Source organism: Anser anser (genome assembly GCF_964211835.1).
Source record: "Anser anser genome assembly, chromosome: 26".
Taxonomy (NCBI): Eukaryota; Metazoa; Chordata; class Aves; order Anseriformes; family Anatidae; genus Anser; species Anser anser.
The window spans coordinates 2,701,293-2,942,505 of record NC_139747.1 but is presented as its reverse complement, the minus strand read 5'-3'; the positions used below and the strand labels follow the sequence as shown (position 1 = coordinate 2,942,505).

General features: G+C 44.0%; 3 protein-coding genes and 5 long non-coding RNA genes across 26 annotated transcripts; 5 read left to right on the top strand and 3 right to left on the bottom strand.

The window, feature by feature from the left end:
* The first annotated feature begins 18,143 nt into the window (after positions 1 to 18,143).
* On the top strand, positions 18,144 to 24,949 carry LOC310886738. 7 transcript variants are annotated; one of them, XR_014575457.1, is made up of 6 exons: positions 18,248 to 18,353; positions 18,726 to 18,791; positions 19,178 to 19,308; positions 22,277 to 22,355; positions 22,845 to 22,972; positions 23,292 to 24,949. It is a non-coding gene; the product is annotated as an uncharacterized lncRNA (long non-coding RNA). The 7 variants fall into 7 exon arrangements; XR_014575458.1 differs by having other exon boundaries at positions 19,174 to 19,308; XR_014575453.1 differs by lacking the exons at positions 18,248 to 18,353; positions 18,726 to 18,791 and adding an exon at positions 18,144 to 18,197 and having other exon boundaries at positions 19,174 to 19,308.
* Positions 24,950 to 29,720: 4,771 nt separating this feature from the next.
* Positions 29,721 to 200,218, top strand: LOC310886737. 11 transcript variants are annotated; one of them, XR_014575442.1, is made up of 6 exons: positions 29,721 to 30,827; positions 30,926 to 31,063; positions 170,951 to 171,065; positions 178,241 to 178,411; positions 183,372 to 183,527; positions 199,617 to 200,218. It is a non-coding gene; the product is annotated as an uncharacterized lncRNA (long non-coding RNA). The 11 variants fall into 11 exon arrangements; XR_014575445.1 differs by lacking the exons at positions 170,951 to 171,065; positions 178,241 to 178,411; positions 183,372 to 183,527; positions 199,617 to 200,218 and adding an exon at positions 66,712 to 67,349 and having other exon boundaries at positions 29,783 to 30,827; XR_014575446.1 differs by lacking the exons at positions 170,951 to 171,065; positions 178,241 to 178,411; positions 183,372 to 183,527; positions 199,617 to 200,218 and adding an exon at positions 66,605 to 66,642 and having other exon boundaries at positions 29,783 to 30,827.
* ADAM28 (ADAM metallopeptidase domain 28) lies at positions 94,763 to 116,233 on the bottom strand. 2 transcript variants are annotated; one of them, XM_083811631.1, is made up of 24 exons: positions 116,036 to 116,233; positions 113,182 to 113,282; positions 112,425 to 112,501; positions 110,811 to 110,889; positions 109,730 to 109,806; positions 108,755 to 108,953; positions 108,299 to 108,361; positions 107,629 to 107,700; positions 106,884 to 107,053; positions 106,037 to 106,121; positions 104,689 to 104,819; positions 103,782 to 103,959; positions 103,178 to 103,267; positions 102,568 to 102,763; positions 101,822 to 101,924; positions 101,080 to 101,236; positions 100,358 to 100,438; positions 99,704 to 99,782; positions 98,699 to 98,789; positions 98,195 to 98,285; positions 97,851 to 97,916; positions 97,449 to 97,526; positions 96,949 to 97,017; positions 94,763 to 96,856 (listed from the first exon to the last, which is right to left on the bottom strand). In XM_083811631.1, exons 1-24 carry the CDS (start codon positions 116,085 to 116,087, stop codon positions 96,824 to 96,826), a joined length of 2,418 nt encoding a protein of 805 aa, XP_083667757.1. In that variant the 5' UTR covers positions 116,088 to 116,233; the 3' UTR covers positions 94,763 to 96,823. The 2 variants fall into 2 exon arrangements, with proteins under 2 accessions (XP_083667757.1, XP_083667756.1); XM_083811630.1 differs by having other exon boundaries at positions 98,195 to 98,288; positions 116,036 to 116,232.
* LOC310886739 lies at positions 186,002 to 198,229 on the top strand. The gene is made up of 3 exons (XR_014575460.1): positions 186,002 to 186,254; positions 186,451 to 186,565; positions 197,283 to 198,229. It is a non-coding gene; the product is annotated as an uncharacterized lncRNA (long non-coding RNA).
* Positions 200,219 to 203,636: 3,418 nt separating the features above from the next.
* STC1 (stanniocalcin 1) lies at positions 203,637 to 214,756 on the top strand. Of its 2 annotated transcripts, XM_083811727.1 has the most exons (5): positions 203,637 to 204,123; positions 206,363 to 206,505; positions 207,508 to 207,719; positions 211,039 to 211,256; positions 212,787 to 214,756. In XM_083811727.1, exons 1-5 carry the CDS (start codon positions 204,006 to 204,008, stop codon positions 212,858 to 212,860), a joined length of 765 nt encoding a protein of 254 aa, XP_083667853.1. In that variant the 5' UTR covers positions 203,637 to 204,005; the 3' UTR covers positions 212,861 to 214,756. The 2 variants fall into 2 exon arrangements, with proteins under 2 accessions (XP_083667853.1, XP_083667854.1); XM_083811728.1 differs by having other exon boundaries at positions 203,639 to 204,123; positions 211,039 to 214,756.
* Positions 214,480 to 218,029, bottom strand: LOC310886742. The gene is made up of 2 exons (XR_014575463.1): positions 215,094 to 218,029; positions 214,480 to 214,869 (listed from the first exon to the last, which is right to left on the bottom strand). It is a non-coding gene; the product is annotated as an uncharacterized lncRNA (long non-coding RNA).
* Positions 218,030 to 225,173: 7,144 nt separating this feature from the next.
* On the bottom strand, positions 225,174 to 227,762 carry LOC310886740. Its single transcript, XR_014575461.1, has 2 exons — positions 227,694 to 227,762; positions 225,174 to 226,472 (listed from the first exon to the last, which is right to left on the bottom strand). It is a non-coding gene; the product is annotated as an uncharacterized lncRNA (long non-coding RNA).
* Positions 227,763 to 232,677: 4,915 nt separating this feature from the next.
* On the top strand, positions 232,678 to 237,132 carry NKX3-1 (NK3 homeobox 1). Its single transcript, XM_083811737.1, has 2 exons — positions 232,678 to 233,076; positions 234,730 to 237,132. Exons 1-2 carry the CDS (start codon positions 232,809 to 232,811, stop codon positions 235,131 to 235,133), a joined length of 672 nt encoding a protein of 223 aa, XP_083667863.1. The 5' UTR covers positions 232,678 to 232,808; the 3' UTR covers positions 235,134 to 237,132.
* The last annotated feature ends 4,081 nt before the right edge of the window (positions 237,133 to 241,213 follow it).

The window sequence follows — 241,213 nt, the reverse complement described above, 5'->3', positions numbered from 1 at the left end:
TGAAGGGCTCTAGCTCAGTGACGACTCTACATAACTGCAGTGACTCCTTTTTCTCTTTAATTAGCACTAAACGAGGAGTCCACCTTGCGGATGGCTACTGAGATCTCCAAGGGACCCATTTTTATTTAGATGCTGTATATAACAATAGTTTAGTTTTCTGATGCAGACCACTACAGTAAACGTTGAACAGAAATGAAGAGGTTTTTAGGTAAGAACATTTTACAGCAAAATTAAGAAACAAGGGAGCATGAAAGCAGCCCTGCTTGGCGGGCTTACCATGTGCAAAGCCTTTTTGGGTGAAAAATCTGAGAATTTCATGGTATGAATTAGCTTATGAGTTTGGCCAAGGATCTCAGAGGAGCCTGTGCAATCTAGTCATTTTATGTTTCTTCGAATTACAACAGCATGGTGGCAATTTTGTCCCTTAGGACTCTTTGCAGTGGCCTGCTGCAGCTTTCTGGCCTAACCAAATGCCAGGTTCAGATTTTCCTCCAGCCACGCAGTAAACTGCAAATGTAAAATTGCACGAGAGCCTCAGTCAAATACAGGTGTCACCCGTATCAACCAGACCTACTTTCTTGCTCGTGGTCACAAAAATGCGACAACAGAGCCTGCGTTTTACTGCGTCATCTTTTGAAACCGCTCCTCACGTGCCCATGGTCTGAGAAGACTGCCCAGTGCCTTTTGTGATATAAATGTGAGCTGTGCATATCAAGTTCTTGTTCTCTGTTTGCATTTAATAAGGAATTATGGGGATGGACATGCTTTGTAAGATATTCCTTACGTTTTTAAGACTGCATACAGAAATCTGAGCTGCTTTTTGGCCAGAAAGTCAGTTCAATTTCTCTGGCCTTATAACATCTAAAGAATATTCTTAGTAGAAATACCTATAAGCTGATTAGGAGGGAAGCAATAAATACAAATCAAATCGAATCATGCAGACGCTCACAGTAGGAAGATCAATAATTTTAGTAATACATTTTGCAAACTCATTTTATTGTAAAAAGAAATATATATAGCTCCTTAGACAACTTGATGAAGCAGGAGCTGCAAGTCGTCCTTTTTGTCTCAAGGTCCTCAGCTGCAGTAAGGCTCAAAAGTTTTTAAACAAGTTTAAAAGCCATGGTGCCAATTATACCAAGTGAAAGCTGGCATGTGCAGAACGTGCACAAAGGACAGACTAGCAAGGCCATCCATCCTGAAGGGATAGAGCGGAAGAGAGACATTTATAGGGAGCTGCCTGTGGCAGTTCTGAAATGATTCCATAATGTGATTTAAACGTGGAAAAAACAAAGGTAATTTTTAGTGCTTTTTTTTAAATCAGTGACTGTTCTGGACAACCATGCATTTGATTATATCAGTGACTGCATAAATCTGTGGTAAGACAGGAGCTTGTTTTCCATTTGGGATGGAAGGAAAGGTCATCAAAAATGTGTTTTTTTTTTTTTTTTCCTAAATTTGACTGTATAAAATGTAATTGTATATTCCTTGGGAGAATTATATTAATTTGAGCCCTTTAGGCATTTCATTGCTTTAAGGCTCCAACATTTCTGCTTTGTGTGTATTTGTCTAGTTGATCTATCAGCATGTCTACCACTTAAACTTATTTTCTTTCTCTTCCCCCATTATAGATGAGTGTGAGAAGGACCTGCGGCGACAGAGAAGATATCTGCATACAGAAATTCAAATGATCTTCAGCAATGCCGTGGTCACAGTGATGCTGCAAGACCATGACATGCAAATGTGGTGGAATTTGCTGCATTGCTTTTTTTTCACTTTTCTATTTCCAAGCTTAAGATTAGCATTAGGTCTTCACTAACTGGCTCCATGCCAATGAAATGCATCTAGAAAACACTTTGAGAAAAGAATTTAAAGGCTATCACCTGTAAATTTCAAGGTCAGAATATTCATCACCGTCCTTTGAAATGCTCCCTGTGTTGGTATTGCAGGTTATGTCTGAAATTTTGCCAGGTTTGAAGTCTGTATGTTTTAGAATTACAAAATAAAGCAAACAAAACTCCCCCAACTGATCTCTTAACCTGATTTTCTTAAACAGCCAGCTGGAATTATTCAATATTTGTGGAGAATGAGAGGAAGCTTTATCTAATAACCTCATCTCTTCTGATACGCCATAGTCTGCTCGCTGTACATCAATGCATCCATTTCCCCCGTGTCACTGCCTTGAAGTGACCTCTCAATCATTATGCCAGCGGTCACGATTTCAACAAACATGTTCCAGTGACTTACAGTGTTTTTTCTACTGATTTTTTCCATTTCAAAGCAGCATCCCCTCCTACTGATAGCAGAGGCAACATTCATTCTGTAGATGCTGCTGTTCCCTTTTAGTGCCTCATTAAGTATAATCATGTCCTGTTATTTTAGCTGTGTCCAATACTTATAATTTCATAATCTGAAATAGAGATCACGCTGTGGTCTCAATTTATAGCAAATTCTGCCTTCCTGCAAAAAAGATTCTAAGGAGAAATGGCAAATTTGCAAGAAATGGCAGATTTGCAGGCTGCCCGTGATAAAGTTTCTCACCTCTTCTCCTCCTGAGCCACCACCAGCTCCTCTGTTTTGTCCTCAGAGCGGAGCTGATTGCTGAAGCCAACCAGGGCAGGCACTGTCCAGGCAGCAGTACTCAGGTTGTCCTTTTGAAAGGAATTCAATGGGGGCTTCCCTGAGGTCAGGCTCGGGCAGCTGGCGAGGTTTTGCTGGGATTTCAGTGATAATTTCCAAGGTAGAAACCGATTGACAAAACTCACCTCTGGTACGACAGAGCTTGCACTGCCATAAATCATTCTCCTTAACTAGCTTCCTCCTATTCAAAAGCTTTTTCTAAACGAAACGGTCTATTCTTATATCTCTGCCATTCGGGGAATGCAACCTTTGTTTGCCATTTCACATTCGTAGAACATCCCAGAGCTATGCCATGCCCCTCAGGAGGGGCTGCAGTACATCACATCTCACCAAAGCACAACCATCGACGGACTTTGACTTTCCTCGTGTCTCCGTCGGCATCGGGGACCAGCACAGCTCCTCCTGCTCATCCCAGGGAAAGTCAGGAGCAGATGTAACGCCCTTGCCAGCAGTGACACGCTGCGGAGCCGCAGTGTCCCAGGGGTGAGCTGCTAACGTCAGTGGCACCGGTGCAAATGAGAGCAGACATGGGCCAGGCCGGCGTGCCCCGGTTAGCCCTGCGAGGAGAAGGGGAGGAGAACAGCTTTCCTTTGAACCGGGCGTGGAGGAGGACCTCACCTTGCACAAACCACGTAGCTGACCCTTGCCATCTCTCTTCCCATTTTTTTCCACTAAAGCACGTTTCTCCCCATCAGAGAATTATTTTCACCCCATAATCCCAGCACTTCCTTTACTTTCCTGCTCATTGCTACTTGGGCACTGAGAAGACCTGTTGAATGCAAACCCTTGCTGATCATGTGTGCTCAGACACATCACCCTCATCTGCCACCGATTTTGTTTTCTGTCTGTTAGGGAGAAGTGGAACCTGCATGCTGCAACTCCTTGATTGCAGCACCCACCCTGGGCTGTAATTTGGCCTAATTGTTCATGTCCTTCATTGGTTCTATGAGCATTGTTTGTGTAACATGGGTGCAGTCCATGGTGTACTTCTTATGTGCATGGTGCAGAGTAACTGAGCCTGCCTGTTTTCATCTCATCTCGATCCCCTACAACAAAGTAAGTTTTACTTGCCATGGGAAGGGTTTGCAGAACCAGCTGCCATGACGCTGTTCATCCTGATGATTAAACGCCTTTCAATAAACCAAGGATAACTCCATGTGGCGTTATTAAAATAGAGTTTTATGGGCCGTAACCTACCATCATTTCGTATGCACAGCTCCTGCTGAGTTTGTCAGGACATCCATGCTCGGAGTGATGGCGTGGGGGAAATAGGAATGGCCTTCTGGTTCCCTCTGCTCACTCCCAGACCTTCCTCTGGGATCTGAATTGTCACAGAGAAAAGCAACCACATGGTCTGACTGCTACACGTACTAGAAAGGAGCATGTAACTAAGCCGTTCTGCTAAAGGTGCTATACGTCATGCCAAAAAATAAAACAGTTAAAATCTGTTAGTGGGTTTATTAGACACATTCCTTGCAATTTGCCTTGGGAAAAGATGTCTCTATCGTCTCTCTGATTGCCCTCTGACACCAACTGGGATGTGAATCAGAGAAGCTGCCTATCGCATAACGTGCTTGTAGAACCACGTGAACACGGTTCTGAGCACAGGCTGATGTTCTCAGCGCTCCTCACCTTAGGAAAAAAAAAAGTTTTCTAAGGATCCATTGGCTGTGTAAAATAAAGTTGGTATTTAAGAAGCGCTGTCTCCTCTCCTGAATATTTAGGTAAAATTATTACATCATCAACCCTGTTCCCATAACTTCATACAGAAAAATGTGGGCATAGAAAATCCATACGTAAAGTGCCGATGATCTAGCTGCAAGCCAGCCCAAAGAAATTGCTGCTGTGCTGTTCTGTGTTCCTGGCAGTGCATCGCTGCCCCTGGGGCTGCCGAGCTAATAACTCCGCCGCGCAGCATCCAACAAAATAATTTGTTTACTCTTGTGTGGTGCATTTATTAGATTTTAATGTTCTCCACCTCTTTGCTGATCCTAATTATAGCAATATTTAAAATGTCGCCATGAGTTTAGTGGTTTTGGAAACTTTTGTAAGGAGAGGATAAACCCTTTTATTGGATTGAGTTTTTGGTGCATTTCCATCTTCATCCAAAAACACCTTTTCTGGTCCCCAGTTTTAATTATTTCAACTAATTGTTCAAATGGGTCTGTAAATCAAAAGATGCAATATGAAAATTTCTGTCAGGATGAAAGGCTCTAATGAAAAGTTAGCGATTCTCATCAGCCGTCTGGCTTCTCTGATGCTTTGTCCTGATGCAGACTGGTCACAAGGAGAAGTAACTCTGGGATTCATGCCAAACCATTTACCTTTTTGCAAAAGAAGCCTTAGGAGCATTGTCAGTTGGTCAGCTCGCTTGGTTTCCCACCCAAAGCATGTGCCTGCTGTTCCTGGTTTGCAACCGACCCTTGTACAACTTCTTTTCCACACTGAATCCTCTTTATAAAAATGAAAAAATCCTATGTTCATTGACACAGGCATAGCAGCCTAGAAAAAATGACCTAGCTTTAAAAAGAGGAGTGCCAACAGCCTTTTGCTGTTGTTTGCTTTCTGAAAAAATGTTGGATTCTTTTTGGATTGTCATTTTTCACCCGCAAGAACTGCATTGCCTCCTCTGAATATACAAAAGAAACACAGAATCATAGAATTGTCTGGGTTGACCTTCAAGATCATCAAGTCTAATCATCAAAATCCTTCATGCCAGACCTTATCTTCATTTGGATGCAGGATCTGAATGGTTCCTTAAAAAACAGGACGATAGATGGAAGTCACTGCAGATAAGGGACCTGAGCAAGTCCATGCAGAACGCCAGGATCCATGGCCCGGCACTGGCTGGGGATGCTGTTGTTCACCCCGCTTGTCCCAAGGCTTTGCTCGTCCCTGCCTCTTCTCCAGAAACCAGGGGCTCATTGCTTCTTCCCTGTTTATTACCCTTCCTCAATACAGCTCCCCTTTCAAAGCAATTTGCTCTTGCAGAGTCATTTCCATTGCCACAGATAATTGTGCTACCTCAGCAGAGTGGCCCGGCATGGTTTATTGCCTTCTGCTCAGGCCAGGCGATTTTGGAGCAAATAGGGTGCTTAAACATGGCTGGTTGAAAAGCAGGATTAAAATGTGCTGGCAGAGAGATCGTTCTAAATAAAGCCACGAAGTCAGAGAAGATCGTGGAAAAGAAATGCATGCTGGCAGGGAGGACGGCATCCTGCAGGAGCTGGCAGGAAAAACGTGCTCAGCCTTGTCCTGTGTTTGGTGGTTATAGAAGGGTTAGAAAAAGAAACGGATTTTTTAGCATGGCTCAGGGCAGGGGATAACCCCAAATGCAGAAGAACCGTGGGGAGAGATGCTGTGGGTGGATGTGGGGTGCTCGTCTCCCTCCTCCTGCTGGGGCTCTGCAGGTGTGAGCCCGCCTTGCATGAATCAGCAGGGCAGCCTGTGCTGGAGCTGCTCCTTCCAAAAAACGTCAGCAACCTCTTGATGAATTAAACATGTCCAAGGATTCCTTTCATCAGGGCGCTCGCCACTATATTGCTTTCTAGGCTTTTTTTTTTTTTTTCTCCCTGTTGTTGCTCCATCTGCTAAAACTAGACAGAAACTGGGAAAGCCTTGATGTGTAGTTTGTGAACATGCAAGTTCTGATTTCAGAAGAGAGGCGGCTGAGCGCAGAGGTGTGCGTGGGGGGATGCACATGTTCCTACATTCCCGGTTACGGGAGGGAATTTTATATATTTTATCCTTAAGAATTGAGGAAAAACTCCCGAGCTGAACAGCTGAGTGGTGCTGCTGCGCATCGTACAGACAAGTGTGAATCAGACATCAGCGAGAAGAGAGGTGTGGGGGATGTTCTGGAGGATAATGGATGTGTCTAAGTGATAATGGGCTCAAAGCATAATTAATGTTAATGGATAGCATTTATATGGAATGCAAAGAACATGTTCTGAAAGATAGAAAAACAGCTTTTTTTTTTTTAAGATATGAAGTTTTAAGCTCTGAGGGAGCTACTATGCTGTTATTTCATGCATTTTATCTATGGAAAGCCTTTGCTGTTTAGAAACTTGTGAGGACTTGGAAATATGTGGCTGATTTTATTCACACTGTGACAAATGCGACATACTCTGTCCGCCTGACAGTGCCATGATATGGTGAAATAACAACTTTTCGATTTTTTTTGGTGCATTGAAATCCACCAACAAAGACGATCAGAGCCAGAATAACAAAAATAAAAATGAAGGGGAGCTCTGCAGAGGGTATGAATCCTCAGGGAGGGGTCGTAACTCGCAGCTGTGAGGAGGTAACCAGTAAAAAGAGCTTTCATGACTGTGAGTACTCATGGGCTCGTGCCCCTCTGGCAGCGCTGGTGATGCTGATTTCTCTAGGACCAGCCCACGGAGGATTGAGCCTATTGACGGACGCAGGAAGAGAAGCCCTTCCTCTGGCTCTGGTGGCAGATGGGGATGCTCTTGGGGCTGGAAATCTCTGATGCAGCACTAGCCAGGATTCATTATGGCAGTCGTCAGACTGGAAACATAATTTTCCCATGCACAGTGGTGTTACAGTTCTTCAGAGCGGTTGTGTTGTAGTACATCTGCAATATTGCTGCCCTTGCTGGCTCTGTATCTCCAGGTATTTATAGAAATGGAACTATATGTCTTGTTACTTCTCTGGTAACAAGACGTGGAGGGAAAGGTCTGTGTGTCTGCATCACGAAATACTTCCAGCTAGACTGCTCCTGCTCGAACACTTATTTCTTGCCTTGATTTGTGTTCCTTGGGTATAAATTTATTAATGCTCATTGTGTATTTCCCACCAAATATTTCCTGGCTAGCAATTTGCCATGAATATTCCCCATCTGTATCCTGGACTATTTCCCTTCTATGGCAAATATTTCATTATTTTAAATTTGGCTGTCTAATGTGTAAGGCTAATGGTCTTTTTTTCAAATGAAAAATGGGCAAAGAGCTTTATGAGAATATTATGAGAAAAAAGGTACTTTTTGTTGTTGAATTCAGTTCTTCAGAACTTTGATTTCATATAATTGTGGAGAAAAACAAGCTCAGCTGCTAATGATTTGTACCAGCACTCGAGGGACTGCACGCTAACAACCCAGATTCCCTATTTATTTGTGGAAGGGCTGCACAAGTAGGGCTGAAAAGAGTTTTTGTTTTGTTTTGTTTTGTTTTAATTAAAAATACAGGTACTGAGTGCTGGTCCTTCACACATGCAATGTGCCTGGAAGAGCTTTTATTACCCTAATATTGCATCGCAGAGTCCTACAAATACAGGGGAAGATCATTGCATTGGTGAGCTGCTATTAATATGCAGGGAAATTAATATGTGAGACAAATAATTAAAGGCTAAAGCCATCCAGGCAAATCAAGCAATATGAATAACAATCCAGGTCTTTTTCTTCTGGTGGCTGTTCCTGACTCTGCAGACCTTTTGCCTCTGTATGGATGGTTCCCGTTAGGTTTCTGACCATTACCATTTCACGGTCCCCTTCTGCATTGACCCTAAAGACCACAGCTCGAGGTGAGATTAATAATAATAGTTCAGATCTGGCACCAGCTGCCTTAGATGACTTCAGTTTTGCCGAGCAAATGCTAATGAGGTCCTTGGACCTGGCAGCACTAATGGCATAGCTTCCTTGATGTACGCAGAATTAGCTCGAGCATTAGAGTGGGTGACAGATCCCTAAAGGATGGATTGTGGAAAGTCTCTGGGGAGCTGTCAAGGCACATGCCAAAGCCGCAAGGTTTGCAGCAGAGCCCGTCTCCAGCAGAAGCAGGTGCTGGAAGCGGGTGGCCCCACGCACACGAGATGCTACCAAAGGGGAGGTTTTTGTCCGAGCATCTGCCTCCCGGCTCCTGTTTGGTGCATGCTTTCTGGTAAGGGGCAGACCCTTCTGTTTTACCTCTCTGAAAACAGGGATGCTCCTCGCAGGGGACATTGCTTGCTCATGCAGAGACCTTTTCTTTTCCTTCTGCTTTTAGTCTATATTGCCCTGGTGCATCAGCACTGCAATTTCTCCCTTTCCTGCCTGCCTCCTTGTAAGAAACTCCTCTCTGTTGATCACTGCTGTTTGTGCTAACCCTGTATGCTGACTTTCCCTTACAGCACTGCTCAAAGCTCAGCGGACCTTCGTGCTATTACTGCAAAAAGCATCACGCTCACAGAGCAGGGGCAAAGCACACACACTTATATACTATGTGAATGAAAAAATCACTGAGAGCAGGCACTGCAAGCCCCAAACTCCCAGTAAGGTTCCCGTAACCCACTGCATCACCCAGTCTGCAGATACGGCGTTTGGAGGTGTAGTGGGACCCCACCGTGCCCAATTCAGCTCAGGCAGGGATGAGAAACCCTGATCCCCAGCATTTTCATTAAATTTAAAAGGGGGGGGTGTCACTGTATTTCATCCCCTTCCATGGACAGAAAATCGAGCTAAGAGAAGAATTAGAAAAATGAGCGTTATGAACCTCGTGCCCTGCCCATTAGGAAACATTTCCATCTGTCTTACAGGGAGTCAGCCACAGATATTCAGCCAGATAAGCTGTTCTGATCTCTTTTGTCAGTGCTGGCATATTTACAATACTTTGCTGGCATGTTACTTGGGAATTACAGGCAGATCCTCCTCGACATAGTGGGAACAGGCGCATCACATGCTACATACTCCTGTCTAGATGCTGTTGGCAAACCTCAACTTGGAGTCAATCAAGGCAGGATTTTATAACCACTTCTACCCCCACCCCCTTCTCACATCCCTTATTTCCATCCTTGCTCTTCAAAGCAGGATGATTCACATGTTATAGTAACCTACATTTGGCTTGGCACCACTTATGGGCTATATTTAGCGGACAGAGTCACCCTGCTCTTCCTCGTTCATTCATCGTGCTTTTTTTCCAGGTTCAGAGGGGAGCCGGGAGGTTAAAAGAGCTGCCCAACATCAGCTTGGATTTGGGTCTGGGCCAGGGCTGGGTGCCTTTCGTGGCATCCGAGTCCGGACTACGAAAGACTTCTGCACTTCAGAAAGCCCCGAGTGCTTCCTTCCAGCAGTCGTCTCTCCCCGAGCTGTTTCAGATTGAGAGCCTAAAAATAAAGCCAAGCGGCACCGCTCGCTCCGCGGTAGATAGCGGGCGGTCTGTTCCCATCGGCGGATGTTGGTGGCTTGCGTACTTCTGCGTGGGCGTAATGGCTCGGCTGTTATCTTTTGCACCTCTACCACCAGACTATCCACAAAAGCATGTCTTTTTTTTTCCTTTTTTTTTCCTTTTTTTTTTTTTTTTAAAGCAAGCAGGCTCGCTTCCTCCTTTCATCTGAGCCGCAGGAGCCTCCTTTGTTTCAGCGGCTGCCCACTGGGAAATGCTTCCCTGACAGAAAACAGCCCACCGGCAGCACCGCGGAGGGAAAGCCCAGCTGATCTCCCCCTTTGTCCCCTCCTAAACCCGGCCTCACTGCTCCGTGGTCACCGTCTGGGGGACGGCAGCTGTGCTGCTGAAACAGCTTTATCGACAGCCCCGCCTGGCTCTCGGACACCGCTTGCAGCATCCTCTGCTCACGTCCCGATAAAAGCGATCGATAAAGCACGGCAGGGGCGTCTCGGTGAGGAGGCTGTCGGGGAGAGCTGTGTTTCACTAATGGCCAGCACGGTGCTTCAAGGGGAATTCAGCCTCTGCCTTTTAGCTGGGTGGTGTTCATGTCAGACAAGGGACAAAGACGGGGTGAGACGTGTATGTACGAGCAGCATCTATTGGGTTTTCCATATTTCTGACGAGGACTTTGGAGCAGTCAGATACAATGGCACGTATAAAAAGACATAACTGGGCATGAGGATCAGACCCAGAGGACTCTGAGCCCCTGCACACCCCAAGGCTGTTGGTGGCCCTGCTCACCACGAGACACATTTGCTGTATCAGAGCCTGGGACTGGGAGGGCATCGCGATGCACTGTGCATGATTCAGAGGTGAAGGACCAAAAGAGCAGGAGGAAAGGATGCAAAGGGTGCTCACAGCCTGCTCGCCTTCTGCTTTCTCTGCAGGAACCTGCTGAAAGATGGATGGCTCAGTCTTAGGACACCACGCTCTGGTTAGGGAGGCTGAGTTTCATTCTCTCTTCTGCTCAACGTGTTCTTACCTAAATTCTGTATCTGCAAAATGTGGGTAGCAGTAACTCTCTCCTCCGGGAGTTACCAGAGGAGAAATGCATTAGGCAGTGCTGGACCCAGGCACCCTGGAAGGAGCTGAGCCCTGCTCGGTTCATAACGAGCTCCCTGCGTAGCCCAGCACAGGTTTATGTATATCTCATTCCTGTAGGACTGAAATAATACGGTGTGTGTCAGGCCAAAGCTTGCTTTCCTGGCCGAAGTGGTTTATTGCCTTCTGGAGCAGACGCTCCCCCCTCCCATCCATCCGAAATGTCTCAGTCATCCGCAGCCTGCTGACCACAACGAAAAACCCGGCAGCGAGAGGGCTCCAGGGCTGGCACCAGCGCTGAGAAACCTTGTCTGCGAGTGCACGGCGGGGGGGGAGAGCCCTTTGCACAGCACAGATCAATGGCCGGGAAGTTAGGAGAGGGGATGAAACAGGATGAAGTCAAAGGAACAGCTTCTGTCTCGTTTTTGCAGCCCAGCTTGTCCTGTACCGTCTGCATCTCCACCACGTGGAGTTTTCCTTTTTTTATTTTTTTCAAACTTTATGGCTTTTTTTCCATCAGATTTTCTCCAGCTTTACTGCCAGGGCTTCATCTTTCCCTGGATAATCGGCACTGAGAGGGTCTGTGAGGGTCATTCTTCCTGACTTGGGCTCCTGGGTGCCTCCTGCCCAGCACTGCTGAGGCTGTGCCCCGTCAGGATGCGGCCCCCTGGGAGGTGCCCTGGCTGCTCACGTTATAGCAGCAGCTGCGTGGCAGGGAGCAGCCGGTGCTTTGGGGCCATCGCTGACACCCCCGGGTGCTGCAACAGACAGGGGGTGAGGAATAAGCAATCCTACCAACTTCTTGATTGACTTCACGTTTTTACGGGGAAATGTCAACGCAGTTCACTGACGATATTGATTTTGGTGCCTGGAGCAGATGGGCACAGCAGGTAAGGTTTGTGGATGAATGCAGGACACAGATTGGTGATACCGGGAAAACCCCCACGAGTTCAGGGTCAGGCTCCCTGAGAGCACACATTTGTCTGCTTCTTCTGCAGGCAGAGCTGCTGCGGGGAGCAGATGCTGAGCTGCTGCGTATCAGCGTTGGGTCGCAGATATGTCGCGGGCTCAGTCAATTCCCAGGTTTACTGGGGGAAAATCAAGCCCTCATGGGCCACTTTCAGTGAGCTGCCACTCTCGGTGAAATTTCGGGTTTGGACCAGGCTCTGCACCCATCAACTCCCCAGGGAGAGCAGCAGCCAAGCCGCAGCTCGGCGGCTGCTGCCCAGCCTGGTGGCCGGTCCCCAGACTGCTGCCTGCTGCCGCCAGCATCCTTCATCCCCCGTCAGACCTCACCCAGGGACAACTCCCCCCCGGCTGTCACGAGCACAAAGCCTCCCGCACAGGCAAACATTTCTGTTATTAAAGGTCTCGCCTGCGCTTCAGGCATGCTGCCCTTTCCGAGCACTGCTGCTGAGTTGATGTATTATTCTCATCCTCCCTCCTGCCCCGACATGGCTCTGGCAGGGAGTTTTCTTTATTGGGCACCGCTCGGTGAGAAAGTGGGGCTTGGATGCGCATCAGTGCTCATTAATCACAAGAGTTCAGCCTCCTTTGCGCTGCAGCCCGGTAGCTGGTTGCCTTTGGCTTTTTCTTGCATTTTGCCAAGAGGCAGAGCTGGACGGAGCTGCAGGGATGCCCCGGGCTGGGGACAGAGCCCCCCGGCGATGGGGACAGAGGCCGTGCCACCACCAAGGACGCTGCAGAGAGAGCAAAGGCACCTGCCAGGAGCACAGGAGCTTGGAGGAAGGGAGGGGTTTCCTTTTAAATGCACTTGGTTGTGGGGCAGATTTTTTCCCTCTTTAAAGGGACAAACCCAAGCAAATAAATAAAGAAACGCACCTTTCCTTTTCTGCAAGATTAAACGCTGTCGTGCGATCGTGCATTAACCTTTGGTCCTGCATTAGGCTGCTGCTGCTTCGCACCCTTGATGCTTTTAAGCCGGGATTGCAATTAGCCAAAGAGGTTCTTGACAGCCATCCAGGCAACCCCATACCGGGGCCCTGCTCCCTCGAGGGGGGACGGATCACTGCTCACCGAGGCACCCGGCCCGCAGGAGGCTGCAAAAGGAGGCTCCTTCCCTGTGGGCTGAGGCTAAATGGAGGCTTTTTTGTTTGGAGGGGATGGTTCGAGGTGGCTTTCAGGCTGAAAAGCTTCCTGCTCAGATGCATTTCTTTGCTGCACTCCCACTCCCACAAATTAGATTACGGGAGTGCAGGGACGCTCCCCTGGGTCTTGCTGTACAGTAGGGATATTTATAGGAAAAGCTTTTTAATAGCCTGAGTCGAAAAATCTGCTTTAAAGCAAGCCCATCCCCAGATAATTAAATAACCCAGCAATGATTAAGAGTATTGATCAGGCACTCGAGCCCCCTCCCACTTCAGCAGGAGGCAGAAGCCACCAGAAGCGGCTGAATTTGGGAACCGTTGTTAATTCCCATCAGGAAGACGAGGTCCAGGGATTGTCCTGGGGAGCCGGCAGTGGGTCCCTCCCCCGCTAATTTTAAGTATTGGTCCAGTGCCACAGGCAGTACGAACCACATCTGCTGGGGGATGATGCGAACTGCAAAGAGCTGCCCACTCGTGTCTTTCATGGCCCCGAGGAAATTTGCGTGGGAGAGGTTTTCCTGCCGCCCCCGAGAGCTGCAGCGTGGATGCAGCACTGCACCAGGAGCCTTTGGTTGTGACAGGTTTCATACAATGGCTTTTAAAGCACTTTTGACTTAAACCTCACATTTCCTGCTTAATACATTCATTCATTTTTTTTGTTTTAAATCACACAGGGATTTTTATGGGATGTTTTCTTCTCAGGCACCATCTCCGTATTTGCTGATTATTCTGGAGACTGCCAGAAAACTTATTTTCTCTGAAAGACCATACAGGTAAAGATAAGTGAATAAAAGTAAAACATTCAAGGTGAAACATTCCAAAATCTCTGTTCAAAATGTATTTTCCTTCTTTATTATTGTTATAAACTCGGTTTACAATAAAGCATTAAAGTTGCTCCCAAATGGCTTCTCTCTTTGAAAATTTTGCTTCATAGATTGATGCCTAGTAAGAAAAAAAATAAAAAAAGTCAAGGTAAAAATTGCAAATACCAGTTTCAGTTCCATGCAGCTATTTTCCAAGTTAAATTACCTGTCAGCGTTACACATTAGGCTCCATATCCTTTGGTAATCTCAATTTTCATTTGGTAATAAATGTTAATCACCAGAATTGATATTCACAGTTTAATTATATAGGCTCATGTAGGTGCAGTTGCATGGAGGAATCATATTTCTCTCAGTGTATAATGTGGCCTAAACACTATAATGTATTTCATATTATTTAGGTCACACATTTGCAAAGGATAACACAAAAATGCAAACCTCTTCTGTCAAGAAACCCTGTGCCCGGCCCAGGTACTTCTGACACCAGTGAGAGATTTTTTTCATAAATATTAATGCAAGTTGGATTCAGTTTTCAGCATGGGGAGCATAACAAGCACGAGAAAATAAATGTGTTTGGAAAATGTGCAGCCTAATTTTGACTTTGGTTGCGGAAGATATAAGATTACAGCCAGGGACAGCAAGCGAGTGTAAGTGCTGTGAGTGTAAGTTCCTACCTAGCATGAAAATATACGGTCTGAGCTTTGGAGCCTGCATCTGCTGCTCCGTATCCCCCACAGACACACACAGAAAATGCCCCAAACCTGCCTGCCTGCAGCTCGGGGGTTCAGGCTGCCAGCAGAGAGGAGCCTCTTGCCGGTCTCTTTCCTACCGCCAATGGATTCTGACTGGTATAATAAGGGAGATTAGAAAGGGTTTGTGCCAGGTTTTATGTTCCGTGCTTTTCTTTTGTGTGCAAAAATCTCTCTGACTTTCTAAGTACGAAGGCTGGGTCAGAGGCACCTTGAACTCTACCGAAAAGAATTGCTTAGTCCACACGCACCTCGCTCGGGCAATCTAAAGGAGAAGACTGACGTGCAGTCAAGAAATCATTTACCAGCCACAGTAAGATCTTGAAGGTCAAACTGCAGCTTATTGCCCTGCTTTTTTCCTTTGTACGGCCAGAGAAGGAGCAGATCAGGGAGGAACCAGGCTTCCCTGCGCTGCAGGCAGCGGATGACACTGGAGGGGATGTTGCCGAAGGCAGCACAGGTTTCCCAGTTGTCTCCCGTTGTTGTCTGATCCCCCAGTATCCAAACTGGAGTTGCACAAACTGGGAGCATTTCTGGTTCTGCATTCGGCTCATGGCCAATAGAGAACTGTTCAGAATAACTAAAATGGGGGGCGAAGAGCAAATACCATCAAGGCGACCTGAGCTCAAAGGTAGCAATTTCACCAAAACCAGACAAAAATGACACAGGGATCCATTGCGAACCAAGTGGAAGACCTCTCCCTGCAACATCCCAGAACCCCTGCATGGTTGTACGTATTCTGCTCGTTATGCAAGAGAAAAGAAATCAGATATTCAGCGCAGGTAGCCGGGGTAATTCAGCGCGTGTCCTGAAGTAATGAAAAGTCCTAACGGCGCTTGGCATCTGCTGCTGCTGCCTGGGCATCATCTGCTTTGTTTCCAGCTTATTATGTGACCTTGGGGAAGCACATCACCTCCTTGTGCATCAGCTGCTCTCTTTGCCAGCACTCGATCATATTTGTATGACGTTTTGGGATCAAGAGCTGCAAAAGCCCCCGCCAGCAGTGCTGGAAGCCGAGGCCGGGAAGCAGGAGGCCGTGATTTCCTCACCAGACCCCTCACCCCATCGGCCTCCTCCCGGATTTCTATTTCTTAATCCCTCAGTTCGAATCCTTTGCTGCTAAAAATCAGCTTTGTTAACAATGTGACTTTGAGACGGAATTAAAGTTTTAATTGACTGACAGCCACTTAGTGGTTTCCACTATTTGGTAAACCTCTCAATTAGCCGTTTGTCCCCTGATGTTTCAGTGATTATAAGACAGAGAAATGTTGGCTCTCACGACGCCGAACCATCGCACTAGTGATTAATGGAGCATCAGCCTTGCTTTTCAACGGAGCCTTGATGGGAATAGGAGAGTATTTATTGTCTTCCTGAAATGAAGTCGGAGGTAAAACTGTTGCAGCGTTCAATCTGCAAGATGTTTTGGCAATTTACTCTTGCCTCGTCTGACGTGTTGAATTCAGGAGACAAACAAAAAGCATCTGGAAGTATTTTGGTACACTCAATACGTTTTGGAAATTGAGCTGCAAGTTGAAGCATCAAGGGTTAGACCCTGAAGTCTTGATCCTGCTCAGGGGACATAACTTCAAGCTGTTATTTCTTGCTAAAGCGTCTGCAGAATCATCCCTGAGTCATGCTACAATGATCCGTATGCTGACCCATGCTGCCACCTAATTTCCATGTGGCCTTTCCCTGAGTCTGCCGGCATCTCAGACTGCATTTAGGGGATGTAACTGCCCACCGAGGGCCTTTTCCTGAAGGCAACCTGGGGGATTAAAGCAGAAAAGAGAAGCAAATTACTCTGTTTTAGTGCAAGGCACTGCAGGGTAATAAAACCCAGGTGATGACTTTGGCCAGAGGCTGATATTTGCTTGCAGAGCACCCAGCACAACCCAGTGAGCCCAGTAACAACCGGTGCCATTGAACAGTGGGCGATCATGAGCCGAAAGAGTGAGTCCCTGAGAAGCCTCGGGTTAAGGACTGCGCACTACAAAACCTCACGCAAGCCCTGTGTTGAGAGGTGCTGGTCTGGGAGCATCAATTTCATCCTCTGTGAGCAAACCTATCGAGGGAAAAGGGTTCATTTCTAGTCGCTTTCCCAGCTGTAACCGCGCTCTGACTGCTATGGAAATTAGCTCTACGGGTTAGATTTACAGCACTTTTTGAGGCTTGTAAAATCATTTGCTTCTATTAATACCGTTCTTTGCCCCACTGCCATTTTTATGATGGACAAATCTGCAAGTCACAGATGGAGAAAGACCAGAAAGAAGGAAATTAGGATAATATGAGGAGACCGATTTCAGGCCACACAAATTCAACTGGAAAGCTGGAATGTGAGCCCAGGGACTTTCTAAGAAATGCATTAACCTCTCACAATTTGGGGCCATAGAAAAATCACCACTGAAAAGGGGGATGAGGCTCATTACTTTCTGGAGCTGAAACGGAGAAATGACCAGGAGGTGAAAAGCAGAAGAGATGCTGGGAGTTTGGGGCTGGGTCTGTAGATGCACTTCCTCAGTTGCCACCCCCCCCAGAAAAACCAAATCTAGTCCCTGGTGGGCTTCTAATGTACTTCTGGGTCAGCACAAGGCCAGATCTGCCACCCCATGAACAGTAACACGAAGTTTACCAGAAAGTCTTAAGTGAGCCTTGCACTTAATTTATTATTCTGGGTGACTTTTTGTTACGTTTTAGTGTCTTTAAATACTCAGCTTCTTCCTAATTCTATGGGGAAGCCTTGGATGTCTCTTCCACGGTGAATTAACTCTGTACAACTGTATTCATCAGCTGGAAAATGCAAACATTTGTGTCAGGACTGTGGAAATGCAAATGAGGATAAAGACACATTTGCTCCTATGCTGTCCGTCCTGCTTTATATCCAGAGAGCCCAAATCCTTTATTTTAATATTAGCCTGATCTTTGCCATCTGCCAAGATTCAGCTTTCGGTTCTGGTGGATTTGTTTGTTTTATCTAAGTTATAATTCCGTGAGAAAGCAGTATCATAAAGGAAAACGTGACACACTTCAGTACAACACCAAAATGAAAAGAGGTTTACAAATCCTGTATTGCTTTGTATATCTCCATATATTTTGTTTTCTAAACTAGTCAAAAGGAAATAAAACAGAGTCAGCTTCAGTCTCCAGTCTTTATTTATTTGTATGAATGCCACTTGAATTTATTTGTATGAATTTATTTGTATGAATACCACTTTCCCAATGTAACTTTTTCTATCCCCTCTCTTGTTTGGTCTGGCTTAAAATACAATGCATTTTGACTGAACCATGAAAGCTTATAACAAAGTGATTAGAGACAGAGAAGGGAACAAAGCTCACTTTTGAGAAGGTTCAGATCACAAATGATCTTCTGACCTTGAAAATAAACCTGCTTCAGGAACAAAATTCAAATTGTAACTCTAACTAGGCAGCACCAAGGACATTTGCATCTTAAAGCAATTTAGAAGAGCTCATATAAAGTGCCTGATATTCTTTATGGTTTACTTTCCGTGATCTTTTCAGCATAAAAACTGTAATCCCTTCTTCAGCTGAACAACACCCATTTTTAGCAGCAGGGGCAGGTATTTCTAACCCATCCTGTGTTAACACCTGCATTTATTCTTGCCCAATCCCACCTGGCCAGTGCCTTCCTCCTGGCCAATCTTGCTCATCCACGCTCTGCTTGTGGGTATTTAATCCCTCTTATGGCCATGAACCCATTGAGTTCTGTAGTCTAAGGAGTTTTGTGTGTGTTTATTTATTTATTATTTTTTTAATATATGTGTTTTATGTATATAAAGGATGCTATGTAACTAGTGAGCGTGGTCAGGTTTTTCCAAGGTGATTCTCTGTTTGCAGCTGAGAATAGATGTCATAATAGATGTCATACCTTAAAGCATCCTGGATTTTTAGGCAGTGCTGTGTAATTTGGGAAGCAGCTAATTATGGAGCTTCCCTGAGGGCTCTGGTGGCAAGGAAGGAGTTGCTCGTGTGCTTTGGGGTGTCTGGGTGAGCTAGTGTCTCTGGGCAATCTCTAGCTGACTTCATAGTGTAATTTTTGAAGTCTACCTTGTAATGTTTTACCTGATGTCTAGCTTGGTGAGATTTGTAACCTTGTGAGTTATTTTCTAGGGCAAATGCTTAGAAACAAGCAGCAGCTGCATCTGCTGTACCTAGGTAGTGGCTAATGATGGGCTCTGATGGTTTCTCTAGTGATAGGCTGGGGGATAACAAAGTATGGGCTTATGATCTTGGAATAATTCACACTGAACATTGCAGGTATGGGCTTCTTAAAGGCCCCCAAAATTGATCAAGACCACCTCTGACTTCACAGCAGGACCCCGAGACTTCTGCCTTTGTTTGTCATTCCTGCCCCAAGACTCTTGATTTACTTGCACCCACCCTAGTAAATGTGCTTACAGTGGCAGCTTGGTTACAAGGGAGATGAGGCTGCTGTTATTAACAAACACATTAGTAGCACTTGAAGCTGTAACAATTCACAAGCCTGTGTTTAAGGCAGCTGGGAGCAGCAGCCTATCCACAAGTGCTGAGCAATTCTGAGATGCCAGGGATTTCTGAGTGTTAATTAAGCTTTCTCCCCCAGGTCACTGGGGAAATGCTTGCTGTCTGTTTTAACTTGGCCTTTTCTCCCTTTACAAAGACAGAAATCAAACATTAAGAAATGAGAAGATGGTGCAAGAATGATACAACAATCTATCAAATGCTTGCCAAAGCAGGAGTGGCTGACTCTAAGTGACACTGAGAAAACAGAAGCAACTTCCTTCCTAGATTAAAGGTGAAGTTAGAAGATCTCGTTAGCATATTTTAATGAGTTACTGCCCTTTTGGCTGACAGACAGTGACTTCCATGTGTGCATGGTACAGCTTGTAGAAGAGGTTGGCTTAACTCCTTTGTATGACTGTGGGCTCTCAGGCTGCAGATGGAGACTTGCTGTGCCCCAATGGTGGGAGCTGCAAGCCTCTGAAAATGTGCTAATGTAGTCACAGCAGGCCTCAGTGAAGGACGACGAACGTGGCAAGGTCTGTGTAAGCATAAAGTCAGTGGATTTGAGATGGGATCCCACTTTCCTAGCGCTCTGTCTTGCTACTGCCCCGAAAGAGCAGCTGTGAGGTTTAAGATGATATGAGGCATCCTAAAGGGTGAATAAAGTCGCTTTCATTTATCAGATAATGCTTTCTTCTTACTTACTTTTTTTTTTTTTTTCAATAACTCTTTGCAGAAGTACTTGGCACGGCTTCCTGCTCAATATCCTAGAGATATTAGAAAGTAGGCACAGGAGATAAGGGGTGGTTATTCACAGTGGGAGCTTAATCATAAATGGGTCCTGCTACAAATAAACATCTCTAAACAGATGCCTGGCACACAAGCAATGTCTCTATCCAGAGATTTATTCTATTTCATCAGTTTAAGATAATTGACAGGATTTTGTTTCATAAGTCTGTTTCAAGTTTGGGGGGGGGAGGAGGTGATCTTTTTTTCTGGAAGCTGGGAGCTTGCAAGGATAACTTGCAGCAACTTCAGCTTTTAAACATGTTTAACAGTAGTTCAAAATAAAAGCCACAACAATGATCACAACTGATGGATAGGGTCCTTCAGCGAGGCAAACTAGGGGGATTTGGCAACCCAGCCCTTCTCAGCAAGGATATCATGCAGTGCTTGGGGATGTTGGCCCTCCAGAACAGACAGCTTTACTGCTGGCACTGCAAATTAGGGCTTTCTGTTGTCTAAGCACTTGATCAAAAGCTTCTTGTCAGGAAGAATTAGTAGCTAAGAAAAAAAAACAACTAAAAATCTTAGGCTTGAAGCAAGCTGATAAATGATGTTTTTCCTTCTGGACCATCCATCATATTTTTTTTTCTGATCATAGTGATGCAAAGGATGGATGAGTTGTTTTTTCAGCTTGCTCTGACTTGCCATATGCAAAATATTTGTGTATGGGTGCTAATCCTCGCTCTCAGATGAGTTCCTCAATCTGTCTAACAAAGTTTTACACCCAACTGAATTTTCTTTTCAAGCTGGAACTCCATTCAGTCTCTGAGGTGTACTGGCAAGGCGTTTTTCCAAGATGCTTTCTTCATGCTCTACTGGATCACAAGAATGTTAAGTAGCTGTCAATACCATACAGAGTAATAGAAAGTGTAGTAGGCAGTCTTATACATATATTTAACCTCTAATGGGGATTCACTGGCTTCAGTTGGGTTCCTCTACAGTCAGGAACTCTCCAAAGTGCCCTTGCAGTGGCCAGACTCTGCCCAACTCTGACTGTGCAGTGGTGAAAAAGCATTTCCTTTTCCTGCTTCTCCCCTCCCTTAGTAAAAAGTACAGTCAAGATGATCTGCTATAGGTCTGATCCTTCATTCAGGTAGTAATTTAATGCTATGGATCCTCAAAGGAATTTAGCAGAATTCAGGTGTGGGTGTTTTGTAGGGCACTGACCCGCCCTAGCTTGGACATCAGGTGTAGATTTAGGGACGTGGCTTGAGGCACATTGCTCAAAATGTGAATATCAAGGTGGATTTTTTTCTCACTCACTACTTGAAGGGCTCAACCATTCATTAGCCAATAAAAATATATATACATTGCTGCAATATTACTCAAAACAGTGAATGAAATAGCAGTCCTGTTTTTCTTCTAGTGAAAGAAAGTCCATGTAAAATTTGGCACCTGCAGTAAGAGCTGAACAATGAAATAAACGTACCCATGAGTGAAGCAGAGCATTTTTAGCTCATGGCTTGCTTCGGCTGACATACAGTTGATGTCTCTATTTGACATGGCCTTCAGGAAGGATTTCTTTAATTCATTTATAGACCTTGAAGTGTAAAATTGATCTCTTCTGGCTGTTTCTGATACTTCTTAGCAAACAAATGCTCCTTCCCCCAGGAAAGGCCTTTATATACTTAGATTAATGATATGTAGAGTAACGGGAGCTCTTCAGTCAGCAGTCTAAAGGATAAGGCTTGAGCTATGACTGTTTCCTTGCTTATTAGGTAAGTGATGCATTAATTCTGTTGTGATGTTTATCTCAAGTAGCGCTATGTGTCTGGATGCTGTTAAGTGACTTAATTATCTTTTTCTGTCCTCTACTTGCAAAGAGGTCAAATGCAGTACAAGGTAGCAAATCCCCAGTAATTTGATATTGAACTATTTTCAAAGGTTATTTGTGGTACGGAAGCTTTTCTCCTTGTCAGATAGGAAGCACTCCAGTTTTGAGAATTCTGGAGTCCTGGAGCACAAAATACTTATTTCTGGATAATTTCAGGAGATGCGTAGTCCCTGATATCTGCATGAGACTCAGCAATGTCTGTTCTTTTGGTAGAAAGCTGTTAACACTGAAGACAGATCCATTAATGAACTGTGTTACCTTTAATAATTGTATTTTTTTTGAGCTGCAGTGTATTTCTGATTACAAAATGTAATTAGAACATGAAGCCCTTTAAGCTAAGGTACAGGTGCTAAGGTGTAGGTGGAGTTCTCGAAGTCCCAGACACTCTAGTGTCACTATTTAGTGACTGCTTAGTGCTTCCTTACACATTATGGCACTCAGTTTTCTAGTGCAAAGCTCAATCTTGTCCATCAGAAACTTCAAATATGGCCAAGCTGCCCTGGATGACCCAGATTGAAGCAGGATCCCACGTGGGCTTGAGTGTTGACATAGAAATAAGTATTTGATAGAATAAATCCATGCTGCCAGATTGCAATATGGGATTTTTGTTTCTGGATGGACTTGATCTCTTGTTTTGCAGGAACAGTGTGATTGGCATGTCTAAGCAGCAGGAAAACACTAGACAGCAGGATAATTCCACAAGGAAAGAGGAGAAAAGGGTAAGTTAACTCATGTATTTTAATTGCAGTTCTGTAAGAGGCTTCACCATAGCAAACAGATAGCATGTCAATAACAAAACAGAAATAAACCTGGCAGAGCAAATAACCTTTCCCCTTGCTAATTAATGAACCTGCTAGAAAATGCCAGGCAGGAAGCGTTCAAGGGACTTTGTGATGCTGTCACCCAGAGATGTCAGCAAGTCAATGTGGAGTTGAACATGAGCTGTGTAGATAAAGCAGGACTGACAGATTACTTCTGTGGACATTATTATAACTTCTGGAGATGACAATGAAAACTAGAGAGTTCTAAGCTACTCTATTCGACTTCTTCCTTTAATTCCTTTTAGCTGTCAGTTTAATCAGGGGCTGTGTGAACTTGGTTGTGAATTAAATCATACAGGGGAGTGGTTTGCTTAAGCTTCTGTATAGGGACCTGGGGTTTGGTGTGGTCCATATAACAGGCTGTCATTTGTTCTGTGGCCTCTGTAGACAGCCTCTCAACGTGGCAGCAATAGCACCAAAAGCCATCACAACGTGTCTGAGCAGCAGGCAACTGCAAATACTTTCACAAAAGCACACGCAGAAACAACGAGCCTCTGAAAGCCCTCAGATGGAAGGTAAACTGGAACATGACTGGCCTTGGATGTGGCATTTTTAATATTTACTGTTTTTTCTTGAGGAAAAACTATAATGTATGGAATTCAGTTTTTAATGAGATCCTCAGAAGGCTCCCACTACAGGAAAAACCCTTCCTAAAGCCTGGTGCCTGTTCTCAGTCTGTTGTGCAAAACCAGGCTCTCTGATGTGATCAGGCACTTGGCAGGCAAAATTCTTCTGCAAAATGTGTGAATTGCAAACACTCTATGTTACCAGATCCTGATGTCTTAAGTGTTACTAAAAGCTCCAGAGCTTTCAATAACCAGTCCTTTATTTCAGATTCTCCCACCCATCTAATGCAAGAACAAAGGGATAAGATTTACTGGGGAGACTTCAAGTGAAAGCGCTTCTGTGTCCTGCATTTCATCCTCCACTGAGCTTCAGCTACCAAGGAAATACATAGATGACGACACATCTGTTAAGAACACAGCAAGAACAATCTTTCTGCTTTCTCATCTCAACCACTTCAACAGAGCTAAATCCTCTCATCTTGCTTCATTACATGTTTACTTGCATGCTGTAATCAAATGTAACAAACTGATGTCCAAGATAACCTCTTGAGTGTACAATGCACACAGATTCTCAGAGCTGGAAATGCTTTTTGTTATGTCTGACAAGTGGTCTTTGACAAGCCGTGTGTGCAGCGAGTGATGCAAGGCACTGGCATAGTCACTGAATAACGTGGAAGCAGCCATGGGGTTGTGCTCTTTGAGTTGAGGGTTCAAGATCCCCTTGGCTTCCAAGTTAAGCTCATGGAGAGCTTCAGTCTGGAAATCTGATTTAAAGTGACTGGGCTGATAGTGCTCAACAGAACTGCAGCAAAATAGATAATGTAGCAAGTGTAGGGGTGAAGTCTCTGAAGCCAAGTCTGTATTAAGCTATTTTAAAAAATAATGAAAAATCAATACTACTTCCTGTCTTCATTTGCTATCAGGTGAGAATTTGGTGTTGCTTGTAATTTTTTCTCAGTGGCTTAGAAGCTTAACTTCTATCTCAAAGATGAGCTTGAATATTTGGGGAATGAAGTGATATTTATGGGGCCTAGTAGTTCTCTGCCTGTATGATTCTTCCATAGGATTCAACAAGGGACTGTTCAATGTGCTTCTTGGTTAAATAAAATCTTCTGGAGCAGTGTTCTGCATTTCATGTGCAAAGCTAGAGCTGGCTACCTAAAACCTTTCATTCTGGAGAATTTGGGGGCATTGACAGGTCCCCTAGGTCCTGAGGACAAGGGTAGGCCCGTGGGACCATAGAGGCCCGTAGAGGTAGGCCCGTAGAGGCCCATATACCTGTGGAAGGGTTGGTGGCTTACTCAGATCTCAGGCTGAGCGGATCCTGCTGTTTGGTGTCAGGTCCCTGCTGATTCTCCAGTCGCAGCAAAGCCCAGAAGAGGTCTGAACAAAGCCCTGGCTGCAAAATAAACCTGGTATGTGCAAACCGGGAGTGGTCGGGAGACAAAGGGAAGGGACGTGGCCGAATTGCATTCCCCTGTAGTGAAGAAGGAAAGATGTATTATCAAAAATGGTTTTTCTTTGTCTCGCATAGCTACAATAAAAATGTTCAGGCTGCAGAACCATGAAAAGAAATTCATTTACTTGGACTACGCAAGGAATTATGATGAGATTTCTAGCTAATGGCCTTTGACAGATAGAAGGGGTAATAGAAATGCAACTTTATTCTCAATCAAAGAAGCAATGAAATGAGGTTTTGAAATGATAAACCTTGTCACACTGAAGCCATCTATTTGTTTTGTGAAAGAAGCAGTTTCTGACTGAGCAGGAAAGGGAACTGGGGAGGTCAGTGGGACAAGCCTCAAAGAGCAAAGCAATCGGGGGACACCAACCTCAATTTAGTGTAGCTATGATTACTGCCCTTCCCCAAAGCAATCAGTGGCTGTGTAAAGATGCAGTTTACTAGTGTCTTGTGCTGTCCCAGTGTAGCTGAACTTCTGGTTAGCACTCCATGCTTAAAAATCACACCCTTAACCACCAGCTATGGCAGGGCAAACCCTCACGCTACCATGCTGCTATGATATAAGTAGGGGTGCAAACTGACTTGGAGTGTTTGCAGTAGGAAAACACCAGCATGGAGCTGTTGTCTGGATTAGAAGGTTGAGTGCTGGTCAGCAAGAAACAAGAGAAAGTACACGGTGCTTTTTACAGATCACTTCAAGGCTTTCAATATCAGAGTTTCCTATAACCAGACACTAGCTGCCACGAGATTGATCTGTCTGATACAGGGGAAATAAAAGCCCTGGAAAGGCATACAGAGGGGCAAAAAAAATTATTTAATGTGATAGAAGCAAATGGTGCTTCTGGGAAATAGCTCTCAAGAAATGCCAGAAATGCTAATTCTAAATACATGAGCTTTTCCAGCCTCAGCAATAAGAGATTAGCAACAAAGGCTATTATTTTATCAGGTAAAATTAAGAAGATAAAAAGGCGCTAAATAGTTAACGTTAATGAAGGACCCAATTTTGTGCCTCTGTGAAGCGAGAAGTAATTTCACAACTGTTTTCCAGTGGATGCTGACTGGAACACGAATATTCTGCTGCTTGAAGAGCTATCACCAAAGCTACGCATGGGGTGGACCACTTTTATTCTGAGTGTTTTTGCAGAGAGCACAGCAATGTAATAAGTGTGTTATGGGTGACTCAGGCCTGATAAATCTTCAGGCTCAGGCTACGATTTACAGGAAGGAAAAATAAACCTTTTGAACCACGAGATGAAAAACAACCCTGGGTCTGTTGCTAAATATAGCTCTGGTTGTGAAAGCAGAATTTGATTTGCAGAAATTTACCGAGGTAGGGAATGGCAAGACTGAATATAAAGTAATGTAACGGGGTAAGAATCAGCAGCATGCATACAGAGTGGCAGAAAAGGAGGGTGAAGACAGAAACCAGACAGTTGCAGGTTTTAAACAAGCAGGATTAGGCTGTGCTTTCAGCTGGAGCTTGAAGCCTGAGCATCTGCTTCAGCAAGATGGCAGTGGCCATGGGAGACATTTGGGTTTCACAGATTTTCACCTGTAGAAAACATCCATTACTTCTTCCTTACCCTCGGTTATAACATTTTTTTACTGCCTGAGAGTCTAATACCGTATGTTTCATTGGAGCTGTACTTAATTCATATCTGTTTAAGTCATATGCTTATAAATGACCCAAGGGACAGATCCAGAGCTCATGGACTTGCGTGCAGTGCCAGTGGTCAGGGATGCTGTACAAGCCGAATGAGCTTAATATATACCACTATAGCTTAATATATACCACTGTATACCACTTTTTGCAAAGCCACTGCAGCATTTGCCAATGCTGGTCCTAAACACCCTATTAACTAAATGTTTTGAAGCTGTTACAGCATACTAATAATGATGAATACTTTTTGTGGGTGCCATGGAGTGCTGTAGGGAAAATCAATGGTCTGCGTGGGAATAAATCTTGCTTTTTTGTCTTTGCAGCAAAATATATCTTTTGAAAGTACAGAGAAGACAATGACTAAAATTGGCCAGAAAAAGGTATCAACATCAGTCGAGAATAACTACAATAAAAACATGTATTACAGACACTAATGATAACATGAGTAACTGTGAGCCTTAAATTTTAAAAGGAATACAACTTGACAATGTATCACTTTTGGACAGAATAATTTTTTTATTAATTTTCTTTTGCTCAGTAGTGGAGTCTATCCTAAGACTTTTTTAGTTCTGTGAATCTGGAAGATTTAGTGCTAGAAATCCCATTGCCCTCCATCCCCATGCAGAGTTTTGGTGTGTGGATATTAAACGCATAACCGTGCTAATATGCCAGATATCTGCCAAATAATTTCTGCTGGATCTGGAAACATAATTGCTGCTGAGACAAAAATGATTGAAAACCACTTGAAGTGTTCAAAGTCCAGCTGAGGCAGAAATACGTATTCTGCCTCTTTATTCTTCCAGTGACTGCATATCCATTGAAGTCAGATAAAACACCCAGCATTACTCAACACTTGAAAGACCGAATGGCATTTGTGCTGCAGTTGAATTGTTCTTAAGAAACTACTAGAATTTCAAACCCTCAGCCATTTTTACTGCAAACTGATACTGTCCCAACTTGTGCAGGCTTAATGAAAACTGGCGTCCTTTTAACCAAAAAAGAAAGTGAGAAGAATCAGGTGTCCTCATTGTATAAAGAAATAAAGCTGATATTCCAGAGATTTTACACGGACTATATTTTTCACAGATACAGTTCCCCAGATAATGGAGCATACCTCTATGTACTGTTCAAAGAGTCTTAAAGAAAAGATGTACATAAAGGTTGGTTTTGACCTAGATTTTTCTTTGATAGCTTTCCACTTAGCTGCTAGTGGACAGGCAGAAAGCCATCAACCCTCTTAGCAGTATTAATGCCTGCAAAAGGGATATGAGAAATGACTGATAACTGACTTTTTCCCTTGTCCTTACAGATGGTAACTCCTGTGTCCTAATACCTGGTTTGAACACTTACAGTCTGAGGAAAGAAGCTGGGCATTGAGGGACTGATGCTCAGATTAGGGAAGCTCTGCCGAGGTACACTGATTTATGCTACTTGCAGCTGCTGGAAATCCAGCAGCGCTGAAATCAGCACCACAGAGATTTATGCCAGTTTGGAAATCTACTTCCCCCCCCCCCCACTTCTTTTCAGAATTGGGCTCTCTGAAGTCAGTGGTGTTATACAGATTTATATGAATGACTTTTCTAAGAAATCCCTACACACCACCCAAAATCACTGTAGTACTTAGGAGCATCTTCATCTGACAGATGCTATCATCCTCTTTTCTGCATGCTGCTTATCTAATCACGTGGAATTGGATGCTTATATTGCACACAATTGAGTCTGTTAGTGGGATCCTGATCTGATTGGGGGGTCCCAGAGCTGTATGAGGGATTATGAGGATAAAAGGCATGGAAACACAGAACACAGATCTAGAAAAATGTGATTTTAGATTGCATTAAAAGGCCTGAAGATGCTTTTGTTATGCCTAACCTGAAAGAATAACCAAAACATAAACAAATTATATCATAATCCCATAAACAGGCCGTTTTAAAACGCAGCTATTGAAAGGCGTTTTTTTTCTGTGTAGAATTTGGTGTAAAGATTTTAATAATTTTAATCTTCTTTATAAAAAGGTAATGTAAGTTTCCAGTGCACAGCAGTCCCAGAAACCTAGACTTTCTTATTAGAGCCATAAAACCTCACCCACCTAAATGCAATTGCTGATCGGAAGCAGCTGAAATATTTCAACCTTAAGGCAAATTATTTCCCAATGTTATACTTTTACTGCAGCATTTTGTTATAAAAGACTGGGTGGTATCTATCCCCAGCCATGCCCTAGTGCCTTTATCTTATGTGTTCCTCCCTCCTCTACCTTTTATTCTGAGTGCAATTGAAGGATTTGAAGATTGCCATTAAATGGAACCATTTTTCTTTTTTCTTTAACATCTTCCTTTGTTTTTTGTTTTTTCTTCTTCTCTCCTGGATTACCTGTGTAAGAGTGTCTATAAATGTCAGAGCAAGTCAGGCGTGCAACAGCCGGAGACTAAATATAGAGTCTAATAAAAACATACAGGCATAGGAGAATGCCACAGGAAGGAGAACACCTCCAGTTCTTGTGACAGATGCTCCACTTATTCACAGCAGGGGTTTGTTAACTTCTCCACCACGGGCCAGGTCTTGGTCTCACCAAAGCGTTGAATGCTTCAGTAAGAGTTATATCATCCAGAAAGAGACAAATCTGTTTGCAAACACTCTCTGCTGGGGCCGGATTTCTTTTGAAGACTTGAGCCCCATCAGACACCGCAATGGCAAAGAACTCAGCACTAATGTTCAAATTAAGCATTGTAAGAAGCAATGGGAGGAGATTCAGGGCTTATTTCAATTTTCAGCTGGAGATGGGACAGAACCTGCAGTGCCTGAGAGCTGGGAGAAGGGCTAAAATGAGGTGAGCCACCCCACTCCCAAGGTTCAAAAATCCACTGCAGCTGGTGATGTAATTGCTGTTGTTTTTAAGACCATTAGGTAAAACTCATATTAGAAATAAATATTTTAGTGAGGCCTTTATTTGTATGCCCAGTGTTGGTGCTAAAAATATGAGAAAATAAAGAGATAATTATCCAATTCCTGTTGATCATGGAATGCCTAAGAGTTTTTTAATAACAGAAATAAAACAGATTGATATGCATTCCACCACCTACTAAATTCACTGGGTTTGTTCTTATCTGGGATAAATCAGCACATGCCTCGTGTAAACAAGGTATTGGATCTGGCAGTTCGCAAAAAATCTATGATACAAGAGGATTAATGTGCTTTTAAATTTGTTTTTGAAAATGACATGGACATTAAACTGATCAGCTCAGCTGCAATGTGCTTGCCCAAAGAGTTTTGCAATCCAATAATCACATAACAGACTTTCCTAGAGATCTCAACTAATGCCAGATGGAAAAAGGTGAACAAAGAGAACGGCAAGATATGAGAAGGAGGGTTGATGCAGTCCTACCCTCACCTCTGAGAATTGCTTATCAGTTGTCCCGTTGATCCGGGCCTCTCTTCTGTAGGATGCTTGCCAGTGGATATACCTTTGGGCCAGCCTTAAAAAAGGGTCCACGAGTCTCCTATCTTACATGTATACGTGTAGATGATTGAAGATATACGTGGGCCTTAGCTGTCCACAGCTTGTTCTGTGCAGAGGGAGTTGTTTTTTTTTCTAGTGGCATTGTTTTAGATTGATCTTGCCTGGCCACCAGACACCACCCAGCTGCCTTCTCACCCCCACCCCTCTGCAGGATGGGGCAGGGAGGAAAAAAAGGGTGAGAAAGGCCTCGTGTGTTGAGACCAAGACAGCAAGATTACTTCCCAACCACCACCATGGGCAAAACAGACTCAGTTTAGGAAAAATGTATTTATTGTCAATAAAAATAGATTTGGACAGTGAGAAGCAGTGGCAATAAAATACTTTCCCCTCTAACCCCACCTTTCTCCTAGACTCAACATCACTCCTTCATTCCCTACTCCTCTTCCTCCTTGCCTACTCTTGGAGTCCAGCACCTTTGTTTTCTGTAATAAAATAGCATCATCGTGGGTATAATCCCAGGCAAGATGATAGCTGAGGAGAACCTCTCATCAGACCCCTGGGCTCTGTTATGCACCCTGACACTGCTGCTCTCTTTATAACTGGTAAGGCATGCCTCCCTTTGGAAGGCATTCCTTACTAGAGCTATCAAAAATTACTTTTGACTAGCTTACAAAATACACCATGCTTTTAATTAATCAGGTAGAAAGACAAACGTATTTAAGATACAGGTTGGTAATTTATTCAAAGACAGCTGCAGTCAGATAAACTGCCTAAGATGCTATTGTTTTGCCAAAAAAAAAAAATATTCTGCTCATTGATCTCCCTGGATTGCTTTTATTTTGTGGGTAAATGTGTTTGTAGTTTTGAAGACAAGTTATAATACAACCAGATTGTGTGTTTTCAGCATTTTAGAAACACCCAAACTGAGGCCAGAGCCTCAGTTGCCATAAATTAACTCACCTGCATTAGGGTCCAGTGATTTCAACAACCCCCTCCTAACCACCTGGGAATAATAAAGAGCATTTTTAAGGCTTTAATTGCCCCTCAATCTATTGAACAAGGAAATAAGACAGGGGAGTAGTACTGATCTCATTTTTTTTTGACCTGCCTGCCTTTTAGTCATACCTCGGGTCAGAACTGGCTTTTTCCCCTAAGCGTTCCTCTGTGTGAGGGGGTGGACAGAGAAGACTAAAAGATGGATGGCAGCACCTATCCGTACTGCTTAGATGTAATTACTTTGATTACGTTACTTTTTGCTGGAAACAGAAGAGTAAGCTCTTCTCCCCCCAAGGATTCAACCTTACTGAGTTTCTGTTTGTTCCCCAGTACCTTCAGAGCACTTCACACCTGCAGGTGCTGCTGAAAAAATGCTGACTTGCAAGTGGACTGGATACAGGAACATGAGATGGAGGAGAACACTAAAATGCTCTTCCAGCCTTCCCACAGCCTGTCTGCAGCTGGAATGTAAGTGCATGCTCTTTTCTTGCGTTTTGTGAACTGCAGCTCGATGATGTTCGTGGGGACGCTGTGGTACAAGGTGCTACTTCTCTCCCTGCCTGCTGAGTTTATTTACTCTTACTGCTACAGCTAACCCCTGGAGGGGTTTCTGAGACGTTCACTTGTTAGGAGCATCCTGGTCCTGGAGGGATACGTATCAGTTGTCTGAAAAAGTAATGAAATAATTCTGCGGGAGACGTCTTCCGCAGAACAGTGTTGAGCAGGTGTCTGGCCCGAGGGGTACCTGGAGAAGGGCAGCGATGCAGGCACCGCGGGTTTTGCTTTGGTGCTGTAATTAGGTACAGGAAGGAAGACGAGTGAAAGCCCATTGTTATTCCGCTCAGAGCTTGGTTTTGCTAACGCAGCACAGCCTACGCTTCTGACTCACTGGTCTCTGCCAAGCAGAGGACTTCTTCCAAGCAGAGCTGCTTGACTCAAAGTCAGATCAGAGCAAGCAGGAGCATTTCCAGGGCTTCTCTACAGGCAGCTGCCATCTCATCTTCCTTACCTCTTGCTTTGCCTCTAGACAGCTTGTCGTGTAATTTTATGGAGCAGGTGGTAAGGGAGAGAGGTCATCAGCCAGTACAGATATCTTTTCATTAATCTCTTGACTCTTTCAAAGGCATCTGAAATAGGAACATCAAAATTAGAAGGTCCTAGGTCATATAACACATATAAATCAGCCAAGCTGGCAATGCTTTAGCTCCATGCGCTGTTTGATTCAGCAAGAGGTATTTTTACAACATTGCAAAGGTATCTTTCTGCCATCTTGAGCTGGCTGCCTGCCTGCGTGCGTGGCTGTTGGGAGCCTGTCTGTCAGGAGAGCAGGAGCAGGTTACTCCAACACAGGAGGGCGAAGCTATGAAAGGGAACAGCTGTGCCCCCGTGAGCATATGGTATCCCTGACTCCAAATCCCTTTTGTGCAGAGGACAGTTCCAATATGGGCATGTCTAGCAGGTTAGTGTATCATCTCCTTTGTTAGGAAGGAAGCTTACAACGTGAGGCTTCTTGCAGTGTCATTCTGGCCTTTCTGTGCTTTCAAAATAGCTGTCTTGATGCTAGGAACTAGTCTGCAACTGGTTTAATTGGTCTGCTGACATATGGAGCAATACCAACTGGTGTCAGCTGGATATCTGTCTGAGAGCTCCTATGGTCTTGTTGGCTAGTTCAGATAACATTTAAAAAAAAAAAAAAGGTGAAGATTACCTCTAAGAAGTCATCAGAAGGACTAACAGGAGGATTGGGATGCTAATGTATTTTCCTAGAGGGATTTTTCCTCCTGATTTCTGTGGCAGAAATTCTTATCTGTACATTGTGAACAGCAAAACAGAGCAGCTTGCTCAGACTCTAGTGTGGAATTTGCTTAGTCTTATCATTAGCTATATTTGCAGGGTTGATTCTTTTCACACCTACTGTGGAAACTAGGAGTCACTCTGCTGGGCTGCAGCAATTTAAATGTGATCAGAAACCCTCACATTTCAGCACAATGGTGTGGGTAAGCTGAGCTGAACGTCAAGCGTCTGATTTGAAGCTGTTAAATCAGAGAGGCCATGCTGAAGGAAATGTGCCATTCCCTAGAGAGCTGGACAAGGCTTTATTAGGTTGGTTATTGGAATGATTTGAAATTCCATCTTTGCTCCCGGGAATTACAGAACTAATTATAATATGGCAATAATATCTTTTTGACAGAGATCTGAGAGCCCTCGATGAATGTTCCTTATGTCTCTTGTGTGGTAGGTGAGAAGGATCACATTGTCCACAGGTTTGCCCATTTTGAAAAATGATGATGACAGGCAAGAGGTGGGTCTCCTTTAATGAGCTCTGATCCTTTGATGTAGTTCCTTTGTTCTGAAGGACTTTTGTCTCCTTGGGGCACACCTTACACTGCATTGATATGAATTTCATAGGCTATTTTGCAGGATCATTGTTACTATATTTATGGCTGGCTTTTTATGAGTATACTTTGTGAGAAGGTTTGGTCTAAATCAGAAATGAGAGGAGAATTGGGATGGTTATTTCTTGTGGTTATTACGCTGAAAGCGAAATTGAATTTCATATATTTTAAGATTCTGTGCTGTAATTTGGTCTCCTTTTTGCCTTGGCATTGTATCTTGGGTGGCTAAGGAATTTCATTTAGGATAATTTTCTTGCTAGTGTACAGGAAGTTTTTTCTGCCAGAGAAAATTACATTGAACTTGGTGTCAAATATTTCTTTGCATGGGCAGGATGATTTCAGCTGTCTGCATATGCAGTATTGAAGAGGGGATGTGAAACGTGGTTATCTAACCATCAGGGTGTTTTAAGATTTACAACACGCTTTCAGTCTCTTAAAAAGAAAACAATGTATTATCATGTGATCGTAGATCTACATGCATAAATATTTCCAGGGAGACCTGTTTCCTTAAGGCATTAGTCAGGCTGAGCAGGTGGAATTAAGCTAAATGGTTTTGGACAGCTTTATTGACATCTAACAATAATCAATATATTATGTTTGCATGTGGTGTCCTGTAATTTTAAGGTTATGAGTAACCTTTGGCCTCTGACCTTCCAAAGGAACGGAGAGAGAATGGTATAAGTTGGCAGTTGTTGCGGCCCTGCTGAATTTTCTGCTTTTGCTTGATTGTGGGGAGGCTTCTTTTTTAGAAGAGAAATAAAGACTCTTGCTCATTTTTCTCTTGCAAAATGATGGTGGAAGTATTCTGCAGTAAGATTTCTACAGGTCCTGTCCTCCCTTTCCTGTAGGAGCTGGAAGGACACGAGGTAGCAACGTATTTTTTTAAAACTGATTCGGTCTTGCTGGCAAAAGAAGGTGATGAAATAACCTGAAGTATATAATTCCAAATCAGATTCTCCTGACTTGTGTTTTTTTTCTGGAGTGATAAAGACAACCAGAAACTTGTCCATCATAGACTTTTTTTTTTGCAGACAAGAATACAAGAATTGCGTAGGGATGACAAAGTGACCACAATACCATTTTTTCTCTTCAATATATCTAATGCAGAGAGTAAAGAAATGCTTTAGTTGTTGGCTTCCAAGACCCTGAAGAGTACTGGATACCCAATTGACTACTTTATTTTTTCTCTAATTTTCTGTTGCCAGGAAAAATCATGGAATGGTTTGGGTTGGAAGGGACCTTTTAAAGATCATCCAGTTCCAAACATCCTGGCAGGGACCATCCTGCCATGGGCAGGGACACTTTCCATCAGACCAGGCTGCCCCCAGCCCCATCCAACCTGGCCTTGGGCACCCCCAGGGATGGGGCATCCACAGCTTCTCTGGGCAGCCTGTGCCAGTGCCTCACCACCGTCACAGTGAGGAATTTCTTCCTAATATCTAACCTAAATCTCCCCTCTTCTAGTTCTATTCCTTGTCCTATTGCTATGTTCCCTGGCAGAGTTTCTCCCCAACTTTCCTGTAGGCCCCCTTTAGGGAAGGGAAGGGGGCGATGGTGGTGGGAGATGAGTTTTAAGAGGAAAAAATATTTTTTTTGGAGCTGGAAGTAATGTATTAACACAAAAATTTGGTTCTTATTCTGCACTGCACGCTCCTTCACTGATAAGGAAGAGTCTGAGTCAAGCCAAAACTATTGTTATTGACTATGTATATTTTATATACTTATTTCCTGGAGAGTTAATAGGCACAGGTATATAACAGCTACTCCCAACCAGCGTGTGCCCTTAGGGAAAACATTCAGTTGGTGCAAAATAAGAGCCATCTCCTCCAAGGAACCCATGCTATATTTGAATGGCTTATAACTAGTGAACCTGTTCCTGCGTGGCCCTCAAAAATTGGGTGTATCTCATCATCAGTGTCATCACAGCTTTTTCTCTGCTCTTGCAGGGGAGTGGAAATTTAATACTGATTAATACTAACAATAGACTGCAGCTGTCTCACTTACTGTGAGTTTCTGTGCTGGCCAGCAAATATTGTACGAGATATGAAGGTGTCTGTCCCCTGCCCTTCTTTCACCTGCTCCTTGTCACAAATGAGCCCTCGGCACAGAAGCGCAGTCAGGAACTGTGTTACTCTTCATTCTGCTCATTCATCTCCAGGGGCAGGAGGTTAATTTGGGTAGCCAAGAGAATAAATACAGACTCTGTATGTGTTTGAAGAACTGTTCTGGCACTGGAAATACCCTAGCTGCTGCCAGCACGGTTTCTTGCCATCCCTTTCATTGTGTTCCCAGTATGCAGGGCACAAAATTCAGCAGGTAGGAGATGCTGTTATTAGTGCGTGGGGGGTGATGTTCGTGGAGCAGGCAGGAAGCTGAGCACCCACAACCCTCGTGACACACAGCATCTCCCTCCAGCTGAATTGGCTCGTGGGCCATATGCTTGTCCTTGGCTATGGTACAAAATGGCTGAAAGGCAGTCATAGAAGAGATAACAAGCCTGTAGAGATATGGAGAGGAGGACAGGGACACATCAGAACTAATAAATCCTTCTGAAATGTTGATTAAACTCCTTGCATACCGTCTTTGTTTCTCTAACTCTTTGTAAAGTATCAATTTTCAAGCAGTACCTCATGTCATCTCATTACCTGGGGTAAATGCCAAACTTCCCTAAAGTGCGCTGTGTGTTGAGCGGCTCGAGTCTTTGTATGGAATTGAGGAGGACTAGACTTTTCATCCTTTTTTTCCCAGGCACCTGAGATTTTCAGGAATAGGGATTGGAGGCTCTGAAGCAAATGTTTGAAGAACATCAAATCCCTAAACCAGGCAACACGTGAATTAAGCATCAGTTATCTGCTCTGCTAGAGACTTCCATTGTGATCCGGAGTAACTTAAATCCAGATCTATAAAACTTGCAGAGAAGTTCACCTTCCATGGCTTTCAATGAGATTGTGGTGCCTATAGCTCTGTATTTTGGGGTGCAGACTCTTTGGTAATCAGACTCCTGAGATCGGTGGCATTTCAGAGCCAAGGTTGTTCTGTAGCTGTGAGCTTTAGTCTCTCTATCATTACCTATGAAATGGAGTTTATAATCTTCTGTTCTTCTCATCTGTAATTTTCTGGCCTGTTTAGCCTGTCTTCTCTTTAGGAGAGCAGTTGTTTCTGGTAATGGTTGTTTCTCAGCGGTTTAGCAGTGGAAAAGGCTTTTTTTATTTTGAGAAAGTTCAGTTCTATACAGTGCCCAGTGCAACAGAGTGCAGATACTGACTGTCCCTGGGTGCAACAGGAGCATCTGAAGGCTTGGGCACTAAAATATCCTCAGGTAGAGAAGCTTGTCAGACCAGTGCAGTTAGGAGGTAGTTTTTTCATGCCAAGGAGAGAAACAATCTTTGGGTAAAAGAGTTTCTAAAGAGAAGCCGTGTTAGATCGGGCTATCTCTATTATGTAACTTAATGTATTGCAGCTGCATGACTCTACAGTTCTGTTACAGCTCTCTGCTGGTTACAACATTTTATTACCCTCTGGATGCCAGGATTTGGAGATGGGGTTTTATTGATTGCCGTTAGAGCAAGCTGATGTTCAGCCAGTTGAAAATGGTTTTAAAGAACTCATTTTGCTGATGTGTAGTTTTTTGCTTTTTAATTTTTCTTCCCTTAAATCTGATCTCAGTCTGGTGCTCACACTAGGTTTGAACGTCACAAGAGAGCTTTGTCTCAAGTGGGCTGGTGTCAGGGAATTCAGAGAAATATTTTTTTTATAACCGTAGATAAAGGAATCTGTCATGAAATATTGCACAGACTACTGGAGAAGGCAGACAGAAAGGTTGACAGTGAGATTTTTAAATTTTCAAAGTGAACTTGGGTTAGAACATTATACAAATAGAATCAAATCCATGGAGCGTGGCATTCGTGGCAGGATGGGGAAGGAGCTGGAGCTGAATCCTGAATCTTTTAATGAGTCGAGGATACCACTGAGCTCATGAGAGTATGATAGCAGAATGGGTCAATTGCTCCAAGTCCTCTGCATGCCAAACAGTTCAGAATTTTAACAAATAAAAGTCCTATTGAACACGTCTGTTCTCATAATTAATTTGTGAGAATGAGACTTAAACACAAGGCAAAAAAACTCGGCACCATCACACGCTGCCAAATTCAGAACTTGCCAGGCTTTCCCGTTAGTTGAATTCCAGATTGCTGTTGACTGTCTTTAGTTATCTGAGTCTGCAGATCGTATGAAACAATAGCTCATATGAGTATCAGAAAATGGAAGAGATTCTTCAGGCTGTGTCTTTCTCATTTGGTTTCATGAGGAAGGGAAGCAAGTACAAAGTGAGGAAGGAATATTTTTTTCCTCTCTAATGAAACATTTCTGTCTGCAAATTAAAAGCGTATCTATTTTCAGATTGTCAGTTTTGTTTTAGCACGTTGTGGTGTGACATGTGAAATGCGGAGTTCGCTGCTAGGTGTGGCTCTGGAGTCAGAATTTCACTGCATTCGTTGGAGAACACCAGGGAACATCAAGTTCAAGGAAAATTAATTTTTCACCAGAAAACATTGAAGTTTTGCAAAACTACTGAGGTTTCACTTTTTTTTTCTGATTAACAAAAGAAAGAAAAACCACATAGGAAGCAACAAGGCTTGAAGAGATGCTAGAATGTGTCTTCATCTCAAGTCAAGAAACAGTAGAGAACCTAAATCTATGCCTACTTTCTTATTAAGAGGCTTCACTCTAGCTAAGAGAGGCAGTGTGATCCGGGGACAATGTGAAAAAGCTGGTGGGAGTCATTACCTGTTTCCTATGGTCTTCTTCCTAGTATTATCAGAAAATTTTGGCTTAATTCAGTGACAGCAAGCTCAGGCTCTGTTCGACCTGGGATCCTGGAAGAGACCGTAGTGTTGCTTTGTCTTGGTTTCCCTGTGTGTGCACTAGGGCTAAAGATACTTCCATGCTGTTTCCTGAAGTCTACAATTAGCTGCTATATAAGTGGCAAAATGGACAATTCATATAATTATGTAGGAGTATTGCCTAATTAAATGATTATCTCTTCTAAAGATGAAGTATTTGCATAATTATAAAAGGAAAGCTGGATTGAATATCAGAGTCTGGGCTCTGTGAAACAGCTATAGGATACTTGCGCACCTGTACGTCCTAAAGCTAATCTGGTGTTGAAAATAGTATTGGGCACGTTGGATAAAGGGAGAAGCAGGAACATGTGTGTTTCCACCCCAGAGGCAGAATTCCTGCTCTCCACTCCAACAGGCTTGCTGCCAAAACAGCCCGGCTGCTCTACATTTTATCTGCAATGCATCAGTAGCTTGTGCAGCCCCTTTTTGGCACTGTTCTGATTGCCTGTGCATAGATGCAACCTCACCAGCCTGCCCCCAGTGAAATGCTGCATTCAGCTGTAACTCTTGGCTTGCTGTGCATTAGCCAACTGATGCTTTCCTGCACTGAAACTGCTGTGTTCTAGAAAAAAACAAACAGCAGGCATCTTTACCTGAAGGAGGACTTTTCTTGTTGAGGATATCTGAAAGCTACCATAGCTATGAGGAGATACTGGTCATCTGTAGAAACATTTTTGAGACTTAACACACAAAGGGGAATACAGGAGGCTACCCAAGGTATTGATGAGTCCTTGAATCGCTGTCAGAACAGCACATTTTACATGGTTTGTAGGGATAAGTGTAAATCCCTGGTTGCTTGCTTCCATGCACATCAAATCTGTTGCATTTTGAGTATATTGTTCTCATGTTTCTCATGAGATGTCTGCATTGCTGCTGGGAGATGGGTCCACGCACTGTTGCAGTCCCACTTGAATAACCTTGATTTTTAGGGTAGGTTGGCTCTGGAAATCAATGAAACCGTAACATAAGGGTGTAGAGTAAGAGCTGGAGGCACAAAACTATAAGTCAGGATTGTCCACCATCCTGCATTTTGTATTATCTTTTACACTGGTGCAGATACAACGTGGCTGTGGTTTACATGCCTTTACACCAATACATTTGTGTGATAAAGGTGACAAAAAGTTTCTGTCCGTGAATAGATCTTCAGAGCTTGCAGTGGGGACAAGGCAGAGCTCAGTGCAAATGCTGTGGGCTTCTGCATAACTTTTTTCCAAATCTCCAAGGGATGCAACAGGCTTGGATTTTTGTTTCAACTATATACTGATATGGAGAAACAGTTTGGAGGGAGGTTGATACCGGAGCTGGAGTGAGATCGGGAAGTCTTTGCCCACTGGGTCATTGGGGTTAAATTTTACTAATGGATGCTAATACATAATTACAATGTCTTGCTCAAACTAGAAAGCAAATACATGTTTAGTTGTCCTCCAGTGGGGTCAGATGAGGTATAAAACAATAAGGGGTTGGTCCCTGATAGGTTTTCAGTCAATTTACTACAGCAGTGGCCAAACTCTTTGCTTGGTCTGAGAGGCTTTAGCTGAGTTTTCATCGTGAAGAGCCTGGAAATTGGTGAACTCTGTTTAGATATTTATTTTTTTTGAGGGATCTGGGCTTTGGCCTGCTTCTTTCCACCCCACCAAGGTGTTTAATGAGGATATGGGAAGCTGAGAGTTCCTTGTGAGCACTTGGGGTGTGTTGTGAGAAAATCAGATTGCCTTTGGAGCAGCTCTGTGTGGCACTACAGACATGACATGGCATCTGGGGAATTTGAGAAGCTTAGTGAGATATTAAGATATTAAACTGCTTATAAATAGCTGACAGGATGTGCTCGGAGGTGTTGAATTTGGCTGTTAAAAGGGGTTGTGGCCCCAAACATGAAGCAGGAGCAGCAGTTGCATCTTGGTCCCCTCACTGACCTGTTGAGGGAGTTAAGATGAGAGAGGGACTAAACTAACGTGGAAATCTTGGGGGAAGATGGCATTGCTTGTAAGATGATAGAACTTGTGGGTCTGGTGATGGAGAAGGGCAAATTCTTTCTCCCCCTCTATCACAGTTAACCTCGAAAGGACTAAGGGAGAGACACTTCACCTCTGCGGTATGGGTGCCTGAATACAAAATGGGCCAGATATCTGGGGACTGTTTTTTTAGTAAGAAATCAGATAAATTCTTTGGGACACATCAGTGGCACTGCTGCACCCCACTGCCCTCCTCTTTTATTAGCAGTGACGTGACAGGTCGCCAGCTGGGAAGGGGACAGAAGAGGCTGGTGCCGTGCCAGGAGGAATGATCACGGCGTGGAACCTGCTGAATGCCAGGAGCAAGCATTCAGTCAGTCAGAGCTGGTCTTTTCTTTGAAGCTATCCAAGTGAGCTCATGAATATGAACTATTTTGAAAATAGCTGTGGTTTTCGTCAGCCCAGAAAAGGTGCACTGCTGGGCTGAGGAGCGCACAGACTGATTGGTATTTTTCCTGGCCTCCCAGGTAATGTTTATCATAAGGGATGTGGCTGTGATCAGTAGTTGCTGTCAAAATGGGTGAAGAGAGAACTGGCAGGTTTTTGCTAATGTATTGCATGCTAATTCTGTGCCCTTCTTTTGGATCCATTTCTGTAAAGAAGTGAATTATTTCATGGGCATTCATGAGCCCATAGAGCACTTTCTCAACTCCAGGTGAGGAAATCAAGGCAGAGTGAGTCCTGTTTTCAAAGGTACTAGATCATAAATGTAGTAAGACTTAGCAGAAAGGGTTGCGGCAATCAACTGCCTTACGTGGTTTTGTAAATTCAGCTAAGTATCTAACAATATACCTAGATGCAAATACGAGCTCTTGGGCCGAAATGTGTCACAGGCCTTTGCTATTCAACAGAAACTTGAACTAGAACAAAAAAAAATTTTCAGCTGAGAGCACCAATCCAACCACTACACCTCTTCTGCCTCTTGCAAAATTCAGCATCTTTCCAGAAAATTCACCACCTTTGGTGTAAAGGCAGCTTCGTTTGAAACAAACTGGCAGAAATCCTACCTCAGGCTGTAGTGGTAGGAAAGACTAATATCAAAGAGAGGTCCTAACCAATATTGTTTCCCCTTGCCAAAGGCAGAGTAATTTGCAGTTAGAATAATCTGTAATGCATTATGCTCGTTTAATAAAAACTGCAGGAAGTACAGAATTTAAATGGTGTGCTTAATATCTAGGATGACCTGGAAACAATTACATAAATTTCTATCTAGTATACTAGGGGCATGTCCTAAGGTGGTGTAAGTCAGTCATGTTGTAGATAGTTTTCTACTTTGTACCGTGAAGAATTTAAAACTTTTTTTTTGGATTTGGAGTCTGAATATTTTCCTTTTGAGTGCATTGGTGATCAGTCATGACAGTGTTATTTCCAAAATGCTTCTTGAGAAATAAGCGATCCATTCACTTACCACCTCCCCATGAAAACATCCCATGGCTTCCTTGCTGGTACAGCACTTTGATCTTCACAACTCCTGAGTGTTTCAAACCCAAGCTGAAATTAATGGCAGAGGTCCCTGCAGATCAGCAACATTTAAGGCTATTAATCATGATATTACAACGTTAAAACACACAACACCGTGATTTTTGCACAGTTAACTTCTTTTCTAACTGAAAGACTTAATGACAGACTTGAAGCTAGTTCATCAGGTATCTCTGGAGATGGAAGAAACAGTAAGAGTGATTTAACGAGACTGTAAAAAAAAAAGTAGGAATACATTTGAACACTGTTTAGGTTTCAACTACCATATTGTGGAGGTAATGGCATATTAATGCAAAAATCAATATACAGAATTAATGCCAAATTCCCAGTTAGGCTTCTTTAAGGTCTGGAAACCTTAACCCTGGGTTAAGGCTTGGTGGAAGAAGGATGTTTAATGTCTTTCTGGTATGGATTCTCTTACTTCTTTGTAAAGAATTCTATTTTTTCTCAGAATTGTCAGGAGATAAGTGTTTTGTCGACACGTATATGGCAGAGAAAAATTTGCCCTGCTGTATTCAGAGCCTTAGCCATGTATCTCTCCACATAAATAACTCTCAGATTGATGCTGGCTGTGGAATATCATTTAGCTCTCATTTGATTAAATGGAGCACATCTGAGCAAGACATGAAGCAGTGTTAGTAGGAGCGGGTGGAGAACCGTGTCTTCACGCATGGCTTCTAATCCCCTCTTATGCTGAAAGCAGTTCATGTAGGGCCACGATGTCCCTTTTTGGTGATTATGGCTCATCATTGCTCTGAGCGCTTAACTGTTTATGACTAAACTGCTCCTCTGCCTTGTCCCTAAGAGGGAGCAAAGGAGGTAAAGTAAGGCACCAGGCAGCGGATGGAAATTATGCACGCTCTGCCCAGCCTCAAAGCACCGAAATGGCATAAGAGGCTGTTGTGCAAGTCGTCTTACTCGTGCTGTGTGCACGATACCTGGTTATGTGCTCTGCTGTTGGTTTTGACACGACGCACATCTAGAAAACAAGGGCACCATTTAAACCATTGGTGGTTTGCCCCTGTCTGCATGAAAATGATATCAAACATCTGTGTCGTGTATATGGGCTTTTGGAGCTGTACTGGTGTATTGATATACGAAAATGGGTCTTGAGCTCAAGAAAATCTCATTCCTCTGCTCTTTTTCCACTTCAAGCAGTGAGAGGTGAGTTAGGTGAGGGACGGGCTTGTCAGGGACTGACTGGTGATTTGGGCAGCCCTGGGACGTCTTCCTAGCTGGGCTTCTGCTCTCTGAGTTTGAGAAAAAGCATCTTTTAGCCATCCATACAGCTCCCACCTGGGACAAGCTTTTGCTTGGGCAAGGAGTGTATTGGATGGGATAAATCTGGGTGGTGAAGCCTGGGAAACTTCATGATGAAAGAAACCCTAAACAGACTGGGTCTGGGAAACAAATTCATTTCCCAGGGCTTCCCTTCTCCTACTGTTTACAACATCCTATGTACTGACTTCTATTTCCCAGTCACTGCCACAAAAATCTTACTCTACTGTTACCCCACTTGCATTGGGCTACATTTGAGAACACAGTCACCTGTGTGCTGAGCTGCCTGTTCATGTATTTCTGGAGCTTCCTCAGCCCAGCTTATTCTTGCTTGGGAGCTCTGATTTTTTTTTTAGCATTTTCTCAGATTGATCCCTTAATTGCAGGAAGAGCTTGAATTGTGACAGTAGATGGCACTCTTATCAATCCTCACAGAATGTTTGTTGGGTATAGAAGGAGCTGGAAGCAGAAGTGTGCTTTATATGCTGCAAAAGCCGTGCTACGAAAGAGAAGCAAGTAGGCTGTGAGGAGCTACCCAAGGCTCTGCTGTCTCTGTCATCCTCTGGGCGACAAGCTGTGTTTGCTTTGGTAGAGTACCTGTAACAGGATCAATATCCTCGTGCTCAGAATAGTCTTTTGCTTTCGATGTAGTGCATCTTCGTGCTCTGCCTGCTCATTTGGGCAGGGCAGCGAGTTTAAAAGCCCTCAGCAGCATGGGCTGCTCGTATTATCTGTGGAAAGCTGCAGCACTTCCACGCAAGCTGCTTCCTGCAGAACAGCTGCCTTGTGCAAAGCAGAATTGATGCAGCCCATCATCTCCAAGACTTACGCTGTACTATTTCACGAAGATTCTGGCTATTTGTTTTTTTTCCCCTCCCTAGAACAAAGGAACTGTTTCAGACTGAAGCTTTATGTTTTTAATTTCTGCCTGTAAAATATAATCCATCTCCATCCTATGTACATCAGGCAGTGGCCTTTCAACCCATTGCCAGTGGTTTCCCACTTTTTTTATTTGGCAATCTCAAATAAGTACTTGTACTTCATGTTAGAGGCTCTGTACGACAACCTCAGCATGCATTTTGCATCCAAGCCTTTCTTTGCTGATTTGGCATTTGTTCTGAGCCGTGTATCACATGTGGAAGTTAAACTCTGTTGTGGAATTAGGAGGTGTGATGAGTTCAACAGCCCTGTTTTCTTAGCGTCTCTACTCTCTGGAAAATATCAAGCCAGCATCACTGCATTGGCCTTAACCTTTGGTAAAGGAAAAACAGATAAATGAAACGGTTGGTTAAACTCTTACTTAGTGTCTCTTAAAAGTCTACTTGAGGTTTTCAGTGATGTCTCTACACTGAGCTTTTGTTTGCTGTGCAGAAAAGAGCTTTTCAGGAAATGTGTAAATAACAGTTTATGGCAACAATTTTCTCCAAGGTTTTTTACCACTTCTTTGTGAAAATGCTGCAAATAGGAAAAATCTGTTACCTGAGCTAAACATCAGAGTCTTCAGATAAGCAGGTAAAATTGTAGATATCAGTATTCTACTTTCTTGTCAATAAGATGCTTTTAATAAGAAACTTGGTGCAACACCCAGGAGCAGAGATTTCCTGAGGGTTGAAATAGTAATTTGCAAAAGCTTCTCAGCTGAGGCAAACTGGCATCAGTGAAACGTTTCTCATTGAAAGGTGAGAATATTAGGGTTTTCTGCCACATGCTTTAGAGCTAATTTTGCTTACTCTCAGGGGGCTATCCAGGGAAAAATTATCTGGGAGATGAAAAAGCTGAAGGAAGTAGAAAATAAACTAGCCTTCTCTGCAAGGTGATAATCTACAATCATCTGGCCTGAGGAACAGAATGCAGTTATTGGCAACAAAAGCTTTACCTATCAATGATGGTGACCTTCAGGGACAGAACGTAGGTAATATGTCAAAAATGCTTTATTAGCACTGTGCAAAGCTGCACGCCACCCCCCAGGATCTATGGACAGCTGGTATAAGCCTAGGATTATTTTGTGTTGAGGTTGACAGACCTCAGTGACCATGTCTGGAGTGCTGTGGCCATTCAGAGTGAAACCCATTCAGATGGGAACTGTGTCCTGCAGTCAGAGGGCATTGTTGTGTTTCCAGCTCTTCTCAGTCAACCCTGCAAAAATGAAAAGTCTGTATTTGTACAGTGCCAAATTTGGAAGTAAATCTAAGGACTTTCTAATGACACGGTGTATTCCTTAGGTGCTGGAAAAGATGTATATTCCACTAATACATTCATTATTCCTCTTTCTGCTCTGCACCCGTGTAGAAGCCTTGCAGAAACCTATTCATTTGACTCAATTGGGAGTCAGTGGCAAGAAGTACTAGTTCCTTTTCAACATCATCCCTCGCTACTCTAAAGAAATGGCAATTATGAGGAAGTGTCTGAGCTATCTCAGTACCGGAGGCTGCCTTGACAGTCCATTTGAACTCCAGTGAAGCCGCGTGTGATACTTCTGACTTTCCTCAGCTGTATTTTGGGCACTTATTCTACAACTCCTTAATTGTATGAGCATCCCTTAAATTCTACAGTACCATTGAAACTTTGTCAATGAGCTATTTGTGTTGATCAGATTATTTAAGATCAAGTCCTGTATTAGCTACGCGTAAAAGTTGTGTATTTGTTCAAACATATACTTCATTTTGTGTTGGTGGTATAAATTCACTGGACGTACTTAAGGCAATTGGGCAGTTAGTATTATCCTTAAACATTTTTTGTTTGTACTCCATATTTGGGTAACCCACAAAGACAAAATTACTTGAGGCAGATTTTTTTGAGTGTACTTTTTATTCCTGTTTTATATTCAGATCACTTCTTGACAGACAGCAGATGTCTGTTAATTCTTGAAAGCATTTGTTTCGCTGGCGCTCCTGATAAAATTACTGAATTGATGAACCACAATATCTGTCACTTCAAGATACCCAAAAAAATGCTGCGTGGACCCATTAGCACTCGCCTTGGGTAAAATGAGTAGCCTGATAGGAATTGCCATATTGATCAAAGCGGTGCTTCAGCTAGTCCAATACCCTTGCTCTGACTGTGGTCACTATCTGCTGCTTCAGCAAGAAGTGGGGTAAGTCCTTTGGGAAATATCCATACAATGGCTTGTTCTCAGGGAAATCTGCTTCCTGATGCTTGCCTGTTCACTTCTAAGGTGGGCAGGGGGTTATCTCCACTCTAAAACACATAACTGATGTGAATCTGAATGGTTTTGCTAACCATATATACAGCTAAGTCTTCAGCATCCTGCTGAGTTACCATTTTTTCTTTTTATCAGTTTCACCTTTGCTATCGTCCTGTTTTAGGGTGGCTGTTTGTGTCTCTAGGGTGAGCATCCTGGATCTGTGGTGCCCGTACATCATGGCACGGCTGCAGGGAGCAATTTGTGCACATAATAATCAATGAGGGGCTGCTCAGCACAGGGCTAAGGCGCTCAGTTGGCGTTCGATGCAAGCAGAGAAAAGCAGTGGTCAAGCCAAGGGCATCGCAATCAGATAATTGATTGTAAGCAATCTGCTGCGCTGGCAGAATTGGCCCAGCATATGAATTTATTACTTTTACAAAATTACATGAATCAAGACATTTAATTGCAATATTTTATTAGTTTTCCCTGAAAACACGTTTTTTCATTATTTATGCTGTGGCCTGCTTAAAAGGAAATGTGACTTTGCTGTAGGAATTAACTAGCACGCTCCTTTTATAATGAAGGTTAAACTGCCTTCAGACAAGAAATGTGGAACTTCTGAAGCTCTATAAAAATACTGTTAGGGGATAATCTGATTTAAGAGAGGGTGGGGACTGCTGCATGCCCAGCTCTCACTGAAAAGTGCTTCATATATTCACCATCCAGTGCTGTCAATCTTGTGCATCCCCATAGATGTTGAATCCTATTTGGGGTGGGGTGGGGATCGTTGTAAGAAGGGGATTTAATTTGCAATATTTGAATCTAGAATGTGCCTTTTTGCTAAAGAAATGTAACAGCAACTTGTCATGAGAGCTATCCTGGAGCGAGATGGGATGCAAATCTAATACAGAAGAGTTATTGCAGAATAGATCTAAACAAATAACATCACTTGAAAAAAAAAAAATTAAACCAGAATGATTTGGCCAGAAACAGTTTTGAAGGAGACTTTGTTAATATTCTTTTGTTCAGAACGAATTTCCAAGAGAGGCCTAATGTACACGAGCTGCTGAGTTCTGAAGCTTTCAGTTTTCCTGCAAGGACCAGAGCTCCCTTACTGGGCAGCCTGAAATGAAATCTAAGTTTTGATCTCTCTACCATCTGAAAGCACATGGCCTTAGTAATCCCTCTTAGTGGTGGTATTTATGAATGTAAACTCTAGCTCTTGTAAGATCATGGTAGTTGAACGCTGATAAGGACATATGGGAGATGACTGTGGTTGCAAACTCTTCCTCCGAGTTGTTCCACCATTTTAAGAAAGGGGGTTGGAAATGACTGAAACTCCAGTTCTTTCCACTTTGTCTGTTCTGCTTTGTCCATCTTCAGTACTTCTTTTTGCAGCAGTATATTTGAACATTTTTTGTATTTTCGTCATAACAATAGGCCAAAAAAATGGCTGTAAAATGATGTGTGGATGTCAGAGGTGTAGTAAATCTGCAGTTTAATATATCAGCTTGTGGCCGTTCTTGGCCAGCTTCTGCTTTATTTGCACCTTTTGCATTATTAATAGTAAAAGCTCAGCATTGCATATTGAAAACAGAGGAAGGAAGGCTTAACTGTAGAAAGGTTGGAGTCAGCTGAAAATAAATGCGACTTTACATCTCTGAATGGCAACTCCACCATTCTGCTGCTCCAATCTGTCACACCAGTTTTATACAGTGTGAACTGGATTCAGTTTTCTGGAGGAAGAACATAGCCAGACTTGAGAGAGTGATTCAAAAAAAAAAAAAACCACAAAAAATCGAAGAGCAAAGTTCAGGAGCATCAGTAAGTTCTTTATCATGGTGCTAAATAGATGGCTTTGCCTGGAAGCATCAGTAGTTGGCATTTTGCCTAGCTAAATCTCACACGTTTGAGAGCTGACAAAACAATGCCTTTTAACTATATCAAATGGGCTTTTTTTCCGGAACTGAAAATAGACTCCTTAAAATCATGTAAAAACTGCCGTGTGTAGGCTGGGAGTTGATTAACGCAGGATAACTCCATGTTCTTACGTGCTCAGAAATAAAATGAAAACCTCTTCTTGCTGATTTAATACTATGCTGCTGAACAAAACCTGATTCAATGAAATGCCTTACAAGTATACGATAGCTGCTTTGACTTAAGCCCATTTCTTTCTGGTCTTATGTGGCTTTTCAGTAGCTCTTTGACAGCACGTGGGATCTCTGCACTGAGGTGGGTATCCCCTTAGCCAAGTTAAGCAGCTGAACGTGAAAAGCAGGGTTACACGTTAGGCTGTCTCTTGCTTTCCTTGTGTGTATTCTGTTCTCTTTTGGTGAGACCAGACCTTCCCATCAGGTGAGGGATAAAGTTTTCATGAGTTATTTCTTACAGCTCAAATTCACTCTAAAGTTCCTTGTGTCATGTAGGTACAAAAGAGATTTTTTTCAAAGACACAGTTGCCTTAGGTAGTGTTCTGGTGCTCTGTTCTCCCTTGGTAGGTATTTGTACCTGTAAGAACTCAACTATTTTTGAGTCTCACCAACCATTTCAGTGGAAAATGTCTAATCTCTCTGTGCACGTTGAAAGTGTTATTCTTAAAGTATTGATAACACCTGGTGAGACTTTGTCTCTTAAGTTCGCTGCATGTTAAGCTCGGGTGTTTTCCACAGCTCTACCTACTCTAATATATAGCATACTTCTTGCTCTCTCTCTGCATTTGCAAGTTTTTACATTGGTAAATCTAAGGCACTTGTCTGTAAAGGACCAACTTCCATTTAACTTATGGTAGTGTAAGAGCATTACAGGGTAGCTGCAAAGTATTTCTAAGGGCATTGTGCTCTCAGTACCAGGTAACCAATGTGTTTTTACATTTTTTTTTAGTGCATCTTCAGTGTATTTACATTGGTCTGACACCTTCTACTTCCTACATATGTGCGTTATTAGCAGGAGTGATGGAAACCGGCTCCTTGTATTAAAGCATTTTTGTCACTAGACAATTTCTGCTTCAAACTCAGAATATCGAAGCAGACAGATCGTTGCTTGGAAATAGGCTTTCATCCAAATGCAGAGAATGCAATTATGTGTCGGGGGAAGATATTTTTCATGTTATAGTTTGTCGCTGTAATTCCTCTGCTAGTTTTTTACAAAAAAAAAGTTTGTTTCTTGTCAAATACTGTCACATTTCCCTGGGATAGTCAGTTCTGAGGTACAACTTCATGCTGGACATACTTGAGTGTTATCTGATATCTTTGCCTGAGACAAAAAAGCTCATCTTTAGCTGGCTACTTATCTGTAAACTGATTCATTCTTGTTTGGCCAGGACTCTGGGATCAATGCATCAACTTAAACATCATGTCCTCTAAGCTCATATGAGACGTTGCTGCAGCTAATTGAGGCTAATGTCACTGCAAGAGCTCGGCGCTGCAGGGAGGGTACATGTGTGCGTGAAATGAAGAGGATTTATGAAAAAACTGGAGGAAGTGTTGGGAACTTCCTGCGGTATCCTCCTGCGGTGTCCTTGTACCCTTGCACAGCTACTATAAATAACAGCAACAAGGGATTTTACATGCAAACTGCCTGGTAACTTAGAATAGTAAAGAGAGAGAACTGAATTTCTTTGGTTTTGGTCTGCTTTACACTGCTGCAGTTCAGTTTATAGATAAGAGAGCTGCATCTTCCCCCTTGCTTGGGGTGACTGAGGAGTGATGTGGCTGAAAAAGGGAGAATTGGGGATGGAAGTTGAAGGGTTTGGGGCTGGCAGTACCTCTGGTCTCAGGCTGGGTGCGGGTGGGGGGGGACAAGGTCCTTCTCTTGTGCTGTTCCCTGCGGTGTTTTTCTTGGCTGACCTTTAGGAAGGGAAAAAGGAGGTGACTTGGTCTGGGTGCTCCCAGCCAACACAGAGGGGCCAATTACTGTTGTGGCTTTTGTGGATGAAAGCATTTACCATCTGAAGGCTGGAGTGAGGCCAAGAAACTAATTTCATCCATCAGATGCCTTTGAGTGGGAACTGATGTTGAAGGTACAGCCTGGTGCTAGACCTGAAGAGAGCAGGCAGGTTTCTGAGCAGCTTCTCCAAGGATCAGAAGCTCAAAATGTGCAATATGGAGATGCCAGCGCAGGGAGAGATGCTGTAACTGATCTGTTATCACACCGCCAACAAGCTGTTCATCAGTAAGCGATGATGATTGGTACCTGCTTCTTGTCACCGTTAGCTCACATAATATAGAGCCTCACAGCAAGGCCAGCAGCTCTCTGCCCAGGGAGCCAAGCTGTGGCAGTGAGGTGCTCTTACGACACTTTTCTTACATAAAAAAAAGCTCATTTGCACAATACAAAGCTGAAGTGAACTCATTAAACGTTTATTAAATGACTAAATGACATGCCGCTCTCCTGGGAATCCTCAAGAGAGGGGCTGAGGAAGGCCATAAATATTATTTTTAATTGGGCTCAGAAGAATGCTATGTTCAGGAAAGGTGGTGATCTGGGAGATGAAACCCGTCACACAATAGTGGCAAAACACTGCCTTGCCCAAACAAGTTATCTGCAAATCTCTTTAAAGTCATTGAATGTTGTGGTCCTGCACAAAGTTGTGTGGAAATATAGGATTCTCCCAAGGGCTTAAATGGCTCTCTGGCATGCAGGATTGATGCTAAAGATGGTATTTATTGTCACAGGCACCTAGCTGTTCGGATATTAGCACTAGGTATATCAAAGGTGTTCATGGATACAGAGTTTTTAGCTTTTTGGACTGATGATGACAGTTCTTATCAGCACAGGGAGGCAGAAGCTTGTTGTTTTGCTTGGACTTCTAACCACATTATATGCAATTATGAGTGACAGTAATGAAATCTAGACTTCTGTATTAGGAGTCCTTGATTTTAGCGAACGTGTTTCACTGGAACTACTTTTTTTCTTAAGGATAAGCATGTGCTCTTACTCTTCTCAGTTCTGATTTGTGAAAAAACGAGAGTCTGCCAGAGAAACAAATACGTACCCCCTTGGTGAAGGCATACTTGAAGCCCTGTCTCCTTCCAAAGCACAGAGGATATGACTCGTTCTTGCCCCTAGCTATAGAGCCCTGGCTGTTCAGCTGATGTAGTAGCAGTTCATGCTGTTATTTTTGCCAGGCCAAGCCATGGGTATCAGCCAAAAACCAGCAAGTTGTGCAAGCGCAGCAGCCCCTGCGTTACAGCAGGGTGGTATTTAATTTTCTCTAATAAAGGCTTGCACAGCACAGAAGTAGAGGAGAACGCAGCTGGCTGCCAGCTTCCTCAGAGCTGCCCGCAACCCCCTGTAAATCAATAAAACACATTATACGCTGCTGACCCTCCCACATGGTTAATAATCAGAGGAAAAAGGCAAGACTTTAATGTCTCTGTATTTTCAGAAGGATGCATATCCACTGATCAAGTGAGACAGCTGCTTGGGTGTGTGCAGCTCATCAAATGCAGCTGAAATTCTGTTTTTTTGCAGGGAAATGGCTAATTGCGGGTAGTTCTGGCCCCAGTTGTGTGTTCTGAGCACCAGAAACATCTGACGCATGACAGCAAGAAAGGGGATTCTATATATATTTTCTTTTACATACACTGGGCTCTTGAATAAGCTGTTCATTCATTTTTTCCCCCCTTTCCAGTGTAATCCAGGACTGCTGTAAAGCATCATTAATCAATGTCTGTCCTGTGTTTTTGTAAAGCCTCCAGGAAAGGTTACGTATGACTGTAGATCGATTATGTGTTTTTAAGCCTCGAGGATGTAAGTAGCAAGGGCTGTAAGTTAATCTTGAATATTGTCCTGTTTCTTCTGGCAAAGGAAAAAAAATCAAAGGTGAATACATCAGAGCTATGTGATCTTGCAAGACAGCGGTAAACTTTTTTCCATAATTAAAAAGAAAAACCTTTCATATCAGACCATAAAAAGTGAAGACTTAGGGAAAATGAGTTCTCTTCCTGCATGACTCATCCTCCCAACAGTAGCTACACAAGGAAATTACACAGCTTTGGGAGCTGGCTGAATCAAACAAACCTCTGCTAAACTTTTTGTCCAACTGAAACCCAAAGAACTGAGGTATAGGCCCAAGCTGAGCAGGCCAGATTTTCTTTTGCAACGTGTTAGATGCTTTCTCACTCTGAGTATTTTAAAATTAGGTGAGTGAAGAGGAGCAATTCCCAATGATTTTTTTTTCTTTAGCAAAGATTTCCTACCTTCGGTGCCTGGAGGAAAATACCCTGCTTGTCCCCAGATGAGATGACAATGGGTTTAGCAAAAAAAAAATTCTTTGTTTAAAGTCAGTATAGCAGTAGCTATTATATTTGAACATCTTACTTGCCCATTTCGGCTTCTTTAGCCAGTAAAATAAATTAGAGGAAAAAAATTAAGCATCTCTAGGACTGTGAATGATCTCACAATAAGATAAAATAAGCCTCCTAAGCATGGGCTGTTGTTGGCTTAGAACAAAGAGGCTGGTGTTTCTGGCTGCCTTTCTTTACTCTGCAGTGGTCAGCATAATATAACTATTGTGCCCTGAAGTAATATCTGTGATTCTTCCATTTCCTGCACTTCACGTTGTAGAATGAAATATAAAATTTAAAGCTGTTATGTCCCTTCTTCCCTTTGCTTTGCTAAAAGGATTTCAGCATGCTTTGCCGTGAGGCAGACAGAAGATTACGTTCTGCCCTTGCTAATATGACTAAGGAGAGGAGAGAGGAGGATACGCTTCCTGTCCCTGGGTCAAAAGGGGAAATATTTTTGGCTGAAATTCTGTTCTCGTGCGCCAAGCTGCAGAGACTTTCACCATAGCCACCGGTACAGAACAGATGAAGCTGGGACTCGATGCATGTGGAAGCCTCCTGTTTTTCTTTAAAATGTTTCAGGGGTCAAACTTTAGCTGGCGGAAGCATGTGCAGTTTTGCTACGCTGCAGAATAGCAACAGTTGCACCTGCTAAAAATGAATCTTTGGTTTAATGAGACTCAGGGAAGTGAAAACAATGCAAAGAGACTGGAGGTAATTGCTCAGGGGATGCGATTTTTGTCTTTTGTATGCCTAAGCAAATATTCCAAAAAATATCTGAAGTCGTAATAACAATTAATGCACTCGTTAGTTGCATTTGGAAAGTAATTTTGGAGATATGTGGAGAACAGAAGGAGAAAGATGGGAGCTTTTAAAAAATGCATGAGTAGCAAAGCTGCAGGAGCAGAATTGCGTATTAAGAAAAGCAGAGTCACCCTATGGTATTTATGAAGTAATGTATGTCGCTGTGTCCTTCAGAGGAGATTTGTTATCTCATCTATAGGTTGTTCTTCTATCCCAACACAGCTGAAAGGCAGGATATATGGACATTAATCATGCATTAGACTGTTAAACTCCTTTAAGTAAATATTGTCCTGAGATGTGAACGGCTGAGATCAGTGGAGGCTCCCAGTTAGGATAAGTCACTTTAAAGAATTAAAGTAGATTTGTGAAAGCAGCTAAACTTTAGTATTTTTTCACTGTAGAGACGTGCTACACTGATTTATTTCACTAACATCTGACAAATGGAAATATCACTCTCCAAAAATAATTAGAACTTTCAGCGTCCTACTGCGTGAAGCAATATCAGCTGGGATTTGCTGACCTTTGGATAATGGAGCTCACGATGTTTAATGTCACAGGCAATGCCCCTAGAGAGACTTGGCAACAAAGGTTAAGAGGGAATGGGGGTCTTGAGGTTCAGAATATGTGGGGAGAAACATAGCGGGTAGCTCACCATTCAGGTTTATGCTCCAATTTCACTGCTGTATGCATGCCTAAAAAGTGATGATGTGGCGTTTTGCTCTCCCCAGTGCCTTAATGTATAGTTGGCAGAATGAACTGCCTTTCCAGAAGAAATCCTGCCACCATTATAAATAGTAAAGGTGCATTAGTAATTATGAGATGAAAATTTCATATTTTATGCATGATGTTTCATTAATTTGCAGCTGCGCAGTATTGTGCTGTAACTTTCGTTCCTGTGAAATAAGAGCGAGCAAGGCCAGACCGCCTCCTGAAAGTCCTAATTCAGAAAAAGGAGACAAAAACTAAGGCTGTACTTGCATTTCTGCAATACACGGATGCGATAATACTAGAAGCAGAGGATTGCTGCTTGTCGTACAGCTTCCCTAGGATGCTCTGTGTCTTTTCCTGCAAGGGACCCCTTGCAGCAGCAGCCCTGTTTGTACCATCAGAAATAATGCATGCCCTGATTGATGGCTGTCTTCCAGCTCGAATCAAGCCAGTGTAAGTAATCTACTCAGGACCCCAGTAACACCTTCACCCTTCTTCATTTAGAAGGATGCTTCAGGCCCTCTTCCACTTGCATTTCAGTCCTGGAACCAGCTGTTTGCTAGGAAAGCCTAACACCGTGAAGCAAGTCCAAGGCAGGTCCCTGTAGTATTCTGAGCAATGTGAAATATGGGTAAGGAGGAGAAAGCAGGATGAGAACAAAACTATCCTCACATCCTTTTGTTCCTGGGCTTCTTCCATTTGTCTTCAGTTAAACCAGTGTTATGGTGAGGAGCTGTAATGAAAGCAAATGTTGTTTACAGAATGGTTGTCTTCATATCTTATATAACTTCCTCCTGGTTATAAGCGGTGAGTCCTGAGCAATTCCACCTAACTAAAAACAAAAACCCCTCTGTATACAAAAAAGCTTCATCTCCTTTATAGTTTGTCAGGCTACAACAAATGATTACTATTTTAAGGATGTTTCTATAGTTACTTTTCATGCTAAATATGTCCTTTGAATTTGATTATAAATTTTGTGTTCATTAAAACAATTTTTAATTTTGAACTACAGCCAAATACTTTCTAATTTTGTTTTACTCTGCATAGCTGCAAAAATGCTGTTATGCTTGTTTCAGTGACCGTTGCGGATCCCATTTTCCTAGTCAAAGACATGCCCATTAATCTTATCATCTAATCCTGTAATACATTTCTATGGAAGTACTCTAAGTACCAGCTCCTGAGTTGCTAGAGCAAGACCTTTAATTGAGATCACGAAGTAGGCAGTGGGAACTGCTCTGGGAGCTCACCGTGATGCTTCCCATACTGTTATTTAGGGGCTCGTTACTTCTGCAGCTGTAGAACATGAAAGCTTCAGCTAGAGCTGAGAAGTTTCATTTCAAAGCGTTCTTTTATCAAATGTTACTGTAGTCATCTTTTCTTTTTTTAATTTTACTTTTAAAATCCTTAAGAGCACTGCTGTGATAATGAACAGGATGTTTCAGAATGGGAATGTTTTGAAGAAAATCTTTGTTTTTGAAATTAAAACACAAGACAACTGTCTTTCCTTCTAGCTGTAGCCACTCCTGCATCAAACAAGATTGGAAAGCAGTCCTAAACTGCTTACAAAGGCAGGATTTTTACTTCCATTTTGTAGTGTTAGTGCTTGCTGGAGATCAGAGGAGTGCACGTGGTGAAGCTGGAAGCTTGCTGCTGCTTCTGGTGTGGCAGCTCCGCATCAGGACTGAGCGGCTGCAGTAGCAAAGTGGTGCTCTTCGGAGGCAGCCAGAAACATTTTGCTTTGTTCCTCACTAAAGAATCCAGCTGCCCTGTGAATAAGGGGTTCCAGGGGAAATTTTGCTCTTAGTCTGAACGTTTGGGGGCTCATCAGAGAAACTTGGTATCATCCGAACTAATCCGGTCAGTGAGGAAGGTTTCGTGCATTAGCATCAGCCTAGCCTGGGGACAGTCATTTCTGCATCTCTGAAAGGCTCCCTTTTGTGTCTCTGCACATGATGCAATTATATCCTCATTAACTCTATAGGGGATGTCTTATTTAGGTCAAGATGTCAGAGATGATGTACAGCTGAGCTAGCTCCCAGGCTTTTTTCCTCAGGACTCTTACTGCTTTTTTTCTGATCAAAAGATTTGTAGTTTTCCAATGGAAAACTAATCTTTTGGGAAGTCTGATGAAAGCATGTGACTTGCTATAGCTGACAGGGATGTGGCTGGTGCCACGCATGGCTGCCTTTGATTTCTTGTCCTGAGGGATCAGATACCACTTAAGGCAGGCAGACCAGAGCAAACCTCATCCTAATGATGTTATTGCCATTGTGAGGTGCCTCCCATCCTTTGCTGTATCCTTTTTAGTCTCCTTTTATACTGACAGGCACTGCTGGGACCATGGCAAAGGTACCTGCCAGGCGCACCAGTGCGGTAAACGCATAATCCTGGTGAGTTTATCACCTACTGCTCATATAAGGAGCTGCTAAGATGTGAGCAAGCAATGTAATCAACGTGAGAAGGGGAGGAAGAGATGGATTTTGAGGTTTGTAGCTTCTTCAGTGTCTTTAATCAGCAGTGCACGGGGGTTGAATGAGCTTGGTTGAGCTTTCTACAGCATAATGCTGTCTGGAGAGAGATCGGTACGAGGTTCTGATATATCACAGTGGGACCCAGACCTTCTTAGAAGACTCTCATGGGCTGAGTTTGCAACTGCTAGTGTAACAATAGTGGTTGTCTTCTAAATTTAAATGGCCCAAGCACGATACCCGGACTCTTTGTTAGGGATTGTACATTGGGAAGCAGCACTGGAAGCTGAACACTTGCTCAGAGGGCACTGAAGTAGTCCTATCTTAAGCCCTGGACGTCTGGTTGTTATAATCATGGGTATTGCTATAGGACAGTCCCTATTGCTCCCAATTTAAAAAAAAAAAAGACAAACCAAAGCAAACAAATCAAAGCAGATTTAAAATACTGCCACTTGCTCACTTAACTTGGCTTGTGAGAGGACACTTCCAAGGCTTTACAGGTGGCATCAAAGTCAAGAGCTTACTAAATGCACTGTCCTTTCACACTATTTCCATGTTGGACTGGGTTTGGGCTTAGAAGAAATGTCAGCGAAGGTTATTTTGACCACCGAGATCTGATCAGAAGCTCCTCGCTCAAGCTGCAGCGTTACAGATGCAGTACACAGCCATTTTAATTAAACACCCATCCTCGTAATCAAATGCTTGGCTTCTGGAGATGTCACCTTGTGTAACTTGATTAGATTTTACTCTGCTAGAGGATGGAATCAATTTTTCTTCTAGTTGTTTGCTAAGAGGTTTTTTATTAATAACACAAATGGAAATTTAACTTGGAAGGGCTCCTCCTTGTATAGATCTGGGTCTTCTTGCCAAGTCTATGTTCTTGGCTCTGTCGCAGGCTCAGTGATGACTTTGATGGCTCATTCTGGGTCTTGGCTTTCCCTACACCATTTTCCTGTGCCAGTTCCTCATTTGTGGAATAAAAGTAGCTCTTCCCTAAACTCATAATCCCTTCGTTACTGTCTGGTATTCCAACCCAATGGCAATGAGGGCTGCATGTGTAGATCATCACATCCTGGTGGGATTTATTCCTTAAGGTTTGCTTCATGTATGAGCTCATGTTACACAAGCCAAACTTGAGGAAAATATGCAAGTGCATTGAAAAAGCAAACTTTGACACTTAAAAAGCAAGCAGGGTTTCCTAGGGTAAAGCAGGCCTGTCTGGATTAAGTGGCTCTGGCATATTGCGTGACTGCCTCTTTCTAGAGCTCTGACTCACTTATGTAGTAAAACATTTATGTTTTACAGCATCAGGACATGTTTGTATAGGTGAAGGGAAATTGCTCAGGTAGAAAATGCTGCTCTGGGCTTCCGTCCCCTGTGGAGGGACAGCAAATCTGCGTGCAGATGCTCGGCACAGACACTCGAGTAACCTCTGCATTTGATGCCTGCTCAGTGCTGGGGATGTATAATTGATAGGGGCATGCGTCCCTGCTGCAGGCTCCTAACAAGGCTCCCATACATTAATGCATTACCTTAGCAGGCCGCAGGGGCTTTGGGTTTCTGTGCATGTGCAGGTTATGTGGGGTAAATTTGTAATGTCAGCTGTTTTGTTACAGGCTTATCATGCAGGGGATGCGAGGAAGCTTGCTTGATTTCACTGGGGAGGAAAGTACTTCTTGCTCATGGATAGGAGGGACATGGGGAGTGAGCATGGCATGGCTGATATCCTAAATATTCACTTGTTTTTTGTGTGCGGTTGTTTCTCTGCCAGTGTCTCCACTTGTGTTTAGGAAGGAAAAATGGGGTAGAGTCGTGTGTCACTGCCTATAACTTTGAGACAAAGCAGATGCAGGAGCTCAGGGTAGGAGGTAAATGGATAGATGGGGACGTGGCAGAAAAACAGGTTAGCTGGTGCTCATCTGGCTAGTCCTGACTTGTGGTGACTCTGGGCCATCTTTGACAGGTATCATCACTACTTGGTCAACAGGGGTTGGAAATATTTAATGGAATTTACTAATTTGATCAGCAATGGAGACTGCTACTCAGTGGAGAAAGAAAATGGATTCCCCCCAGACTAGAGTGCAGCAATACCTAATTATCTCATTCTGGCTGTTGCCCTCTGTGCCCACATGTATTCAATCATTCTCATTTAGTTCTGGCACCATAAGGATTTGTCACTTAATAATTTGTTTTACTTGTAGCCATTTCCTTTTGATAAAGTGAGCGTCAGGTGGCTGTTCCTGGGTATTTTGCTGATCCGATCATTGAAACTATTGTTCAAATAGTGTTTCTGCATTGCTTCAATTAGCATAAAGGAAAAGCTGCATGCGCTGCCATAAATTAACCAATTTACTTGTGATTTTTTTGTGCTTACTGCTGCTGTAGAGATCTATCATAAAGCTCACTATTTAATCCTTTACCAATACATTCACTTAAGAATAATGTATGTGTTAGCCATTTGCTGGTCTGTATTTATGTTAAGAGTTCCAGCAATAGTCAATGATAGGCATAGATCGTAAATTGAAGGATGCCACATATGAAAACTCTTGCTCACCTGAGTGTAGCAAGGATGCATTATCTGACAGTAATTGCTCTAATTAAGAAATGGATCCTCCTCCTAAAGCCTTTTTTGAGAGGAAGAAACTGTAGCTTTCATGTTGTGGTCAGGTGCGAAGGCTTGCATATGCTGTGAATCTTAATTCTAGATGTTGATTTTTTGCATCTGTATCTGTAAACCTGCTCTGTGTGTAGTGGGTATGTGTACAGGCTTTGAATGAATTATAAATATTTAGTTATGCTTTTAGATCTCTTTATCACATCAGAGCTCATTAAAACAAAGCAAATGTAATCAATCAAACTTGCTGGTAAAATGTGACAGGCAGTTAAATTAGGGGATTAAAGTTGTGGATTCCTGGAGGTACTCTAAACCAGAAGGATGCAAAAAGCTTGGTTCAGATGTGCTGGTGTGAGGGTTCATGCTGGATGGCTCCTGGAATACCGTATGTAGGAGCAACTCACAGTAAAGTGGTTGCCTTTGGGTTGTATCACATTAAATAAGGACTTAAGATTTCGTGTTTGAAAGACAAAAAAAATTTCTTCTTTTTTAATACTCTGATATACATAGCTCTGCATCTGTTTTGTATCTCTTCTGTGGGGTATTTGGTAAGGTACATAACAATCTGCTTTAGTTAGAAGATAAATGGATAAGAAAATACATTAAAACTTGTAATCATGTGGCTTGCCTATAGTCCAGGATCATGTCTGAATTGTACTATGCAAAATAGGAATAAATATTAAATATTGGTGCAAAGTATAAGTCTATATTTTGTTCAGCCTTTGGCTTGCCTAGAATGTAAATCATTACCCTACATTTTTTTCAGAGTAATCTAAAGGAATCTCAATTTTTTTTAATATTTAATCTTTTTTATCTTGTTCCATTTTCTGTTCTATATTCCCAGCATACCAATACTTTATCTTGACTTTTTTTGAATATGAGAACCTAACCTCAGCACTTGCCTCTTCCTTTGTGAATGTGTGGCATTCTGCAAAATAGGATTTTACTCAGTGGCTGAGGGTTTTGCGTGAGGCTTTCACGTTTCTGATACATGAAACAGCTTTTAGTAGGCTCTCTGAAATGACCTGATATTCACCTCTCAAAAAACATTGAGCAGTATCCCCAGATAGGCAGAATGGTTGAAGGTGGGTTTTGTCCTAGCTAACCCATCCCCAAAGTGTCTCTTTGGATAGATAAAGACCTGACATTTCCTTCCAGTGGAAGCCACAATGTCGCATCCTAGCCAGCAGTGCTGCCAGAGACCTGTCTTCTCTTTTCTCTTGTGCTTCCTCCCTCGCCAGGTTTTGCAAAGATCCCAATACGTAGACTTTGATGTGAAAAAGAACACCAGTGACAACCCAAATGAATATCCCCACAATATGCGTTGGTATGGTATTTATGGAATTGCAAACCTGCAGGCTTTAATAACGCATCAGATTTGTTGCACTATAATCTCTGGTGTAATTGTTATAATAAATAGATATTGTAGACGAGCATATTGTAAATAAATGACTTAGCTTTAATTTCATTTGGCTGTGGGGAGAGCAAAACAACAAAATGCCAAGGATATTTTTTATCCCTTGATTTACGTTAGTCCCAGATATAAACAAGGCTGTTTTTCAATTGCATGAGTCTAAATTGGAGGCACAAATCTCACCTCTTAATGACTTGAATGTCACTGCCACGAAGCTCCATTTTACATGCCCAGAGTTCTAAGCCAAAATGTGCATTTTTCAAATGGAGATCAAAAAACCCACATTTTTTTCATCTGCTTGGATCCCAGCGTGTGAGTACCAGACCATCAGCTAGAGTTAATTGGTGCTGTCCAATTAACCTCAGCTAATTAACATGGTCATTGTCTTTGGATATAACAATGCAGGTATGATCCAAAGCTCTACACACCAACTGTTAACTCCTGTCTAGTGCTTAATCCTTGAGCGAAGTATCTCTGTGAGCTCTGCACCGCCAGCAGCAGCAATCTGCTTGTCTGGTACCCTGAGCTTTTCAACCAGAAGCTACTCTTGGAAAGTGCAGGGTGCCTTCAAGTGCTTTTCAAGGCAACGGGATTAGAGAGGTATTCCTAATTTGGCCCCATAATCCCTTCAAGTTAAGGGGTACCTTTTGACAGCCCAGTGTGTCTGCTTCACTTTTCAGTGGGTGTGTTCATCATCATCTCTCTGTCTCCCTTGCACACAGATTAACGCTGCCATCAGATTTCACAGTTGCATAAACTACAAAGGCATATTTTTCAGTAAGTGGCCTAACTCCTGCTATTGTGTCAGGCTTGGGAGGGAGAAAAGGATTCCAGGAAATTAATTGAAGGCTTGTAATGGGAATTTGAAATAAGACCTGGAGGCTGTTGTTCCCTTGAGTTTGGGACAATGCTACACTTTATCATTAGTGATGTCAGGAAATGTTAATCTGTGTGTTACAGCTTTCATGGAAAGCACTTGTGCTTTTGCAGTGTACAAATTAAAAACACTGTAAAACCTGGAAGAATTTAGTGAGCTCGGGGGAAGGGTACTAAAGGGGGCTCAGCCTTGGATCGATGCTATAAAAATTGTATGATGCTTTGCAGATGGCTGAGTATAAATCTCCTAGCTGCCTTACCTACTGCTTTTGCATCTTGTGGCTAAATATAGACGAGCGCTTCTTTGGCTGGCGTCAGTCAGTGCTGCTCTGCTGAACACGAGGGACTTTCATCAGTTTATACCAGCAGATTCCTATTTAGCGATGGGAAGTATTAGAAGTGAAGCAGGTTGTGTTGTGTTGTTTCAATTAATGTGCAAAGATACCTGCAGAGCCAAAGAAAATAGAAGAGAAAGCAGGCACTTATCCTCTGCAGTTGTAATGTATGTGCAGATATTGAGTTATTGTACGTATCAAGCTAATTACTGTAATGAATGGATAATAATCCTCTAGCAGCCTGTGAGATTGCTTGATGACATACTGGGCATCTTTTAGCTTGCCACTACTTTAATCCATATTTAGTTGATGACTAATGAAATGCAACCCAGAGATCCTTGTTACGAACGCTTCTATTGAAATAATTTAACCCAGCTATTTATTATCCAGCTCCTCTTTTAGTTCCAGATTGCTTTCTGCTCTACAGGTGCTTCTGGGTGCTTAGAATAAAAGCACGGGCTTTCAATTCTGGGATGGCTCCATGCTTAGATAGAAATAACCATTTAGGCAAGGATCAAACTCCACTTATGCATCTGATTTGTTGCTTCTGTTTTGCAGACAAACAGACCTTCAGGCGTCACGTGTAGTTTTGTACATGATTGTATTAAAGTGGGCACTTCCTTCCTGGCAACTCTGCCTTGAAGCAAGAAAACTGATGGCCTGTGTAGCTAATACACTACTTAAATTTGCACTTCAGAGATACGCACAATAAATAGAGCAAAAAGTGCTTGGCTGCTGAGTCAGTACAAGCTGAAATGGTGTGAAGTTGTCTCTCTTCCTGTGACTTGCTGCGCACACCCTTTCAGTAGCATCTGTCACGTCAATAGGATGTGCGTCTTCTAAGGGGATGCAGCGAGCCAAAAAGTTGTTAAAAATCATGAGCTGCTCAGGTGAAGCTGATCAAGTCTGGAGGCAGTGCTGCTGTCCTTCCCCTCTACCAAGCAGTTCACCCTGTGTCAGCAGAGGGAGTAAATGGAACTAAATCAGTACCGTGGCACATTGCTTTGGTGTAAATGACAGCATGAGCTGCAGCTCAGCGAAGAATCAGTCTCACGGAATGGAGGAGTTGGTAATGAGCCTTATAAATCATTTCTTTCCTGGAGATGCTTTGGATATATCTGAAGTCGGTATGAAAACTAAGGCAAGCCCTCCAACTGCCCTCCTTCCTCGGAGGGCTGGATGCAGTTTGCTCCTGGATGTGAAACAGCAGCCAGGCAGAGCAGAGTAAGGGGCAGTGTTGTTTGTGAGTCTGTGCTCTTTCATTTTGTACTTAGTGTTGAGGGTCCTGGTGATTATATTTTTATTACAGTCTGCCTGACCCTGACTAGCAGCATTAAGCGAGTGTATGTTTCAGTGGGTACTTACCCAGGAATGTGATTTTCTTATTTTAATACCAGACAGGGAGCAAATACTGCAATTGTTTGCAGCAGAGTTCCAGAAAATTACAAAATCCTTCATTAGCACAAGAGATTGCAGCATGGTTCTTTGTCATAATTAGCTGAGTTCTTGAGTGCCTGAAATATTTTTTTATAGTGAAGAAAGTTGCAGAAATTAATTCGTAGGGGGGTGGAGGGGAAAGGCTGAGAGAAACAAACCCCGAACCCATCTCCAAGGCAAAATAGGTACAAATAGGCATGTTTGCCCTTGTAGGATCCAGCCCTGCAGAGCATTCGATGAAGCCTTGACGGATGTCTAAGTTACAGATGTGATTTTTGTAGCTTTAGGGCTATGAGCCCATCACCAAATTGCATATGGTGCAGGAAAGCATGCAGAGGGTTAAAACTACTGCTGGGATTAAGTGCAGTGTAAAACTCTGCACAGCTGCAGTGCCCTCTGGATGGGGATCTTGCAGGGCTTTACTTTGCCTCATTACTTCCCAGAAGTCTGGAGGAGAGCAGGATGCACCCTCCTGGGCTGGGTTTTATCTGATGGGATCCCTGTTGGGTCCCTTGCAGCAGAGGCTGCACCTGAGCAGCCTTGTTCCGAATGGGTGTCTGCAGGGGAGGCAGGCAGCTTGGTCATGTTAGTGCTGTGTTTTTTATTCCAACCAGGGCTGCAAAGATGAGAAAGGGATTTTCCCCAAAGCACAGAGCAAATCAGTGGCTGCTGCAGCATCTCTGGTTTCCCAGCATCAAGCTGCCTCGGAGGGAGCGTCCCTTCCTCTACAAGGACAAACCCCTCATAATACTGCAGAAGTTCATACCTACGTGCCTGCCTTTTTAGAAGGCAGTTTCCTTGTTGCTTTTTCAATTGTGGCATAAAGGGCTCAGTCCTTAGTATTACATGGCACCACAGCCAAAATCAGTGCTGGTTGGGGCCAGTTGCTCTTGTAGGATCAGGCCCCCGCGCCCTCCTGACCCCACTGCAGTGGGCTCTGCCCTGCTGCCTTACAGTCAAGGAGGGCTCCTAAGCAGCAGAAATTCTGACTGCCTGGAGAGATTTTTCTTGCTGACTTGTTCGTCTAGCCTACTGCTGTTTCTTGTGTTATTTTTAAATCTTCACGCTGTAGTGGTGGTGGGGGAAAAGGCTGCCTTAATTACTGCAGATAAAATAAATCAGGGAAATCTCATTGCAAATGCAGGGAGACAAGACATGCCCAACTACAGCTCCCTGAGTCATCCTGCCAATAAGGCTATTAATTCTAGTCTGAGGGAACAGACTGCATCTTCAGAGGCACTGCTGAGAGGTATTGCAGGCTTTCAGATCTCTGGGATGCTTGCTCCCATGCTGATGGCCAAAGGCTCCAGCCATGATGTAATCCCCTCCTGGAGGAGAGCTGCCAAAACGAAGAGGCAATGCAAGGAAAGGTTCCTGGGCAGATGATCTCAAACCTTATCTTCCTTTGTGGCGAGACTGATGGAGGGAGTCTGTGATGTGCATATCTTTAGGGTACCTATTTATAAGATTCACTTATTGTGAAGAAGTGTCGGTCCTCAGATCCCATGGCGTTCTGCTAATTTGGGTGTACGTGTAAATGAGTCAGAGGCAGTATAACTCGATAACCAGAGCGCTCACCTTAGAAGTAAGGGGATCTTGTGTTCGTTCCCGACTCTACCACTTAGTAAGTCACCTTCTTTGTCTTTGCTTTAGTTCTCATTCTTTCTGTTTCCCTCTGACATCATTGTAAAACCTCCTGGAGGCTCAGCAGTGGTCCTAAATGTGTCCTTGATCTGGCGCTTGGCATGTCCAGAGCACAGAGGGACTTGTCTGAGACCTGGCATAACTCAGTTTCTGTGCCCAGCAGTGGGTTAATGGATCTGCAGCCTTCTGCTTCGTTGCTTTTACAGTATCAGCCAGCAGAAGGGAAGATGCTTTTGCCAGAATGATCCCTAAATTTTTTATGCAGCTGAAATCTAGGACCAGAAAAAGCAATCGAGGGTGGGAAACAAAAAGATGGGAGGCAGCTGGTTACGTTAGCACAAGAACTACCTTGGCTGTTTTAGGAGAAGTTGATGCTGCAGGTATGAGAGCCCCCTGCTTCCAGTGAGGGCAGCAAAGCCCAGAAGTGCTCTGCATTTCATAAGATCGGATCCTGATGTGCCTGAGAGTGGGCTTCATGGACCACACCGTTCTCCATGCTCCCACGATACATGCAGATGTAACTTCTGCTTGCTCATCCATCCGTGGTTGTCTTCTTGCCTGTTGCTATTGTGGTTTTTGGTTTGGTTTTTGAGCTGGTTCATAGGTGCAAATTGTCAATAAGTTTTCATTTCTAGGTGTTCCCCCCCTCCCCTCCTGTGGCTTACAGGAAGCTCCCTCCCATCTGTCCCCACCATATGTTTTTGATGGCAATTTGCACACTGGATTAGAATGTGGGGCTGATCAGAACATTGCAGTTTTTAAAAATTATTCCTGCTAAAAAGACTTTGCACCTAGGAAAAAATACATTTTTCATAAGCCTGCCCATTTTTTTCCCCGCACGCAAAATCAGTGATCAGCCACATTAAAATAAAGATGAGGAAGATTTTAATTACCATTATTTAGCTATAAAGGAATGAAACATCACTCTCTAAGGCTCCAGAAATCCAGACATCAGAAATAACCTGGTTCAATCTTAGAGGCAGTGAGCAATCACCTCAGCTGCTTTAATTGCAATCATCATTATAGCTCTAATTTTCAAAATACCTCATCTAAGGCCCAGAAAGTGAGCAGGCTGGAGAAGCAGGCTGGTTTACTCTGACCATGTTTTGTACCTGCTGCATCATTCCAGCAGTATCTCAGCAAACATCTGTCACAATAAACTATGCTGAATAACAGCGCTCCTGCAGTGCTTAAGCTTGTAAAGATATTCTGTTTGTTCTAAAGGAGTGTTTTTTTATTTGATGCTGGGGATTTGCTATTAGTATTTACTCTTTTTTTTCCCCCCTCATTATATTTTAGTGTGGATTTGTTTCTTTGCTCGCACTCTGCATTGTTTTGTCTCTGAAAACAGTGCGGATTTATGTGCACTAAAACCACAGTGATGGTAGAATTTACTGGGAACACAAAGGCAGCGTGGTGTCAGCCCATTAGTTGTTATAATTAGTGCTGCGCAGTTATTAACACTGCAAAGTCCTGCCAAGAAATTCTTGTGGATTCGCATCAGTCACAAGTGGTAGATAGTGGTCTGTTGGGGGAAATGAACACCGAGCTTGGTGCCTGACCATGAAGCTCTGAAGGCTGTGCAATGCCTCTGCATTGGTGCAAATCAGTGCTCACTTAGGGTCTTGTGGTGCCAGTGGAAATGTAAAATGAATAAATAAATCAAAATGCGTGGTTCTAACTGGAACACCAATCCAGCAAGTGAGGAATGGGAACTTGACATCGCCTGAGGGCGAAGGAGCGAACTCTGCTTACCTGCTCGTATCTTTACTGGCGATGCCTTTGGCTGCCAGTCGAGTTCCTAGAGGGCTAAAAACTTCATTCGGTGCCTTCTGAAACTGACGGGACTTTGTGCTGACACATTCTGCACCGTGCCCCGCAGTCACTGATATTCATGGTGTACTGCTTTCATTTCGCCCCATAAACCAAATGCAGAAGGTTCGGAGAAGGGCTGTGAAGTAAATCAGGGGAATGGGGTCTGGCTCTATGGGGAAGCTTCAGTCTTAAACTGCGCTAGTGAAATCCCTGCTTACTTAGCCCAGGAAAACGAAGGGTAAGAAGGGAGAGAAATATGATCTGTATAGAACAGAAGTAAGCAATTGAGGGGAGATGGGGAAAAGAGACTTTAAGGCCAGGCAGGAGTCACTTACCCACAGGAGTCCTTACTCTGTGCTAGAGAGACCTTGTTTTGTCTTCCAAAAATTGCTCTAGGTAAGTGATTGGCGTGGTTCATCACCTGGGGACCAAGTCCTGGGCAGGATATCTGGTGAGTAGCCAAGACTGAGCTTGTTTGAGGGTTCTGGTTTGTTTTTCCAAAGGGCCTGATGAGGTGTCACTGCTGGAGGAGCCTAGAAGCTGTGTTCAACTTGCATAGGAGGCTTCAGGAAATGCAGTCCCTAAAAAAAAAAAATGCAGGTTTCTGGTTAGCTAAGGACACTTGTGTCCCTCTCATTTGTGTAAAAGTACAGCTGGAAAGATTCTGCAAGATGTCACAAGGGTTGTGCTTATGCCTGTAGTCTCACAGAGTAGGTGTTGTAATGTGATCCTGCATCTCTGCCAAATGAACTTGAAGGAATAAGCGCTTTTTTTGCCAAATCTGCCAACTGGTCAATGGATTTAGTGGACCAACAGCTAGATCTGGCCTAGACAGCCTGGGTTTTGGGGGGCCAATTGAACTGTGAAGTTCAATTCTTGAATTCTTCAACTGTGAAGTTCAAGTCTGTGAAGACCACTGTGAATCCAGGCGAAATGGCAGGAGGGTAATGTTTATAAAGGGGGTGGAAACACGATTGCTTTGCACCCAAGGCACTGAATGCGCCATCCACTTCTGTACCCCAGAATGTGGAAAGATTTGAGCCAATCACACAAGCAAAGTTGGATGTTAATCATGTTAATCATTCTCCTAATTTGCTAGTTCTGGGCAAAGATATTTTGGGGGGAGAGCATATACCTTAGGGTCTGACAGGCTGACCCTGACCTGCCAGCTGTAGTTGATAGCTCTGTGCTCACACAGCTTGTTTGTATAACCATTGTTTGGGTAAAGCCAAAAAAAAAAAAAACCAACAACAAAAGAAAAAAAGGCACCCAAGAAATGAAAAATACACGAATGCCTGAAAGAACTCTGGCAAGATTGTCCTTCTTTGCAGAAGGCGTGTGTGTGGGGTTGCTATAGCATGTAAGCAGGCTCTGTTGTATTTCTTGTGTGCTAAATGCTACCAATTAAATTTGAACCATGTGAAATAGGAATCAAAAATACCTCTAGAATGATTTTTAAAACGAATCTGCATCATACAGGTCCAATTTAAGTAACTTTCCCCAAGGCACAGCAGACCTGTGAGCTCTCTGGCTGGGCAGTGTGGTTATATCTTTAAATCTCTTCATTCTCCCGTAGACTTTTTTTCTCCCCATATAGAAAACCCCACCCATATCTCTGCAGTATCTGCAGCATGAATTAGAAAGTCCATTGGGACATCTAGGTCAGCATGAGCAGATCTGACATCAGCCTGCAGATTATGCCCACAATCAACAGTGCTGCAGTTGTTTCTTTCCTTCCTCCCTCCCCCTCTTTGTACTAGGAGAAAATTATTCTCAAATGGCAATTCTAAGAAACATTAAAATGGCTCTGCAGACGCTCTTGTCAAAATGCCACTCTCTTCATCAGAAAAAATCCTCCCATGTCTTGTGTGTAGAGAATTTATATAATCCAATAATATATATTTGCTAATGCAGTGTTGACTGGGATTCAGAAACCCAGCAGAGAGAGAAGGAAGGAAGCTGAAAGCTGATGATGGTGCAGAAAGGAAAAATGAAACTGGTATCTGATAACAAGAGCTCTCACAGCAGAACTGGTGGCCAGGTTCAGAGCCTGGTTGCACTGCTGTCTAATGACACTTTCCCACTGGCTTCAGAGTTGCTCCACCTACTTCTACAAAAGAATTTGCCCCACATTGCTTAGCCTGTACAAAAAATACCACTTCTTGCTTCTGCCCACTGTCTCCCAGGCCGGCCCTACCCACATTAATACCAACCCCCCTACTCCCTGTCCATGTATTAAGATATTTTTCTGAATTCTTCAATTTCCTGTGCTTTTTACAACCTCAGGGTCTCTCTTACATCCTTGTGCTATTTTTACAATATTTTAATTATACCGGACTCAGCGGAATTATGCCTGATGTTTCCTAGGGTAAAACTAAATTTGAGCTCCCCGATTCTGAGCCTGGTTATACATTGGTGTAATTCAGTGGAATTAACCTTAATTTTTACCACATTGCACCTTGGGACGAAGATTGCCTCTAAGGGTGTGAATAAAGCAGCTGGGAATAGTAGCATTCACTTGTAGGGTTTTTTTTCAGGTATGTTGGAAACCTTAAAGATTTCTCCCTCATGGAACGGGAATTTGGATGATAGTTCCCCTGTGGGTCATCTAAAAATGGAGAGAGGTAGAGACATCAGGCGTGCAGCTTGTGGTTTAAGTAGAGCTGATGGGCAGAGACTGGAAGAGGAAGAAAGCTGCTGCACAAGGAATTTGAGGGATTTGCTCAGGGTTATTCTGCAGGTCAGAGGCAGTTCTGGAAATACAACTCTCATTTAGCGTCCAGGTCACGCTTCCTGTTGGAAAAAAATCATTTTTTTCCCATGGGGAGCTTTTGCACAGTGTAAATAGCATTTCCCCTCTAATGCAAAGCCATTATTTTCCAGTATTGGAAGGTGTGCAGGAGAAGTGCCAGGACTGCACCCTACCTGGTGAATATCTGTGGCCTTTCAACGAGCTGCAAAACCAAGCCTGCATCCTGGTGACCTAAATACTCAGGATGGGCCAAGAACTCTGCACCTGGGTGCCTGAATCTGGGCACAATAAACATGTACGTGCTCATGCACAGACCGTACAGGAGAATCTGGGTGGTTTCATGTCAGTCTGTGGGATAAGTAGGTCTTAATATGTTTTATTGCAGCAGTATTGATTATCTGGTGATGTATTTTGGTATCTTTCCCTGCTGTTAAATGCAGATTTAAACTGCGGAGAGATGCTGCTATGCTTATAGTGGGATAAATAATAAATCAAAGCTAGATGGGATGGCTTTTCTTAACCAAAGGCCAGTACCGAACGGTGCTTTTCCATCACATGAATGGTGGCGTGCTTGCATCACAGTCCAGAGGAGCCTTTGTTCCCCTGCAGAGTCCCATTAACTTCCCGTGGACATAACGGTCTGTCTTTGAGGAGTCGGTCGCGGACTTATCTTCTGCTAGAGATAACTATAAGTGCTTTCTTTTATTATTTTCCTGACTTGAACACCTTCCAAGGCTTGAATGCAGCAAAAATGACATTTAGAGAACAAATTAGGACATAATTCTAAATTCTGAAGTATATTGGAATAGAAAGCTGTGTAGAAGGACAGTGGGGAAAAAAATCCTTCTAAAAACCATAACCTTTCTGTCCTATAAGGAGACAAATAGTTTTAAGTTTCTCTCCTATTATGAGTGCAGTACACTTACTTTATTCTTGCTTTTTTCATCTTCTGGAAATTTCAGTATGACATCAAAAGTTGACAGTGAACGATCTGCTACAAAATTGTTAATACATTTTTCTAACCTCTTTTTTCCTAATTATGGATCAGAGGGGGAGGGGAATAGAAGTCTTGAAAGTGATCTTGTACAAAAGCCATTAATATGCTTTGCTTGCGATGCATTGCACGTTACATGCCAGTAACAGAAGAGCAGGAAGGCAAAAGTTGGTACCTTGATGTAGCTTCTCTATGCCTAGATCAATCAGGAATCTGTCTTTAATTACTTTAAGTCCTTCAGCAAGGTTCCTACACTTAAAGATAAAGATTAGTTACGTAGTTTTATAGCAACAGTGAGCTCAGGAAAGTATTAGTTCTGAGTGGGGATGTAGTTATTACTGATCTGGGTAACAAAAGAGGAAAAGATACAAAAGAGGAAAAGATTTTTGGGATGAGGATGAGCAAGGAATAAGGGTTTTTAGCCTGACAAGGCTGTCAGGCCCTGTGCAACTTTCTCACAGGGATGTTCCTGCTTGTTCGTGTCAGTGCTCTAAAGAAAAAAAAAAAGGGAAAAGTCTTAAAATGGTGATAAGTGGATTTGTAGCCTTGTTGAAAAATGTTTCTATTTAAGCACGTTGTAATTCCAAGGAATTCTGACTAGCGAGTAATCTGATCTGTCTGGATCAATTTTTCCTCTCAGTTCCATTAGCATGCAGCTACTTTCAGGTTATTTTTGTCCATGGTTTCAAATTGGGAAGAAAGTGGTTGAGCCAAGGTTCAGCGCTTTTGTCCTGGTTCCAGTTAGGACAGAGTTAAGTAGCTCATAGTAGCTGGTAGGGTGCTATGTTTTGGATTAGGATGAGAAGAGCGCTGATAACATGCTGATGTTTTAATTGTTGCAGAGCAGTGTTTACACCAGGCCAAGGACTTTTCGGCTTCTTGCTCTGTCCTGCCAGCGAGCAGGCTGGGGGTGCAGCAGGAGCTGGGAGGGGACAGACCCAGGACAGCTGACCCAAACTGGCCAAAGGGGTATTCCATACCATCTGACGTCATGCTAAACAATATATAGGGGTGGCTGGCCGGGGTGGGGGGGCCGGCTGCTCGGGAATAGGCTGGGCATCGGTCAGCGGGTGGTGAGCAATTGCATTGTGCATCACTTGTTTTCTTACACATTATTATTGTTAATACTATTACCATTATCACTATTATTATTATTATTGTTATTATTATTTTCCTGTCTTAATAAACCGTCTTTATCTCAACTCACAGGCTTCACTTTCCCGTTTCTCTCCCCCCATCCCAGAGAGGGAGGGGGGAGGGTGAGCGAACGGCTGTGTGGTGTTTAGCTGCCAGCCGGGTTAAACCACAACAGCTTTCCACTTTGCAAGGTAACTGCTTCTGAGGCCCAGGAAGCAAATTTTGGGCTCTTCTGGGCACTGTGTGCATCTATAGCTGCCCTCACATTTGTGCAGAATGATTACCCCTTTTAAACCCACTTAGCAGAGGAATTAATGCTCATGTGGAGCAGAAGATAAAATGGTACCGTGCTCACGTGGCTTGATGAAGAGAATTATATAAATCACTGGGACCTGCAGACACGGCGTGAAGGTGATGTGACTCACGGTGTTTAATTCCTTTGAAGCTGTTCAGAAATACTCGGTGCTCATAACCTCTCTGGAGCAAACCACTTCATATTGATTATTGGCTTCATACAATCTTGTATCTGATATCAGCTGCGGAAGCATGGTGAGTTCCTCTTCTAAAACCAGGACCAAAATATACTACTGAAAGGCTGGCTACCCTGTTGCAGAGCAAGTAGGGATACTATCATAGCAAAGCAACAGAATAAGCACTCTCTCAGAAGTGGTTTTTTATTTATGCTTTACCCTACACATGCTACAGATCTGCTGGTATATTTGAACTGGAGCCGCCTCTGGGTTTTTATCGAGAGCAAGTGATCATTTTTGAGGCAGCTTAATGTGTGAAGCTCCTCCCTGAAGGGTTAAACAGAGACCACTAAACTCTGTCAGCCTGCAAGCTGAAAGCAGATTGCCACAAGGACTACATATACTCACAACACTTGTCCTATCCCAATCTACGTGCTCCTACAGAGCCTTTATTCAGCCAGCAAGCACACAAGTATTGGAGTTCAAGTAGGCAAATTCTTGAAGATCTTTACTCCCTCTGCAGATCAAAGCCACTGATGCTGCACACAGGTGGATGAGCCTTTCTGCTAGTTCAGTTCTGGGGCTGTGAAAAGTGCTAGGGTTGTAGATCTGCAGTCCCTGCAACAATCCATATCTCTTTTTAGTTTTCCCCTTTAAGGCTTCACGCTATGATTTGAGTAAGAGTCATGGGACTCCCAGGCTTTGGGTAAGTTTGACCTACAATTAATATGGATCATCTAATTTTGCAGCACCTGTTTAATTGATGCAATTAGAATAAAGTGCCTGGACTCACCTGGTGCTTTGAGCCCTGCTGGGAAGCATTTGTATTTGCTTTTATTTCTGTGTGACTTTCTTTTCCATTTCATATTATGCAACTTCATTAATTAAAGTACCTTCCTCTTACAAATGCAAAGCAGCTTTCAGTGCTGAGGGCCATTGGGCTGAATGTGCCCAAAAAGATATTATACCAACACACACAGCATTAAGGACCTGATGAGATTATTAACAAGTAATGGGTAATTTTCTCCCAATTAGTGTGCTGTGGCTATTATTAAACCTTCTACTAAGGGACTTCTGTATTCCAAGTCACAATACTGTTCTTATCGGCCATTTCCAAGCTCTGACAGGTCAGTCAATGCTTTTCTGACAATAATGGAACATTAATTCAGTCTCTCTTGCCCCTGTGAGTTGTATTTGGCAAAGCCAAGGTGCAGTAGGAACTGAAAATTGACATTTCAGAATCATCTGAAGGCAGGGCTCCTAGTTTGCAGATGTGTCCTGAGCATACATGATGCACAGAGGGGAATTAAGCAGCCGTCTCATCCCAGGATCTTGAGCTTTTTTATGTACTCAGCCTCCCTCTTAAGTTCGTATGTGGAATTATAACTAAATTTAGAGTTGACTGAGCTAGCAGAGAGGCAAAAAAGCCAGCTTATACCCAGAGCTGCTGTGGGGCTGACTTCCAGCCCTGCTCACTTACAAGGTAAAAACAGCCACAGAGCTTAGAAATAAAAATTATACCAAAGAAATCCCAAATTCCATGTAAGCTTAGTGCTGTCTTTCCACGTTGTAATCCAGGTCCAAACTCCAGGGTTTAATCATTTTGCTTCAAGAACTGTTTAACAGGAATGAGAACAGTTTGACACATAAATAAGTAAATCTGTGAGATTGTTCTTTCCTTGGCATAGAGATCAACTCTGCTGACAGGATGCCATTAAAAAGAAAAAAAGCAATAAAGGAGGTGGTTGGAATGTGCTCAGTTACAATCTGAAGGACAGTAAGACCCTGTCCCAGCCCCTGAGGATTGGTATATGAATCTGGAAAGCACACACCATCACAATTCTTGAGGTGGTGTGGCCATCCCTTCCATGCTCCTAATAGCCTGCACTGATGCTCTGCAGGGCAAAGAGGGGAATTGTGCCAAATGATAGCATCGGGCTGTGGTTGCTATTGCTTCAGTCACTTGACTGCTTTTTTTTTCTTAGCAACTCAGTGTTGCAACCAGAATGACTTTTAGCATGTGATTTTATTTGCATTTCTAGAGGTGAAAAATAATTAATTTTTAAAGAAAACTTTCTCCCTGGACGCAGTCCCCTAGCAGGTAGCTCTATTAACTCGTAGAGCAATTCTTGTACAGTCAGGCCAGAACCAAACTTCAAGCAGTAAGACCCCAGCTGAGCTCGCCTCTGTGCAGACAGTCCCTGACACAAGCAACTGCAGGACTGAGCAGAGAGAGGGGTTGAAAGGAAAAGGTTAAAGCTAGTCCCGAGCAACACAGCGTGCAGGGACAAAAGCCAGGGCTCGCTGCTTCAGTTCAAGGCTTTAGCCAAGCCACAGCAATGTCCCATGCTGGCTGATTGTTTTGGAAGTGACATTAATTTGTGGTTACACTGCACTCTGATTTCATCACTGCAGTGCTTGTAACAAGCATGTTCCACTGAAATAGCTGATGTAAAGCTCGGCCTCTGTATTGTCAATTCAAGGGCAAGTCATCTTAAAACAGTACTGCCTCTTAAATTGCTTGGTCAATTGATGCCAAAATATTTGGGATTTTCTGGGCTGGTACTCTTGGTTTAATGGTTATTAGGGCTTAACATCTTAGTGCAACAAGATTGCATAGACCTTGATCCTTGAACTTCATTTGTGCACGCTATTAATTTTGTTTTAATGGTGGTTTTAGATTACAGCCTAATAGATTAATTTGAATCTAGTCAAAAATTCAGGATCAAAAGGAAACCTAGTGTCAAAAAAAAAATCTTTGGAAAAAGGTGATGTGAAGTGATATAGCTGTGGTTCAGCAAGGTTAAATGCCTGCGAGAACGCGTGGATTCTACTCTGAATAACATCGATGCATCTGGTATGAAGTGTTGGGAATGATCTCTGGAATATGGATTGGCAAGAGCTGCTGTGCTACAGCTAAGCTTCCTTAGTTATTAACTGAATAGCTGAGCTCGTATTTTTTTCCTTCTGGCTGACTTTCACATCGTCTTAATCGAGACAGGCCTAGCTGCTCTCGCATTAGTTGGGCTTGGCTGGCGTGACTCAATTATGCCGATGCAACGCGGTGGCGAGCCAAGCCCATGAAACCAAACCTCCAGCAGCCCAAGTCAGCACGTCGGAGGACAGGGGCCAGCTTCTGCCCTGCAGTGTCTGCCTGCAGGGTTCTCTGCGTCCAGCCTCTCGTTACGGTGATCGATTCAAAAAGGACGCTTGCAGAGAAATTCAGGCTGCCTAGAACTTTGTGTTCCTTCCAGACAAATATTGTCTCATTAAGGAAGTAAATGATGATAACATCTGAAAACTTCAGCTGGGATGTGCCTTTGAATAAGATTGAGTCCTGACTCCTTTTTTCTGATAAGCTTGGAAAATCTCCAGAAATAACTAATTGGCTTCCTCAGAATCTGTTGAATTCCTTTGTGTCCTGAGCAAGTTTATCTTTGGAGCACTGTAATAATGTACCAAATGAACATTTTCTCCACTGATTTTATGAGTAAGTGTGAGCCACTGCTCTGTCCAGTAACTTCTACATTTTAAATTAGATCTTTCATCAGGACTTGTTCAGAATACAAGGGAAGTCTAGGTAGCTTGTGATGCAAGTCCCTAATACGTGTTTTACAAAACCACGGAGCTACTACAGTTTAATGATCAGTTTATTTTGAGGAGGAGGTCCGCATCTGCAGGGGATTGTCCTCCTCGAACAAGGCAGAATGACATTTTTTATGGCTGAGGCAGCCTGCAACGTCATGCTGATGTGCTCCGGAGTCCAACAGTGGCACTTCCACTTGGTTATGAGCCTGCAAGATCTTGTACCTCACCTCCTGTTGAATCGTCTGACTTATTCCAGAATAAATCATGTGGAAGGCTACGAGATGGTGCTTCAGGACTGCAGTTACCATCTGCACTAAGAGGCTCTGCAAATTTCCAGTGCTCCCATGTTCCCTAAACATCCAGCTCCTTGGTTTGTCTCAACGGGCAAAGCTTTGACTTTAACAGAATTGGGCTAGGGAAGGAAGTAGTGCTTAAAAAAAAGCTCTTGAGATGGACTGGGGACCCCAGTGAATGCAGATGAAAAAGTGAGACCTAAGGTGCCCGTGGGCATTACACAAACACACTGCACAGGGAAGAGTTCTCCCCTAAAGGCTCGGAAGATGAAAGGGGAGTGCAGGGGAGAGCTGCGTTTAGTTTAGGGAGAGAGATTATAAATGCTGTGCTATCTTATGATGTGCTTGGAATAATTATTAATCGCATGATTAAGTGTTTGATGTTCTTCATAACCAGCTTATCAACATGTTCAACATTAATTTTGCTTGTACTGCTTTATGCAACTTTCATGCCCCATAAAACGCACGTTAAGTACTAGGGGTGTTTAATAATGATGTTTTTCACTAGGGCATGATTGTAAAACTCCCTTGGGCTAAAAAAATAAAAAGATGAAAAATAGCTATGGCTAAACTTTCATTGACAGGCTAGGTGAGGAAACAGGCCAGTTGCTATTTGAGAAAGGATCTTGAAACAGTGAAGGTAAATGGCAAAGGAGCTTTTATTTACTTTGTCAGTGGCACAGATTTCAATCATCATCGAAGTCAAAATAGTGACTGGTTTTCCTTGCATTAATATTGATGTGGTATAAAATAATTATAGTAGGTATAATTAATTATGTGAAAAGCTCGTTAGTGGTGAATAATGAAAAACCTGATTCAACAGGAGCAGATCTTTTTAGTTACCTTTTCAAGTTGTGTCCTGCGTTGCCTGTGATATAGCAGGAATGATTTTCTCTGGTCATCTTAGGATGTATATATTCATGTATATACTCAGCATTGGCAGATGTTAAGTGGGTAACAAATGGATACAGCTTCCTTTGAACTGCTCATTGACAAAATGAGATGGGGAAGATTCTCTGCTTCAGAATAGCTGAGGAATTTATAAAAGCTTCAAGCGATGTTGTTTCAGATTATTATGGCAATTTTATGGGCCAGTGGAAAGCAAAAAGTCTATTTCTCATATTCTGTTCCTCGGTATAGTAAATCAATAAATAACTAATGGCAGTCACTTTAACTTCATCCCTAATGGATTGTTGTCCTGTTATTAAATGTGAGCAAATTGAAAATCTAACAAGTCTAGAGGAAAAACGATCTTGTATGAGTGTTAGTTACCCCAGAACTGCTGGAAAATATGAAATATAATTCAGGGTTATTGTTTGATGTAAATATTTGCAATGTAATCCAAACATCAGTAGGAAGCACTGGAGAGAAGAGTTAGAACGCATCATACTGGTTTAAAATAATAATAGAAATTGTACTGTGAGCTGGTTGGTCTTGAAATCATGTGAAGGGCATAGGTGAATGTGGGAAATGGCCCTTGAGGTGGCCAAGGAGATATTAAAATCAAAGCTAAAATAAAAATGAATTGCAGAGCTAAATGCTGAAGCACATTCATTTTGTAGTTTCAGCTAGGAATATAACTTGCTTTCATTTCTGGCCGTAATTTGATTTTAAGCGTTGTTATTGAGCAACTGCTTTATTCTAAACTACCTGTCACTTCCAGAGTTTGATAGAATGGTTTCCTCCTACGATGTGGCTTACACTAAGCCTTTGTTTGTAATGTGTTGTTTTATAAATATCCCTGATGTATTTACAATGTGCTAAAATTAGCTCCAGAAAGAGAGCATTAATCAATTGTTAGTTATGCCTGATATTTTACTGCACCATCTCTCAAAGAAGCAGGACTGTCTGCAAAAACTGCAAGCCATTCCCCTGAACTGAAGTTTTAGCTGACTAACCTTCCAATTGCAATGACTTTGTTGTAAAGAACTGCCTCATAACCCGCTTGGCCTAAATCCTTTTCAATGCAGAGAATTTGTTCTTTTTTATATTAAAAATAAATAAATAAAATGCAATGGGAAGTCATCTAATTTGTCCACATCTTCAAAATGTTACTTATTTTTGCACAGAGCGCCTGTCTTTCACGTATTTCTACTCTTACAATGAAAACAGTTCAATCTCGGAAGAAAAAGGAAAAAAAGCCAACATAGCAACAAAATTCACAATTGATACTTGTCTTCAGCAGGGTTGCATCTATTTCTCCCATTGGCTCAATCCGTCTTTGAGGTTGCCTTCATTTTCCTTGCTAGCAGGGATGATTGTTCTTCCTGATGCCCTGCAGACAAAGGGGCTATTGTCTGCACAGCACAATGCAGTGCCAAGCAAGGATAGCTGAGCTAGCTTTAAAAAAAAAAAAGAAAAAGCTAGCTTACTAGATGCATGTAGTTTCTCCAGCATCTAATGGTTTCTGATATTCACTATAACTTTGTTAGAACGTGATTTTTTTGTGCTTAGCGCTGTATGAAGCCAGTCTTGCCTAGTCTAATTCACACGGTAGGGACTTGCGGGTTGGTACTTAGTAGGTATAATTGAATTTAAAGTGAAATCGGCGTACAACAGAATGAAACTTAGGAAGGAGGAATGTGACTTCACTGGCTGAACATGCTAGGTCAACTTTGCATGGTAATTTTAACAAATTGCCAGATTGCTTACAAGTGAGAGAACTTTCACGGAATAATTTAATGTATTTGACAACATTGCAATATGCAAAGGTTTTGTTCCTGCAACTGAGACTTTATCTTGCCGCAGTGCCAATGCTTATTATTCATCTCTTCTTGTACATAAGGCTGGACCTTCTGTCTAACACAGATCTCTTCAACCTTCAAGAGCTTGTCAAGAGTACCCAAAAGTAGGACAAAGGCGAGTACTGTCCTAGTAATGTGTTGCAGCATTTGGTTTCAGTTTCCTGCCAGTCTAAATCCTGGTTGGATGTAAAAACATCTCTGCAGTGATAGTAGCGAAGTGTCACTATTTAACCGCATGCAAATAGAGTGGGTAGTTAGTAGGAGCTTAGGAGTAAGTGTCATTGCTGGGTTGTTTCTCACATTAATTTGGTTTCAATGCTAGAAATTCCTGTGTCAGAGAGAAAATAGCTGTCATCAGGGTTGTACACAGCTTTGACCTTGCTGGCTTGTCATTCAGGGGCTGAGATGTCTGTATTTCAGTTCTAGCTCAATAAATAGTTTATTACTCTGGCACTTATTTCTTTGGAGACCCTCATTTGGGGAACAACAACGATTTTGCAGGTTTCTTGATGTGGTGCATGTAGCAAACTTCCTGCAGTTGCCCTCTGGGTGACATTTCCTTACTTTGTGGAAATGTCTAGCATAATATTATAGTGTTTTATAGCATTAGCATACTTAAAGCAGTTTAATGAAATAGGAAAGTAAAAGGTTATAATCTTTTATCACATGTAAAATATAATCTAAAATTACCTGCTTTTTTAAAAGAGATCAGGGAAGAAAAAGTTTGGATATTAAATCAGGTAATCAGCAAAGCCAGCATGAGATGCTTGAATTCTTTCATTCAGCCCATCGAGCTGGAAGGAAACCAGAGATCCAGACAATTTTTCTTTATCTGGATCCTACTTCAGACAAACTCTGTGAATGAGTGGAACTGGTGCAAGGGAGTCACCTACTTCGGCCTGACTGATTTCCCAGTTCTCTGCAAAGACAGGGGACGTTGATGGTGTCTTTACAGCAAGGTATGAAATAGAAGTATTATACATACATGAAATTTAAGAGAATTTCCACAGTATAAACAAATGTACCTTTAAAAATAAAATAAAAATCTGCTTAAAAATAAATCTCTATCTTCAAATTTTGTACACATCACTTTGAAGCTTCCATGGTTTTCTCCTCCCACATCTTTCCATGCCTTTCAGTGACTTCAGTATCATAGCTTTTACTATAAATGAGCATTTGTTTCTAGTATAGTAAAGACTGATGTAAATATGATGTGCATGTGAAAAATGAAACAGGAAAAATCTAGGAGGAAACATTTAGGTAAACTTAATGTCTGAAGATTTAATGAGTATACTCATTTTCAAATCATGCATTTTACAGCAAGAGAGATTAGACTGTGCTATTTCTGTGGACTCTTTATTTGGTAGGACTCCAGGCCCTGTGCAGAGGGGGGTAATAATGTTTGCTGCCTAGTTAGAGAAGAACATTTAGAAGGAAAAATGTTGATTTTTGTCCTGCGTACTTTGCTGTCTGTTAGGCGTTCTGGAATACACTGTACAGCTGCATTCATGAACTTTAAAATATTAAAATATTTGTGTGCATTTTTCAGAATTAATATTTGGTTATTCATAATTAACCTCATTAAAATGCATTGTTTCTAAATCCCATTAAGAATATTCATAATTAAATGAGCAGCTGGAGTGGGCTGCCTGGAGTTGCAGGCAGCAGTGTAACGAGTTATAGCAAGGATTCAACTGCAATGCAGAAGAAAACTTGGGGTGGGTGGGGAGTCATCCACAATTTATGACACATAATTTGGAATTAATTTACATCAAGTTGTCTTCCCATATCTTCAAAGCAGAGCATTTTCCATTAATGTACGGTTCGGAAACAGTAGGCTGCTTCACCCCTTTCCCCTTCCTTCTGGGAGAAGGAAATGCTGTCCTAGGAGTCTGAGTACAGTAAGGAGTTTAGGAAGGTCAGGCTGTGAAAATGTGACGTCATTTGTCCTGTCGGCATGGGGGACAAGTGCTGATGCCATCATTTAGCTGGTGAATTGCTGTATCTCTGCCTTGCTCAGATGGAGTGGGAGAAATGCAGCGAGATGAAGAGTATCTGAGGGTGGGTGAGATAAGATGCTACACTGACTTCAGAGGCTTTAAATTAAACTGACCTGTCTGCTTTCAAGGTTAGGATGTGGTTGGAAGGAGAAAACCAGTAATTCCTAAGGAAAAGGATCTGTTGATGGGAAAATCAGCTAAGAGTAAAAAAAAAAAAAAAAAAAAAAAAAAAAAAAGGCAACCTATATTTTCAAGAAGTGCCAGGGACTTGGGACAATATTTGCTACCAGTGCTTTGCATTTACAACCCCAACACGAGTAAAGCCCTTACTTCTAACCTCAGTCAGAGGTAGTAAAGGCAGGTAGGGTAGCTGTCCTTTCATAGGCAAGGGAAAGCAGATGTAATTCAGATAAATGACTTATTTCTGGTCACACACACTACCTGCAGAGGGGTTGCATGAGTTTCTGCATCCAGGATCTTTAGTTTTATTTCCCTTTGCTGCTGGGTGAATGAATGCATTCCCTGATGATCACTCTACACAGGCTGCACTCTCCACCTGCAGGCACTGCCTGCTCAGAGGTGGAAATAAGGAAATAGAATTAAAATCCCACCCTCTGGTAAGAGGCTAGGAGGCTGTTACAGGCAGGGGAAAAAATAATTACAAACAATTGATGTACTGCAGGTTGCTTTTTTGCTGTTAGCAAAGAAGAGGTCCTTTAACCATGGCTGAGTTGAAAGAGCTTTGTGGTAAAATTGCTGCCAATTAAGTAGGTCTTTAAAATAGAAATGTTAGGAAACATTTTCCATTTGTCAGCTGAGTGTCCGCATGCTTTTGATTAATGCATAAAACAAAACAAATGTTATGGGAAAATAAACACAGCAGGCTTATCTATGTAATTCTTCATCTATCGCTCCACACCGTGAAGTCAAGTGCCATCAATTCTCTGGACGAGGTAATCAGAGTGTGGTTCCATTTAATCCATCCATTATTTTTAACCTTGACGTGAAGTTTCTTGATGCTGCTTTTTTCACCCTTTTCTGTTAGTTTTTCTTAATTGCTTGTCTTGGCAGCAGGACATTTCAGCTGTCCCAGTGTAATCTACAATACCCGCTGGGAATGTTTCAACAAAGGTTTCTGCAGAGTCAGCTTTTCTGAAAATAAAGCAGATACTGAGGTTAACATAAGAGGTGCATGCCTTGAGGTCACATTGTATTTTTTTTTTTTGAACAAATACAGCAAAGACAAGATTGCCTTGAAATCCCGTCTCTTCCTGGGTACCGTGAAAAGAAAAATCTTAGGTGATATTAAAGTGTTGCTTGGGTATTTGGAACCTGGTTTTTGTTTTTCAAGTTGTTATACTCACGTAAAATTGAAAACTGATCAAAAATTTCACCCTGAGTCATGAGTTATATGACACCAAGTAATGTTTTGGCCATTTGTCCTATTTGCTTTTTTAAAAGTCCTGTTTAAAAGGTGATTCCCTTTTTAAAGGGGAATGAAGAGAAAACCACAGCTTAGAGCTGGAGATGTTCGTGCTGCTCAGACACACATGATAAATTTCACAAAGATTAATTCTTTGAAAGGAAGCAGCCTGCTGTTCTCAATGGAATCCAATACCTGCTGTGGAAGGGCTCTCATCAATCATGCTATTTTGAGACATTAATAAAGACATTTAAGGTGTTACAGTTCATCTCAGGTCTGGAGCAGCCTGCGATATATGTCCTTTCTGCAGCAAGTGTTTTGTTAAAGACCAACCTTCTTAAGATTTATAGGACAAACATTCAGCCTACTGCTTCCAGATGTTAGATGATAGCAACTCTCCTATTGCCTCATTTCAGTGAAGTACGGAGAATTAGTCCCAATATATCTACACTTTAACATCTGCCTTTGCCAAAGCTGATGTTCTTGGTGTGTAGGATTTCTTAGGCATCAATTTTCCGTCTATTGAGATTTGTCAAGTTACTGTAGAGATCAAAAGCTGCTCGTAGAATGGATGTTAACTTTCAGTGTGCATGCAAGGAATTAAACTAATACAAGGATTTAAAGTTTGGAGTCCTGCTTAGGTGCAAAACCATATGTGCTAGCTGCAAAGCAAGCAGGAACTGGAATTCTCTTCCTTGTCAGTGTGTTACCATCAGTGCTTGCAGCAGGGCTCCTTGCTGCTTCTGGAGATGCTGGGCTTGGCTGCTGCACGTGGCTGCAACCCAGGCTGGGTAATTTGATGGAGAGAGCGGCTCCCACCTCACCAATGTGCTGGAGGTGATGCTGCATGTGCCACTCTGAGGGGGGTGGGTGAAAACGTGTCAGGTGAAGCAACTTTTTTAAAGTACTGTGTAGTGAAGCTGTGGGATTCATTGCTGTGTGAAATTAAATGCGCCTGTATTCTAAATGTACTTGTTTTCTTGTGTCTGATCATGCAATATACGGTAAAGGATGTAAAGTAATTCTTTACAGGTAAACAAGACTGTATGTGGGGATGAGGATTGCACAGGTTTATACCACTGGATTTACTTATTGCTCTCTAAATGACCTGATCCTATAGTATTTTTTGCCTCCAACTCCTTCGAGGATTAAGTCTTGGATCTGCACTGACAAACCTTATTTCTAAGCCATCTGTTTCAAGCCCTTTCCTCCCCGCTGTGCCTGATGTGTTATTTCTGTAGAGGTTGAAATATCTGCCAAAAGAGGTGTAAGGCTGCCTGTGAAACCTCTATTTTCACGTGTTCCTGATTTAAGTGCTTTCTGCTGAGGCAACCCTCTCATTCCAGGTTTGTTCAGCTACTAACACTCCTTTCCGACAATATAATCAGTGAGAACGTGGAAGGAAGTTGTGTCAAATCGTGCAGTAATGTAGTAAGGTTGCACGAGCTGGGAAATGGATTTTGTAGTCAGATGAGTCCTGTTATGCAAAATAAAGTTGGCGTGTGCGGCCCCAGATCCGAATAACAGCAGATCTGGGTTTCGTTTGGTTGGAGACACCCAGAAATGATGCATCGCTGTGACCTGATACTGATCTGACACTGGTCTGTCTTCGAAAGGATGTGGTCCTGTGCAGGCTGCTCTGGGATGATTACCAGCCTGAATAAAGGCTGCAGCAGCCAGGGAATTGCAGATAATTCTGGCCTCTTGCTTGGACATCTCTCCATCACCAGCAGAGCACTTAAGCACGCACTTCGCTTTGTGATCTGAGCCCATTTGGAAGCACTTCGACAAAGAGCGGTCACTGAGAGGGTGCCTCTGCTCTCGTTTCTGAGACATCCGAGGTTGGCTCCCTGCAGCGTGGTGCCCTAAGCTCAGCTCTGACCCCGGATAAAGCATCGGGGTTCAGCACAGTGACGCGGTATCTCCTCGTGCACTGCGCAGCTCTCTTCCTTTTTTCCTGCATGGAGATACTTAGTCTGAGTTTTGCATGTATTTACTCCTGTAAGGCTTCTCGGTGCGAGAGCATGCTGCAGATCCAAAGGGTAGCACGTTGTGTATTCCCAGTACATCATTACTCGTAATTCCAGGCATTAGTAAATATTATGATAATTTGCTAATAACTTAATAATGTGATACTAATACCATATAAGAGAAATGAATATCAATGCTAGCTGCTCCCAAGGATAACTGATGAGAAAACATAACTGATGAGAAAACAACACTTGTTCTGTTGCTCAGTTCCTTGTCTGTCAGATTCCAATCAACAATTCTCTTTTCTACTGATTTAAGTGATTTTTAGATCAGCCCCACAGTGAGACAAATTCTTTTTTTTTTTCCTAGACTGGGTGATACCACTGATAACTTGTTCAAAAACTGATGTCACAGAAAATTACCCCCTTAATTGACAGCGTGGGTAGTTTTTTTCAGTATTTAACTGATGGCTTGAAAGGTCGTGCCACTGCTGCTGTGCACTTCAGCACTTCTCCAAAGAGCTGACCTTACTGAAAAGCACCCTCTCGTCCTGGGCTTGCAGGTGAACACAACACCAGGAAAACACCCAGCTCGGCATTTCTTTCTTGCAAAGCAAAGGTTTTTCTCAGAGGCCAATGTTAATAACTCTAAATCAAAGTCAGAAAGCAAGCAACGGCAAAGAGCAGCCTCCCCGTTTTTAACAGATGTGTAGCTTTGGGAATAGACTGTTCCCTGCAGACCAGGAATTTGGGATTGTACATGAAAGAGGTGAGGAGGCTGCCTTGTGAGCACAGATTGAGTTTGTATCAAAAGGTTTTGTCCTCAGGCTGCACGGGGCATTAGTTACAGAAAGCTGAGTTTTAACACCTTTCTGTTTTGCCTTTGACAGCTGCTTCCCTTGTGACTTTGGAAAGATTGCGTAAAGTTGCTGCCTCACTTTACCCATCTGGAAGGCTGCAAGGGTAAACTCTACTGTGCTGACTGTGCAGGCCTATTTGGGGGATTAGTTAGTGCTTTCAAAGTGGTTTGTAAATCCCACGCACTAGTCAGATAACACGAAAGCAAGCAATAGTCTGATTTCTTCAGTATGTGCTGCTCAATATTGAGTTGTTTTTTTTGTAACTTTGCATCTGCCACAGTGCACAGTTGTTTCTACTTCTCTTCACGTGCAGCCTGTGCTCCTGTTTATAGGGCATGGACAGTGCAGGAGTCAAAATCAGTTCTGGTAGCTTCCTCTCACTGAATCATCACTTAAGAATCATCACTTAAATTTCAGAGCCTGCAGTATAAGTTGGGTTCTAGTTTGTAGGCAAAGAAGCCCGTGTTGCTGTTGCATGTGGCAGAGGCAAGGCTGGGGCATTTTGTTAGAGAAGAGTAAGTTGGGGATGTGCAAGGTGTGGCTAAAATCCTTGTGTTACGGTTTTAATTGAGTATTCATGATGGGACTGGAAGAGAACACACCCTAGATAATAGCATCCTTCTCAGGAGGCTGCGTATGGCAGGCTGTAGGGGCGAGCCTTAACCAAAAGGAGACAGACATCCCTCCATATGCAGCGTCCAGCAAGTTTTCTGTGCACCACGGGATCACGCAAGTGTCTTGCTGCAGCTGTCTCATCCTCAGACCAAGAAACAGCCTTGTGCGAGGGCAGCTGCTGTATTAGTCAGCAAGGGCTCCACGAAGAGGGTTGGTTGACAAGTTCCTATGAAAATATTCCTGTTTTTTAAACAGCAAATGGCTTGTCAAGTAAATGGAAGCTGGCACAGATTATCCTTATTCACTCACAAAACTGGTTTTCAGAGATTTAAGAACTGGCACGAGTATGAAGTGCTCTGAATTTTTAATTTGCAGGGTTTGGATTTTTATTTATTTTTTTAACTGACAAGGAAAGATAGGGGTGTGTGGTTTTGCCAACGAAGGGAATACAATGTAAATTCATACCAGAATCTGGAGACGTACCACATTGCAGCACACTGAGGCTTATGGACGGGCACCTCTAAGTGTCAGGTGTGGATGAACTCAGATGGAAGCCCTTGCCCAAGCACCAAATCAGCCAAGTGCAGGCCAACTCTGTTCTGGAAGTTGTATCTGACTTTAAATGCCAGGATAGATTCTTAGAGTTGCGTTATATCCTTGCAGCTATATGACTTTCAGCTCGAATCCAGCCCGTGTGGAGCTCAGGGCAGTACCGGATCACGTCTGTACCTCTTACTGCAGGCACAAGCTAATGAAATTCCTGAGGTTGCTCCAAGTCAAATCCTGAAAACTTGCAGCATGGCAGGTACAACTTGTCTAAAAGTCACTCTTGAGACCATTTAGGCCACATCCACGTGCGGAGCGCTCCTTCATAGCGGAGGCTCTTTGGGGGAGCAGCGCTCTCTGCAGCCTGGAGTCTGATTTCCCTGGCTTTGGGAGTGATGTGCTCTGCTGGTTCGTGGCACCAGCGGGCTGCACCGAGGTCTCACAAGGCTGACGTGTGAAGCAGTGCTGCCTACTGCCCAAGGATACTGTCAGCACGGATGGGAGACGACAAGCTGGCTCACGCAAGAGAAGCTGTCCTCAAGATGCTGCAGCTCGTGTTGATCTCTTACAGGCTGGGGTAGCTTCAGGTGCTTGCAAAGAGATGTTACCTTACGTGCACTGAAGTTTTTAAAATTGAACATAAAGGTGCGGAACTTAAAGCTGCACAGGGGGAAAAACTAAAAACTTTAGTCTAGTCCTAATGTCTTACAGCCAAAGGAACACCAAAGCCTCTGGTGTTGAGGAACAAGGGGCTAGATTGCTTCTTCTCTCTCCTGTCTTTCGTTCTGCTGAAACAGAAGCGTCTTTCATCCCTTGCAAAGCTCTGTGATGTCCTGGTGGGTAAAAGCTCCTAGGAGGCAAGTGGTACCATCTTTATTTAACTTTTGGAGTCACAAAGGCAGGTAGAAAATTAGCTGATTCAGGAGTTTTCTATTGTGTGAACAGCTTCAGCCCTAGTCAAAGTGCTCCACGCAGTAGTTCCTCTGCACCCTTAGAAACTGGGCCCTTAGATGCTCTGAAATTAAATGCTCAAACTATAAATACAGTTGAAGATAAATAACTTTTCTGGATGTCCCAACCATAGTTCTTAAAGCTAGCAGATCACAGTGAGGGGAAGTGACTTTTCACTGCAGTCATCCTCCCCACATAACTCACCTAGCCCTTCCTAGAAGTCCTTGGAGCCACGGGTTGTACATCGGTCTGTTGGTGAATGGTAGTTTGCAGGCTTGGAAGCTCATTCTAATGTGTGTACTGAGGCTGGGTATTCAAAGACATCTAAATATTTAACTTCCACGTTCATCTAAATAGTGTTGATTTGGGTTTTATAAGACTCGTGCTATTTTTTTTAGCTGAAATTGGGTTCTTTCTACTGTTTGTAGAATAACCACCCCTTCCTTCCCCACACCCTTTGAATTATTTATTTCACTTTGCATGTCCTTTCAAAATCCTTTCTAAAGAGGCTTTTTGAATATGTTTACTTTTGAGGAGTCTGTCTCCACCTGTGTTTAATAAAAATTTACTCTCTGTCCTTGCTGACTACATTAAGCAGTCCAGGGTGATGGACTTCTTAATAAAGTGAATATTGGAGACAGATTTGATAAAAGGCTTGCCACATCTAATGATGTTTAATGAAAATAAAAGCTTTTGGTTTTGGTGTCCTGCCCATTAACTTAAGTGTGATTATATTTATTGTCTGTCAGGCAGTTCGACACAAACTCAGTCAGAAAATGAAATTTTAGTGTTACAGTATAAAGAGAAAACAGGAGTGTTTGTGAAGGTCACGTTAAATCTATGAAAGTGTTGCCACTGACCTCTGCAGAGATCGAACCGGGATGCAAATATTGCCAGGGAAGCAGGAACAGTAACGTTACAAACGTTTCTGATTGTGGTTGGAGTTGTATGTATGGTATCTGACGGCATCCTTATTGCTTCCCCTGATGCCTCAGTTTGAGGAGCTTTGTCAGAGAAGGAAAAAATAGGCAAAAACAGCGATGCTATGAAGAATGGATGCTTCTTATCGTATCTAAGTATGTGCTCAAAACTAAGCGTATATTAAGGTTGAAGGGTGCTGGTTACATTGCAGTCCTTGTACCCTGGGCAAAGAGCTTTGCCCCAGCAGGGCCCCGGTGACAACCTGGGGAGTGTGGCACAGGGACACTGGGTTTGTGCTTTAATGCCAGATCCCATACCTCTGCTTCCCCGCTCATAATGCGGAAGCAGATCTGTCTTAAAAAGCTTCTAGAGATGGTTGGAAAAGCATAAAAGATTTAGGGAATGTAGTTTTAAAAAAAATCACTGCAATAATATTTAGAGATTTCCAACTGATGTCACAAAAAGTGATTATTTCATGGAGGGGAGAAGAGGTTGGTTTTATTCTGTTTTTCCATCATCTTCTTTCTTTTCATTGTGCAAAATAAAAATCAGGACTATAAATACCAAGGAAAGGGAAATAAAGAAGCCTGGAACAGGGAGTGAAGCTACTTTCATTCTTCCTTCAGAATAATGAAATTCTGCAAAGGTTGAAAAAATCCATCAACAACCATTTTGAAGGTGGACTTTTTTTTTTTACTTTATAAAAATCCATAGCCACATTAATTTCAGAACTACTACGAGGTGAAGTATGCTTTGTCCAGTTGAGTCCAGTTGAGCATAGTGATCCAAGTCATACATGCAAGGGAAAAATTAGTAAAGAAAACCACCTCGCTGGTTTTTTTGAAGTTCGGTTATTATTTCAGCTGCTCAGCAGTTTTACAACTGTTTATAGATTTAGTTTTTCAGGTAAATCAGATATGGAATAATGTAAAATAAATTCTGCTGAAGGGTTTTTCCTAAATGTCATGTGGAAAACGCACCAGGCTCCACTGGCTAGTTATCAAAGGATTGCCTGGAAGAGATATTAGATGGCTATAAAGGTGGAGTTAGCAGATTGAGTAATACTTGTGATGGAAAGAAATAAGTTTGCCCCAAAACATAGTGCTATAAAAACATGTTGTAATAGTTCCAGGTTGTGTTAAATATTTTCTAAATGAATATCTTCTCTACATATAGATGGCATTAAATGGCCAGTATTCTGCACTGGTATGCACATCTCTATCTGGTTTATATCACAGAATGATTTATATACGTGTCTTTAGCACTTTTAGGTGTTTATGTAGCAGTTTACTTGTGTCTTTACATGCCAAGTATTCTGCGTATGAGCACAGTATTCTTCTCATGCTTTACATGTGTTCTTAAAAACTACAAGCCACCTCCTTTGTTCCTGTCTCCTTCCAAGCCTGGGCGTATGCAGCACTCTCCAGAACAGAGCAATACTCATAAATAATAAGAGCAGCACTCGTGATTTATTCCACGAGCTGATGGCAGTGAGCCTCTGAATGCAGACCTGGGGGGTGAGCAGGCTGGGACCACAGGGCAGGATGCGGCTCCACACCGTGGTGCTGGGCTGCACAGGGCAGGTGCTTCCTTCAGGAAGTTTGTGCAACGAGGGGCTGGCTCCTGGCACCCCGTTTTGGGGAATGTAGAAGCTCGCAGGGAGCCCTGTGCTGTTCCAGGTCATTTTTTGTCCTTTGGCTTAAACCTCTCTTATGTGCAGGGAGGGCACAGCCCAGTGCTGGGGCTTTCGGGGAGCAGTCAGAGGTTGAATCCTGCACACGGGGATACAAATTTGCCGGAAGACGGATGGGTGATAATTTCTCTTTTGCGGCTAATGTTTTCAGATAGGAAGGTGGGTTGAGTCAAAGCCTTACAGCAGCCCTGCTCCAGGTTTGGGTGGATTCATAAAGCACGCCCTGGCTGAAGGTGTTGGGATGTGCCGCTAGCAGCAACAGCAGCTTGCTGGGAAGTGAGCAGCGTTAGCAGTTCCAGCCAGGGTCTTGTTTCTTCCCAAGCTCACAGCGACAGGACACGCTGCACCACCCACGCTTTGCAGCAGGGTCGAGCACCAGCAGCTCTCACTTCACGGAGAAAAGGGTGGTCCAAATCCCAGCTTTTGCAAAACCTCCCACTATCTGCCTTCTGCTGCAGCTGCTGGGGTATGGTTTGCATGAACACAGTTTGCTAAACATGTCAAAATCAATCTGAGGGAAAGATGCTACACAACTTTGAGATGGTTTCCTCTACCCGGGATCATATCCTGACTTTCCTAACAAAGCGTGATGCATAAATTCAGCGGGCCAAATATGACCACCTTTTTTCATTTTGAGTAGCACTTTCTACCAGGTTTATTCTCGGTGTAAAAATGCAATTGCTGGCCCGTTATTATTTTTTAAACTAATATCAGAGCTTCTACTTTCCTACGCCACACCATGGGGTACTCTGCAGATGCTCAGAATTTGAATGTGTATACCTGCTTTTCCTTCCACTTTCTGTTGGGCATAATTTGGCATACATCTTAAACATCCATGCTGCTCGGCACATTTTAAATAAGTAATGAGAAGGCACTACTCTTCTGATTGCAGTGCTCCTAATGATGGCAGTGATTGAGTAAATGACTCTAACCCTGTGTCAGGATGGCTTTTAAGGCAAGGAAATGGTAACATGAATAAGGAATAAGTGTAAAATCACTAATATAATCATTCAAGGGAAACAAAAAAACATTACGGTGGTATGAATTAGCTCTTGCTTTTTACTGACATAGAGGTCTTGTGTTTCCACTCTGGTTAAATTCAAAGAGTTTGGGGTCAGCTCTTATCAGCGAGAGGGGGAAGTCTGCTGGTTTACAATGTCTAGACAGCTGCCCAGAGGTATTGATAAGCACAGAACAAGACCCATTCCTTCCTCTTCTCTGTGTTTTGTCTGCTTTGTGACTTGTGCTGCTCAGCCCCACGATTTGGGAGGACGCACCGGGTGTCAGTACCAGGCAAGCCATGGTGGACAAGCCCCAAAATCACCCTGTGAGACTGAGCTAACCCATGTTCCCTGCACGGTGCACCCAGAGCAGCTGCTGAATGCCCCCAAACCTGAAATCCATCACTCTCCCATCCTAGTGCCTCTGGGACAAAGCCTGTTATTTTAACTCACTTGTTTTAGACGAGGAAGGAGCAATTCTAGCAGGCTATCTAAGGTTCCCTGTCCTCGTTTATAGATCTCTTCCTGCCTGCGCTCTGCTGTGGATCATTAATATTTCAGGTTTATTTTCCATTCGGCTGTGTGCCTGCCGCACACAGCTGATTCTAGCATGAAAAATTCACAGTGAATTACAGCTCTCTGGAGGTCTGGTGATTGCCGGATGATTCAGACCCAGGGCCCCACTGCGTTTTCTGCCTCTCCCTCACTCTTTTTGGGTGCTGGGCTGCTGCAGCATGCCTGGACCTGGGCAGAGTTATTTGTTATCTTTTGCAGGGCTTCACCAGAGGGATTCTCCAACAAAGGTCTCTCCCGGCAGAGTGGTGTGTCAGAAAACTGTGTGTTAGAGAGACGGTCACATCAGTGGTTTTTAATATATGCTTTAGCACTTACTGCAAGCTATTTTTGTTGTTTTGGGGAAGACCAACACAGAACCCTTTGTATGGGCTATGGTAAACACCCAAAAATCAGGAGAGGGGGATCCAGAAAGGCACGGAGACATGGCATGAAAGTTTAGATACCCGGTCCCAGCAGGCTCAGCCCAAAATGGAGCTGGGCATCCCCTCTGCAGCCAGCGGGGGTGAGTGAGGGCCTGAGTTTGGAGAGGAAAGAGGAGCTGGTGTCCTCATTTCGAACACGTGGAGCTGAAGCACGGGAAACTTAAGGCTGGAACTGAGTTTCCAGGTGAGTGAGCTTGATGGACTGGGTGTATAGGAGATGCTAAACTCTTCTGAAAAGCTAGCCCTCGACTGTAGCTGCTAAGTGCCAAGAAGTCTGACCGCTGGCATGGGAGCCAGTCCCTTAGCACCTTTGGAGAACCACAGAGGGAGCAGTGCCTTGAAATCTGGTTGTAAGCTACACGAGCGGTGTCACGCTGGCAGTGGGGATTTTCATGCTGTGCTCAGGTGTGTGTAACAAGAAAGAAGGCATCAAGGCATCGTATGCAGTGTGAGAGCTGTGGACTCAGATGCCCGCAGCCAAGTATGTAGGAGCTCAGTCGGCATCTCTGCAGGGGGGGAATCTTATTCATCTGTTCCAGCGCCTTGACTGGGAGACTGCGCTGTGCTTTTTCAGTTTTCTTGTCTGTTCAAGTCATCCCGTGGGTCTTCTGCTGTTGTGAAGCCTTGTCACGGAAGAGGGCTGGGTAACGGTTTTTTTTGGAGGAGCTAGTTTATAAAACATGTTTAGCAATTTAACGGGAAGTACCCGCTGATGGGATTCGGGGACATGTCTGTGACAGCTGCAAATTGACATGGAAAATACATTACTCTAGTGCACTTAAGGACTTGAAAAGATAGTTTCAGTGCATGGTAGAAGGACAGTTATTTTCTTTCTAAGTGCATGGACAGATGTAAGAGACCTTTTCTGTATTTGCAGCACAGAGTAAGCACACCCAGACTGTCCTCACTTGTACTGGGGCTTGCTGGAAAAAATCTCCTGTCTTTCACAGCAGTTTTTGGCTCCTGAAGAGGGGAAACTGCTGTTCACGAAGTCCCATCAAGTTGTGCTATCCCTTTTATTTATCCTGGTGCTTTGTTTTCTGTACTCAGATCTATTTCAGCAGGCACATGACCAATGTTACCCTTTGGTCCTGGGTATCAGCATAGACCAATCCCATGGAAACTGCTCTCCCTTTTTTAATAGCTCTTGCAGACACATCTATCAATATTTCAGCCTCCACTTTTTTTTTTTTCCCTAGACCTTCAAAAGGCCAGGGCCATGCATTATGCAGAATTATTTATGGATCTGATGTCAGTAACAGCCCATTAATATCTGTGCCACTTTTCTAAAGATTGCTTTAAAGTGATCCGGGGGCTGTGGCAATTGCTGGCGGCCCGACAGACTTCCCTGCTCCTTCCCCAGGGCCTCCCATTTCCCCGGCACCAGAGGAAGATCAGAGGCATCCAGTAATGCCGTACTCGGGAAGTTATCAATAAACTGACGATTAAAGCCTGGCACTTCTCAGCCCCTGGTAAATAATGCCAAGGAGCTGATGGCTGGGGTTCACATTTACTGATATTACCCGTCAGTGGCAAGTGACATCGTAGCCAGAGACGTTTGCTTCGTGGCAGTGGAGAGCCATTATGCCAGCTGGGTAGGAGATAGACAGAAGGGTCTGCATTTTCAGGGTCTGTCAGTTAGGAAATCTGCAGTATTTCCATGTATTTTGACTGATTTGCACATCAGTAGACTCAGTCTGCAGAGGCTGTGAAAGATCTACTGGCACAAGGAAGCAAAAAGAGGAGAAAATCCTTAATTTCGTGTTACAAGTGACATTTTGCTATTTGTTTTGATAGGTCTGACTCTGAGTTTGGACAGTATTTTATTTTCTGGTCAGTAAGCCCTGAATCAATTAGGTCTGCCTCTTGCTGTGTGGAGCTCAAAGCATGTACTGTCTGGGGTGTCATGTTAGCAGGGCTGGGTTGAGGCTATTTGTTAGATGCCTGGTGCCTCTGTGTCTGAAAATCTGAACGTGCTCCAATCTCCCCGCTCTTCCCGGCTGATGATGTCCTTGCTAATGTCTCCGAATCCATAGCTCAAGGTCAGAGGATGTAGTAAATTCAGAATTGATTTGTTTGAGGTGATAGCAGTCATCCGATAGCCAGCAAGAGAAACTTCTTCTCCGTGTCCCATTGCCCTCTAATGGCCAGTGCTGCATTTGCACAGCAAAGTGGACAGCTAAGAGAGCCAGACAGGAAATTCTGAGGAATCTGCTCTGTTGTGATGGTCTAGTGTGTGCCTGTTTCCAGTAGTCCTCCAAAAGTATTAATAATGAAGGTTGATTTGGGGGTGTAAGAGCAAAAGGCTTCCACTGTCCACTGTCTTGGCAGCACCATCTTTCAGAGACAGACGGAGGGAGGGAGGGAAAAGAGGGATGAGAGGATGGTAAATTCAGAGGTCGGAAAGAATCAGAAAAGAGACATTTTGTGTCCCCAGGAGTAAGGGGAGATGGAGTGCTCACTCATACGGACACAAGAAAGGAAGAACAGTGTGAAACTGCTTTGCTTTTGCACTGGGAGAGAGACAAAGGTGCTGCATGTGGTTCCTGCAGAGAAGAAACAAATTCAGCCAGGACCAATTCTCTCATGGTGACCGTACCATGCTCAAGATCCCTTTTGTACCCTGCTGTATGCTGCCGGCAGATGGGCTTGCTGCTCTCCTGCACCACGTGCGTATGGCAGGCCGTGCTGAGCAAGGGACCCTTAGCCAGGAATAACGGGACAGCTGGACCCGGATAAACTACTGCAAGTCAGCACAAAGTGCGAGAGCGCAGGGGGAAAAGCAGCTGATATTGCAGTAGTCCTTTGGGACTACGTACTGCGGGCTCCGGACAACTGGAGCGCTTGAAGAGGTCTTCAGTTTTCTTGGGTTCACTTTCCTCTTGCAATAGAGACTTTTTGACAGTAGATGTCACGTTTGCATAACAGAACAGCGGGCTGTACGTACAGCGAGCGCTGCTGTGCGAGGCCTGGCTGGGAGCCGTACAACACGCGCTCCTGCTCCGCCGCAGAGGATGCTGTCGTCTTCTTGGCTACCAGATGCTGGGGCCAAGAAAAGCTGTAAATCATAAATAGCTACAGGCGTGTTCTGCAATGCATTTTCCTTAGGTTTCTACCGCTGAAGATGTTTGATATCAGCACAGCATTTGCGGTTGGGTGCAGTCTCTGCCTCTTGAAAGCGTTCAGATATTAAGGCGGTTTTTTCCCATGCAGGTCAGGCACAGTCAGCAGGAGAACGTAAGCCCAAGCTGCATGGTTTGGGAGTTGGGTCTTGGAAAGGTACTTCCGTAAACACAAGTCTACAGACTTCATCTCTCTTCAAATCTCTACATCCCTGGAAAGATTTTGAGTGCTCACAAAGTGGAAAAGGTTGAAAACCATGAAGAAATAGGTCTTAAGTAGGCAGAAAAAATGTGATGTAGTATCTCATCAGCCCAGCTTTACTGGCTAAGCTGGCAGGGTTTGAAAATACTTGTGAATGATCTTTTTGGTCCAAACTGGGAGATTTAGGGATTTGGTGATGCTTTGTATGATCCCACTTTACACTATTGTCAAGCGGATTGGATGCAAACAATCATCATTAAACTGGAGGTCGTTGTTTTGTGATAGAACACTTTTAATACAGAAAATATTGTAAATACATTAATTACAGTTCATAAAAAAAGTTCTAAATCTTTATACCCAAGTCAAATACGGATACGTTAAAATCCATTTTTGACTAAAATAACAAAGAAATTATCCAAAGCGGAAGAAAGCCACGCTCTTCCAAAAGTACCTCACTCCTCAAACTGAAGACGGTAATTTCATCACAACTGTGTTTTGCAGGGTGCACCGTAACTGATCGGCACTGTCAAAGCACACCTAGCCCAAAAGAAAAAATTGATTTTTTTTATGCATTTATGTCTCGGAGATGATGGTTCTGCAGCGTGCAGCTGTAGTAATGGTCACAGTGAGTAAGCGACTGTCCCGTTGTGTGGCCAGCACCAGAACAAGATAATGTGGTTTGGGTTTTCATTGAGTGTGATTTCAGCGGGTGTGAGCTGGTTGGTGAACATGAGTAGAAGTTCTCGCACCCTCTGAGGATCAGGCTTATTTTAAAATCCTAACGTGTGCTGGTCAGAGCCAAATCCAGGTAAAAGCATGCACAGTGCTGGCCTGAGGCCCCAGATTTTGTTTTGGTAGTTTGGCAGCCATGCCATCTTCTCTGGCCACTATGCCCAAAGGCTGGAAACTGTACAGGCACAGAGTAATTGATTTGGAAAGCCAAAGGGCTGCTCTGATTTTGATCCTGATCCAAACACAAATCCAGTTCAAACTGGAATCTCCATAAAATCTTGAGTACTTTGGGTCGAGGACAATTTTGTTCCACTTTTTTTTTTTTTCTGGTAAAAATTTTTTATTCCTTGAAAAACACTTCTGTGTGCTTCAACTTAAAAATATCGATGCCAACCCCATGAAAGGTATCGGTGCCAACGGTAACAATAGCATCAGCGCCAGCACCCTCACAGTATTATTAACAGCAATGCCAACAGTATCATGCAGATCTATGCCAGCAGGCCAAGAGTGTCAACAGTGTTGATGCCAACAGGCCAGAACGAATGAAGAACCCCTCAGTAATGAACCAGTGTGCAAAGCCTCATGCTGCGCTGCAGTCCCACAATAACAAACCCGTGTGCCCAGCCGAGTTCTCATTAGCAACTTTACAATAACACACCCTGGTGCAAGAGCAATTAAACGAAAACACCAAGGTGTGTATACCCTGGAAGGGAGAAATATTCAGATATTTCTGGAGCTGAGGGGTGAATAAAATTAACGATTAAAGATTTTGTTGACGGCGCTTTTCTAAATTTTTCTGTCCAAGTGCAATGATGGCAGCTGGAGCTCTTTTTTAAGCTGGCAAAGGCTGAGCTCTGGGAGTGCTTGCAAGCAGCAAGTGGTTTGATTCCTGCGTGCTTTGCTGCTGAGCGTAACTCCAGTCCTACCAACTGAACAGAGGAATCCTGTTTAACAGGTAATCTAAGGATTAATAAGAGTATCTGATCCCAAAGGATCCTTCCAGAATCAATTGGTTTCCATTCTGTAATCTTATTATTCCGAGGCTTGTTCAGGCCTCAGGGACACAAACTTTTCTCCAAAGGCCAGGAAGGATTTTTCTCGTTCCGGAGGTTGCAACTTTGCACGTGAAGCAGAAGGTCCGGTCTGTTGCTGAAGAGAGGGCTGGCAAAGATCCAGAAATGCAGCAAATATTTTTACAATTTACAAAAATAATTAGCGTACCGTGCTTTTCCCTGACTTTCTCAGGTCTCAACGGAGAAAAGCAGCGCATGTGCAGGTATCCCAGTGCAGCCACTTCTTGTGGGGGTGGCCTAGGAGCTGGGACATTAAGCAGCTTCCGTAACGTACTCCTAGTTTACACCTCAGTGCAAGTAGCAATTCTGCTTTGTTTCCTTTCAGACAGCAGCTTGATGTCGTCACCAGAGTGTTTCTTGCTGTTTGAAAACCAGACTTTTCCTTTCAAAGCAGCTGTCAGTAAGCTGTTCTTTTTTAATATAAAAAAAAAAAAAAACAAAACAGGAAGCCTTTGCCAAAAGTGGAGGGATCACTGGACAAATTGTCCCTGAACGTTTCAGGGACCTTGACCAGCCCTGCTTTGGAAGCTTCATACTCGGGGATTAACTGGAGGTTTTAAAGCCTGCATGAAAAAGAAACAAGTCACTGTGCCTGATGCAGTTTCACCAAATTACATCCCGAAAGAATTGCAATTCACATTTAAACCCAGGTTACCTTTGGTGGAGGTGGAGGTGGAGGTTTGCCTTTGGGGACTGGGAGGCAAGCAGGTTTTTTCTCTGGTGCCTGTAACAAAAATGTAGTTTAAATAGCATTATGCTTTCATGTCTAAGCAGCTGCACAACCTCCTCAGACCTCAGCTGCTGCTGCAGTTATCTCGTATTTACTGCAGCGTTTTCCTAGTGGAGAAGCTCGGGGTGAGTCAGGTTAATCTGACTGCATACAATAATGTAAGTACACAAGGGATACAGATACACTGTTTCAGAAGAGCACTGGGCTATTCTCAGTCTGTAAATTCATCTTTATCAAGTAGCTGTGCTCAAATAAACTGCTCAGGAAGCTGAAGCTGATTGTGTGCTCAAGATACATGTTGAAGGAAGCATCTCTGAAGACGGGGATTCCTTTAATCATAGTCAGAAACTGAAAATACTAGTTGGCATCTGCTATTCATCTGCAGCTGAGATGAAAGACATGAAATATTGTAGGGTTGTACTTACAAACATCTCCTGTGTGTGAGAAGAGACTGGCTTGGTGGAAGGGATGGGAGGTGGGGGACCCTTTGGTCTTATGACAGGCTGTAAAAGAAGAGAGTATAAAACATGTTGGTCCAATATACACATCTTGTACGTGTGTATCTGCATGGTCCATGGGAATGTGTGGGCTTGTGTTTTATACAGAAAGTGCATTGCTGGCGGTAAATGGATGTATTCATTTCAGAAGTAGGTCTGGGATGCTTTATGCTGCCTGGCCCTGAGAGAAGATGCAGGGCTTTATCTGGAGTGCAAAGATTTCCCCAGCCCTTGGGATCAGATGGTGATTGCAGGTCTCCACGTGAGCTCGTGTGTGCTGCCTTGCCCAAAACCAACGTGAAAGCCAACACATTCTCTCGAAGTACTTACACTCCGAAGCTGTGGTTTGTTTTCCTGCGGTGGGGGTACAGGGAGGAGAAGTTTCTTATCGTTCATCTGAAAAAAAAGGGAACAGTTAAGACTGAGGGAGACCTCATCTTGTCTTCACATGCACCCTTTGCCACAGACAGGTCAGTCAGGGGCTTATCTTAGTGTCATGCACTGTACCCGCTTCCTCCCCGTGCTGGGACTCACAGCACACTCCTTTCAGCCCTAAACAAGCACTTTGAAACCCTCCTGCAAATGTAGAGCACTTCAGCTGGTGAGTTCTCACATTTCAGCCCCTCATTTACAGCAGAGAGGCTGTAGCTGACCCAGCACCTCCCCGCTCTTACCTTCTGGGCAGATATGGCCAGGCCTGCATGCTCTCTTTGTTCTTGATCCACGAAGACTTGGTTTGTAGCTCCAGGTCCCCTTCTGCTCTGTCTGCTATGTGAATTTACAAATAACTGTAAATCTTACCCTATCTGAAGTTTTTTGGTTTTTTTTTTTTTTAATAAAATAACAGCAAAAAAACCACCTGCTAAAGTCAAACACCTGCCTTAATCCTACTGGTCTGTTATAAAGTCATGTTCTTTCTTTCCTCCCTCCCATCCCCTTTTTTAATTGCAGTAGGATTAATCTTGAGTGCTACAGTTTCAAATTTGCAGTCCTCTCCCAACTTCAGGATTTCTGGAGCAGCTCAGTAAAGCTCCTGGACCAACTTCCTTGGTTGTTCAGAATTTCCTTCACCCACTTTGAAAGCCCCAGCTTAAAAACTATCCAGGAGTTGCTTGTTTTTAGTGTGTTTTTTGTTGTTGTTGTTGTTGTTGATTTTCTCAATAGGGTAAATACTTTACCTCTTCTTGAATACTCGGAAGTAGAAAAGTAACACTGCTGCAATTATTGTGGCAGCAAGGATGACCAACACAACAGCAATGATAGCGAAACCTGTCAGGACGACACAAGTTGTTATTTCTTAAAAGATGTGCTATTACTAAGCAGATTCCCATTGGCAAAGTAATTTTTTTCCTCAAGGTCTAGACCCTATTTATCCTCATGATTGCTCAGCCTTATAGCTTTTTCTCCTATCACAAGTAATCATTAAAATGAGTTTATTCCTGACGTTTTTGAAGACTGTGGTTATTGCTTGGGCTGTCCTTAGGCTAAACAAATCCAGCCTATTCCATCCATCCTCAAAAATCATTGCACTCTCTTTCTTGAAGGGTGTTACCAACATAGGCACAGCCCTTTGGCATAGCATACAAGTGAGGCTTCACAATTTTCCTTCAACAAAGCTATTCTAAAGCCTCAACCAAGACTCAGCATCGAGAGCTGCTGGTGCTTTAGTGCATGTGAAGAGAGGACAAAGACACTTAATATCAAAAGTTTAAAAATCTTTCTTTACATCTTTTTTTTTTTTAATTTTTTTTTCCCAGACAGTTGGAAATTTGTACAGAAGGGATTTTCCCCAAGAGGTAACTCAGTTACAGTTCAGCACCATGCAGATGCTAAAGAAATGACCCTGCCTGCCTCCTTCAGAGCAAAGCCTCTGGGAGCTTGGCTCCACTGAAATTTGACAGTGTGTGCTCGTTATCTCAGGACAGAAAAGGAAAAAGCTCGCCGCTCTAACCTTATAGATACACCCGGGAGATTATTTAGAAGGAAAAATAACTTCCTCCAGTCGTTCACACAAGCTTTAATTACTCAAAGATGCACAGAAATCAGAGGCCTAGGTATGCAGTACTTGCAAAGAAACAGCCTTACTGCCAGTGCAAGCTGGGGCTGTTTCACTGGAGTTAAAGAAGGTCCTTTTTCAACCAGTTGATGACAGTTGACCCCATGTGTGGCCGTACAGTACTTACTGGTAACCGCTGATGAGCTGTCGCAGGTTGGTGGTGCCCATCCTTCTTCACACTGGCATTGCAACTCGTGGTCGCATACCTGGGGAAACACAAGGATGGGAAAAACCTCAGGATGGAAATAGGAGCGAAGCTGATGTAGTAAAAGGTCATTGGCTCAGGAACAGGGCACCAGTAAGCTTATTACAGTTAGGTCTGGAAACCCCCTCTCACTTTGCTTGGACTAAACGTTAGCACTGGGAGTAGCAGTTTTGCACAGGCTTGATTGTCTTTTGCAAGCATTTTTACACTGGAAGCTATAGCACAAGGCACAAAGCAGCACATTTGGTCTTCACATCTGTAGGCCTCCCAATATTCAAATAAGGCGAGCACAATTATCTTCACAAAATGGGAGGAGACCTGAAAGTATAGGTGCGATACTGGCTCAGATGCGGGGCCAGGCAGAATCTGTGTCAGTCTCCTGTGAGCTCCTTAAAAATATTGGTACCCTATCAGGTTAGATTTGGTTTCATAAAAATATACGAAGCTTCTGACTTCAACTTTTGCAAATTCCTATCCCAGTGACTTAAACACCAGCATCAACAAGGTCTGTAGCTGGCGTGCATTATTATTGTTGTTATTACTTTAAATTAATAGTATCAAATGCTTATATCTTACAGCATGTCCTGGACACTTGGCAGAGCAGTCGTTTGATCTAAAGATATCTTCAGCAGAGACACATTCTCCATTGCTGCATACCTGTGATATACAAGGCAAACGTCACTGAAGAGATTTATAGCTTTCAGAAAACATAGAGCTTGCACTTTACTGTGTAAAGTGATGAAGAGTGAAAGGAGGTATGAAAATCACTTAGACTTATATTAGAGTTTGATATGTTGACAGAATCTTTCCTTTGACCTTTGGATATTTTATAGCAAAGGGGAGTGACAAAGATGTAGAGATATCGCTGTTTCCCTGTCCTCTGCAATCCTTCACCCTTTTTTCCCTGAAAACCCCCTCCAGGTAAAAATATGGCAACAAAATTGGACATAGCACTCAGTGAGGCCTAACACATCCATTATGAAAATTATTCAAAATAGTAATCTATGTACGATCTTTTAACTTTCAGTACAAAGTATGATTCTTCTGCCACATATATTTTGGTCAGTGAGAAATGAATAAAATAGCAGTCAAACATAAGTCAGAAGGACAGCAGTTCCTGTTTGCTGCTGATTCATGCTAGATGTAAGGCAGAAGTTATGTCAAATCCGATCAGCGGAAGCTCTGCGTCCACTTCAGCCTTCCTGGTTTAAAGTCCTTCTTGTCTGGCAAAAACGCTAAAGATATAAGCAAGACTGAAAGGAGGAAGAAATAAGAAAAAAAAAAAAATCTCTACTAACCATTCCATCCCCACACTTGGTTCCATTGAGGATCATCCCCAAATCTCCTTCTCCGTTCCTAGGAAAACTTGCTTTGCAGGACTCAAAAGTCACCAGGCTCCCATACAGAGGCATCTCCTGCCCTCCAGCACAGTATAACTTCCCACACATTATATCTCTGGAAGGAGAACAAAAGCCACTAGAACAACACATGGCAAAACCCTCTGAGCTGGTCTGTTGTACAGCCTGAATTTGCTGTGGCTATGTAGGAACCCCAAAGAAATAACTGCAGGTATCAGTTTTGTTTTGTGGTGGTTTGGGGGTCAGTTTGTTAGTAGAAGGTGGCAGGTCCCTAATACCTCTTGAGTTTATTAGGGAGCCCATGGTAATTTGCAGAAATGGATACTTAGCTGGTCTGGCCTCAACTTCTGAGGTTTACCTCAGGTTCCCTATTCAAAAATCCTTTCCCAGTCCTTACCTAGACACACACGTGCATGCACACAGTCATCCTCATAAGAAGGTTTGCACACATGCATACGCTTGTTCTTTCTCAGGCTGATCTTGAGATAATTTACTTCTTTCCCTGGATAGGAGTGCTATTTGGAAATTAGATTTCTTAGAATTGTATGTCAAATGGAATAAGAAACAAGGATTTGTAGACTTATGTGCCACCAAAAATAGTGTACTCTTTGCTTCAGTCTCTTAATTCGGATGGGAATGATCTCTCATCACAAATTCTAGCAAATTCTGTAACAGCGCTTACTTTTTTTTACACGGGACGTGACTACCACTTATTTTTTTGCAGTATCCGTAATATACCCCTTTCTCGTTCATCCGGTAACAGGAAGCTGCACCTTCAGTAGCCTCTGTTAAAGAGGAAAACAAGAAATGCAATGATACAAAGAGCTTAGGAGAAAAGCTGGGATTAGTTTAGGTTCTCTGCGAAAACTGTTAATACTGCATTTCCTTTAGCTGCTCGGGAAATGGCCTTTTCCAGTAAAGTTACCCATGAGCCTAAATGACTCTCTCTGGCACTTCATGTGTTAATTCTGCAATGATAATGCGTACATTCAGCGGCACCTATCCTCTGTGTTCTCTGCCTAGTACAAACTGATGGACTTTGCTTAAGAGAAAGGACATAGTCAGGACTAGGAAGCTGGTAAGCCACCGCTCCCCTCGAAATACAGATACTTCCTCATTTTATCAAGTGCACATCGGCTCCGTATCAAAGTCATCTTAACGTTGTGCAAAAGAGGAATATACTTATGACTTCCCATTTCTCTAGAGGTATATTGTATTGCATGCTGTGACTTTCAGTTTGGGTGGCGATAAACTCTTACGGTGTAAATATAGAAATGATAAACTCCATGGTATGAGCTAGAACTCAGCTATCTAGCCGTGCTGTTCCTGATTTCCAAAAGGTCTTTGCTGGGTTGCTCTCAGGCAAAGCCTCCTATGTCTCTGTCTTTTGACCTTGACAACATTTTTTCAATGCCAGCTTGTACTTACGTGGTCCGAAAGCAGCTTTGCACTGTTGTTCTCGGGTGGGACAGTTCCCCATGTAACAAAAGCCTTCTCCCTCGTTGCAGGGATGTCCATTCATACGGAATCGATCCGATGGGCAGTTCCCAGAATAACCAGTGCACATCTCAGGCAGGTCACAGTCATCCTTAACTGGTCGGCAAACAGCTCCTGCTGCTTTATACTGAAGCGGGGGAAAGCAATGCTGCACTTGATACGCTGCTCTTCCTTGCCATTTAAAAGTCACACTGAGCCAGAGGGCTAAAATTAGGGTAGGCAAATTGCATTTGAGGCCAGATCCCTATCTAATGTAAAGTTGGTTACATCAATTTACAGGATTTTTGCCTGGCTGTGCCTCAGCTTTTCTTCCCAGGAGAAAATGGGTAATCAAAAGGCTCATTTCTCTGGGGTGAACTGGGTGTACTGGTTGCTGTGGTGTATGTTGGGATGGGCAAAGCGTGCTTGTAATTACAATGCTATGTCAGTAATTACCAATAACGAGGATAGATCCTCTTGAAAGATGTATCAGTGCTTTCTCAAAGGAAGAAAACCCCTACCCCAGAAAATATGAGGAGCCGGAGATGAAGGGGAGTCTTACTTGGCAATTCTCGCAGCACTCTCCATGAGCACACCTGGATCCCGCCGTCAGCTTGCACGTCTTAGGGTTGCAGCAGGTGTTTGTGCACTCCTGTGACAGAACAGGCAATCAGTTCTGGTACAGTACGACATGTTCTTGGTCCCCTCCTCGCTTCACTCTCGGTGAACCACCCTGTACTGGCTTATTGAGGGAGGGAAGGATACCTCGGACCTGACTTTGCTTCTCTGAAAACCACTGTTTCTAGAAACCAGGCCAGACATCATGAGATAGAGCATAAAGGACGCTAAGTGTGAGATTACAAATGCACCGACAGAAGTGGGGAACTTGCTTATTTCCTCCAAGACAGTTTCAAACGTATGTTTTTTCCCCATTCTCAGTTCCTCTGTCGACACAACAACGCAAACCATGTCATCATCCTTCTCACCACTCGGCATGCACTTCATAGGCATGTCTATAGTACATATAAGCAATTTGATGACCAGCATTTCTGTAGAAGTATTTCAGCTAGCTTTGAGCTGGCTACCTCAGAAACCAACTACTCTACAGCCTCAATAAAACTGTTTGCCTCTTCCGAGTACTATTTTATCCCCAGTTATGCAGATACCTCGGCAGTACCACAGTCGCATTCCTCTCCTTTTTCCACAAAGCCATTTCCGCAGGTTGGAGGTGCTATGATGGTGTTTATATCTGGGATGTTAGTTAAGCATTTTGGCATGTCACTCAACATGTATTTCTCAAAGTCTTGGAGGCTGCAAGAGCTGAATTTCTCGGGGACGATGGAGCTATATTGAGAAAGCAGGAGGACTTACATTAGGATCAGCATAGACAAAGAGAATGGCTATCTCCTAGTTCTAGCATGAAAAATAGCAGAAGCAAATCAGAAGATGGAGTAAATATAAGTTTTGCATATAAAGAATCCCACATCTCAAAGTTTTAAGCCAGGTCTACAAGATTTCTGTCTGGATGCTTCAGGCATGATGACTTTTCCCCTGGGCTGTCCATATCAGGGCATTCAACAAATGATGATAATCAAATTAAGCCCCTACCAATTGGGTGTTTATTGAAGATGACAAGATTTTGTGTGTTTTTCTCAGGAAACATTTTCAGGGTTTATGACAAAAAGATATTTTAGGTAAGTCTTGGGGAAGCTCTGTCATCTGAGATACCACAACAATTTCATGCTACTGTTATTTTAAGGAAGAAGAGATTGCTGCAATTTATGGCGTAATGCAAAGGCCACAACGATGCATGCAAAGCAAAGGTCATTCAAAAGGGACTAAAGATTATTATTCTGGGGGGTATCTATCTGGGAATAACTAAGAAGGGCCTGGAATTGGAAATGGGATGCTCACTACTTTCTGGAGTTTCTTCATGTTTCTCTTTTTGTATAATTGGAATGGGATAATCTTAAAGGACAAAACTAACGACTTTTCTATTTTGTGAAGCTTATCCAGAGCCTATGCTTTACTACCTCTGTCCATTAATGCACTCGCCCTTTTCCAGACTCCTACCTGACAGTATCTGTCATGATACAAACTTTAGCATTACATATGCAGGCTTTGGTGTCGTGACTCATGCCGAGGTTGTGTCCCATCTCGTGTGCCATGGTAGCTCCAACTGCAATTTCATTTCTGCTGTGATCCTGTGGGAACAAGAACCACCTATTATTTCTATGAGCATTTTAGAACAAATAGGAACATCAGAGAAGCTATGTGGCTAAGATAGACGGTGTTGTTGGTTTTTTTTTGAATGAAAACATCCTTATCCTAGGTAATGTGATAATATTGGTCTGTGCATGCATTTAGTCCAATGTTTATGCTGCATTCCGTGTAACAGCAATGAGATCACACCACTAACCAACATCAGTAAATTGGTGTAATTAGTTTTTAAATAAACATGAGGGAGTTAGGCAGCCAAGTAGCAACTGAGCGTTAAGGGGAACTGAACATCTCAGACCCTTAATCCTCTCTCTGGATAGCTGTCTTGTGCTTAGGGTAATTATGTGGGTGTGTTATAATTACTGCTCATTACACCAAGTAACTGTTGTGTACACTCTTGTGCGTGCACAGAAGGGAAAGGCAGATGCTGTGCTCCATCTTCGCTCTTAGCCTGGTGCTATGGTGGGAGGGAGGAACGGAAAAGTCCCGCTCTTTGGAGTGAAATGCAGATGTTTAAAAGCAGCTGGCAGAGGAAACGCATAAAGCATGTGATGCAGTGTACTGGTCGTGCTCTTCCAGCGTGGCATTGCAAATCGTGCTGCTAAAAAATGTGTCCCCCCCAAAAAAAAAAACATCCTGCATTTACAATCATCCTAGGATTTCCTTACGGTGTGGGAAAGCTGGAATTTCATGTGATGGGTTGTTCCTCTTACCAACAGGCCCAGCCTCTGAAGCGGGGTGCAACAGACGAGTTCTCAGTTCTGTTGGTGAAGTTTTGGGTCTATGTTCCCGTTTAGTCTGAGGTTCATTATAATAATTTAGGCAGTGGTAATAAAGTGGCTAAGTGCTACGACAGGCACAACCAATTCCTCATTCATAGCAGGAACCTTAAGCTGGAGGCATGAAATCATTTATTCTTCTCCTTTGACTCTACGGGAGCCTGGAGCTCTAAATACAGGTGTCTGAGTTTGAAGTTGGCATTTAGATAACCCAAATACCATGCTTTGTGTGTGCTTTTGTTACCACTGCACTTCTTTTAAGATAAAGTCTGTGACTGTGGTTTCTACAGCCTGATCTAATAATGATATGAACCAGACAGAGAAGTGAAAACGTTGTAAACCACCAATTTTCATAAGCATCCTTTGCTGGTTGAGTGAAAACATAGAAAAGCTTTCAAGAATTAAACAAGAATAAATCAGACCTGAATTATACCTGCAGAGTATACATCACTGCATATGGATTTTAGAAAAGCTAATCCAATCGTTGTCCCCTCAAAGTCATAGCCCCTGTAAGGAAGAAGAAAGGCAGAGTGAGATGAAGTGTTATTACATCTGAAGGCAGCACCAGCTCCATTAACCAAGCAGAAGGCTTGAAGCATGAACTCATTTCCAGCTCTGGTTTGCATCCCTGATTTAATAAAATGTTTGAGGACATGCTGAGGATCACTGCGAGTCAGTAAACAATTAAATACACTTTTCGTTTTAATTTTTTTACCTAAATTACATTGCAGCTCATGAGATCTGAGCACCTGTTTGGGTGCAAAGTGCTTGACGAAGTGCTTTAAATGCAGCAAAGTGCTTGGATGAATCAGGGCCATTGAATGTGAGCCAGAATAGTGAAGTGAGCGTTGGTTTGGTTTGGCAATCTGCATTTCCCAGCCTTTAAGCTTCATGCCGTGGCTCTTCAGGCTGTCAGACTACGCTGCAGTCCTCAGGACGCTCAACTGTTTTGTGACCAGAGCAGGGAAAAGGAAAAATGGAGATGTGACAAGTCATTGCCTGGTTTTGCAGTGTTTCAGGTGGAAGGGTTAGATATCATGTCCTAGTAGTACTTCCTAGCAGCTAATCCGTCCTCCATGAAGAAAATAAAAGCAAGAAATGAGAGCCTGCATTTATCTTTTTGTTCTAGAATTAGTGCAGCTGGGTACTAGAAAGGATGAAATCCAGTTCTGTATAGACAGTGTCTCTGCTGGGTTGGTGACCAATTTTTTTTAAGAACAAATTCCTTGAACACGTTTGGACATGCAGTTAGAAAACAATGATACACACGTGATTAGCTGAGCATTGTCGTTTCTTTTCCTCTTTAATAAATCTGAGTTACGCCACTTTGAGAAGCTGTCCAGAGTGAATCCTGCAGTACGACTCAAGAGGCATTTATCATTATCTGTCCAGATTTCTAGGCCAATTAGAGCCACGTAAATATTTATGGCCTTATAAACCTGCAGCAGAGAAACAGTTTTGCTGTAAAAACAAAGTACTTTATGAAGACTTCTGAAACACACTCATCTTGGTAATTGGTTCCCTTTTGTCACTTGCAATGCAGTCCACTCCAAACCTGATTTAAGCTTTTCTGCACTTCAAAGTTGCAACAACAACAACAAAAAAAGACCAAACAAAACATAAAATCTTATTTTTCCCCATTTTAAAGCCATTTTTATAACTGGTTTAGAAATACTCGAAAAATCCTTTATATTTAAATTGCGAAAGAAATCAAGAATCCATTCATTCTTTGTGAAGGATTTCAATCATTCGCTTTAGCAGCTGCTAAGAAAATAAGGTATAAATCTTTTTTAATAGTAGTTTATAAGAAACTCCTGTCTGAAGGCAAACAACAGGGTAAAATGGGTAAGCGTTATATTTGTTTTAAAAATGCCAATTACATTGCAATTTTAAAACAGTACATTTTTCATTTTTTCCTACACATATTAACAAAAATTCATGAAGTTTGTAAAAGTAAAAAAAATATATATAAATCACTTCTATTTCAATTTCACTTTGTTGTTTTTCCTCTTACCGTGTTGATGTAATTGACTATTCCAAATATCCTTTGTCTCACAGTTTCAACATCTTGGTTGTACTTCTTATACTAAAAAATTAAATATGTGATGTCAGGAACAGGAAAGGAAAAATAAATGATTTGTCGGAGAAGAAATATCCCAGAGCAGATTGCATTGCAAATCACACTGTACATGGCCTAGTTTTTATCATTTCTATTCCTTATTTTATCAGACACCATATCACAAAGCCTGGAGGAGAGAGCTGGGAAAAAGTGCAGGCATTGGTGATGTCTTATTTATACTCCACGTTATAGAGATTCTAAGCATAGGGGAGTGAGTTGCATGCGTGATAAGGAGAGGAAAATGTGTCTATTTTTTGCTCCATGTTCACCCCTGAGCTTGCCAGGCAGAGCTGGATGCAGGGAATTAGCTTGTGTGGGGTTTGTGCATGATGCTGAGGAAGGAGGGAGCTTGGATTTGTCAGCACAGACATGCATACCTTACCTCTGAACAGTTTTGTGACCGTTAAAATAGCCATAAATCTCTGATTTGGTAGCATCTGGGACTGCTATCAGTCCCAGCATAGTGTAGCACTGTAATTGTGGCAGGAGCCCAGAATGAATAGCGCCTGCTTCGGAAAGCTTGCCTCTAGCTGATCAAATGGGAAAAAATTGTTTCAATACTCACCATAGTGTTGTCTGCAACTATGTACACTTCCAGATATTTCTTTGCTTTCAGATATGCCTTCATCTAAAGAAAGGACAAATTCTGATAAATCTTAAGGCTTGTTTCAGTCTCAGTCTTTGCAACTTCACAACTACGTATTGGTTATTAGGCAATTTCTTTCAATAAGTTATTTAGAATGGGGCTGTCTAAAATGATGAAAATTATTAAAATGATGAAAGGTAGGCTAGGTATTAAAAATATTTAGCTGTTTAAAGATGCACATGGGCGCCAGTTAGCACCGGTTGGGCAGTGATTACAAAAGCTCAGATCTGTGAGATTCTGCACTGGTTGTTTAAGCTTTGGTTATGCCCCACTGTTTGCAGTTGCATCTCTGCTGGAGGTGCCACCAGGCAGAGGGACTTGTGCCACTCATGCAGCTCTGCTATGGCCTCAACTTCTTTTCTGCTATGTACTTACCTCTGGACTGTTGCTGGATTTGAAGATGTCATTGATGTGGTCTTTTGAATGAACATCCCAACTACTATTGACTACTCCGCAGGTTTTTATGGGCTCATCTTCTCTGAGTTTCTCGTACTCGTAGACCGCATGTTCATCTCTGTCCGAAGATCCCAATGGTTCAATAAGGTACTTCTGACCACGGGTCTCAAAATATCCACTGTAAAAATTTTCTCTAGGTTAGGCTGTGATCTTTTAAATCCATAAGACTGAGTCAAGACAGCAACATCATCTCTAACAACATTTTGGACATTTGTAGGGACCGCGGCACACATTGATGTCATGGAACGTGGTTTGACAGTGTACAGGCAAGGTGTGCAATGGTTTAAAGGCAAAAATCAAAGCTGCTGAGTAAATTGGAAGTTCTGATTCGTCAAGTGAGGTCTCTTGAGTAGGAGACTGTCAGTCAAAATGAAACTGGATTAGGAATGAATTAGTTTTATATTTGGGGGTTTTCTGCTTGAGAGGTATGATTGAAAAGTGAATTTCAGTTCATTGAGGAATTTAAAGATAGGTTCTCTTTTTCAATTCAGATAAAATTTTGAAATATTGAAAGCAATTTAAAGTTTTGTGTCATTTCAAATAAGTAAGTGTTAAAATAAGCATTCGGTGTTAACATGTAAACTGGACAAGCTAAGTACTATTCACAAAGAAAGTCTGCTATGCTCTGATTTATGACCTGATCTAATATGGAATTAGTCACGTAAATCTGACATAGAAATTCCTTTAGCTTCTAATTTGTAAACTCTGAAACTGAAGTAGAAAAATAACCTTTTTTCACTTCTTCCCCTTGCCTTTGTAAACTAGTTTCCTCGTTAGCATAACAGAACAAAAGATGAAATCCATTTATTTATATCCTGATTCTATTTATATTAGAAAACTTATCCTCACAGAACATGCTGTCAGTGCCCATTGGAAACCAAAGCCCCACCTTACCTTAAACCTGTGCAAGCACTGATGCTTGCTATTGAATCAGCATCATCCTGAATATAACCTTCATAATAACAGTGATCCTGTATAGAAAAAAAAAATTTAACTTGTCAAATTGGACCAAATCTCACTGAGTGTGATGAATTGGCCCAGTGATTTCAGAAACCAAGCTACACTAGTTAAAATCAACTATGCTGTCTGAGGAGATCTCCCATTAGGGGAGATTCTTAAAATGAAAAAAATTTGGTGACCATTTCCATATTTGCTACAGTACTATTATTGTTATCCTTCAATACAGAGAGACCCTGACGTTGGCAAATCCAATTAAGGTGGGCTCTGGTTAATATAGAACACAACATGAAAATAAGAATATGCAGATTTAGTGCTCAAAATGAAGCATAAATTGATGTGCTCTGAATTGGGCTGAATTAGGCCCATACTGAATTATTTTATTGTGCCCAGAATTCAGGGAAACACCCTTTAAAAAAAAAAAAAAAAGCTTTGCATTCCAAATGGTATGTATTAAAACACACAGCGTGACATTGGACAAAAAGCTTCAGGTGAGAGCTTTTTTTAAGGATAAGACCGGTGGGCAGACATTTAATTAAAAATTAACTAAAATGGAACAGCCACTTCCTCTTTGTCTGTATCTGAATAACTGATTTGTCATGGCTCAGAGAAACCACCTGGGGTAACCTGCAATGCGTGGGTGATAAGGTGAGCCAGGAGGAAATCTGTGTTTATCTGAGCCCATGATCTCACTGAGATTAGGGTGTAAGAGCAAGTCACCGAGTTGCACAGAATGAGCAAAGTCAAGCAAGCAGGGGAATGTTTGGTCTGTCCTGGCTCCACTCCCTTTCCCGACGAGAGAGAAACCCAGCTCAGCAAGTGTGTTCGTCAGGCAGCGAGGTGAAAAGTGACTGTCCGGAGTCACGAAGAACATCTTTCCCTGTCCCTTCTGAAGCATCCTGAGTTACAGTGGATCTTGATTTAAAATCTTTTCTTTCCATCAGATTTGTGCTATAATTTCTTGGACCCATGAAACCTCAATACTGCAAATACAGGGGAAAGAAACCTTTTTTATTACCTTGATCTGAGGACTGGTTGTTATTTGTTGACCATCGTCTGAATAAACTGTTTCAGTGTAGTCTTTAGCTAATAGATCCCTACAAAGAGTAAAGCACAGTTATTATTAAAAAAAAAATTTATTCATCTAGAAATGAGACAGTTGTGTCACACGTGAAGTATTTAGGGAATTCAAATGATTACTCAGGTTATGGTTAGTATCAAAAGACTAAGGAAGCAAAACTACTGGGTGGGGAATTCTGCCTGTTTGTAATCCTTACTCAAAGAGACATTTCTAAAATAAGAAAGCAATTAAAGTCTACTTATTTCGTCGGTATAAAGTAGTCTCCTAGTAGATCTGAAAGTAAACATATATAAATCCAGTATTTATTCTTTTTTGGCCTCCAGTTTATGCAGACATTTCCAGCACTCCACAGTGCAGTATTCTGTTCTCCTCCTGGTTAACCTGCACTAAGATTAAATAGCCTAGACAGAGGTCAGTGGATGAGCTGCCTCGTCTGCTTCACACACGTGTATGCACGCATGTGTGCATGCTCAGAGATACCACTCAGAGATCACACTAACATATATTTTCAAGATTGGTGCCACACTTAAAACCAGGGCTGCTGAGCTAGCAGCAGAGCAAGGCTGCACTTGCTTCTGTGTGGGCAGCTACCCCAAACTCCCACAACCCAATTTCTTTTTAAAGAGTGGGGTTTAGTGCAAGCTGATTTCCCTTCCCACCTTTCAAAATACCCAGATTAGATTTTAAAAGGGGCAAACAATTATAATAAATATTTGACATGAACTGATTATAACACTGCTGTATTTACACAGCCATTAGAAAAGAACCTACTAAAGCTGACTTGTTTGATACCATGTTAAATATTATGGTGGAGCCAGCAAGCAGAAAATCACAACCGTGCTTTATTTTGTGTTTGCTCTGTATGGTTTTGGGTTTTTCTTTGTATGCTTTGTTCAAAGCCCACTGCTTCTCTGCACCTTCTGCACGGCCTGTTAAAATGCTGCTAATCTCTTGAGCAGAGCCGGCAAGCTCTCCTTGCTTTCAGTTTCCATAAAGCATTTTGTTGATGCCAGTGTATACTACACTACTCAAAGTTCAACAGATGTAGTGCTGAGGTAGGGCATGCTGGAAGCCTTATCTGAGGAATACCGCGTTTCTTATCACTATTATCCATTTTTGAAGCATTTATAGAGCCGACAGAGCCCCGTTTTCATGGATGTTTCTCTGGTTCTCTTCTGTAGTTTCTACCAGTATAAGCCAAAAAAATACAACCCAGAGACTACCCATAGACACAGAAATCTTGTGAAATAATATAACCATATTAAGCATTCAGTGGATTTAGCCATTTAAGGAATAGGCAGGAGAGTAGGGTTAGCGGTATAGGCAAGTCATTCTGTCATAGTAATTTTGCATGCCTATGTGGTTATTTCTCATTACCAAAATACTGACATGCTTCCTCTTCCCTCGTCTCTCATAGGACTGGAAACCATAATAAGCCATAATACCTTCATCTTATAAGAGCCTAAGTCCTGTTTCTTTGTATTCTGCAGGTCCTACAAAACCACTTAGAGTGAGGAATAATGTTCAAGGAAAGAGCTGAACTGAACATACTTATTTTTTTCTAGGTGCAGTATGACTTCCTCTCCATTGGCTTTGATTTCATACTCCAATGTGTCATCGTATTTTTTCTGTAAACAGATTTAAGTGTTAGAATATGGACTGTTACAATCTCTGGCCTCACCATGAGCTGGCAGTTGCTGAGTTGCCAACTGCATTCTTTTCCTCCTCTTCCCACCAAAAATAAGTGCTCTGGCAGTTACAGAATAAGGAGGAGGTCACCTTGTTTCATACTTTTTAGTTGGAGGAACAAACTTAACTTTGCAAATGCATTTCTACAATCACAAGCACATATTTGCACATTCAGTAAAGTGCTGAAGCGGATATTGAAATTCAACCATTTTCATAACTCTCTTGAAGTACGGAAGAATTTGCTTAGTTTTAAGCATTTGACTTAATTTACTTCAAATCAGGATGACCATAGGTTATTCAAAATCTGAGTACAATCAAAACCTATATCTCTGCAGAGATACAAGGACAGAAGATGCACTTATTGCATACAGGTACCTGGCTGAGTACCTGTATGCAGGTGTACCTGTACTACACTGAGCCCACCTCACAGTCTGTTTTTACCAGACATGGGATCACTCTTCAAGGTTTGCTTATTCCTTTTCTTTTGTAAGATCAAGTGTCTGGCTTGCCATTTTCTTACCCCTGAAAGCCAAGGGTGCTCTGACTCCAGAAAACCTTCCACATGTCCCAGAGAGGAAAAAAAAAAAAAAAAAAAAAGAGTAGTTCTCTCTTTTAATACCTCTTTGTTTCTTTCTACATCTCTTTTATGTACTGTGTGCAGTTTCCGTGGATAAACTATTTCATATTGCTCAACTCCAGGTAATATCTTGTTCGTGCTTCCTAGGGAGAAAGAGACGTATATTTATGAACACACAGCATTAACTTACTAAACGCCATATTTCATGTCTGCCATGCCTGATTCTTTGGTCTGTATAGTCATTCATCCACTCATTCATGCCACTCATTTCTCATGCATCCTCTGCTCTGGCTTTGGTGTGTGGTCATCTGCTCTGCGAAGTGGTCACCCCCACTGTGTGAGCTAACATAACGTTTGTACAGTCTGCGTTTTGGATGAGTTGCCATACTTGGCAATTTCTTGGTGTCAAAATATCCTGTGCAATTCCCTCTGGCTTTCTTTCCCCAGCATCAACCAGAGGTTTCATGTACCAACACGCTAGACCAGCTATGCAAGGTGCAACCTTCATCTTTTGCAAATGACATGACTTAAGTTGTATGGTTCTGTGAAGTTAATAACCTCCAAACTTTATCACATAATGACATACAAGTTAAGACTGCCTTGATATAAGCAAATAAACTCATACAATTCCGCACAAGTCTGGAACAAGCCTAGATTTCTCCTTCAGAGAGCTTTTCAGCTAATCTTCTCACATAAATACTTCCCAACAGTTGTTCAATAGACATGTTCCTATCTATTGAATGAGACTGAGTGACAGCAGAAGGGCTGGAGAAGGCATTTCAGCAAGGGCAGGTGAAATAATAGGGGATGAACAGCAAAATACGAAAATCTTGAAGGTGGTATGGAATCTAGATTAAATAGCTCACATAACCAATTTTTATTGGTCTTGCTTGTGAGGTATACTCTGTGCAGTGGCTATAAAGAACATGGAGGAAAAAGTGCTGATGAGCAGTATTTCATTTTATTGTTCATTTTCATTTTGTTCTGCTTTTGAGCATGAGTGTATAATGACAGAAGTTAATTTGTGGCACAACTTGCAGGGGTGGTCAGCAGGCATTTGAAATTAATGATAGCAGCTGGTGTACAGCACTGGGGAGAACAGGGTCCTACAATGGATGTGTTAGTTTCCAACAAGTCAACAGGAGGTCTGTATGCTTCATAAACTCTTAAGTCTCCTAGAAAAGGTAATTTCACCTGAATGGGCAAATTCTTGAGGGCTCAGGCACAAGAGCCTGTGTTTAAAAACAACAACAACAAAGAGAGAGTGCAACTCCCATTTTAATTTCCTGCCTCAAGGCCAGATTTTTACAAGAGTGGGGCATCCCATTACTGCAATTTTCTGTAATCCTTAATCTCTGCAACATGAGAGTACATCCTCATGCACATTGTTCCAGTAAAATAGATAGATTAATTCTTCAGAACTGGTTTATTTGATTAAGCCCTTTCAAAAAAAAAATGCAGAACAAATGTGGCTGTATGTAGACAAAGTTGAGTGCTGGAGAGAAGGGCACGATGGTATGATGGTAATAAATCCTAAGTTATCTTAGATCAGCAGAGCAATTACAAAGTACACAGTAACTATCCATGTACATGCTGTTAACGAGTAAAAAAAGCAAGTCCATTACTATAAATAACAATAGAGTTTTATATTTTAGTTTAAGCAGCTTTTTTTTCCTTTAAAAAAAAAAAAAGGAAACTTTTTCTTTGCAGGCTTGGTCTTACTATGAGATTAAAGCATGTTCTCACGCAATGATGAAAGCAATATTTTAGGCCTCTCAAGAACTGAGTTCTGTGCTCCAATTTTATCTGCCTACTCCCTGATGCAGACTCTTTCTACAAGACTAACTGGAGCCCAGATAGTTCAAGTCTAGGCTGGATTTGAATAAGGACTCAAAACTAAACTGGTGTTTCTCCTGCAGAGGGATGCAAGTAGCATTTCAAGGAGAACAGTTTTGTTCTGGAACAAATAGTTTCTTAGAGGTCATTTTTTAATCAACTCACTGTATTGTCTTTGGCTAGCTTCAGCCATTGTCTTGAGAAAGTAGCTTTAAGGAGGCAAGAAATTCCTTAGGCTTTCTATAATGGCTAGAAAAAAATGCTAATAATGAGCAAATAATTAAGTAATTTTCCAAGAGCCTGAACCAGGAAGAAATATCATTAGGATTTCATTGATAATGAAGGTTTGTTTTTTTCGAGGAACTAAATATATAATGCTTTAAGCATTAGTACTGTACACATTTTCAGATATTCTGTGCAAATAGTAAAATCAAAAAGATACCTCCTGAGTACAAATTACATGTATAATTATGTGTACAAAACCTGTGCATGCTTGTGCATGCCAAGGTCTGAAAAAAATGTTCCCTGATGACATGAATTGAATGAAACAATGTACATGGGAAAAAAAAATGGTGTGGTCTGTTAGGTTAAGCTATGTGAACTTCTCTACTCACAGCCTGAAGTATGCCAAAGATAGTAAGGGTGGTAACTGTTTTAATTCAGCTAATGTCATTAACTGAACTCAGATAAAAGTGTTTTCTTTTATGGCAAAAGGCTGTCAGTGTAATGCTTTGTCCCAATTGGATAAATTCTCCGATCACTCGCAGAGGAAGCACATTCTTAATTGGCTCACAAAACTAACCTGTTCTGGGTCTCTGGCCAATGTATGGTAAGCGTTCACACAAGTAAATATTTCTCTAACTAAATAGTCACTTTGAACTGAAAGAGAAAAAAAAACAAACTCCCTAACTTCAGTAATACCTTTTTCTTAAATGGCTTTAATTCACTGTTCTTCAGTATCATCTCCATGTTAATAATTAAAAAATCGTAAAAGCTATACAAAGTTATCTAAGATTATCCATAGTAACCACTGATAAAGGATTTAAAAAAATAGACATACCTTGTTGGAGAAAACATAGCAAAACAACAGAAATGAGAACTGTGTTTGTCATCTCAGTCGCAGTTGTCTGGCCGTGGTCCCCTGGGGCTGGGAAAGTTGGGTTCCCAGTCCCTCTGCTTTGAGCAGTCCTCTTGTGCAGCGAATGAGAAGGAGTGAGCTGCTCAGCTTGCTCATGTTCCTATATGAGGAAGTGTTTACTAAAGGTGTTGCACAATTTTCAAGTCACAGAGTGTTACAGCAAGCGGAAGTTCCTGCTGGTTAGTTAATGTCACACGAGTTGTGATGTATCGATTACTTCTTAGGAATAAGTTCCCTAGAACTCCTCATCAGGAGGGAAAATGAGATACTGAAGTTCTCATAACGTTGTCTTTTTATAGTCTGGCTGGTGAAAAGCTAAAAGAGAAACAGCCACTAGTTATCAGCTGTTCAGCTGAGTGTGTAAAATCGGGGATTGATCCTGACAAGCAGCGGGCACCACTGGTGGAGGAATGGGGAAGTTTGCAGGAGGTCTGAGATAAAACAGGTGGCCAGGGCTGGTGTTACAGATGTTTCCGTTTCTGCCAATTACCATTTAATCTGTATGGAAGGGATGGGTTTCGAGCACCAGTACAGGTAATTCTGAGACCATGAATCATAGCTGTGCTATAAGCACTAAGTGTGTCCTATTCTGCCCCTTCTATCCGTATTAATAATGTTTGCTTTGGGTTCATGTGACAGATATCTAAATAAAAGGGCCTGTAGATGAGTGAGCCATCAAGGTGATTTCTGCCGAATAATATCCTAAATGTCTATGCTAAAAACTTATTGCATTAGTTTAGCCAGTTGTAATATAATAGTGCTGTGCTCTTCTCAGGGCCACAGCTATCCGTATTGAGCTGCTTTGTAGAAGAATAACTTTTCATATGCTTAGAACAGGTATTGCAGAGTACATAGAACTAGAATGGATCATGCTATATACTTCAGAGTATGCATATATATTAGCAATAACCATTACTCAATAATATATATATTATTCATTTATTACATTCATTTATAAATAAGTAATCATATCAGTGTAAATCTACAGGGTAATTTTTACTGCCATAACCAGGTAACAAAAGTTCATACTTCTAATAGAAATAGTTTTGCACTAAAATGTATATCCCAAGTCTTAGGTACGTGTTAAAAAGTTCTGATTTTTTGAACATTGAAATTTGAAATTGTAAATGCCCACTTTCCCCTTAGAATAAGAACACTTCCTAGATCTGCAGACATTCTGGGACAGATTGGGAACTGCCAACAAGCAGACTCTGACCTTTCTCTAAGAACAGTTAATAACAATTTATGTCCAATGCTAATTGCAATAAACGTGTAGAACTGGCAATTGAATAGTAAAACTTGATTCTAAGACAAGAGAATCTTTGTCTTTATTTTGTTTAGCCATTATAGTGAGGCAAAGTGATTTTAAAATGGATGTCAAATGCTGCTGACTGGAAGCAGGAGAGCTTCATGCCTCTTCACATTTGCTTTGCAGTGATGCAGGTTATCGAGGCTGTGTTCAGAACACCTGTCCTGTAATCCCTTGTGCTAACATCGCACCCCAAGCACATTGTTCTGGCTTCAGTTGCTCCGAGGGATGCTGGGCTGCATGCTCCTACAAAAACACTATGTGTAGCTTTCCTTGCCACCTTGCTCTTGGGTCTTCCCTCAGCATTTGTGTTTTATTTATCTTATTATTCTATTTCTATATTTTCTATATATTCTATATTATTTATTGTCATTCTGTTCAACATAGCCTGTTGAAGGCTCTGGCCTCTGCTTTGGCAGTTGCGTGACTTATGTACAGGGGTTGTGGAAATGTAAAATAATCCTTCACAAGAGTAAGTTTAGACCAGACTTCTTGTCTGGCCTCCAAGCCTGCTCCAGAACGTGTATGTGCATGTGCAGTTACTGCATTTTTCCTAAATAACGTTGGGTTTGAATGGTTTCTGCAAGTGTTGGTGAGCCCCTGGAAGAGTTTAGTGGCAGGAAGAGGGTCTGAGAGAGGAAAAGGACATCTGTTTGCCAGCTCTGGTAACAGGACTCAGACCTCTCCTCTGCTGTAGGACTGAAACTTGGGAGTTTTGGTGAGCTGCAGCAACAGCGTCATAATTCAGGTCAATATTAATCTTTTCTCCCCTGCTAGTATAACGTTAATGTTACTAGCACTGTGCTCTGACAAAGGACATTTTTGTAGACTTCCCTATCTCCCCAGTGTGACCGCAACCTGACACTCCTGGGACAGAAATGTTTTGGTGGCAACTTCCTTGGGGCACTATAGCCAGGAGCCAGAGTGAGCCGATTTTGCTCTAAGGAAAAGGGCATACCGTGCCAAACCATGTCGCCACCCTGGGTTATGAAAGAGTGCTTTAGGCAAAGAATTCATAAAGTGTCCTTGCGAATGGTTTGGACATACTCCTGACAAGGTGTTCGTTTCAGTTGCAGAGAACATCAGGGTTCTGTGTAATTTAATTGGTATTTTTTTACCCAAGTGCTATCTGCTTAATTGAAAGAGGTAAAAGGAAAAGGGTGAAATTCCACCCTACTCTAAGGGTTATACAAATCCTGCCTGTGTGAGATTAAAATGTGTATTAAAAGCGAAAAGATAGTAAATGCTGGGGCACTAGGTTGAGCTGTGCTACTGCCTTGTCCTAAATCTAGGTCACTTTGAACTAGGTGTGCAAACATGTTAATGCACCTAAGAGGAATTTTCAGGCGTGTGTAAACAATGCAGGTATGTGTTTCCCCTGCGCTTCAGTGGATATAAGCTCAGCCACGGCAGTAAGGAACACCCATGCAACTCCTGCAGGCAGAGACGAGCAGTTGAGAGATGTTACTCTGTTCTTCCACATACCTCCATTTGTTCTGTTCTGCTTTTGCCCCATCTAACCCTGGGACAGCTTCAGCAAACAGCTCAGTAGCTCTGCTTCTTACTGCAGAGCAGTGTCCACATCCTGTTCCTCCTGGGAAGGCTTTCAGGGAAATAAAGTGGTATTTCACACTCAGCTGTCACCAGACCAACCATGGGTCTATTGCTTCAGCTCAAACAGTAACCTGCCTTCCACCTTCCTCCATTTTCTTTTCCCAGAGCTTCAACCCAAGCCAGCTTGCAGGTTATTTTTCTCTGACATACAAACAAAACCATGTGGCTTTTGCATCGGCGTTCCGGCCCTGTGCTCCTGTTTGCTTCCTCTGTCTCTTCGCAGCTGCATTCCAGTCTCCCCACAACCTGCCTCTCCGTGCCAGCCCCAGGCCCTTCCCCTCCATTTCCAGAGCTGATCCAAAACCCATTGAAGTCAACAGAAGACCTTCTATTGCTTTCCAGGGCCTTTGGATCAGCTTTACAGTTCCTCTTTAAAACCCGATCTTTACATAAAGCGTTTTCTTGTGCGTGTCTCTGTTGTCTCACACAAGGTGAATTATCCTCGTTTTCCTCCGCCACCAGTCTTCCGTGTTTTGTCCTTGCTTTCTGGGTTTCTGTTGAAAGACATAATCAGATTAGGCTGCTAATCAGAGTATTTGGAACATTTACCTCCCTTCCAGCTTATAGTTGCCTGTTCCTCAGCTTATATGCAGCACTTGGCTATGTTTGTACTTCCAGGATTTAACATAAATTAAAATGCTTTCAATAAAACTGTAATTGAAACTAACGGCATCAGCTGAGATATTTCTCGAGTGACTCTAGCTAGATCTCCGTCTTTCATCTGATTCATTGTAATGAAACCTCATTACAAACTTTTTACATCTCTCATCCTGTGTGCCTTGGAGAAGTTAGACATATATGGTATGCTCCAAGTATCAAGCTTCTTCCTTCTTTCCTTCCCTTTTTTTCAAAATAAATTATGAAAAAAGTTACATCAACTTCCTTCTAAATCTCTTTGTTAGCTACATTTTGCTTAATTCTCTTGCACCAGGATAATATGGTATATGTAGCAGCAGTCTAATGCAGACCATAGGTAGCCAAGTCAAGGTACATGATATAAGGTGATTTTCCTGAAGGTTAATGCTTTTCAGAAAACACAAAACCCCATTTCTGGCTGTGCTATGTGTTGTACAGTTGTGTGCATGTTTATGAGCTGTTTAATGTTCTCTACCTGCACAACGTGAGTGGCAATGCAAATCATTGCAAATTAAGCACGGTGGCCTTAGTTCCTCTTGTTTTTTTATTGTTTATACTTGTAGTAGCTAAGGCCTAGCTCAATTTTGCCAAGGTTTTGGGGAGTCCTGCATGGCACAGCATGGTATCTACCGCAGCACTGTGCTGGCTGGCATCCGTCTGGGTCTAGGCACAAGGGTGAAGAGTAGCTCAACTCTTAGAGCTGGGTTTTAGAAGAGAGAAGACATCACCTGAGGCTCTGGGTAGGCTTTTGAGAGTGTTTTAGGTCTGTACAAGGCAATGTGTGTGCATGACAAAGAAAGGGATGCACACCATAGACCTGCACTGTCTGGACCTAATTTCTACCTATCCTCTCCCTCCTTCACCCCGCGATGCTCGTGGAGGGCCTTGCACCTGCCTGTCCCCCCCAGCTCTGCCACAATCAGGCCTTTCAGCTCAGCTCCTTTCCTCACGGGGAAGCTGAAGAAAGCTGGCAAGACACACGGCTTTTTTTTTTTTTTTCTGGCAAACAAATAAAGGAGAAGCAGAGCTATTTTACCTGGATGACCTGTCCTGGTGCCTCCAGCTTGATGGACTCCAGTTGCTTCCCACACACAGAGTACATAGTGAACATTTTATTGAGTCATCTCATCTCTGCACTTGAGGCAAAAACACGAACAAAGAAGCAACTGTCCAACCTGAGCTAGCCCTGCAGCAGGAGGTTTTTCCTGGCATGGGAAACTTGATGTAGTTACCGACAAAAAGCTCCCGATGTGGACATGGTTGTCCACCAGCAGAGCTGTGCTTTGGACCAGCAGAGTAAAGGTGCCTTCTGCTCGAGTGAAACAAGCTTGAGTACAGCTATGGTTGTGTCTACATCAGGATGCCATGTCTAGCACAGTAGTATCTTTACCCCAATTAACATCTTTATGTGACGTAGACAATGTAGTAAAAGTAGTCAAGGCTTTGAGAGCAACTGCGGCTCCTCTATCTCTAGCCTAAGCTGCTGCCTTGGCTTGTTCTGCTGCCTCAAAAAAAACCATGGGTGGGTTTGGTTCATTTTTAATGAACCTTTTAAGGCCCCGATCCTGCCAAAAAACTTCCCCCAAAACACCTTTAGACTGCTCTGGCCTCCAACATGCAGATTTTGCATCCCAATGGTTTGAGAAATGTCTTCAAAAGACACAAAGCAGGCAAAAATCGAACCCATTGATGACTTCTTTGAAGTCAGTCTGCTCTCCGTGACCTCGGCGACGTTACAGCGAGCAGTTAGGTGTGCAGCACCTCCACACAAATACAGGCTGGCTGAATCCCTGCCCCAACCCACTTAATGCAAACAAAAAGAGGAGACACGTGTGGAAATAAGTGCTCGGCAGGTTCTCTACACCCCACAGTCACGTTTATTGCACAATGAGAGACACTGTGACCTGCAGCGGACAAGCACGTTCTTTGGTTGAGATGAAAGCGTGTGTGAGGTGGTAGCTGGGGGGGCCACCTGAAGGTTTACCCCCCCTACCTTTGCAGTAACAGTTGTATGTGCATGTTCTAAGGCTGCTGAGAAGGCAGGGTGGCGAGAAGGGAGCTGTCACATGCCAAGTTGCAGGCCATCTTCTGCTGACAGCTTCGTGGAAGTGCTTGCTGTGATGAATGCATCCCAAAGCAGCGTTTGCATTTTGTTTCCTGTGTTTACCGCTTCCTCCTTTTGCTTCCAGCTACTTGTGATTCTCAGCCCAAGAGAATGACAAGGCTGTCTGCCTAGACAGCACCTCTACCCACATGGGTGAGGACCATAGCCTTCCCTAATTATCTGTAGTCATATTAGTCTAGGCTAAAAAGCCTATGAAGCAACAGACATTGCTGTGACTGACCCCAGATATTCTTTGACACCGTCCTTGCAAGGTTAATATTTTCCCATCTTACAGGTGGGAAAACCTAGGGCATACAAATTGGGTTGTTTGCTCTAAGTGTCCACCCAGTCTGGTGGCAGCCTTCTCGATGAGCTATCGCACCTTGAGAGAGAAAAGGGACCTTGTTTACACTCAGGGCCAGATATTTGTCATCCATTTTTTTGTACTGTTTTTACGTGAACAACTATACTGAAAAAAAAGCCAAAAAAGCACTAATGAGCTGGAGCATCTGTTGATATTTTGGCTACAGGGGACTGCAGTGCTTCAATGTGTTTCATTACTTCTTTTGTCCTCATTAGATGGGCCTTGAAAATACTTATTTAGTATTGCTGACAATAGGCGACCCCTAATCAGTGTAATAGGTTAACTCAAGAGATTGAGCTGTGCTGAATCCTTAAAGAAGGATTCTGTTCTGTATCCATATCACCTCTTTTTACTTATTTAAACTGCTCTGCATGCCACAGCTGTGCAAGCAGTAGCTGAACATTTTCTAAGGTAAGAGCATGCTAACAATGTGTTTGAAATGCTTTACTACATTAAGGAGTTTTGATCCCTTTGCACTTCGACTGTAATGTATGAAAAGCGGTACTTGCAGTCCTAGTGTCAAAATAGTCAAATGTTCATCTCATAATGAAATTTATGTTGAGATGAGTCCCTGAAGCCATAGCAAAGTAGAGGGACCTGACAGCTGGGGGCTGAAAACCATGGCTCATCAGGGTATGTACAGTGCAAGCGGTGAGGATGGTGCCAGAAGCCCCCTGTGATGAATGAGGATGTGCCTTCCTTCTGAGAAGGGAGGACCATTTCTAACAATGGCAAGGTAGAAATTATAAATCGGCGTGTTTACCACGGCCTCAGCCTGGTGGGCATGAGGCACACAGTGCCTGCCAGCTCACACGGCTTCGTGATGAGTCTCGGTATATTTATTGTTTTCCTAAAATCTTGGTCCCTGGAGTCATGTGAATAGGTCACAGTCTCAGTTTTCAGTTATTATTATTTTCCTTAAAAAGAAAGCAGTTTTCTAGGTCTCAGGGATCTGGACAAATGCTTGAAAACATGAAGTTGAGCAACATAAACCTGAGAAAGCAAATAATAAGAATTCCAAATGCTTTTTTTTTTTTAATCTCATGTGTTTTTATGGTTTTGTTTTGTTTGTTCTCTTCTATTTTTTTTAGTCCTGACTGATGGTTTTGAACATTTGTAGTTGGCAGTCTGAAGTCCTGATCTGAGCCATTCCCTTTTCCAAAGAGGCTGCGAGCCACAAAAAGACAAAAGGCGAATTAAAGCATTTATTTAATCCTAATTTACAGATGGAACGCTCTCCTGCTTTGGAGAGTTTGAGACTAGGGACTCAAGGTCTCATGGGTGGTCTGTAGTGGCATGGAGAACTGATTTCAGATCTTCTAAGTCTCAGTCTCTGTGCTGGGTCAGAAAAATAGGCCAGGTTCAGCACTCTACTAACGATGCTGTGTAGCTTCTGAGCAGCTCAAAGTGAGCTATTCCTAAGGTAAAAATATATATATATATATTGTGAACGGTCCTTGGTTGGGTATATAGGAGCAGAGCTCTGGTGATTTTGTCACGGAGGTGTCAGTTCTAACAGGAGAGTTCCTGGACCCCAAATGCAATTCAGTAATAAAGGATCTCTGCCCGCCAGCTACCCTCTTCTTCTGATCAGGAACTCATTTTACACGCATCACGTTCTCCTGCCATCCTCCCTACGCCCGTGAGAAGGACAGGCACTGAGCATAGAGGAGAAAGAGCAAAGGCAAAGCCTGGTGTGGCTGTTTACTTAACTTCACGCGCTATTGTCTTCCATCAGATAAGCCCGTGGCCGTATGGTGAAGCATTTCCAGATCCAAATCAGCCAGAAAAAGTGAGATCACAGACTAGGACACAAACACCAGACCTCTCAGGTTTCTTCTGTCCCAGGTGTGTACCTGCCCCATCAAGTCATATGATGGGGAACCGGTTGTGATTCTCGAGCAGAGATTGCCTTCTAGTTTCATCCTGCTCCAAGGTGTGCCTGCGACCTGTGTATGGTTTCCAGCACCAGACCTGTCCCACCAGGCAGGGTGAACTGTGAAGGGGGATGGAGGAAAAACCACATCTGCCATATAAAGGTGGACAGCTGCCCTAAATCTGCAGAGATATGAGATACAGGAGGGGTACAAGAGAGGGATCAAGCCTGTAAGTGGCATTTTGGGTGCATGGGGCTTGGCAGGCAAGGTTTGTGTTCACTGTCCCCATCTTTGGGCAGAGGCAACTGCTTAGTCCATCATCCTCACCTGTCCGTACTCAGGTGTAAACGTCAGCTAACTCAAAACTCAATGACTTGCATTTGTTTTTCTTTCTAAGCTGGAACACGTCCAGTTTTTAATTGATATCATTCAGCCAAAACTTATTTACCACCTTTTCCTGGTTTCTGTGTGACTTTTGGCCTGTCTGAGTATTTTAATTGGAGGCGAAGTAAAGACTGCTTTAAAATTACATTTGTACAGGAGGAGTTTTTAACCATCCTGTTTAAAGAGGACATTTGCTGAGTGCCAACCCAAACGTACACAGGTACATTAAATAGAAAAGGTCCTTTCAAATTATTACCTGCAAAAGGTAAAATGCTGAAAATTAAATCAAGTAAAATAAACTTCCAAATGCATTTAATTGAAAGTTAGTACACTTTGCAGAATAGTGTACATTTATTAGCTGAGTATTTTTGAGCTGTTAATCCACACTTTCCTGTTATTGTTGCTGTTCTAACACTCAGAAAACAATGAAAACTCTTTTAAAAGAACAAACTTAGTAAAATAATTCCTAGGAATTCAGAAAACAGCGGTAATGTGCACTCCAGCTTAGCACAGCTCGCCAGCGCTGTATGAAATATTTCATGTTCAAAACGGCAGTAGTTCCAAGGTTAACACTGACAGGCACTTGCTGTAGAGCAGCTCTAGTTGTCAGGGTCTTTCCTTAGCAGCTCCTTGCTTTGGTTGACTTTTCCTAAGCTGCCACTCTTCATCACCTCATTTATTTGAGGCTCTGACAGCACTGATAGGATCGGTAAAGATTCCCCAAATTCCCACAGCATATCAATGTGCTGTTAGCAATTACTTAGGTTAGCAAACAGTGCCAGAGATATTAAGGTATTTGCTAAAACCATTCAAATATAGCCATTAAAGTGTTAATATAAAAGTGAGATAAGAGCTAACCAATTCCTTTTTCACTGCCCCAATTCCATTCAAACGAAGTGATGGCTTTAAATTTGCATTGCTTTAGAGAAGTAAGGGGAGGACGGTTTGTGCATTTTGCTAAAGAGCTAGACCTCTTCCCTGGGTGCCACCAGCTGCAGGCATCACTGTCCCTAAACCAAGTCTTTCGATGGCTTCGTAGTGCCAAGGATGAACACCCAGCACTTGTCTTCCACACACAGCCGATGTATTATTATTATTCACGTTGGTATTGCTGCCTTCAGGTGTACAACTGTGGGCTTTAGCTCATGTGCGCAAACAAAGGAAGAATACTAAAGCTAAATACTAGAATAAATCACAATAATTAAATTCTGCTGCATATTCGAGCAAGCGGCCTCTCACCTGACTTTTCATTATGTATATATATTGTATATATTCGTTATCTTCACTTAGAGTCTTGACTTGTGCTTCCGTGTGTGTGTAGAAAAGACAGAAGGAGAACAAGAAGAGATATAGAGGAGATTATAAAATCTTTAAGTAAATAACCCATGTAGTCCCTGCTTTTGTGTGTGTGGCAATTTCTCTAGTGGGTTGAGTTAAACATTTCCAAGTGCCTTTCTTAAAATAAGTTCGGTAGACGTTTTGGAGCTCTGATCTGATGCCTAGGAAAATTAATGTTTTTTTTTTTCCCCTTTTTGTTTTCAAGCATAAAAATTTGGAAGGGGCACAGTAACCTTGGAAGCTTGCTAAAATACTAATCTGAAGCCAGATTATTTTTTATTTTTTTTAAGCTTCATAAAACTTTGGGGAAACATTTTTTTAATTTTTGTTTTCTTCAGAGCATCCTGGCCTTGGTGATTTCTGTGCAAAAAGTGCCAGAATGCCTTAAGAAAAGCTGATTTTGCACTAATTCCAAGCTTGCTAGTGCTGTGAAGTAGTAAAAATTCATGAGAAAGAAATGTTACAAGATTTCTAGAATGAAAATTTTGGGGATACAATTGCCCAAGTCTTCTCTTAAACAAGCACCTTAAATTTAAGAACTTTTGTTGGTTATAGAACAGAGTACGAAATTGAATAAAAACCCTCTGCATCTATTCACATTAAAGGTAAACAGTTTTACAGGAGATTCCAGGGCAAGTCCAATAAGGATATGAATAAAAATGGGGAAGTGTAAAATGAAATTGTTTTATTGAATTGCAACGTATTCTTGCTCTCTTCTATATAAATAACATCTATGGACTTATTTAATCATTATACCTTTTCATCTGTTTGGTGTTAAAAAATGGAAGAAAACAAGAAAAAAAGTCTCTGCTTTCTGCTTTTTGGAGGTTTTTGAGTTCTTGCTAGAAGGGGTTTGGTGTGCAGCTCCTGCAGCAGTGTGTGCCTGGTTCAACCCAAAATCTCACAGGGCACTTCTGGTCCGAGGGAGCAGTTCCAAGTTGAACTGAGAGTCGACTTTTGTCTGCCGTTCTTCTTTGACCATGCAAGAACATACACAGAAATAAATGAAAAGAGCCAAGGGCTAGTCATCTACTTCTAATCTCACATAATACGCTTCTTGTTGAAGTCCCTGGCTGTTTTTTATATAATCCTGTGTTCTGGCAATCCACCTTTATCTCGCGGAAAGGATAGCCCTCTTCCTAGAAGAATGAGTACTCTAATGCACCTTGCAAAATGCTGCCTGTGTTCAGTATCTCCAGGAATAGCTGCAAAATTTAAACAAAAGCTTTCCTGTGATGGGTGAGAAAGTCTTTTCCTTGGGGTGGCATTTGGATAGTAAATATATGGCCCATAAACAAATCAAAGCAGGAACATCCGTGGAGTGAGATCCTCTGTTCCTCATGCTTTTCGCCCTGGTTAGGGCAGGAAATCACCTGCATATCTTGGTTCATTTTGCACTGCTGATCATTTTTAGCCACTCACCATCTTGCGAGGCCTAAACTGGCATCCTAGGGGATGCTGCAGCATGACCTCAGCCAGATACAGATCCCCTACAAGCCATCTAGAGGTGGCATGGGACAGAGGACAGGCAGGACATGAAGCTCACCAGACGTGTAGCTGTTCAAGAGACCTCCCTTTCACTGCAGGGAAGCCTTTGCTATCAATTCTCTTTGACAGAAATGCCTTGGACTGTCAGCCAGCTTCTGATGGGAGGAAGAAATCGAGAGCCAGGTCACTGAGACAACTGCCAAGATAACAGCTTATTCAAACAGTTCTGTTTATTCTGCAATTTATTCAGTAAATTGGCCTGTCCAAATGAAATTTGATGGGAAATTATTCCGGACATGGAACATAGCTTACATGGCAGCTGCCATGTATCTCCCTATGCAAATCAGAGCATATTTGATCCTTAGAAGATGTTATTTTTAAAGCTGAAATCTACTTAGCACGTTTCAGAAAATCTGTCCTGCTGATAAATGCCTTGAAAGCAAATTTCTACAGCAAAGTGTTTGCCATAGCTTTAGGCTGTGAGATCTCTGCCACATCACTGTTACTTGTGCTCATCAGAGCCTCACTACATTCATAAATCCTTCAAAAGATTCTGAGGGGAAATGAAAATCTTGCCATAGGAGTTGATACAATGAGTCTGATAGTCTTTCAGTTAAAATCTGAAAGTTCAGTTTAATCCCCAGAACTGCCCTTTTTAAAATAAGCCTGGGGACTTTAGACTTGTAAAGCTTTGGATAACAGGTAGAATGAATGTGAAGGATGAAGCCCTAAAAGGGTTTCTTGTTGCAGTTCGGTAGCCAGTGCTTGCTGACTTGTCCTTATAAATATTGCCCAGAGATACACCTGCCTGCATGGTAGCAGCAGTTCCGATGCAAATAAAGCAGTTCTGCACTTTAAAATCTATTTTTGGCTGGGATGCATTTCCTGAACATTTCCTTCCAACTTCTTCCTCGCACACAATGCACGTATACATGAAAGCACATTTGCTCACTTATTCATTCACACAGCGCTCTGCTTCTCGTACAGACTAAGCCTCTTTGCACCACCCTGTTTGTAAGAGGAAATAAAGTCACCATAAATCACAATAATTTCTTCCTTAGCTCTATATCACTAACAGCAATGGCCATAGTGGGTTGGTTACAGGAGATGTGCAAGTGAGCTTTGGGGACGTATGGAGAAACCTGCACATACACATCTAGGTGCACAGAGACAAGTAGATGTCTGTGTGTTTACGCAGAGAAGGTGTTAATCTTCTTGATAAAGATCTATTTTCTAGGACAAAAATAATAAATAGGGCTTTTCTTCTCCTCCTATTCAGGAACATATGTTTAATCCCTTGTTTTATAATAATTTTCAGTGGGTGCTTCTGAACCTCTCACTCATAGGACCAGTTATTTTAGCCAAGAGAAGTCAGATGAGGATAACAGGTTTTACCAAGGACTCATTGTTTTACTGGGAACACTCTAAGTGTGAACTTTTGTTACTACATCGCACCTTTTAAAGGCATGCTTGCTTTTGCTGTAACACCAAAATGTTCATGCTGAGCTTCTTAGTTTAGTAAATCTACCTTTGTGATTAATTGCATAAGCCTGTGTAAGTGTTTTGGACATGCAAAGCTGCATAAATGTTATTAGCTCTATTTCACAGGTGGAGAGCAGAAGCTACTTGCCTGAGTTGTTAAAGGTGTTATTGTCAGGGCTGGGGATGCATTGCAGGGATTTCAGTCCCCATGATGAGCATATACTGGGATGGGTAATGAAATCCAGAAGCGGGTACCAGGGGTGATCTGAGAGTGAAGATCAGCACAGGTCATTCTCCAAGCTCCCTGAAGTTTTGGGTTCTGTTGGTACCCACATTATTGAAGTTGAAGGTAGCATCGAGACCTCTGGAGGCAGTCTGCCGCGGAGGCTCAAACAGTTCAATAAAGCTTTTATGTTCTGTTGCTTCAAAGAGTCCATGGGAATACAGTGCCTAAATGCCAATGAGATGGAAATCAAGTTATAATGGTTGGGAGGGGAGGAAAGAGTGAGGAAGAGTCACTTTTCTCAGTGATTTAGAAATCACATCATCTTTCCCTCCCCACAAAGTGACAAGTAGGATTTTTGGCTTCTCAGTTGCGCATCACTTATAGAAATGTTACCCTTGGAAACTATGGGCATTTAGGAATTTCAGTGATACTCAGATAATCAGCACTTCAGAGAGGAACGGTTTCGCAAAACTGGAATTTACACTAAATTATTCTGAGCCTTTTAAAAGGTGCTCCCAGCTGCAACCTTCCTTTTGTAAATGATTTTCTTCAGTATGTACCGTGACAAAGAAAAACAGAGAGGGAAAGTGGAGACTAAGACTCAGAAGTGATTAAGGAGTGCGAACAAAGTCAATTCCCCGCTCTCTATAGCTCTAAACATTTTTTAAAAGTACTTAAGATAAGGGTTTATTGCTAAACAGTCGGTCTATACTTTGCCAGGTTTCACATCGCTGACTAATGCAGTTTAGTTGTTACAAGCCAATGACTTTACATTTGCGTCATCAAAGCACTCAACCCAAATAAGTGTGTAGGAATTAACACTAAAAAAAAAATTCAATGGAAGACCTTATGGAAGGGAAGGGGAACTTCTATTTTACTTAACTTTTCTAAGCCGTCCTTACTCACATTCTCTCATACCTGCAAACTCAAAACCACCGATATGTATTTGCCCAAGAAGTCTGGGCAGGATTATTACTTGTGGTGATACAGAGAACAAAGGATGGCAGCCACTGTGTCCCCATTACATCTGCTGCGTTCCTCTTGAATGGTGACAATGAACCGGGTTTTGAATAGGTCTTTTATACCCTTTTGAAGCCAGCAGTTATTATGGCATGAAGAATCTTGTTTACTTCACTCTCCCAACATCTTAGGCAATTACCTTTTGTTTCCTTGTTTTGGGTATCTTGCAGCTACAGGCTGTCTTCCTGTTAGGGTAGGAGGAAGAGGCATGGTAGGTACATACAATTCTCTTTTTTTTTGTTATCCTCCTGTTATTGAAGCGCAGGTCTTCTGCTAAAAATTCATCTTGTGTTCTTGAGGTGGAAAATACCGTCCTTGGTGTTTGCCAGCATAATTGCTCTCAGTAGATGCCATTCTTTTAACCCTTGCTTGTTATTTTTTCCAGTGCTTTCACGAAAGTACACTTCCATTCACACTTCACTCTTCCCTATCTCAATAGTTCTGACACTAAACTCTCCAAGTGTTACCTATAAGGCTGAAAAAAATAAAAAGCACCAGGAAATGCTCTGTGACTACTGAAAATAGAATAGTCAGGAGAGAGGAAGGATGTGGGAGGAGAAGTAAGATGTGAGGGAGACTCTCAAAGCTTTTTCTGAGGCTTTTAAGCAGTATCTGTAAAAAAATCCTGCAAAACAAGAGATGATAGCACCTACTCAGGTCTGTAGCAACGTTTCCATTTTCTCTGAGATGAGTCACTCAGAAAGTGATATTTGTGCCCTCAGGTTCAGAGACAAGTGAATCAGTTCTGTTAAGAAAAGCTCAAGTACCTGGGGCCCTTCTGGTCCTGCTTTCTGTGACAACTTGGAACCGACGGCGTTGTGGAAACTAAGCGAGTACAACTGATGCTAGCTAAGTTTCTTCTCAGCCTCCCAGTATGCTCCTGGGTTTCACATTACTGAGGAATATTTAAGGCACTCTTAAAACGTCACTTCTCATTTAGATATTTCAAGCAGAGGGAGATGGATTCATTTGCTAAAGGCAAAATTTTGACCATTAGGTAAGAGCAGAACTCTTCTATAGGGATAGATTTGGGAGGAGTGGGTTTTGTCTTAAAGCAACTTAAGCATATCAGAGAGCTTTGATCCTCATTGGAGCCATTACTATTATTTCATTTCTTCCTCGGTTTGTACTATCTGGTGTTTGTGACCAGAGCTGGATGGAAAACTGCTGATTCCCTATAACTTCATGTTATACAAGCCTTCCCAGAAACAGCTGACAAACTATGTTTGAAAAACATGCATGGAAAGTAAATTATACATTAGTCATATTTGATTCAGCTGCCTTGGGGAAAGGAGAATAATAAAGCAGAGATAGGACCCTCTGTACAATTAGCTGTGTGATGATAGTATAAGACCCTTGCAGGTTAATGTTAATTTTTTTTGGTAGGTTAGGGACAGATGATGTGGTTGGAAGGTGAGAGCTGGAACTCATTCTCTTAGAGGTGGCTTGAAAATCTTTTCTTTTTTCTTTTTTTTTTTTTTAATGTCATGCCTGTGCAGTGTAGGTATGAGGTCGATTCATGCTGCCTTGTGCTATAAATAGCTGCTTTTGATAGTGCACGTGTGAAGTTCATGAGTTGTGTTGCTCTTACGGTAGCTTTGCGCAGAGCAAGGGGAAAAATAGACTCTCTGTTACCCCCTTGGATTTCATTTCTCATCACACTAGAAAAAGGTGTGATGGCTGTTTGGGAAGTGTCAAAGCCATCAGGAATCACAGAGGCAAAGTAAAGCTTGCTCATTCAGTTGAAACCATGCTGGGGTGCCTGTCCCCCTTGCTCAGGCAAATGTGAATTTACACCAGTCAGCATTGGGGCCAGTGCTTCTGTGTTGTGTGTTGCTGCCATCCAGAGCTCACTGGAGCAAGGTGCATTTGAAGAAGATGCTCCGCTGGTTCTAGTCATGCAAGGTAAAAGGCAATAAATAATAAATGCCATAAATAAAGGATGATGTTCCAAAATAGCTTCAGTTTCCAGCGAGAACTGGAAGCTCTATCTACCACATCTGGAACAAGTCTGTTTTCATTTCATATTCAGGCCATTCTCTCTTCCCCCAGAGACTGGTTTCAATGAGAACATGATTGCTTCAAAAGAACCTGCAGGGGATTAGTGCTCATAGATTAGCATTTCTATAACCTTATTCAGTTACTCTTAAAAGACTCTTGGTAGGTCTGTATAGAATATAGGTGTAACTTTGGCTGCTGATGATTATAGCGATGTTATACATCAAAAGAAAAGAGAAGCGTGTATCTGTCACTTGCGTTACTGCATAAGGCCTTCTGAATTCTTCTTGTAAAGAGAACAGAAGCTTGAGAATGGTATCCCTGGGAAAACTGCTGTGGGGTCGGAGGCAGATACTAAGAACTGAGGGTCTAGTGTTGTGGCCTTCATTTCAGACACCGGCAGCTGTCTGAAACATGGTCATTTGCCCAGATATTCTGGGGAAGGAGGAGGAGATGTGCTGAGGAGAACCATAGCAGAGGCATTTGTGGCAGGTGAACTGCTTGTGCTTCAGGGCATCTCTGCGAGCTCTTGCAATGTTCAGCATGGTTGGAAGGAACCAGTTTCTAGGTTTTTAGGAGGTGCATTAATGTTGCTTCTTTCTTGCTTATTTTTCAAGTGTTGTTTTGAAATCTAGAGAGTGGAGATTGTACAGTAATTCCTATACACCCAACACACTTAAATTGGTGTTCTGTTCTCCTGCTACCCCATCCACATGAAAGAATTGGCTTCCATGGAGGGACTTGGCTGGCATCAGGCAGCCCAACTCTGTTGAAGTCAGTGCAGGTGACCCAAGCATCTTGCCTGGGGTGTTTACTTGTAGCATTACCAGATTGTACTTGCCCAAAGAGGCACTTGTGACCCACTGTTACTGAGGCTTGCTGGTTAATTTTAAAACTAATGATCTGGTGTAAGAGAAAGTTCAGCTGTTTTACTGGAGAGCGAGGCTCGGTTGCGAGAGCGTGCGCGGGGAACAGGGAGCAGAGGCAGCGCAAGCAAACAAATACCGAGAAAGTGAGTCATCCAGCTCTTTACTTGAAAGCTCCACACTCCCCCTCTAGCAATATTCCAGCTCAAATCCAGACTGTAAATCACTACCTGCGTGAACTCGTGAATTACTCATTCGTCATGTGTCCGGCCAAGCCATGCCAGGCCCCATTGTTTGAAGTGGTTAACCCCCTCGCCGAGGCTGCCTGAGCGCAGGCGGCGCGAGCCCGTGGGAGCTGCCGGAGCTGCTCTGCTCTGCTCGGACCCCAGGGAACTGCACAGAAAGCCTCGGACTTTGGTTAATCTGGGGAAAGCCAAGCAGAGCCCTAGCAGGGGTGCGATGGTCACTGCCGAAGCCTGTTGTACATTGGGTGTCTCTGGAGTGACAGCTCAATAATTCAAAACTCAGGCAACTGATGAATTGGAGGAGCATTACTGCTTCACCTGCAGTTTTAAAGCAGTCAGTACCATCTCGTCTCAATTCCATTTAAATGGGAGGAAACGCAATAGGAGGGACTGTCTGTGTCACAAGGAACAGAGTCTGGGAGATTGGGGTTCGCCCAGATCTTTTTCCCTAGACTGATTTTGATGAAAGAGGGATCCAGAGCTGTGCAGAGCAGAGGGTGGGCACAGCCACGGGGACACAAAGCCTTACCCGACTGGTGGACAATGCCGGGGATTTGAAGGACCTGCTTTCCTTCCCCTCTCCGAAGGCTGCCAGGAAGGAGCAGGTCAGGCTCCCACCCTCGTAAGGCCACAGAAGGCGCTCAGCGCCGCTGCTCCGTGGGTGCTGTGTGACAAGCAGAGCGATGCTGCTGTGGGTGGCTGCATGGCACCAGGCCTGGAGTGGTATCACTCATCCGAGAGGCTGATCCGAGCACGCTAACTTCTTCTGGTAGAAGCAGGAGAGGTGCCAGGACCCTCAGCTGTGGTGTTCACCTGGCCTTGGTCCTTCTTCGTGTTTCCAGAGCATCTTGGGCTCTGCTGCCTGTCCTCTCAGGGCGATTTCTCTTCTCTGCTCCCCATCTCAGAGGCCAAAATCTCACACTTCTGAAGTAGGGATCAAAAAGCTTCTCAACTGCTGCACAAACCAAGTTTTACAGGGCTGTTGGAGCAGTGCATGAACTCTGTGGTGCAGATGATGACTTCAGGCCCAGGTTGTGAGAGGAAGCTGGCGAGCAAGGAAGAAAAATTACCGAGCTTTCAGTCATCCCTCTGCTCTTCACCAGAAACCACTAGAAAGTGTTGTTTCTTAGCATGCCACCGTGGTAGGATGGCATGGCCTGGGAAAACAGGTCCTCACTTTCCTGCTTCCTCTACTCCCCCACAGGCAGATAAAACATCTATGTTTTTCTTGCTTAAAAACCTTTGGCCAGTCCTTCCAGCCCTCTCAGAGTTCAGGTGAGACTGAGCTGTCCAGGCAAGGATGGGTAATGCTGGCCAAGGTGTCCTGGAAAACCTCCAAGAAAGGCCATTTCAGTTCCCGAGCCAGAAGGCTGTGGTTTTATATATGGGCTGTATTTCCCAGCCCCATGCAAATATCCTAGAACCTCAAAAGGCATTAGCTATCTATGTTTAGGCAACTGTTCTTGTACTCCCCAAATTCCCCTTTTAGCTATCGAAACCATGAATCTGCTACTGGACATGGTTAGTCTCCTACAAAAAATGATTAACAGAGAAGAAAAGGGATGAGGTTTGGAGGAAACTTTCCAAAGAAGCCCAGGGGAGAGGTATCTATATCGCATAGCAAATGCTGCTACCTGCACCCTCATTATTTCTGTGCTTGCAAAGAAACTGGCTGGCAAGTACACCAGCTCAGGCAATTAATCCTGGGGAGTGGGGGGAAGGAACAATTTTATGGACTGAGCAACACAGAGGCAGAATTAAGTTGTTTTTTTAGGGTTTGCATGATACATTTGCCTTGCAGTGGCCTAGAATTTTTGCTCTGTGGGAAATTTTCACAGAAGGGAACAGGGCAGAAACTTTGATTTCTAGTTCTGAGGAGAGGAGCTCCCTTTCCCAGCGGTTGTTGTTTTTAGTAAGTAAATAATAAGAACAGCTAACAAACAGAGTTAAAACTCTCTGAGTTTACCACACTCCGTAGCTGGATCCTGAATAGGAAATAAGCCTGGAAAGTACTGTGTCGAACTCACTCTGAGAGGCAATAGAAAATTACACAGCAAAATTCAAAGCCAGTAAACTGTTAACCTGTATTTACCCAGGCAGTATAGCACTAAGACACCTCTTACGTACTTTAAACAGAAACAGTTACATGCTGTGGCTCATTCCTGCACAGTTCTCTTGTTTTAAAACTGCTGTGTGCCATTTTCTCATTTCTGTGACATTGCTGGTAATGCCTAAGCCGAGAAAAATCCTTGTTGGCCAGGTGAGTACAAGGCTCTGCCAGGGGCAGGGTGGACTCGGCTGTAGTATTAGCTGGTAGCATTGTCTGGTTTAAATCAGATGTTTTTGGAAGATGAGCAACGCTGGTGTCCACAGGAGGGAGCCAAATACATTACTCTCAGAAGAAACACCTTAGGCTTCAGTGTCTTTATCTGCTGTTCCTGTATGACAAGGAGTAAGGCCCATGGCATCCTCAGTACATAGTGGTGGAGTCTAATGCACCATGGCAAAGGGAGCTAAAACTTATCCAGATTATCTCAAAGTATTCAGGGGGGAAAAAAAATCACGTTGAGATATATCTTACAGCTGTGATACCCATTTTTAATGATGGAGAGGAAAAGAGTCCTTTCTTGACCAGCAGTAGACCTGCTTGAAAGAAACGTCTACTGCAAATTTTTTCTGCTCTCACACTGAATTGGAGAGGGCTGAGGCTGTTCCTCATCTCCCTTTTGTTCTGGATGAAAAGCCACATGGATGTTTTTGTCTCTGTGGGCTGATCTCTTCTCTCTGGCGACCAGCAATAGGGCCTGAAGGAATGGCATGAAGCTGTGTCAGGGATGTTCAGGCTGGATATCAGGAAAAGGTGCTTCACCGTGAGGGTGGTTGGGCACTGAAACAGGCTCCCCAGGGAAGTGGTCATGGCACCGAGCCTGCTGGAGTTCGAGAGGCATTTGGACAATGCTCTCGGACATAGGGTTTAATTTTTAGTTGATCCTCTTTGGAGCCATGAGTTGGATGCGATCCCTGTGGTTCCCTTCCAACTTGGGAGCTTCTACGATTCTAGTTCCTCCACCCTTATCACAGACCCACCTGCCATCACATACCCTGGGGAAAGGTGATTTTTAGATCAAAAAGCTGTGGAAAACCCTCTTTAAGGAAGCTGGGCCCTTTGTGGAGTGGCTGCAGGAGGGCTGTGTCAGAGGCAGTGCCCTTGCAGGGAAAGCAGCCTCAGATCTGCAAACCTCTTCCTGTGTCTTGTGTTTCTTTTTTTCCCCCTCTAAACAAAACTTCAGCTTTGGTATGTGGCCTGTTGCTGAATGAGGAAAACATAATGAAAAGAAAGCTTTCAACTGACTAAAAATAAACAGTGATTTTATAAATATGCTGGCAAATTTCACAGAAGGATGGGATTTCTTCATCTTCAACTTCATGAGAGACACTGGGGGTAACTTTTCCATATTAAAAAGAATTCATTATTATTATATTTTTGGTATTTGTTAAATTCCGTGGGTTTTTGAGCTGTTTGCTGACATCTGACATTGTTTTGGGATTGTACTTGGAGATGAGGTAGTGTGCACATTTGCTTTTGCTTTGAGACAGGGTGACCTTTCTCAGCCCACTGAGGGCTGCAGCCTGGTTCCTTTTATCTGCATCCCAAAATGGTAACACCAATAGACAACACATGCTGCCAGTCCACAGCCGGGCTAACTGCTGTCATGCACGAAATGACCTGGTGCTGGTTTTTTGACCGTGACAGAGGTGGTTAGGGTTGGGGACTGTAAGTTGGCAAACCTGGTTCTTTCCTTCCTAAGTCATCAGAATGAGACGAGGAATATTGATGCCATCTTCTTCAGCTGCCTGTATAATCCTAGTAGGGGCTAATTAAAAATGCCAGTTTTCTTTAAATGTCTTTGTGCCTCTTGCGTGGATGATGCTGGTTAATAGCAAAGCCCTATCTCCAAGCGCATATCAGCAGTATGGGAACACGGCGCTACAGCAGGATTCTGGAGAGACAAAACAAGTGGTATTTCGTACAATTACTGGATTAATGATAAAGAAAAAAATGTAGAATTGCCAAAGTAGTCGCCCACAAAAAGGCTAAAGAACAAATGACGGCTAAATACACTGTATATAATTCATAACAGCTACGGGACTGAAAAGAAAATAGATATGTCGTGCAATGTTTTTTCATATGTTAGAAGAATACATTCCTTTCCCCTGTGCTGTAGTTATGAATTTGTCAGGGTTCACGTTTTTCCTCTTATTATTTCCCATTGTTAAAGGTCATCAGGCTTTAAAAATATGGATAGCCTGCGTCTTTTCTCTAATCCATCTAATGTGCTGTATCCAAAGATTAAATCCCTGACAGAACAGTGTCGGATGAATCCTCCTCCTCTACCCCCAAGCTCTTGTGTGAGTGGCAGGAGAGATTCTGGTAACACCAGGACAGAGTTTTAATGAAATACACGTTATTATTCACAGTAATTGATCGTGAGGCTTGCAAGGAACAGAAGCAATTGCTTAGCTTTGTCCTGCTGTGACTCGGGGCTGTCTTTGGCAAAATAGCAGAGACCGAAATAGCAACCCAAAGCTGAAAGGTAGAGCTTCCAAGCAGGACCCTGTGGCTGCAGCTGTAAAAGTGGACTAAACCACTCTCGTCACTGATAGCAGTAGATGGCTTCAGGGAAGATGCTGTGAACGGACCATATAATTTCAGTGGTGGCCATGCAGAATCCCTTTCAACCCTGCTGACTTGCTGTAGGTGTTTTACCTCTGCTGGGACAAAAACGGATTTCAGATTAAGGCCCCATCCTTTCGCAGATGTCACAGTCCTACAGACAGTCATAAACCAGGGCCACTTATTGAGATCTTTTTGGTGGTGGCTATGCCTTGGCACTGATTCTCCACTGTTTCTATTCCAGTATGACACCAGGAGTGTTCCACTGACTTTTTCAACAGACCCAGTAGGGGATGAGGCAGTGATTTTTAGGTAAACGTGCGTCCTTTGGGCATCTCAGTGAAGATCAGACTTTCCAAAGTGCTCAGGTCCCACTGTGTACCCGTTGTACCGATTCTGGTTGCTGCCCTGTCCCTAAATAAACTCTGGGTAGTAAATCTCTTGTGCCTTGAGTCCCAGAAGACCTCTCCCTTGCCTACGATGGAGAAAAGGCTGTTTGCAGTTTGATTGGACTTGTTTTTTTAGGTCAATGCAAGCAGTTTATTTTTCTTTCAGGTAACATCTCCCTATTCAAAGCTCTTGTGTGTTGTGGCTGGCACCACAACAGTACTGGTTAGATTGGGCTGCAGATAGCCAACTGAGCTTTGGGACACCGACACCAGTGTAACTTCCATTCCTGTGCTCACTGTAGGCAAACATTGCTCTGGTTTCAGCTGAGCTGGCCTGTGATGGCAAAGGGGGATACTATATTTTCCAGCATGGTCTAAATAAGCCCTCTGGGACCCTGGCATCTTACTCTGTTTGCTAAATGGAATCTTCCTAATGAAATCTGTGCTGTACTGTCCTTCACTTGTTATTAATAAGCTGTCTGACTCAGAGCTTATAACTTTGAGTCTTTACTATGACAACAGATAAAGTGACAAGCTTTAAAGGAAAGAGCTTGTGTAAGAGGAGGAGGGATTTGTGAACCTTTTGGCCAGGCAGTTTGCTGAATCGTCCAAACTATTGTTTTGTACCAGAAACTTTCAGGGAAATGTTACCTTCTGGCCCATGCCTCTGAGAAGGCTGGTTGTGCACAGATACCCTAGCTGAAAGCTAAAGACAATACAAGTGGCAATGCTGAAATCACATCTTAAATTCAAAGTAGCAAAACACAGGTTTCATTGTAAATCTACAGGCCCGGGATTCTCCATCTTGTTATGATTTACGTACCAGGGAAATACAGACTTGGAGAGGGAATCGTACTCATTCGAACGGCATCATGTTTGTTATTGGAAGCCAGCTAAACTATGCTGTAATTCATTTGCTTTATTGTTCTATTTTTTGTTAGTTTGCTCTTTGTTTTTTTGTTGTTGTTGGTTTTTGGTTTTGTTTTCCAGAGGAAAAGCAAACACTTGCACTGCTGTGTATGGAAATGAGAATGTCCCGTCCTCTGCAGGCACAAGTAGGACCAAGGTTAAGTTTGTACTAACTCTGTAAAGCCACGGTGCCATGAGATGGTACAGCTGGGGAGCCTCATTGTAGCCACCCAGGCTCTTCTCCCAGCTTGTTTATTAGCAAGGTGTGTACAAGCCTGAAACAGCCATTTCACTGCACTTCTGAAACTGTGCAATCTTTTGTGTGCTAGACCGAGAAAATTTGCTCAACACCCCACTGTGCTTTAGGATTTACTAGGTACCCTCCCAGAGCAGTAACTGTAGGACTTGCCTAGGCCTAGATATTGGGCAATGCAGTAAAACAAAAAAATTGAGAGTACTGTACACTCTTGTATTGTTATTCAGAGCTTCCCGGCCACTACACAGAGCCATGTGAAGCACTCTACAACCAGAGTTTATTACTCCCTTGACCCTAATCACATCCCTCGCATGAAGCATGAAGGGGGTAGAAACTGCTCCATAATTTAGCACACATAGAAATTGCTTTGGGACAGCTGAAGTAAACCCTTGTGATTGCTGTCCCTAAGCTGTCTCATCCCCTTTGAGCAAATGCCCCACAGAGAGAGCACGTGGCTCAGCTTTTGAGTAAACTGCCAGTTTTTCACACATCCCCCTCGTAAGCAGTGTGGATGGTAAAGAATATCAAAGCCAACTTTTGGTTGATGGCAAGCTGCCTGTAGTCTTCAGTAACTTAAGAACTGGCCCCAAAATATTCACAGCTGAAGAAGAGATTTGAGTTGTAGTTACCCAGGGAAAGTTATTGGCTGAATCTTAGAGTTAGTGCTCACAGGGGCTGGCAGAGCTGCTGAAAATGCGTGTTCTTCTGCAGTATGAACTCAGAAATGGGGTATCCCTCTCTGTTGAAAGGGGTAGACTGGACTTAGGAAGCTCAGATGTTTGCAGTGGTATGGGTGAGGCAGAGAGAGAGAGAGAAGCTTCTGGCCCCCCGTCATGGCTTGGTGGAACAGTGGAGGCTTTGGCTCTGGGGTCCTCAGGCTTTCCCTCTCTCCCTGCATCTGTCCTGGGACCTTGCTCTGCTTTAAATACAAATTTGCTATGGAGTAGGCTCAGTTAGCGTGGCATTCATACTGCAAGGCTTCTGGAACCTCGTGTCTCAAGATTCACTATGCTTTACCTTGTTCAGGCTAGAAATGCATCAAAATCATGTCTCATTATTCATTGTCCACTCTGGCAGCTCCTAATCTACGCCTGCTAATAGAGGGCTCTCATAACTTTGAGGAATAAAATATCTTTTGCCTAAAGATCTTTACCACCCAGCCCAGTATATTTAGGCTGACAAGGGCAAAACTTTCCCATTCCCAACAGGCACTGAAGTGCAGGGAAGATGACTTAGCCAAAGTCACTTAGAAAATTAGTGTCAGCAAATAGCTTCTGATACATTTTTTCCCCTTCAAATACTGGTTTCAAGCTGGTGGAGCTCTTCAGAAGTTTTTCTTTTGCTTTAGAGTTTGGGATTGGGAGAGGGTGAAAACTGGGAAGTAAATGAGGAGAGAAAAGGCTAGTCCTGCCTAATTCCCCCCATATAATTTCTGTCCTTCCCTGGGGGTTTAAGTACTTAGTTAAAACAAAAAACTTTTATACTAGAGGCCATAGTGTGAGATATAAAGATGATCCAAAGCATAAAATAAAGAGAGGATGAATTAAATAGAGAATAAAAAGGAAAATAAATGAAGAACTTCTGTGGTTAAGTGCTAGGAGCTTTGGAAAATAATGCTCAAATTAGAAGCATGTGCTCTAGAAAGTTACAACATAGGTATTGCAAAAAATGCATTCCTCCCAGAGGATGGGGATGAATTAGGATTCGAAATTATGAAATAAGCTGGGGAAGAGATCTAGCCTCCCACATTAGGAAAACAAAGTTTAGATATAGATCAAATGAAGCTTGCTTAGGTAATTTTGAAGTGCAATAAATGAAAGAAAAGTATTTGTGGAACTGCAGTGGACAATGTGGTATCCACTGATGTTAAATATGAAAGAATGTGAATAGAAAGGGCCTTGATGTCAGGACTCAAGGGGGAAATTCCTTGGCTAATTAGGTCAGTTTAGAGGTTAAGAGACATCCACAGTTTCATTTATCTGAGAAGATGTCTTGCTAAGGATAGGAGCAGGTGCCTTTATGCTACCAGCACAAATGAAGCTGAAATGATTGCGGCTGTTTCTTTGTGTGTTCTCGTAGTTATTCCTTCGGCCTCCTCTTTTCAGCAAACTTTCTGTGTGTGGATAGAGGAGGTGGACTAACAGGGCAAGGGAAAGAGTTTATGGCTCATGGATCCATGTCCTGTGTCTGGGCAAGGGGCCCTTGTTCTATTTGTGGAAGAAATGGCCGAAATCATTATGTCTAGATCCGGGACAAATTCTTTACTGAAGTGTGCAACGAGCTGCAGCAATTTCCCAGTTGGAGAATTAAAGGAGGAGAAGAGAATTCAGAGCTGGAGTCTGGAGATGAAAAACTTTAATTAGAAACCCCTGCATGCAGCTATCTCATCCCTGCCCCTATATGTAGAGCTCAAACAGATGCAAAATCTTTATTTGTGTGTCTCTGTCCAGCATTTCTCTAGTAGTGCTGATATTCTTGCTGTGCTTTAACAACCAGCCTTCTGAGATATTTTGTTTTGTTGGCTGGACTGATCCTGCACTCTGAAGCCTTCAGGAGCTCACCCATAGTGCTGTAATATATAACCTTGGAGTGTAATCTTCCTGCAGGGTGGACAGTGTGCTTTCCAACTGGCTCATTTACGAGAGACACAACACAGAAGGGAGATGAGCGCAATTCCAGCCTCAAAGAGCCAGCTGAGTTTGAGTGAATAAGGAATGGAAGATAGAAAGCATTGTGGACAGGTTTGCTGGATAAATATACCTTAATATATATACAGACAGGTCATCAGCCCATGTAAATCAGCATTGCTCCAGTGAAGCCAGCAAAACCGGATTTATGCCAGCTGAAAACCAGACCATACGTTCTCACCTAAACTAAGTCTCAAAAATGCAGCTGGTGGAGGTTTGTTGGGGAAGAGACAGAGAGAAACGGGGAGGGATATGCTATTCTATACCGGCAGTAGTAAGGGGAAAACAGGCGTTCATTTGATTTGCAGATTCAAAGCTTTTCTTGAATTCTGCACGTGGAGTCACAGGTCGGACATGGTCACGCATCATTGCTCAGCACCGTGGCCGACAGCTGGCACCAGGTGCAGGTGTCGTACTCATGTAAATTGTTCCACCTGCATCTCCGGGAGCAGATCCGTCAGTGGTGTAGTCTGTGAGTGACTGTCAGACCTCTGAGTCCTGGAAAAAGAAAAAGGCCAGGAAATTGCTGTGGTTCCCGTTCTGTGATGGCTGTTACTAACACTGACATCAGTATTCATCCCACCAACTGCAAGTCTTAAGCCGCGTATAGGTCTTTCTAATTTTATCCCTGCGGAATTACTTGAAGCCAGATAAAATTGACTTTCACACAAGAATCTCCATTGTTTACACACCAGAGTTCTCTGTTTAGTCAGTGAAACATGTTTTTTATTAGATTTCCCTTGGAAAAAAAAAAAGGAGACATTTTAAATTAAGGGAAAAGATGTTTGTTTTGTTTGGTTGCTTTTGTTTTGTTTTGTTTTGTTTTGTTTGTGAAAATTGGGGGTGGCAGTGGTGGTGAGTGAAGAATGCTAATGCAGGACCAAAGCTTTGTTTTAAAATTCAAAGATGTTATCAGGTATTTCAGAGCATCCTTAGCTGAGAAGCACAAAGTCATTCGGGTGGGAAGGGAGCCGCGGAGGTCTCTGGTCCCGCACTATGAACAAAGCTGCAATGTTAGCTCAGGTTAAAGTTCAGAGTCTGAATTTCTTGTGTTTGGGTATGACTCGTGCTTTAACTTGTAGCATAGTTACTAGCTTCCAGTTAATGTATTGTTTAATCACTGTAATGTAATGTTTATCTGTCTAAACCCATATTAAACAGTAGGGTATTTCTGTGGCTGTTTACAGACATTTAAAAAACAGGGATTGAAGAGAATTTTCAAGGATATGCCTTGCTATATAAACTAGCTGTTTTTTGGACTTCATGCTACGCTTGTAAACAGAATTCACTCGTTATCATTAGGACAAAATGAATATGAGCAAAGTACATTTGAATCCTGTTACACTGGTGTAAATGAGCACGGAAGGCAGAAACCAGTGGGGGGGCGGATCTAGTCCATTAACCCCACAAAGAATAAGATGGGGAAAAAGTTAAAATACTCATGAGATCATGAATGCATATATATCCTGGCCTGATATTGGAATGGGTGTTGCTGTTCATAATAATCTAGGATATGGATTTGCTGTGGCCAGCTCTCCTCACGGTGGCAAAATGGAGTTGGTTACTGCTGTGTTGGAACTGGAAGCAAATACTTACTGTATAGCAAGTAAATTATCTGGGTGGAAGGCAGGAAGGAAATGAATAGAATAATAGTACTCTAGTAGTAGATTTAAAGTCCATGTAAACAAAAATGCAGTTTGTTTTAAATGTCTGCCCTGGTGATTCCTATCTGGGCTGATGGAACATTACCCGCATTAAGGCTTCATTATGGGAGAGTCAAAAATGTCACTTTTCTGACATTAGAACCCAGGCAACTAAAGATCAATTACCCGTGTATGTCTAATTGCTGGGGTCATAGTCAACTCTGTGCTTTAATTTTCCACCAAGTTGTTATTTCTGTCTCTCTCTCTCTCTCTTTTTTTTTTCTCGTTTAGCAATGACATTTGCATTCCTTTTAGCAAAATACCAAGGTTAAACTAAAAATAATTCTGCCCATCAGTTTTAGATTAGGACTAGAGCAGGCACAGATTTACTATAAATGTGTATGTAATGATTGCTGCATGCACTGCCAGGAAATTGCTACAGTCAAACATTTGAAGAATTAGATTAATATTTTTTAACATAATCTGAAGTTGTTTTTGATCGCCAAGTGGTAACTGCTATTAATATCTGTGTGAATCCACCTTCTTTCCTGAGAAATGAAGATATATAGAAATTGTTTCTTTTCCTGAAACCAGGGAGGTTTGAAACTTGTGCCATCCTCACTGCATGTGTTCTGGAAAAGATGGCAGCACACCCCTGAATCCCATACAGCCTTGAAATCAATGAGCTAATGCTTATAAAGCTGCCTTCTGTTTGCAAGAATTTTATCTCTGGTTGTGAACTGTAGATAGCTAACGCAGTTTTATAGATGTTCTCTTGCGTTTTGCTAGTGAAAGCACAGATTTGGCGTTTTGGAGGTTCTGCTTGCGTGTTTCGAAGGCTGGATACAGGATACCATGCAAAGAAATGTTTATCCTCCCTCTTCCTAAACACAGAGCTTTAAGGGAGGGTGATACAGCATGTTACCCCACATCATTATTAGAGCCATCTCTAATTACAAAATCAGATTCTCCTTCAAAGGCCTATTAGCCCAGTTGGCCGAAGTCTCTATAAAGTAATTGGTTTCTCTGTTGTCTTTTTAAAAGCTCACAATATACAAAGTTTGAGACTATTTTCAATCCCTACAGTTGACATAAAACTGTAGCTTTCACTGTCATTTGAAAGGACTGAGTGAGATCACCAGTGAAGTCACATCATTGTCCTTTCCTCCTCAGTTTGTCCATTGACTGTGTTGTGTTCTGCTCAAGAGCTGTGAGTTGGACAAGCTCATTTTCATGAGCTGGATAAGTTCATTTTGATGTGATGGAATATAGTGAAGAGGATCTGTGTGGGATCTTGTTGCTCTACTGAGATGTCTTTTAGGCAGCCTGTCTGTGTGACCCAACCTTTTAACGCCACGTTAACAAGAAAAGACACCAACCCACTGCATTAGCTGGAATTAAACAATATTCCCTTGACAGTGTGCGTGTTCTTTTCTCCAGAGAGACATAACATTAATTTCCCTAAAAGTAGCAGTATACCCAAAGGACAAAACCAACCTCTGAACAGATGTTGACTCTTTAGGTTTGAATGGGATAAAGCACTGTTAATGCTTCCGTTGTTCTTGCCTCAATGTCTTAAATTTAAAGAGCTTCAAATGGCCTGAGATTTGAGAGTTCTGCTTGCTCCGAGCAAAGACTCAAAGCTTTAATTTGTAAGTAGCAATGGCTTATCCTCATGTAGTGATGGGGATCCTTCCGTTCATCTGTCCTTCTGTTAGCATTCCTACTTGACTGCAGGGACGACTCAACTCCCCGCAGAGCTGCTACCAAATAGCCACAGTTGGCTTTTTGGCACAGGTCAGTGCTCCTTCTCCCACCTTTCTTTGCTTGCTTATAAACTCACCAAGCAGCTGAGCTGTACTGGAAGCACATCTGCTAACCTGCCTTCAGCTCAAGTCGCTGTGACTGTCCCTACTCATTAATTGGAGCCATATGTAGGAAACACCATGACTTCACCATTGCTGCTTCTGTGGCCCTGCCTGTAGCTGGATTACTAGCTGAGCATCCGTCCCTCTTTTCTCCATCCACCTGAGTAAGACTCAATCTCTGGAGTACATTAATGAATGCAGCAGCATTGTTTAATAATTGCTCTGTGTGATTCAAGCACATCAGATGTCTTCAGACCCAAAGTGTGCAAAATTGCTGAGAGTGCAAATGTTGCAACTGTACAGGTGGGTAAGTTATTGTGTATCTGAGAGAAGTCACCATACTCATAAAGGCCTGGGTTCTACTCACTATAATTTATTGCAAACCTAAAAGACAAACAATAAAATATGTTTGACATTTACATTTATTTGCATGGCTATAAAACTTCTATTTTATTTGCAATGGCTTTAAAGGCAATGGATATTTCAGATAGAGGCATGTAGTTGGAACGAAGTCTGTGAGATGTTCTCTCACTGTCTTGTTTATTTTAAGTCTACTGAAGTCTTAGCTTTCCTCACTGTAGGTGGTAGAATATTTTTACACACACTTGCAAAAGATCTGAGTATTTAAATTTTTTCCAGTGTAATGGGGCCATGTGTAAATTTGTGAATCAATTTCTTAATAAATGGTGCTCTGTAGACTAAAAAAATCCTTGTACTAAACTCCTCTACGGATTTGCCTGGCCTCCTCTGGAGACCAAGGGGTTCTCCTTCCTTCTGTAGTTGATCTGCTGGTTTTGTGTCCTCCATCTAGTTTGACTGATCAGTGACATTTGTCTTGTAAAGCTCAGTGAATTATGATCCCAGTAAGACCTAAACCACATAACTGAACTTCAGCTTTCAGTGCTATTCTTAAATATACTTGGTTCTTACTGAAGGTGCCAACTCTTGAGAGATCTTACTGTGTAGTTAAAAGGCCCCAGTTATCAGGGAGTTATCAGAGCCAAGCTTTACACCAGGAGCTTACTCTGTGTCCTCCAAATAAAAGTTCTTATACAGGTGGGGACAAAGCCTTTTCCATGAAGGTCGTAGTAATCTTGAAACCTGTCTAGCATCTGATCTCTCAGAGCCAGGTTCCCAAGTCAGAGCTTTACATGGGAAGATACTAGGCTTCTCCAGGAAGGCTTTAGAGTGCGAGATGATGTATTTAAAGACAGATTTTGCTCTGCTTCCCAAGAGCTGGATGATTCATTGCAGCTACTGCTGTTCTACTCCACCAATCCAGATCAAATAAGACCATTGAAGGCTCCACTAAAGGCTTGGTTTAAAAAGCCCCAGGATGGAAAAGCAGGCTGAGAACCTAAGAGAGGCCTGAATGCAATAAAAAGGTGTGGTATGAGATTTACCAAAGCTATGGCTGTAGGAAAAGAAATCCTTGCCAGAACCAGTCCAACATCTGATTCCATATTTTCCAGCAGGCCTAGGAGACTATTTTGTTCCAAAATTTATTTCTCTTTTTATGTGCTTTATATCCTACCCACTGGGAATTGGTTCTGTTTGCTACCAAAATAAAAAAAGAAAGATGTACTGTACAATTATGTGCTGTTTTCACAAGGGAACTAGGTTTAAATAATGTCTTTCATACTTTCTATTTTTGATGGATTATGTATCTGCAAACCTTGATTCATATGTATTGCTTCAGGGTTGCTTGCTTGCGTTCTCTGATTGCACTTGATTGCATTCTCTGTTATGGATGCTCCTTGTGCCGCATCTCCTTAGTATCTCGTCCAGTCCCAGACTCCAACACTGCTATCACAGCTCGGTTATTTGGAGTTACAAAAATACAACAATTCATGTCGTGTCTTTGTGAGCCTCTGCAGGCTCAATACTTACCATGGGTGTTTGTCATCCAGAACTTGGTAATGTGGAGCACTGAGGTTCCACTTCCACATGGCTCATAGAGTTAAAGGAATGCTGACAGTTGATCAACTACTTTTAATGACTTAATCCTATAAGGCAATTAATTATCTGCACCCACTAGCAATGCTTCCAGCAATGTGTTTATGATCGTAAATAACATCTTGAAGGGATGTGTTCTTAAACTGTGATGTATGTCGCTATCTTTAGTGGGCTCATCTTCAGTTATTAACCTTTTGCAAACCACTTATAAATGGAACTGTAATAAAAAATATGGCTGAAATTATTAGCAGTCAAAACGACCTCCTGGAATATGTCCTAAGAGAAGCTGAAATATTCTACTCTGTCAAACAGAGCTTGTAAAGAATTCCCCACTTCCTTTGGCTTTGAGGAAGGGAAGTTGTAAATTTGATTTTGGAGTTGTTCAGCTCTGGAACTCTTTAAACATTTACTTAAGGTTTTAAAAAAAGGTTTTGGTATAGAGCTATCATGATTGCTTTTACATACACTTGCATATGCGTGTTTCTTCCTTCTGAGTACAGAATGAGGAGCAGAGAAGATACGTCATAAAATTAGTTTATGTTTTCAAAGCTTTTCTCCCATAATAGGAGCACAAAACTTTGACCTTTAAAAAAGAGTCCCCCAAAAGTATCTGCCAAGGAAAAAGCTTTCCATTCATTCAGGATTCAACATATGTTTTTTCATTTATCGGCCCTAGCGGCTGACTTTATCTGTGAGCTAATTACCTAGTGGCACTTAATTGAAACCTAAAAAGAGCCCAAGGGGCTAAAAATAATCACAAACCAATTGTTGGATGTGTAGAATTTGAAATGTTCTACTGATTTTAAAGTATAATGTACCAAGTCAAGCGTAGAGAATGGATCAGGGCCCATCACAGCAGTACCCATCAGGATTGCTCACAAAGGTTTTGGTTACTAACTCAGCCAAAAGAAAGAGCAGAGTTAGGAATATTATATCCAGGTGGTTCAATTAGAAGAACGACATTCAGACTTTAGGTCTTTATGTGCCTTTTCTAAAGAAAGAACTCTGGAGTTGTGGCAAAATAGGAGGAGAACATCGGTAAGAGCATTTCTTCACTTACTGTGGGGCTACCTGTAGACTTTTGAGAGTTGGCAAACCTTTCCAAGAAGTCTGGTTGTTGATCTGTCCTACATCTTGCCTGTTACATTTTACCTACTATACATAGACAAGTGTTTGTTTCCCAGCTCCGTCTCAGTGACATTACAGCAACTAAACTGACAGGAGGCGATGACACACAACGGCATCTTCTCAAGAGACACCACCTGCTCTCTGTTACACCTTTGTGTTTGAGACGCTCAGAGCACATCGGGAGCTTTATTTATGTGAGTGGTACTGTGACTTTCTGCAGGATATCCACTGCGTCAATATTTATTTTTTACATTGACTGCTTTTACACGTTCTCCCTGCAGAGCATGAATTCAATGTGCTGTATATTGTATGAGCATAAATCAAAGAAGCAGCCTCCATGCCAGGGAGTTTAGCTGCAACAATGGATGGCAGACAGATAGAAGCAGACAGAAAAACACAAGGAAACAATTGTGCACTGGTGCTCACATCTGATGGACAGTGGTCTCAGCCCAACAGCTGGCTGGCTGGCTGTAGGAGAAGAGCTACTTGCCTGCTTCTGTATTTGCAAGGTCAAGGCCTCCCTTCTCAAAAGCAGCTTTCACTCCCATTCGCCCTGCAAAGCCAGCTTCATTTGAGAGAGAACCCCTCAAGGCTGTTCTAGTTCATGGCTCTCCGACAAACAGCATCAGCAAAGTTTGGGTCATCAAACACTCTCATTTAGTAACAATAGAGACGGAAAGACGGCTGTTCTGCTTGGGCAATGATTGCTCTGACGGAGAGGATGTGATGCAATTGCTATCTGATTTGTAAGCTAAACCAAGGAGATCTGGAATTACTGAAAAAGGATAAATGCGAATGGCCCTGAACAGTGCTTCTTGTCTGACTATTACCAGCCTTAGTGCTAAGATCCCCCTTGCAGATGTATATCTGGATACACAAAGCACATGTAGAAATGGAGCTGAGAAGGAAATAGCTTTCCTGTTCTTAAATATTTTTTTTTTAAGATTTCAAACTTTTTGTGTTTCGCAACAGGATAAAACAAATATTTTGAAGTGTTTCATGGAAAAAGCTGAGAGATTCCAAAATAAGAAAATAACTCAGCAATTACATCACCTGGGATGTAGAAAACCCACATTTAAATCCCTCTTTTGCCTGAAACACAAAAATCTTGAACCTATGCTCTTTACATCAGAGGTGAATATTCAAATTCCTAGCCTACGTGACCCATTAGTCGCCCTCTTGTGTTGAATCTTCCTGACTTGTAACATCATCATTTGTCTGATGATGTCCTTTGCAGTCACTGTGGATTAACTTTGACTGAAAATTTTCTACTAAAAGGTGAGAAATTATCCAATATCAGGCTAAAACATCCACCTTTAATCACTCCCTCTTCGAAAATTGACCATGCTTCTCTGAAAACCCCTGTCCTTAGACGCATGTCATGCCATGGACCTCCTGTAATCTGTAACCTCTTAAAATCAAGAGCTGTCTTATGCTTGTGTCTGTGGAAGTATCTTTTGCTGTAGTTAGGCAAATCAGTGGATCCCGTGGTAGCAGAAGGAAACTTATTAAACAGAAATGTATAGGTATCATTTGGGCACAGTCTTGTGCAAATACCCTCCCAAGTAGAGTCTGAATAAAAATCTGAATTATATCTGAACTATTGTCTATTCCTGGAGGTATTTATTCTGCAAACACTTAAGTGTGTGAGACAGGACATGATCATGTATGTTAGGTCACCCAGGATGACCTTGACTGGTCATCCAGTGGACTGTGAGCTACCTTAGGAGCCCAGAGCAGTGCCATAAGTACGAGTCAGTTTTTCCATCTCACTGGGCCTCTTTCATCTGTGTGGTTTTCAGTTTATGGTAGGGTCAACAAGTGAGTACTTTGGTTACAAGCATGCTCAATCCAAAGGGAATAAAATGTAAAAGCAAATTTGTTAATCCTATAGAACTCGTTACTTCAAGATAGCATTGGTTAAAAGACCAGGCAGTGACTGCAGGTTAAGATCCTTAAAACAAAGCTGTCAGAAGATTTGCCGTTTTTAACTTGTCTACTTGCCTGGACTGAGGATTAAAAGGACTTCCCTCCCTTATCACTGCTTGCTTTGGGTTTGGAAAAGGCAGCATTCTCTTTACAGTTAGGACATCAAGGACAAAGGTCCAATTTAAGTTATTTCCTTTTATACAGCATCGCTAATTTTATAGTTTGCTCTGAAAACAATATGCTTTTTAACTTGATCCACAAAACAGCTAACGAGCTATAGGCATGCAATCCAAGCAATCCTGAATATGAAAACCAGACACCCCAGTGGAAGGCTCCCAGGGTTTCAGGCCTGCAGAACCTATTTTTTCCTCTGAAACTTATATTTACACTTTACCCATCTGCCCTTCATCCATCCCTTCTGCAAATGAAAGGTACATGAGGGCTGTATGATCCCGTATGTGAGGAGTTAGATGTGGTTTCAGTAGTTTGTGATTCCTCTGTTGGACCTCTGCAAAAATAATAATTGCCCCAGTAAAGCCTAGTCCAATCAAGTGGTAGTTAATGAATGAGCCTTGGACCATTTCCTTAACTGCCTTTGGTTTTAATTCTTGTCCAATTTTTGAGTCTGGTCTAAGTCTGAAACCTCAAGGTCTCTCTGACTTTTCCCATTGCCTAGTAATTAGGGAAAAGCATTAGCCAGGATTACTGGAAGGCACTGATTAAATACCCCAGCCCTTTTTGTTGCAGAATACATCATCAGGAGAAGAAAAAAGAAAACATCCTGTTGTCTGGGATGGACATCTTACCCTGTCTGCTGCTTAAACCTGGAGCTTGGAAGAGATCCTTTTTGTATCATGACCTTGAATGCAGATAAATGGCAGCTTATTCCTGGCAGACTTTCAGCTCCTGCATTCCCAAGCAGAACATCCCCTTCTGTGTTAAACACCTTCTTGCAGGTGTGAATTTAACACACACACAGAATTTCATCTTGACCGTGTCAAAACAGCTCTTAGCTCACTTTTACGTTGCAGGCCCAGGAATTGCTTGGCTGAAGTATTGGAGACACAAGGAGTTATCTGAATTCTTCAAAGCTTCCTTTATATTATTGCCTCTGGATACAGGAGAATAAAATTGGTGTCCAGTTTAGAGATCCCATATGCCCCAGAGTATTAAAAAATTGTAGGTAGTGTAATAGAGCACCAGGCATGTGCCTTCCAAAGCAGAACAGCCAGCCCTAGGTCATTTTAGCCTACGTCCTTTGTTAATTGTTGTTTGTGGATCAGATTTTCATTTGCCCATTTCTCTGCGGGTTACAAGAATGGCTGGTATCTCAGGCCCATTTCTGTCAGCGTCTGGCTCTCTCTATTCAACAATCCAGATGTTTTTTACCATAGACATTTTACAAAAGCCTAAAACAAATAAATACACGGTCCTATCCCTTCACCCCTCTTGGGATTAAATATTCCCGGAGTGTTATTACGGCTAATGCATGTTTTCTTTCTGTTAAACAACAGCAGCAGTGAACAGCAAATTCACACAGACACCATTGCAACCTTGTACATACCAGTGCTTGAGAATCACAGTCACAACACAGCCCGGAGCCGGCATCCTCTCTCTCCCACTGGGACCCTGACCCAGTGGGCGTCTTGCAGCTGATGTAAGCGGACAGTGTGTCAGCAAGAAAACCACTACGCTGGGGCCCTTGACCAGGCTGGATGTGCAGCACGTAAAGTAAACAAGATCCCTCCCTCCCCTGCATCCCCTTCCCACCACCAATAACCAATATTTACAAACGAGATGATTTGTAGCTACATCAGTGGAACTTTTAAACAAGCATTTCCCTGGCAGTTTCATTTGAAATACCAAGTGGTTTTCTAATGGGAAAAATTAACCAAGAGCTCTTACATTTCTTTTCTGTTGTTGTTTATAATCACGGTCGACAGAAACATCATCTTGTAATACTTCACCCACTTATCTTGCCACATGATTATTCATACCAGAAGTGGAGATGGGACTATAAGAGGCTTCTGTGATTGTTATATTTTGCAACCTCCTCCTATTTTTAAAAGGAATATAGTCCAGAACCAAACTGTGTGTGTTTAACTCAGCCCAACATCACCTCATTGCCACTTGAAACTCTGTTAATGCTCTTAGGTTCTGCGTGTAGTTAAAACATCTTGGGAGCTGTGCTGAATTGTGCTCCTAGGGAATTAATGGTGCAGAACTGCCAGGCTTGCAGCACTGTGTTGCCCTCTCCAGCCACGCGGGCTGTGCTCAGAAGGGACATGGCTGTTCTCCGTCTTATTCCCACTGATGAGTTATTTTGCACCAGCTGTAGCCAGAGAAAAGAGTCTGGTCCGAGATCATTGTGGCTTAGCTACAGGGGCAAGGCTGGGAAATTTGAACAGTCCTTTCAAACGATAGGTTAGAAAGTCACAGAAATGAACTCGGAGATAAAGGCAAGTGTTTTATTAAAAGTTGATGGATGTGGTGTGTGACCACAGTTACCTGCTTAGATAAAGAATAAGGTGAGTGGTTTGCTGTTATGGCCTAACAGTATGCTTCAGAGGTGACATTTAGGCTTGAAAATGTAGAGCCTGATGCATCCATATGTTGCTCCATTGACTGTGATGCAGCCTGAATTCCCGTCTTTCCAAGATTCTTGGCACCAGCCATTTACTGAGGACATAAGGACCTTAATACACAATTCAGTAGAAACCCAAAGCGTAGCAAGAAGCCTTACACCCTAAACTTGGAATATAGTGATGTTGAATCGAGTCCTCAGTCGTCGTCTTTTTTTTTGTTGTTGTTCTGTGTCTCATCTGGGACTAATGACCAGGCTACTAATTAGTGCCAGTGGAAGAAAAGAGCTTAAATGCAAACGTAACCACAAAGAATAGATTGCAATTTCCCAAACAAATTTAAGAAAAGCCAACGAGTATAGACCGGTTGCTGGAAAGTTTAGCTAAGTTAATTGTGAATTGCTTTGAAGTCAGTGAATGTCAACAAACATATATACATAATTATTTACCACCACATTATTTAGGAATTTTCATGTGACAAAACGCTAAGCTATTCAAAACACATTTCTTCCACTTTATTATTGTTTATGAATATCTCCTCGAGTTCCCAGGAAAAATAAAACCCCTGTCACAGAAGGCATTATGTAAGTAGATAAAAGGTGCAACGCTCTGGTTAGCGAGGTAGGTATAACATGGGAGAGGATCAAGTATGGAGAAATGAAGTCACCAAGTTAATTAGTTGCAGACCCACTAATACAGCTCATTCCCATGAATGGCTTTCCACTGAGAAATTCTTCTTGTGGCTACGTTTACAGACACAGGCAGTGCTGGAGCTTCAGCCTGTCGACTGCCATCACCTCGTGGAGTCTGTCATTGTGCTGAGCCAGCTGTCCTTACGAGTTCAAGGGGAAAAATCAGTTTGTGCACTTTGACATCTCCCCTTCAGGGACGGTGGTGGGACTGTTCCCAGAACTTGAGGGATTTGCGTTGCCTCTGAAAACCAAATAATCTCTGTTAGCTCTGTTTTACTGTTCTGCGAGGGTCACTTCTATGGGATTTGTTGCTTTGCACATGCAGATCTTATACCTCTGCAGATCCTGCAAGCATACAGTCTCCCACACAAGTAACAAATTAGTGTTTCTTGCTCCAGGCAACCCTGGTTCTGCAGTTCTCATACACCTGGCAATTATCAACAGCAGCATCCGGCTATCTGCAGTGGGTTTTAATGTCTTGTGTATAAATCTATTCTTAAATTATACCAACCATCCACCCTGGAATAAGAAATAAGACCAAGGCATTATCTGTATTCTGTGCAAAGGATAAAGTGTAATGTCTGCAGTGATACAGAACAGCCACAGGTCTGTCGTGCTACTGCACCAGACAGACAGAATTGGAGTATTATTACTGGACAAGCAAGAAGGCAGAAGAAGGTAATTAAAGGAATCTGGAACAAATTGTCCCCATAGGAGCTGATGATGTGACGGTGACTTATGCCAGCAGAAAAGCTGGTCCACTGAGGCTCATCTAAGAAGTTAGGGTTATTGAGTTAAAAATTGCTAAAGGTATATTTTTGCCTTCAGCTGATTAGGAGATGGATGCTCTGCCTAATTATCACAACTGGAAAGCTTGTTTGGAATAAACAGATAAGCTTCCATATATCTGGAGCTGTATGTGATATGATTGACACCTTGCACTTAGCTGCCTTTAATTTGATATACTGGAGGATGCTTCAACAAAGCATACAGAACCAGTGACACAGGGGTGGAACTGTGTTTTGGCAAAACGAATTAAAAAAACTAGGCCCCCCTTCTTGTTTCCACCGTGGCTAATGGGATCTTACCTTGTGTTTCAGCATGAAATACGTTAGGATTAAGGAGCTCAATTCTGATTCCACCTGGATCCATTGCTGTTGATTCCAGTTAAGTTAATCCTGTTTCAGATCAGGATAAGCAACATCAGAGAGCCGTTCCTAGCAGAGAAATTCAGAAATAGCTTTAGGACCTGAAATCCTGGTTTCCTCACCCGACCCCAGTTTCAGCTTCAGGGTTGTGTAGGAGAGAAATCGCTAACAGACAAGACTCAGATCTGTCTTTAAATAAGCTTTTCCATTTCTAATAAAGCCTTTCAGTCCCAAAGCACTTCCAGCTTACAAAAAATCAGCTTGCATGCATGCACTGCAGGGGCTGTAAATGGCTGTCAGTGGCTGTCCATCATCATTCAAAGGACTTTTTTTCTGGAATCTTTTTTCTTCCATCCACCCAAAATGGATTGGTCATTTATTTTGCTCATGTCACTTAAAAGACTTTGCCTTGGAAAACTGTTCTAGCACTTTTGAATCGAACACTTTGAAGGCCAGATGGGTCCCTGCATCATGCTTCCAGGGAGCCTGGGTCTGCATCAGCTCTTTCAGGGATTTCAGTAAGCCAACTCTGACCTATAGCAACATCTTCAGTTGGCAGGTCTGAGAGCTGCACCTCTGTTCTCCAGAGTGTGGTGGATTTTCAAGGATTAGCTTTTGTACTGACAGAAAAAAAAATGCTGGGGTGTAGAAAGAAAGGGCTCCTCTCAATAATCTCTAACTGGTAGGTCACCATTTTCCCGTTCCATCATTATTTCAACATTTACTTTCTTTTCTGGGACAAAAAAGCAGCAGCTCATAAATTGATCATTTGAAAGGAAAAAAAAAAAAGGAAAAACAGTGAGATTAAAAATGTGGACTGGGGTACTTGAAGCAGTGTGTTTCAAGCATTTTTAAATATCTTGCTTTGATTTAATAGTAAAAGATTTACAAACTTATTTTAGTAGAAATTGACATTACTCAAGTTCTGGAGAAAAAGAAAATTTATGTTCAGATTGAAAAACTAAAAAGAAAAAATTCAAAAATTCTGGTTTTCAGACACGGGAGTTAAATTAAGACAAGATTTGGAACCAGAGGAGAAACATAATAAAAATGTTTTCCATTATGTTCCCATATGTGCTGAAAGCCAAATTTCCTAGGTTTTTAACCTGAAGGAGACATGGTAAGTTCACAGTGTCCTAGCCAGTCTGTTATATGAATTCTGAGAAAGAAAAGGATGCTGCCTAGTAAGCAGAACATTCTTATTTCATTGGAGAGAAAAAAAAAACAAGTCGAAAAACCTCCTACAAAAGACATATGTTAAGCTTTTATATGCAATAGGAAACATTTTACTATTTTAAAGAGGACTGTAGTGGCTGAGTGACAAAGATCAGTGAGTTTATGAAGAAGCATGTATCAGTGAGATGTCGGGAGAGGATTTCTCCAAAATCTTAAGGAGGTTGTGACCTAAAGATTCAACACCAATTCCCTTTTATAAGGTGTGGCACTTGCTTTGTTTTGTCTAGTTAAATTGCAGCTGAAAAATTGGTAGGTCCTGCAAAGTTTCTTCCAGTTTCAATGAAAAGCTCTCACTAGGAGGGTCAGAGCTGGATCTGAGCCCCAGCTTACTTTAAAGTAAGTTGCCACATGTGCTTACTGCTGCTCTTATGCACAGGGCCCTCTTCGGTTTTACATATAAAATAAAACCACAGCTCCCACCAATGGTCAAGATGCTGGTATCATAACCAGGGCTCTGTCGACCTGTTTAGGCCTGTATTGCATTTATTACAGCTCCTGTGCTTTTCCAGCAGTGGGAACAGAATTCACTTTTCAACTCTTGCTTTTTAATAGTAGCACCAACACGTGTCTTATATCAGGGAAATACCCTACTGTTTCCATTCAACATTATTGTCTGCAACTAAAGATAGTTTTTGTCTTGGTTTGCATTATGGATTTAAACAATCTCATGGAACTAACAAGGAACTGTTTCTCATTTTCACTTCTGCGAGGAATCACAGCCGTCTATCTGAAAGTGCAGAAAGAAGATTAGGGGGATCCCACATCATGAACTGAAACACTGGAGAGATATATGGTCATGCACAGTCTGAGAGGTAATGTTAAGATGTAGCTTGAGCAGATACCAAAAAATTGATTTTGCATTGTATACGTTTCATCAATCCTACAAAATATGGGGATTTCGTGCTTCTATCATTCATACTGAACTTGGTGACAATAGATAATGTGCTGTAAAACTAGAGCGCTCTGGTTACTCTTTCTACATCTTCTACAACTTTCCCATGCGTCACCACCATGCAGGGAAAGAAAAAACTAAATTTAACTTACTACCTCCCAAAACAAGGAACTGAAATAACTACATCATCACAATAACTTTTTCAGAAAAAGAAACACTTTGGTTTTCCTTTTGAAGATATCCAAATGACGTCCAACTGATGTCTTGCTTGGAAAGGACAGCTAAATTTTAATGGATTCGTTGGCTACTTCTTTTCTGCCTTTCTGTGGTCTTAGTGATCAAGGATAAATAGGTAGATCTGATGCTTGGGTGAGCAAATTCTCAAGGAACTTCCCCAATTCAGAGGGATAAGTTATTTTTCTTTTTTTCCCAATGCTATTTCATGCATCATATGACAAGACACATCTGTTCAGTGACTAATACAAAGGGAATATCCCATGCGTGTAAACGGCACAAGCCTGCCTCACACTCAACCTTTCTGAATTTTTTTCGAGGGCCAGTTATGCAATAAATAAATGGGGACAAACTCATCACGAGGAAGGACTTTTATTCGGCTTTGAAAGCGGCACTTTGGCTTGGAACAATATCCAACATCAAAATAATAATGAGTGCGTGTTACTGCTAACAGTCCTGGAGACAAGAATTCTCCATGCACCCAGAGCCAGCTTCTCAAGCCCTCTCTCCTTCATATCTTAGCTCTTACATATGGAAAACCCTCAGCAGAGGGGGTGGAGGAAAGGAGTGGGATGGGTTTGGAAGAGGAAATGCCTTGAGATTTGGCTTTTAGTGAACAGGAATGCCGAGCCTCAAAAAACAGCCGTGAGGACCTTGGTGGCACCCTTTGCTATTTGCTCCAGTGGTGAGCCTAAGGGATCCTCCAAGGAAAGAGGAGAGTGGAGAAGAGGGGTCCTTGATATCTTCATCCTAATAGTGCCAATAAAACACTGAACATTTGCCTTTTGCAATTCATACAGTGTTTCTGTATGATCTCCCCGCAGGCCACTGAGCGGTCAGCTGAAGTGAATGGCATTTGGTCTGTGCCATCTGGAGTTGTCAGTTTAATGATGAAGGACTCAGGGAACAATTTAATAAATAAACCTAGCCAGTAGCCCTAGCAGTCCTTGGAGCTTTGCAATCCTTTGAAACAGTTGTGCAATAAAGAGGAAAATAAGAACGTATTGAAAAGGAGTATTTCATCAACAAGAAGCTGGGGAATAAATCAGAAAGAACCATGTACTGAAAGTAATGTATCTGCTAGGTTTGGCTGGACTTTTGGGATTGTTTTCCTTTTTTTTTTTCCTATTCATAAATTGTTCATCAGCAAATTGTGGTCCACAGCTCCAAATGGCGTATGACCGCATCATGCCATTAAAGTTTATGAAGCAGTGTCACCAGTGGAACTCAGTTACTTCCACTAGCTAAAATGTTGGCCTTGTGTATGTTTTTATGACCTTTTTTATTATTCTTAATTGTTTGATGATGACAGTATATTTCTTCCTTTATATAAGTCACAGGGTACATCTTTTGTTCTCTCTTGAGACAAACTGAAATTCAGAACAGAAGTAATCACTGCCATGGCAGGTCCCTTGGGATAAGGGAGGGGAGTACACACCAGAGAGAGAGAACACTTAAAAAGGCTTAGCTCATAGCTGGGCAATCTGCGCATGAATCACCATCCACTGCATGAGGAATAGGATCTATGGAGTCTATCTCCACCGTCTCATCCCCTGCAACACTGGTGGCACAGCCGTTATGGGAACTCAATGATCATGAGGGCAGTTTTGCCAGTGGTATGGCAAGAGCAGAAGGCAATTTTTTAGTATTAGAAATGTTTAAGAGCTGTAGAAGTTTTTTCCCCTTCCAAAGGTGAAGCAAAAAGTTAGCAATGAATAATTTCCCCATTACTTCGCTCAAGTAATTTTGGGAGGTGTGTATCTTCTCTTTACACAGGTGAGTTTTAGTGTTCTAATCTGGGACATATTTTGACACCCCCTGGCTCAGATGGAGCACTTGCATATGATGACATTTAAATGGAATTTATTGTAAATAACGACTTGCTTTTCTGGACTTGTTTCAAAAGGGGAAATTCTCCCTAAGTGACCGTTTCCCATTAAGACTTTTGATTTTTAACCAACTATTTTTAACAGTCTGCAACCAGCTCTAACGATTATCAACCACAAGTTGTAGATTAAGCAACTATGCCATTCCTGTTTTAGCCTTTGACTGAAACTATAGCGCGGTTTTTACTGATCGGCACTATGGATTTATCCTGCTTAAACACTCCTTTGAAGCACGCAGGCAGTCTTTACCGCGTCAGTGGAAAGATGAGGGTAATATTGTGAATGGCCGGGTTCCAGTTCTTCATAACTGAAGCCGTGGGATGATCGCCTTTTGTTTAAATGTCAGAGGATCATAGATGTCAAAGACGAGAAACGGCCTTTTAGATCATCAAATCTGCATCACAGCATGGAAGTCAAAGAAATCCTAGGCAAGAGTAACACTGGGCCAGCGTCAGTGTTATCCCATTAGAGGGACTCTGAATTAGCAGTTCTGACTGACATCCCAACCAAACACAATTGATAGAGGGCCACATGGCATGAGGTATTCACTGAAGAATTTTACTGAACAACACATATGGCCGTATTTTATATTTCACGGTTAAAGTAATATGAACTATGTAAGGAATTAACTTGAAGAAGCTTTGCAGGCCAAGCTAATCAAAATTCTTTAAAGTATAGGCAACGAACCATAACCTGGATATAAAATATTTCCCAATAGCTGTTATAATGCAACCAGCTGTACTCTGATTCACTCGCACTGATTAGCTGTTACCCTAAAAATAGCTTTAGGATTGGTGCTACTGCTGATGAAGGAAAGGACTACTTTTGGTACAAACCAGCATGGCTCCATTGGCAGCAACAGAATAGCATCCACTTCTACCAGCTGAGAATCCAGGCAGTACTTATTTAATATTAATACTGTTATGTAACCAGGAACAACTGATGGACCCTTTTCCTTTATATTGCTAATTACAAGCCAATAATACCTCTATATCCTTGTATTCCTGGGCAGGGCTTAAACACATAGTGGTCAAAGAGTTTACTGGCTAGATTGCAAGGTTCAATTTGCTTCAGGAGAATTAAGACCAAAAGCAGCACTGTGAGCTTGCAGAGTTCTCCTGTCCCTGTTTGAGAGATTGCAAAAAGAAAGCTCTGGTGAGCGTAGTTGATTCGGTTTGTGATTTCTCTGGCAGAGCAGGAAAGAAAAATTATTCTTCCTGACACCTTAGTTTACCCACCAGATTAGCCTCTCTTTCTTTCTTTCTCCAATTATTGTATTCTTTTTCTTTTTTTTTTCCATGGGTTAATTTTTTTTTTCATTTTGTGTTCTTTTATAAATGTGCTTTGGCAGGAGTTGTGATTTTTTGGTTAGTAATCCACTTATTTTGTGGTTTAGAAAATATCTCAAATAACAACTTGGACACGTTGTTGACTGTCATTGTTGGCTGCTCGTGTGGCATGAGGAACATGCAAGGAAACACGTCCTTTCATGTTCAACCCCTACATCACAAACAAAGCAATGATCTGCTTCCTACCATGTATCTAACTGTATATAGCTTTAGGTTCGGAGAGGGGACTGCAAATGTCATATAAAAATGCAGGTATATAACGCTGACAGATAGATATATCCACAAATATATGCGTGTTATTATGTCTTTATCTCTCTATTTCTGCCTTTCTATACATGTAGATGCATATCTCTGTCTCCGCAGTCAAGCATAAAAAAGTGCACTTATTTTCAGCCGGAGGTACATTTGTTCCTATAAATATGTTTGCCTGTTGTCTGCATTTTCATATACTGCAGCTGCCACGTAGCTCAACTATTGGTTAGATATAAGCTCACTTTTTCTTTCCATTCTTTTCTGTAAACTTATGAACTGATGGGAGCATTTTTTTCATAACCCATAGATTAAGTCAATATGCCTTTGTCTCAGGGACGAGGGAAAAAAGCTGAACAAATAGCAGCTGTCTTTCAATAAAATGCATATGATGGCCGTAGGATGTTTGAGGATGTCAAATTTCATTGGAAATAACAAGTTTATTTGCATACGTTTATTAATGTTTGTGGTTACCAGAATAAAACTTGTGCTGAAGATGAAGGCTAAACTCTTTGAGAGCAGATGTATCATATAGTTGGAGTAAGCTTGTTGTATATATTTATGGTAGACTCCATAGGTCCCAGTCAAGATCTTGGCTCCCTTGAGCTAGGCACTGCATAAACAATTTGCGAGACTGACTCTTCTCCAAGGAGCCTAAATAGGCCAGGGAAATAGTATGACAGAGGAAGAATTATTAGTTCCTTTCCACAAATAGAAAAACAGGCAGAGGATGAGGAAGTGGCTTGCCAAAAATTGTGTAGAGCTAGGGTGACAACCTAGATTCCCCAAGTCCCAACCCAACGCTTTAAAACAGAAGATCAGAGGAAATGGGTGCATATACCTCTATAAAGTGTAAGTTTGGAATCTCAGATGGGTTTTCGGTCATCTCAGGTTATGGGCTTGGAGACCAACAAAATTTGAGTGGGGACAGAATGTGAGGGATGTAGAAGTAGTCAGGTTTTATCGGCCTGTTGGAAAAAAAAGAAGCCCAAATATTATTAATGGCAGCATCATTGTTGAACGCTGCCTGAATAAAGACCACAGAACTTTAACCACACTTTCGAACCGCTGTCTACACAGGCCATTGCAAACTGTTCCACGGAAGGCACGCAGCCACCCGGCATTAGACCTGCTTCACTTCCTCTCTCGGTACTTATCCATCAAAGCTATCATTCATGTTAACAGGTAACAGGGGAGCCTCAAGCCTGAATTCGTTATGAAACCCTTGGAATTGAACCAGCCTGGACAACCAACCTTCTGTTCAGCTGCTTCGATGTACATTTTTATTAGGGAACCAGTCTGGACTTCCTACAAAGTGATTCATAGGTCGTCTTCCCTAAGCCTGCAGTGATCGTCACAATGGGTTCTTGCTTTTTAACCACATTCACTTATGGACTGTCATTCGAAGGCTAATAAATCTGGCTCCAGTCACCAGACTCTGCGGTATACATTAGACAACTGGAGGGTCTAAACTGTTCAACCACAGTCTTGTTTGGAGGCTGTTTTGAATGATGATTTTCCATTATTACAGGCTTTACTAATTATTTAGTTTTATTGCAGTGATGCTAACAAGGCCCAGTACTGCAGTAGGACAACACTAGGCAAACACACAGTGAGGAGTCTGTGCCTGAATCATGGCTAAATACTGTAACACACAGTGAACTCTCACAAATGAATAGAGGGCAGGAATGTTTATAGGACATTTTAGATCCAGTCAGACCTCACTGTGGGTCCTCTAAGAGATCATCAGCAGAGGTGGCAAACTTCGCTTCAGCAGATAAAACTCTTAAGGTTCAGAAGGACAGCTTTCAATATGGTCTTAAAGAAAATCCTTCTGTTAGGTGAACTTAAGTTAGCTGAATATTGTTCTTTCAGTTCTTCTCTATATGGACATCGGTTTTAATATCACCTTCTTACAGATTCTGTAAGCTTTTGGGCACACACAGGTCCTGTTAAGTTGTTGAATATTGGGAGTCTTGAGCATTAGTCCTTCCACTAATGGCCATTATTTTAAATCAGACAATGAGAGGGTGTTAAGCAGCGTTGTTGCTTGAAACCCCTCTACCGTGTTTCTTCCATTGCAATGCTTCTCAGGAGGTCAGGAAAGCACAGGAAAGTAAGAAGTGTCTGTAATAAAAAACTTCCTATGATTCCCTGAAATTAATAGCTCACTGATGCAGGTCAGAGTAGTCCTTATGCCAAGAAGCTGAAATAAGATACTGGAAGTGTCAGAAGGATGTTCAGCAAATACTCATCAAACATAAAATTAAACAAAATAAGAAGTCCTAAGGACAATATTCAGAAAGATAACCAGGATCCTAACTTCTTGTGGGTGCTATGTACCTAACAACTTAAATCTCCTACATCCAATATTCACCCGACCACCCCTCAGAAGAGTCATTTTACTAATGCTGCTCAAGCTCCGTATTAATAACTAATTTTAGGCCCTGAAGTGAAATGCCTGTATTAGGAGTACAGTTACCTTTTTCTTCTCTGGCCAAGTGCAGTCTCTCGGTCACTCAACATTTCTCTCCTTATGCTTTTGATGAATTCTATTGGGCATCTTAAAATATGTATTGTTCTAAATGGTTTGGGTTAAATTCAGCACTGAGAAACTCTGAGGAATAGCACAACATCTGCGGGGATAAACTGGGTGAAGTCAAGTGAGCTATTGCATTGCAGAAAGGCATTCCAGGTTTCGTACAGAAGTTCAAACAAATATTGTGGTTGTCGTCATTTATTGTAGAGGGATGTTGGGGAACAGAGGGGAGAAGTAACTGGAAGTGACTAAAGAGCCAGAGCTTAGAACTTCTGACATGGAGCTTGACGACCAAACCACCATAATATCCTTTTTTTCCATGTAAATAACATCTGATGATGAAGGCGGTGGAATTTTACAGTGGTTTGTAAGCAAACTAGATTTTCAGGTTCAGTAACATTGCAGATCAGTAGTTGCTGTTTCAGTTCCCAGGTTAATTTTATGGAATATTTTGCATTGTGCCAGACTTTAATTAATTCCAAATGATTTCTGCTTTCTCTTACTTTTTTTTTTTTCCCTCCTTTCGCATGTTACTGTCTTACAAAGGAACTAAACTCTCAATTTTCTCTAAGACCGGTAATTATATGCATAAGTGATCAGAAATCTCAACTATTTTTCTGCAAACCAATTACAGACATTTAGGATAAGGGTAATTCGCTTCCTTAAAAATAAGTTAAAAACTCATTTACATAAAAGTAAATGAAATAACATTGTTAAATACTAAAAAGAAATTTCGAGGCGCAATTCTAGAGGAGACAAAAACCTTCCTGGTTTTCCGCATGACATTTTCAGACCATGTTTTCTAATATATCTCAAGGAATTGTGACGTTTTTTCAAAGCAAACTGCTTCTGGTACATCAGGTTCTTAAACTAAATAGCTTGCTTGCAAACTGCCTTGGATGAAGCACTTTTTACTTTCAGGATATGTTCTTCGCATTCCTTTTTTACTAAGAACGCTTAGGGTAAAAATCAGCGTCATAGAGACACTTCCTACAATGCAAGGTTGAATTTTCAACACCTTTAGCTAGCCCTTACTGGTATCCGCTTAACCTAAGGTAGACAGTGCCATCTAAAACATCTGAGCATGTGAACCTGTTCTCTTTTGCACTGGACAGGTAGAACTAAAGTGAAGACGAGCACTTGCAGACAGGGAGATTTGCACCAGCACCTCTGCAAGTCCACTGAGAATAGCTAAGATGACTACAGATGATTTTTTCTTCCCTGCTGTGGAGGGCTAAAGAATGCTTACAACTTCCGCTTGTTGCGAGTTGGCCTGTGCAGGAAAAATTGTCTTCCATCTCCCCACTTCATCACAGCGTTAATCAACCAGCGCATTGTTCAGAGTCTCCCCCTTCACTGCCTCCTCGGCCCTGCAGCTTGTTTTAATCACACGTTAACATGCTCAGATTTATGAAGCTCCTGAACCACAGGGTCCCTAAGCAGAGTGTTGAAGAAGTTGCTGGGGCATTTCTCAGGGGCAAAACGCTCAGCCTGCCCTTGTGTCAAGAGCATCAGCAAGCACACCAGGTCAGTCCTCTCATCCCATAGTGGCTGCTTTGGGGCTTGATTGTTAGGATATATCTGCAGGAGGAGCCCAAGGGCTCTGCCAGGCTGCTGAGAAGTCACGGGCTGCGGGATGTCTCATATTCTGGGTTTCTGGGATCACAGACCTACAAACAAGGGGGTCAAGGAGTTTTGCTGAAGGTTGTGCCACAGGGTTTCTGGGCTGCCTGTGCTCTCCTCTCCATTTGCATTCCCGTCTTTATCACGCCAGTGATTTCCTTTGCTTGCCTCATTTGTAATAATGATAACATTGTAAAAGCCTGCCCTTTCAAAGAGCAGGAGCACTTTGAGTCACAGACCTGCTCTGTGAATCAGAGCCCTTTTCTTCCCTTCCAATGCTGTCTTCTTCCCATCCTGCCTCCCTGTTCAGGAGCCCTGCCAGGTCCCCAATGACAGCGTGAAGTCTTTCTTTAAAACAAGACTCTGAAGCGACAAAGAACAGAAAAAAAAAATAAAAAAATCAGCAAGCGAAGGCTAGAAAAGCAAAGCATCGCCGCCTTTTTGTGCGCATCCTCCCCCCTTTCCCCCTGGGAGGCAGGAGCGGAATAACCAAAGTAAATGCATGAGACTTTAATTTGAACAAGTTGCTGGCATGGCTTGGGGCCAGCGCGTCCCCCCCCTGCGCCGGCTCCCAGGCCCCCAGGAAAAGAGCAGGGCGGGGGTGGGGGCTGAGTCAACAGCTCAGATGCACTTTCTCAGCAGTCAGCTGGGGAGCCCGTTCGGGTTAGTCTATTTGAGTGGGACTTGTGTCTCTTCGTATCGATCTGTTTTGGATACCAGGCACCAGTGTTTTCACATCCCGTCTTTGAACGGGGAGGCAAGAGGGGGGAAAGGGGCTGAGGTGAAGGAGAGTGCAGAGCACGGCGCAGATGTCTCGGAGAGGGATCAAAACTGAATAGAGCCAGAAAAGGAGGAGGAAAGAGGAGGTGAAACTGCAAGGTGCAGGGCTGCAAGGCTTGGTGGCTCGGGCAGGTAGCAGTGGCTGGGAGCTGGGGACCATCCGGCTGCGTGCACCAAGGAGGGGCAGGCTTTTCCGTAGAGATTGAGCAAGAAGGAGAAGAGGACAAAGGATAAGTGGATGATGCAGCAAGGGACCAGTGGGGTGACGCACTGGTGGGGACAAAAGACAAAGCATCGCTGTATGCAGATGGAGGGATGGGCAAAGGACACAATCGTCAGGCCCGGAGTTGTTATAAACATCCTGCCGAGAAAGAATCCTGCTTTTTTCAAATCTCTCGGTCTGAAACTGTTCCAGCTAACCTCTCTCCAAATAACAAATACGGTAATGGATGTTTACCCCTACTTCCCCCCATACACACACACATTGTCAATCATTATTTTGGCTAAACAGTTTTATGACTATTCCCCCTTCCCCAAAGTCATGTTTATTATTACAACTAAACACTGACTTTTCTAATAGCCTTTTTATACATCCTTTTAAATGTCTTCTCTAATAATCCAAAGAAACTTCTCATAAACTCCCCCTTAGCGGGAAAGGGGCAAGATTGCTTGGGCAGATTAACCAGGCACATTTTCACTGCTCTATGTATTTTACAGCATGTGGTCTCTAATAGCTAATGCAGGACTGAAAAGCCACGAGCAGGATTTTCACTAGATATTAAGCTGCTGAGCTTGGTTACTATCAACATTTATGTGTTTATTTATTTATTTGGACTGAAATAGCACCTTGCTTTTTTATTATTTTTTATTTTTTACTATTTCCGTACAACTTTCCAACAATGAAAAGTGTTTGCTTATAAATCCGTGGGTAAGAGATCTGAACATCTAGCGCTTCAAAGCACGACCATGTAGTCTTCCTTCACGTCACACTGAACAGTAAGTCACAGAAGTTTAGCCAATGACTTCAAACTCAGTCACGACTGTTTGCAGTTTTCAGTAGGACTAATTATCCTTGCGTTTCCTACCTCAAGTAACATTAAATAGACATTTCTGGAGGGAGAAATGCGTCCTGAAAGATTCAGCCACACAATATGGATGAAAATCTGGTTTTCAATAAGAACGCAAGAACAGAGGGAATTCAGCAAGCCTGGTTGTAGTCCACTCAAAGCATCTTGTAGTTTAGAGGCAATCTCTCTCTAAAAGAACCTGCTTCTCCCTTGCTTCATACCACATGGAGCCATTTGTACTCATAAAAACTGCTGCCTCCGTTTGAGTAGAAACTGCCCATGTTCTGTGTTCATAAGCCTTCACAGTGTGTTTCCTGCCAGAGGTTAATAACAAGGCACTAACCTACATGCTCAAAAATTGCAATTACCCTGGAAGGTAGAAGAAATCAGAATTCTTCATCATGGGCAGTTTTGCTCCACAGTGAGAACTAAAGGTTCAATTAAGTTTGTGGTCATAGAGATGCCATCAGTCTCTAATCACATCCTGTTTTGACGCTAAATGTGTTTTGTTTTCCAGTTCTGGGAGCTGTGCACTCAAATCCCTTAGATTAAGCATGTTGTTTGTTCATTTATCCTTTGAATATTTGTATAGAAGATTTCCTTTTGACGAAAAAATAGTAATAGTAATGATGGTACCTGCATCTTAGATACTGCTTCCTACATGTAGAGTTGTAATTGTTTGATAATTCAGTTAAAGTGACTTTAAACAAGTCACTGCTATAGACTTTTGTTCCCCGGGGCCACAGTGCACAAATTAATGTGCAGGCTTATGCTGCAGCAAGAGTAGCTCAGGTTAACTATTTGGAAAAACATCTTAGCAATAAAGAAACAAAGTTTTTGAAAGAGCTTAAACTTCACAACCGTTTACAAAGAATTTATTGCTTTTCAAGTGCAATTTCCAGATAAAGCAGTCTTATGAACAGGCCTAACAAACTGCTTTTGGAAATGACATGGGCAAAACAGCTCCTGTCTTGGAAGAGGGTAGTGGACAGTGACCTAGAGTTCACTTCTGACTCTGCTTCTATGAATATCCCCACTTTATGCATGGGAAATGAAGACAGCGGTGAAAGGCCATATCCAACGTCATGAAGCAAAACTGCAAGTAGAACTTAGGTCTGTTCTCTGTGGGGGCAAGCTAAAAAGTAAGAAATAATAAAAAATAAAAATAAAAAAAAGAATAGAAAAGTAAATAATGTGTTCATTATAGGCTTTTTCTGCCTCTAAGTTTGAGACTTTCCTTCATTGCTTCAGCATTTGAAAGGAACCTTTACCTGCTGTTCAGGAGTAGACCAGTTTATCCAGACCGACTTATCTTCTAGCTTAGCTCCTCAAAAGCTCCTTGTATGGACCAGAGTACCCATGTGTGGCCAGAGGGATGCCTGTTTCTGGGCCACTTCACCTGCAGTTGCTCGACAGATAGTGTGTAGCATTTGTGCAGTACCAATTCACCCCAGCTCTAGGCGATTTTCAAAGTCACAGCAGAAAGGAGCTGCCTGAAGATGAATGGTTTGGCCCATACAATTCTTCCCAAGCCAATAACATTTATTTGATTCTTTTTGAATTTGTTGACATTTTTGAAAAGTAATTAAAAATGCAGAAAGTATACACTGAGCAATTAAGAATTAGAAAGGAATATTGGTCATTAAAATAGTGGTGACAACCATTCATTTTGAAATGATTGCAGCCCAAGATTGAAAGCAATTGCAATAGGAAAGCAAATTTTATTCAAGAACACTGTTCTTATTTTGAGGTTACAGCCACTGTCCTCCTCTAATTTTAACATTGTTTAGTATTCAAGAACTTGAAATGGATAGTGTTGGTTTTGAACTGGGTTTCAGCCATTAAAATACGGGGCGTATTGGTGAGATTCTCAGCTCAGATGATAAGTTAGAGACTGTTTCTTGTTATGTTACCTTCCTTATGTAGCCAAGCCTGGCATTAGTGTGCAGTTTATCAAGAATTTATTGTTGATATCAACCAAATCTCCTTCCCACTGAACCCAGGATTCTCTTGAATTTGGAGGGAAGAGCAAGAGTATATTGCATGTAATTAGCTTGTGGATGAAATTCTTACAGAGATAAGCCTGAATCCAACCCTGGATCTGTACACCTCTAAATGTAGGGGGGAAAGTAAAAAGAGAGGCCCAGGCTGGTCTCCCACGCTGGATCTGGTTTCCCATCTAAAAAATGTAAGCACCCATTTAATGTGCTAAATCAGAAAAGTCAAGGCTTCGGGAATGGTAGAAAATTCTTTATAAACTTTCTTCTCTTATTTTCTTACAGAAACTCGAGTTTTCAAACTAAATTGAAAACACCCACAAAAAAACATTTGCCCTAATTTTTCATGTTTCCACCAGAAAGCAGCAAATCCAGTTTTATCTGCAAACAAGTAGTCTCAGCTTTTTGTCAAAAAATAGTAATCAGAATTGAAGTATAATCATTTTTTTATGCAAAGTCATAACTTTCCACGGGAAAACCTCCAAATTCCATTTAAGGGCATGTCTGCATTCTAGACAAATAACACAGATACACAGAAAAGCTTTAAACTAGCTCACTCCAGTACCAGTAAGAGCTTAGTACTGTCAATATCAACTCAGCATAGACTACTTTACCCAGTTCTCCGACTGGAATCAGCTACATGCACAAGCTCCTATTAATGCCATGTTGGATTGTGGCTCTGAGCCTTTTTTTCCTTTGCCTTTGGCCAGTATCTTTGGAAAAACATTAATGAGCTCAGCAATAAAAATGTAGGTCCCATTCTATCTTCAGTACCAGATGTTTGGGGTGAACACAGCCAGTGAAGAAAACTTACGGTCGTCACTGTTGGGGAGCTTTATTCTGCACCTGGTCTCTTCTCTGCAGCTTCAGTATGGGGAAATCCGTAGAAGAAATGAACCACGAGTTTCATTTGCTTTGTAACAGGGAGCAGCCAGGGTCCCCTGTTTTGGGGACTCTGAACCTGAGTGATTTGTAGGGCATCAGGCGGGAAGTGTGTGAGGAAAGCTGAGCACAGGGCCCAGATCTCTGCCACCTCCCGTCACCTAACAACAAAGTGATATTTTTCTCTGTGCAGGAAATTGGATCTCAGTCTTTAGAGGCAAGACAGTCTAGAGAGCAATTGCCTCTCTCCTGGCCAGGCATATGCCAGTAAGTGTTGGCATTAGGCACAAAGAGAAAAGGACAAGAGATTTTCCTATTGACCTTTGCAAACTTGAAAAAGGCTCCCATTGGTAATGCTAAAGGCAACATACATTATTGTTCAAAAGAGAAGTGCCTCTAGCAAGTTCCTGATGGATAATAGTGGTGTTTACTTAAGGAAACTGGGTAATCACAAAGGTTATTTTTTATTGGGTGCCATCCTTTTTAGCATCCTCGTACACAGCCGACGTCAATGTGTGTCATTAACAATGACTTGTAAAAGGATACAGCAGTTGCTAAGGAAACCTCTGTTGCACAGGAGCTAAACAAATAACAGCAAATTAAGCAGGGAGCAGAGGCCAAGAAGGGCCTGATTCTGCAAATCTTTACCCATGCAAACAGTCTTAGGCTGCAAAAACTAGTCTTGGGAGTTTGCTAGGAGATGTTCAACCACTCACTTGAGAAAAAGGTTGGAGATACAGGTTGCTCGTCAAAGACTCCTCAAACTTTTGTACATTCCCTAAAGCAGATCAAAGGCAGCATACAGTAGAAATAGCACATAGCTATTTCTGGCCTCTGAATATAATCAATTGTCATTTGAAAGCATCCGTGTAATCTTTGTTGTGATATTAATTTCACTGAGAGATGCTAACAGGAAACACTGATGTACATGGCCTTCAATCATCCATTAATCTTCAGGAAGCGTATGGCAGATGGGACACCTTTAAGCGTTAATGGGACGTGTCTTCAGGACAAACCCAGGTATCCCTGTGTGCTTCAGAGGGATTTTCGGGGAAGGTCTGTCTTGGTTGTAGGGATTGCAGCTTTGACGTAAGGGCTGGATGGCATAAACCAATAGGACCTGTATTTGTAAAGACCCTAAAAGAGCAGAGCAGCTTTACAGGAGTTCTGCAGAGATGCTCTGAATTCCTTCTGCCTGTGAAAGGAGAGACGAGAATATTAGTCCAGCAACAACTTTCCTCCATGAAAATCCTGTTGTGTTTTTTTTTTCTGTTTTTCTTTTTTTTTCAGGTGACAGGTAGTTTTCTCTTCACGGTGATTAGACGAGATGACCACAGGAAGACACAACCACCATGACGCAGCCACTTAATAGCTCCTCGTGCAGAAGGTTCTGCAGCACCTCCAGGTCATTCATCACACACCACATAAAAACGAGGTTTGGAACAAAAAGCGTGAAGTTATAACACGAAGGCTGTGGAAACAAGTAGGTTGGATAGGATGGTGTAGCCCTGCAATGGCAGATATTTGTTACCTGCATCCAGGTAAAAAAAACAGGGTCTTATATCTTCTGGAATTTAACACCAAAAGGAGCATTTCTCTGCAGAAAGTACAAAGCATCTGACAGGGAGGAATAGTCTCATTCCACTCAAGGGAGTTAAAGCAGTTTATTGAAGTTGTGATTTTAAACTAGTGTAGTTGAAGGGTTGCAAATTGCTGAGTAAATGTTGATTCTTCAACTTCAATCAGATTTGTTTCAGTTCAGTTCAAGCCAGGAAGGAGAATATTTAGCCTATGCTGGGCTAAGCCACTGCAACCAAAATAAAAGTGACCATTGTAAATTTGTAGCAGTGAAGTAAACCAATGTGAAAGTCTGTGAGTAGACAGCAAGATCTTTAGAGGAAAGGACTCTCTTTTATACACATTTTCATTGAACCCAGGACAATGGGACCAGGATTACAGGGTGTTACCATGATACAAATGAGACACAGTATTAAGAAAAACAAGTGTTACCATAGAAACAGCTGATAAATGGGCACATGCAAAAAATTTGCCCTTAATTTGCGTGTTTAAATGGGAGGGGAACTATTTTGATCCTGCTTAATTGCAGCTGATCTTATTTAATTGCACTTTTTTTTCTACCAAGTCCAACATAGTGGCACAGCAGCAGGATAAAACTTCAGTGGCCTATATTCTTACCTCCTGCCACCAGGAAACTGAGGCAAGGACAACTGTTCTAGCTCCCACCAGCAATATGGATTTATCCTTGCCTCAGTTTCACCCATCCAGAAACGTAAAGCAGGCAAGTGAAAATTAAAAAAAAGGCCTGAGGGAAAAATCATCAGTTGCCCACTTCCTTTGCTTGAGTGGGAATAGGATCGGGTCCTATGTTGCAGAGAAGGGGGGTCGTCTTTTCCTGTTTGTCCTTTGCAAGGTGCTAATGCTGATTTTAAGGTCACGGGAGAAAGAGCTCTGCATTTAGCAAAGCGGAAAAACAGCAGCTAAGTGTGGAGAATCGGAAACCTGATTTGAATAAGAGTAACCAGATTGTAGGAACTTTAAATAGAATGGCAACTAATGTAATTAAAATGAAAAGGTTCAAAGCACATTAAAGGGCATTAATATGCAATAAGGAAATTCTTAACTTGCTATATCTTCAAATACACAGTCCTGAAGGTGAAAGGAGCAGTGCCCATAAAAGCTGTTCTTTCGGGGAGGGCATCGGGTTCAGTGCATGAGAAAGGTTCAGTTGCAAAAGCCTTCCGTGGAAAGTTTGGTTATTGCAGGATGTTTAGTGTGATAGAGCCTTGATAACAAGTGCTAGGCACACTAACGCCATGGCACAGATTTACGTGTGAGCTGAACAAACCTTTATCTTACAGTGTGATGCTCAGTCCTTCATTCTTTCTAGGTCTGCCAAGGCAGATAAATGTGTATAGACAGAACAGAGAAAGGGCCAGACTGATTCAGTAGCCCCATTGCCCTCATGAGCTGTCTCCTGTAATGGCTGGTACCAGTTGCTTCAAAAGAAAGCGTGTTCTGCAGTGAACAGCTCTGAAACAACCAGCCTTCAGGGAATTTCCTTCCCAGACTCCCTTGTTAGATGTTAGCTTAAGTCCTTATACCAGATTATGGCCCTAAATATAGCTTCATTTCAGAAGCAGATTGTTTTATTTTAGCAGTAGAAATGGATGACATTTTTTTGGACTGTGAAACAGCATTAATAGCATCACTATTCTAACATTTTTCAAAGCTTCAGAAAACTAAATGAAAAATTCCCATTACATATTATCCTTTCTACATTGAAAGGATTAAAACCAGCTAGTCAACACAAGCCCTGCATGTCCTAATTAACTCCTTTTCTTGTAGCTTTAAATGATTCATTTAAGCTCCCTGCATAAATACACATTTCACTTAATGGAACTGGAATTTTGCCATGGATACCACTCAAAGCAGGATTACACCTCTGTGCATCGGAGTAGCCGGGCAAATATAAACTCCTGAAACTCCACAAAGATAGCAACAAATGCTTGGAAGAGTAACAGAAAACAAGAACTGATAGATGGCAAATGCTCCTTGTTGGGACCGAAATATTTTTGTCTGGAGGTGTCACAGTCACCACTGGGTGGGGAGGCAGACCACACGCACTCACTCGTACCTACACACAGCCTTTGAATATTCTCACAGGAACTATTCCCAAGCATATGCTGAACAGATTAGGTTTTACACAGTGTGTCCCACCTACAGTAACTGCCATATGCCAGATCTCCCAAATTAAGGACTTATATTTCTTTTGCACGATGACAACGCAACTTGTTCTCCTGCAGGAATCCTCAAATTCCTGCTCAGGCTGTTGCCTAAGAAAGCTGCTAGACATTTTTTTGGACCTTGCATTTGTCAAGAGCTGCTAGGACATGCTGTTTTCCCAGTGCTGGTGTTTTAACTCAGACATGCTGTGTGCTAACTAGCTGTTTTAACTATGGGGACAGAGTTCTCCTCCTTGAACCTTAAAGGAGTGCAGCTAACTGTATACCTCTTAAGTATTTTTGTATGCAATCTGATTTTTTGCCTTTTGAAAGGGAATCTTAAAAAAAAAAAAAAAAAACAACAATAAAAAACAGTTTCTAGTCCCAGTGGGAGTTTTTTCTTATTGAGATAAATACATAGACATGACAACAGAACATGTATACCCATTGTAGCTACCTTCTAGGTATTGATGTTGTTACAGCATAAAAGAACTCCAGTTGTAATCCCACATAATGGAAAATGATCCTCCCAGGGATAATACTTAGGCAGGGACCATAAGAGTCCATCCACAGCTTCTTAAAAATAATAGCCTTGTGGTTGAAACCTCTGCTCTGGGATATGCAGTCTCTATTGGACAGCAGTTTTCTCCAGAAATGACAGCGTTTCCCAGACTAGAAAATATCTTCTTGCTACAGCGGGGAATTTTCTTCTTCCTCTTCCTCTTGGTTTTGGTTCCTTTACTGGGACTCTCACTAAATCTGAATCAGGCAGGAAAGAGAGAGAGAGGCTGTGATCAGTGAGAGGGAAAAGGGGCCTGGGCACAGTGCTGCAGTGTGTGCCACGAGTAGAAGAAGGAGGGATGTGTCTCAGCATTAATAAATGACAATGAATCAGCAGTGATGGGCGAGATCTTTGGCTGATGTACATCCATGGAGCTAAGTCAGCGAGTGGACCCAAAGGCGTGATTCCACATACACTGCTATTTTTGTTATATCTGCATCCGGTCCTCTGCACAATTTTTAGCGGTAAAACTGATTTTCTACTTCTCTCAATTTGCCTGCTAAAGCTCCTATTTTATTATGTAATTTCATTGTCTTGAAGCAAGAGATGAATCCCAACGATTTTCATTCTCCTCCAGCTGCTATTTGCTATTCTGTAAAGGAAAGCCAAAACCCAAACACAACCCAGATGCTAAAGTGAATTCTAGAGACTCTGATAGGATTCAATATTATAGTTTTTAGCTGAGAAACCAGAATATTCTGAATCCAGTGATGGAAAAGTAACTAAAACCATTTCCAAAGGGAGGCACAATAACACTAAAAGAGTGGATAACTAGGAAGTTTTTATAATTGCATCAATTACAGAGATGACCACAGTCCATTTTGCATTTGAAATGAAGTGAAATAGATGTTCTGGGCACAAATATCATCACATACTCACTAATTACTTGATGTGAAAGAAAACTTTGGCCCTGATGGCTTTACGGAAGTCTGTTTGGGAGTAGTTGGGGTATTTGTCCTGCTGAACAGGAATCTAAGTGTACTTTTCATAGCCTAAGGTGTAAAGATACAACATCGACTGGCCTGAGAATGAAGACTTTTCATTGTCATATAAAGGAATGACCTGGATTTTACTGAAACTGCTGAGATTTCAAAGGGAATATATTTGCTAATAATCAAAAGCCCAGGCCGTAAGTAGGAATCTTATGCAACAAAATAATTAAACCGAATTCCTCTGGGTCCCTGTGTGCCTTATGTCCCACCAGGCAGGAGCTTCCATTTTAATGAGCTGTATTCGTCGGCCAGGGGCTCATGGTGTGTAATGCCATGGGAGTCAACGGGTCACTGTTGCTCATGCCAGCCGAGAGCGTGTCCCTTCTCGGTGACACCGGAGGGTGAAGTACCCAGGCCGGAACAGAGAGCAAGGCAGAAAATGTCAGTGGGAGAGAAAAGGTGGCAGAAAATGTCAGTGGAAGAGAAAAAGCTGCAATATTAAGTCTTAATTTTAACACAGAAATTTTACGTCGTTCAGCTTACGGGGACTCTGTGTAGAAACCTCGGTGGGAATACAGTACTTTGACAATTGCAGGGTACTGCTCGTCAGGTGGAAAATAGGTTCATCGGCCTCATGTTTTTAAGTCTCATACAACTGTGCCTTGAATTAGCCCACTCCCTTCCAATGACCTTTCTTGCAGCATATTTTGGATATTAAGAAGAGCTGGATCTGGGGCAGAGCAGTTCATCCCTCAAGCCAGGAAGCTGAGATGCAGCCAACTCAGAGGAACTTTTTTTTTTTTTACTTTTTTTTTTTTTTCGGACTGTGTACGTTGCCAAAAGATTAGAAATGACAATCATCAACACGAACGAGAGCCAGGGTAGGACAGGGCTGCCTGCAATAACAGAGGGAGCCACTCTGACAGTGCTGGAAATGCTCCTTCAGGGTTCACGGAGGCCAAGGGGTTCTCAACCCTTTTCGTAGGGTGGATGATGTTTTAGTGCTGAGATTCTCTGGTGAGAACATGATCCCACGGACCCCACCTCTCCTTCCATTGGAAAGAGAGGCAGCTTCAGCCGTTGCTTACGTGGGAAGTGACGGTAATGGGAGAGAATTGAATGTAGCTTTAGCTGCCTTTAAATGATTTAACAGCTGGATGTAAGGAGATGTGACTGCCACTAAAGTTGTTCCATTGGTTTCAGGAGCTGGACTGGCTTCCAAGCAAGTAAGCCAATTTAAGGGCTTATATATAGTGTCTGTGGGAATCCCAGGCCTGAGCACCAATTTGGGACAGTTAGCTTCTTAAGGCCCCAATGAGAAAGGGAGGTGCAGCCAGCCCCACCATGCCCCCAGGAAAGTGAGGGCATGATTTGAAGCATCAATGATATTGGCTTTGTCATGTTCACAGTTTGATTTCACGTGAACTGCCGGGGAGACAGTCCAGCAGAAATACTATTCCAAGCTTTCTCTAGCACTACAGGCCACAGGGAAACAAGGTGGTACTCCAGAAAACCTTTTGCTTGAACCACGACCCTTTCTATATTAGCTTGTAAGTCCCAAACTGCACAAAACCCTCCTTGTTAATATGCATTTTACGTAGGCAGAGCTTTCAACCAAAGGTCTAAGAAAAATTGGGTGCTGATCCAAAAAAAAAAAAAAATGCTGGGTGTTCCTTGGGGCAAGAAGTTCTGGAACAACTAATAGTTAATTAGTTCAGTAGAAACACTTCTGGAACAAGTGTACAAAGAGCACAGGGCAGAGGGAAGAAAGCATGCAACTGAAGTTTTCATAGAAATTTTTTCTTCAGAAAAATATCTTTGCATTTCTTGCATTTCTCTTTTATAAATTCCAGCTCCGTCCATTCCTTCCGGTATGGGTAATCACAGAGCTTTGTGTTATGCTTAAGAGTTCAGAAATCTTTGTCCTTGTCTAAACTTTGCACTACAGGCCTTGTTTATGAGCTGTCTGGAGAGGATCTGAGACTCAATGGAGCATTGTTCAATAAATAATAAAAGCCAGACACAAGTAGGTTTCTTTTATATGAAGCTTTTCCCATAGGAGATACTATATAAAAAGAATCTGGTGTATAAGAACATGGATTCTTCCTCTACAGAATATAATTTAAACTCATCAAATTAACTAGCACTTTGACATTGTGTCACTTGAAGCAATTTGTAACATCACATATGAAACATAAAGGCACTTTTTAAGACAGGACCTTGTTGTGATTTAGATTCTTTTATTATCATGCCAGAGGAAGCTGTAATTCATTTCTGTCCCTGTGATATATAAGTGGCACTTTGCTTCATGTTTAATAACAAAAGAATTAAACAGGCCTCCCTGGCCCACCTCACTTGTGCTGAAGAATCAGTTTTGTCTTACGTCCATTCATCTCCTCTCAGTTTATGATAAGTATTGCATGCTAGAGCAAGATAAAAAATACCTGTGCTGTGGTCAGAGTTAATGTAGCAGCTGTTCAGATTTTATTTGCACTTGTTCAAGGCCCAGATTTGATAGTCCTGATAATTACTCCGTTTCCTTCTGGTCAGTAACACTTAGTTTCATCTTCACTGCAAACACAGTTGTTGAAACCAGATACACGATAAAGGCATTTCATGATACAGGGAGTCAAGCCTCTAATCTTTCTGAAATCCTGTTACTAAGCAGTGCAAGTGGTGACAAACCCATTTGCTCTTCTTGTTCCAGGCGATTCCTGATTTTTGAATAAAATCTGTATCTTCCTGAATCAAAGTAGAAAATTGCAGCCTGTGCTCTTGCATTATGGCTTTTTCTACACTTCTGTGACCCGTCTGCTTATTGCACGTATCCATCAGCCTCAGCCTTTTCATTAGTTCATCTGTTTGGAAGACATAGTGATCAGGTACGAAAAAAGGCTTAAGATAACATGTCATCATCTCTTGGAATATGAGATAAGTGATATTAGTAGTGAAATGTTCCATAAATCATCTTTATCTGCACAGCTGGATGGGATTTAAAGGAACATGGTCAAAAAGACAGGAACGTGTCTTTACCTTTGCATTACTCAAAATGCCTAAGGGGAGACTGCAGCTTGATCTAACACAGCTTTCATCGCATTTCCTTGCAGAGCTTGTCCTGTTAGAAATGCTCTTACAGCCCTACAGTATCACTTCTCATTTTGAACAAAGATATGCCATTGGACTTCTTTGTCTGCCAAGACTCCCTGGTTTTGTCCAAATTTTAGTGGCAATAGACAGCTCAGGAGCAGGTTTCTGCACACCAAGCCCAGTAACTCACATGTTCTCTGTCATCACAGGCAGTTCATCTTCTCGTAACTCATCTCTGCATCCTTTTTATTCTTAGGAGGAGCTAAAGTGAGAAAATCTGCAGGAGACCACGATACAACCTCACTCACTCCAACTGCGCGTAACCACAAGAAGAATTTGGGGAGCAGTGCAAAGGTGTCGCTGAGGCTGTTCCACCCAGGCAGAGCTGCTGAGACACCCCAGAGCCAGATCGGGAGGTGAGCAACAGGTAAGCAATGAGGACAGGGAGCAAATTTGACCTCAGTCTGGTCTTGGAGGAAATTCCAGGCAGCAGGGTGTTCATAGCCTTAGTCTGGGTGATGTGAGGATAGATACGGCTAAAGGCTGGCGTGTCGGATGCCAGGTACTATGGCCTGTGTAAATCCATGTGATGGATAAATCCCACCTGGAGCTTTAGGTTGTTATTTTCATTAAAACAACCTCTTTCAAGGATGTGCCGGATTCTTAAAGTTAAGATGGCAAACATAATAAAATAGCTGGTTAAAAGACACACTGTATCCCAAAGGCCAGTGAAAACAGGGGAATGATTCCTCTTCATTTCAATGAGGTTTGGATCTGGCCATTGCCTGGCCTGTGGCTGGGAGAGAAGTGGAGAGTAAACACAAATGAGAAGTGGGCAACCAGGTATGTAACTTCTGGTTGTGATTTACCAGTGAATAAGCCCTCTGTTTGGCTGGGGCGTTGAGTAGCCGCATCCACATGTCCACTCTTGTTTAGACCATTCTCACAGGAAGGCAACTGCATATTTGTGGCAAGCTTAAGTTGGGAAAACTTCAGTCGAACCAGTAAGGATCTGTTCTGTTCTACCACCATCACCACCAAAAGCTATCTGGTATTTTAAGGAGCTTGCACTGCAGATTTCCATATCTCCAGAATAAAATTGCATCTTTGCAGGGAGAGGAGGAAAAAGGAGTCTCAAACCAAAACATTTGGGAAACCACAAAAAGGAGGCTCTGTGGCTAATATCTATCTTCTCAGCCCAAGCTGGATACGCTGGAGTAGCAAGTCTTACTCAAAGTGGAGAAATTAGAAACAGCCTGTCCTGACAGCTTCCCCACAAGATCTGCCAAGGGCAAAGAACGGCCCCCATTTCCAGCTCTGCACCAAGGGGGACAGGGCTGACTGGCGTGGTGCTGAGCACGTGAGCACCAGGATGAATCAAAGGCATGAAACAAGCTGCCAGTTAGGGCTTCAAAGTCCTTTAAGAAGAAGCCAGGACAGATACACATCACACCTCTGGTCTAAGGCAGAGCGCTTGAATGGCTGAGGCCATAACCACAATGGGCTTTGAATTGAGCTTCCAGAAGGATTTACAGTAATGTAGCTCCAACAATTTCAGCATTGTGTCTTCCTAAATGAGTAGAAAATCAGGCCTAATAATGGAAACTTTTCTAAGCAACCTGATACTCCAGAGCCTCCTAAACACAGAAGTAGAGGGATAATAATGGTAATAAAATAAGAGCCATCCTAAAGGCATGATCCAAACCATTACCAGTCTCATCCAGTCCCTTCTGCCTGCCGTTCACCCCAAATGACTGTAATTTCTTTTAAAAGGGGAATGTACCTAGAAAGTACCTTTTTTCTGGTGGTCATATGCAACATTTGTAAGGGAGCCTCCATCAGAGGAGGGCACCAGCTGAGACGGGCGAAATTTGAGGGCTCTCAGTAAAATAGATAACGCCTACAGTGCATGAGAAAAGGCTCTTCACAGCAATAGAAGACAGCTCCAAGAAGCACTTCTATGTCTCTCTGCCTCATGCAGGATTGTAAGTTTAACTGATCCATCTTTATTAAGTATTTTGAGAGCCTCGTAGTTGCACAGCTGCACCATATTTACATTCTTATTAAGGAAAGCAGACTCAGTAAAGGAAGAAAAGGGAGTCTTAAAGACAGCAGCAAAGCGAAAGGAAAGGAGACTCTTTGCAGAATGTTTTCTCAGGTGTGAGAAAGGGGAAGACTGTTTCTAGCCAAAGATATCAAAGGCAGGGAACCCCCTCCCCAGGCTGTTGGGCTGGTGGGGTTTGGTTAGGCTTGGCTCGGCAGCCGAGGAGTGACTCAGAGTGACGGGGAGCGATGTTTTTCATGTGTAATCGGAATGGGTAGGAGCCTTTGTTTGGGAACCTTTGCTACTCCCTGAGTGAGTTCATCCCAGTGAGGTCAGCAGATAAAACATGCTGGAGACAGGTGCAGAAACCTCCCTGAGTTTTTAACACAAGCGTTTTAAATGCTCTTTAGTACTGCTTGGATTAGTCTTGTCCGGTGCCTGTTCTGAGCATGGTTCCCTTAGCAAGAGGATGCCGAATGCAGTCAAATGACCTTGTGGTTATGGTGCTAACTAATCCAGGACCCTAAATAATCCAGTCCTTCCATCTTAGACCCTCCCCTGCAGAACGGCAACACCTGCAGTGTCCCTGGAGAAGTGACTGCCTGGGTGTCCACCGTCCCCAGCCCTGAGCTGATTTCACAAAGCCTTCAGAAGTTACTGAAGAACTCAGAATACATAACAGTGCATTGCTCAATAGTTACGCCCCACAAATGTACATGGTTAGGAAGAGAATTTCTCTCCCACATGCAACAGAGCAAGGCTGTTTGGTTTGTGAAGGAGCTTGAATGGCACAGCTTCTCCCACAAGCGGGGTTAAAGAAATAGCGTGGCATGGGACACCTCCTCCTCATCCCTTAGTCCTTTGGGCTAAGAGACAGGGACTGAAGGCACTTGGAGGCAGATAAGGAATTTTTAAGTGGGGCTGTGAGTTGCAGCACTTTGAAGTTGCATGGGCTAATGAAGAGAACACTTTGTCCTGGAAAATGGGAAGTCGGGTGGGACCGCTGGCTCTGATGACCTGTTGTGTAGCACTGGCTAATTTGCCCATTGTCTCTCTTGGCTATTTAAATCTGAAGCTCTTGGGGGCACCATATGTATTTACACAATGGGGCCACGATTTCCATAGCACTCGTGCTAATTATCCAACACAAATAATTAATGGATGGAACAAGTTCTGGCTCCTGGGCTGAGCTTCTAACCACCTGCCCTGCTTATGACTTTAGGCCAACTTGATTGCCGCAGAGTGAACACAATGCAGTCAAGAAAGCCCAGCAAATGATCCAACTTTTTGCTAAATATAAAGGCTAAATATCCAGTAATCCTAAACCACATCAGCCCTTTTCTTCACCTAGGCTGGCTGCATCCTCCCATAACTGCTAAAAGCAAATAGACTAATCAAAGCCCAGAACCTTAATGCTATTAACCACTGCTGGATATTACCATGTTGCAAGAACAAGAGCGGCAGTAGCAAGCTCTTGGATCCGTGCCATCGCTTTATTACTTATTACTTATTTTTATATAGCCTTTGGCATGGCAAGAAGTCCTTCTTTAATTATAAACAGGAATGAAGAAGCCACAAGAGGAAATCATACAGTATTGTAGCCGGATAACTGGTACTGCACTGATTACACAGGGGCTCTTATCAAAGCTGACACAGTGCTGGGGCTGTGCAGATATTGTGCTGGAAGCCACAGGCTGTGCGTGGGAGAGAGCCTCGAAGCGGACGTAAGAGCAGTGTAATTCTGCTGAATTGAATTCTCCATGGAGAACTTTTTTGTTTCCTTTTTCTCTCTCTCTCCTTCTCTCCCCCTGCATTAAGGAAATAGGAGAAAAGTAAAGACAAGTCCTGGGAGACGAAGAAATAAGATAAATGTGTAACCTTTTCACTTCTTCTTTCAACATGTCAGGGAGGGGGGGGCGGGGGGAGAGAAGAAACCTCAGTTTGACACAGATGAGCTCTGGATAAAGACAGTTGTTTGTGGAGCCATGAGAAAACTCTTGAATCCCGTTTAAGTCTCTCCCGAGAAGTGAATAACTACTGTTTGTTTATCTTGCCAAAGCCTGCTCAGTTCTCTGGAAGGGCAGTCAGCCCCACCTTCTCCGTAGGCTCTAGGATCCTACCCTGTAGTAGGTTCAGCTACTGTTACTCCACCTTGGGCTGTGCTGCTCTCCGTGCTCAGCCTCACCAACACCGGAGGCTGCTCCGAGCGCTCCCGCAGGTCTCGGGGCACATTTGTCTGCGACTCAACAAGGAATCGCCAAAGGACTGCTGGAGCAGAGGCCATAAATCCGCTTTTTTTAATAGTTTCTCCACCAGTAATATGCTTGGAGACCATGGAAAGTTGCCTTCTGCTGTTCTGGATGCTGTTCTCTCCATGGGTAGCTGCATCTCTGGGGAGAAGAAGAGCATAAGGCTCTGCCCATCCCTCTTCAGCCCTGATTTACTTGGAGCTTCTGCTGGGCACTGCGGTTGTTCAGGCTCTCTGTGCTGCCCCTTAGGGACCGCACTGGCCTGGCAAAACCTCTGGCTGCCCCAAAATATGGGAAAATACAGGTCTGTCTTCTCCCCTGCGTGTTCCCTTGCTGAGCAGAAGGCTAAGTTCAGCTGTTTGGCTGATAGGCCCCTTTCTGTCATTTCAGGCTACGAAGCACCTGTGAACTGAAAGTTAGAGGTTTGTGCCCATGCAGGCACAAGGCTTTAAGCCAGGCTGCCTCAAGTAACTGTTACTCACAATATGATCGATGATTTATGTTTTATTTTGTTTTGCTTGAGGTCGAAAATGAGCCCTGTCTCTGTTTGTACATTTAAATTCTTACAGTGATCTTGCAGCGAACCCTGTGGATGCCTACAGAGGGCCAGAAGCCCCTTTAGTTTTGTGGGGTTCTGTATTAACAAAATGAAGCCTTTTGAGCTTCATTGTCTTGTTTTTTTCCCCTCACTTCCCACTCTTGATTATTTTTCCAGCCAACGCTCATTGAAGGCCCATAAATAATCGTGTCAGAGCTGCAGACATCTTCCAACCCTTTTAATTTTTTTCCAAAAGCCCCAGATACCATCTATGCTGATTGAAGCCAAGCACTGTGGAGGGTTGGTGAACTTGAAGCTTTCATTGCCTACAATCTATAAAGGAATAGAAAGCCAGAACATATTTTTATTGTGCCCAAAGGGGATTCAGATCAAGGGTTTGGATGAACTTCCTTGTCTTTCTTTGCTCCAAGTACTTCTTTCTTAAAACAAAGTAGATAATTTACTAGTGATTTGGGTGATAATGTGGAGCCAAATTCTTGGTGGTTTCCTTCACTTAGTTCCCTCTGCAGAGAACTATGTTCTGGTGACATTTCAGGGCTATGAAACAGAGTCACGGACAGATCCTGCTGGGAGCAGCCGCTCGCACTGCTGTACCTGGGGATTACATCTGCTCAGGAGGGCTCCCAGCCCGTCGGATTGAGCGTAAAGGAAGAGGAGGAGAAAATCCTCTTGAAATTGAATGTGATGACAGGTAAGGGATGAATCACCTGCTTAACAATGGGAGGATTTCAACAGTTTCGCTCTTTCTCCAAATCACTAAAAAGACAGTAGTTCTGTTATTTCCCCCCCTCATTCCTGCATCCTGTGTTTGGCATGGGGAGAAGGCAAGGGCAGGCTGAGAGTCTCTGAGACTCTGAGAAGAGTAAAAAGACCCAACTGGGCACAGAACGAGGATGAAATTCCATCACACATCGCTCGCTACACATCCAGTGCTGGCTTGGTGCTGGGATGATGCTATTGCCCTTCTAAAACCATTCAGAAGAATTTCATCCAGAGGTCAAAGCACAGCTTCCACTAGGAAGACTGGAGGCACATCACTGGCACATCTCCTGTCAATCCCCTTTGAGGAATGTTCTGAGGGCAGGCCATGGCAGTGTCCATAAAGAAAACCAAGTCCAGGATCAGTGAAACTCCTCAATAGACCAGAGGAGTGCCCACGTGCATGTACCTAAATACTAAAGCAAGCATCATATAGGAAAACATACCCACAGTCTTCTTTACCAATACACCCTGTTCTTCCTCCATTGACACTACCCAGATTTGTTAGCCATGTAGCTATCATACTCCAACTTGTCTTGTACTCCCTGAGCAAAGTAACAATTTATAGTCTCACAAGATGCTGTGAAATGTAGATCTGTGAGGTTTAAAATTTCCCATTTTATTATTTTTATTGTTATTATTTTAATTAGAGAAATAAAAATTAAACCTGAGTTGCATTTCCCTGTTTACCTGCCCTCAGGCCCTTTAAATTGGGATGGGAAAGGGAGAAATTGTGTTTCTGCTGGGGTATCTCTTTGCCAGCTGGTTCCTATGGGCTTATATTCCCTCTAAGTGGTAAGGTTTTTTCTTTGTTTCTTTTTGGTTGTTTTGTAATTTTCATTATTGCTCATCTTTTTATTCTAAAGAAAATGGTAGGCCATCAAAAGTAGCTGCTCAGAGTGGTTTTCGGTGATATGCGAAGCTCTGCCTGAGGTTTTCAGGTGCATGTGATTTGCTAGGTGATTGTGGCTTTGAGTGGTTTGATTCACACAAGGAAAGAGGTGGTTTCCAAAAAGAAAAACCAACTTGTTTATGGTCTTGGTTGGCTGTCCTGGCCCCAGGCTGCCCGCGGTGCTTCTGTTGGTTGCTGCCTTGTCTGAGGCCTGGTATAATTTAGCCCTGAGCTTAGGTGGGATCTCTAAGAACTGTTGTAACACATTTTTTTCCTCTTGAGCAGCTTCAACTAAGAATAGACAAGATGGACAGAGGAAAGGTAGGAAAAACAGGGGCACAAAAATTATATAAATTGCCCGACATTGTGCAGCACAGCTAGAAATAGGCCATGGGTCTCATAATGCCTCGCCGATTTGCTTGTGTCTTGCTCTGAAATACTGATTGTGAATTGTATGAATATTTATAGTCCTGTGGCTGCTGCGTAGTGTGGAGCTAGCCGTGACTTTTGCAGTGCGAATATTCTGGTGTATCATTTACAGGATATTTTTGTTTCCATGCAAACATTGGCTCAGTTTGGGAACAAATAAAATTCAATTTTCAGTTCAAATAAGTCCTTTATCCAAATTTAGTTAACCATAAATGTACAGTTAATGGGCTGGCTGGTCTTCAGATACTACATTTGCCAGAATAAGAGTGTGCCTGAGATTATGAAATATGTGTATCTTAATCACAGGGACATTGTAAGCCTGCTCATGAAGAGAAGGCAGGTAATAATAACAGCCCGAGATGATAAAGGACTGTTTTAGTCATTAGAGGAGATGTCAGCTGTGTTATCAGCAGGGCAGGGAGCTCCAGGAATAGGTCATATCTGGAATTATTTATTTGAAGGGTCTGTAACTCAGCAAAATAAGGCAACAAAGCGGCAATCTTGCTTCTGTTCTCAGGCATGCCGTCACAGATACAGAACAGGAGCTTTCCAACCGAAGTCTCCCCTGCCACTTAAAAGCAAGCAATTATTCATCTCGGGACTAACCCTGATACCTTTTATCTGCCCCTTGAGAAAGGTGGGAGATCCACCAACACCCCATGGTGTTGGCCTCAGGGGCTTCCAATGCCCCTCTGATGCCTCTTCCCCAATGCCTTTGGCTGGCATTGGCAGGAAATCTTTATTTTCCTGGTTTCCCTGGTCTATGGGGAGATGGGCTTCATCTGTGCATGACATGGCCAAATCCAGCTGGTGGGGGGGTGAAAATTCACCTCTGAGCTCCCTTGGCGCTGAACCAGAATGGCAGAGGCTCTATTTGATTTACTGTCCGCATTTTCAATTTTATTTTTTTTTTTGCTTCTTCAGGAGATTGCTGATAATGGACTAATTGTATTACTTGTATAAAAGGAACCTCTCAAGCCCCAACACAAGGAGCAGCGTGTCCTAACTGCTGCGCCACACGCAGGCCTAGGTGCTGCAGTGTGGAGCTGAAACGGAGCCAAATGGCCAAAATGGCAACGTGAAAAGGGACTCTCCCCTAACAGGTGGAAACTGAGGCAAATCATCTTCCAGGCCTGACCCTGCAAGCACGCACATGTGTGCTTAATTTTAAGCATGAGTGGTTCCTTCAAGTCTGTGATTTAAAGGATTACTCATGCTTAAAATTAAATACACATGTATGGATACAGGGAACTGGATCTTCAATCGCTCTGCGCCAGAACTGGCCGCTTCTATCTCGGAGGCAACAGCACCTCCTATGCTCATGTAGCTCGTCTTATTGTAAATACCAAAATAATCTTATCAGCAATGTCTAGGGGGTTGTACAGCACCTAGCACAAAGGACACCTGCAATTATTTGGGTCCCCTGCTATACTAGTACAGGAGAAGCTGAGCACTAACCCTGTGCTGATTCCATCCTTGTCATCCACCTGACTTCTGGCATCTTTTTTTTTTTTTTTTAAATTATTTTTTTTAGGATCTGCTCCAGCCAAGGGGCAGAAACTTAGTCTCGCCATGTTTTATTCATCTGCCCTGAAAGAGCTTTACTTTAAAACCCTCCCATTCTGTCACTTCTGTGCTTTTTGTATGAGGTAAGTCATTGAAGTCATTGCATTGGGTCTGCTTTGAGGCTGGGAATAATGATTCCGTGTGAGATTGACAACAACTTTCTTCTACCAGTTAAGATGTGCTAGCAAGGAGGAGAACATTGGTGCTTGGCAGAAAATAGTACTCCTCTCAGCCCCCAATTATTAAAAATGGGTCTCAATTTGAAGCACGAGGGTTTTATGTTCCCTTTTAAACCCTTGCCTGGCTTAAAACTGCATATTCTTTATCTTTATTCATGTCTAAGCTCTTTTTAAAAATCCTCCTACGTGTCTTCAACAATATCTTGGAATAATGAGTCTAATTATGAAATATATTTTCTCTCAAAGCTTTTTAAAAAAAAAAATCAAGAAAAGTTAAAAAGTTACAGCCCAACCCCACAGTACCTCTGCAGCAAGAGCTCCAAACTCTGCTCTGAGCTGGGTGGTGTGTGATCAGCATCGTCCCCTCAGCACCACCTGGGCCTTTACGGGAACCAGGGACAGAAAAACTTGAATAAAATCAGCCAGCTGCATTACCTGTGCTACAGGTGCAAAGCAGTGCGGGTTAACCATTCCTGGAGACGTGTGCTGAGATGACCACGACTTGTGTGGCAGGTGTGTGATCGCAGCAAATTAGCGTATTGTAATTTTCCCAGCTTCTCAACTCAGGCAACGGCGTAGGGTTTATCAGCAGGCACCGTATCACCAGCATGTCTTCCAAATTACAGTGTTCCAGCCTGCCTTATTGAAGCCGAGGAAAGGAGAGCCTGTCCTCCTTGCAGCTTTCTCCATCAGCTAGCCTCTACATCACTGAAAAAATGTACCTAGCTCTGAATTTGTGTTCCTCATCTTTACTGTAGACGTCAACATTTGGGGTGAGGAGAGACTCAGGACCTCCAATATTCCTGGAGGCTTTTCCCCTTTCTGCACTTCTAGGACCACAGACTGCTCTCCCCAAGCAAGGGGGAGAGGATCACATTAGTTTGGGGTAGAGAGGAGGGGACAGGAGAGGACCTGGAGCAGTTCAGAGGGGTCAGCGCTGGGAGCTGGACTCAGGCTGTTTGTTTTTTTCTTGGGAGAAAGTCAGGAGCTGCAACAGTGGATGGTGCTGGCTCCATCGCCCTGGACCACAGGTTGTGATTTCCACCCTGGGGACAGCAAATGCCATTTCTGCCTTTATCTATGGGTGAAATGATGCTGAACAAAACAGCAGCAGCTCAAGCTTAACGTCATCTCTCCCCACCTGACCCAGGCCCTCTGGTAGGGCACACACTTTTTTATTTGTAATGACCCTCTCAATTTCTTTCCAATCTACCTGCGTTGATGCAGTGATTGGAGTGGGTCCCAAAATTCATCTTTTCCCTCTGATTTGATTATAGAGATGAGGAGGGGCTGGAAAACCTCGCATAATCATCCTGTGAAAGGTCTGGAGCTTGAACTGAAGCTCTCAGCCTGCTCCCCCTGCTCCCTCACAGTGGGATGCTGTGAAGCCCAGCGATGCCGGTAGTGCCTAACAAGCAGAAAGCGGCCGTGCTGCAGGCAGCGTTGTGTGGCGAGGGTTTTATGTAACGTGGGAGAATAGGGGAACCCAGTGTCTGAGGAGGGAAAATTGCTTATTCCATAATGACTGTTCCGCTGCCTAGTACAGAGTGGAATAATTAGGGTTTCTTTTCTCTTTAATTAGAAAATGGCAAACATAGATTAATCAATTACAAATGCCTCTTTATACTGCAGTGCACTGCAATTAACATTACTTAAATGTGTTAACAAAGTAGGAGGCCTGTATTTGTAAAGCAACTTCTTACTGCTTTTTCTTTCCCCAGTTTCCCGGCTTGCAACATGTCTGAACCTTTTCCGTTTTCCCTTTCTGCTCTTGCCCCTGTTCCTCCTGCAGAGATTTAAGTCCTAGATGAGATTTTTTAACCATTATATACCGCATAGTGGTAGCGAAACTCCTCTTTCAAAAAAAAAAAAAAAAAAAAAACCTTTTGGCTGGGCTCAGAGGGCTGGAGGAATTAACCCGAGGGAAGAAGCGGAGTCGGCGTATTCACTGGGGTCGCACACTACAATAGCGGAGTAAAAATCCAGGAAATACAATAACTTGATTCATTGCTTGTTTCTCCTGCCGCTGCCAAAAGCGTGATTAAGTCGCAAAGAGTTCGATCAGGGACACTTAGCAACAAAACCCCAGCTCCATTGACATGGTCTATTTTCAGAGTACGTCTAGTGCTTGTGCTCGCCGCGACGGCCTCGTCCTCGGCCGGCGTTTCGTAGCCTCCACCGCCGAGCAAAAGTCGTGGAGGACGGAGCAGGGGAGGGCGACGGGAGGGCTGGGGAGAGGAAGAGGCTCGCGTTCAAGGCACAAATCCCGAAGCAGGAGCAGCAGCTCGGGAGGGAAGGCAGCGGGGTCTGGTGGCCAGCCTCTGCTTGGCCGCTGCCTCGCAAGCGGAGGCCGTGTCCTCCGCCCGGCCGCTCACCTGGGGCTGAGGCTGGGCGAGGGCTGGGAGAAGCGCCCGTGTCTCCATGCATTGCTGCCATCTATTGGGAGGAAGCGGCTCGCTCTCACCCTGATTCCCCCGCCGAGATGTGTTTTGGGACCAGCATGGGATGTCCAGCCCCAGCTGCGGGGAGCGTGTAGGTATTACTGTGCCGCGACCGCCCTGCGTGGGATCTCCAAGCCTCCAGTGCTTTAGGACGTGTCCCTTTTGGCTCACGCTGCTCTGCTTCTATCCATGAACAGTGAGATAGCCCCAAAATACCCTTCTAGGCTCCCAAGTGTTGCCTTGGGCTCAGGCAGCGTGACATTGCTTTGTAACTCTCAGTTTTGTGGCAGAACAGTGGTTTTATGCTGAAATTTGTGCAGTGATCATAGCAAGATCTACAGAAAGCATTCAGAAACAAGGATACTTCGATTTGGATGCTCCGAAAAGTCTGGTCCTTTGCACTGGCTCTGCTATTTTGGGTGAATTTTGGAGGGGGGGGAAGAATGTGGTTAATGGAAAGGACAAACCTGTGGCCTCTGGGGAGGGAGAGCTGCGTGTGGACGTGGTTTACAACTCCAGCAGGCGGCTATCAGGTTTCTGTAGGTGGCTGCCTGCTCCTTTCTTCCCTACTGTAATTTAAAGACACTTAGCACCTTGGATCGGCCCCAAGATGAAATAGGTAGAGCAGGGTACGGTATCGCTCACACGTTCATCACAACATGAAGCTAATGGAAAAACAGGTTTTGCTGTTAGGTCACGTCTTTGTCCGGGTGAAGAATAAAGCACAGCTCGGTGCTTTCCGCCCTGCCTGGTGGGTGAGATGTAGGGCGTCGCTTTGTCTTGCTGTGAGCCCTCCAGCTCGGGTAGGAAGGGGTGTTTATGGTGAACCAAACCCGAGCATCCCCATCTTGCCAAGAGCATCCCCATCCTCTGAGAGGCAGCCCCCAGTCATCCCCCTTAGGCTGGCAACAGGTTGTCCCCTCTCGTACTGCTCTTGGTGATGGCTGGTTGCAAGATGCTGTCGTTTAGGGGGTGATGGGCACCGCATCAAATGAAACAGATGCTCCTTCCCAGCAAAATCTCTCAGGGACTAGCCAAATATAGCAGCAGCGTTCTGCTCTCTTGCAAAGCAGCTCCATTCAAATTCACAGCTGGTGTGTTTCTACCTCCCATGTCGCCACGCAGCCCCTCCGAGCCCCTCTCGCTTCTGCACGGAGGATACGCACTCAGGTTGCTGCCGTGCCAGCATCCAGGGACTGGAGAGCTCAGCTCCAGCCCAAATTTGTTGAAGGGGAGAGGGCAACGTGTAGTGCGGTGTGTCTGCATCGCTTGGCTCCATTAAGAAGCATCGCATAAAGCAGAAATAATTTCTTGGAGAGCTTGTTGTACCCCACCTGTGTTTTGTCCTTTGTTGGCACATTTCCTTAAGACCTGAGATAAAACCGAAGAGGGCTTTTATGTTTTGTTTCAAAAACTTCTAGAACTGATTAGGTGAAAAAGGTTCTGGCTTTAATAAGCTACACACGCACTGCTTGGTGGCCTGCCTGCCAAAATCTGCCCAACCCAAGAGGGAGGACACGTGCAGCCATGTACAGAGACCTTTCATGATGTGAGCACCGTCCAGAGAAGGACCTGGACTCTCCAGACCCCAAAGGCTGGTGGAAAGCAGGATCTTCTGTGCTGTGCTGTGAGCCTGGCCCTTGGGAAGCAGTTGGTTTGCACCTGATGATGAAGCTAAGCATGCACCAGACTACCTGCTGAGCTGGGCCCCCAAGAAAATAACGCGGTTGGATTCCCATAGTTTTTCTCTTTTTTTTTTTTTTTTTTAATGAGCCAATATGTGCTAAGTTTGAGATGAGGCTGATTAGGGTGCTCGCTATCAAGTATGTGGTTTCAATTTGGGATGTTGCTGGCCATCCTCCCGGGAACGATGCTTTGAACTGAAGCAGCGGCATGTGGCTTACCACAGCTCTGCTGACACAAGAGTCGCTGAGCCTTTGAGTGCAGAGGCAGGGCGCAGAGCTGCCTCCCTGCTCCTTTCATGCCGTTATGTTGTGCGGAAGCCGGGACCACAGAAACGCTCTGGGTGGGAGGCTGAAGTGCTGCCTCCCCTCCCAGATATCGGCTGGCTCGGAACAAAAGCGCGTGTGGGAGGGGTTGCATCGTATACGCTCGAGGATGCAAAGGCAAACAGCTTTGTTATAGTGTCACCAAAGATGATTTTGGAATTGATAAGGACGAAGCAGCTGGGGCTTCAAGAGCAATAAGCAGCACTGTCAGGAGGGTGAGGGGGGAAGGAGACCAGAAGTTGGGATGTTGGAGTGATGTTCCTGTGCTGGGAGAAAGAGGGATGCAGTGACGAAATAGGGGAGCAGTGGGGATTTGGGGTTCTGGTCATACCTCTAGGAAGGGATTTTCATCTACAGGTGATCAGTTAAGGGGCAAGATGCCTCAGACCTCATCAAGTTCTGGTTACATCTGTCCGTCAGTTTTTCCCTCTGTAAAATAAGGTCAGATGGTTCCCCTTGAACAAAGTTTGTGGAACTTCACGAATTAAATACACACAACAGTGCCGGGGGGAGAAGAGGTACTGCCCTTTTTATTTCTTGTGTTCGTGTTTTGCACTGTGGGGTTAAAATTAACTCGTCGGTTTGGCTTGTATTTATCCTCTTAGAAATAAAAAGGCAAACTGAATCAGCACGTGAATGTAAGTAGGGTAAAATCAAATTTTATTGCATGTTCAACAGTACCATGTGCTAACCGTATCACGTAGCTTATGTATGTGTATTTCTCAAAAGCTGCTGTCCATCATAGCGTTCATTTGTGTAATAACTTAGTTGGAAGTGAGTTATGCTTGGAGAGATTAACTTTGCAGTGATGAGTGCTTCCAATTTCCTGGAAACATGCTCAGTGCAGTAACTCCTGGTTAGGCCTCTTTCATTTAAAAAAAAAAAAGAAAAAAAGAAAAAAAAAAAAAAAGCTGTTGCAGATAAAATCTCTTGAAGATGCATTTTAAACCTCTGATATATGAGAATGGCTGGATCTGACCAACATAAGCCGGGAAATGACAATTGCTTTTTCTGAGTAAGGGTACAGAGGCACTTTGCTGCAGGCATGTTGAACTAAAAATCTGTATGTTTCTTAAGCAGGAATCATTTACTGAAGAAATAACTTGCAACTAACAAACATAAATAGACTTGCACATAGCTTGAGTTCCAGCTTTGTCTTCTTTGTTTACCAGGAATTTGTCAGACAACTGTCTAGGGCTCTAATATAACCCATAGAGACTTCAGGCAGCTACATAATATATTGCAAGAAAAACTTTATGCAAGGCATCTCTTGCCCAGAAATTCACAGCCTGTTCTCGTGCCTCTTGTTTCTACCCATAACTGCGCTGAAAAACTCACCTTGTTTAACAGATGACAAAACTTTGTGTGTTAAATGCTTTCTGACACTGAATAGGTCGCTCAGAGGACACCTGATGGACCTCTGGCCGTGTGTTGTCCTGTGCTGTCACCCATTTACTTCCCTTAAAAACAGGGAGGGAGTATGGTGAACGTAAGTGTGCGGATTTTGTGTTATTTAATTCTGCTGAGGACACCTGTGCTCAGCCTGTGCCAGGTCCTGCGGTATCCAGAGGTGTTAGGATGGGTTTTGGGGGAGTTTTTTTGGAGCGGGTTGCAGCACCCGCTCCACCCACCCAAAAACGATCAATTTTGCTACGACGAGAAGCCTTCTGCCACGCAGGTAAAGACCCTGCAGATGAATTTGGGAAGGGAGCAGGGTTGCCTGGATGCCAGGGCTGCTGCCGCCTTTGCAGGGAGAAAAGTGCTTAAAAAAAAAAAAAAATGCAGCTCTATTCAGCCTTTTTAATGAGGAAGCTGAGGCTGAGCGGCTGCTGGGGGGATGGGAAGGCAAGCACAAGTCTGGCAAATCCTTTGAACAGTTTGGACCAGCGACTGAAATGTATTTAACTGTTAGATATGAAACTCCAGCCTTCCTCCCCCCCCGCCCCCCCTTTTCAATTAACAGTTGGTCCCCAGGCTAACAGCCTGCTGATTCACTCACAGCGGCCATACAGCTGATGCTTCATAAAGTCTCTGTGTTAATCTAATCCCTAAATAGCACTGGTCTCCATCACAGCCACGGCGGCGATTTCAGTTCCAAATTGTAATTTTATTCTCGTAGCCTCTGAAAAAAAAAAAAAAAAAGTCAATAGGTTCCTGGAGGCGTTGCCTGCCCGTCGGACAGCTCGGATGGAAAAGGGCTATTGTAAACCCAATTTAACATGCCCTTCGGTATGGACAGGGCATGACCCAAAGCCTGCTGAAGTCAGGGAGGCTTTCCGAGAGCTTGGAGTGGGCTTCTGGAGCAAGGCTGTCGCAGGCTATTCTCAGTTTCTGTCTATATATTTAGATGGGATTCTGTGCCTGTATTAGGGCCTTCCACTGCTTCTCATAACCAGAGTAGCTGAGCAACTCTGCATTCTTTGCATCCTTGCCCAAATTTGCACTTTTATTCCCGGAAGCCACGCTGAAGTGCAGAGCTGGTGTGAAGGGAATGAGTTTGCAGATTTTGCTGTGTGAGCTGGCTGCCTGGTGGCATTGTACACTAAAATAACCAAAACTCCAGGCTATTTTTAGAACTAGAGCATTCTCAAAAGCTTCCTGCCTTGATTTTTTTTCCCCCTATTGTTCACTTCTTTGGGCCACACTGTTGCTCCAGTAGCCCCAAAAACATAATTGCCCCAAAGAAGTAAATTTTGGTTTCTGTGACATGGACTCGAGTATGACATTGGTGCACCCACACCTCTAGTTGTCTGTGAAGGGCTGTTAACCAGCTGGTCTTCACCCTGGAGCTTTAGGATGTCTTTGCTACCCTCGATCCAGGCATGGTGAGCATTTCAAAGTGAGACCACAGTTTTCGCCTGTGATTTCTGGAAAAGATTTAAACATTTTTCCCTGATTACTCCACGCTCCTTTTTCTCACGTGGAAGCTATGGGGTAAGCCAGAGGCTTCAGCATAGCTCTGAAATCCCTCAAAATAATACCTGCAAATACCTCTCAGCCAGTGTAAGTTCTCCATAAGGAGAGACAGTCTCAGCTGAGAAATCAGGAGCTTCCTGGTATAAGATTGCTAAAAGCTTTGAAAAGATTTGGTAAACTCTTTGGATTAGCTTCTCGGTAGCTATCCAGGGGTCACCATCGCCTTGTAGACCCCTTGGTAGCTCCCCAGCTAGAGCAACCTGCAACATCAGAGCTTTCAAAGAACTGCCACCAGCTGGAAAGCATGTTACTGTGGTGAAGGACAGGGTGTATTTGGGGGAGAATGGTACTTTCCAGATAAATTGGCCAAAAGGTGGAAGAATGAGGATAAAACCAGTAAAATCTATCCGCTCATTCAGCCCTCCTTTCTGAATAGCACAGGTTGGTTTCCAATTTTCTCAGGCTTTGTCCAGCCGTGTCTTAAATATCACACAAGACCAAGCTTCAAACTACTGGTGTATCATGTCCGGCCAGGTCTTAAATATTTAGGTCTTAGTGAGTGGCTGGATGCTGCCATGGTGCACGCGGGGCCCGCAGACACCCACCCGGGTCCCTTAAGTGGGAAGGCAGCTGGCAGGAAACGGGCCCCTTCCTCAGGGTACGAATAAGTATTTCCTTGAGCACAGGGATTAACAAAGCCTGGTTTCCCACAGATTTGTGTCTTGTGGGCAATTGTTAATTGCAATTGAAGCTTTTCCCACAATTGGGGCATTTGACATCTCCCTTCTCTCCCTTCCCCCTTCTTCCCCCTGGAGCCTCTGGTATCCAGCGTGGGGTGCTCAGATGCTGTAGGATTTGAGTGGAGGGGTTTTTAGGGTTGTCTTCTAACAACTGTCCTTGCTAGCAAGTTATTTTTCACAAAGCTAGGGTGATGGGGAACTCTGAGGCATTTATGCCTCCATCAGACGCAGCTGAAGGTGCCCAGAGAATTAAAATGATCAGAAATGTGCACACGCCCATGCATATGCAGTATGTTTGTGGAAATGTCACCTTGTTAAATCAGGCTAAAATTACCAAGGATGGATTTGAAAATCACGGCAGCCTTCATAAATTCCATTGTTTTTTAATTAAGTTAATGGGTTTGGGATTTTTTTTGGAGGGTTGGTTATTTTTGGGGGGGAGGAGAGGGGGCTTTTTGTTTTACGTAGAGCCCAGTCTTGAAGTTTTGAATGAAAAGCATGCAAGATTAAATTCTGCTAATATTGAAATGAGGATTGTGGGCATTATTATCCTATTCTGGCTCATTTACTACAGGCAGAGCAGGACCCAAATCCTGATTTTTTTGTCGTGTTCTAGCTGAGACATTAGTTGCTTGATACCCACCATCCACTTGTGGATCAGGCTTTATAGTGCCTGTATCAGTTTCCCAACACTTTCAAGGGGATAAAAGAACTCCTTTGTTCTGTTTAGAATTAAAACTCTCAGCTTAGACAGTGGAGTTTCCCAGAAAAATGCCGTTAGGTGTTTGTGATTGACAAAGCTGCTGTTCTGTGCTGGCAGATGTCAACCAGGAATCCCTGGCCAAATCTTTCAATGTGCTGGCTGGAACTAGAGCAAATTCCCTCTTCGTATGAGGCCTTTACGATGCATATTCTTACGGCTGAACACCAGATAAGCGACAATTAGAAAAGACAATCAATTTGTGGCTGCTCTGGTTTTAGTTTCCATCTGATGCAACTGCAATCTGGAAGACGAATCTCAATTTAGGACTACAAAGGGATTGTTCTCTCAGAAGATAACATGCTGCCGTCCAGGCTGTTATCTTCCGTGCAAATTGATTGTCCCATTTAGTGATGTCTCTGCTTTCCCATAGCTGGTTTGGAAGGAGCTGCTGAAAAATTGGGGCCATAGGTGTTGGGATTGTCACTGAGAAAGGACTGTTGACGATCCCTTAAAATCCCTCCTCTTCTCTCTCCACCTTTGCACGCAGCCTAAAATTCACCTGTTTGCCCTGGCATTGAGTTTTGTGGGGGGAGATGGAGATGTTTGAAACTCTGTCCTGGAAAATCCATTGTCCTCTCCCTTGTGAGGAATAATATGAAAAGGGCAAAAGCCTGTTTTAAAAGCACGGGGCTGCGACCTCTCCTGCATCACTGCGTGCCCCGTTAGGAACTGGGTGGAGGTGAAATTTCCCATGGCCTCCTCCCAGCGAGGGGACAGCCTCAGATCAGCTTTTCCATTGTCACCCCCCTTAGTGTCCTTTATCCTTTTCCCTTTCATTCGGTCTGCTCCCAAGATTGTGGTCTCTTTTAAAACACTTATGTCCCCAGACCTCCCTCCGCTATCTGCTTTGCTAGCACCTTCTCCAGTCTCTAATCCTAATAAAGGGGCCAAAACAGGTTCTCTGACTAAGCTAAAAAATCAGGTTCTTCACTGTTCTGCTGCTTACTGCGCTAGCGAGAAAGCTCGGAGCAGCTGTCAGATATTTATGCAAGCCCTTTTCCTCTTCTATTTTAAGTTCGGTTTTGATCAAAAAAGAGGATGGGGGAGAGAAGGGAAAAAAAAAAAAGGAATCAGCTTGGAAGCCACAATACATTATTCAGAGCTCCCTGCTTCTTTTTCCTGCTCGCTGGCAGGAGGTGTGAGCGGCAGGGACAACGCCGCTCGCGCCGTACCTGCCGGAGGAGGTGGCAGGCAAGGGGCTGGAGGTGCTGACTTGCTTCTTGACGCTACCCAGCCCTTCTCGCTGCCCAAACCGTGCTGCCGAGTTCATCTGCGTCTCCCCTGGAGGCCAACCCGCAGTGAACTTCAGCCAGACAATACACGCGACTCCTCGCAGCCCTACTTATTTAGCAACGTGCAGGGTTTAACATCCAAAGCAGCAGATGGGGAGGAGAGCACGCGCCGCGGAGGGCGGCAGGCAGAGCAGGGTTGGGAACAAACTGTTCGAGGCCTGTTGCTGCTTGGATTTAACCTCCTGGCTGAACTGGAAGTAATGCTGCGCTCTGGATGCTGCTGGGGCTTTGCATGGCGAGCGGGACTTGGTAGGCAAAGCAGCCCAGCTCATCTCCATACGGGGTCAGGAGGAAAGAGGAGGATGGTGCTGCCTTGCCCTCCAGTTAGCACAACGAGTATTAAGTGATAAAGATCCCGAGGCCAATGAAGCACAATCATTGTGCTTGAATTCTCGGTTGGTGTGGATATGGGGGATGTCTTTCCTTCTGAGACCATCGCTGAGCTGGTTGTTTCTACCAGGAGCCCTACGAGGAGCAGAACGATCTGTACTGAGGATGTGGAACCTCAGGGAAGATAAGGAAAACTCTCCTGGTCTCCACCTAGGACCAGGACGAGGAGCATCCAGGGGTCTGAGCTTCAACTAGCCCCAGATCCAGGAGGCACAGTGATTCCAAGGGACCTCTGCAGCCCTGAGCTTGCATCGGCTGCAAGTCAGCCTCTGGCACGGGCTCCAGAGCCGTAATCCCCACGGGAGCTTTCCCATTTGCTTCTATATGTTTTGAATTATGCTCTACTCACTCAGCTCCTCTTATTTAACAAGACACTGTGTTATTTAGGGCTTGGCAATTAATAGTTTTTCCATGAGAATAATTTTTCTAGCTTCTGAAAATCATGGGGAAAGAATGATTCCCATGTTAAATGTTCTTGTCAGTAGAGTAACCAGAATGTTTAATATACTAACTTTAGGATCTGTAACTTGTTACGGTAATAAAAAGAAAAAATACAAAATGACACTCTTGCAAAACAAATTCCAGTAACTATTGGCTAGAAAAGTTTCAAGAGACTTTCTCAAGAGTAAAGTGAGAATGCTGCCATGTCATTCCCTTTATTTCTTTCAAAAAAAAAAAAAAAAAGCTGTTGTGCAAATTGAAACCTATATTGCTGGCAGATTCCTGCCTGCCTTATTTCACACCTAGTGCTGAGGACACCCTGAGAGAGGCTGAGCAGGGAATGCTCTTGCCTGCCTGTAAACAGGGGAAAGATCTTCCCAAGGATCCTTCCACAGCACACACGAGAAAAAAAAAAAAAAAAAAAGCAAATTCATGATTCATGAAGGCTCTGGCCATAGATCTTGCAAAGAAATGCTTGGCAGCTTTAGAGAATAGCTGGGTTTATTTTAACCTTTAAGAATGACACCAATTTCACAGCTGTTAATGCTATGTGGCTCCTACGCTTTCCAATGCAAATTGCACATGAAGGGCTAATGCATTTTGATGAAGGGGGGGGGGGGGAGGCAGAATCTCCATATTAATGCGCCGATATCTTTGTTCTGAAGTGTTTAATTTTATGCTTTAATGAGAGATCCTCTTTCTGGTTAAGGCAAGCCTTTGCAAGAAGCTATTTGGATATTTGCTGGTGTCATCAGGCTCTGGAGCAGGGGGAGGGAAATACTTGCTGCGAGGCTGGGGGGTTGTCTCCGTGGCAGGCTGGGAGTCCCATGGAGATGGGGGCATCCCCGAATTAAGGTCTTGCCCAGAGCCCCTCGCTATCAAAATTGGGATTAACACTTGCTGTGGTCAAAAGAACTTTGGGTTTTGGCTCACCCTCCTGCAGAGCTGCTGGCTGCGGGGGGAAGTAGATGTGACGGGTGTCCGACCACTCTAAAATTTGGGGGTTTCCCCCTCCCTTCCACTGTGCCAGCATCTCTGAGCTCTGGTTGCTCTCACTTGAGGTGAACGGCTCTGCTGCTGTGTGCAAAACCTGGCTCTCCGTCTCCATTTGCATCCTCCAAACCCCATTACTCATCTGCATGAGGTGGGGTAACCTGCCAAAGCGTATCGCCACGTGTAAATGCAACTTCCTCGCCTCCGTGGGCCACGTCCCACTTCTGTAACTCCTCTTGGGTAGCTTTAGGGCTTGGACCGGGACTAGCACATCTACCTGCTGGCTGGGAGGATTAAAATAACCCTGGCTCTGTGTTCCAGGTACAAATCCAGTCCAAGCCGGTGATAATCGGTGGTTGGTTAGAGCGGAGTAAAGCTGTCAGCCTGCCACAGCAAAGCCTTCAAAGGGCTGGTTTTACCTTCCACAGAGGGGTTTTTTTTTCACTGAGAAGACCGGGGCAAGGCACCACAAATTGGGTGCTGAAAGTTCTTTATGTCTCCGTTACGTGATGCACATTTGGGCTTAATCAAAATCCCATTGAAGCAGGCAGTCAGGCTTTAGAGCATGGGATTACAAGTAATGCCGGGTTATTATTAATAATCGCTTTTCGTCATGCGTTGCATTTACAAGATATGGAACAAGCCTAGCAGAAATACACTAAAGCACTTAATGCTTTTATTTAAAAAAAAAAAAATCAAATTGTGCAAAGTGAATAAATCATGTAGTGCAGTAACATGAGAAGACCTTTAACTTGGTCTCATTTAAGTCTGCAATTAACTCGAACGCAGCAGAAGACAATAGCTGCAGCTTTGTGTTGGGCATTAAACAATCGCACCTTAAACAAACAGCGGTCACGACACAATTAAGCCTATCCTGACTTTTTGCATATAAACCAGAGGTATTAAATCCTTTTGTTTAATAGGAAAATTTTGAGCAGTTTTTTTTTTTTTTTGTTCTTCTCATTGCCAGGTTTGTGGAGCGAAGGCCAAAGCCTGGAGACGGCTCCAAGTGGCTTTGTTGGGGCAGACACCCAGGTAACTCAAATTGGATCCTGCCTCTTGGAACAAGTTCTGACATCACTTACCCCGGTGCAGCCGGGGTTATTCATTTGGGCTAAGCAAATTAAAAGGTTCTGCTTAGCCTCTCCCTTGCTTTGCTTTTATACTGTCAGTGTAATTGAAGCTACTCCTGGTTTATAACCCCACGCCGGGGAATATCGCATCCAGACAGCGTGTGGTGACGCATCGGAATAATGGCGAATATTGAATTCGGCGGTTATACTAATGTGCACCTGCTGAGGAGCTGGTCCAGCGGGATGTGCACGGGCGGCTGGCGAGCCGTCAAGGCCTCGAGACGGCACGGGTTTCGTCCTCATAACGCACCCAGCATACCCCATGCGGTTCGGCGCTCTGCCCCGTGCCGGCCGCGGTCTCGTCTCCGCACGATGCCGCTTCGATCCGCGGCTCCCTGCATCCAGCCCTTGTGCTCCTCGGCCGAGCCAGCTGCAGCGAGCCGCGAGGAAAGGGTGGGGTGGCTGCGTACGTGTGTGCCAAAGTGTCGGCAATCCTTTGCTGGGGAGGAGCAGACGTGCGGGGACGACGCGGCGGAGCGTGGCTAACACCCGAGGTGACGCCGTCGCTCACGTCCCTCCGGAGCTCAGCGGATGGAGGGGGTCCCGTGCCGGGGACGGGGGGGGGACAGGGGTTGAGTTACACAATGGCAAAGGGGGGGCCCTGCCCTGCCAGCAGCTTCCAGGCAGGGAGCAGCTGAGCGCGGAGAGGGAGGGTTATTGACTTTGGGTTCCCCTCCTTTATTTCCCTGCTTCACTTCCTCCTCTCTCCCCCCTCTGTTTCTTCTCGAGGTTGGGCAAAAATCTTAACACTTTGGGAATAGACTCTCAGAGGGACAATGGTGTGTGCTGTTCAGTTTAATGGGATCCTTTGAATGGAAACAGCGAGAAGGGGCTGGTTCACTCAGGGCTAATAGTGCCTTTTTTTCTTTTAGTCTTTTTTTTTTTTTTTCCTTTACGTGTATCAGCCGGAAAACAAAGGTTTGGGACATAAACCCTTCTATTTCAGGGCAGCATTTAACCTGACAAGGAGGCTAAGGAGAAAATCCCTCCAGCAGGTTATGCTGAGCCTTTAGCAACGAATAGTAGGACCTGCTTTTGTTTTTTTTAATTTGTGGGATTTTTTTCTCTCCTGGTGAGGTCCAGGCCAGCTATTAACTGAGAACTGGAGGAATGAAGATTTTTAGGGGACATCTTATTCCATAGTGGGTATTCTTCTTGAGTCCCTAGACCTTCTAGCAAGAGTCCTGGAGATGTGACCCTGGAGAAAGAAAACCACCAATATTTGAGCAGTTTTAGGACTCCTGGGCTGGTTGTTTCTTCTTCCCTTAAAAGCCTGAGTGCAAGAGAGAAGCCAAGCCCCTCTGTCATCACATGGTGAGAGCAGAATGGGAGTTACAGGGGGATTTTGCTGTACTTGTTGCCTTCAGTATACAAAATAGCTAATGCAAATACACTCCGGTACAAAAGGACACAAATACCTCGCCTGTAAATGTGCTGGTACAAGTCCGCCGCCAAATTTGACAGCAGCTCCGTGTGGGTTCTTTGCTCCCAAATTCATTTTCCAAATTTCTTAAAGCAGTAATAAAGGTGCTGCCTTCCCGGGGGCTTTGTGGAGACTTGATAACGCTTTTTCTGATACTGTAATGTTTGCACGTGTCCTGAGCCAGTGTATCACACCGTACGGTAGTGCCTGTTCCCATTACCAACCTGAGCCTCATCTTACAGTTAATCTTCTTTTATTGCTGTTCACAATCAGAACTGGTTGCTTTGAAAACCTGCAGCAGGTACAAACACTCCAACTACCATACATGGCCCTAATAGAGTCAATCAGCCCTGGATTAATGCTAGGAGAAAGAATAGAAAATGTGCTGGAAGGATTTTGGTATCTATAGGAACTACTTGCTACCTTCTAATTTTTCCTTGCACTTGGACTCAGATCAGGATGTATACGTGCTCAGAGGGCCAGGACAACCTGTTTTGTTTTGCAAACTATTTCAGTTCAGATTGAAGCATTCAAAAAGACAAGTAGGAATGTTCACCTTGGGGGTGAAGGGGTGGAGGATTTGGGCTTTGAGTTTGAAATTCAATTTTGTGGAAAATGCAATGCTTCCACTCCAAACAGGACTTAGATAGAATGGTGATTCATCCCCCATTGAAGTCAATGCCAGAGTTGCTTTTGATTTAATCAGAATCAAACCCTATGGGATTATTCTCACTTGCAAACTGGACTGGTCCTATTAAGTAGAGAAACCACAGTGCTTTTGCAGGGCTGTTTTTTTTTTCTTCTTTTTTTTTTTTATTTAATTAAATTGGCTTAGTGTCACAAAACTGAGACGAAACCCGAAACCCTTCTGTTTCAGTGCTTTTTGAGTGTTCTTGGAACATCTGGCACAGCTGTTATTTTGACCCCAAGGCAGGAGTACAACCTCGCTCCTGCTCCTATTCCAATTGAAGCTGACACCAAATATGCCAACACGGACGGGGCAGCACAGCCCAAGCCGAGCTGTCAGCTCCCTCTCGAAAGAAATCACAGCCCAGGGATGGGGCAAGGAACCAGAGCAGCCCCGTTGTCATGGTTAGAGCTGTCAAACCTGGGCAAAAAAAGGACAGGAATGAGGTAAAGCAGTGGGCACTGCTTCTGGAGCCCTGCTAAGGAAGAGGCTACTTCTGTTTTTCTTTAAATTGCTTCCTTATTGACTTTTAAAATTAGCCTCCCATACACCTGAATGAATGCCCACGAGACGAGGGTTTTTTTGCACTTCCACGTAATGCAGATTTGTAGAATCGGCTCATCCGAGCCGAACGCAACTTGTGTCCACGGATGTATTTATGAATCTGTTCAGGCTGCGTTTCCTTGCCTGGCACCGCGGAGATGAGAGTCTTTTTTTCTTCAACAGAAAAGATCGTGGGGATGGCTGAGTGAGAACCAAGCACACTCAAGATGCAGAAGAAGCCATCTCATCTCCGATCAGTAATATTTGATACCTAAATCCCTTGACTTATCCTAAGCTGCAGGAATTTGTAACTTTTTTTGTCTGTAAATCTTCTTTCTCCGTGCACCTTCCCAATTTCATTTCAGCTCTAAGCCTTAATACCGCTGCTTATACTTTCATCCCTTAAATACTCAGAGCCTTAAATTGTCTCTGTTATACAGGATAATCAGTTCTGTAGTGTGTTAATCCTCATTATGTGCCTATTAAAATGAGGACTAAATCAGGCATTAGGGTGCCTCCTCCCGTTATGAAATCTGAAAAACAGAATTGAGCTGGAGGGGGGGGAGAGGAAAACCACCAAACACCTAAAAATTCTTCCTCGAGCTTCGCTCCGAAGCAGTAACAGCAAGCCTGTGCTGAGGTCGGAGGTACGAACGCGTGATTTTATTACCATAATTGTGCAAGAGAGGGGAAGGCGAGGAATGCCGCGCGCGAGGAAGAAGGGTTCGGGGTATTTGCATGTGCCTACGTGAGGAGCAGTGTGTATGTGTGCGGGTTTGGGGCCGAGCACACGCTCTGGCAGGCGCTGGGCGCTGCCTGCTGCCCGCACGCACGCGGGGATGGATGTCCTTTGGGGGCTGCGCTCAGGTGCGGGGCAGCGAGGCTGCAGCCAGCCCCCCCCCGGATGCACCGCATGGAAAAACCCCCTCCAAGCAGCTGTAACCCCGGGATCACCGCTAGCCAGATGGGAAAATATCCTTTCTTAAAAGGGCAGGTGATTTATTTTTTTTTATTATTATTATTTTGGGAGGGGGAAAGATTTAGGGCTGCCCTGTCATTTCCTTGAGCTCAATTAACCGTAGGAAGTTCCCCCCACCCCCCCCCCCCTCCCCTTTCCCTTTCCCACCGCCTCGCCGCCGATTAACTTTCGGGCGCTTGTTTGTTTGGCAGGTACTTTTAATTGGCTGGAAAATATTCTTCCTGCGAAGTTGCAGTTTTTCTGGGGCTTGAATGAGTCCGGCCTGCCATTGGCTCTGCCCAGCGCCTCGCGATTGGCTCGGCAGCCCGCGGGGGGACCGATAAGGGCGGCTATAAAAGCTATAAAAGCCCTCGGCGCTGCTCCTGGTCCCCAGCGAGCAGGAGCCGGAGGGGCCGGGCAGAGCGGGCGGTGGTCCCCGGGCGGCCGCGTACTCCCCTCGCTCTCCTCGGCAGCGCACCCAGCTCCGCGTCTTCGCCCTAAGCCGAAGTGGAAGAGGAGAGGCGCACGCACTCGCACACACGCATACACCAAAAAAAAAAAAAAAAAAAAAGCCAAAAAAAAAAAAACCCCACTTAGCGGAAACTTGTCAGAGAATGCTCCTAAAGTCTGGTTTGCTGCTGCTGCTGGTGATCAGTGCGTCCGCATCCTACGAAGCTGAGCAGAATGACTCTGTGAGCCCCAGGAAGCCCAGGGTTGCAGCCCAGAACTCAGGTAACAGCCGGCAAAGAGGGCTTTGAGCCTCAGCCCCGACGTGTTCAGCTGTCTCAGATGTCTCTGCTGCTCATTTTTCCTTTTGCCTCCCCCCTCCCTCCCCCTTTTCTTTTTTTCTTCCTCTTTTTTTTTTTCTTATAAACTTAATGCCTGGTAGGAGCAAGCATTAATTTAAGGGGCTGGTTCAGGAGGATATTGGTGCATAGCTGGAGAAGAAATCTTCTTCTTTCAGGAGCTGGGTCAAGGAACCGGTGTGTGATCTGCTTGCAGGATGAAATCCATTCTCTCTCCTCCTCCCCCATCTCCTAAATGAGTTCCATGTACTTTTTCTCCCCTCCTGCTTGCATGTATCTCTCTCTTCTCCCATGGCAATTATACTTTGGCGTTAAATTCCTTGCTTTTTAGGAAGTTGATAAAATCCGTGGAAATTTGACTGAACCATTGTTCTGCCAAACATCTGCCTATTCAAAGAAGGGGAGAGAGATACACGACTTTGAAGAATGCAGTAACCTAGAAACTGTCCACTGCTAGCATTTATTTTCAAAAACTGATTGCTATCAGTTAGATGGTACCATAAAAATACGTTTGTGACATTTAGCAAACTTGCTTTTACAATAGATAAAAAAATTGCTGGCAAGTCAGCACTGGATGTCTCTACTTTGTGCACTATAGATGCTCAGATAAGTTGCACACATTGTCTTGAACAATGGAAATTAAAAATCTGTCTTCTAGTATACTGAAAAGATATTAGGTCTCTAATTTGGAGCTCATTAACAGATGTCTTATTTTAGATCTGCAAGGCTCTGCAGCATTATACTAGGGTGTTTGCTCAATTTCCTTTTGTATTTGGTTGCTATAGAAACATAGGGTCTCACTATTGCACTGTGCCTAAAACAATAAAAGCTTAATGCATACTAAGTCTGCTGAAAGCAAAGTTATAATTTGAACCTGTGGAAACATAATTATGGGAATGACTTGTGCGACGGTGAGGTTATGAACTGGGGAGAGGATGATCTTACCAAATATTTCTCCCTTTAGGCATGTAAGGAAGAGCGGAGCACAAGGAGGGGTTAATTGGGTGATTTTTTTTAAATTTTCTTCTCCGGAAAGATCCTAGTTATGAGATACGTCTTTAGGCTACAACTTAGTTCTTAATAAGGTGTGCTCTCTTCCACTGAATGCAAATCCTCACTTTTCCTACACCTAGGATCTTGATGGGAGACACCGGGTTAGCATTTCTTCCTAAAGAATGTCTCGTAACATGAGCTGCAAAAGTAATGAATATGCCTTGCACAGACACATAAGGGGACAGATGTTTGGCTTACCAAAAAAGGTTAATCCCCACTAACTTCAGGGCAACCGTGTGGCAATACTGCTGATTCATTGTTAAAATGCACACTATCTGCACAAAAAGAGATGGGATGACATGGATACCCTCCTGTTCAGACCAACTACTGCCTCAAAGGTGTTAATTATGCATGGTCATCTCCATTACCTTAACTTTCTCTGCCCAAATGCCCCTTCTCTTTGGGAATTTTTTGACCTTTTTGGCTCTGCTTGCAAATTGCTGGGTACCACGTTAGTACTTAGCACCAAATTCCTCATTTGAGTCCCTTGCAGTACTGACAATTAACATGCAAACTAAAATCTTATTCCTAAACACTTTACGCTTTTTGGAACACCGCAAGTATTTCCAATGCTAGCGAAAGCAGCGCTTCCGTGCTGCAAGTCCAAGTGTCATGCCAGCTTAGTGGTAACCACCATCACTTCAGTCTCATTTCCAAATGTGGTTCATGAGCCAGAAGCTGCCAAACTGCCCTCACCTCCCTTCTTAGACTGCAGGGACAACCTTGCTGCCCGGTATTCCTCGTGGGTCTATCGTCATTGCTTCTGCCTTCTCTAGAGGAGCTGTAGACGCACACGGTCACAATTAGGTTGGGATGGACCTCTAAGTCTCCATCAAGCCAAAGACTATCAGATGTCACCTTTCTTTTAGTCCACGTAGCTGATTGAAGGTGTTGGCAGTTGCATTTTCCATTCCTCGATTTGCCATTGATGTGCTGTTGCATGATTTAGGTTCCTAACTTGCCTTTTGCTCTTCGATCCCTCTCCTTCCAGCCCCAAGGAGCAGTAGGGCTACTACTGAGCATGACCTGGCTTCATGATGGAGAAGGGCTTCGTCGGCCGGGCATCGGGGAGTGATGTGTGTGTAACCTTGTGCCTGTGCTTCTCTCTGCAGCCGAGGTGGTTCGCTGCCTGAACAGTGCCCTCCAGGTGGGCTGCGGCGCCTTCGCCTGCCTGGAGAACTCCACGTGCGACACGGATGGCATGTACGACATCTGCAAGTCCTTCCTGTACAGTGCTGCTAAATTTGACACTCAGGTACGGCGCGACTATAAAGGGAACGGGAATAATCCCTTGCCGTTAGAGCTCCCTTGCCGTGCCCTGGTTCAGCAAAGTGCTTTTACAAGTCCTGCGGCACTAAAGCACGTGCGTAAAGGCTTTGCTGAATGGACGCCTTAATTTCTCTGTCCTCACAGAGCTGGGCTCTGTGCAGGCTTAACCCTTCCTTTCTTACAGCCCTTCCTGCTGCCTAGCCACTCCTCCGAGCCACGATTTTGGGTTTTGGCCACAAACGCATCCTTCAGGGCTATTTTCTGCACTACATTTTCCACATACTGGATGCTATGTGTGAGGACTTGGCAGGGAGCGTTCTGTGGGGCGGAGAGCTAAGTTTCCTCTTCAGGAGGAAATATAAACGTTCTTCTAACAAAGTAAGTCTTCTGACTGTGTGACCTGGCACAGGGCTGGGATTTGAATTGGAAGTCTTTGGGCCTGGGAATGTGCGGCCAGATCAGCCTCTCTGGAGCTGCAGGCACTCGCAGCAGGGTAAATAGGATAATATCAGAGGACTGCGGCTCTGCCAAGGGCCGTTTTCCTTCGTACTTTCTTCCCCAAATGTGCAGACGCCTTATTCCCTGCATGCTTGATCCCAAAGACAAACTTTAAAGCTCTTACAGCATCTTAAGCTCTGGCGAGCCAGATGTGTTAAACCCCTGGTATGCAGCGAGCGGTCCAGCCGCCTCGCAGAGGGCAGGATTGGCCCATCTGTGGTGCTGGCCCTCCTAGGGCTGTTCACACGAAGGCTTCCTTTGCTTAAATCTTTTGGGAACAGGAGGTCACTGTTCTCAATGGACCGTATGCATCCCAATTGAAGCTGCAGCATTTCGGGTCCAATTCCCCGCCGTGCTCGGTAAGGGACCTCCAGCAGGGCTGTAATTGCAGCAAGGGTAATTAATAGCAGCCAGCCACAGCGTAGTTACCTGTTATTACATCCCTTTCTATGAAATTTGTTGCAGTTTAAGGTTTCTCTCCTGTTCCCAGGGAAAAGCTTTTGTGAAAGAAAGCTTGAAATGCATCGCAAATGGGGTCACGTCCAAGGTGTTCCTCGCCATCCGGAGGTGCTCCACTTTCCAAAGAATGATCTCCGAAGTGCAAGAAGAGTGCTACAGCAAACTGGACATGTGCGGCATCGCAAAACGAAATCCTGAAGCAATCACGGAGGTCGTCCAGCTTCCAAATCAGTTCTCAAACCGGTACGTGGAGCTTTCCTCAGCTGAACCGCATCAAATGCACAAATGTGAAGCATAGGGAAAGAAAGGAGAGGAACCGAGTAGACTAACTTCTTACAAGTCCTAATACAGCTTAGCCTAAGTCATCCTTTCTGCCTTTTCAAATCCTTGTTAAGTTTTACCAGCATTCTTCTGATTCTCTTTTTGGTAAATACACTTATAAACATCTCCAGGGGAGAATCGTAAAATTAACTGGACATACATTACTTCAAAGCCTGGAGTTGGTTGAAATGTTAGTTCTTTGAGTTTGAATGCAGCGTAATGGTAAACAGGGCTTTTAAATACCAAGCCAGTTTGATTATATTGCCATATTGACCACTTAGGAGCTTCTCAACCTACTGCAGCGTCCTTCTCTTCTTCAGATTGGGGCCATCTTTTTGGGGTTTATGGCAAATGAGTGAGCCCTTGCCCTCAGAGTTATTGAGGTAATACAAAGAATTAGGAAGGCTGAAAGGGAACCAGTGGATGGGCTCCTTTATACCCTTATTCTGCCAAGATCCAGTAGATTGTATTTACAGGGATAGTCTAGTGTTCTTCATGGTCTCTTTTAGGGTTGTTTTCACCCCTGTTCCTTCTTGATAGTAAAGGCTGCCTGCAGAAATGGGCACGTCACGCTGCTCTCTGGCACTTTATCTGAGCACAGAACTGCCCTGTCCCCATCCTCCAAGGACAAGGGACAGAGAGAGGCTTCAGGGAGCTGCTGCAGTCTGCGCAGTCACGCTGCAAGGACAGGGATTTCTTCTTCTAAATCCTGGAACAATCAGTGCTGAGTCTTGTGATTGGGATAAAAGGGATCTTTTTGAACACTTTGAGTAAATACGCTCTAGAATCTGAGTGCAAACAGACCGAGCTGCAATTTAACACATTGGCTGGCTGCGGCGAAGGCTGGAGCTCCTTTGGGGTGGTTGTTGGACCTAATGGAGAGCATCTTAAGCCTACAGACCTATTCTACCCCAGGCAGGCCAGTGGTGTATAGATGCTGCATCTCCAACGAGCATAATTTCATTACAAAAACTCTCTTGTAGACTATTATATCCAGAAAATGATACTTGGAGGAAGGCAATTCCTGTAGACGAGGAGGGAATTAGTATGTAACTGAACTCTCCAACAAGTCAGGAGGTCAAATGTGGTTTCTTCTCCCTCTGTCTTTCTCTTCTGCCCCCGGGCGACTTTGGGAGAGGACTGCTGGGTGTTTCCAGGCTGAAAGAGCAGCTGGGGTTCACGGCATGGGATGAACCAGCCCTTGGCAGGGCTGCAGGGGCGTTGGGGCGAACATGTTTGGACAGCGGAGCCAGGAGGGCGCAGCGGGAGCTGCGGCGATGTCGCACGTGTTCGGGACGTTCCTCTCCGGAGGATCGAGCCCGAGCCAGAGCCGCTCTCTCCCGAGGCACAGGGAACTCCTCCCCCACAGCCGCCAACCCGCCTCGAAGCCAAAGGATATTATGACATGTTGAGTAACAAAAGCAGCAGGATTTCCCAGCTAATAGTTTACATTAAGGTCTCCTAAAGCATCCTGCTTTCCCAGCCCCTGTCCCAACATAGCCACAGAATAAGAATGTGCCACTTGGCCTGGGACACCGAGGGGAAGTAGTTAAAGGTCATAGCATCTTCCTGTGATTTAATCTCATGGCAGGAGCAGAGGAAAGCCTCGCTGCCTTTGCTCTCAGTCTGGCTACTGCAAGGCGTTATCGAGCCATGAGGGTGCAGCTATGAAAGGCACCAAGCTGTATTTTACAAAGGAGGTGCACGGAGGATGGCGGATAGGATCTTTTCCTTGCGTCCTACCAGTCTGGGACTGGTTTAAACTGGGAGCGTGGTTTGCACAGATGCATTCACCATCTGTGCGTGCCTCTGACCTTAACGCTGCCGTGCTCCCGTGTGCCAAAGCCTGGTCCTTTTGTACTTCAAGTGCAGCAGAAACTTTAACCTCACCTGACCTCCCCTGACTGCTCCAAAGGCCGGAGCTGCGAGGTAGGAAAGGAGTTTGAATGCGAAGTCTCATTTCCCTCTTCCTTCCCCTCCTCCTCCTGCAGGTTATTCTCTTCTCTGCTCCTGTGGAAAAATGTCATGGTGACCTTAAAGGCTTAAAATAAGCTCCCTGTTGTCCTTTCAGGCAGAAGTAGCCCGGCAAATATGGGACGGCCCCTCTCTTCCCAACTTTCTCTCCTTAGGGAGATGATGGCTTGTACGGTGAGCTCTGTGCGCGCAGGGCAGGGCCGGTGCTGCCTTGGCCCTGTGGAGGCTCAAGCAGGGCTGGGGAAAGAGATCGGCACAATTTCCTGGCTCCTTTCTGGAGCGGAGAGCCTGCACTCGAGGCTGCTGGAAGGCAAAACTACAGCAGCAGGCAGGCACGCAACAGGGGAAAGCAGAAGGTGCTCACTGGTTGTTTTGGGCACGCTCAGCTTGCTGGAAGGGACGGTTGTCTGTCCTAAAGATTTGTCCCCAGGGAACGCACACATCTGTTGGGCTCTGACTTGCACCGAGCCTGCTTTTCCCTCCTCCAGCCGTTTGCCACAGGCTGTGCATGGAGGGGAAGGGAGAGGGAGGGCAGGGGATGGTGCCAGAGCTCCTCAGGGGTCCTGGGAAGCACGGGGATGGATTTGTTTGTGGCAAGGGTCCTCCTGGCCCCGACCAGTGCTCTGCTTAGCCTGTCACCCTGCCTGATGATGGGCACTGTCTGTTGGAAAGATGCGGTGATTTTTCCTCCTAACGCTCTAGAAATAGGGGTGTTAGCAGGGTAAAACACATGTGCAAGCCAGTTACATCGACTTAGCTCCTCGCTCCCTTCTATTTCCCGATCCACCAGTGTTACACCAACACAGCTTGGCATTGTGGCCTTAGCTTGCAGAGCTGGAGCAGCTGCTCATTTAGGATCACTGTGTTAGAAGTTCAGCCAGTTGTATTCCTTCCATACCTCATGGGCACAACATCTCTGGAGCAGGGCGTTTGTTAGATGCGGTGAGAATAGACACGTTGAACACTGACAAATTGACTTAAAACAGGTTTTGTGGCACTAAGGGACATGCTTTAGGGATGGGACTCGGTAGGTCAGGCTGATGGTTGAACTTAAGGTGATAGAATCATTAGGGTTGGAAAAGACCTCCAAGATCATACCAACCTAGATGATTTTATGATTCTAGGAGCACATTTCTAAATTACTTTAAAATTAGAAGATCATAGTTTTATGCTTGGGCTGGTCGCCTGGCTTCGGATCACCTCTTACCTTATTTCTTTGGTCGTGCTGGGAGATGTCTTTGGGTAATAGACACCAACTCTCACGCAGGTATTACAACAAGCTGGTGAGAAGCTTACTGGAGTGCGATGAGGAGACCGTCAGCACCATCAAGGACAGCTTGATGGAGAAGATCGGGCCCAACATGGCAAGCCTCTTCCACCTGCTGCAGACGGACCACTGCGCCCAGGGCCACCCGCGCACGGACTTCGCCCGGAGACGCATCACCGAGCCGCAGAAGCTAAAACTCTACTTCAGGAACCTCCGAGGTGAGGGGTCCAGCCCGGCCCATGCGAAGCGCAGCTCCGCCGAAAGCGCATAACGCCGCGGGGAGCGCGCACGGGTGTGTAAGGGATGCTAAGCACTACCAAAGCTGAAGTCTCTCTTCTAGAGGAGTTAATGCACCCCAAAACCAAGTGTACTGTAGCTAGTTTTAATAACAACTAGGAACTGGTTTTAGATTTAGTCATTGATATTTTCTATTCCTCTCGAACAAACTTTTGCATGGGTCTGTGTTCAGTGTCTCAGCTTTCCCGCCGTCAAAACGTCTCCATCTCTTTTCTTCCCCCCACAAAAAAAAAAAAGATATCCCAAACAATCTTAGTCTTAAATAGCACCGTAGAGTAGTCAGGCCTTCAGACGCCGATCTCTAAATGTACTGTAGCGCTAACACCGTTGAAGTCTGAAGCTTTGGCACCAAGGAGAATAGCTGATTCTCGCTTGTAGGAAGCTGGTAGGTGACAATAGATGCACTAACAACTATTGCACATCCTAAAGATGTCAGTGGAATTCGTGTTATGAATCTGTGCTGGCCATGGACGAATATGAATGTCATATTCCTGGTCTCTTAGTGTCATGCAGTCCTAATCCTTCCAATCCAGCTCTGTTAACCTGTTGATTAACCAAACTCGCTAGCTGTGGGTGATTCTCGTTACCGGGACCTGGCACCTCAGTGCAAAATGAGCTAAAACGCCCCCCCCCCCCCGACACACACCAAATCAGGAAAGGAACATTTTGTACTACGGAAATGATTAAAAGCGGTGCCAGTCTACGGTTAAAGCTAGTCAGAAGGTTACATAATCTTGCATTGTATTTAAAAGCTAACATCTATGTACTGTATTTAACTATCTAAAGCTTTAAAAGAAATCTAACAAAAACAAACCCTGTCTTAAGACAAGAGTATTAAAGGTCTTGCTCTAACTGTGGTATAAATAGTTTTAAAATCTGTCATGTACTGTACATAAATTCCATGAGAGTCTGCTTTAAAGGAGCAGAATATAATAACTTTATTGCATAAACTTAGTTTTGTAAGTTAGCTATTTTTCTTTCCTGGGAACAGTATCTCTGTCATATTCAAGAGTTCACTTTCTACTCTGTGGCCTTTTTATAATGGAAGAGAGAAAAAGATTAGAGCAGAAACAATTAAGACATGGCCAGGAACAAACCTCTCTTCTTAGGTGAAATGAAAAAAAAAAGCAAAATGGAAATAAAAAATAAAAAAAATGACTTCAGACTGGCCAGTCCTGTCTCCACAGAGCTGCTGTGAGACTGTAGCTATAGCCAGGGCACGAGAGCTGCTTGGGGAAGCAGGTGGCTGACGATGCTGCTTTGGGATCTCAGAGCTGCCACGGGGGAAAACATCCCTTAGGAAGGGGATTTGTGGGGAAAGGCAGGGAAAAAATAAAAAAAATCCTTAAATTCCCTTAAGCTTCAGCAGTTAAACAATGTGCCTGCCTTTAAGAGGACACATGCATTAAGGCTCTCGGCTCTGCCTTTCCTCCCATCCATCTCTTCTGCAGCCTCTGCGAACATGACCGCCAGTCCCACAGCAGTAGCTGGGGGCCTCCCCCAAACGCCGCTCTCTGCACAGTAGCCTGGCCGGGCTTCGGCGAGCCAAAAAAAAGCCACATTGTGGCACGAGATCAACAAGGCCAGTTCCACGCTCCAAATCTATCCCGCTAGAGTCCGTCTGCGGAGTGGATGACTCTTGCTCAACTAGTTAGAGAGCTAATAAAGGAGGTATCTATTTTTCTTTTCAAAATCTAAAGCAATATAACTTTTTTTTTTTTAAACCACAAAGCCTTTAAACAATAACTTGCTGCTAATATATTGAAACCAGATGCAGTGGCAGCATTTCTGATATTGCTGTCTTCATTAAATGTAGCCCAAAAGTGCTGTCATAAAATTGTAAGCAGCAAAAAATGTTGCTGACGGTAGAGGGTTGGGTTTTTTTTTGTTTTGTTTCGTTTTTGAATACTCTGAATCGTGCAGTCCAGGGCAAACAAGATGCAATATTGCTCGCTCTTAAATCACAGTCAGGTATATAGAATCCAACGCGGTAAAGTTTTGCAAGGTGAAAACCAAAGGCCCCTTGAATATCCTGACCCTGAAGGTTTGATTTTGCTTAGGAACCAATCCCAGAGCCGTGCACGTGCTGCTCTGCGCCCTGCAGCATCGCGCCTTGCGCGGCGCCTGTGGGAGAGGGGGTTACAAATTCGGGAATTCTGCCGGGTGTTGTGCATCATGTGCATTTGGCTATTTGGGAAGATGGTTACAAAAAGGTCTTTATGTGGCTCAAGTGCCCAAGCAGCCACCTGCATGGCTCTGGGCTGTGCAAAGCAGCTCCCGTTTCGGGTGCCACACGTCCCCGTGGGCTCGCACCAGCAGGGCGCACCGTGGACTCGTAGCAGCCCCGAATTCCCACAGAGGTGCTCCTATTAGCACGTGGCTTCCCCATTGCTTTGTGCTTCATTGCTGTGAAAACCCACAGAAGCTTTACAAAGTTGAGTTGAGGCTGGGGAGAAGAGCCCACACTCTAATTTTTTGAGTTCTCATATTTTATTTTATTTTTTCAGTAGGAATTTAAGCTTGTTTTCCCCTTAGCATGGGTAGGAAGATGACAGAAAATAACTCCCCTGGTTCAATTCGCTCTGCTAGCACAGGTAAAAGTCCTCTGTGCAAACCAAATGTTGCCTTCCTGCACTGGTGCAGCTCCTGGGGACCCCCCAGATGCCTGGTGTCGGAGAGAGCCCACAAGATTTTTGAGCTGCTTAAGGCATCCCTTTGGTCCCTAGGCTAAATTAGGAAGGGAGCTGCAAGCACGGAACCATAAAATCAAAGGGCCTGGGGTTTACCTTGCTGAACTTTTGCCTTCTAGCCTAAGCTGGTCATTTAAAGCTCTCCCTTAGCAGTGGAAGGGGGATGTGGAGGTGGGGGAGGCGCTTCCCATCACCTGGGAAGGACGCCTCGAATTAGGGGAGAGATCCCCCTGGAGATGGGGAATCATTCTCAATATTAAGTCCAGCTATTTCACACTTTATTTAATCTCTAATGCTTTATTTTTTTAATCTTGCGTTCACTGCAGAAATGATTTCTCTCGGGGGCGGGGAGGGGCTTATCTAGAAATGTTTGCATGATTCTCATTGTGATTTGTTTGCACTTTAGATGTTTTGTGCCATTATAAATTTGCATTATGTATTTATAATTTAAAGATACTTAGAAGGGGGAGAGAGTTGTTTGTTTTGTTTTGTTTTTTTTTTTTTGCTGAGTACTGGAATAAACGGTGAGCATATCTGGTATATGTCATTATTTATTGTTTAAATTACATTTTTAAAGCTCAGTGTGTTCATATAAAGGTTATTTGAAACATATCATAGTAATGAGAAAGATGCAAGTTATTTTCTTTGCTTATTTTTATAATTAAAGATGCATAACATAATGAGGCCTATGTTGGATTTTCTTCTGCAATGAAATAAAATGTCAAATTTAAGGGTTTTCAGTGTCCGACTCCTTCTTTGAGCCTTACTGGGACCGCTGATCCTGGTACTCTCCAACAAGCGCGTCCTTGCACCCACCTTCGACTGAGCATCGTAGCTCGAGCACCTCAGGAAAGAAAGAAAACCATTTTCCCCATCACGTTAGAGTCAGACTTGTTCAAGAGAACCGAGGACTAAGTATTAGCAATGCAGCTGGATTTAAAAATAAATAAATAAATCTGTTCTTCTTCCTTGTTTTTTCCAGCAACTTAGAAATTACTTTCAACTTTGCTTTTATTGAAACCTCTTTCCAGTCAAAAGCTAAGCTTATAGTAAGGCACAGCAGCTTACCAAAACTGGGAATTGCCATCTTCTGCAGAGAAAGGCTTGGCACAGTCAGCTCTTGGGGCTCAAAATTCAGGGTGACGAGCCAACACACTACTTACTTAATGAGATGCTATGGGGCTAGAGCTTCCTTGAGCTCCTCTTCACTGCTGTTAATTGCAGGTGGGGACAAACCACCCCACATCTGCTTCATTGGTACGGGTCTGGAAAGTGCCCCGTTCCTTACTCCAGGTGAGCTTCATTAGTCCAGCAGGAGTTAATTGCTCAGGAAAAGGTGGAAAGAGCAATTACTCCATCATCTGAAACACTTGGCTGTGCTGCCTCTTCAGCTGGGTTTCTCATAAACTCCTTTCCCCGAATGAAAATGTCAAAAGCAAAAAAGGATTGCTAAGAAATGTCAGCATCACATCCATAACTGAGTGTCACATAGGCTGGGCTTACCAAAGGTGCACAAATACAGTTCCAATCCATATGCAAGCACCGTTTGGTCCTGAAATGTTCCAGGGGACTTCAAAATGGATGGCACCATCTGACTTTTCCACTTGTTTGCCATTAGTAGAAATCCCCAAATCATTTTCTGATCACATCCATCTATTCTCCTACCCGTAAATCACCAGCTGCTAAGTAACAAACCCACCCACCCCATTTTCTAGGAGTCAAAGCTGCAAAGAAACCGAAGAAAGTGCCCAAAAAAACAGGGATAAACCGTGAATTATACGTTGCTAGAAACAAAGCCAGTTCACATTTCTGCTCTTGCAAAGAAAGAGCCTTGGAAGCAGTACAGATGCCACACTTTTAAAAGCTGAGGTTCACAGCTATTTTATCACTAATAACCACTATAAATAATTACTGTCAATACAGTGTACTATTCCTACGAAGCATTCATAAATTTCGGTCTGTATGGCTGCCTCGTTTGCAAACCAAGTCTGTAAAATGAAATCATTCTTGGAGAATTTGAGGATTTTGCAGGGACAGTGCACCTCACCCCAATGTATGGAAATCTGGAATTTTCACTTGGAAATCTGGATTTTTCTGTGAAAACTGCACAAGAAAATCTGTCTGAGAGCCTCCTGCTATTTCAATATTTCCTACAAGGCTGGCAGACTTGCTGAGTAAACCAGGGCCACCGGGCAAGGGGCAGAAGCAAGCCTGAATTTGGGGTCAGCTCACAGAAAATGAAATAAAAAAAGACAAGGACTGCAGCAGCACGCAGGGTCTGGGGGGCTCACACCTGCTGATGCTTGGCTGTGATTCAGGCATGCAAAATAGTCTTTCTTTTTATTTTGAATTCTTCTTACCCCCAAAACAGCAAATCCTGATGGATAAAATGGGCTCCAGCAGCATTTCCTAGCTGGAAAGCGATGGCAGGCTGGGCTCAAAGAAATCAGTAAAAACTAGCACACGCAGTCATCAGTGCTAAAACTTAAGCCCAAAATGAGAGGTGTGAATTACACATGAGCTCTCTACCATGGTTCAAAGCAAGATCACCTCTGGTCCACAAGAAACTGCAACATTAGAATACAAATTTTCCTTTCTCCTCCCAAATTCAAGACTTCTTGGAGGGTTTATGAATCCTATAGATTAAAAATGTCTATCATTCATTTACACAGTGTACAAAGCAGGCAGCATGAATCAAGCGAAGTGCTTTTAAAGAATAATCAAACTGTTTGAAGTTTATTATTATCATTATTGTTGGAAATTTCATTTCATGGGACATTTTTACCTTGCCATCCCCAACTGCGACACCGTTTTGGAAATGCAACTATTTCTCATGAGATACCAAAAAAAAAAAAAAAAAAAGACATGTTTAGACCAGTGCTAGTAACAAGTGTTTTGATTTTAAGAACTGCCAGCAGCAGGGGTTTAATCAAAGCAGTCACTGTGGTGGAAAGTCTGTGCAGAAAACAGATCCTAGGAAAGGAAATCTCAGCTCGGTGATGGAGAACGGAGTGCATTAAAGTCCTGGTTATCGTCTTCAAATGGAACAAACAGCCCAGGAGTTAATTTGATTTGGCCGAGGACCAAAGTACATGATTGACTGATGTTCTTGTCTTGTCCTTTTCTTTTTTTTTTTTTTAAGTTTCATTACAAAACAAGGGGAAAATCACTTCAAATTTTCCTGGCCCTCACCCTTCCTGCTTGCTTTGCTGTTCTAAGAAAGGGGAGAGAGAGAAAGACCAAGAGCAAGAGGGAACGAGTGTGATCTTTGGCACTTCAAATGACACCGTACAGAACGGCTGGGAGCGAAATTTGGGAACAGACTTCACTTCCTGCCTCCTGTGAACTTAGAAAAATAAAGAAGCAGAAAAAAAAAAAAAGAAAAGAAAAAAAAAAAAAAAAACCTTCCACAATATAATAAAGGGCATTGTCTTTGCCATCGTGATTCAGCCAGTGCAACCGGGAATATGAAAGAAGTTTTTTAAAAAAAAAAAATAAATGAAGTAGGATGCTAAAAATATAATCAAAGTTCAAACAAATTGAATCCGCGCTGGTTGTTCCCATCGTGCAAGGTTAGGCGGGCAAGATGCAGAAGGAAAAAGCCGAAGAAAGGCAAATGGATGCAGGCTTTACAGGGTTATAAAGTGGGGAACGCACAGTCGGGCTACGCAAAGCCAATCGATATTTTTATGTATTTCAGTGCAAAGAATATGGCCAAAAATTTTGGTGATGGATTTTTTGGGGGGGGGGATCAAACCCCTTGAAAACCCAAGCTCTCCATGGGCCGATTGGAGGGAGGGATTCGCAGCACCTAAAGCTTACGGAAAATAATCTTTAAGAGAATAAGCAGCTCACAAAAATTACTTTTGTTCAGTACATTTTCCAAGGAGATATCTCAGCCTCATCTTGCTTGCAGGGCACAAATGTGTTTCCAAAGGCTGGGTCCCTCCTTGAAAAGCCGAGCTTGGCATCAGAAGGAACTTTTGCTGTAAAACCCACTCATCTCTACGACTGAGAGGAGTTGGAGAACCTTAGGCAGAAAATACCTGAGATAGGCACAGGCGTTTTATTCCAGCCAACAGCTGGAAAAACTAGTAAAACCTGCAGGAGCTCAGGGAGTGGGGGGGGGGAATTATTTTCACATGGATGAGATTTTTTTTAATTTCACTCCTCTGCCTCTCGTTTTTTGGCGGAGGGGGATGCCAGCGTAGCCCGGGTTGGAGGGCAGGCCATGGGGAAGCAGGGGACACCCACACGGGACGGTCCCTGGGATGTGAATGCTCCTTTTTCACCCCAGCTGGGATGGATGCTGCAGCTCCTAAGAGTTATTTAAAGGCAAAAAGCCATCTTATGGAAGCCGCGCTCTCCGTATTCTCAAGCTGGGAGAAAATTCCCTTTGGTTCCTCTGACTTTCCTTCAGGGTTTTGTTTCTCCTCCAGGCTTGGAGCATTTATTTATTTCTTTTGCTGCAAAACCCAATCACTGCTCCTCGCTCGGCGCGCTGCTTGGCTCCGAGTAATCAGCCGGGCTCAATAAAATCATCAGCCATCCCCAGCCAGTCGTCCTGAAACCCTAGCACGATTTTGCTCTCAGCTGGGGAATTTAGGCAGTCTGAACAAGCAGAAAGAGCCCAGCTATTTATTTTTATTACTGTGCCGATAATTCAGCCTCGTAGGGTTTTTTTGCGATTTTTTTTTTTTTCAGGCATATTTTAAAAATCTTTTTCTGAGTTGATGTTTGCTTAACGGTTTCACACGTGTTTCTTTGACTCGCTTTTATTCCCTGGCTATGGTTTTCATGGGGATGAGGTGACCGTCTGCAGGCTTCGACCACATGTTCGGGGATAATTGGCTAAAAGAGGTCCCCTGGATCTTCTCCGAAATGCGTTTTTATCCCTACAGCCACGGGGAAGAGCACGGCCCCGTGGGGTGGGGACTAGAAGAGCCCCAAAAATTCAATTAAAAATAAAGATAAAAATTGAATTACTCTGAGCGAAGAGGGAGGAATGAGTGCATTTTATGGGGTTTAGTACTCTGCTGCTACATTGGGTTGCCTGGGGCTCCCAAGTGTGGCTGATCCCCTGCCCGCTGCCTCCTACCATGGACCAAAAAGCCATGAATTAACCCCAAACGTGGCTCTTTCTGCTTTCTAGTCTGCTTTCACACAGAAAACCCCTTCCTCCCCCCCCTGCTGTGTCCTGGCCGGGAAGGACATGCTCCTGCCCGAGGTAAATCTTTCCTTCCTCTGGGCGAAGGCACTGTCCTCAGGAAGAGGGGAAGACGGGCAGCGATTCCCCGCTGGCAGCCAGCGACTCGCTCGCGGAAAAGCTCGTGACGGTCTAGGTGGAGCTGCCCTCGGTGAGTCAAGAGCGTCCCAACGACGCACAAACGCCTTCCTCCTCGTCACTCGCACGGGGACGGGACCCTCGGCGAGCCCCTCGCCCCCGGCTCCGTTACGGGTTTGATTGATGGAGCTGCGGAGGTTTTATCGCTGCATCAGAGGAAAGGGCTCCGGGCAGATCCACCCATGGGAGATGCACCAGCCCCGGAGCTGGATTCCCAGGTCAGGGAGCAAACTTCCCTTAAGGATGGGGAGTGGTAGGTTCTGGCCGAAAAAATGAGATTACCAGAAGGACAATATTGGTTTTTCCTCTGGTGTGTAAAGGCGTGCTGCTCTGCTCCCAGCATTGTGCGGCCGGATTCTGCCTCGGGGTGGGTTTGGAGTTCACGGAGCCTGCCACTCACCCCACCGTTAGTCACTCATCGGAGTCAAGTAGGAGAAACCTTTTTGCTTGAGGCCCCCCTCGGTGCTTTGGGGAAGATCGGCATCCAGAGGAATTTTCCACAAACGCCCTGGGTTTTTCCCAACATCCCCTTTGGGGCTGCTCTGGATGCTTGGAAAAAGCCCGGGTTTTCAGCTCGCAGGTATCCAGCGAGCCTGAAAGAGCAGGTCAACACTCCCTGAGACCTTCCCAGCCCAAACACCAACCCCACTCCATCGCAGAGGACCGCAGCCACCACCCCAGTCCTTTTTGCTTGCAGTGGTGCCACCAGGAGCCACGAGCATCTCCCAAATCTCCCTGCAAAGCACAGCTAAAAAGGCACTTTTGTGCCATAGAAATCCTGCAGGTGTTGGTACCTGGCTCAGCTTCTTGGTCTTCTACTCAATCTTGCAGCCTTTCTCTGACATCAGAATAGAAAATATTGCTTTCTGTATTCAAACCGATATAAAATTTCACTGTTTGTCATACAGAGAGCAAAAAAAGTCTTGCCTATAGCTTGAATTTGCAGCAGGCACCGGCCGGGAGGCACAGCCCACTTGTGGCCAGGCTCTGGCACGACGTGCCTGAGCTTTTCCAGCATCCCCGCGTGTTCAGCTGATGGGCACGATACGAAGGGATGAATAATGCCGTGGTTTTCTAAATTACATGTGTACTCAGAGATGTGCTCTGGTTGCTTGTCACGCAGGCGGCATCTCCCTTACCGGGGTTGTAAATGTTGTTTTAATGCCGTAATGAGCTTCTCGCACGCGGAGTGAATGAGCAGCCACGGACGTGCCTGTCGGTGGTGTAAAAGCAGCGTGAGCTTCTTGTCGAAGCTGGAGTGCTGGGAGTTAGGGACCAGCTCGCTGCCACCTTCCACATCTCAAAACCTGGCTGTATTCAAGGTCCCAGAATGCCCAAATCCCCCAATTCGCGCCAATTCGGGATAAAGCTACCCCAGCCAAATCAAGGATAGGCTTGGTGGTGGGCTGCTTCACCCTCTGCTCTCCTCTGGCGAGGCATTTAGGGCTCCCAGCTCCGCTGGAATTTGATTTTTAAGACAATTATCAATGAAATCTCAAAAAGTCTGGGATTTGAGCATCGCGGCAAAGAGCAAAGCCACAGCTCAGCGCTAATCCCTGCCGAAAACCCTTCCTGGGAAAAGGGAGAAAGCTGCGTCAGCCCTTGCACAGCATCGCTCCCAAGGGTTTCCCCTGCAGCTCCGGGGCTGTCAGGAAGTGATTAAGCAAGCAGAGGAAATAAAAGCAAGTCCAAGAGTTTTGATCCCGCTCGCCCCCTTCCCCCCCCCCGGCGCTGACACCAGCGAGCAGGATCATGCAGGGTCCCCTTTGAAGCCACGCTTGCGTCAAAGGCCGGCACCTGGGCGCGAGGAGCAGCCTTGATTCCAGCCCAGAAGCGGAGGCTGATTTTGGGAAAAGCCTCATCTCTGCAAACTCATGCACAGTTTCTTAAAAAAAAAAAAAAAAAAAAAAAGCCCTTTTTCCGGGCTCACAAGAAAAAGATGGGCATTTCCAAGGGGGAAATGGGCATTTCCAAAGGGGAAAGGGACATTTCCAAGGGGGAAACGGGCAACCAAAGGGTTGATTTCTCGAAATCCACCCCCAGAAGCCAGCGTATTCTTTGCTTTTCCTTCCCAGGAGGCTCTGCTGTGTTTTCAGCTGCCTCGCTCTGCACCTCCAGCCCCCATTTATGCTGGCAGCGCTCTAAAGATAGATCCGAGCAGAGATTATCGGCCCGAGCGGTATTAATAGGAGGCAGCTGCTCTTTAAAGAGGCTTTTAAATAATGTAAAGAAACTTGGTCATATTTTTAAAAGCCTTTTAAGTGAGCCGAAGCTGCCCCTCGGAAGACGGCCGGGTGGGTTACTTGCTGATGGAAGGCGGCACACGGCGGTGGGAGCCCGGGGAAAGTCATGGGGCATTGCAGGATCCATCCCACAGTCCAGTCCCACCACCTTCCCCTGCCCAGAAAAAAGGGGAAAGCAAAAAATAAATGTGAAAATCGCGGCTGTAGGAAGCCACACTCGGTAGGCTCCTCCTGGCCCCGCAGCATCCCCGGTTCTCTGGTCCGTAACCTCATCTCCGTGCAAGTGAATAGTAGAGGGAAACCTTAGCTCTGCTGTGAAAATAAAATGCTGGAGCACAGAGCAGGCTGCGTGGGGCTGGTGGGACTGAAGAGGAGCGGGTACCACTTAAATCCTGTGTCTGTATAAAGCCAGTGAGCGGCCACACACCGCCAAAGGGGTTTTGGGGCCGGAACGTGCAGAAACGGTGCAGCAGAGGCAGCAGACCTCTGGGGCTTGCAGGGATGGAGCCGGACGGGGCTGGAGGGATGCAAGCACCGAGGACATCAACCTGCTGCATCTCGGCACCTGCTCCTTGATGTCTGGGGACGTGGTCCAGGGTTGAGGCCGGGCACCACGGAGGAGAAGTCCCGCGGAGGAGTTTCCAACCCTGGCCACGCGGAGCTGAGGAGGCTCTTCCTTTCGGCAGGTTTTTTTTGTCCGAGAGCGGAAAATTACACGGCTCCCCCCTCGGAGTCGGTGGTTGTGTCATTCATTTTAATCCAAAAAAATCGAAAAATGAATTCCAAAGATGACGCCACCGCATGGGCTGCTCGGGGCGACCTCCGGGTGCCTGAGCACAGCTTTCGCCCCATTCCCAGCACCTCAGGCAGCTGCGCCTCAGGAAGTTGCTCACGGCCAGTTTTATGTGTTTTAAGGGCGGGTAGGCTGACAAATAGGAAACCTACGACAAGTAATAGCTGATAATGCGTGATGCATTTCCCCCTGCCCTGTGGATTATTCGAGGCGGCGGTTGACTTCAGTACCACCGAGCTGAGCGCTTCGGCACGCAGCATCCGTGGGTGACATCAAAGAGAAAATGAATCGAGTCCCCTTAGGTTAGGAGCTTCTTTAGCTCAGAGAGTTGAAGTTGCTTTTTGGCCCGGTAGCCAAATGCTTGCTCCTCAATCTAAATAAATACCTCCCGATACCAAAAAGAAAAAAAAAATAAGAAAAAAAATATATATATACAAACCAAGCACATGTGGCAAGTCTCCCAGTTGTTCCAAAGCAGAAAGCAAACCCCAGCGCGTCTGCACGGCCGCTAGCTGAGCCTGGCAGAGCCAGTGAGAAATGGCACAGGCACAGCTCCCGATATTTGCAAAGTGCGGGGCGGAGAGCAGTGGGGTTGTATGGGGAGTGTGGGGCAAATGAAGAAGTAAAATAAAATAAAGTAAAATAAAGTAAAATAAAATAAAATAAAAAATAAAATAAAATAAAATAAAATAAAATAAAATAAAATAAAATAAAATAAAATAAAATAAAGTAAAATTAAATTAAAATAAAATAAAGTAAAATAAAATAAAATATAAAATAAAATAAAATAAAATAAAATAAAATAAAATAAAATAAAATAAAATAAATAAAATTAAATATAAAATAAAATATAAAATATAAAATAAAATGGAATGAAAAAATGAAATGAAAAAAGGAAATGAAATTAAATGAAACAAATAAAATAAAATAATAAAATAAAATAAAGTAAAATAAAAAATAAAATAAAATAAAATAAAATAAAATAAAATAAAATGTAAAATAAAATATAAAATAAAATGGAATTAAAAAATGAAATGAAAAAATGAAATGAAATGAAATAATGAAATGAAATGAAATGAAATGAAATGAAATGAAATAAAATAAAATAAAATAAAATAAAATAAAATAAAATAAAATAAAATAAAATAAAATAAAATAAAATAAAATAAAATAAAATAATAAAATAAAAATAAATAATATTTATTTTTGTGTTTATTCATTACGGATTTGTAAGTGAGGCTGTGGAGGGTTGGGTAGCGGGGAGGTAAAACCGAGAGGCTGGGGATACCCGAGCTCGGCTCTCTCCCAAACTGTGAGCACCGGTTGTGCCTCGCCCATGTGCCCCCCCAGTTCCAGGCGCTGGGGCTGCTGCTGCTCGCCCCCGGAGCGCCCCCGGAGCCGGCCGGGGATGCGCCAGGCGGCCGGAGGGGACCAGCGACCTGCAGCGTCCCAGCTGAACTTCACCGAGCTGCAGGGCCGGGCGCTTTTTTTTTATTAGTTTATTTTTTATTTATTTATTTTTTTCCCCTCTAGGCTCTCGCTCAGCCACTGCTCTTGTGCCATCTGCCGACCGAAGGCCGCCTGCTCCGTGGCCTTGCTACGCCGCAGCACCCAGCACCCAAACTGCGGCACCCACCTGGCCTGCTTGCACCCATCCCCTCCAGATGCCTCCTTCCCCCCCCAGCTCCCGCTGCAGGCATCCCCGGGGATTTGGCCAAATCACAGGAAAAAGAGCAGAAAATTCCCATTCCCCTTAGGAAAAGCGATAGGCAAGGAGGGAAAAAAAAAAAATGTAATTTTTTGTGAGTTCAAGCTCCTTCCACCTGGCAGCGCTGGGGGACACTGAATTATTCATGCCAGCTCACCAAAATAACCCCATTTAAAAATAACTCCCCTGTCCGAGAGCCGGCGAGCGCGCTTTTAACACCGGCGGGTATTTTTCTCCTCCTGGCGTGGGGCAGCGAGCCCCCAAATCTCAGCTGCCCCTTCCCTGCTGAGCCATTCCCCTGCACCACTGAGGGCGAAGGAGATTTTATTATTATTTTTATTTTTATTTTTATTTTTATTTTTATTTTTATTTATTTTTATTTTTATTTTTATTTTTATTTTTATTTTTATTTTTATTTTTATTTTTATTTTTATATTTTTATTTTTATTTTTATTTTTACTTTTATTTATTTTTATTTTTATTTTTTTTTATTTTTATTTTTATTTTTATTTTTATTTTATTTTATTTTCCTCCCTTCGTCGCCCGGCGTTGGACTTGGGCAGCCAAGCAGGCTGCACGTCCCCCGTGGCCAAGCAGAGGGCACTGCTGGCCAAGGATTTGGAGCAGGTTTTTGGTTTTTTTTTTTTGTGCTGCAGAGGTTTGGCAGCGCAATCCCGGCGGGTTTAAGGAACCATCCATCTCCTTAATCTCGCTGGTGTCAACAGGTCCCCCCCCCAAAGCCAGAAATCGGAGATAAAAGATGGGGATGGGAAGCAGCCCGACGGCCCCCGAGCGGTTGGGAAGCTCTGGCTTGGCTCGGAGGGTTCAGAGATGGGGAAAATGGGGGGAAAAAAAAAAAAAGGAGATAAATAGAGGGCAGGAGATAACCGCGTGCTCCAGTTTGGGCTTGCCAGCCTCGTGCCCGTCCAGCCGGCGCTTCGACATGCGAAGATGCCCCTTGCGCTCCAGCCATGGTTGCAGCCCAGCCTCAAGTTCTGCACCACAGAAACCTTTCTGAGGTTTCAACGTTACTTTTGTCCCACAGACTCTGAAAAGAGACTTTTTTTTTTTCCCCATGGTGTTTATTATTAAATTTAATTTATTTATTTTTTATTATATTTAATTTAGTGTTAAAGCTCTGCAGCAAGACTCTGCTTTCCCTCACCTGTCCTGCCACCTGCTTTCTGCCACCTGCTTCTGTTTTCTCTGCTTTTTTATTTTATTTTGCCAACGAACAAGGACAGAAAGTAGCTGGAAAGAGGAAGAGGATGGAGAAAACCCTTCCAGGTTCACTTCCAGTTGCATCGCAAAGCGTTGGCCAGCTCTTCAGCAGCATCCACGCACGCTTCTGAGCTTGCAAGCCCCCGAGCATCCACCTCACCCATCATTCCCACCTTGCTCTGAGCACAAAACCTCCTGGCTCAGGCACGGTCGCGTTTGCAGAGCTTTGGATGCTCCGGCAGCTCAGCGGGCCCTCGATGAGTCCCAGCGATAGCACCAGACATCGGATACTTCGGGAGCTGCCATCAGAAATACCTCCCCTCGGACGCACGGTGGGCCAGGAGCGGCTTTCTCCTGGTTTCATCTAACCGAGTTAACAAGAGTAGCGACGTCCCCGGGTGGATATAATGAAATTAGCTCGCCAGTCAAGAAGCTGATGATTGATGGTTCACGCTCACTCCTCTCGCTGCCCCAGCATTGTGCCAAAGTTCAGGGCAACGATGGGCTGAGCCCAGATCCCTCCAGCGGGTGCTGATCGAGCCCAGGATTGGGTTGGTTTGGCCACAGCTTTTGGGTGGAGATGATTTACAGACCCCACTGAAGCCGCTGGATGCTGCAGGTGAGGGAGGGCTGGATGCGTCCCGTGGGGCGCACGGACCAGGACGGGGAGCAGGGAGCTCTCCTGGCCCGCAGGCGCGTTAACCCTGCCCCACACTCAGCTCTGCTTTCCCCTCTTCTCCCCCAGGCTCTCCATCCAGAGCCTCCTCCAGCCCCGAGAGCTCGTCCAGCCAAACTCCATTAATCTCCGCGGCACGGAGTCATTAGGGGCGGATAAAGCTACTTACCCCGATTCCTTCCTGCTCGTCTCGATCGCAGCCAAGCATTTTACCTTGGCGCCGGCTGCCTCCCGCCATCAACAAGCCAAGGTGTAATGTTACTGCCTCTTTGCTCTCGCCTCTCGGTGCTTCTCCAGCCCCTAAACGTGGCAATGAATCCAGCTGGGGACGAGGGCTGGGCACTGGGGGCTCAGCGAGCTGCAAAGGATGGGGGTCGAGCAGCGAGCCTTGCCCGTGGGCTCTGCCATGAAGATAATGCAGGGCAGCAAAGCCCACGTCCGTGCCCAGCACCAACAGGAGCCCTGTGGACCAGAGGAGCAGCAATTATTTTTTAAATGGGCTGCTATATCAGTCCCGCACGGGATTAGAAAGCTGGGGGTCTGGGAAGCAAGTGCACCGGTTAAAAAAAAAAAAAAAAAAAAAAGAGGAGGAAAAAAAGAGTATTCCCAGGCATTTTGCAGTGTTTCCCATGGGGAAGGTGAGCCCCGTGTGTCTCGTGGTGGATTCGGACCCAATCCTTACATCACACTGAGAAATAACAACGCTGTGATGCCAGCACGTTGGCAGGGATGTCCCAGGGATGGCATACCCAAAAACCTCGAAACACAGCCCGCAGGGGATGGGGACAAACCCGAGCATCACGCAGAGAGCAGGACCGACCCGTGGCTCTGCCAGCACCTCTCTCGCCAAGCCACTGTATTTATTTTCCCTCCTGCTCCAGCCCCTCACTTCCTTGCCTGCGTTGGGGCCGTTTATTTATTCAGCCTCCCCTAACAGCCCGCTTTGGCTGTTTCGGTGGCGCGGGCGATGCTGCCCCAACTCAGACAAAAAAAGTCCCTGTGCTCTGTCAGGGCTATCAGCAAACACCAGCCCCAGAGGCTGGCCAGGAATTTTAATTGAAATAGCCGGTCCTGAGCCCAGATAAGGCCCAGCATCACCCCGCGGCCGGTGGGGCTGCCCAGCACCTCCCTGCCGCCCCCCTCCCCAAAATGGGGCTGCTCTTTTGGGGGAACCCTGACCCCACTCTGTACCCCACTGAGGGGCTGCCAGCCCACTGCCCGCCACCAGAACAGCACTGGGACATACTGGGAGGGCACTGGGGCCGCGCAGGGGCAGCCAGATGGGGTGGGGGCTCTCAGCATCCCCCCCCCGGCCCTGCAGGATCTAGGTGGTCTGCGCCCCGCCGCCTTATCAGCCCTTATCTCCCCAAGCCGCTCGCTAATGTGACCTTAATGGAGCTCAGATCGGCTCGATTTGTTTTATTGCAGCTTAGCCCAAATCCCCCCCCGCCCCTTAACCCCCCCCTCTCGGCCTCGCATCCCCTTGTTTTGGAAATAGAGAGGTGAAGGGGTCTGGCTCCTTCCTCCCCACCCAGCCGTCGGGGGGCTCGGCTGGGTGAAAGGGGGCTGCGGGGGGGGGGCAGAACATCCCGCCCCCCCCCCCCCGAGGGGCAGCGACCCGCCCTCCCCTGTCCCCCCCCCCCACCCAACCAGCCCGGGGACCCCCCCCCCCTCTCTCCCTACCTGGTGCTGCCACGACGGGAGGGCAAAAGCCGGGGAGAGGGTCCCGGAGCGCGCAGCCCCTTGGCGGGGTGCCCCCCCCCAGACCCCCCCCCCAACCCCTCACACATCACCACCCCCCCCGTCGGAAGGATGCTGCCCACCCCCTTCTCCGTTAAGGACATCCTGGACCTGGAGCGGCGGAGCGCCCCCGGAGCCCCCGGGGCCGGGGCTGGGAGCAGCCCCGACGGGGGGGACGCGCCCCCCCGCCCGCCCCCGCCGCCACCGGGTGAGTGGGAGCCGCGGGGACCCCCACGGAGCCCCCTCTTTGTCCCCCCCCCCCGGGGGCCAAACACCGAGGAGCCGGATTATCCCGGTGCTGGGGGTGCGAGATACCGGGTTTCCTACTTCCCCCCCCCCCCGTGTTTTTTTTTTTTCACCTCCCCTTCTCCCCCCACCCCTTCTTCCTCCCTTTTATTTTCTCCCCTTTCCCCCTTTTTCCTTTCCTTTTCCCATCCGTTATCCCCCCTTTTATTTTATTTCTTTTTAATTTCGGGGCTCTTGCACCGGCTGCACGGGGGGGGGGGGGGGGGAGGGGAACGAAACGGACCCGGCTCATTCCCCTTCCCCTGGGGGGGGGCCGGGGGGGTGCAGACCCCCGTTTCCCACCTCTCCCAAGCCATAGCAGAGCTCGGGAAGGTCCCGGTGTCGCCCCCTCCCCTTGTCCCCCCCCCCGATCCCCTGGAGCCCCCCGGAGCCCAGCCGGGTCGGTGGCGCTGGGCCTGATCCTGCCCAAGGGCACAAGTGGGGGCGCTTTGGGGGGGGCGCAAAGCCCCGTTTCGATGCTCCCTAAATTGTCCCCGCGAAGCCGTCCCAAGGCATCGCCGTCCTCGGGCTGCGTGGAGCCGGCTGCGGGTACCGGGGGGGCTGGGGGGGGGGGGGACAGGGGGGGCGAGGGCATCCTCGGGGCCCCCCCGGTTCCCCCCACCTAAATCGGGCGAATTTTCCCTTGCTCGCCTTTTCCTAACGCACGGCGGCTGCAGAGAGGGGAAAAAAAAAAAAAAACGGGAAAACCAGTAAGACCAGAGCTGGAGCACTGGGAGGCACTGGGACGCGGAGCCAGGGAGCTGGGGAGGGCGAGAGCATCCCGGGGGGGGGTCGGATGGGAGCCCTGCAGCACCCCATTGCCCCGCAGCCCCCCTACATCCCCTGAGCCCCTGCTGCAGTTTCCAGGGGACCCGAGCACATCCCGCCAGCAGCGGAGCGATGCACGAGACCCCCAGAAAAAATATTAATAAAAAAAATATATTAAAAAACGAATAATAACATAATAATAATATTATTAATAACTTTGCATCTTCTTGTGGAGCTAACAGGTTTTCCTTCTTCATTCCCGTCCTCTTCGTTTTACCCCTTTTGGCTTAAATTCAGGGCACTGCGAGTTGTGGGTGCTGGATGTAAATCCTGCCTGGGGTCACTTCCATCCCTGTGGGGCAGGATGTGGGGAAGGGATTTGTGTTTTGGGGTGCTCAAACCTCCAGCATGTCCCACATCCCTGTGCCCCTCCAGGACGGGGCTGCCACGGAAGGACAGAAATGAGGCATTATCCAAAATTCATGCAGCAGTCACACCCCTAATTCCAGCCAAAAAATAAAAAAGAGGGGGGGGGGAGTTCTTGAATTTCCATTAAACATTGCAGTAAAAATTCATATTAAATTTAGCAGCCGATAACCCTGCTTTGTCTCATTCCCAAGGGGTCCCACTCCCAATTTAATTCTCTCTCAGCAGAACCGGGCTGGGGGCTCACTTTGCTTTGGGTTTTTGCTCCCCGCAGGAAAACGTTTGCTCGCCCACCCCTTGGAGGCAGACGGGAAGAAAAGCGACCCTTGCAACCATCCCAAGCAGCGGCACCGACGAAAACCCCGTGTGTTGTTCTCCCAGGCTCAGGTGTTCGAGCTGGAGCGGCGCTTCAAGCAGCAGAAATACCTCTCGGCTCCCGAAAGGGAGCACCTGGCCAGCGTGCTCAAGCTCACTTCCACCCAGGTGAAAATCTGGTTCCAGAACCGGCGCTACAAGTGCAAGAGGCAAAGGCAGGACAAATCCCTGGAGCTGGCAGCCCACCCGCCGCCGCCGCGCAGGGTGGCGGTGCCGGTGCTGGTCAGGGATGGCAAACCCTGTTTTGGGGGGTCCCAGCCTTACCCAGCACCTTACGGCAGCCCGCCGTGCCCCTATAGCAGCTGCTACGGCGCCTATAGCAGCAGCCCCTGTGCTGGGAGCTCCGGGGGGGGCTACGCTGGGGTGCTGTCACCGTGAGCTCGGGCACGGCTCAGCACCAGCCCGTGCACTCGTGAGAGGGGATCAGGGCTTGGGGGTGGCCGAGGAAAGGGACGGGAGCACCCGGAGGGGTTTTGCCAGTGTGTCCGGCCCCTCCGCGCAGCCACGGCTCTGCAAAGGAGGTGGGGGCACCCTGGGGACCCCCATCACCGAGGGCATTTATTTATTTGAATGTAAATGTGTCGGGGTCCGTCCCGTCCCGCTCCCACGGGGGATTTGCTCCTCCGGGAAGACGGTGCAATGCAGTGCAGAGGGCTGTGGACACTGGATTTCTTCCTAAGGACAACCAGAAAGCAGGGGCTGCATCACTGTGCCTTTACTTTTTTTTTTTTTTTTTATACGAATGCTCTATTTAATGCTTTGAGTTCCTCTAATCTTTTGGGATCCATTTCTGAGTCATATTTCTTAATATCTTACCAGCACAGGTGTTCATTTCTGTCTCTTTTATTATTATTTGCTATTAAAAAAACGGTGAAAGTGTGTGGTTTTTCCCTCTCCTACCACTCCTCCTTTAGTATTGTAGCTTCTCCTTTCCACAATTTGTATCTGAGCATCCAAAAGATGATTCAAAGGGAAAAAAAAAGTCAGTGCTGAACCTAGAGGTGCCCTGAATCCATTAGCACCGAGTGCTTTGCTGGGTCGAAGGGCTCTATGTACATTTACATATACATCTCCCTGTACATATATTTAAGCTTAAGAATGGGACTCAGGAGGTCTGAAGACATCATTTATGGCCCTTCATCTATTGAGAGGGGCTTCCCAAAAGCCCAGGGTCAGGAGATATTTAAAACCCCGGTGTCTGTGGGATCCCTCTGCCTCCTGCCTGCCGGGGTGAGCTTGCGGTGCGCACCATTGCTTTAAATCCCTCCTGTTTTCTGCCCAAATTAGAAATTCTCCACTGCACCAACCACTGAAAAAGGAGGCAGATCTCTCCCAAACTCAGCCACACTCTCGAATCAGCCAAAATTTCACTCAAGACCAGCGGCAAATTCGGCCCAGTGCAAGAAATTGCCAAGGACAGGGGTTCCCATGCTACTTGCCAGCAACGCCGCATCCCCAAAACCCCTCTTTTGGACCCAATGGCTCAGTTCTCACCAGCTGCAGCTTGTTCTGTAGCCAGCAATAAAAAGGAAAAGAGGCTCGAGAAAAAGAAATCTGTGCCACGAGGCTGCCCAGGACAGACGGAGGTGCTGAGCGCACGGAGAGCACCGAGTGTCAGTCATGGCAAAGCAGAGGTGCAACAGCCCCAATTCGACTTTGCAGGAAAATGCAACGGGTATGACTGAAATAAAAGGATTTTCTGAAAGGAAGGAGACCGCCCGACTTCTGGGCAGCTCACAAATTTTGTTCATGTAGTTGGGCAAGAGCCCAAAACAGTTGCAAATACCTGAAAAAATGCATTTTCTGACTCTCTTCGCAAACCTGCTGAGTTACGGGTTTTTGTTGTGTTCTGTTTTGTTTTAATTCGTTGTTCTGGAAAATTTTGTTCTGTTCTTTCTTTTTTATTATTATTTATTTATTTATTTTTGGCATCAGCATCACTCTGTGGCTCCTGGTCCACAGCCACCTGCACGGCACCGCTGCGGCGGGGGCACGAGGACAACTGGAAACATCTCTGCTGCGGGGCAGTAACGCTGCTGGGCTCCGATTGCTTCATAAATCTTGCCAAATTGCATCTCCCAGCTGATAAGAGCATAATGAGGCTGAAATATTGAAGCTGCTGAAGTTTTCTGAGCGTACAGCTGCCGTAACCAAACACCTGCCTATAAAGCCCCAGCGGAGTCCTTGGGGGATTTCAGGAAATCTGTAGTTTCCCTTTTTAAGGAAGGTTTTTTTTTTGAGACACAAGCTCTGGAAAAACAAGTGCAAATAAAGGGGGCACTCAGAAAAATAATAATAATCAGTGATTAGGGAGCTCAGCCAAGTTTTTTCTTGGAAGCAGCAACGTTTTGTTCTTTGCTGGTGCCTTTGAAGGCAGGGTCTTGCAGGACAAGCGGGAAGGCACTGAGATGCCTTAAACAAATGCTGTCCCATTCCACAGCTGGCTGAGGAATTAGTCTGAGATTTAGGCTTCACATGAATCCTCTGCCCCTTTCTGTGCAATCATTTACTGCTGGATCCGCTCTCCCTGTCTGTTACCTCTCCACCTCCCAGCCCTTCTTAGAGCAGCTTTGTGGAGCTGATGAAAATGTCTTTGCCATTTTTCCAACAACCTGAAAGCTCACCGAAGTGAAATGTTTCGAAGAAAGCTCTCAAAATATGGAGAAGAAAAGCTTTTTCCACTTTTTTTCCCCGAAAACAACATTCCTCCCCAGAGCTCTAGGGATGGCCCTGGACAAAAATCATGCCCAGAAGCTGGAGCAAGCAGAGCGTCGTCCTGCTGGGGCGGTGGGGAGGATGCAGGAGATGCTCTGCGGGGCTCTGCTCGCCCACAGCACCCAACCAAGGCTGTGCCAGTGCTGCCCCTCCTCACCCCCAAACCCCAAACTGGGATTGTTTCGATCCCATAAAGGATGAACTCACTTGGGCACCTTTCTCTTATCATTTCTAGGAGAAAGGCCATGGGGTGACCTTCTGGCATGGGGGGAAGGTTTGGCAGATCGGTGGGGAAGGGCACCCCGGGGAGAGGCTCTGCACAAGACGAGGGAGCAGCAAAAAGCCCTGCGGGAGCCAAGACACCACCGAAGGGCGTAGACTCCTGCCTGATCTCCAATCAGGCCCCAGAGGCTTGGCCACCGGCCGGATAAATGAGGAGCCAGGAGGGTGGGAAGGCAGCGAGCCTGTGGGCAGCGGGAGGAGAAGGAGATGAGTGCTGGGGTGCTGCCCCTCGGGGGGCAGAAAGCCCCCAGCAGCCCCCAGAAGACTGTGCCCACCTCGTCCAGACCCCGGACGTCCTTCCTCATCCAGGACATCCTCTGGGACAGGGCTGAGCAGAGAACACGGGCAGAGCAGAGTGAGAGAAGAGGTTTTGGCAGCCCGGAGGATGGGGAGCAGGGGGCTGCCCCAGGGGACCCCCCCAGGAGCCCTCGTGCCCCAGGAGCCTCCCCAGCCCAGCCCCACGATGCGGACGCAGGTAAGGGGATGGGAAGATCCCGCTGAGCTCCGGGGCTGGGAATGGCTTCGAGATGCCCACCCTTGGGTCAGCCAAGGGGCTAGATCCCAACCCGGCTGCTTTGGAGCCAAAAAAATGTGCTTTAAATGCCAGAAGTGCAAGAGAAGCAGCAGCTGCTTGCAAAGCTTTCTCCAGGTGCTTCAAATAAGTCCAAGGACCGGAGCTACCTGTAACTCTGTTTAATAAAAAGCCCATTTCTGTGATAGCCTGGTCCTCGGTGCAGCTGTCCGCACGGTGCTGCTGCTGCCGCTGCACTCTCCGTTTGCTTTCCGGTGTGCTCAGCACCGGTTGCAGCGCTCTGCTCCTGCCTGCAGCATCGCACACCGCGTGCTTTAATAACACCCGTCCCGCTCCTCTAGAAACAGCGCTGCCAACACCTCCTTCTGGCACGCAACCACTGAATTTGCAGAAGCAGCAGAGCAAAAAATGGCACTCAGAAGCAACGTGGCTTTGACCAGTGCCTCCCGTGCAGCAGGAGCAGGAGCAGGGGCTCTGCCCTCCCATCCTGCAGCGCCTTGCACGAGCCAGGCTGGGCTGCGGCGTCCAAAAAACAACCGTGAACTCCCCAGTGCCTGGCTCTTGCTTTCTAAAAGAGACCTTGCCAGGGGAATTTTGGCTTTACGCGTTGATTCTATTAAAACAAACTCCGACATAAAGCAAGTTCTGAAACATCCACCCAGCCGGTTATTAAGAAAAATCATTAAAAGCCATAGCAAATCTCCCAGAACGCAGCTAGTGTAAATCAGCACAGCTCCAGGGATTTCGGCAGGGCTAGGATGATTTACACAAGCTGGGAGTTAAGCCCATTGTTTCCATCTCGAGCATTATGTTCGCTTCTTAAGAAAATATACTAAGAAATGACTAAAGGGAAAAAAAAAATTGGCCTGTTTCCACCGCAAGCTGGGTAATACACAGAGAAAGGAACTAAGTGCCTAAATAAATGGACTTGGGAAGCTTTCACAGCTACAGGTGATGCTTCCCAGGGAGGGGAAGTTTGCAGCTTGCCTTCTGATCTGGTTCGTTGCCCATAGAGAGCCTTCAGGCTGTGGGGTTTTAGTTAAAAAGAAGCAAAAGCTGAGCAAAGGAGGTGACTCGTTAGCTTGAGGATGGAAACTTCTTTTCCCTTTCATGGGAAAGGGGACGTTTCCAAAAAGTGCCCAATGCCATAAAAATCCCAGTGCCATAACGCACGTAACCACAGTACCTCGAGCTTTTAGGCAGAGCTTCACCAGCAGTGAAAATTGTCCCTTTTCTGGGTTTGTGTTTCCTTGGATATTTGTGTATATGACTTAAGAGAGGGTGGTATTTGGGAGAAAACAACTCCCTTCTGTGACTTTAATTCAATAAAGTGGGGAGTTCGCTCCGTTAGGGAGAGAGATCTCCAGGGTAATGTGAATATTTTAGTCTATAGAAAGGGATAGAAAATAAAAATAAAAATATAATAATAATAATAATAGTAATAGTAATAGTAATAATAATAATAATAATAATAATAATAATAATAATAATAATAATAAAGCAAGGAAATAAGTGATTTGGGGTAATTAATAAGCAAGGAAGCAAGCGATTCGGGCAAATTCCCAGCAGGTAACTCTCAGCCCTTTCCTCCTGCAGATGCCACGGCGGAGACCCCCCTGTGCGACTGCTTCTCCAAAAAAAAATCTCTGCCCCGCGCCCCACGAGCCTCCCCCCGGCCGGCGAAACGCTCGCGGGCGGCGTTCACCCACAGCCAGGTCCTGGAACTGGAGCGGAAATTCAGCCACCAGAGATACCTGTCGGCCCCGGAGCGAGCCCACCTGGCCCAAAACCTTCAGCTCACTGAGACCCAGGTGAAGATCTGGTTCCAGAACCGGAGGTACAAGACCAAGAGGAGGCTGGGAGGATCCGGCCTCGGCGGACTCGAGCCCGGGCGCAAAGCGGCCGAGCCGCCCGCGGCCCCGCTGCTGGCGCTGCACGCAGGTGCCCGCTACCTGCCCTGCCTCTACTACCTGCAGGGCTGGAGCCCTGCGGTGTGGTGAGCACGGCGGCAGGTTTTCACCTTCAGATGTTTTATTTTTCCCCACCCCCGTGCCGCGTTCTTATTGCTAATGGTGATTAGGAGAGGGAGAATCCCGAGCCTGTCCGCGGTGACGCTCGGCGTCCTCTAGTTGCAGCCCAAGCCTCTCTCGTTTCTATTATTTTTTAGCCAAACAAAATGCCAAAAAAAAAAAAATAATAATAATAATAATCCCCAAAGCTTTTAAAAGGGGTCAATCTGCAGCCATAAAATATTGTCTGCTTTTTGGGGGGCAGAAAGCAAGAGCTGCTCTGTCCCCGCAGCAAGAAATTGTCCCCGTGCATCCCTCCATGCTCACACGCATTGATGGGGCAAAGAGCCAGCAGCTGCCCCCACGCTGCGCCGAGATGGCCTCAGCTCAGCTGCATGGGCCCCATCTGCTGCCATTGCTTGATTTTCATTTATTAGCTTTAAAAAAATAGCAAAAAAAAAAAAAATGCATTTCTGCCACTGACACCACCATTTCTCACGGACCTCACAGCTGTATTTTTTTCTAAGACTTCCATGCGCTGTCAGGCAGCACCACTCGCGGTAATGCGTGGGGTTTTTGGGGAGAATCAAGTCCCTTTCTGCTGCAAGCAACCAAAACCTGAAGTGCCTGATGGCCACAGACCTGCTGCTGGGGCCACCCAATGCCACCGGTGCCTTAGCAGCCGTGGGAAGCCGTGCCAGGAACGCGGACAATAGTGCAATGACAGATGAGTTTTGCATATCCGGGTCTTGCTGCTGTTTGAACACTAACATATAAGCTATTTAAAATAGCAACCGCTCAAAGAGTTCAACTTTTCTCAGAAAAAAACAACAGAGCCCAGCGCTTGCCAGTGCCAAGGCAGCAGGAGGATGGTAACGCCTTTCTTGCAGAGTGGCAGAGGTGGGGTTTTTTCTGTGTGTGTTTGTGTTTTTGTTTTTTTTTCCATAATTGTGTTGTTTGGGTGCCTGTTCTTGACAAAAGAGAATTAAAAATCACAGTGGTCCAATCCCTCCTGCAGCAGGGGAATACAGAAAATTAGATAAGGGTAAGAAACTGCTGAGATCCATCCCCTTTAATAAGTTTATTCAGATCGATCTTTTGCTGTGCCGAGGGATCCAGAGCTTGCAAAGCGCATGCATGGACTTGGCAAGAGATGAAGCTGCTCAGGGGCAGGGGGATGAGGCAGGGAGAGGAGAACGTGCAAAATGAGCCCTTTGCGGTGGATATTCAGTTGCTAGTGCCATAAAAGCTGTTGGCCCCGACTGAAGGACAACCGCTTGCTTTCTTAATTATCCAAAAGTAACTCCTAATATCTTGAGATAAGGTTTTCTCCCAGCTCCTGCTCTCAGAGGCTGTTTTTCAAAAATCCCCTGGCTCTGTTGCAATGTGTCCAGCTCAGCCCTGCTGCTTATCCACTTTGCTCACCCATTTCTGGGAACAAAAGAGCCCTTATGGCCTCGAAACCAAGCCCCCCAAGCTCCTGGCATCCGAACACTGGGGGAGGACGTCCTGCTGAAATCCACCCTTGGGATGCTGCTGAAAGCAACGTGGAGACGTGATGTTTGCACTAAATGCACCGGGAGAAAATCTGCGGCCACCCCCGAGCTGATTTGCACCCAGAGAGGGAAAAGGATGGGGCTGACACCGCACCCAGAAGAGGATGGGGATGCTGTTTTGCTGGGAAGGACCAAACTGGGCCCATTTTTCTTCACAGCTGGGAAAATCGGAGAGAAACTCGACTTGTTGGACAGTTCTTTGGGAAAATGTTTGTAGCTACTTTGTTTTTTTCCATTCGTGGTTTATGACCAGTAAAGCATCCATTTGTTGCTGCAGCAGCCACCTGCTCATACTTAACTTTGCTGTTATAAAGACCAGTGCAAATAGTTGCTATTTTTGTACATATTTTTTGATACTATTTTATCCGACGTGCATTGTCCTTTGGAATAAAGAGCACAGAATCTTTATTAGGAACAAGCCGCCTCTGTCAGTTCCTTGCTCTGGGTTTGGATTTTCCTCTAATCCCTATTTCTGCCATGAAATCACCCCGGCTGTCCCACCTCACAAAAATGCTACTTGCACCAAAATCGCCACTAGCAAATCCCTGCTCACCCCTATTTCTAGGTCTCCAGCACCAAACCCTGCTCCATCACTTGCCCAGCCAGATGCTATCACTGAGCATCCCCTAATCTCATTTACTGCCTTATGTCTTAAATCCGATAAGCACAAAGCAGGTGAACGTTTCCCCAAAGGAAGAGTTTATACAGCAAAAGCACTTTCTTTATCGCCCCAAATTACCTGCAATCCCACAATTTAAGCACAATCCCCTACAAACACTGCCCAAAGCACCGCTCCCAGCTTTGATTTCTGGCCCTGCCTTCAATCCCTTGGGTGCAAACCGGCAGCGTTTGGCTTAGCAGGACCCCAAAACCCAACAGTGATGCTGGGGAGCTGCTGGCATGCACGTTCCCCCTCAGGACCACTTGTCACCACGCGGGGACAACCTGCAGTCCCGGGGCTGGATGTCAGCTCTCCTCCCTGCCCAAACCCTGCCACCAGCTTTTTCCCTTGCTGCCTCTGCCCTTATCCTCTGCAGTCCCCTGGTGCTTTCTTTACAGAGACTTGCTGTCGGTTTTTCTCCCTTTTTTTTTTTTTTTTTTCCAAGCACAAAGCAGCACAAAAAAAAAAAGGGCTGTAACATTTTGATAACCGAATAATCCAAGAGTGTGAAGCACTCACCACAAGGGGAACGAGATGGCAGGCTGCCCCGGTGATAAATAGCCCCTCAATTAACTCAGAAAAGAAAAATCCCACCCAAACTATGGAGACACAGAGTTTTAATCAGACTTAACGAAGCAGAACTCCTGTTTATGTGCGACCAGAAACAGAAAGCATCATTTAACGTCTGCCGATTGGTGTCACGCTCCGCCACTAACATATCCATCAAGATTAAACGCTGACTGATGCTGACATAACATTTACACTTGTTTGTGCCAAATCATTTATTTAAGGCTAAAAAAAAAAAAAAAGAGAGATAGAAAAATAGGGCTGCCTTCGGATAATGTAACTGTTGACTAACATTTGCATGCAATAAACCACACACTTGGCGAGAAGGCGTGGGAATGGGGCCAAGGAAAATCTTTGGCTTGACCTACGCAACATTTGGAAACCAGAGCAGTGGGAACGAGTTAGCTGCAGGGAGCTAAGGAGGAGACGCACCGTGCAAGGACACCCGAAGTGCCAGGCTGTGTAGGACCAGCGTTTTCCCCCGGTTTTGGTGCCCAGGTGTCAGGAAGGTGCTTTGGAGGGAGGTGCCGAAATGCTCTCAGCAGCGAGCACCGCGATGGCTTTTGGGGAGTGCGGATGCTTCCCAAGGAGCGAGGCAAGCAAAGCCACAAAGCACAAGGATTTAGAGCTCTTCAAAACCCTCGAGGATTTTCAATATTTACTATTCTTATTCTGGATGTTCTCGCTGTCCACAGAAACACTTAAGCTCTCTCTAATCCAGCTCGAGCCTCGGCAGCAAGGGTGTCCTGCGGCAGGGAGTCCCGCAGCCCATTGCTAAGTGCTGCCCCGAGGCAGCTGCTCCGGGCCATGAGATTGCCACCGCCAAAACCCAGGGATGCTCTGGTCCAGCTGGCTTCACCGTCTGCTTGGACTGGCTGCCCTGGGAAAATAAGAACCGTTAATATCTGCAGCGGGAGCATTTTGGCCAAAGGGATGAGATTTCAGCCCGCCCAGAGGGATGCTGCCACGTGGGTCACGCACCTATGGGGTCCTGGATGAGTGATGGGTGTAGCGGAGGAGATTTTCACTGCTATAAGGAACCGAAGGGGAGGGAAAATGAAAAGGGGAAAAAAAAAGAAAATATATTTTTTTTAAATGCCCTTTGGAGATGTGGTGAAACGCAGCTTTACAGATTGGCTCGTGTGGCATTCCCATGGGAAATTCCTTCGTTGCCTTTCACTAAACTCCAAGGCACATTCCTGCTCTTTCTTTTATTATGGGCTGGGCACCCTTTATTAAGAACAGCTGAAGGCAGAGAGCAATCCAAGCAAACAGGAGTGGAAGCGCTCCTGAAGACATCTGCCTGCGGTAATTTACGGCAGCCTGCTTCCAGAAGAGAAAGTCAGGGGAGAAGTATTTGTACAGGAAAAGGAGCTGAGAACGAAGAGTAAATGGGCTGGGCTTGTGTCGGGAAGCTCTGGTTTTGGAAGAAAAGTGAAAGGAGAAAGGATTTCAGAGCCATGTAGCTGGTTCCCAGGGCTCTAGGTTTGTTGCTTTATCCCCAAAAATGGCAAGTCCCAAAAGAGGACACCAGGTGTGTCACCTGTGGGCACCTCACTATGGCCCCACCGTGGATCCCAAACCTCAGCAATACCCAAAGACCCTCGGGGGCATCCGGACACTTACTTGCCCGCAGCCCAGCGTCCTTGCAAAAAAAAACAAAAGGCCCCTTCTGCTCACAAGTGGTGCACGATAACGCGCTATCAACAATAGCAAAAAAAACTGGTGCAAAGCCCTCGTGTTCTCTGCTCCGTGCTAACAACAAGGAGGGGCGATAAGGAGCTGGGGGAGGATGCTCACACCCCTGCAGCGGCTGCTTTTGCCCAGTTCTTCCCCCACTTTCTCTCTTTCCAGCAGTGATTTAGGTTTCCAAGAACTGTCAACCACGCACTGGCTCCCCAGCAATTCCTGGCATTCAGAGCCTTTTGCAGCGACCGGACTTGCAAAAAAGCCAGTTTTATTTTAATTTTTTTTCAGCGTCCTGTCGCTCGAGGCTGTGCAACCCCCCCAGGGATGAGCAGAGCCCACGGATAAAAGCAGAGAAAGGGGCAGCTCTGCGCGGGTTCCCGCGGTACTTTTCCATGGGCAGGTGAACACAAAAGGGGTCCTCCTCGCGCCGCGGCGGAAAGCAGAGGGATTAGGGCAATCCCTCTGCAAACAGAGCTTGGGTGGGGGCAGCCAGGGCTCCTCGCCGCTCCCCTGAGAAGAAATGGCCGGGCTAACCAGGAAAACGTGCCGGCCGAGCTCCGGCGAAGCAATTATTCACGTGGAGCCACGTTCTCATGGGGGGGACGGCAGCGCCCGGGTGCTGGGTCAGAGATTTGTGGGGTTTACACAGGGCAGAACAGCTCTCGGGTACACCCAGCCCAACTTCCCCTGCGGAAGGATGTCCGAAAGCTTTGCAAACACTGCCCCAAAGGCTGCGGTGCCTGGCGCGGGGCAAATGCCAGATTTTCTTCTCCGATGTGTTTTTTTCCCCACTGGGTCAGAGGCAAGCAGAGCGTGGGCTCCCTATATACCAGCCAGGTAATATTAATCCTGTTCCTAGACTCTGGTGGCAGATCAATCTCTTGATGGTTTTGTGCTGAGTGTTCTTATATATAATAAAAATGATGTAACTGATGATGCAGGCATACAAAAGTGCCAGATTCAGCATGATTCAGGTTATTTCCCAACTCAATCCAACAGCCAGCCACTCATTGAGCTTAATTAAATGAGCAGCTGGTGAAGGTCACCACTTCCCAGAGCCAGAGCTGCAGCCTAAAACCACGGCCTCATCCCCATCAGGACAAGCAAAGTGGAAACTGAAGGTTTTGCATGCTAATTAATAGGCAAAATGAGAATTTTAGGGCAAGATCCTGGAGCAAGAGACAGGGAGCCTTCGTGGCACCTCTGCAAGATCCAGCTCAACCCGAGGCATGGTCCAGCAAATGAAGCACCTGGCGTCATCTAATCCAGGGCCTGGAGCTCGTAAGCTTCAGAAGAAGGGCGAAGGAACTTGATTTATTCGTGACACCCACACCTACGCACTCGCCACCCAGATTTTGGGATCAGACCCCAGCCACCTCTGGCATTACTCAGCAAATGAACCGAGTTTCATCCCTCCCTGCCGAGCAGCTTTTCGCTGGGTGCCAAGGGCGCACCAAACCTCTACACCCAATATTTGCGTGGGTGAAAGGAGGAATTGCTGCAGTATTTGACTACAGAAGATGCTCATCTCCACCGAGCAGCCCTGCAGGCGCTGATAGCTGCACACTTCTGCTTGCTGGAAATCCCATAGGGACTTA

What these genes read in the sequence shown, in the direction of transcription:
- ADAM28 (XM_083811630.1), bottom strand. Translation starts at nt 116,087, where the DNA reads ATGACAAACACAGTTCTCATTTCTGTTGTTTTGCTATGTTTTCTCCAA. An exon ending in CTGCACCTAGAAAAAAATAA is followed by an intron (nt 110,890 to 112,424) that starts GTATGTTCAGTT and finishes TACTCTTTGTAG; the next exon opens with GGATCTATTAGCTAAAGACT. An exon ending in CTCACACACAGGAGATGTTT is followed by an intron (nt 97,018 to 97,448) that starts GTAAGTACAACC and finishes TTTTTGTTACAG; the next exon opens with GCACCAGAGAAAAAACCTGC.
- STC1 (XM_083811727.1), top strand. Translation starts at nt 204,006, where the DNA reads ATGCTCCTAAAGTCTGGTTTGCTGCTGCTGCTGGTGATCAGTGCGTCC. An exon ending in GGTTGCAGCCCAGAACTCAG is followed by an intron (nt 204,124 to 206,362) that starts GTAACAGCCGGC and finishes TTCTCTCTGCAG; the next exon opens with CCGAGGTGGTTCGCTGCCTG. An exon ending in CTACTTCAGGAACCTCCGAG is followed by an intron (nt 211,257 to 212,786) that starts GTGAGGGGTCCA and finishes TCTCTTCTGCAG; the next exon opens with CCTCTGCGAACATGACCGCC.
- NKX3-1 (XM_083811737.1), top strand. Translation starts at nt 232,809, where the DNA reads ATGAGTGCTGGGGTGCTGCCCCTCGGGGGGCAGAAAGCCCCCAGCAGC. An exon ending in GCCCCACGATGCGGACGCAG is followed by an intron (nt 233,077 to 234,729) that starts GTAAGGGGATGG and finishes TTCCTCCTGCAG; the next exon opens with ATGCCACGGCGGAGACCCCC.